The sequence below is a fragment of the Poecile atricapillus genome, chromosome Z, assembly GCF_030490865.1.
Source record: "Poecile atricapillus isolate bPoeAtr1 chromosome Z, bPoeAtr1.hap1, whole genome shotgun sequence".
Classification (NCBI taxonomy): domain Eukaryota; kingdom Metazoa; phylum Chordata; class Aves; order Passeriformes; family Paridae; genus Poecile; species Poecile atricapillus.
Window position 1 is genome coordinate 47,138,074 of NC_081289.1, and position 283,427 is coordinate 47,421,500.

General features: G+C 39.4%; 4 protein-coding genes across 11 annotated transcripts; 3 read left to right on the forward strand and 1 right to left on the reverse strand.

Moving 5' to 3' along the window:
* The first annotated feature begins 71,850 nt into the window (after positions 1–71,850).
* On the forward strand, positions 71,851–137,721 carry LOC131592899 (prickle-like protein 1). Of its 3 annotated transcripts, none has more exons than XM_058864801.1 (8): positions 71,851–72,076; positions 128,394–128,572; positions 130,697–130,810; positions 131,651–131,788; positions 132,276–132,479; positions 132,966–133,152; positions 133,292–134,155; positions 135,499–137,721. In XM_058864801.1, exons 2-8 carry the CDS (start codon positions 128,441–128,443, stop codon positions 136,353–136,355), a joined length of 2,496 nt encoding a protein of 831 aa, XP_058720784.1. In that variant the 5' UTR covers positions 71,851–72,076; positions 128,394–128,440; the 3' UTR covers positions 136,356–137,721. The 3 variants fall into 3 exon arrangements, with proteins under 3 accessions (XP_058720784.1, XP_058720785.1, XP_058720786.1); XM_058864802.1 differs by lacking the exon at positions 71,851–72,076 and adding an exon at positions 122,556–122,614; XM_058864803.1 differs by lacking the exon at positions 71,851–72,076 and adding an exon at positions 122,930–122,992.
* A 389-nt stretch (positions 137,722–138,110) lies between these two features.
* LOC131592900 (periphilin-1-like) lies at positions 138,111–203,456 on the reverse strand. Of its 5 annotated transcripts, none has more exons than XM_058864808.1 (11): positions 203,380–203,456; positions 200,685–200,732; positions 199,493–199,584; positions 196,638–196,817; positions 196,132–196,187; positions 179,785–180,035; positions 176,133–176,212; positions 173,004–173,123; positions 170,360–170,500; positions 144,683–144,797; positions 138,111–138,560 (listed from the first exon to the last, which is right to left on the reverse strand). In XM_058864808.1, coding segments are annotated over exons 2-11 (1,122 nt in total). In that variant the 5' UTR covers positions 200,686–200,732; positions 203,380–203,456; the 3' UTR covers positions 138,111–138,474. The 5 variants fall into 5 exon arrangements, with proteins under 5 accessions (XP_058720791.1, XP_058720789.1, XP_058720788.1 ...); XM_058864806.1 differs by lacking the exon at positions 138,111–138,560 and adding an exon at positions 140,527–141,370 and having other exon boundaries at positions 179,827–180,035; positions 196,647–196,817; XM_058864805.1 differs by lacking the exon at positions 138,111–138,560 and adding an exon at positions 140,530–141,370 and having other exon boundaries at positions 179,827–180,035.
* Positions 203,457–203,521: 65 nt separating this feature from the next.
* Positions 203,522–213,870, forward strand: LOC131592902 (zinc finger CCHC-type and RNA-binding motif-containing protein 1). 2 transcript variants are annotated; one of them, XM_058864809.1, is made up of 8 exons: positions 203,522–203,673; positions 208,286–208,373; positions 208,523–208,551; positions 210,574–210,685; positions 210,768–210,875; positions 211,620–211,729; positions 211,830–211,905; positions 213,223–213,870. In XM_058864809.1, the coding sequence occupies exons 2-8, from the start codon at positions 208,290–208,292 to the stop codon at positions 213,352–213,354; spliced, it is 651 nt and encodes a 216-aa protein (XP_058720792.1). In that variant the 5' UTR covers positions 203,522–203,673; positions 208,286–208,289; the 3' UTR covers positions 213,355–213,870. The 2 variants fall into 2 exon arrangements, with proteins under 2 accessions (XP_058720792.1, XP_058720793.1); XM_058864810.1 differs by lacking the exon at positions 208,286–208,373 and having other exon boundaries at positions 203,534–203,673.
* A 31,296-nt stretch (positions 213,871–245,166) lies between these two features.
* On the forward strand, positions 245,167–270,065 carry LOC131592903 (YY1-associated factor 2). The gene is made up of 4 exons (XM_058864811.1): positions 245,167–245,493; positions 245,633–245,758; positions 264,716–264,868; positions 267,401–270,065. Exons 1-4 carry the CDS (start codon positions 245,468–245,470, stop codon positions 267,636–267,638), a joined length of 543 nt encoding a protein of 180 aa, XP_058720794.1. The 5' UTR covers positions 245,167–245,467; the 3' UTR covers positions 267,639–270,065.
* Positions 270,066–283,427: the final 13,362 nt, after the last annotated feature.

Below are 283,427 nucleotides of genomic sequence, written 5' to 3' on the forward strand. Positions count from 1 at the left end.
CCTAAAATGCTCAAGTTGAAACTTGCAAGCTTAGCTGATTACTCTGTACCTTCTGCCATTAACATACAATTTAGGGTAAAGCAATTGTATTTGCAAACACAGTCCATGACAGCTTGTATCTTTAAAATTAGTCTTACCATTTTGGATTTATAGATTATTTTTCAGGTACAGAATTTTCAAAGAGAGCAACAAAAACACAAAAAAAAAAAGAAAAGTAGCAAAAATAACTTAAAAATCAACTATTGGGTAATTTGAAAATCTGTTGAATTCATGTTAGTTAATTGAAGTTAATTAAAAATTTTGATAAAGACATTTAGCTGGCAAAGATTATTGTATGTTGTTCTACACTGTATTTCTGAACAGAACTGTTTTCAAATAAAGCTAATGATATTTAAATTAAGAACTTGTAGAAGCAGCAGGGACTTTAGGAAAAACAGCACACTGAATTGTATTTTCCATTTGCTCTTTTAATCACATATTTCAGCAGAGTCCATGCAGTGACAGTGATGTTACCCTGAGAAATTCTTATTAGAATTTAGAAAATCAGCAGTGCTTCAGTCAAAACACTTCAGTCAAAACGAAAATTGAAGTTTTATTTTGCTCACCACAGCAAGAAAGGGTTAGAAAAGCCCCAAGGAAAATACATGTTTATTCATAAATCCAAATTATATTAACTGAAACAATCAAATGGTAGTTTAGAAGCACTAACTTCATGCCAAACTGCTACAATGGTGTTGCACTGCAGATTCATTAGTTGGCACTAGGATTCAAATAATCATATTGAGGGGCCAGCCTTCGTCAATTAAAAATGATGTATGTCCCTTTGTCTGAATTACTGCTTGTTTTAGGCACCATCCATCCATCCAGATGGAAACTTATCCATCTAGCTTTGACAAGAATCTGCAATCTGATTGGTCAGCTTCAGACAGGAATGTTCAATAATTAAATAATAATTAAATGTGTATTGATTGGAATAACCTTGGCTACATTTGTTGCCCTCTGCTGTGCTACGGTTAAAGGTAGGAAAGCCTTCTTATTATTCTTTTGGACATCTTTCACTCCCTGGGAGAGTGTTCGAACATCCTCTGCTACCTACTGCTGTCTTGATAATTGAGATGGGCAAGGCTGCAATTAATGCAGAGTTCTTCATCAGATACTGGAAAGCTGGGATTAAAATTTCTATCCAAATGTTGCTGTCTTTCTACATGTTTATGTGGAGGGAAGGGCAGACAGACTTCCAGGTCTGAGTGTCACAGAACAAGCAGCGACACAAAAACAAATGGAGCATGAAATTAAATTTTAGAACTTGTGCAGTGTTTTCTACCAGAGTGATAGTCAGGTAATGAAACTCCCCAGGTTCAAGATATCAAATGAATTCTACAACCCCACATACTTAGCCCTGGAACTCAGCCAGGTAATGATTAAACCTGCCAAAATAAGATTCAGGAGAATGTATTTAGATTCAACAAACCAGTCAGGGGTTTGAAGACATTTCAGACCTTGAAATGGACTGGAAATACCCTATCCCAAAGCAAAGAAGCTTCATTATTTACCAAAGAGAAAGGAAGGCTGTTTACTGAACAGAGAAAACTTCTGTTTGACACATCAGTGGAGGAGCCCAAAGAGGGCTTTTGGAAAAAAGGAATGGGAACTCATTTCAAAGTTCACACAATTATTTTGAAATTCTGGTTTGCATAAATAAGACTGAGTGGGGACTTCATTTTTTCTTTCAATAAAATAAATAAATAAATAAATAAATAAATAAAATTTCCAAGAGCTTTTACTCATCTCTCACTTTTACAGTCTCTACATTTTCCAGATAGTAAGGATGGTTGCATTTCAGAAACAGAAAGTCTTTAGTGTTTAAGTGATCTTCTGTGAGAATATTCAATAAATCTGGAACTTCTCCATTTTGATCAATTTTAGGTCAGTCTTTTGCAGCTCTAGCTCTGTGATCCAGTCAGGCACCTTTCAATAGACACACAGCTTTCACTCCCTCTTGAACCTCTAATTTATTTTCTTTACTTGTTACTAATGATAAACAGAATCCTTAAAGGCACCTTTATTAAATAAATTTTGAGGCTACTGTAAAAAAGGAAAAAGGACCAGTTTGAGGATAGAACATGGTTTTCTTGAAATAGTCATCTTGTTCATATGAAATTTTCAGGCTTTATTTGTTTAATTCATTTGGACCATTTTTATCTCAAATAGCTGCAATGTCATTCCAGCAGATAGTAAATCAGAACATTTCTCTTGATTCTCTTGTCTGACCACTTTCTTAGTCTGATATTTATTCCTGCAACTGCAGTGATTAAATACACTCATTGCCTAAAATCATGAAACTGAAATTTCATCCTAGTTTGTCATTACTGAAAAGTGTACCAATAAGAAGTATATTTTAAAACTCTGACTTTTTCTCTTTTTGTAGTTTGCAAAACATATCCAGCAAGCTTGCAGTGATGTAAAGAAATGCATAAATAACTTCTGATCTGGATTCCCTCATATGCCATATTTACTGTCACCAGGGGATTTGGTGCCAAAAAAACCTCAGTGAAATTTGTAGCATTTCAACACCACGTAGCATGCATGTCAGTGAAATGAAAGGCCAGTGCATCCAGTGGTGCCACAGCTGAAAACGCCTTCTGTGGCACGCATTTCACTTCTCTGAAAGCCATGCCAAATGTTATAAAATGCTGAAACCCTTTTGTCAGATTTACCAAGCCATCCCCATTCAGAAGTCCCTTCTTGAGAACGGACACAATGAAAAAGCTAAACAAAATGCAGAATTCTATACCAAACACAAGTGGCTAACTGTTGCCACTTCAGTTTCTTTTGTACCTTTCCTGACTTGTTCTACATACTAAGTACACTGGCGCTGCCCCAGATCTCTGAATGGATATACTCCAGACATTGATCTGAAAACCTAAAATTTTACAAGGAAGGTTTCAAAAGAGCAAAATGCTCCAAGTGTTAGAGTTTGCATTTCATTACAAGCTAGTTGAAACGAGGGGTTCAACATCTCCTTGTCAATACTTATGTGAGAAAGCAAGTAAGCCATCTGAAAGATGGACAGTGCTCCCTTAATCTAGTGACAGTCTTTTACTTCTCTGGGTACATGTTCATGTATGCATTTCTGGCAGATGTGCTCAGAAGGGGCTGTCCATAAATGAAACATGGACTTTAGAGTCTGTGCTCTTCAGAGGAGGAGCTGTGATTCCCTGAGCAGTGTCTTTGAGCAAGAGCCTCTGACTTAAAGGATAAGGCTTCTGCAATTAAATTTTTTAAAAGTAATAAAATAAAATTTACAGTGGTGACATGATTCAGAAGTTCACTGGGAAAGGCATAACTCTGCATGCTAGAAAGTGCAAGCAGGTCCACAGGGCATTGCGCAGCCAGACTTTACTGCAAGAATAAACCCAGAGAAAGGAAGGGTGGTATCTCCCAGAGGCACTTTAAAGTAAGATCCTCCGAGCTGCAGATTTGTCCAGGAAGAAGGAGGTTTGGATTGTATCACATCCAAGTATGTTACTGGTTTAATCCCTCACTGTCAGGTCCCCAGCTCTGGCTGACCCTTCCTGGACAAGGTGGTGCTCCTCGCCCCTGCCATGCCCCTCACAGAACAAGGGGGATTCAGCCTCACACTGTAAATCACATCCCCAGGCAGCTCCCTTCGCAGACGTGCCTGAGGAGATAACGGAGCCTGGCAGCTGCCCTGACTTTCAGGAGCTCACCAGCTGACTCCCTGGGTTGCTGCTGCCAAAAGAATTGCATTTGCAGCCATTAGTAGGGGAGGGACCTGGCATGGCAATGCCTGGGTCCTGGCTAGTGGTGCTCTCATTTCAGCCCTTGCTGAAGGCTGAGAGCCGTGATGATGGCAGAGAGACCACTTGTGTAAAGCAGAGGATATTTTGGGTCTTAGCAATTGTAATAGCCAGTTTTCTCAGGGCTGGCTTTTTCTTCCATTCAGCTTCAAGGTTTTGCTTACTTAAAGGGAATATATCCTGTTGTGGTGTTGCTTCAGACAGGAATTCCTTCATTTTGCCTTATCTGTATCCAAGCTATGGGGAAGTGGCAGAAAGGGTCAGTCTGACATTTTTCAACACAAAACCTCTTGTTTTGATGACCTGTTCGCATTCTCCATGGATCCTTTGCCACCAGGACAATCATCTCTGCCATGTTGAGAATGTGGACTCTGTGGAGATTGGCGGGCTTCACAATCGCTTCTGAATTAAGCCTCCTGACACCCTTGCTAAGCACTGTTATCCTGTGTCTCTGGAGGAACATTAAGCCAGAAAGAGATTAAATAACTTCTTCAAGGTCACACATCAAGTGTGTGACAAAGCTGGGGAAACAACATAAATTACTGCAAGTCACCATCCTTTGTCTCCATGAGCTTCCACCTTTTGTTGTTGCTGTTATTATGCATACTGGTTATTACATTCAATAACACTGGCAGTATTACACAGTATTACACAGGCACAGTTTGCAATGAGGAGCAGACACCATCACCCCAAGTATCATGAAGGTGAAAGGATGGTCTTTGTCTTGAAGAGGTTGAGAACCAAAAGCAAGCCTTTCAGCTCCTCACATATCTGGGGATCTCTCAAGGTACAACCTTGAAACTTTCACTGGACAGTCACTCAACGTTTTAAAAATTCAGCTATGTGTATCAAAAAACCCCACTCTTATGTAAGGAATGCAGGGTTCCAGGAACATGAGGGGCACTGAATTTCAGCTTACCCCTTCTTATGTTTTATATTGAAAAGTATCCAAAACAGACAGGATTTTTGCTCATTTCCTGCAAATGGAGCTGAGAGGAAGAGTTACTGATTGCACTGACTGACCTACAAGAAGCACACTCGCGGCGTGCTCAAAATTCAATTCAACAGCATTCCCTATACCAGCCAAGCCTGGCCTAACACCAGGATTACAATGTGTGGTGCTGCCTGGTTCAGGCCTGGCTGATTTTACAGACTGGTCACAGCTTTCTCTTTAGTTATGAAGCAGCTTCCAAACTTTAGACATGAAAGCAATGGGCTGACTCACTGCCAGGTACGTCACTCACAGGACAATAATGTCCAGGAAGTACAAGAATGTGGATTTATTTTTAAACATATTTTTATTTAGCACTTCTTAAATACAACAGCAGTAAGTTTCTGCTTTTTCAATTCTTCCTTTTTCCTGAGCTACAGACTAAGTGATCAGACAATAAGTAACTCCAGGCACTGAATTTACAGGGAAATTGTTACACTTTTTAGGTGGTTAAAGTCATTAACTCATACTTTATTACAGCAGCTGAGGCATGCAATAATCAGCCCCAAAAGTACTGGTCTTTGGGTCTTAATGCTCAATTAATTTTCTGGAATCCACATCAAGAAACACAGGAATGAAACCACAATAAGAAGAAGCAAGGGAAGAGTTATTGTTTCCTTTATTCTTTAATTTCAGTCTTGGTTTATCAGAATTATAAATACTTCAACCAAAACCCATGCTGGTCAAGCCTCGCTGCCAGTCCAAATTGTTCTACTATTTCTGTTGACTCAAACAGGATTAATTGCAGAGGGCAGCCATGTGGGTCAGACCGAAAGTCAATCTACTCCAGCATGAGCCTCCAGAAGTGCCCAGCAGTGGATGCCCAGGAAACCCCACACAGACAGAAAGTGGTGCTTTCTCTGGGATATTCCCAGTGTTTGGCTTTCTCTGTGAATGAGAGATGGTTTTGTTCTATCTAATATCCCTCATTAGACTTTTATTCCATGAATCTATCAAATCCTTTTTTGAACAGGTCTATAATAATATTATCCACAGCATCCTGTGGCATGAAGACATATGAAGTAACCTTTCAGGATACTTATCAAAAGATGAGTCCTTCATTTGTTCCGGATTTGGCAATTGCCATTTTTCTTTGACATCATGACTTTCCCCTACCCAGCTGTGTATTACTGGGGCATAGCTGAGAAAAATGATGTTGTAGTCATACAGCCTCCAAAGGGCAATAGCGTTCCTTCCCGAAAAGTAAAAAATGCTGTTTTCAGGGTAAGAGTTATAAACACTTTGCAAAACACTTTGCAAAAGAAATAAAACAAAGGGCACCCAAGCATTTTGCACAGGCCTACAGAAGGTTTTATGCCTGAAACACTTAACAGAAATCCTTTACTGACAAGCAACACTTCAAAGCAGTGCAGGCATGAAATTTCTGGACAAGGCTCAGCCTCCTTTACCAGAACAGCTGTAGAGGAATGTTATCCATGCAAGCTCAGGAAACAAATATGCAACTCTATATTCATGATCTAAGTGCAGTACTCATGAATTTTCCTACTGCTTGCAAGCCCAAAGTGTGCCTTTCTGATTGTCTAGTCTGATCACATGTCTATGAATCTTAAAACTGTACTACTGCCACCAAGCCCACAATTTCTTTTGGAGATAAAAATACATATGCTAATTGAGAATTTAAGAACACTCTTGGGTGCCAGCAACCTGCAGTTGAGAGAGACAATATTCTATGCTTTAAAAAAAATTAGATTAAAAAATGTAAAATAAAAATTATTAAAACAAATGGAAAATCAAGAAAGTCAACAGCGTCAAATGTCATCGTACAGTGGGAAGTGAATAAGGCAGGAAACAGGACATGATAATATCTATAAGGAAAAAAAAAGATTAATGACAAAAAATATTTAAGCATAATTAAAATCAAAGAGTTCCTAACAATGGTTTTAGTGCAGAGGGCAGGAGTACTGAAACATTTCTGGCCTTTTGGTTGGGAGAAAGACAGATTTATATATATGATAAAATACTTTGCATACCATTATAACCATTTTGAAAGAGGATGCTAAGCAGCAGATTCCAAATGAAGATTTAACAACAACAAAATCAGACTATTCCCATGTATGGATTTTAAAAGAGCCAGACAAGGATCTCTTTAGTATTCTTCATCATTTCCAGTAAGTTTTGAAACACCCAGTAACTGCAGAGGAATAAAGGCAGCTGAGTTTGTGACAATACATTAGAAGTGTAAGCAGACATCCTGAGCAATTACACTCCCAGCAGCCTGCTAGCAAAGGCAGTGGAGCAGCTACTCCTGGTTTCTATTAATAACAGTTTTAAATGGTAATAAAAGAAATGCCAATGAACATCCATTTATGAAAAATACATTTTGCCAAGTTAACCTGGAAACATTTTCACAGGATTACACATTTGGGTCACATTTTACACATTCATAGGTTGCTTAATATCAGCACCTGAGACAGACAGCATGAGGACACGGCCTCTCCTGGGGAAAACTGTGCACACTGGAGGAACACACTGTGGGAGCAGGGACCGGGAGCAACATGCAGAGGGACAAGGGGCTCCTCAAACCCTGTTCTGTCAGTCACAGGGATGTGTCAGTGGCCTAAAAAAGCTGCTTAAGGATCATTAATAAAGCAAACCATTAGAGTCTGAGGCAGAGGAAAGGTCTGTCTAGCATAGTACCAGGTCCCCATGTGTCTATCCCAAGCTGGGCATGGTCCTCAATTCAACTTAGTGAAGGGTATTGAGGGAAATCAATATTAAGACAGTATTTGCAAATATGGTATCAGTTGCTCTAAGGTTTTTGCTCCTTTTAGTTCAGCACACACAGCTGATATTTGTACATGGTTAACAGATACTGATTAAACCTACAAAGTCTCCTTTTAACCAGCTGCAAGAAAATGTTAGTTTGTGTATGCCACAGTGAACAGCAAGGAACGCTATTTAATGAGATCAAGTCTAAGCATTTTCTTAAAAATTAATTTAGCAATTACAGTGCCAAATAAATATATATACCATTTTTTACACTGTGTGCATGAAATGTGAATAAACTGTGTTTATGTTGTAAAATTGAAAACTTGCCTTTCATTTTCTACCCACTAGCAGATGACCAGTTTTAGCAAATCATTCACTTAATACGTTCTAAAACATTCATTTGCTGTATTTATTCAAACCCTTGTTCAACATTAGTTTTCTAATAAAATACAGTCTTTTAAGTCTGGTTTTAAAATAAAATTATTAAATAAAATTAATAAAATAAAATAAATTTATTTCTCTAAAATGTGAAAAGACTTTCATATTTGTAGTGAAGTAACCCATGGATAAACCTTCACCGTTTCCTTTCTTTCAGAAAGATTCATATTCTTTATGACATAATTATATATGAAAGAAGGAAAATTAAATTTCAGGTGGCCAGTCTTATAAAAGTCTGCTGCAATAAAGCAGGTCTTTTTTTAGCAAGTACTTGCATTTTCTAAATGACACTAGTGAAGCAAGTATTTCTCCTCCTTTTGTCCCTCGATGTTTTTACATCCATATTACAGAATAATGAGGATTTTGGACTGTTTAAGATGTGCAGAAGGAATGTGTGTGAGAGTCATTGGGCAGGGTTTGTCAGGAACAAGGACAGGAGATTTAAGATGCAAGGCAACGCAACCTCAGCTGTTGATACCCATTGAGGAAGTACTATCCTAAGAAAATGCAGGGCAATGAATCTATCAGCTGCTTCTGACACTCAGTTCCTCCCTCCATTTCCTGCTCACTCCCGCTCTGCTGACCTCCAAATCCCCTTGTTTCCTATCTTGCTGATTTCTTTTTCAGCATCCTCAGCACGGTTATCTCCAAGCATTCTGCTGCTGGCCCTCCTTCCTTATTTTCTTTGTGATGTTTCTTAGAGACCAGTTCTCAGTGAGAGCCTAATAACTATTCTGTGAAGTGTGAGGCAGCAAAGGGTGAATGACTAACATATTAAAAATTTTATTTAAAAATCATTAAAAACATACATACATGTTGGACTGATTCCTGCAAATTCCCAAAGATAAGATTATCTTGACAAGCATTTAGAATGAACTTTGTGGGAACAGCATTTTAGCAAAAACTGAAGAAACTGTGCTTAAATATGGCTGAATTTATTTATTCAGCTCTTCTAGTAGTTAAAATAGCTACTGGAAAAGTTTGGATTCTGGAAGCTTTTATAAAGTCAGATCTTATTCCATGGATATTTTGAATGAGTAAAAATGAAACTAGCTAAAATGCTTTACATGTTAAAAACTTACATTTTAAAACTTGGCCATTTTAAAGGCAAAAACAACTTAGAAATTAAATACCTGCTGAAATCTTCAGCCAATCTAAAACAAAGCTTAAATAGGACACTGCTCAGCTACAAAACAAAATAAACTAAATGTATGCCTGGCACTAACTACAAACGCACTCTGTCACTCTGTGTTGCTTAAATACAAAAGAATTCTGCAGATTTAAAAAGGACACAATTTGACATCGTTTACTGCCATAGCAACTGGTACCTAAACCTCATACAAATGGAAGAGATCAGCTGAACTATTTAGTTCTTTTCATTTGAACAGTCGCTGTCAGTTTCCCTCATTGCAAGGACTCGATTGGGCTGGGATGTCTCCCATTTTTATGCTTCTTAAACAGCAGCATAGTGATACACTGCTCCAAATGGGGCATATGTGCTTAGAAAGCCCTGAAATGCCCAGCAGGAGTGTGAAATGATGCCTGCTTTGCAGTATTCTGGCACTGACAGTGCAAGATAGAAATATTACTTTATTTTCCTAGGAGGATTTTGAGACTATTTAACAGATAATTTTATTCCACCCTCTGGATAGTGCTTAATGAACACCCCCCCCCAAAAAAAACATCATATGCAGCCCACGTCCATCCATCATCAGTGTCCAAGGAAACCTGTCTGTCCCCAAGTCTGGGTTACAAACATCCCATGCTTCTACATCCTCCTTCTTCCCCCACACCAAAGCCCAGGGAAATACTTTGCAGTGTGCCTGGATTGCAAATATGGGTTCTGGGACACAGCACATCCCAGACGTGATGGACTGACAGGGGAGCTTCCTTTCAGCAACCCCTACACTTGGACATCCAGACAAATGTTGTGGCTGGGAAGTAGAAGAAAAGCTGCTTCTTGAAAAGGTGTCTCAAACTTTTCTTGACCTTTCCTATAAATGGAAAGATAAACTGATCACAGCTCAAGCTGTGGCTGGAGCAATGCATGTGTTTTTCAGACTCATAGTGTCAGTAAGTATTCAATCAGACTGATGCACCATTTTTGCCCTTTTTTACCACATGTTCGGTTTAGCGAAATGTCATTAACTTACTCTGAATTTTAAGAAAGATTGCTGTGAGGAAATAAGACATGCTACCCTTGCACCTGCTAATATGGGATCCAGTCTCTGAAGAGGGAAAATACCAAAAAAATGAGGGAGAAAAGTGCAAGAACTTTCTATTTCACCAGGATGTTTTCTTTTTCTCTGAAAGATTGGTACTTTAAGATTCTCTTCAGATTTCCCCACTATTAAATATTTCTAGTCCCATTTCTGTCCTTTTAGTGTCCTTTTAGCACCTGAGTGGTAAGACTGTGGTGCAGCTGTATCCACAAATTCACTCCCTGTCATATGAAAAAGCACAGCCTCTTCTCAGCTCTAAACTTCTTATTACCTTTCATGAAGTGTCCTAGCTACCTTGCCTGGTGCAGTCAGCCTTTCATACACAGTAGACACATTCCCTGCTGTCTCCTTGCAGAGTTCAATACAGGACAAGACATTTTGCAGCACCAAGAGCTGCCCAGAAGCACAAAGAGCTGACTGCAGTTCTGAGGTGCCCCCAGTGCTGCTGCAATTTCTCTTCAAGAAGAGATGTCTCTAAACTTTCCTCCAGGTCCACTTTCCCAACAGTGACTAGTCCTTTGTATGCATATGTTAGCCAGAAAACAGTTCAGCAGTGCAGCAGAAAGAAATTCAGCTTCTCCCCTGAAGAAGAGAAAAGGCTCTGCAGTGCTCTGCAGAACCCTGGGCCAAGCCTCTGAAACAGCCATTTCCAGGCTCTCAGAGTACTGACAGCAATTCAGGGTTCCCACAGAATATTCCCAAATATCTTCACTCACACGGAGAAAAGCATCTGATAAATGGGTATTTTCCAAATTTTTTTTTTTCTGAGAGTCCACTACTCTTCTGTCTAGATTGTACCAACAAGATTTTAACCTGTTTGAACATTGGACTATGCCATGTGGCATCAGAGTCACTAGAATCAGGGATTATCATCTATCTGTGGCTGAAAATCAGGAGTATGTGAATTACTTAAGGAATTTTTTACAAGTTTTTTACTTTGGGTTTAATTAGAACTCCAAAACTCTACCTTTGTGACCAATGGCATTGGTAATTTGATTTAAACCTGGGCCATAAAGATATATAATCCAAGGGTTTTTTTAATGGAATCAGATAAATTTGAAAGAGAGTTTTACCTGGCTTTTACTTTGATTATGAAAAACACTAATGGAAAAAGTTGGACTTTTCTTGTTCCCTGGCTGATTGTCAATTGTTCTTTTTAAACATAAGATAATTTCCAAAAATAAGGTGTTTCTCCAATGACTGACAATAGCAAGGGAGTGAAACAAATTCAGCTTGCTGTCACTCTCTGGCAGTTGTTTGTCGTGTATGCTGGCCAGTCACATTGAATATCAACTATCAAAAGTTCATTTGTGGACAAATTCTGGATTTTGAACTGCAGACTAAGTGTCCTTTGTTCCTGTGTCTCATGCTATAAGGAGTTCAGCAGTACTTAAAATCAGGTTTGCATAGAAAGTAGAAGAATGTCAATAAAAATCTTTGTACATTTTTTTCTTATCATAAAAAAAAGTCTTTCTTAGTTTGATTCAGAAGGAGCTATCTTCACAAATCCACCAGTTCCTGTTTCTGGGAAACCCCTATTTACTAAGTGCCAGTCAGGTGAACTTCTACCGACATTAAGCAAGATTCCAGAATTTTTCTCAGGTTGGTCCGTAACTTTAAACTCAGGATGTCCTCATGGACAGAGATCTTCTGGATGCTACTCTCTGTCACAGAGTCTTCGTAGAAATTGCCTCTCCTCACTGTGGAAAGAGTATGAGGAGCTACTATGCTAAGAATGTACTGAATGTAACTCTTGATTCCTGTGGCTGTAATTTCATGTCTGGAAAGGATGGAGTCATTAGCATGTGACCAGCCAGCTCTCCAGAGGCTATTGTCAAATGCTCTGGGAAACACAGCTTGGCAACCCTGTAATCTCCAATAAATCCCAAATTCCCAGTTTTCTCAAAGAGCCTAATTCCAGAGCACAGCAAAGAGCTATGAGAATTTTTTTTTAATTTTTGTATTTATGGGTATTTCCATATTTTGTTATTATTTTTGTTTATGCAGTCATGCAGTACTATGGAACCAATGTTGTTTAGCTCATGCTGGCTATGGCTGCTGATGGTTCTTAATTAATGCGGTCAAGGAGTCAGTCCCTAGAGTTCTTCAGTGAGGGCCTGTCTCCTGTTTTCTCTGTCTTCACTTATCATCAATGTGTATTCTACTTTATTTTACTCTTAAATAGAGAGCCAAGCACAAGCCTACCTGCAGTGTAGTCACAGCAGGTACAGTTCTGCCAGGAGGGCCTTTGTTGGTTCTAAGACTGCCCATAAGGGCTCAGGCCATCATCTGGGACTAGGACCAGGGAGACAAATCAGAGATGTCTTCCCAGCTGGGTCTCAGGTGGGCAGCAGCACCCCTGTGAGGAGGCTCCTGCCTGATCGCCGCTGCCGTGAGGAGGGTGTGGGACCACCATTGCTGCGATGGTAGTGCCCCAGAGCTGGCAACATGGGCATATGAAACGTGGACTATGAAAGTGCTTCCTGTGACTAAGATGTGTAGAAAGCCTTGTGCAGGGAGCAAGGTGAAGGAAGATGCAAACTGTCATCCAGTCTCAGTAAATTTGAGAAAAGTCTGCAGACATATAGGAGGATGTTTGAGGGACCAACACTAGCTGCTTGCCCTTCTTTTAGACTTTTCCCAAGCATACACTTTCAGCAGACAAATAGCCTACATGGGCCTCTGGCTGAACCCAGTATGGCCACTCACTCCCCCAGGAGGGGATGCCAGCTGTGGGAAGACCTGCTGGGCAGCCCTCTGGTGCTCCATGTCCCTGTCTTCTGCAGCCCATCATCCTGCAGATCCTTGTGTTCCCTGTCTGCTTGGGTTTCATTTGAAAGGATCTCAGCTTTGGAGAGGCATGGCACACCCGCCCATGTCCTTCCAGCATGGTGCCAGGACACAGAGAGGGACTTTCCAGGAGTGTCTGTGAAGCACACCACAAAAAAGCTGCAGTATAGACACAGCTGTGGAAGCTGTGCAAATGATGTCAATAAGAGAAAGATCAGATCCTTGTTGCTAAAATTACTTGCTTTCAGTTAATGTCAAACATATTGTCAAAGCATCTTACACAATTTCAATTATGCACTAAAAGAATCTGCATTGTGAAGTTAAAGTTTAATTATATGATCATTTACTCTGAGGAATGTTTGTGGTTTAATCACTGTTTATGTTTATTATCTTTTGGTTTACATTTTTCCCCAGATTAATAGATCATAAGATACACTGCATCAAGATTTCACATTAAGGCAAGATTCTAGTTTAACATTATGTGGTAACTCTTTAAAAACCAAATTGTCAACCTCGTGCCACTGAAAAAACTGTCTGTTCCAAATTCATGTCCCTGGAGAAGATAGAATGTCCTCATGGTGAGGTGGCCTGTCAAATCACTAAACAGGGACTGGGGGCTGACTCTCCTGCTGGTGCAATGCTAATGACTCCATGCAGCTGTGCCAACAGGGATTTTGGCCTTCCAAAAAACTGCTCACAGGATGTTCATTATTTGATCATATGGAACATGCACATGCTGTGGACATGTAATGTCCTTCAAATAATCCACCTCAGAAAAATTACTCTGGGAGGCTGGATACACACAGAAAGGATGAATAAGGAAACTAAAGTGTATGTTAACCCTATGAATGTGGTCCCAAGCGGCTGCAGGACCCCGCAGTGTAGCCAGTAATTTCCATCACAAACCAGCCATGTAATTACAGTCTAACTGCAGAACTAATGCTAATCTCACAGCAGTTCAGTTGTGCTCTGAGCCCTGATCATGTTGTCAGATACCAGGTGCCTTCCCAGACTATCCAAAGGTCAGCCCTGACCTATAAATGTTGGAGCACATATGGAAGGTACTTGCACACTCTGGCATTCATGCATAAAGAAGGGGTAGTCAGCAGGAATTGGATCGCCAGATAGGAGAGTCCTGCATTATCAGATCAAGATTCAGTTTATACAAATTTATCAATAATGTCAGTAGCAATGATATCATTGTAGTAACTGCAGAAAAAAAATTGAAATCATCATGTAAAATCTGCATAGTCACAATACTTCACAATATCCAAATGATGAGAAAATATTATAAAAGAGAGGAAGAGAATGAAGACATTTCTTTCATTCCTTCCTACCTAGCTTATTTGTGAAAGACTTGATTTCAGATTCCACTGCAGATAGGACAAAATCTCCTCAAGATACATTCAGATTATGTGGACACCAGATTTCTCTTGAAGAAAATATGTCTCATACAGTAGAGAAGAAAAATGCTGTGCAGTCAGGGAAAATATATTAACATAAAATAATACACATACTGTACTGTACTGGAATACAATACATATTACAACAAAGATGAATATGCATATATGTTCATTAATATGCATGACCAGAAAAGGACACACACGAGTCTCTTCTTCTGTACTTTACCCTGTCCCATACAAACAAAAACATATGTGCAGTTTTCTTGGGCTTTAGTTCAGAGTGTGCATTTGTAAGAGCTGCAGAATCTTGTCATATTAGAAATAGTAATAATAATGTCAGAGTTTGTCCACATTCTTCAGATAAGTTACATGCTCGAACAATGTGCAGAGGGCTGTCATGTCTGCTACTACCTTAGCAAAATCCACATGGCTTGCTCAAATCTATACAGTCAATTCATATTTCCTTTTTTTAATTAAATGACAGATGTGCCCAGTATAAACCATGAATGTGTGTGGAGACTGTTAAACCACTCATAAATGCAGACATTTCTGCAGCCACTGAATCACTTGCAAATAAATTCTGATTTCATTCTAATGCATTCTGCATACTGAACGTTCCAGCAAATATTTTCTGTGACAAACTCTCAGCTGATGGGTGCTACTCAGAATTCACTGAGCACAGCTAGTAACCCAGTGTGTAGCCTTCGCTTTGATTGGATGAGAAGGAAGACTTTGTCAACAAGAAAATAAGGAAAAATGATTAATTCATTTCCCATATGAATTTTAAGGCATTCAGAAACATTCATACTAAAATTCATGAGACTTTGGGGATTTATTCATACCAGGAAACTTGTTTCAACTCATTTTTATAGAGACAGACTTAGTGAATCACAGACCAGTGACCAGCTCAATTCTTTCAGAATTTTTTAGTAAAAATCTTTTCCTCCATTGTTTATTTTTTGTATTTGATGAGACCTATATATATGTGTGTGTGTGTGTGTGTGTGTATGTGTATTCATGAGAACATGAGAAATACATTTCTATGTAAATAAATAGGACTAGGAAAAATCATGTCATGGATAGGAAATACCATAATGGTCGTGTCCTTAGAAATTTATAAGGGAGATGATGCTTTTGTGACCAACATTGCAGTCTTTCCAGGTACTCTTCCCCCTGAGCTTTCCTAAATGGAAAGCTGAACTTACAGGAGAATGAATCAGACCAAACTTTAGCCATTCAAAATTTAGGCACCAGTTAGGCTGGTCAGCTGGATGGTCCTTTGCACCCAAGCAGAATGGCCCTTCCACAATGCAAGTCAGCCCAGCAGTCCCAGAAAGGGACAAAACACTATCTGGATTATTTATCTCCATCTATGGGGAGATGGGACTGTGGAGGAAACTTAGGCAAATAGCTTAGTGAGAAACTTGAGTTTCATGCACTTCAACATAAGTCAGATGAATCTCAGCCTTTTGTCTGAACTTGGGAAAATAACCAAGTAAAGTAAGGAAGTCATAAGAGATTCAATCGGGGTTTTTATTACACTCTACAAAGCTTCATATAAATGCTGGCTAAGGCATTTCTCTATACAGAACAATAACATGAACTGACATTGCTGGCTGCAATTTTTTTCTCCTTTCATTCTGCAGAGGCTAAACATGGAAAACAAGTCACTGGGAGGGAGGGAAGCGTGAAAAATGTGTCTCTGTCTGCAACTGCAACCTTTTGCTTATTAATTCTCAAAGGACTCAAAGCAGAATCTCATGGAAGTTTAAAATCTGACAAAGCTTAAAAACAAAAAGGCAAGTCTTAAAATTTTTAAGGTACTACATCATAATCTTAAGATTAGCCATTTTTTAGAATGTCAGTTAAGATGAAAGAGCCTGAGAAAGAATAAAATACTTGGTCTTTTTTAATTATTCTTTTTCCTAGTCATCATTCCTGTGTTTCTCTTTATTTTGCATACAGAAAATCCATTTCTCTCAATGTAACTTACAGATAAATTGCAGGCGATTAAACCTTTCCACAGCTTTTTGCATGGAATATGGAATAATTTTGGAATGGATTGTTATCCTAACCTATCACACCATCTTTATCTCCTATTAGACAGGAGAAAGATGCGTCACATCACACATCTATTACTCAAATCAATCAGAGTATCATTCTACTACAAATACCTCTGTAACTGCAGAAAAAGACCACTGGGGTTGCAAAGTACAAAACAGAGATGCTAAAAAGTCCCCAAATTAAGGACACCACTGGGACTTTGTTACACATCAGATCCAAAGAGCAATTTAAAATTCCCATGCTGTGCGCAGAACTACCTGGATGCAGGCAACAGGAAACCAAGACATAGCAATGTTTCCTCTGTAGCTTATGCAATCAAGTCAAGACTACATATAATTTATTTTATTTTTTTTTTTTTTTGGGATGCACTTGGGACTTAAAATTCAGAGTTTACTCTAGACAGTAGGTAGCTACCCGTGCACAGTGGGGAAGGAACTCTCATCACCATAATTTATGATGAGAAAACAAGAGAATAGGTGAAGTACATGACCAGGAGGAAATACAAGCTTACTTAACTCTGAAACAGGTGACCAGGAGACTCTGCTGACCTCTGGGAGGTTCAGCTGGAGATGGAAGGGGAAAGTTACACCCTTGTGTTTGGAAAGCCCACTGCACTCTGAGCATGGAAGTACCATGCCACCAAAAAGTCTAGTGAGAAGCGGCTTCAGGCAGGCGTGGCCCCTCCAGGGAGCTGGGTGACATTTAGGGAACCTCTCCACTCATTTGTCTGGGTCAAGGTGTGAGAAACGAGACAGTTCACTCATGGAGAGGCACTTGGCCTGTCTAACCTGCTGTCCTGCCTCCAGCAGCAAGGCAGTGGCCATCAGCTGATGCCTGGGGAGGATGCTGTACAGCCATGCTTGCTCTGTTCCTGCCCCACCTTGTGATGTAATTGCTGCTGTCTTTGTGTCTGATGGCCCTTGATGGCTTTTCCTTCTGTGGCCTCCCCTCCTTACATCATGAACAAAGCCAGTCTCCAGGGGTATTTGCGTGCCTAAAGGAGCAGCAGGTCCAGAGCGAGGGGCCAGCCAGCAGCAGAGTGGGACAGGCTTTCTGAAGGGCTCCAGGTGCCTCGGCTCTACTCCAGCCTGACAGAGGTGCTGAAAAAAGCTAGACTCAGTCTGGCCTCAGGACTTCAATGTTCCTTTTATTGCTGAAGCAATAGCATAAAACATCTGAACAACAGTTTCAGAATGCAATCTAACACATTGTTTTGTTTGCATCTTTTTAAAATGAATTTACTAAGTTATAAAGGCATTCTGTGAGTTATGTTGGCTTTCATGTGCACTGGAATATGGTGTTTGAATAAGAAAATTCAGAATAATAGTCTGCTTTGTTAGATACCATGGTCACACAGTTAATATAGTGTTATCTTATGATCAGAGAGAGGACATTTCCAGAGCAGACAATACTCTGGGTTTTTTCTATTAATCTCCTTAACTCTTAGCTATGGCATGGATGTTAGAGATGAAGCAGAGATGTTCCCTCAACATGCTCTTTAGACATTCCATGGGGGTTCGGAAGATCCTCTCTTAGCAGCCACCTTCACAGGACAGCAGTATTTGACTTGGTCCCTCTCATCACCCCTTCAGGAGCTCAAAGCAGATGGTACAGCTACCCCAGGAAAAGCTGGATTTTTCAAAAGACTTCAGCTCCCATGAAAGCTGAGAGCATTTAAAGTTTCATCACCTCATTTAGCTGCCTACATGGGAACTGGTGGGTGCTGAACTCTTTGGAAACGCCTGTCCTGTGAAACGAGCCTCCAAGCATTTTACATCACAGCTGACAGTGTCAGTGTCAACTTCTACATGTTGAATAAGTAAGGTCCTGACATAATACACTATAATGACTCCCTGTGCAGCCCTTTAAGGCTTTTATGTAAAGATATACTTAGATGTCTTAATAGCTCAGAGTTGTTACTTTTACTACTCATAGCTGTCTTACACATGTGGGTTCATATATTGATTCACGTCAGTGTGGCTGCTAGGTGAACATATTCACGTAAGCCTTGGAATTTTTCTTGGAAAATTCACCAAAGCTTTTCCCCCTCCCTGTGAAATAAATTATGTCCATTTGATGAAGTGCTTTCTCTGGTATTCAAAAAAAGGCCATTGCTACAAAAGTTATTCAATTATCTGCCAAAAAATCAGTTGCAAACATATGCCTGTCTGGGTACCCACTAAGGTAAGAGTTTTACAGTCTGGTAAACTAAGAACAAGTCTGCATTTAAGTCTCAGGTTCTTTAATTAATCATTCTTTCTTTCCAGCTTTGGAGAGGTTTCTTAATCTAACTGTTGAATTAATGAAAAAAAAAAAAGGAATTTATGTCTGGAGCTGTATGGTAACAAGAGAACTTTTAAATTGCATGTACATTGTAGACAACATGTGTTCTTTACAAACACGCTCCATGTGGCTGTGTTTAACAATCTAAAGTATATCGTAATGAATGAACATTTAAAAGTAATAATGGAAAGGACAGGGTAGACCTCTGGATTAATCACTATAACTGTTGGGTGGTCCAGGATATGCTTGTAAAATTTTATACTAAGCAAATTTAATATTATGTAGAAAAATCATCTTTGCAGGATATTTCACCTCTGCATTCCTGTGTCTGCCTTTCTCCCTAGCAGAGCCAACATGGCCTCAGGCACTAACAGGGGTTCAGCTCCTGGGAGTGGAACTGCTCTGCAGACCCTTCACCGCTGCAGGACTGACTCTGCAAGCATTTATTTGTTGGTAGATGGATTTTTCCACTGGTAGTTGCCAGACTGACAAACCAGCTCCTCTTCTTTCAAATGGATTCCTGATGCTTCTGAGACTTTGAGAAAGCTTGTCTATTAATGTGTTTGGCTTCATTTTTGGCAAAGCAGACTCTCTGAACTCAACTAGGACGAATGCTTTTTTCTCCCTTTAGCCTCTAGCAATATGTAAATAGGTGAAATCACCTCTTATATTTGAAAAATAATTAAAAAGGTAGAACACTATCTAGCTAAATCTACTTTTTTCAGATCTGGCATTTATTTCTTTCTCTGTTTATGAAAACTAGGTCACACTGTGTATTCATTTCAAAGAAAAAAAAATTTAAATGTACTTTTCAAGCACAAATTAATGCTTCCCAATTATGCTTTCCTGTGGCGTTCGGAAAAAGTTTTTTAAAACAATAAATTTAGCATAGCAGAAAAGAAAACATTTCTATTAAAAAAGAAAGGCTATCATAATTTGCTGACTAAAACTGTGAAGTTATCAGGTTAAAAGTAAAGTAAGGTAAAAAACAAAGTAATAGAGCTAGAAGCATCTTTCAAAGGATAGATTTATTGGCTATGATCATCAGTCACAGACAGTACTGGTTTTGCTACAGACATGGAGCTATTAAAGCAATAATAAAATTTAAAAAAACCAAAACTGTCCATGAAGAATGAATGAATAAGTGGAGAAAAATGATTTTCTATAGAAGGATATGTTAATTGTACTTGTTATAAATGTTTGCCTATCTATAGAGGTCTTCTATTCAAGTAGGAGAATAATTCAAAATCCAAACTTGCTTGCCACTGATATTAAATCTTCCAGGATCTTCTTCAGCTGTAATGGCAAGAGAGGAAATAAGAAGAAGGCAGGGTCTTTGGTTCTCTGTTTGGTGTGCTTCCCAAGTGTCATACGCTGCATGTACAGTTCAGCATGCCAGCATCTCCCTCATACCAGCACAACAGCACTGGGAAGGCAGAAAACACAATTTCCTCCACATTATTATTAATTTTCCAGTGATCATAGAATCACAGAGTAATAGAATGGTTTGGATTTGAACAGACCTTAAAGATCATCTAGCTCCTAACCTCCTGCCATGGGCAGGGACATCTTTCCCTAGATTGGCTTGCTCAAAGCCCCATCCAACCTAGTCTTGAATATTTCTAAGAATGGGTGTCATGGGGTGACTTTACCTTTAAGGTGGTTTTGGGAGCTAAGGAAGTTGAAGTTGCTGGAGACTGACGGGAGTCTTTTCTCCTGACCAATTATTGGTCATTACTGGGAATTGACAGCAATTTTAACCATTGAAAAGGGAGATCAACTTGTGAACCCTACCTTAAGATGTAAAGTCAGGGCACTTTAGTTATCTCTGTTTCCTGGCTGTGAAAGGTACCAGAGCTCTGGCTGGCCTCCCGTTCCCTGCCCAGACCATGCGGCCCGGGCGGGGGCTGGGCTGGGCCCAGCAGCTCCCGGCCGGGAGATGGGGCCTGCGTGCGGGGGCTTGCTCTGGGCCCTGGCCGGGCCAGGCCGGTTCCTGGTTAAGCTGCAGGTTTTGTTGTGACTGAATTCACCAGAGACTGCCGAGTAAAGAAACGAAAAAGCTCTTGTCCTGCAGCAAGCAGAGACAGTGACCACACTCTCCAGAGCAGCTATGAGGAATCTTCTATCGAAGACAGCTCCAGCTCCTGCACCGGCAGAAGTCACAGAACCATCTACAAAAGCCTGGGCAAGATTTTAACTCTTTCATTACCCAGATGAGACTTGCAGATGAATCTTTTTATCCAGAGAGGAAAAAAGAGAGTGATCAACATGAAAAGAGACTTTATAAACTACCAGTGACAGAAAAGAATTGAGTTTCAGAAAAGGTAGAGAACAAGAAGATGCTCTTATGAGCTGAAATATTTTTCTGTTAAAGCTATAGAGGTGGACAATAAAGTCTTGAAAAAACTCCTTTAATTCATGACAGTATGTAGGGAGGAATAGAGTGTTTAAAGTGTAAATTTTGAGTAAAAAGTAAAGTGATTGTGATACAGTGAAGTGCTGGAAACAGTGAAGCGAAAATTAGAAGTCTTGGGAGGCAATGAGAAAAACTGTTTTCTATTGAAGCTCACAGAGACAGATGAAGAAGACTTTTGCCTTTGAATAACTCATCCTTAAAATGCCATCCCTAGACTCATGGCCCATACACACCTCAGGGTGATGTGAGATGGGAGGAGTGAGCTCTGATGACAGCATTTCTGGGCAGCTGACATCAGGGCAATAGAAAACTATAACAGAAATAGTTTTCTTGTGAGAAACTCCATAGATTAACAGAAAGAGACTTCTGTTTCTCTACAAAGACTGATAAAAAGACTGTAACAGGAATTGGGACTGTTTTAACCACTAAAGTTCCAAAGTTTTTGTCTCTGTTGTCATGTGAACAAGAAAATGGTGGATAGTGGGGGATAAAAAAGGTTTTTTTCTGGAAGTTTATTCTGGTGTTCTTATTATTGTAGTTTGTTAATAAACTTTCTTTATTCCTTTTAAGTTTTATTCCTGTTTTGCTCTTGTTCTAATCCATATGTCACAACAAGAAATAAGTAATTTTTTTAGTTACTGGTTTAGAACCATGACAGTGGGGCATCCACAACTTCTCTGGGAAGCCCATTCCAGTGACTCACTACCCTCTGAGTAAATAATTTTTTCCTAGTGTCTGACCTAAATCTTCTATCCTTCAGCTCAAAGCTCTTTCCTCCTCCCCTATCACTGCACAGCCTTATAAAGTGTCAGGTCAGAGAAAAACTCTGGGTAGAGACCAGTGAGAAGAACTGTGTCCCTCACAATGTTTGATACAGCTGTGGTTTCCCTCAGAGCCCAAGGAAGGGGACATGTGCTGATTGCTACCAGCAGAAGTTCTTGTCACCTTGGGGAAAGCACGAGTTTATTCCCCGATCAGCTGAGCCCTCTTGGCTGGATGCAGATGGTGAGAGGCAGTGGCAGAACAAAGCATGCACACACCTGTTTGCTGCAGTCTGTGGACAGATAGGCACCAGCTCCCAGTTAACATCTGAAGGAAGGAGTGACTGAAGCAAGACATCAGCTCTGGCATGCCTGTTGGTGGTCCTGCCAGAGTGACTCTTCACCCAGGTGTGGGTCCAATGCAGAACAGCCCTGTGAGGCCAAGGCTGCAGGGAAACTGGAGGAAAAATTGGCCAAGAGACCAAGCCAGAAATTTGCACTGCTGCTGCCTATATTGACTTGACTGCATGGATAAAAAGCTTGCACTAACAAATAAGAGCATTAAAGCTCTTTATTTTTTTTTATGTCTCTCTAGGTTCAGTCCCATTGTCTTTTATCTGTCATGGTTTGACCCCAGATGGCAACTCAGTTAAACACAGCCGCTTGTTCAACCCTCCTGCACTCCTGGTGAAATAGGGAGGAAAATCATAGGAGGAAAAATATAACACAAGTGTTGAAATAGGAACAGTTTAATAATTGAAAAAAAGTAAAATAATATAATAATGGAAATAGTAATGATAATTGTAATAAAAGGGGGAGAGAGCTAAACCCCAAGAAAACAAATGATGCACAATCCAATTACTCACTACCCATTGACTGAGGTCTGGCATGTCACCAAGTAGCAACTGGCCCCTTCTAGCCAGCTCTCCCCAGTTTATAAACTGGAAATGCCATTCTATGGCATGAAATACCCCTTTGGCCAGATCAGATCAGCTGTCCTGGCCATGCTCCTTCCCAGCTTCTTGTGCAGCTACTCCCTAGCAGTGTATGGGAAACTGCAAACTCCTTGACTCAGGGTAAGCACTGCTTCACAACAATTAAACATCACTGTGTTATCAACATAAATCTCATAATGAATCCAAAACAAAGCATTTTACCAGCTGCTAAAAAGGAAATTAATTCTATTTCAGCCTAAACCAGGACATTATCACCAAAAAAATAAAATAAAAAAAAAAATTCAACTCAAAATGCTTTTCATTGCTCTGGCTAAGCAAGGTACTAAAAGAGGATAAGTGCTGAAAAAAACTGTTTCAGGCAACACCACTGGCAGCACAGATGCAATCAGTGAGGTTTTCACATGGGAAAACCTGCTCCTGACTACCTTCATTTTGAGATAGCTCTCTAGCACTGTCATTTTCCAGCTCACACTCAACATGTAGCAGGACTAACAAGTCATCCTCTAATCCACTGGCTGCAGAGGATACCTCTGCGTTTATGTCCACAGGCAGCCATGTATAAGAACAAAAAAAGCTGGTGTTCCTGGCCCCTATTGTTTAGAGCTGGCAGCAGAAAAAAAGCAATAAAACTGTTAATAAACATTTTGAAATCCCTACTCAGTCACAGCTAAACCAGACCTAAACTCAGTATTTTTTGGAAACAGGAAAGAAACAGACACTTCATTTCTGTGCCTCAGCTACACATGAGCACAGCCCTTGTTTGTAAACCTGGCAGGCTCAGGCTTATGGACCTTAAAGTTATAATAGTATGATGTGCAGAAAGCTGTTTCCATTCACCCTTAGCAATACCTAATTGTGTGTCTTCTTTTGGCTTTTTCCACACTATGCACAAAAAAATGCTAACACAAAAATGCAAAATGCCTGGGATATTAATGGAGAGGTGAGAACCCAGAAGACCTTTTCCCTCAGCCTGGAAGATTTTTTTCAGGAAAGTAAATTCTCTGAGAACTGACATAATTTAGGACCTATTCCAGCTGTAATTGCAGATTAATTTTTTTTTTTTTCATCAAATATGAGGTGAACTGGATCAGGCTTCATTTAAGATGAGCTACAGATATTTATTTGGGCTTTTCCTCTCCTTCACAATGGAATCATCCCTAATAATCACTCTCTAGAGGATCCAAGCCCCACTGATCAAGGGACTGTACACACAATAAAAAGACTGTCTAAGGGAGTTTAGTCTATCTAATGTACAATCACAGAATCAGCTGAATGCCAGCTGTATTTACTTAGCTGTTTTTTCTATCTCAAATATACACAATATGTGGAATTTCTTTTAAGATCAGCCGAATATTGGTTAAAAAATTACCTAATAAATAAAATGGTCAAAATATATTACAAATACATTCATTCACTGATTTTGTCCACCGGTTATTAAAAATAATAGTGCATGATTAAAAATTGCTTAGGCTAAACTGAAATATCAGTTGTCCCAACCATTAAAATGTCCTGGCTGTGCTCCTAGGTGATGACAGTACTATATTTAGTCACTGAGTACCACCAGCTGTCTTGCTAACAGAAGTCTGGCATTTTCCTTAATTGAGAGATGCAGTATGTGTGAAATGATACCACTCACACTCACTCATGATAATACTAGCATGACCTAGTTGAAAGCTTTTGATTTTTTTTGCTTCTTTGTTCATAAGAATAACAGTTGGTTCAGTAAAATGTTAAAAACTGAAACCTATCCAAGGGGTTTATAAGGAATTCTCTGCAGATTATGATCTAGAAACCTCATTTTTCAGAGTCCCCTGGCAAAGAAGGGCAGGTGGGGGGCTGAAATTGAAAATATAGCCTTCAACATTTGACAATTGCCTTCCCAGTCACCCATATCTTGCAAGTCTGTGTGATGTTTCCTTAGGTTTTTTCCCCCTGGGTGGACACTGGGCAAGAGATAGCTCAGAGTGTTACATTCTGGAGGACATTTCTGTCAGGCTTCTACTTTATAAGCAGTGGTATAGGTGGAGGTGAATGATGGATTTTGTTGCTGAATAGTTTGTCCGTATGAAAAACTTATTTGTGAATTCTGATTTGAATTCCTAGAGCATAAATTTCAGAGATGAGCCAGTGGTCCTTTTCCCCAGTCTCACTCCAAACCATATTTCCCAGAAGGTAGGAGAACACCAGGTCAGAGACATAACTAAGTGTGCCGCTTCCCAGGAGAGCTCCTTGGCACTGGGGGCTGGGTGGTGGGTGATGTGGGTCATTTGTTCTCTCTTGTTAAAATGCTTCCACTCGTATTCCTGAATAAACATGCACTGAAGCAGAAACCAAAAACCTGAAGTTCCCCTTGTCAAATGACCTAAAGATTAGATATGTATATTATTTTTTTATCCAGTAAGTATTTAAGTTTTCATTGTTAAGTGGTCTAGGTATAAGAGAAGAGCCATGAGACCCCTGCCTCAGCACACACTGCAGCCTAGCACTTGTGATATTTTCTGAGCGGGTCAGCCTGGGGTTAAAATTCCTGCTGTTGACCAGACAAAAAGGGAATTGGATCCAAGGTTTCCCACATATGATGTGAATGTCCAGCCTGGACTGGGAACTAGGGCACGGGAGGAAGGAACAGCTTTAATACCAGCTTCTCTGGATTACCTCATTCCTCTTGTGAATCTGGCCCTTGGGTTATTTTTACGAAGTCCCAAAGTGAAACCAAATGATTCAAGGTGAATTAAATGTTGCAAGCAGTCCAGAACTGCTTTTTTTTTGATTCAATGAAAATGTTGAAAAGCCTTGTCTGGGGGAGCAGTCAACTACAACAGTCAAAAAGGATGGAAGAATGGTTGTTGAGCAGGGAACATCCTCATTCATTGTGCCTACTCCTGAAGGGCCAGCTGGAGCTGGCATGTGCAGCCAGCCATCCTTACTGAAAGTGTGATGGCTTGTGAATGGGCAAAATAAATATTTAATAGCACTTGCGGGCACTGCAGGCAGGTGAGGAAGCCGATCCTGAGCCGGAGACTCAGACGTGAATTCAGTTCCCCGCTGAGCTACAGAATTTCCACACAACCTCAGGTGAGTTGTTTACTCCCTGGATGTGCAAATGTAATTCTTGTAGCTCTGTAGGTTTCTCCGCTCTAGTGCACTGGTTATGCCAGCTGGAGATCTCACACAGGCACCTCATGGCCCTTGGTATAATAAGGTGAATAATGCTTTCCTAGATCTTGAGACCTGAGACTAATGATAAAGTCACTAATGGGTCTCATGTGTGCTTATTGTGATGGGCTCATAACGGCCTAAAAAACCAGAATGAGTAAAACAAATAACATTAACCAGCAATTTATTGTATGATACACAGCAACTTGCTGTGTACAATTTCAGGCTGCAATCGTGGGCTTTAAATCTTTAAACACAGGATGTTTTCCTGCTCTCACACACTCGATGCTTCCTTCAAATGAGGAACTTCTGGTGCATATGGCAGATCAGCCAATCACATATTCATTGCCCTGTGAAGTCACATTTTACAGGAATTGTGACTTTTTGCTTTAGAGGTGATTAAGAAGACAGCTGAACCCATGTGGCTTAGCAAAACAATGTAGTTGGTCAGAACTTCTCACCATGTATTAACTGTGAAATGTACTTGAAAATTGAGATTTTAATTAAAAATCAGTGTTCTTACCTGACATCACTGGAGGGTCACTGAGCAACACAAGAATGCAAATGAGTTCTAGCCTGCTTCAGCAGTGGTTAACAAGCCGAAGAAAATTATAAGAATTCACAGAAAGCCCAAAGAGCTGAAGAGGAAATGTACAGTGTCAATAAGTAAAGATCATCAGATCTGTTTTTCTGCTTTTCTGTTCCATATTTTTATCTGCCTGGGGAAAAATCTGGAAGGGATGAGCAGGCTCTCAGTCACTGTTTAATTACCTCGCTTTTCACAAAATCGTGAACAGAAGTGTTTTGTTTTGTTTTTCATTGCAATTCACAGCTTCTGCACACTAAATGCCTTCAGATTCCTGCAGAGAGCTAAATCTGGTGCACAGGCTGCAGCAGGTAAACAAGGTATATCTTAATGAACTGCCAAGTAATAACATGAAGGAGCTTTTTAGCATGGCTTTATTTTCATTACTCATGCTATACTCCATGAGTGCTCCAGTAGCCTCTAAGCCCTGAAAAAACAGTGTTTGTCCCTGTGATTCCTGATGTAACATGACCAGGAGGCACAAACCTACCTTAATTTAGCACGGCTGAGCCACATGACTTCACAAAAAGACTAGGTGCATTTTTATTTTTGCTTTTTTTTGGCAAAAGAGGAAAAGAGAAAAAGTTGAAGATCTACATTTAATCAGCAAAGATGTTTGGTTCCAGTACAATGCCCAGCAGGATGGCATTTAGTAACAGCACTGTCTCTTCTAAGAGTAGCTGCTCAGAGTAGAGGCATCCAGCTCTACCTGCTATACAAACATAATCTGATAAATAGGTCCTTTCCAGAATATTTTAGGATCTTAAAATAAAATGTGACAAGCTGGTACAAGCAAAGAGGTCTTGGAAGGGAAAGAGGTCAGGGAAAAAGGAAGGTCACATGACAGGATGGTTTGGCTTACTGCAACTTGGGCACACACTCTTTTAAGAGGAGAAACAAGAGATCCCAGTAACATCAGTAAGCACCTCCCATCAGCCGGCACTTTGACATGGACATTGTGGTAATAAGGGCTCTTGAAAACCAACCTAAAGGTCAAGACAGAACCCTGTTATCATGGAATGGCTGGGGCTGAAGGGGATCTCGGGGGTCATCTGGTCCAATCCCCCACGCACAGGCAGGGACACCTAAAGCAGATTGCTCAGGATCATGTCCAGACAGCTTCTGAATACGTCTAAGGATGGAGACTCCAAAACACGCCTGGGCAACCTGTGCCAGTGTTCACCCACCCTCACAGTGAAAAAAGTGTTTTCTGATGTTCAGAGGAAACCTCCCATGTTTCAGTTTGTGTCCATTGCCTCTGGTCCTGTCACCAGGCAACAAGCAATAAGTAGGATGTTCTCTAGGAAGTGGTTTTCACTCATAAATTGCAAGACTCCAGGTTTCTATGCCCACAAAGCATGAGATGGATGACTTGATAAAATTCTTACCAGATAATTCACAAAACACAGCATTTAAGAAGTAACAGGTCTGCTGCTGACACTAAACTGAAGACTTTTCTTGAAAAACAAACATACAAAAATTTGGACATTTTTTATCTAGTATGTCACTTTGCAGTAAGCCAGGGTCTGCTTGATCCATTTGAAATTGCTTTGCTTAGGATTTCTATCAGGGTTGCTCATAATGCCACACTATTATTTCATACCCTTCAACATAATTGTTCTCCTTTCCAAATCAGCACCTTATTCTTGCTCCAGAAATCTAAGCTTTCATTTTGAGCATATTAAAATCATTAGCATAATTAACATTAAAAGAAAATGCCAGGTAGCCAATATAAGTTCTCTGATGTTGCAAACACTGTGAAAACAACAGCTTTGTTATGTGACCTACACTCACTCATCTCAGTGCAATATTAACAATAGAATATTAATTACAAGCAGAAGGCTACTTCTTACATCAACATTTTAATCTATTTTAGGGGTCACTATTGTGGGAACATCACCAGCAGTAGCAGTTGTTGTGGAAAAGTACAACAGGCTGCTTGCTATTGTCATTCATGCTGTAAGTCTCAAGCATTTTTTTGCCAAGGTATAAATTACTCACCAGAAGGAGAGTATTCTCCAGATTCTGCACTAAAGGAATCTGCACTTGCCTTGTATTTCTAAAAATCACAACCAGGTAACATATCTCTGTGTCTCTCAACACAGTAGTTCTCCCAAATCCACTTCCACAGTGCATCCACAGTACAAAATTTGCCATATGACCCATAACTAATTTAGCTTTGATTGTATTGTTTCAATTGATGGTACATAGCTCACTCCCATCCAGCTGCTTCCACCTGGCCCTGGATTATTTGCTGACTCACAATGGTCTGTTTCTTAATAAGCATTGTAAAAAATTGTTAGCAACCAAAGCAGACCTCCACAGCAGAATGTCTGTATAATGTTCTCTACACAGAATCCAGTTGTCCAACACCACATACTAATGGAGAAAAGAGGGGTTGTGGTTTTACTTCCCTTATGTGGAGACCTAGCTTAAAAACCCAAATATCTGATGGAATTTGCACAGGGACCTTCTGGAGATGACAGGCTATCAGGAGTACTGCTGAGGCAATGCAAGGCCCCCAAGGGTATGTCTGCAGCATCTGAACTTGCCTAAAATGCTTTAAGGACTTGAAAATATTTCAAGACTTGAATACCTTTAAAGACCTGAATCTTAACACTGGAAGCTACATTTCTGACAGGTGCAATTTGTGACATGACTGTTGTCCAGTTCTAAGGGCCACAAACTACAGAAGATGAAGGTTTTTGATGCCTTTGGGAACAGGAAAGAAAGTGATTAGGGAGATGGAGGGTGAAGCAGCACCTTACCATCTTCTAGTTGCTAGGTGTCCTCCAGCTTCAGAAACCCAGCTGCGAAGGGTCTCTCAGTGGGAAATAGGGAAGCAGCAGGAAAAATGGAAGTGAGAAAAAAGAATTAGTGTTTGGCAAGGTCCTCCATTACATCAGAAATTGGACAGCTAAATGTAATGAAGGATGCCAGAAATTGCTTTGAGCCTGCATCTTTGCCAAACACTGTGACTGTGCAGAGACCATCCCTGTTTCTGTGAGGTGTGGACTTAGAGGGACTTGGGTAATCTTAATGAGCAAGGCTGGCAAGTCTTGCAGAGAAGCCAAGGCTGGAAGTTCTGTATGAATCTGAGGATGTTAAGCCCTCTCTAACCAAATGTAGTTTTTACAAGTGAGCTTCTCCCCTTTTCCATATTCTGCCATGAGGAGAAAACAGGCCAGTTTCAAGCTAGGCATTTTTTCTGGCTTTGCTCTTTCTTGACCAAGCTAAGCACAAATGAATAAAGAAAGCATAATAAATCACATGACAGATTAGCCTCAATAACTGAAGCAGAAATCAGAAAAATAAGTAGGTAAATAAATAAATCTGAAAATGCAGAAGGATCCATCTATAAAAGTGTATGCCTCTTTTGCATTTTTCATTTTTCACTTCCATATGTAAATTGCATTGGGATGTCTTCAGTATTTTCCATGCCCATTTATCTTATGATATTTTACTGTTCTTGCCTCTTTTTTCCTCCCTGAGACTTTTCTAGCACTGTGGTTGGAGAGTGCAGCTGGGATACAGCTGTGTACTGTCCAGCTTTGATGAGCTATAAATGTTTTCCCTTATGCTAACGCTGTGACATTCCCTACTGCTTTGGTTTCTTGAATGCTGATGCTTAAAAGGCAGATTTGAAAACCCCAAAACTGCTCTTTTTAGCCAACACTTGCTCTCCCTTTGTATCAGCAGTTTCTAATTAAACAGTACCATCCTAGAAGACCTAAAGGTCATTAAAGGTGCACTCAGGGTGTCCAAGAAAAGCAACACAATGCAGGTGTTTTTTTCTCAGTTCAAAATGTACTGGTCAGTCCCTCATTGATTAGCAATTGTGCTAAATGTCATATAAAAGCCTGACCCTAACACTGCTAATACCTACGGTCAGCCAAATAAATTCTTTCAAACTTTCACAGTGGAAAAAATTTTCTATTTTATGATTTTATAACCCTGTCATTAGCAATCTTTGAAACAGCATTCCACCCCCAGGTTGCATTCTGTGGTTATGAACTTCATTTGATCACTGCCCCATCAATTTGACATTAACTGCTACAATTTACAACTGCTCTGGCTTTCCCTCTCTTATTGCCGTACTTCTGCAAGTGCAAAAAACTGCTGCCCAGGGGAAGTCTGAAAGAATGCAATGTCTTGTTAAAACCTGAAAGGGCAACAGGGGTGGGGGAACAACCTCCTAGAAGAGAAAAACCAAAGGCTGATAATGAATAATGCTTCATTCTCCACTGTGAACATGGGTGACCTGGCATGTAGACCACAGCAAAGTAGTGAATAATTCACCGAGAGAGTCATAGACCTCCTGGTAGACCACAGCATTGCTTTGTCTCACAAATATGTTCTCCCACAGAACAGGGCTCGACAGAATATTTCAGTCTACAAATGTTTAAACAAAGGCAGGTGTGACAGGGTATAACAGGGAAGCACTGTGCATGGAGCGGGCCCGAATGCATGGATGTTTCTCCACTAGCAGTCGATTGATAATTCCCCAGGCCCTGGCATAAGGGTGAAGGAGAGAAGAATGGCTTTGGTGGAGGTGAGGCACACAGCTGACGTCCAATTTCTAGCCCAGACAAGTAACCAAGAGCACTCTCAAAGAGGAATATTGAAGCAGCATTAACTGTCTGAGCTGAAGAAACAGGAGCATGGATTTGAGCAGCAGCTGGAATCCAGGCTGATTTCCTGACCTTTGTGCTCATAAAAGGAAAATTATCCAAAGGAACCACTGAGGCTGGAATATGGTTCCAGTTTCCATGTGAGTTTCTTTCTTTGCTTTTGTGGGTTTCTCAGCCTGAGAGACAAGTATGAGGCCAGGTTGTTTTCTGGTTTAGTTTGCAAATGTTCATGTTGCTGAACACTATTCAGTTTCTACCTCCATCCATCTCGGAGCCCAAGGCTGTGAATGTGGGCCTGGGTCCTGGGGGCTGTGCTGGGGACAGAAGAGTGGTGCAAAAACCCCTAAATCCCAGCTCTGCTCTGGGTTGCCATTGTGTTTGGGAACAAAGCTAGCAGGCATTTTTTGTTAACTTGGATATCAAACTGTTTATAGAAGATAACATTTTAACAGTTTTAGCCATTTCTTTAGCTTCTACATCTCTGTAGCCAGAAATAGTCTGATCACAGGCTAATCTTATGGAATAGCTGAAGTTTAAATTGTTTGATCTGATGGGGCTACTGAGTGAGTCACTTCTATATCCATATCCTCTCATGTTACCTTACTCAGACTAAAAAAGACCTTTTGATTTCATTGTGGTCATTTCCTGCATATAAGACAGTTCATGTCTAGCCTGTGCTTTATTTTTTTCTCTTACCCAGACAGACTGAGATATTCTCAGGCTCTGTAATTTGCCAAAGTATCAGGCAAATATTCTTACATTCTTCCTCCTGGTTATCCTCCCATGTTACACAACCTTCTATAGATTTTTATTCTAACATACCAGGCAGCATCTTATTCTCTTACATAGTGGAGGATATGTCCGGTCTGTCAGCCAGGAGGAGGTGTCCTGTGACAGGAGGAGGATGTCCAGATGTTAAAACTTCAGTTTGGAGCCATGTGCTTTGGTCATGGGGCAATGAGGCAGGGGACACAAGTTCCCACAACCTAGTGACTGCTGTACCTCAGGACAGCCACTGACAGAAGAAATACTTCAGGTTGTCACCATGTTTCAGAAACCAGCAGGGTGTAATTGTTAGTGCATGGGCAGGGAATGCAGGGACCAGAACACTCTGCAGGACTCTCATGCTGTGCTTGGAGCCTCCAAAGGAAGGAAATCATGTTTTGCATGAGATGTCTTTCAGTCCCCTTCCCTCTTGGCACTTTTTCCTCAGCCTCACTGGTACTGCCAGATACTCTCAATGACTCAGTTCCACTAAGCATCACACCACAGATGAAAACAGACATTTCTGTTGAGATTCTATGTCAAAAAAGCTTTCTGACTTTTCTCTTTACAGATCACAGGCTGGGAAAAGTATGACAACTCATTCAGAAAAATCACCTTTCTAATCCATGCAGTTCTGCTCATGCTTGCAGAGTCTCTTTACCAGAATGCTCAGAGTAACCTTGTTTAACAACTATAATGAGAGAATTATTTCAATAATTCAATTGTTTTTCAAACTAGTTGATTTTCTCTCTGTACTCCACATCTGTATAAAAATTTAATTTTTATAAATGAAGACATTTTGGTGTGACTGCAGAAATATGACTGTTCCATTTTTTTTAATGGTGCTTTTAACTCCCAGATCAGATTGGTTCTTTTCTTACTTAGCAAAGCCATAAATGCTCTGTCATAGCTGATACCTTTATTGCAGATTCTCAAAATTATTTAGTCACTGTTTTGACTGGTTCAAATGCATTTGAGAAGCTACACCTAATATTTACAAGCTTCTGGCGTAATATTTTTATTTTTCCAACCATCAAAGTCATATGGTCTGCAAATTAGCTCATGGAGCACCACTTCTTTTGCATCTTTTTCATTATTTCCATCTATTATATACTACTCTCAAGCCGAGAAGAAACTGTAAAAGCACACAACTAAAGAATCTTTGTTTATTATTTGGAAAAGCTTGGATGTATTTCCCTTGGCCAGATATTACTGACTATGACTGGAGGACTAAATGTTCCTGTTATTTCCAGTAAGTAAGCTTTAAAATACAATTTTCTGACTTGTGGATAAAGTAGAAAACAAAGCTAGTATTAGTATCAAATGAGCCCTCATATTTTTCCAATTGATGGATGCCTGGCAATTTCTATGAGAGTATTATCTGAGAACAGACTTACTTATTGTTCAGCTTCCAATGGCAGGACTCAGATGTGATCCTGCCCCTCCTGTTTTCCTGCTTTCTGGGGGGCCTGGTTTGGCTTCCATGGCATCCAGGGGAGCCTGGAGCACTTTCAGCCTCTGAGAAGTCACTCAAGGCCTTCAGGGGAATGAGTCCCCCATTTTCATGGATGGCTTAGACAATCTGAACGCGCACAGAGGTAAGAGAGCTGCAATCCCATTTCAAGCAGGGATGCTCTGACAGCAACTGCACAATGCCTCCTGCAGACTTGAATAAGTGTCCCACCTCCTTCAAGAGAGACAGTTACCACCACAGTGCAACTCCAGTGGTTACTACACTGCTATTTCAATCTGCTTCTTTATCAGGGTGCTTCCCCTGCCATGCGGGCATCACTCACTGTTACCGACCTGTTAATGAGACTCTGCGTACTGACAGTACAGATCAGGACCTGTTCCCATGGTGCACGCTGAGAAGAGCTTTCCTTCTCCAATTACCCCTTGGAAACAGGACAGACAGAATCTAACCTCTTGCCCTATAAAAATTGCATGTTGTTCTGAAAGTCAAAATGCAAATTATTCATTAATTCTGTAACCATGTTTAAGGGAAGAGGAAAACAGTAGGCAAAATTGGAGTCTTCTATTTTTACCCATGTGTCTAGTTGATTACATGTCATTCTTCTCACACAGAACTAAATACCTTAAATGCAAATAGCCAGAGGTTGTACGTTTTTTTGCCCTTTCCACAGCTGTTCATTACAGAGCTCAACAGCAGCTGACAGCAGGTGAATGTGTGGATGATGGGCCGTGGATATATTCTGTTAAATAGAATGAATAAACCATTAAATGATCTTGTTTCTTGATATGCCTAAATGCAAGCTGCACCTTCAAGCAAAGCAACATTAAATTCTGTATAGCAAATCCCTCTTGTATTTTGCAGCACATCAGTGATGCAAATTTTATGCTATAATCTTTTAAGCAATTATAACCTCCATTTATTTTTAATGATATAGTGTATACTTTTGCTTTTAGTTCTAGACAATTGAAATAAGGATGCATGAACCTGGAATACTAGACTACTTGTATCTGGTTCATTTCATAAACTATATTTGGTATTTTATATAACTTGTTTTACCTGGGTAGAAATGAGTGACAATATATCTTCCCTTTTTGAGAATCAGTATCTCTGAGTTTCACTAATACGTTAATTTAGCTGAATGTCTGTATGCCATTGCTATCATAGGAACTGAGAATGATTGGGAGCATTATTTTAGAGGGAATGCATATTGCAGATATATAATATATGTGCATGTATACAAAGTAGATATAAAATAAGAAAGAAATTATAAAATTATTCCCAAGTCACCATCTAAAAAACCCCCCAAAAAGTTGTAACCACTTTTTGATTTAGAAATCAGATGCTGGATTTGGAAGTGTCTCTCTTCAATGAAAGGTTTATATTTTCTGTATAAATATTACTTCAGATGTAGATCTGCTCTCCATTTTCTCAAAAGGGGATGTATTTTCCCATGACTCTGGGAACAAAGGACCTCCAACTCTTTCCATGACACACCATCCACACAGGCATGACCCTCCTCCAGCCCAAAGGCTGTTTGATCCACAGGAGTATGGGTTTTTGGAAGGTCAAACAGCATTCTTCTGTAAGAGGAAGTATTAAGAGGGAGAAGTACAGGACCAGACTGGGCTGGGGACTTCATCTGAGGGATGGCATCACTGCACAGCTATTACTCTATTTCCAGATGTGAGGCTTGGGGAAAAAAAGTGATCAAAGACTATTAAAACATTAACCATCCCTGCTCCTGTGCCTTCTTGATTATTCTCCCTACCTTGCTTGCACAGTAGAACTTCTGTCTGTATTCCAAAAGTTGGGAAGAAGCCTTGTGCCTTCAGAGTCCAGCACTGCATTATCCACTCCTGGAAATACAGGAGAAGACATTTGTCTTGGGTCAGTAACACCTGCACCTGTAAGACTTGCTTGAACAGTGTGCAAAACAGGATTGACTGCAAAAGCAAGCCGTTCCAATAGCACTAAAGGTCAGGAGGAGGAGATGGTATTTGATATCATTAGGAGTTTTCACATTCCTTCCTTGTATACAAGCAGAAGGCAGTGTGAATTTCTTCTTCTTCCATTCAGTGAAGCTCAGGTAGAGCAAGATTTACTAAAATCAAAACAATAGGGTGTATGATTTACAAGCTTTAGTAAACCTGAGATATCTTATCCTGCCAGCCCACAAGAAAGTCAGACTCAAACTCTCCATAGCCCTCTATTGTATTTTGTGTGGAATTAGATTGCATTGTACAGCTGGCCTAGTGATATTTCTTTGCAGCCAACTGTGGACTAGAAGCAGGTGAGAGAATTAGTAAAGTTTAATCCATTTTTTCCTGCCAGCTTCTGGAAACATGTTGTGTGCTCTATATTTGGAATTTTCTTTCTTTAGAAAATTCCTCTGTAACCAGCTTCCAGGGAAAACTTTTTCCCTGTCATGCTGCTGCTGTTTGGCCACAATTTTGACCTGATGTTCTTTCAGAGACAGCTGTATCATTTCTCTTAAACATTTGAAATCCATATAGAAGTGATACAGTTATCTGTAGAATTGTCACAGGTTTATAAGAGTAGGTTTTGCCACTAGCAGAATTAAAGAAGACTGGTAACAGAAGCATATAAAATATGCTAATAAGAAGATATGGAGACAAAAAGCAAAAATAAGAAGTTACATGTAGGCTACAAAACCACTAACTAGATAAAGATTTATATATTAAAACATACTTTAGTAATGTTTAGAGAAGTTGAATAATAATGAAAAACAGATACAAAACTGTCCAGCTATATACAATACTACAGATTTGTGCATGTAAAACTATCAATAAAATGAACATTGAAATAAACCCAGATGAACAGACCAGAAAACAAAGAGCAGCCCTGTCAGCATACCAAGTTGCAGTAAGATTAATATGTGCTGCAAGTGTTGTTCCCAATGTATCTCTCTGCACTCATCCATCATCTCCCTCCATGAAGCCAGCATAAGCTTGTGGCCTTTTTGCTGCCTAAGGCAACCTTGTACTTGGGAGTAAATATAGATTATTTGTCCAGTCCCCAAATCAACAGTGCTCACACAGTTGTTTGGTGCCCTGAAAACTCAGTTTTCTGAGCTTGCCGGCATAGTTTCTAAAGACTTTCCCAGGACAGTAACCGTAAACATAGATATGTGTACGTTCTTTCTGATACACATCGTTTGATGAACATCTCTCACGGCCAGTGTGGTTGGGAAGGTATAAACCTGACTATCCAATCCCTGGATGTGGTCAGAAACCTATAAATCCTGGGAGAAGAAATAAAGGTCTCTCTTCCTTTCACCACACCCCGAGCTGTGTTCGTGTGACCTATTTTGTGCCCAGCAGCAACAGTTGTTAGTCAGTAGGAGATTTTTCTGTCCCCTTACTGAGAATATCCAGGCTTTCTCCTGTTCTCACCTTCACCTCAACTATGCTGTGCTTTTAAAAAAATTGGTCTTCCAGAGTCCCACACTGAAATTGGTGTGAAAAGCTGGACACTTCTAAAGTCAGAAAGTATTTAGACACTTAGTTTAAAACTATGCAAGGTGTCATATTTACTGTGGAGGAAGTCTAAGTGTCTAGCTCAGGGTAGACACCCACTTGTGCATGGTTAACATTAAGTGAGTTAATGGGGTGCTTAGGAAGATGTATCTAAAGCCCACTGCACATACAAGTAGCTGCTACAGTCCACCTGAACCAGTCCACAGCCTGAATACTCATTAGACCAACACCTGAAAAACACCAGAGGTTTCTTCTTTCTCTCCGGCACACACTGGCTGTGGTTTGAATGAGCTGCAATTAACTCGCTCCATTCTTTCAAATAAGAACAGTAACTCATAGTGATACCTTTACAAGCCCTTACATACAGCATTAGCATCCGCTCCCAATTCCCCTGTCTGTGTATACAGAGCCCATAGTCTGCCCCATGTTCACAGCACAGACAAGGGAGAAGTGGGAATTCTCAGAGCCCTCTCAGAGTTTGTAGTGCAATCTTGTTCCTCCCTCCCCAGATTTCCTCTGGTGTCATCTCTGATGTCATTACCAGCACAGAGTGGGGCTAACACATATCTCACAGGAATGTTGTGGGTGTTAATTAATAAATGCTCATAAAATTCTTGGAAACCTTCAGGATGAAAAATGAAAAAAAAAACTTTCTTAGAAATATGTTCTTATTTTCTGTATCCAGATACTATGTCTCCCGAGGTCTCTGGAATCTGAAAGTAGGTCAAAACTTGGCTCTTAATAAGTTGAATTGGGAACTCAGAAATTTTCCTCCAGACACAGTTTTGAACTGCTTAAATTAAGAAACATGAAGCTCGCTTCCCTGTACCCAAATTGTGCTGTACAACAGCTGAGGACAGCAATGAAGAGCCAAATGTTGGCCTCAAAGTGTCAACCAGCCCCATGCTAACACCTCAGCTTCCATGGACTTACAGGTTTTTGTGTTTTGGCTCCCCCAAAAAAGTCATTTGTGCAATATATCATTTAGAGCATGAAATGCCTCCTTTTGGAGGAGCCATGATGAGCCAAATGTATGCACACATTTGTTTCATGTCATTTAACCAGGTAGAACATGGGCTGTTAAAATTCTCTGTATGTACCAGCTGGAGTGGCGTTAACCCCTGCAAGAAATACACGGCATTGCGCTTTTCATTTCCATTCTGTAGGAACAGACATGGCTGAGACATAGGGTGTTTCCTGAGGTTAATGATAACCTGAGGTTAATGGTTCCTAGCTGAACTTTAGGCCCTTGGCTTCCCCTAACCTGTCATTAATCCCCAGGAAATGCCTGAAACCAAGCGTATTATTTAAATCTGGCAGCAATTAATTTATCTCTGGACCTTACAGATGCTTATATTAAATTAAAAAGAGGATGATTTATGGAGGATACAATAATGTCCAGATCTAGGCAAAGATAGATGTTATCCTTAATATTTAAAATTCAGGTTTCCTTTTTCACTGAGTCGTTTACTATCAGTATTAAAAGGTTTTATTTAATTATTCTATCAAATAGGATCTTTTCCTTAATTATTCCTTTTAAAAAACACTTTATCTTGTATATTCTGCCAGCTGCATCATGATTTTATGTCTTTTCCTCTTTGGGAGTGTTTCATGAACATTGTTCACTGTTGCTTTGAATCAGAAAATAAATGTATTTTTAGCAACTTAGTTTAAAAAGAAGCAATCAGAAGAAATGTAGTGCCATTTGTAAGAAACAAGAATTATCCTCCCTCTCAGCATTAGATCTATAAGTCTCAGACAAAATAACAGCTGTGGTTTTATTTCTACTTATTAAGATGGGCCAAAAACACAGTGTAAGGTTCTCGGTTTCTACAGAGCCAGAAGGTGAAGCTCAATATTGGTTTCTATTCTGTTTATCTCTGGCTTTTAGGCTGAGGCTGCCAGCAGTGCGTACACTCTCTGTTAAGGCTTCTGAAGCCGTAGCAGAGCTCTCAGTGATGTGGTTTGGCAATAGGTACCACTAAATCACCGTCATAGGCGTCAGTGCAGTTGGCTCCGTAATTGCAAGCAACAGCCATAAATCCATTGAAACTAATCCATGTACCAACTGAAATAAAATCCTTAATCTCATCTCCTTTCTGTTTTTCAGCTTTCACTTTCAAGTCTTATCGCAGTATAGTGCCATTAGCTCTACAGATAAAATGGGGTCTTCCAGACTGCTTAAAATCTGAAATTCTGCTGTAAAAACAGCTTAAGAAAAATGGACCTTCTGAGTTAAAGGTGAACTGCAGGGGGACAAAAATCAGAGTTATGGATTTTTTTTCCTTTCTTTGCAGAGAATTCATTGAGTAATATGTTTCATGAAAAAAATGGTTACTGAAAAATAAATAGTTTATGCTTTAATATTTCTGTAAACTGATTAAACCAATTCCCTACAGAAAAAATACTGCTGTATTACAGTATGAGCTCTACTGATACACAGGATTACTCCACTCTTAGAGAATAAGAGGAACAATCTCACGTGTGTACATGTGGTCACACATCTGGCTTTGTGCAGCATTAGTACTCCCCTTCCTGAAATCAATCTCTGTTGAATATTTTTTCCTTAACAGCCTCTTTTCACATGTTGGTTCTGCTGCCTCTCAGCAGTTTCTTGTATAACCCACCCGAGGAGAAGAAGACAGGGCAGATGCAGTGATTGTGTTATTCTGGTCAGGCTCCTCCTCGCCAAGGAGTCTCAGCCTCAGCACTGCCCTCCCTGGAGCAGCTCCTAGTCCTGGTAACACCAGTCTGTGCATGTGGAGAGGACACAGACACTGCTGTACACGTGACCATCAGTGCTGCTATGAACATTCTTGTGAGGAATGGAAGACAGACTTCAGCCTTCTCCACTAATGTGTGGCTCCCCCATGTCTGAAGAAAATTATCTTTCTCCAGGTTCAGTTCAGGAAGCCTTTTTTAACCCTCTCTTTTTTACAAGCTTAGCTTCATATGGCATAACTTCAGCATCTCTTTTTGTTACAATATTTTGTCTTCGTTTTGAAAATACCACCATATGTGTTCCAGCTACAGGTGTTGCCCTGTTTCATAATAACTAATTAAAATATATGTACTGCAAGATCACTTTCCAATGGCTAAGAAGGGATTACAGAAATATGTCTATAAAATATCAGTCAGGGAAGACAAGGGTAGTTATGTCACAGCTGTACCTGCCCTGTTCCTGCAGGGAATGTACAATGTCCATTTCTTCCGGCATGCAATCGAGCAGCTGCAGAGCTTCATCAGTGCACTGAAGCCTCCTGTTCCAGCTGGTACAAGCAATTTTGGGCTTTTTCCCTTGGAGCAATCAAAACCTTTTAACCATGATGGAATAACTGAAGTTTCCACAAATTTTAATCAGCTAAAGAAAACATATTTAGAGTGTTCCTCTAAAGACTTAGGATCCAGTCTGTATCCAATGTAATTTAGGAAGGATTTTCTATGCACTTTACTAAACTTTGGAGTGAAAGAAGATAGAGTGTGTTATCATGAACGCTTTGTGGAGATCTTTGTGCCAAGAGTCAGATTCGGTGATGTTTACATGATGCTTGGCAAATAAATGCTATTCCAAGGAAAAAGAAGCCAGCTACCAATATACTGCCACATTTCTTATGGTTTCCTGATTTTCTGCCTTTTGGTATGCCTAAATCCTCTAAATATGAGCTACTGAATCAGCATTTTGTATGCTCAGATGTAATTAAAGCTGTTCAGAGGACACAGATTCCATTTTGCTCTAAATTTCAAGGTTTCAGAATTTGTTTTCACTATTTGGAGGAATGAAAAGAACCCCCCCAAACAGTTTTTCAAATGGAAATTGTTATGAAATGTCTGCTTATGGATATAAAACCTGATCTTTTCGGCTCAAGTTCTTTCTCCTCTGACTGTGACAAGGGAACCCCAGGCAAAAACTTTCTCAAGAAATGTTTGTCAAAACTGATATGTTGATACAACATTTTGGCTTTGATGAAGTGACATATTTCATTTCACTGAAAATATTCTGACCAGCTCCAGATGGGATTGACTTATTTAAGCTAAGAAAATGATTCATTGTGAGAGTCTGAATAACCCAATAAAATAATGGAGTAATGCACGGGGGAGTCTAAATAAGCCAATAAAATAACAGAATAAAGCAATATTCTTCAAATCAACATCATTGGATCTGAACCCTTGTCTTTATGTCTGAGATAAACTGATAAAGTATAAACAGATTTAAATAGTAGAAAGGATGTTTATGTCAATCCAATATAGGCTCCTGGATAATATTAGCCTTTTCCTTTAGAATCCTGAAGCCATAGGAAAGTAAGTTCTGAATCCAGCTTTCTCCTATGCTGAAGAGCTAATAAAAAGAGAAGACATCTGAGAAAAATTTGTGAAACATATTTCTTGAGTTTTTTATTAGAGGAGAGTCTAAAACCTACCCAGATAGTTATTTCTTTACTATTAGGATGTGCTGATAATTGAAAATATTTTTCTACAACATAAGCTACATCCTCCTGATGAAACCTCAGATAATTAGTTTAAGCAAAAGTCTAGATGATCATCCATTCTCTTAGAGGATAATCCATAATTTTAGCAGTTCCAGGTGTATTTCGAATATAGTAAAACTTCACAAGGTCTTCACTTGTAATTAATCTTTCTTAAGTAAATATAACATTTCTTGAAGAGTTTCCCAACTACCTGTGTTTTCTGCATTTTTTAACTTTTTGAAGAGAAGAGAAAATCAAAAAATATTATGCAATGATTTTTGAATCATCTTCATATTATTAATTTCAATACATAACCATATATTCAAGTACTTGAGTAACATTTTCTACATCAGCTTCAGCTACTACAACACATTTAGTAAGGGCCCTCAACCTCCTTTTCAATGAGAGAAAGGTAGTCGAATTGTCCCGCCAGTTCACTGCTCGCACTGTCATAATGATGTCTGGATTTAAGTGGAGCTCTGACCACCAGAATATGTCATGAAAGCCTTGACACAGCCACCAGATGCAGAAAATGTAGGGTGGCTGACTTCTCGTGAACTTCACACTTATCAGGGATTGGAAATCCCTGCCTGACCTAGAGCTTTGAGTATCGGCTGTGGAATTTCCCAAGCCATCTGACAAAGTGCAGGCATCACATCAATAGCTCCTGCCAAGCCATAGCAGTGATCCAAATACCTTTTCCTCTCAGTGTGTCAAGAAGATTGGTGTGCTATCAGCCCAAGCTAGAATTAAATCACAGAGATGTTTTCTCTATGAACAGGAAAGAGGGGATAAATAATCATTTGCTTTGTTTTCAAAACCAGGGAAAACCAAGACTTGCCACACTGATTTTCAATGAAAATGTGATTGCCTAAGCAAGGCTCTACCACTGTTGATCAAAGAAGATAACTTTAAAAATCAGTTTGGGATGTTTGCCTAATTAATGTAATTGCAGTATCTAATCTATTTGATCCAGAGCTAAGGCAATTTGGGTAGGGTTCGAGGGTCAATAGGGAACAAAGCCTGATTCCTACTCTTGTCTCTTGGGAACAGGCTGCCCAAGCCCACATGGACTGGAAAATCTAACTCACACTGTTTTCCTTCAAGAAAATTCCTGGGGCCAATGGAAACACATGAGGTTTTATATCAGGTCATTAAATTGTCATGCTTTGTCCTTTGATTTAATTAAAATCTTCTTAGTTATTCAGACTTCTGTGCTGCAAGCTGAAATGTAAATGAATGATAAGATGAATGGTTTAATATAACATCTACAACTCCATATTTCTTCCTACCTGAGAAGTTAAAATTTGATAATGTATTTCAAACTCCACACCATCATCACTTCTCAGTGTTCAGAGTTACTGCTTGTGTTAGAAAACTATAAAATATATTTTTAGTTTCTATATTACAAATACTCAAAATAAAATTATCTTCTTTTTTTCAACAAATGTTTAAAATTCTGTGGAGTTCAAGGAACTGAACAACATCATACAGACTATTTTGATGTTTTACTATTTTGACTAAATAAGCATACAATTGGATTGATATAGATCATAATTCACTATCTTCCTTTTTTATTCCTTTGTTGAATAGAAAAAGCACTTATTCCCATGACTATAATCTATTTTTTAGTATACCACTAATGATTTATTATAGATGTCTCTCAGGAAGAAGAATGAGCTTCTTCTGCATTCTTCTGATGACTTCAGCAATATAATTAGATATTTTATTTTAATTTCACTGATACCACTAAGTTCTAAAATCTAAGAAAAAGGTGTTTTCCTCGATACCACAGGAAACATTCAACACAGATGTTTGCATTCTGCATAATGAATCCATACGTATTCTGTTTTTAAAATCTCTGCTTAGTGTAGATGGCAAACTACTCAATTACTTTCAGAGTATTTTTCTCTTCCAGACATAACATCTGCAATTCAATTAAATGTTCCATCTATTTTCTTCCTGTCATTCTAGGGTATAGACCTTGATTCTGTTAATCCAGTGTTGATGCTTGTTGTGGAAAGGACATTTAAAACAATGCAATACTTAACAAATGAGAAGAAAAGAGTATTTTGATGTAGGAAAAGCTACTGTGGGACCAGATCAGTGATTGTTTCATAACCACAGTTTTTCCCTGGCAGGCAATTAGAGAAGATCATATATGCTGAATTTCTCTGAGGGCCCTGAAATGCTTAGTTTCTGTTCCAGCTTCAACCAAGAAAAGAATTAACAGCTCTACAGATTAAAATTCTGTGAACAGTCTTTGTTATTCACCTGCTTTTTAGATAATTTTGCAATAATTTCTGCAAGAACAAGTCAAGCTTTCAAATGGGGGATTTGCAGGAAGAGAACTCACATGGATTACTGTGGCGAGATTACTAGATCAATACTAGACAAGCTGCAAAAATAGCAAACATTTCTACAGATAGGATAAGAAATGCTTACTTGTCCCAGATAAATACATTTGCAGTCTATTCTGCATTGCACTGACTTTCATAAGACCTTGTCATGATGCTATCTGAGTACATCTAGGCATTATTGGGTGAAAGCATTAATAACTGTTGCATTTTCTTCCATTCTCTGTCATTTCTTCCTTGTAGGGACAGTAGAGGACATTTATTTGTTTAAGTCCATTCACTTAATACGTCCAGTGCTTGTATGAGCCCAGTCACTTTGGAAAGTCAATCCACTGTCTCCAAGGAGGTTCCTCTGCTCCTCAAGGTCATACTGAGGTGTGTGGCTGCCACTTACCACTGCTCTGGCACATCCTTGGAGGTGTCACCCCTCTGCTGATGGAGAGCGCCAGGGAGGGTGGGGCACAGGTGGCAGCCCCAGGACCTCTCCTGTGGGAGGTTTTCCTGTGCTTGCCTTGCCACCAGCTCTGTGCTGCTGCTTGCTGCCTTCCCTGGGGACCCTCAAACACTTCCTTTTTTGAGGTATCTCGAAGGCTAATGCTAAACACTGGGTTTTGCCTTTTGTCAAGAAGACTAAATTTTGGAACTCACTATATCTGCCCACACCCAGACTCCTTCACCAAGCTAAACCTGGACATAGAGCAGTTTTGAAGAGTTCTGCATCCCAAAATTGTGTCCTTTGCTTGGAGTATGTGCTCCTTTCCCAGCCCCATCTTTTTCCTTCTCCTCATTTACATCATGCATCAATGCACTTTAAGCTCAATCTACAAAAATCAAATTACTCAACCAAACAGCACACAGAGGAGACAGCTTATGACAATAACATCAAGTGTTGCTACTCAGGGATTATTACTTTATAATAGAAGCCAGAATCTAGAACAAATTGTTTTTTGTGAAAGGAAGTCTGCTTTCTCAAATGCATGAAGTTTATATAATAGTCAGAAAATGGCCAGTTCAGCAGATTTTATACACATAAATATTATATGTAATATTTTATGTATAAATGTTCCAAGTTTACTCCAGTGTAAAGCTTTCCTTTAAAGAGTAATTCTCACCCCATAATTCACTTTTATGATTTTCTTAGGGCTTTAAGTGTAAAAGCTCAATCTGGTTTTGTTTTATTCTTCCTTAAAAAAAAAAAAAAAGAAAAGAAAAGCACAGAACGAGTTATTTTTTACACTGAATGTGCCAAAGGCATGTTGTCACATATGAAGCTAAACATGTCACTTTTGCAAACACATGCACAGACACATATACACATCCAGATACACAATGACTTTTTAAGACTTAATGACAATAGAAATAGTTTCATGTGGAAAAAGGGAGGCCCTGACCAGAGCCGTTGACTGCAGCAGGCTGTGCTCATTCTTGGGCTGCTCTCCAAACCTCCCTCCAGCCCTCCTGTTTCACATCTAGTGCAAAGATATTTCTCTCCCCCAGACAGTTTCTCACAAATCTGAAACTTGGGCTTTCTGCCAGATACTGGATCTTAGGCTGAGTCTTTTGCTTTACTGCGACCCTTCCCATGTGCTGTCCCTTCCCTTTGGTCTCAGAGAGCTGCAGCAGACAGCAACAGTCAGGTTCTTTGTTCATGCTCTTCCTCTCCTGCCCTGTGTGAACAGAGGAGAGCACTGATTCCTTCTCAGCCATGGGCACACATTCTCCAGTGTTTTAATATGAATCCTCGCAAAGGAGAGGGTTTGGTGAAGCTAGCTGAAGAAATCACGTGTGTTTGGGCTGGAGTGTTATCACTTTTGAACCACCATGGCTTCATGAGGGGAAAGTCCTGCTTATCAAACCTGATTTCCTTTTATGACAAGGTGACCCACTTAATTCATCAAGGGAAACCAGCTGATGTAATCTTCTTGGATTTCAGTGCAGTTTTTGATAGTGTCTCTCACAAGATCCTTCTGAACGAAATGTGTAGCACATGGCTGAATAAACACATCATGTAATGGGAGAGCAACTGGCTCACAGGTTGGGCACAAAGGGTTAAGAGAGACCTCAACAAATGAGAGGGCAGGGCAATCACCAAACATATGAAATTCAACAAGGGAAAGTGCCAGATTCTGCACTGGGGACAAGGCACCCTGGATCCCTGTCTGGATGACAGACTGGGGAATGAGAGGCTGAGAAACAATGCCATGGAAAGAGACCTGGGAGTCCTGCTCGAGGAAAAGTTGGATATGGGTCAGGAGTGCCCTGGGTCCCCAGGGAAGCAGTCAAACACCAAACCTGACAGAGTCCAAGAAGCATTGGGACAACACTCTGATGCACATGGTGGGATTTTTGAGAAGGGCCAGGAGTTGGACTCGATGATCCTTGTGGGTCCCTTCCAACTCAGCTCATTCTGTGATTCTGTGATTCGTCAAAGTCAAGGATGCGGCTGCAGGGGTGTCTGCTTTTTCAGTCTCCCTGTTTCTTTGACAGCAGTTCAACTTTCAGACATACCCTGTAAACACACTCTTTTTTTCCCCAAAATATTCTATTTTAGACAGAAATTATGTCCAGTATATTATAGGATTTAAATTATAACTGGCTGAATTACAAAACCAAAGCCACACGTGGTTTGCATTACCAGAACTGACTCCCTTGGGATCTGAAGTCCTAATACATTTTCTCCCCATGTAGACAGTGCTGTACTTGGGAGCTGCAAGGATTCCCTTTGCATTCTACTTCACTTTCTAGCACTTTTTAACTTGTGTGACTTGCTGCATGGAAGTGCTTTTACCATGAGGACACCCTATAAAAGTGTTTAAATCCCCTGCTCATCCACACAGGGGTTTCAGCACAAGTAATGGCAGAAGACACTCTACAGGTACCTCCTGAGTCCCTATCAACTTATTTCTATGGCAATTTAATAGGATGATGCTTAGTGAAGCCATGCTATGGGATCAGACACTAACATGGTCGCAAGGTTTATTGCATACATAGCACATGGAGCAACTTACAGGATTCTTGCTGCTCTTGAGCAGCTTACAGGTTTTGGTGTGAGTATTCCTCAGTTATTTTACCATTTTTCTTAACAACCACATTTTTAGATGTGATTTCAGATGTGTAAAAGTCTATTTGCTAAGATAACAGATTTTTTTCCAGTCAAAGGAGATACGTGCATTATCATCCAGGGCAGTCATTCAGATTGATCATCTGAAATGAGAAATAAGATTTGGTCTCACAGGATTGCAGAGGGTTCCTCAAATCACTTACAGTCATGATTATCCATGGTGCTCATGTCCTGGTTTGTCGCCCTGAAAACTCAGCTTCTGAGCTTGCTGACATGGTTTTCTAAAAACTTTCACAGGACGTGTAACAGAAAGAATGTACACATATCTATGTTTATAGTTACTGTCCTGGGAAAGTCTTTAGAAAACCATGTCAGCAAGCTCAGAAGCTGAGTTTTCAGGGCGACACTGGTTTACTTTTCAAGTACAAAAATTATGCTCCCCAAGCCAAAAGACAGGTGCAGTTTCCGAGACAATTTGCTCCATGAACTACTGCTCACTGTGGCAAGCTTGGTTCCCAGCAAGCCATGTGGTACATGCTCACACACAGGCATGCAACTGATAGCATCAGTACTCATAAAAACACCAGTTTGCAACATTACCTCATGTTTCAAGCACCTTACACTGAAAAATTACTAGCAAAAATAGGCATTTATGTGTACACACCTGCACACACACATACATGTCTTATGGTCACAGAAATGCTACTGGTGCCCTGCTATAGAGAAACTTCCACAAAAGGGTGCAAGGGAGATAGCTCTGTCTGTACTGTTTGGGTACTGCTTGGTCCCATCCTGCATTATTCTTGCTGTATTGGAAGAGACATCTTTCCTTGGAGCACTTCAATCACTCATTTAACAATTTTTGCATAACTGCTACATGAAGTGAGTGTGATCCTGTAAAGGAAAACATACAAAGAGCACAGCAAAGGAAGGGAACTATGTTTGCACAAGCATCTTAAATTTGGCATTTCCTACCCTAAGAGTGACCTCAATGTAGATTTTGTATTGTGTTTTACTGTGAAAATTCCCATCCTCATTGTAAGGATATTTTTCCACTACAGATCACAGAAAGCTTGAAGTGCTCCAAAATGGGAGTTCACCATCCTTACATCTTTAACTCTTTTTGGATCCAAGCCAGAACTGACTAGTTTAATGTGTCACCATAACAACTGCTGAGCACTTCAGTTTAAGCATATTTTCTCTACTCTTTTGTTCAAGGAACCAGTCGCTGAGCCATAGATTTCACACTCTTATTCTGAAACGGGCTCAAGCAGACCAAGACAACCATTTTCAACTGTTTGTCCTTGACACACAATAGACCACAGGCTAAATGTTTCCTTGTCCCCAAGGGGTAAAGCCATTGAAGAACAGAGTTTAAATGTGTTATTATTGTGTGAACAGAACAAATTCATACTTCTGACAAAATGTTTGTTTTAATTACCATTTTTTGAATATTTCATTTCCATTCCTAGCAAATCTTGAATAAAAAAATATATCTAAGCAACAGATTTCACATATCAATATTTTCAAGGAGATTTATTTTTTTAGTGAGTACACCACATAGATTTTCAGATGAGCTTTAAAATGCTGGTTTCTTTACAAAAATTCCTTTACTGGAATCAAATACTGGAAACTGCTTGATAAAAAAATTTACCTAAAGTAGCTCATAATAGTTACATTAACAGACATGTTTCACGTCCAAAGCATTTAAACTTAACAGGATTCTTAGTTTTAGAAATATTAAAATAAAATGTATCTCTTTAATAACCAAGATTTTGTCATATATAAAAAATATGAAAATCATAAACTTCCTTGAAAGATTTCCTATAGAACCCTCTTTGCTTTACTCACCTGTCGGGGCTGCAGACAGCAGGCACTGAGACATCTGTGGAGACCAAGCTTCTACTTGCATCTGCAGCTCAGATATTGAACTATGCAAATAATGTTAGAACAATGTGAAGAAAGAAAAGTCTCAAAAATATGTGATGCAATATAATTTGGAAGAGGTTTCCAGCTTTGTCAGATATAAACATCAGGATTAATTTAATGATGGAGGCAGTTCTGCCCTAGCCATAGTGCTATGCACACATGAATAGAGACACGTGTCAGAAGGCTGGGATGCAAGACAAAACATTGACCAATATCAAACAAAAGCAGATGTGCATCACGCCCTTGTTTTTCACACCACTCCTTTCTAGTGGCTGCATAACATGAATACTTTTTCATTTTCATGTTAGAGATGTCCCTGGTGGTATAAAAAGGCAGAATAACATCCTGAGTGCTGGGATCTTAAAGCATTGCTGAAGCCTTTGAAAGCTCATTTACACTAATTCAAAAATCAGGTGTAGCTATCAGTCAGTGTATTTCTTAAAGATGCTCTCTTGCACACTGTGAAAGGGTAAGATGTAGACCAGCTCAAGGCAAATCCTTTTGTGGTCTTTCCACAGATGGGGCTGCAGCTGAACACCTGTAGGAAAGATTATGGACAGATGTCTTCAAAGACTCAAAAAGAGAAGAGCATTAAGAAAAACAAGGTCCTGTGAATTCAGGAAACTATATTTGGATCACTACAGTCGCTAGAGCACTGCCGAAGTCAGACTAATTTGTCACCTAGAAAGCTACAAAAGCTAGACCTGTCAAATAAATGTGAACCTCCACCAGCCCCTATCCTGTTTCAAGGCTAGAAATAGTATTTGATTAAGTATCTGAGAAAAAAAAATAATTAAAAAGTAATAAAGCAGCTTGCAATATCATAGGAGTGTTCTATCCCAAAACTGTGTAGATCTAGGATTTATTTACACACAGAGGGATCATTCATTGCTGTTTTTCAGGGTTAAGACACTAATTTTTAAACAACACACAGTAAAATATGCATTCACAAGCATTTTCTCAGACAGACAAATTCTCTCAAGTCTTGATTTTGAAAAAGCAAATGGATTTCTAGAGTATGTTATGATACTTTGATGGTGAACCTAAACTTACTTTCAGTATAAATGTTATCTTGTGCCTTCACTGCTCAGACAGAGGTCTCTTGTCATGCCAGTAAAAACATTTAATCTCCACTCTTTGATATGATTACCTACTCACTCATTGAGTTCAGTAAAAAGTTCTTATCCTGAAAAACACAGATTTAGTGGCAATTCAGTTAAAAATATTTCATCTCAAATTCAGTTCTCTTGTAAATTAGTTGAAAATATAGGACAAGCTTGTCTGGCTGAGGCAGAGATTAAATCATCAGGAACATACTGAAGTATGCCCTACAGATCTTTAGAAATTCTGGCAAGATCTCCACAGTTAATGATTGTTATCTTCTCCATAACTAAGCAGGATGAAACAATGCAAGGAAAAGTGATCCAATTTCAAAATAGGATGCTCCAGATACTCTTTTCTAACAATCTAACCACAAATTCCTGTCCTGCATCTGATTCCCTATTCATAAAATAGTTTACCTCATTGCATAGGATGTTATAAAGCTGTCCACATTAAACAGTGTGATTGATTCCATAGTACAGTAATCCAAAATCCTAAAATAAACAACAAAAAAGAAGATGAAGCCTATGAACTCCATTCTTCCATGAGAAGGAAAAAGTTCTTAAGGAAAGATTGCTATTAATTTGGAACAGAAGGGAAAACACCCTGGTTTTGAGGGGAAAAATACATGGCTTGAGCTGTATAGGCATTGTTTGCACTCAGTGTGCCAAGGACCACTCACTACTCAATGCCCTCAGGCCATGGGCCATATTATTCATATAATTCAGAATAACCATAAATCACAACCCCAGACTAAACACCTTCTACAGCTGCTGAAAGACAAATTCAGCATGTCGTATGTTGTTGTTATTTGTGGTGCTGTTAGTATGCAGGGAAGCACAAGGCATAATAAGGAAAATTTTCCTACTATGCCCTATTCCCACAACCTTCTTCATATTTTCTTCAAATCCCAGGCATGCATTTCTTTCATTATGGAAAATATATGCTTAATTTAAGGCCCAAAACTGAAATGCTGCTTATAGTAATGCTTTCTTGAGTCTTATTAACTTATGAACTTTTGGTGGGTTGCCCAGCACTCAGAGCACTTTCTCTGTTATTTTCCAAGCTACATCTAAGCGTTTGTCTCAAGGGCCTGAGGGATTTTTACAATTTTTAGTGAGGGAAAGTCTCAAGAACAATTTTTTAGTGTAGGTCATGTCAGTTACAACTGCATTTCTCTCTTTATTCTAAGCTTAGCAGTTCCTGTATACTTAACAAGGGAAGCATTACTCCAATCCTAGACAAGTGATGTACAGGTTAGCTGATGTGCTATTCCTTCTAGCAGCCTTGAGGGTGGGAAGAGGGCCTGAACAACACAGTGGGAATCTATACCCAAAACTGCTTCTATTTCAATGACTCAGGATATTACACAAAGGTCTCAGCAGATTCCAGGTGAGCTGCAAGGCAGTGCAACAAGTACAGCACAAGCTTTTACACCTGTCATTCCCACATAGACAAGCATCCATGAAATGTATGTATAAATCCAAATAATATCCAAATAATGGTCTTTAGCTAGCAGCATTCACAGCTAAAGATGAACCATGGACAACATGGATTATTCAAGTGTGCATGCTTGGACAGTGACAGACCTTCCCCTTCTTTTCCTATAAAGCCCATTTGTATAAACAGTATTTCTTGCCCTTGAACTACCTGAAGTGAGACCTGCAAAGTAAACATATTGCTGATGGGATGTGAGCGGCTTAGGTTAGTGTATCTTACAGACTACAACCTCTACTTCACCATATACTGGACAATATTTAGGTGATCGTACATTTCCTGAACCATGCAGGGCAAAATTCATTTAAAAACCATCTCTGACCTTGTGAAAGAAGTCACAAGCTACCCCTGATGCCTGAGGAAGCAGCTGCAGTGTCAGTCAGAGATGCAGGAGCATCATCAAGTCCCCCTGCCTTGTGTAGATGAAGTAGAACCACCTTGCACACGGCTGAGCAACACGAAGGTCTGTGCTCAGATTCAGCTCCTGCTCACACCCAGAGCTAGCAGCTGGTGTATATTTTGCCACTGTATTTTGCCTCACCAGTTTCTGGAAAACTTGAGAACAGGATGGCAGATTTTAATTCTTTCTACTTTTTATCCTTTTCCCTGCTGGAAGCAAAGCTCTTTTGTGTTATCCTTTTCAGATGCCTTGTGTGGCTACCGACACAGTAACCTCAAGCCACTGCAGCACATAATGATGCCAGGAGTCCTGAACATTTATTGCCTCAGCAGGACACCGAAAATCAAACATGGCAAACCAGAAGCTCTCCTTTCAGCAAACAAATGTCCTCAATTTTCTTCCCAGGGATCAGAGCTTCTCATCCTCCAGCATCTACTTCTTACAGAAGAAAACTACTTACATCTATAAACTCCAGAGATCTGCTTGACTACAAGTGGTCCTTAAGATCAATCTAGAGTAGACGTAAGTCCACAATATGATTACTTTATGAATGTTATGTGAGGTAACCTTTCAGTAACCTTCTAATGCAACTCCAAGATTAGGGGCAAATTTGTGATAGCAATAATCACTATGGGCATGCATCTGCAAAGATCAGCCAGCCTTGCTCTTTAATACATATACAAAATAGACAGAGACATATGCTTGAGAAGAGTCCAGAATGAAAAAATAGTATCATGTCTTGCTTGTTTTTTTCCTGTGGAGCAGGGAGTGTGGGGATTAATCAATACCTCTGCAGGGTGGATGATGAGAAGACCTCTCAGAACAGGGAGAACACCAGCCGGTGTGCAGCCCTGTGCTGGGACAGCTGCATGCCACTGTCCTGGAAACCTGCACAAGAAAATGCAGACATGTCATCCCATGAGCCTCCCCTGTGTACCAGGCATTTCACTCATGGAAGGAGGAGTTGAGATTAGCTGTTCCTGACTTTTCCCCAGGCTGAGCCTCCTGCACAACGCTCAACAGCAACACAACACCAAATCAGCCCTCTCAGCTCTGACACTACCCAGACTGGTCAAAGTCTCGGGCTAAATGTTGCAGTTTACAGACAGTTCTTTTAGTATGTGCTGGGTGATTTTATTCTATGTGTAATGTATTGTAATTCATTATATATCCCCCTTCTCATTGCAGCTTCAAAGAAATAAACTTCTTTAAAAGTAATTCATTCATTTGCAGCTACAGGCAACCTTAAGTGACCCCAAAGGCAGAGACAGGTAACAAAGACAAGACCTAACCTTGAGCATGTTAATGCTGAGTTTTTTGGGAATTTTGTCAGAGCTGCGATAAGAGGAACTCGCTGCAAAGAATTTATGGAAGCACAGCTCTCCAGAAAATGGAACCTATTGAACTTCTCCTAATTAGCAATCAGGCTGCTTTCATTCATCTGAATTACAAACATCAGCAAGAGAGGGAGGGAAAAACCATACTGATGCTTTACATCAATTAATTCCAATGCAACATCAGAGATTTTTATATTATTAAACCTCCTATATAATTATAGCTCTTGCAGTTGTTTGTTAGGTATGTAAAGTTGTCCCTTTTTTTCTGTATCACTGGTTTCATTTCTTTCAAAATTTTAGCTGTCATTAATAATTCTTTCTCTTTTTCTTTTTTAATATAACAGTTCTTTGGTTATGATTATCCATATTTCATTGCTAACACTGATTTAACAGCAGTAATGCAGGACCAGACTCTGGTCTCCTTACTCACAATAGCCAAAAGTTGTGTGAACCTCTGCTGACTTCAGTGTAACCTCTTGTGTGAGTATCTGTCCACCAGTGGAAGAGCTTCACAATCTGACATGTGCTGCTTTCTTCTGAGTTCAGCCAATTTTCAAAAAGATAGTGACTTATTCTGTCATTGATTTACATCTTGACAGTCTTGTAAATAAGCACAGGTAAAAGAAAAATATTTCTATTAGCCCCATTTTATAGATTAGAAAAGGTGCACAGAGGGATGATGCACCACATCTAAGCCTTGCTTTATGGGTATTTTAGAAATAAGACAGAAAGTGATTGCAGCACTCAGTACTGTGGCTCATGGGCTGTAAGACAGATTGTTGGGAGACTACTGTCTGCAGCTCCTGGGCTCATGCCTTCTGAGGCCAGGATGAAATCCAGACCTAGGTTGTTCCTATCTATTATTTGTGTATTTATAGGGTGTCAGTCACTGAAGTACTGAAATGCCAGACTAGCCCAAGGCCACAGACTCAGCATCCAACTGGAATTCAGATCTCAGGAATTCCTCTGTCCCATTCCCATGCTCTGTTGCCTCCTCTGTGCCAAATAAAAATAAAAATAAAGTTCAGGCCACCTTTATCTCCAGGACTATTTGATTTCATACAATAGACACAAGAACATCATCACTGCTGCCAGAAAAATATTTATCCATTTTGGCTTCATTTCTATAGGAATTTTATGATGCAAAAGAGTAGTGCTGCAATCATATAAATTAGGAGACTTATTTCAGTACTGTGATAATAAGCCAACGGCATTCCCCTTGCCTGGAGTGAGCATGGAGGAGTAAGAGAAACAATGGTGATAGAAAATAGATGTTAATATTCAGCCTTATCTCCAGTGTTCTCAGCAAAGTGCTTGTTTATTGTCTTAATTCACTCTCAAGTTCTTTTTTGCCCTTTTCAAGACCAAAAAACATGCAACTTGGGAAAATAGTGAGGCAGGGCAAGAAAGGAACAGCTGCTTTTTAAAAATTCTTTTATTGCCCTAATTTATGATTTTTTTCTAGTAATAAAAATAATGTTATGAGCAGGGAAGGTGACCTTTTATACAAATTTTACAAACTACAGGGACTTGGGTAACTCAAATCTAAATCTGCTGAGGAATCTAGAGAAGTTAACTCCTTTATTCTCCTCTTGCCTAAACCAGGATAAATCAAACACAACAGAGCAGGGCTCACCTAATGAAACATATCTCACTGTATCTGAGTGAGTTATCCATGTTTCCTGTACTGCAAACAGAAAGAAACAGACAACTCAGCTAAGGAAGGCCAGGTAAACCTTACTCTATTTCTTTTTCTTCAGTAGTTATGTGGGAAGTTTGTTGGCCACCTTAAACACGGCTATCTGTACTAAAGTCCTATGAGACATAATCCCAGATTGAGTCACCACAGTTTCATCAGCTTCATCCTTATTGTTTCTGGATGATGAACAGTTTAACACAAGGCAGAACTGTATACCCATTTATTTCATCTGTTTGAAATAAATATTGTAGCTTATCATTTCCCTGTTGTCTGTCAATGACTCAACCCTAAGGGTTGAGTACTCATGAGGTACCACTGAACTACAATGTCTCTTTAATGAGTAAGAAACAAGTGCCAAAGGCTTGAGCTCACAGAGCTTCTCTGCCCTCCCTTCTTTTAACTTCTCCCTGTATTCTTCTCTCTCACCTAAGCTCTCATCACCATCTACAGCTTTTAGCAGCTGGTGGCCATGATAAAGCAGGTCAGCTGCTGAAATTCTTCAGATAGCTCTTGACAGTCAATTTGGATCAACAGTCTACAGGAATAGTGCATTTCTGAAAGCCACACTCATTTTATACATGAGTGTAAATGGCTAATGTTCAAATATGCCAAACAGCTCAGGATTAAGTGTACTGGAAAGTATGAATTTAATTTCCTCTGTTAAAGAATTAGGAGAGAAGCTTGTTTTTAAATTTCCCAGTTGCAAAACAGTAATTTCATTTTATTTCAGGCTTGTTCTCTGTGAGGTGGGGTGGTTGGTACCATGTACAGCATTAATTTGAAAACATGCTTAAGCACACAGAGTTTTAAGCAAGCAAGCATTAGCTCTAATGAAGTAAAGAATTTAATATTACACCATTCTTCAGTAGTCAAGACCTGAAAGTCTGAAAAAAGTAATTTCTATTTTCATCCCCACAGGAAAAGCAATAGAAAAACGTTTATTTTTTTTTAAACCTATTCATGGAGTAACTAATGGCTTGACTTTGGACTGTGCCACTGTCATGATAAACGTCCTTTCCAAGATACTGCTTAGTTTACTCTGGATCAGGGAGAAAGTGAGCAAGCAAGAAAGATTGACACGGGGTTGTGCTTGAGGCCAGATTACCCAGAGGCAGAAAGTGGTGGGCAGCCTTCCTTGGGACCCTGTTCCAGTGACATAGTATGTCTTTTCATTAGAGAAAAACTGCTTTCAAAGGCATCATAGCAACTCCTGAAGGACACTCTGACATTCAATATGGGACAGAGAGTTTACTGTTTAACACTGAAACACAGTTTATTAGATAAACATTACATTTAAGTAGCAAGAAAGCACATGAAGCCATTGCAAAAGTTAATGTATTTTCTTTGCTGCAGCTTTGTCATTCATGTTATTTTTCTTGAAGAAAGAGTTTAGTATTGAAGAAAAGGTTCAAAAAGCAACAGCAGTATAAACCAAAATTTACTTGCTCAGTAATTAATACTGTGTATTCACCAAACTGCTCCATCACTGGTTTCAATGTTTACTCCTGAATAATATTTTTCTTTTTCACAACTCAAGGATCTTCTCATTGGTGCAGGAAGAAAGTAAATCTTCTGCGTGTGTGACAACAATCTGCTGCCACAGCAATGCGTGTCATCTTACATGCAACCTTTCAGGCTAAATTCTGCTCTTAATTATACTTGATTCATGCTTTTGGCTTGCATACTTTTACAGGAATTTCAGAGAGAGATCTCTTGTACGACTGTTGTGAGTACAGCTCTACTCCTTTGCTAATCTCACTTCATTGGTCTCAACCAAGTTGCTCCTGATTTATATTAGTTTACCAGAGATCAAGTTCAAGCATGAAAATCACCAGGAAGTTATAGACCTTTATTCAAAATAAAAATATCTTTTCTCATTAATTAGGAAAGGCAATGGAAAAAGTAAAGAAGTGACTTTACATTTTGTTGATATGTGAGAACATTTGTCCAAGTACTAAATCCCCCTTTAAAGAAAAATAACATGTGCTAAAGCTTTAAAAGGAGTCCAAACAGAGGATTAATTGAGGAGATTGATTTCAGTTCTCCCCACCTTAGTTTAATAGGCTTTTTCTCAACTGGATTTTGGGGAGTTTGGTCTTTTAGATCACTTATTCTTAACAGCAGTAAAGAAGAAATCTGGAGATTGATTTATTGTGAGGATTTTGCATTGAACTCAATGGACATGGTGTACTGCTTTGTTTCTTGCTTTTTGTGGGGTTTTGGTTTTGGTTTGGGGGAGGTGGGGTTTGTCTACTTTCTAGCTAATATGAATCTGTTAGGGTTTACACTTTGCACCTACAAGTATGATATATCTTCCTCTGAACACAAAAGACTTGGACTCTGTATTTTAAAAAAGAACATTTCATGCTGATATTTTACTGCAATACCAGTATTTTCAATACAGTACAATAGAGTATTTTCAGTTTGGAAATTCTCTTGGAATTGAGAACTTGCTGATACACTTCTGTGCTTTAGAACTGCTGTGTTAGCTGAGGAGAGTAGAGTTAGGTTAAACCTGAGAACAAAATATCTCCCGTTACAAATGTAACATTTGACCAAGGACCAAATCCTGGTTTGGTTTTGGGTCATAAAGGTGAAAGCCCCTCATCAATCAAGTTCTTTTTTGAACTGATCTTATTCCAGGACATTAACTCTTAAGAGCCCCAGGAGCCAAAACAGAGAGGAAATTACTCCTTTTAACAGAGGATGCTCTTGTAACTGCAGCACCACGACACACCGACAAAGGCGGCTGTGTCCACATCTCAGGAGCCAGAGCTCAGGGCAGCTCTGCTCAGGGACCTACACTGACTCCTGGTCGTATTATGGGTGGGGACACACACTCAGAGGAAGCTATTTCTTCGTGTTGCTCTAACCTCCTGCTGTTGGAATCTCTGGCACAGAGCAGCCTGATCCAGCTTTACTGCAGCTCTGCTAGCAGATTTGGTCGGCTCTGCGTGCACCGGTGTAACTCAGAGCAGTCAGACACGCCAGGCCAGACCCTTGGCTGCGTTCACAGACCACACACCAGCAGGCTTAGCCTTACATCTGCTAGTTACAGCTCGAGCTGCTCAGAAACCAGGAGGTGAGTGCTCCTGGATTTTTAACTGCATAGCTTTTAATTGTGAAAATGTTCTTCCAGGTTTATTCAAGCCACAAGAGATCAGAATGGCTGGCAGGGCATCAGCTCCCCAGAATAGTATTCAAGGTCAGGTTGGATGGGGGTTTTAGAAACCTGGCCTAGTGGATGGTGTTTCTGCCCATGGCAGGGGGGGTGGAAGTAGGCAATCTTTAAGGTCCTTTCCAACCCAAACCATTCTGGGATTCTATGAAGAGTAGCCCAGGCACACCTCTTTCTCTCTAGGAAGAGATATGTCCATACCATAGCCAGAAATTGCTGACTCTGTGATGCAAGCACATGACCTGGCTCCTGTACTACATTTCCTGTCAAAGCTGTACCTAGAATTTATGAAACTCTGGTGATTTTTTTCCCTACTCTGTTCTGTTTTAGATCAGGCTGAGAATACATCTGAGCATTCAGAGATTTTTAATATTGTCCTTTTCTGGCTAAACAGATGTAATGTTTTATTATTTTCCCACACTTCAGGCTTTCCAAAATGTGCTGCTCTTATAAGTATAAATGTAGGGGAGGAGAGAAAATGGGCAATTGTATTTCCTATCCTTTCTTATCAAAGCTGTGTGTTGGAAGAGAGGGAGAAACTGTGAAAAAAAATAAGAATAAAATTTATTGCAGACCTTTCCCAGCTGAATGTCTTCCAACTGAGCTTCCTCTCCCAAATTTTGTGATTTTGAAGATGGTGCATGATATATCTTATATACAAGCATTTAAATGTGGGAGGTTTTACAGTTCAAGAAAATAATGTTTCCAGCCTAACCAAACACCAGGGGAAAAAAGTGTGTTCAGTGATATCTCACAGAACTACATCTGCATTGTGATTGTATAGAGATTTTTAAATGCCTGGCCTGTCTATAGAAACCAGCTGGGGAAAAAAAAAACAAAAACCTGTTACTACAGGAACCTGAAGGAAAGCACTGGCTCTCCAAACACTATAGCATGTACTTCTTTCCCCAGGACATATATTAGTGATCTCAAAGGAGCAGTTCCCTCTCACATTATACCCTGGAGCTTTGAATCAGTATTTGCCAACTCCTGTCAGCCTCAAGTACTTAAATGTCGTGACTCCTACCCTAGGCCAATGTATGATGATCTCCCAAATACGTGGATGCTTTTTCCTGACTCTTCCATTTTTCATTAGAAAGTTCAGATCTTATTTTTAGATCATACCTTTCCTTGCCAGATACCCACATAATGTTTACAGCACTACCAGATTCAAAATATTGAGAAGCACTTTTGGAAGTTCTTTACAAGACTCCCACTTGGGAGCCACATCTGTAGTCAGCTCACCATGGTTTTGTTCAGGCATTATGTCTCCCTCACTTCCACACAAATTCAGGGACATTCATTCCCACATCTACAACTTAACTTTCCACGCAGCTCACCCAGAGAGCAAAAGCAGGCACACACTCTCCAGTTATAGGTCAGTTCAGCCCATAGACTCACATCTGTTTCTTGACCTGGCATCACCCCTGCTCCTTTTGCAACACTGGAGGCTCCACATCTCATGGGGTCAGTCTAGGGAGAGTTTTGTCCCTTCCCATCCTTTTCGGCCTGAAGAGGGAGACGCCTTCTTCTAAGATAGTAAGATGAGGAGGGAGTGGTCAGAAAAGCCCGAAGTCTTTCTGAACTGCTTGGTATTTCCCTGACACCCTCTTTTTCTTCTCTCCTGTGGGGTTAATTTGGGGTTATCCTTCTTCTACATTCCTAAGAAAATGTTGCCTGCTCATGCACAAGTGGGAAGGAGTTCTGTTGGCTGTCTCCAGCAGCCCTGCTGTCTTCCCTGTGGCTGCTGGGAACGTGGCAGAGGCAGCAAAGCGAGGACTGCAAAGCATGCAAGGACTGCAAGCTGTCACTCACCCTCCTGGGACCTCAGTGTTTGCTGCACATGCTCTTAATACTGACTCCTAAAACGGGACACTGCTATTTCTTTCCTCCTGTCCCTTGAGAGTCCCAGTCAGGCTGGTTATATTCAACCACACTTGCAGGAGAGATGAGATGTTGTGTCTAAAGCTGCTTTGCAGTGACTTCTTTAATTTCTTCAGCTGGAAATTTCCTGGGACTCCATTTCATAAAATATCCAGTTAATCACATTTCTTATTACTTTTAGTGACCAAGCTGTACTTAAACATGCAGCTACCCGTTACACTCACAGTTCATACTCCAGTAGGAAAATTGGCTAATCAATCACTCACGTGAGAGGCAAGCTTCAGGTTTGGCCTCAGTTTCTGAGGCAGATTTTTGCAGTTCTTAGTATAAATTGTCATTACAGTATTCAGTTATAACCAGATATTGGAGTTACCACAGTACTAGTGAGAAAATGAGGAAATCATAATGCAAAACAATGGTTTTTCACCCTGCATATAGGCATAGAGCATTCATTAAATTCCTTGAATGGAAATTGTACAGAATGACATGGGTGTTACGAATTGAGACAAACCACAGGGTCCATATGAAAGATCATGAGTTTCATGGGAATTCAGGGTTGAAGTGAATGTTGGGTTTGGGTTTGGAGTAAACATGGGGTTAGACTTTTCACATTTTCCAATGCACCCTCCTCCTCTACATCTATTTTATGGTGATCTATTTGCTTTCTGGAACTACAGCACTGCACAGGTAAGAAAGAAGAATGGTTAGCTGTTTATGGGTATAAATTCTACCCAGTCAATGTGATGAAGCACCATGAACACTTCCACACAACAGTATCTTTAAAAATAGGTTCAGCCTGCCAAGTGAGACTGAAGAGGAAATACCTGGGGAAGAGTGCTGTTGCAGCCCAAATCCTTATACTTTAGTATCTGGGAAGCTATGAAAAACATGTAGGCAGGGGAGGTTCCCATAAGATTTAGAGCAAAGAATATGGAAAATATGAAATCAAATTGAAACACTCAGCAGAATTAAGAAGCCTAGCAATCGAGAGGCAGCTATCTGGAAAATGGTAGGGAGAGAAAATAGTGAAGAAGGTTTTTTATGAAATATGAGTAGTTATTAAAAGGTTTGCTACTGCTGAATTGAGTGCAATAGGACAAGATAGGATGCTGTTGAGAAACTCAGTAGGGTCTGGTTACTCTTTTTATGTTGGAGGTTATTATTTATATATTTTCCTTCAATCATGTGGCCCTAGGGACTGGATTAGCAGCCTTACATCTTTCATTATTACTATACTTGTCGAAGGAATTGTACTTAAGTTATTTACGTATTTTTATCTTTGGAACTCCTCTTAAAGGATCCCTCTGTGACTTGGATTTTGCATGCAGGACATGAAGACTTGCATGCATCTCAGAGTTTCAGGGAGACAGTCATGGAGAGCAGAGCTCTCTGCCATATTGATATATAACAGAAAATCAGTCAAAGGAATCGAGTGAAGTGTAACACCTCAACAATATCCACAATGCGGCTAATTCTGATGATTGTGTCAAGATTTATCTTCACTGTTTGATATTTCCCTTCTTGAATGCATTTACTAGCACACTCTCTCACCTTTCACTACACCTTCTGCAAGCCTGCTTGTCCTAGTTTAGGGCAAATTAGGGAGGAAAATTCCAAATGGGGGTTTCCCCAGGGAAATGACCCCTCCCCACCAACTGGTCTGAGAAAGGAAAAAAAATCCTTGGAGAGAAGTGGAAAAAGATGTTTATTTAACAGAAATTGAGTAATATTAAATAATAAAACCTCTTGCTGTTCGATGGGATGGCAAGTCTAGGAAGAAAAAGTCCTTTTCATGTGGTGTAGCTCAGCTCGCTCAGGTTTTCGCTGGAAAGTGCCGAGGCCCAGGCCCCGGTGGGCCACAGGCGTGAGCTCCCGGGGTTTGGCTGGGTGTTCAGTCCAGAGCAGGCTTGCACAGATCCAGGAAAAAAAAGGGAAGAAACAAAGGTCCAGGGAACTCCTCTGCCTCAGCTAGCTAAAACTAACTAAAAGCCAGAGAGAAGCTCTGTCCCACTGTCTGTCCGTGCTGCAGACACCACAGTCCAGGAGCAAGATGTGTGGGAGTTATATTTTCTTTAACACAAACTGCGGCTTCTTCTACCCCCTCTCTTGCTCTCAAAGACAGTCTTAAAGGTGCAGAACTTAATATATAACATAAACCAGATGACTGGGGATACCAGTATCATAAAGTCACCCCAGGACACTGCTGCATTGAAGAAGTATAATTTTGCACACTGATAGTAACTCATCCTCTCAAAGGCACAAAGTCAACTTTTTCCATTTGAATCGGGAGGGGAGGCAGATAAAAAAAAAATGTCAGCAAATTTCCAGCAGTGAAGAAAGTAGTGTAGTCTCTACTAGATTCCATTTCCAGGGCAAAATTCTGCTTTCAGAGCAAAACAGACACTGTTCACGGACCTCAGCAGAAGTCATGGGTAAGTACCTGAGGGTGGAGTTTGTCCCCTTGACATTTTTGTGAATCAAGGTGCGAGAAACTAGTTGTTCCAGGATTTCCAGGTCCAACTAGTGCACCAAACATACCCACTACTTCACATACATTTTATACATATAAAATGTATAGTACAGTAGCCTGTGCACCTTGTATTTCACTTTTGTCTGTGAAACAAAACAAAACATAACAAAAAAGGAGGATGTTTCTCTTGCAAAAAATTTCAGTGAATAACAAATCAGACTCTAAAGAGGTCATAAATTTTGCTTATAGGAGTCAGATTGATAAAAACCTTAGTGGCTTATAAAACCTTTTGTGGACACAGTACTGCACCCCTCATTTTTGAATGCTCTCTTCCTGAAGAGGAACCTGTTAAACAAGCACCCTGGCCCCCAAAAAGGGAATAAAGGAGGGAAAAGCCCTTCACTGCAGCTGTCAAAGCTGTATCACCACCCAAGAACCCTGTGTCCTGTGCTTCCAGTATAGTTTTCAAGACATTCTTCTGCAAGGTAGGAGACATTCATTTCCGCCCTTAAGCTGTGAATGGAAGAGTAACAAGACAGTCAAGCCTTGAGTTACTGTTCTGGTGACCAGACTGATGTATGAAAGATGGGAATCAGACTCTCAACCATCTATTATGTGAATCTGAGCCTGAACTTCTCACAGTTGGCATGCAGCCTCTTGATTTTCCAAGCCAGGGACACCTTTTAGGAAGTACCAATACAGGTACAAATTTTCAAAGGGGAGTGCTCTCCTCACTGTCATGGCCTTGTCTGCAGTCTTGACCAAGTCTTAACTTCAAAAGTATATTCATTAGAAAAGAAAACACTTTCACTTAATTAATTTCTTCTCTCCCCCTCTTAAAATCTGTTTTCATTTTTTGTGTGTATTAGCTACATTTGATAAATCATGAGCTAGGGGTCAGCAAGATTTTGCCATGGCAAAGCTTTGACAAGTACTGACTAATCCTGACAGATTTCCCACTGATTGCATTTCAAGTTTTGCCACTGAATCAAAGAATAGAGACTTTGTAAGGTGTCTTTGTGAGTGAGCAAATTTCTCAGATTAGTACAGTGAGAAGAACGAAAGGGATCTGAGCTAACAGGAGCAAGAAAATACTGTTTTCTTAGTATAAAAGAAATGTACTGAAAGATTTTACAAAAGGTTTTGATTCAATATTTTTTGTACCCAATTTTAGGCACAATTGGCTCAAATGCTTTCCTTTGATGTAAATAAACAATGTACAGAATAAAATAATGCTGTATTACAGAGGATCTCAAAGCAATCTTTTGGGTTCAATCTGAAAGAGGGGAAATTTAGGTTAGTATATGCAAGAACTTCTTTACAGTGAGGGTGGTGAGGCACAGGTTGCCCATCCCTGTAAGCGTTCCAGTCCAGGTTAGATGGGGCATTGAGCAACCTGGTCTAGTGGGACGTGTCCCATGGTAGGGGGATTGGAACTGGATACCTTTGAGCTTCCTCCCAACCCAAAATATTAAAGAGTACAGTCAGTCCTGAGAAATTTTCTTCCCAATTAACATCAAACTGGCCAAGTAATTCAGTGTAAGTTTGCCAAATCCTGCTTTGCTGACTCCTTTGTTTTGACTTACTGGAGTTTCCATTATATCACATTTAACTATGTAAAAGCTGAGCAAAGTAATCTAAGGCATATTTAACTGATAGATCAGGTGGCTTGACATATTTTCACGTCAGCTTTGACAGCTAGATAGGCAGAGCCTGAGAAAATTACATCTCCATATGAACAAGGATGCCTTTTTTTATCCAGTACCTCAGCTTACTTAATTGTTGACATCTCAGAAAGGCAACTAATATACAATGAACCTTACAGGATGGAAAATTAAAAAGTACAAAAATTTGGCAACACTCCCCTCTGACTGGATCTAGAGAGAGACTTAGTGCTAAAGGGAGCTGTCATGGAGATAGCAAATTGTGTTGTGACACTCCATGGAAGAGAAGAAAACTGAAACACAGATCAGTGCTTAATTATCAAAAACCAGGGGGGAAAAAAGCATTCAAATTCTGTAAACATTTCTGATTTTCAGAAATGCTGCCACTCATTATTCTCTTTCCCTTCTGTTGGATTTCTGGCTCTTACCCATCTCCAAAGTGCATCCTTTGAGTAATTTACTCATGGCTTTTATGTTTCTGTGAATTCCCATGTTACCAAGTTTTAGAACTCAAACGTTTTCTGAAAATGCACTTCAAAATAATTTCAAATTGCTAAAAGAAGCAGAATCCTAAATTTGTCAATATACACACTAGCAGCATGGTGTCTTCAGCCAGTAAGTAAATAAAAATAATGTAATATTGGCTGATATATGGGAATATAAATAATTTGAATAAAGAACATCATATTCTGAAAAAAAGATATGCATTTAAATCAAAAAAAGCAGATTTGTTGTGTGGTTTCAATAATAAAAATCTGAGGATTTTTTTCTTTTGTTTGAGGTCTATTTTTTTCACACTTATTTTTCAAAGCAACTTTCAACAAATTTTGAAAATAACTGATTTGTTGATACTTAAAGACACAGTAAAATGTATTTTGTCTAAAAGAAAGAAGAGAGGAAATAAACAGTTCTGATGACATTACCATTTCTGCCTCACTGCATAGGTCTAGCTAAAATGCTATTTAAATGTGATTGAATTCTGTTTATCCTTCTCATTTTCCAAATCAGTGGCCATTTAGGCAATGGAATACATTTGCCCATGTGCACATATGTTACCTGCAAACACTGCATTTATGGATCTGAACTGATTGTTATAATGCATGTCGTTAAGGCAGAAAGACCTGATAAACTGTGAGACAGCTCATATCTAAATCATAGTCCTAATCATAATAGAAAGTGTATTCGCAGTACATGAATTTCAAATCTACCTAAATATTTGTGCTCTGTGTATTACTGCATTCATCCTATGAGCATCAAAACAATGTCATGTGAGGTTATTATTTGCAACTAATAGCTGCATTCGGTTACATAGCCTGAATAATGATTACATCCCAAGACCAGTTCATCTCTGGTATTAAAATATCCCTTAACTTTATCAATCCTTCTGAAGTATTTATCTTTTAATTTGAAAAAGAAACATAATCTGGTACATTAGTGACCTTCCAGTTTACTTCTTTGGCTGGAAGACAATTTAATTCCTTTCATTTTTAGCATGATGGTCAAAAAATCCTGAATACTCGTAGAAAGTTTTGACATCTGCTGGGGACTGCTGCCAAGGTCAGACTTCACTTTACCTGAGTCCAGCTGACTGACAAGTTATTTCATTAACATTATTTCATTAAGACTAATGTTGAGGTTTTTATTGCTTCTTGGAGAATCATTTTCTAGGTATGTTATGTGACTGAAGACAAAAGGGTACTTCCCATTGATTTGAATGTCCAGCAAGTCAGGTCCTTTATTCCTGGAAATAACAAATCAATTAGTAAATTTAAAAATCCATAAGACTTGTAAAACTGAATCCTTACAGCAATGCAAATCCATGTTAATTTTTTGGCACTTTGGATGAAAAACATAAATTAGGCTAAAGATAAATTTAGCACAGGAATTAAATGTTTAATTGGTTTTCAAGAATGTGCTTTATGTTTTGTTACTGTTGGATTGGTCACATATAATGGAGGAAATTAAAATCTATAATAATAACATCATGCTGGCATTAGACAGAAGTAATGCATGGGAAAAAGTAGCAAATATTTCAGGCATCAAATGTTATCTCTGTCCCCATACATGAATAGGCTCGTTCCGATTGCACTTTTGTACAGTCATCACTCAGTGCCTCAATCAGGCTACTCACATTTTAATTTCAATTTGATTTAATTGCAAGAATTGTAATTTCAAAAGAAATTATCAGTATAGAATCCAGTAGTGTTTTATCTTAATTACAGCTTATTCTTCGTGTCATCTATTCTTCTCTAAGAATGATGAATAATTGATTACAAGATTTGCCACAATTATTTGATGAAAAATCAATGGTGTTCAATCAATTTGTTTAGCGATTGTACTTTGTAATTTACATTTAAGTAAAAGATTAAGATCTCTGCATAGTTAAATAACAAAATATGTTTAAAGAATGTTAAAACGTAACACAGTGAAACAAAAGTTAATCAAGTTAGGGTTGAGATTTACACTTTTGTCATTTTAGAGAAGGAAAAGGACAAATTGTGTGTCACATTATCCCTAACTTCTAACACCCTGGCTTCCTAAAGTGCCTTTTTAAAGCAAATTTGATTTACTAAGAACAAAAGATACTTAAAATATTCATCATTATTTATCTAAAATAATATTTATTGCCTTCTGTGAAACAATTTTGGGATTTTTTTCTGTGTAGCACTTAGATAACTGGATCAGTCCTGAAAAAGAGTTAATCATCAAGTGTCTTACTGCATGGGGGATCAGACTTGCTCTCAAAGATCTTTCTTAAAGGGGGGACAACAAAAGGTTGTTGGTGTCTCCTGTTCAAACAGAAACACCTCCATGCTATGAAATGGCCACAAACTCTTGGGGAAAATGCTGTGCAAAATCCTGTAGTCTCATACAGGCAGGAGACTGGTGGAACAGGGAAATAGATATGCAAAGAACCATTGGGTTTCTGAGTATTCTCTTGGAACTAGAGAAATGTAGGGGAATTCTGCCATTGTTTCTTGAATGCAACCAGATTCATCTGAGACCACTCAGAAAGCAGAGTAAAATCATCCATGGCTGGAATAGTTACAGAAATATTGGGATGTTTTCCAAGAGCTGCTCCAAACGTCACTGCAGCTCACAGGACTGACTCCAGCTCTGGCAGAGGGAGTAAGGCACTGCAGCAGATCATGGAAACAGGACTGACATTACTTTTATGTATTGTAAATTAAATGTTGCTTTTTTCATCTCAGTCAAATTGCCTGTTTTTTCCTAGTCCACAGTAAATAACTAGGCTAGGAGAACCAATGGAACAGTGTGTGATCAAAGACAGGGTTTGAAGCTTTTGTGTAAGGGTAACAGTTTGGCTGAGGAAGGATATAAAGAGTTAAACATGTAGGGAAGGTGCCTGTGAAAGCAATCCATAAGAAATGTTTTTTTGGCTGGCCATGCAAGCATTCAGCTGACTTTTAAACAGAGATTAGGCAGGACTATACAGCTGAAAAAGTTATGGAGCCATAGGATAAGGCCAAAACAAACAAAACAGACAAAAATCACCAGGAGGGATCTTATACAAAAATGAAGGACTATTGCAAAAATAAAACAAAAAAGGAGATACAGTAAAGTGGAACAATACTTGAACTGGAAAACCTGAGAAGTTTTTCCTTCTCCAAAATGCAAGCATGCACTCCAGCTTTGTCCTGACCCTGATGCAGGATGCAATTCCCTCCCTCCTTGCATGCTTCACCCAGGTTTAGATGGGAAAAGAAATCAAACCTGGACACTGTAACGGGACTCATAGTACTCCTCAGTCTATCCCTGCTTTGACTCACCCATGACCAGGTTTTCAACTACCCTGCAAAACCATTCAGCACTCAGAGTTTTGGTGTAAATTTTTAGGTTCATGCTGATACCGAAGATAAAAGTGGTACACCTACCAAGGTTAAAACTCATTATTAAGACTGGGATTTTTTTTAACCCAATTCTATACAACTGATAAAGAACAAGCTGAAGAAAAGAGTTGGGTTTATAAGAATCAGCATTTGAAAGCTTTTACCTAATTGCTTTGGCTAGTCCACATTACTTGATTCCAGTGAAAATGTCCCAAAGACACCAAAACACCTAACACAGAGTTTTAAGAAGCTGCTCTTGTTAATATTAATAATTGATGTGCTTCCATACAGCATTTTGTCTGAAAAACTCTGCATAAAGATTAACTGACCCTTATATGACCCATGTGGTGTAAGACAGTTTTATTCTCTGCATGCCAACAGGGAAACTGAGGCATTCCTACAGCTGCTTAGAGGCACATATAGGAAAGGAAGGACCATTGTATCCATTATGACATCCTTTCCTGAAGAAAGACTAAGTAATAAAAAGAGAAAGTAAAAATCCATTGTACAGTGCTATAGAAAGCAAGCAGCAGAAATTAAAGCACTGTTTCTCTCCCAAAATCCCCAAATGAAGCTGATCTATGCTTCACAACTTAGAAATAAAGCTAAACTAAATCAACAGTACAATTGGACCTTGCACGAAATTCCAATCTTGTCGCCCATTTAACAAAAATTTTGTTGTAATACGGCATCACAAACCCATCACAGACATCTGTGGGGTGGCTGAAAGTCAGTGTAAAAATTGCTATGTTTCACTCAAAATTCTCCATCTCCAGGCATGGCCTTTTTCTATTCCCCAAACTTAAATGGCTTTAGTAATCAGACAACACAGCCAGACCCGTATTGGCTGAATCCAACAGCTCCAGATCACAGGATCAGGGTTGGAAGGCACATCTGAGGGCCGTCTGGTCCAGCCACCTCTTCCAGGCCAGCCTCAAAGCTGCATCAGTGCTAGATTACACGTTTGTTACTCAAGGAACTACTCGTGTTTGCTTACCTGCAGTTGCAACTGGAACTGTGTATGTATGGTTTCCATATGTAAACATGGGATACTTTAAAGATAATAAGAAATATTTAAAGTATTCACTGGAAGAGGTAGGATTGGAAAAGAAGGTCTGATTGATTGCTCTGGGCATTTCTGTCCAGTGTACCTGTATGAATCTGTACAGAGACTTTCCTCCTACTTCAAAATCACAGAAAAACATCCCATACTTCACATTTTTAAATTTTAACCTTCTGCAAGGTGGACCAAAAAACTGCATTCCTCACATGAAATTAATGATAACTGTCAGCAATACTTTCTACAGAAAAATTCTAAACATAGAACATATTTTAGAAAACATTTTTCATAAAATGGGCAACAGTCTCATGGAATTAGGGGTTTTTATTATGTTATGATACCAAAGGTGGGAATCAAACCCCTTTTAAACTTGCTCATCAGCAGTTTTTTGGAGTTTTTCCTTGCATAGATATTTTGGAATATTTAACAGAAGTTTAAGACATACAAATAGATATTTTAATTCTGGGCCTTTTTTATGTGCAAACTTTTCTTATACCCTCTTGCAACTGACTCCAGCAGCAGACAAGACCCCATCCTCAAATTATCCACATTTCAAATGGATGAAAAGTGCATGCAATTAAAACCTGCGAATAGTACCTGAGGAGAGAATGCAACAAAAGCACAAAACAGCTAAGTGGTTCCCACAGAAAGTGAAAAAAATTGATGGAAATATTATTGTCCCTTTCTCACTAATTGCATTTGCAAGTTGTAATTTTTTATCTTTCCTGCTGTTTGCAGTAGGTGTCTTCTCTTGGACACACCCAAAGTTCTGTAGGTCCAAAGAGAAAACTGTACTGTTTCAGGATTACAGTTGGTACTTTGGACATGCTTTATTTCTGTCCATGCTGTGAAAAACAGAGCAGGTTATAACACTTTTTAAACAGCCATGCTGGATTTGCATCGCAGACATGGCTGTAGAATGGCTAAATTACATTACTGTAGCAAACTTCCCAGGCTACCCATATGGTTCAGTAGAAACTAGGAGTTTATAGCTTAATTAGAGGCACTTGTAAGTGAGGATCAGATAAACAGATATACAACTTAAAAGAGGGCATTGGCCATAAATTCTTTCATTCCAGATTCAGATCTGCTAATATATGACTTCAAACACCTTTGACATGGTTATTTAAAAGCCAAGCAATCTTATTTCCTATGTCTTTGGAACATGAACTGGGAAGAAGTAAATGACAGAAATCATGCAGTGCTGCCAGCAGAGCCTAAACATATTTAGATCTTTGTGATAAGTGATACAGAAATGCTTGAATAGGTGGCAGGAAGAACACAAGACAGGGGAAAAACAGGTCTAAGGCAGAAGATGGCTCCTTTGCTACCCTTTTCTTCTCATTCCCTTTACAATTAATTTTACCACATTATTATATAATGATATTATAGTATATATTTTACAATATCTTTAATTTTTTTTCAGACACCTGCTTCATTCTCTGTGTTTTTTCTTAAATTAGAGGAGAAATACAAACTCATTCTGATGGAAAGAGTGAGAGAGGCTGGCTCCTCTGAGGTTTCCCATGTCTGCACAAGCATCTCTTCTTCTTTTCTGAAAACTTCAATGATGAAATGTGAAAATATTTCTTTTCAGACCTAGTTAATATTTAAAAGGAATTGAAAAACCAGCATTTAAAATTTGAAGAATTAAGATTAAAAGAGCACCCAGGGTTTGAGTTGCAGTTGAAACTCATAAGGTGATAAGTAGTTTTAACACTCCTGACTGTAGCAAAGCTGTAGCCTACGGTTGTAGTCTGAAGTTGTTTCCTGTGAGTTTAAGTTTTTATTTTTTCAGATGGAGAAAGATGATTTTGACCAGATTGGAATACAGATAAACTTATTCTGCTAACAGAGGAAAACCAAATGTGCTTCAAAACACTAAGGGAAAATTCTCATTTTCATTTCCTCATGTAATTCCTTGTTTAGAGAATCAAGAGAGACACTGCCAGAGACACAGTTTTATATAAAACAGCTTTTAAGGCTCCGAGCACACTTGTTTCGCCAGGTGGGGAGGGTTTGTGACTGCCTAGAAATCACTCTGGCAAAATTATTGTCACCTTCCAATTTGCACCTATAGAAGAAACAGAACATGGAGCTAAATGCCATGTTACTCATCCTTTGATGTTTCCATCGAGGGTTTAAACACTGGCACTAGAGAACCAACTCAATCCACGGTGCTTGAAGAGTGTTAGGTGCAACAGGATCAAGGGCTGCAGACTCCAGCAGCTTAACAGATACCAGAAGTACCGCTGACGACAAAAGGAAAGGGATTTATACGTGTGCCTGGCTACTTCAGTGTCCCTTTAATGCCGATCGCACTCGTTTTGCCGTCTCTTTAGTGTGGAGACCGGGGCTGCTTTGCTTTGGGGCGCGCCCACCCCCGGCAACCCCCTCGGGTGGCTGCGGGCTCCGCACAGCCGGGAGGGCGAGGGCCCCGCGCCGCCCTCTCTCCAGCAGTGCCCGGGTGCCAGCACGGCTGTGCTCGGCCCACCGGGAACAGCGTGGGCCGCAAACCCAGCCACGACGGGCTCCATCGCACCCCTCTGCACACATCAGCGCGAGAAGTTTTTAGTTAACTTTCGCCGTCCCGCTCCCTCGGTGAAAGTGTCGGCTTCAGAGTTCCGTCCGGCCGAGGCAAAGGGAGCGTCGGTCCCGCTCCCCGGCCTCCCCAGGTGGGGTCACGCCACTCTCCCCTCAAGCCCTCCCGCGCCCCCCGAGCTCCTCCCGCGCCCCCCGAGCTCCTCCCGGCCGCGTCCCCCGAGCGCCGCAGCCGGGCCCCGCCCCTCGCCCCGCCCCGCCGGGCCCCGCGCGCCGCCGGCCGCCCCGGCCGCACGGCGATTGGCGGGCGCGGCGGGCGGCAGCCAATGGGCGCGGCGGAGCAAGGCCGGCGCCGTCCCGGGCGCGGGGCGGCCGAGCCCCATTAGGGCGGGGAGCGCTCCGGGGCTCGGGCAGTCGCGGCGGGGCGGCCGAGGAGGCTCCGGGCGGTCCCTTCGCGGCGCTGCCGGAGATGCGCGTCTCCCGCCGGCGCTGACTCCGTGGGACAGAGCCGGGTATCCGCCTCCCCCGTCGTCTGTGTGACGGACCACACCGCCTCCCAGGAATACGTCGCCGTGGTCCGGCCGCGCTGCGGGGAGGGTAAGTGGAGGCTCCCCGGGGTGACGACTGACGGGCAGCCTGCCGCGGCGCGGCGCAACGCCCGGCGGCTTTGGCGGAGCGCCGACCGCAGCCGGCACCGTGCCGCTGGCGGCGGAGCGCTTCCCGCGGTGCGCCGGGGGTCCTGCGCCCTGCCCGGGGCTTGCATTGCCAGGGCGCGCCGCTGAGGAGCCGCCCGAGCCCGGAGCCGGCGCTCGTCAGCGCCGCTGGCGCTACGCCGTCCTGTGCCGAGTTGTCGGACGGGGCTGCGGGACTGGGAGAGAGGGGAAGGCGGTGCGGAGCGCAGGGCGTCCCGCCGAGCCCCGCGGCCGCTGTCAGGGGAAGGTGCCGCGGCGCCGCCGCCGTGCCGGCTCGGTGCGCCCGGCGGAACGAGCGGCGCGCCGCAGTTGCCGGCCTGAGTGAGGGTCCAGATGCGGGAGCTCAGCTGTTGCCTGTCAGTGCGTGACAGCTGGCCCTTTGCAGGCATTCTCCTCCCTCTGCCTTAGCCTGAGCGAAGCGTCCGCCTCTGAGCGTCCTCCTGCCCCGAGCGGGGACCCCGGCGGGGTGGGAACCCCGGTCTGCCGTCCCGGCGGCATCTTCCGTGGTCTCCGCTTTAACTGGGGGGTAATCCCCACACCCAGCCCTGCAGCCATGGACCTCCCTGAAGTATGTGTGTGTGCTTCCCTTTCTTAACCAAGAGAGCTCTGGAAGGGCGATGGACCGTCCGCGAGTCCCTTCTCACAGAATATTTATGCCCACCGCGGGATTTCCATCTCCACCATTTATCAATCGGCCGGGCTGGGCTGCGTCCAGACGCCTTCGCTGTGGTCCGAGCCCGGGGCGGCTGGGTCTGGCCTTTGACAGGAATCTCTCACCGTAGCCCAGCGGGGGTGGCCCAGGAAGGCGAAAGAAAGCGCTCACCAGTACCAGTGTTCTAAATGCTATCAGCTGGAGGGCGAGGAAACGCAGCGGGGGGTGTTTTACAAGCTCGCTGAGAAATGTTTATACAGAGAAATTTAATGGTTAACAATGCATATTCCCAACACGCTGAAACATAAAAAATGGCATAAATAGCTTACTAGCGTTATTGTGGCGAAATTCCCTGTGATCATTGTTTAGCTGCTAACTGAGGTCCTACATGTTTTGCACGGCAAACTCTGGAGTAAGTACTGCGATATTTCTAGTATGATGGGGTTTTCTCCCCTTCAGCTGTAGTTCTTATTATTTCTAGGGGGAATTAAAGTAATTTGTACTATTTGTGTGCAAGACTGGTATGTCACAGTGGCCAGGTTTTCATCCCATGGTGTGAGTAGATCAGAATGAGTTTGGATAGGGAGTGGAAAGGAAAGGAGATGGAGAGAGCCGTTACTCTGATGCAGTGACAGATCCTTTCATTTCTCCCTGCAGAGCCCCGGATGAGCCGGGCTGGTGCAGTTCTGACAACAGCACAGTTAATTGTGTCCTGTAAATCAAGGTCCACGGAGCTGCTCTCTTTCTGTACAACAAAAGGTTTTGTAATGAGTAAGCCCAGATCAGTCATATAAAAAATTTAACATCAACTGGGCAAGGTGTGTGTAAGGACCTTACAGGGTTAATAGCTAAACTATTAAGATTGGAGTCAGATGTGGGTAAAAGCAACAGGAGAGTCTGGTTTTTCCTAATATCCTGTAGTATGATAACTCTGAAAAAGGTAATTGTTTAAAAAAAAAAAATCTGTTTCGATTTAAGATTTATTAAGCAAGGAGAAACTTACGTAAACATAAGAATCCCTTTCTTGTTTGGAAAGGCAAGAAATAGCTAGAAATCTCATCTGAACTTAAAGGCTACAAACTATGTGTGGACTTTCATACATATGTGCAAGAATGTTATTAATCTCATTTTCAGCTAGCTTATTCTATGTCTTGGGGGACTGGGGTGTTTAGCCCAGGCCTTTGGCAAAATGGCTTCTGTGCTTTTAGGTTGTTTTTTTTTCCCCTAGCAAATGAGTTATTCCTAGCACTTAATAAGACTTTAAAATACAGAAGTAAGAGATAGCAAGTGCCTTCCAAAGAAGGAGAAATGGAGGGGGTGGGAGGGGGAGTCAAATTTTACTTACATATGTTATAAGTTGGGAATGTAAATTAGTATATAAGGAGAAGATCTGAAGAATGACTTGGCGCACTAATGACCTGGCTTTTTGGAACTTCAAGAGTTTGGTCTGTCTCCCCCTATGGTTATAATAAGAGATTAAATGCATTTGGCATATTTAATTAATTAGCATATGAAAATAAGATGACTTCTACTTTGTCATTGTTTTCCTGTGAAACTTTTCTATGCTAATGAATGTCTACATTTACAGAGTAATTTAAATGTCTTTGCTCCATATTATGCTTTTGTAGATTGGTTTGACCCTTCGTAATGCTGAAAGCCTTTGTATCGTGGCCTGAAAATCCTTCTTCTTTGTCCTATGAATCTTGTGTAATAAATACATTGTCAATTACTGCTATACACAGCTTCTAACAGAGCAGACTGAAAGTTGCTCTTAAATTTAAAGCCTCTATTTGCTTGGGTGCTATGCCTTATGCATTCCAGAGTTAATTGGATGTGCAATGATGAATTTAATTTAAAACAAACAAACTAGCTGGGTTGTGTTTCTGTTTTCTGTGACTACTTTATCCTAAAGCAAAGAGATCCCTAGTGCTGGAGTATAAAAGCATGCTCTGAAACATTACTTTTTTTATTTTTTAACAGTTGAGAAGTATCATTTGTATTTCTGGGAAAACTGTTGCATGATACAATATTGCACAAAGAAGGCTGGATTGAGATGGGTCCCTAATGACCAAGTGGCTTATATCAATATTCAGTTTACCCCCCTTGTATTAAGGCTTAAGCTTCAGTTTGGCCAGCACTGGTTTTTGCTTATGCTGTTTAAACAGAAGTAAACTTGAGGTTAGCTCTAGCCATTAGTATATGCTTGGTGTAAATCATGCAAGCTTAGGTCCTGCTCCTGGAAATGTTTACAGAAATGAGTAACTTTTACTTGTGTGCTTAAATTGTTTGGATTAGGAGTTGTATAATGGCAAGAACCAGCTTGGAAGGATACAGCCCAGCTATTGCTCATCTTTTCCTCCTCCCACCTTATGGCTGAAGAATGATGGGAAGAAACATGTTTTGCAAGTAATAGCACACTGAAGTCGTGGCATTTCTGGCAGAAATTCCCAGATAGACTATCAGATCAGTTTGCCAAAATTACATGCTTTTTTCAGAAACAGCTCTTTAGCTGCTGGTTCATTGACAAAGGATATTTCCAGCTACTGAAGAAAATTTCCCAGGTTGTCTGCTACAGCTCTTCTTTTTTGCATTTTACTTATTTATAATATTCACAAAATACATTATATATTTTTAGCAGAACTAAAAGAGCATTTGACTTCTCAGCAGAAAGTGACAATACTCCTCAAGCATGTTCCTGTGCAAAGAGGTTTTTTTAAATGTACAAAATGAGTGAAGTGCTCATATACAAGAGGTAAGAGCCAACACAAACATTTTTAGTATTTTTAAAATATCTGTAAATGACAGCATTTTGCTAGTTTACCTTTTCTTGGAACACTGCCTGGAAGGCTTCTTAAAAGTCCTTACATATAGCCATAAGGTTGGTGAGTTGAGATCATTATGAACCTATTAAGCCCACTGTTTTGCTAGCTAGTAAACCTGGGGTGCACAGTCTCTCAGGTAGGCGTTTCCATTCCAGTAGATTACCCATCAACAAATGCTGGAGCTGTTTTATTTCAGTTGTTCTGTACCGAAGTCATGTACTCCTGTCTAAGGTCTGTGTTTGAGACGCTGATTTATAGCACCTGATAGCTCTTGCTGTTCTGTCTTGTGTGCTTCCCTCCTTCATTTTCTCTCTTCCTCTCTGTCCCCTCCTTAAGGTGTAAGAGTACTGTGGAGTGTTCTTGTTGGTTTGTATCTACAACAGATATAACAAATTTTATTCAGTTGCCCCCCCATTTATCTAAGGACTGATCCCACAGTTCGCAATTACCGTTTTTAACTTCAGTCAGAATATTTTTTTAAATGTTTCCCGTTTCACACAGTGTTAGCTTTGTGGAGTGGTTGCATGCCAGAAAAGCATTTTCAACTGCCACCCAAATACTGAAATATAATTGCTTGCTTTTATTTAAAATAATTTTGTTTTCTGTGATGTTTTTGTAACCACCTTTTTGAGCTTGTTGCCTTCTAATCTTGCATCAAGTAATCTAAGACTTAATATTACATGATTCCAGAATTAGGCTTCTCTATCGGCAGCATGCCAAATCCTGTCTAATGTCTGTGTTAATGTGGTGTATATGAAAACTGACTTCTCTGTGGATTGGAGCACTGATTTGTATAATTGCAACCAGCATGATTAAAAATCAGCATGTCAGTGTCATGATGCTTATAATAAAACTTGGAGGTTTTTTTTAAGCAGGGTGATGTTAGTCCCTTAAATTTGCTTTGAGAGTCTTCGTTTTCCAAACATCTTCATTTCTGAATGTGTTTAAAAAAGAAAATAAGAATATGTATGGAGTTACGAATATAATAATTGGATCGTGCTGCGCGGTACGACTGCACCCTCTTGTTCTGTAGGAAAGCTGCATCTTCTCTCACTAGTCTTAAAAAGACTTGTCTCTGAATCTTTAAGCATATCTAGATAAATTCTTCTATGCCATTCCTCAAAGCTCACATTCCTTGTGCTATTCCTGTGATCCCTGCTGGAGCTGTGTACGCCACCTCTGACACAGGCGCTGTAGTTGTTCAGCTTTACCCGTTTTGCTGTCCCCTGATCCCGTCGTTAGCAAAGCAATCCTGTGACAGTGGTAGTGCTGGCTCAGCAGCAGGCTCTGCCCAGCCACTCTTGCTTAACCTGTTGAGCACTTGGGCTTGTCGGACACTGCCCTCACCCATGGCCCATTTCGGTAGCAGCAGAGACGCACAATAACCACGGCACAAATTGAAAGCCACCTTGTGCTTTCAGGTGTGGATCAACTTGTCTAACAGCAATAAAACCTGACTTGTTTTCAAGTACATTAAAAATTAGCACATGATTAGTGAAGATTATTTTTTAAGGATCTCTTTTTGTAATCAAGCATTAATCACCCAGAAGTTCAGAAGTGTTTATGTAAAGAAATTGCATGTGTTTGTATGCATACTTTAGCTTTAATACATTTTTACTGTATTTCAGACTCTTTGCAGGAATTGGTATTTTCATATAAAAATAAAAGCTTCACATGCTGAGGTGACTATTCGAAGTATGAATATTTATATACTTTAAAATGAATTTTATGGAGGCGCTAAAGAAATGTCTGAACCTTGCATATTTGCATCTCTATATACAGACTGCTAAATAAATTATGCTAGGTCTAGAACCTCACTGGTGAATTGCAGATGTCTTTTGTAAAAGTATACATATGGCTTTCTGAGAGCTTTGAACTGTTTCCTCATGCTTTGCTCATCAGAAAGATGGTATGGATATCTTCATTCTGAGAGGGCATTTTTCCAGTCTTGTTTGCAAAGCATAGTGGATCTGTGTGGTAAATATTGAGTTTTCATTTGTCCTCTGGCTGAAATGAGCTCATTCTGTGCATATGGAATATGAGAAAAATATATACAAAGGATATGTTTATATTTAATAAAATTAATAGTATAAAGCAAGTGCAAAGAAACTTGCAAGCCTAAACAGCTTGGCAGGCCAATAGCCAGCGAATGTCTTAGAGTACTGCCAAACATGTAGAAAGCAGACCAGGCTCTCATCTGTTATGAGGTACCAAAAAACTTCCAGCCTCATGAGGATGCTGTTTACCCAGGATGCAGCTTTCTTCTGTTTGCTCAGCAGCTCGGTGTAGGTCTGGATTTCAGCAGGTGTCTTCTAGGAGGTACCACTACTATTCAGGAGAAATGTGACTGCCTGAAAGAACAAGTTGTGTTACAGCAGCTCTCCACAGACAGACCCCAGAGTGCGAGTCCCTTTTTACAGGGTGCTGGCCTCTCCTTGGGAGGCTCTAGGGAAGGAAGCAGTGTACCGAAGTCTGGAGACAACATCTGCAGGGTAAGAGGGAGGCCTATAAGTTGCTGTTGTGCTCAACCATGAGCTGCCAAAAAGCTGTAGAAGCGCTCTCAGCAAAGGATGCTGCAGAGTAGATTACTGAGCTCAATGATTTCTTTAGCTGCTTGTGAATCCAGTAAATGTCAAGCTTTACACCCGACCTTTCATACAGCCCATCTGCTTGGGCAGTATTTGCAGGGGGTTTCAGGTGGTGTGAAGCTGAAGTTCAGTGGTCCCGGTTAATAGCCCATTTTGTTATCAATATATGATTTTCCAGTCATATAAAAGTGTTGTTTTCATGCAAGAGAAGCTTGCATGTTTTTAGAGTTGCGGTTAATAGACTGAAATTGAACAATGCATATATGTATTTGGTTGAACTGAAGTGACCACAGTGGCAAACAGTCACCTGTTTCATTGCTGCAGATTTATTGCTTTTCAGATTTCTTTGCAAAATGTCCCCCTACACTTGGAGCTCTATTGTCTAGTTCTCAGTCTGCCACCTTTTAGGCTGTAATTTTCGAAGATTGCTTTTTTAATGTCTCCCTGTCTGTCTTGTATTGTGCTGTGACTGTTCATAAACATTTCTGACCTGTCAGGGGGATGTCTTATTAGCCTGGAGCTGATGCAGTCAAGAGGTACTGGTATTATGATGGCTGTTTCACAAAGGTATACTTAGTGGCTTTATTCTAGGAACTGGGGTTATCACCAGGCTCCTGTTCATTTAAGGCTTTTTTTTTTTTTTTTTTTTTGTTAGGTATTTTTTTTTGTGCCTTTTTGTTTGCTTGTGTTTTTGGGGTTTGGTTTTTTCTTTGTTTTTGGGGTTTTTTTTGCTTGTTTTGTTTTTTTGTTTTCTTTTTTTTTACCTTACATGCATTAGTCAGTGTTTAACATCTAAATGCTAAGTGCAAAACAAAGTTGGATGTTCCAGGACGTATATTTGTTCTTGGGCCTCTTTCTACCTTCTGAGGGCTTCTGGAAGGAGACTTACACTTTGAAAGAGTATGTCTCATGAAGATATCAGCAGGTACACCTTCAATTATGCAACATTTTTTTCTGCAGGTAGAAGTCATCCTTCTTTGTGCAATTCTCTGCATGTGCCTTCATCCTGCTTTGTTGCATACTAAATCAGCTGATATCTAATGCAATTTTGAGTAGATAATCTAGGCTTGTTTTTAAAAGGAAACTGTTGGCACATTGTCCTGCTGCAGTGCAGAGGGGTGACTTAAAATCTGCTGTGTGAGCTGCGACAGGGGTTGTGTACCTGAGTGAAAGAGGGGGAAAAAACATTTCCAAAAAATTACAGTAATAGTCTGTCAGTGTTGGACTCTGAATAAATATTAATTACTTCAGTCTTGCATTTCTGTGGTATATAAAACAGTGAATTAAGTCTGTATTCCATCTGGAAAATACTCAAGCTGTTTCTCTTGCACTGTGACGTAGTTGTGCAGGCATACCTCAAGAGGAGATACAGAGATAGCAAGAAAACCACCAAATATTTCCAAACTTTTTTGTTTTATGTGAGCTTCCCAAATCAGCCCAATTAGTACAGAACAGTACAAGGATTGTTTGTGCACAGTGGTGTGATGGAAGAGGAGCTTCCTAACCACATGCTGGTACCAAGAAAAAAAGAAAAGCCTAAAAGAACATATGCTATAAAGATGTAGCTTCTGTTCTGCTATACCTCCAAACCATGAAGTGATTTTGTCACCTATGTCACATATAGGACTTTGTCAGACTTGAATTCCAGTCTCAACTGTTACTCTTTCTAACCATTGTAGTATTAGTTGTCCAGATGGTCCTGAAGTGTTTTGAAGATCATCTGCTTGGACTTGGGTAGAAATGATCATTAGGCACTGTTTCTGGTTATACAAATAGATTTCCACTTTCTAGGAATGGAAAGTCTGTGTCTTCCACAAACAAAATGGCATGCTCCTCATTTTATGGAATAACTGTAGGAAAATATAAATCAATGAAGTCTGTCTGAAAAAAATGCAATAGTTACCTCTAAACTTTTTTTGGTTTTTTAGAAGCCTGTTTACTGACTGGGCTTCTGACTTACTAATATCTGTCTGAAGACTTAAAAAAGAAAAAACCCCAAACCCCTGGGTAAGCTGCAAGTTCTCTTCTTCCCCACCCCCAGCTAGAGCCTCCTTGCCTGCCTTTGCTTGTGTACTCTATAGGTTTCACAGTTCATATACTTGTGTTTTTTTAAAATCTCCCCCTGCACTCTGGTGGGAAGCATGTCTGCTGTTTCCTTTCAAGCACACAAGGCTTGATTCTCCTCTCACAATGGCATAAATTGTGAAGAACTCCACTTGAAATCAATGGAAGTAAAGACATGTAAAATGGGGTGAGAGAAGAGCCCAGCCTCTGGTTTCTATTTTTAAGTGAGTCTGGTTAACCTAAAATTGTTCAATGTGCCACTGTGACTTTAGTTTGTAGATATCAGTTACTATGCTTGTTACTTTTTGTACCTAATGTTTCATTTTCATATATAATACATCATAGCTAGTACCACTAATCAGGATGCATATGTATTTAATTTAATATCATGGTACTACTACACCAATTTTGGTACATAATAAGAAATATGTATGGTAAAGTACTTGCTGTACTAGAGTCAGATCTTGCAAAAAGTCTGGGTTAGAGCTGTATTCCTGTGCAGGCCTCAAAGGAAAGAAGGCTGGATTGGCTCTATCTCTACAATTTAAACTTCCTTTGTGGTTTTCTCTTGCTTCAGTAGTTCTAATCTGTGAATCTTTTTCCTCATTATCCAGGTGCCAAATACTAATTAGATATAAACAATACTTTCTCATTAACTGTTGTTTTTTTTCTGTGCTTGTGAAGTGCTCAGCTCCATTCTTACATTTTTTTTAAATGCTTAAGAAATTTTGTAACTTCAAATTTTCTCTGAACAGTGAAGTACTTTGCAAGAAACCTGGAATATCCACACATGGGTTTTTTCTATTGCCTATGTTTTGGTGGTTGTTCAATGTTTGTTTATTTTTTGGCAATGGATTATGGTCCTTAATTACCATCAGTAGTCAAATAACTGAAAGAGATTATGCAGCAGTGCTGTAAAAACTGTTCATGGTAGCTGTGATCTGTATATGTGTGGATATCTTTGAGAACAGTCACCTCATTCATCAACCAGTGCAACAGACTCCAACTTTACCTCTATTTAGTTTTTGAAATTAATGCAACCTTCTCTACCTAACTGAAACATTGCTTTGACTGCCTCTTTCTATAGTTTAAAAAATGCCCATGAAATAGTTGGCTCTTGTAATGTATTTGGACTTGGAGCAAATTTATTGGTGTTTTTGAATTTTTGTTTTCTGCATGAATAGCAAATCACAGGTGTCCACAAGAGAATCTCTTTAAATATGGAATAGACTTAATATATCCCTTAAATTGTATCTCCAATTTTATTATGATGAGGGTAAAAACCCTATGGTATTTACCTGTTTAGTCATTGAGCTTTCCTCTTCCATTTTAGTCCAGCAGCCCCCTCAGAAGCCAAGAGGTTGCCTAGCTAGTTATGTGGTGGCCTTATGGATCAGGGACAGCAGATGTCACAGAAGTTTGCTGTGCTGCACAGAGTGGGAACGATGCAGATCTCAACATTCAGCGTGGCTTCCAGCTGATGTGGAACTGGCTTCTGAGCCCTCGACTACAGTTATTAATTCCAGTAGTGAATTCTTCCTTGTCCCTGATAGGTTTTGCATGACTTACCACAGGGAAAATGGTTTATCATAGTAAGTTCATTGTAGCATTAACTGTGGCTTTTTGAAGTACAGCTGTCAGACAGTGAGGTGGCATGGTGGAGACTGAGAAATGGTGTTAAACTGCTGCTGTGAACTGCTGTGGTCATAAGCAGTGGTGCTTGTCTACAACTGATGGGAAGAGTGGTGGGGAGCAGAGAAAGGTGTTTGGTAGGGATGCGTGTGCTTGTCAATTCAAGATGCTTTTCCTAGCTGGAAGTGGATACTTCTCCACTTTGTTAGATCCGTCTTTGTGGAGTAGAGAACTGACAGCCTTCCAAGTGCAGAGATGTGCAGGTGATTTTCCTGGTGGCAGGCTTTACTCATATTTATTCTTATGATTTTAAGACTCATTCTGTTATACCATTTTGGGGGTATTTTTAAGCACTTCTGAAAGTTATGATTGTGGAGGCTCCAATGGATGTCTGGAACAGAAACTAATTTTGGTGGTATTTTCAAAGCATGAGGTCTGGTGTGCAAAAGTAATTTTTGGGTATAAGGGAAGTATAATTTTTGTTAAAAGTATAAGGGAAGCAAAAGGTGATGTGGTTAGAATATGAGATTCTGTAGGGCAATTAGTCTTTAATACAGATTGGTATGTACAGCAAGCTTGCAGAAAAACTGAAATCTTAGGAAGCACCTTATCAGGTTTATGGATAAAGTGGCTTCTATTGGAAAAGATATGGGAATAGAAGAGCCTGCTTCTAGCCCTGTCATTAGCTGTAGTAGTTAACAACAAATCAAAGATGATAGTGTATATAATCAAGTTGATTCTGAAGAAACTTAAGACTTTCTGCCTGTTGTGAAACTGCTAAGACTTGACCTCAGGAAATGGAGATGGTTTTGGGGATCCAGATCTTGAATCTGTTTATAGATACTTTTGAAGAGTTGTCACCAAAGAATACAGAGCTGATGGTGCAAATGCTTCAGCAACACAGAAATCTGTTCTGGAAGCAGCAATATGCCCACCGTAAATATTAGAAATCATTGAATAGAAATATTCTTGTAAATAATTCCAGAGCCATTTGCTTGCAGTCTTAATTTCTATGTAAGTATGCTAAAAACTATGACTACTGTATAGTTCACTACCTATTCCAGCCATCTTTAAAAGCTATATTTTTTTTCACAGAGCAGCTTTCTGACAAGAGGCCTCAGATGGATGTTTGGTACCTGTGTCTTCTGTGTCAGAAAGTAAAAATGTATGGGATCAGAAGTCTGAGTAGATTAATCCTTCTGTTCAGTTACAGGTCCATATCATGGTAAACACTATAAGAAAGTGTTTAAACGTCTTCTAGAATATTCATGTGTTAAGGACAAAAGTGTGTATGGTGGGGAAGTAAAGCAATAGTTTACATAATGCCAGCAAGCTCTAAGTTTTTATCTGTCCTGTTTAAGGAAAGTAAAAATGACAAAAAATTGGTATGCTGTGGAAGGGTGCATAGAAAATACATATTTCTTGACATCCTTCCAAAAGTACTATTTAAAGACAGTTTTATAACATTGGTGTCTTAGCAGCATTCTGTTAGCCTCCGTTTTCTTTCCCCTGGAACAGTTCCAGCTCTCACTTTCAAATTAGCCTGTTGTGTGATACTTTATGAAAGAAAGTAAATATCAGGAGGACACGCTGTAACATTTACGTCTAAATTTGACTCCAGTATGCACACAGCTTGGTACAGCTATGAATTTTGTCCTTAAGAAACATTTTGGAGACCACCTGATCCTGTGTGCACGTGCTGCACCTGTATCACCGTAGATGTACACCAGGCACACCTATATAAGGAAGCCTGAGATCCACACCTCCAAAGCTGAAATGTTTCTGTAACTGTTAGGTCAACAATGAAGGGTGCTTGGAGGGCAGAGCGTACCAATGTGAGGTCTACATGGTCATCAAGTCAGTGCTGTGACAGCTTTCTGCAGCAGAAATGCTTGAGAAAAGTCACCTTGAAAATGTACAGATGAAACATATGCAGAATTAATGTACAGTCATGTACATTTTCACTTAAATGCTAAAATATGGGGCTTGGATTCTAACTACACTTCTGACTCCCCAAAGAAAATCAGAGTGGTGTGATAGTGCCTGCCTCGCCTGTCTTGCAGCTGGTGACTCCAGGGAAAAGTAGGGTGTTGCAACTGGGAGGGTAGCAGCCAAGGCTGGTCAGGCAAACACCAAGTGCAGACTCAAAGACGGCAGAAGATGTATTACTTAACTGGTGGGGTACAGAAGCCTCAGCCTTTGGTTTTAGGGCTCTGGCTGCTATTAATGTCCAGTGTGGGCCTCACAGTTCTGGTGGAAAAAAGGCCATGTGCTGTTATCTCCTTGCCAAGGGGAGGTGCAGTGGAGTTGATGTGACTTGTGATGGTGGCCTAATGTAGAGCCGAACAAAAAGTTGATGGATTGTCATAGAATGGTTTGGGTTGGGAGGGACCTTAAAAATCATCTATTTCCAGCCCCTTGCCATGGGGCAGGGACCTCCCCCACTAGACTGGTTGGTCAGAGGCCCCTCCAACCAGGCCTGGAACACTTCTGGGGATGAGGCATCCACAGCTTTTCTGGACAACTTTTTCTGGTGTCTCACTGACTTCCCAATAATGGCTTTCCTCCTAATACTTAGTCTAAAGCTATCCTCCTCGTTCATTACAAATCAAATATCCCTTGTCCTGTCACTGCACGCCCTTGTAGAAAGTCCCTTCCAGCTTTCTTGTAAGCACTGGAAGGTGGCTATAAGGTTTCCTTCAAGGCTTCTCTGTTCCAGGCTGAACCCCAGCGCTCTCAGCCTTGTCTTTATAGAAGAGGTGCTTCAGTCCCCTTCTCTTCCTGCCCTTCCTCTGGACTCTCTCCAATAGGTCCATGTCCTTCCAGTGTAGAGGATCCCAGAGGACCCCCACTCCAGGTGGGGTCTCATGAGGGCAGAGTAATGGGGGGGAATCATCTCCCTTGCCCCGCTGCCCACGCTGCTTTCATGCAGCCCAGGACACTTTTGCCTTTCTGGGCTGCAGGTGCCCATTGCCAGGTCACTCTGAGCTTCTCAACACGCCCAAGACCTTCTCTTCAGGCCTGCTCTCAGTCCATTCTCTGCCCAGCCTGTATTGTGCTTGGGATTGCCCTGGCCCAGGACCTTGCACTTGGCCTTGTTCACGAGGTTTGCACAGACTGACCCTTCAAGGCTGAGGGTCCCTGTGGGTGTCATCCCTTCCCTCCAGCATGGTGACCACACCACACAGCTTGGTGTCATCAGCAAACCTGCTGAGGTGCGCTCCATGGCAGTGTCACTGACAGAGGTGTGGCACAGCGCCGGTCCCACTGCTGACCCCTGAGCAGGGCTGGCTGGAGCCCGGTCCGGTTCGGTCCGCCCCGGCCCTTCCCTGCGCGGGGGCGGCACCGGGGTCGGCTGTGCCCCGCCTGCGCCCGCCAGATGGCGCCCGCGCGCCGGTCCCGGTGCGGTGTCCGTGCCCCGGTCCCGGTCCCGGTGCGGTGTCCGTGCCCCGGTCCCGGTCCCGGTGCGGTGTCCGTGCCCCGGTCCCGGTCCCGGTGCGGTGTCCGTGCCCCGGTCCCGGTCCCGGTGCGGTGTCCGTGCGCCGGTCCCGGTCCCGGTGCGGTGTCCGTGCGCCGGTCCCGGTCCCGGTGCGGTGTCCGTGCGCCGGTCCCGGTCCCGGTGCGGTGTCCGTGCTCCGGTCCCGGTGCGGTGTCCGTGCGCCGGTCCCGATCCCGGTGCGGTGTCCGTGCGCCGGTCCCGGTCCCGGTGCGGTGTCCGTGCGCCGGTCCCGATCCCGGTGCGGTGTCCGTGCGCCGGTCCCGGTCCCGGTGCGGTGTCCGTGCGCCGGTCCCGGTGCGGTGTCCGTGCGCCGGTCCCGGTCCCGGTGCGGTGTCCGTGTCCCGGTCCCGGTGCTGATCCCGGGAGATGATGTTAAGAAGCATTGCCGGGTGCGAGTAAAGGCGATCGCTCGTGCTTTTCTCCCTGTGCTCGTGGCACTGGCAGCGTATCTGCCTAGCTGTGTTTTCGAGGCTGAAGATATTTCAAGGGCTGGCTCACAGTGCCACCAAAAGCGAAGCATTTTCATTTATCTCAATTTGCTTTGTATGAGTGATGTTAAAATGGTTTTGAAGGACAGAGAGCAGCCTGTCCATGCAGAAAATACGCAGAGAACTGGCTATTTTTTTCTGTTCCTCTACTTGCTTTGTCTCTGTTAATTTACCAGTGTTCAAAATTATACCAAAACCTAAAGAAGGGAACAAGCCTGAAGGTCCTAGCCTATATGCAAAAAGATCTGCACAGACACTCATCTTTCACCATGACATCTTGCTTCATGTTTTCTGTCAGGTGGAGATGGACATGACTTTCTAGGTGGAGCTGGAGAACAGGGACATAGCCCCTCTGGTTTCCCCAACTGGCTGGAGGGGTTGTACGGCAGGAGCTTGTCCGGCTGTGGTGCTCTATGTTTGGAGAGTGAGCTCTTCCTCAGCAGGCTTTTGCTCCCCAGAAGATGCTCTGGCAGGGTGAGGATGTGTGCCTGTTGTTGTGGTGCAGCTCCATGAGTGTGCAAGTGGTCTGAGCACGTAGGAGGAGACAGGAGCTTTCTCACAGGCACTCCACAAACAGCAGAGACAACAGAAGAAATCCAAGCACTTTGATGTGGTTCTCCAGGCCCCTGGTAAGCTGCCCAAACTAGTTTAACCAGGCCCAGAGGCAGAAGAGGAAGGAAGAAATGGTCTCTGCTGAGTAGCCAAAGGAGTGCTTCCTTATCAGCCTCATTCCTAAGGAGCTTTTGCGCTGAAGTGAGCCTGTTCTGAAGGTACAGGAGTGATATAGGCCTGCCTGAGACTGAAGGAGAAATGCATTTTCTTATTAATTGACAGGAGGGCATCCGGGGTCAATAACTGTTGGCTCTCCTTTTGAAGGGAGGTGCTAAATTCAAGTCTGCAGTGTAATCCTGCTTGGGATGCAGGCTATGACTGCCACCACATCCCATTAATGGCCTTAGAAGGAAAAAAGGGCACCTAAGGAGGTCACTGAGACTTCAGATGGACTGGGCCTTCAAACAGTGGTGTCCATGTCTTTCTTTGGATGCAGGGTGACCATCAAATAAGGAAGGGATGTGACTCACCTGGCAAACAAGAGAGGTTGACAGCCTGTGTAGCCTGCAACCAGATTTGTGGATCAAAGCTGTCAAGCACCCTGAGCTGTGTGTAATGGGTGAGCTCCTCCACCTCTATTAAGCTAGTCTAACAGCAGAAGAATGGATGAAATATTCAGTATTGGGAAAATTTTCTACTGAAAAGAAATGGGGAGGAATTGCTGGCACTGCAGAACTTGGGCATCTGGCCAACTTGACCAAAGTATTCTTTAAAAATAAGATGGTGGTTTTTCAGAATTTTAGGCATATGGTTTGAGAGTTTTCAGCTAAATTCTTGTAAACATTATCCTGTTGTCATGAAGTGCTCATAGCTTTATAGACTTTCTGATGAGGCTGTGAGACAGAGGTGTTAATAGTGAATCACCTGAATGGCAGGTGGTGAAGCCATTCTCAAATAGACCAGAAGGCTTTTTTTATCTTTTTTTTTCCCCTAATCTTGTACAAATACTGATTAGTGCTACAACAAACACGACCGGTCTCCTCTTGTACCCATCTTCCCACAGGAGAAAGAAAACATTCTTTCAGGAGTGGTGGGTTTGGGGTTTTGGTGGTTTTTTCTTTTTTTCTTTTTTTGATTCCTTGATTCCAATCTTGTTAAAGGAAACCCTTGGTGGTAAATAATTGTGTTAGGAACTAGCAGGATTGGCTTAAATGAAAGTGCCTTGTTCAGCTATTCATTACTTAATTATACAATGGACTTTCTCAGCACTGCTTCCTGGTATTCATCCAAGTCCTTCAGCTCTGATACCTGTAAACAGTTAGTATTCTCCCACATGGCACACAAATACTTGATCAGTATTTAACAGGATATTTGTGTGTGGCAGCAGTTTAACCTCCTGAAGGAGTCTTCCTGTCCTCCTTCTGCCTTTTGCTTCCATGATCTTTCCTCCCGTGTTACTGATATATTCAATTTATATGCAGACTCTCAATACAGCTGTTTATATGTGATGCTGCTGTCTTCTCTGTCCTAAGAGCTTTAATTGCACAAAAAAAGACAGGTTTTAATTGCCTATCTCTAGTAGTCCTCTAATGTTCACACCTGCTTTTCAGTTTGTTATAGGAGTAAGCTCCTGATAGGAAGATGATGTTCCTCTCTCTTATACTGAAAAAAAAATTAAATGGTTCCTTGGCATTCTGTGAGGTTCCTTTTATTGCTGTCCTCCTCTTGGGTTTGAATTACAGATTATGATGCTAGTTGCCTCTTGACTGGCCAAAAGCACAGTACGTGGAAGCAAGAATTACTATGAAATGTACATTACCCACTATGTAGCTTGGCCATTGGGTGACATGGAATTAGACCTCTGGTGATTAACCTCTTACAAGTTGTTAAAATGGATTGAAAATCAACATATAATGAAATACTCTTAGAAGTACATTTCTGAATCACAGGACTCACTGATATGGAATACATACAAATGAGAAAGTCTGGGAACTACTTCTTAGCCAGTGGTGAAGGGTAAATAAGTAAAAACAACCCCAGATGAACAGTAGAAGTGGTTGACTCTTATGTGCTTCTACGAAATGCAAGGTGTCCTAAACAACAACTTTCTTTGAGTGAAGTATTGATCAGCCCTGGTGCTGGTTTTGTGTGATGATGAGACATGAAAATTGCCATAGAAAAGTTCTCTGTGCTGCAGTACTGCCTTGAAAAAGAACCAAGCCCCACATTTGTGAATATTGTTGCATTAGCTTCCAGTTTTCATCAGACAATGCACAGCCTGAATAATGTGTTTACAAAGAAGAACTTTTTTTAAATGAATTGAAGTAATAGAAACAATGGGGGTAGCATCTGAGATGCCAGTCCTTTGAATATCAGCTGCAATTGAAGCACTTCAGGATTTGATGTGTCATGCTTCTAATCCTCCTGGTCTTCAGAAACCTATGCCAGAAACTTACTTCAAGGATCAAATTTAGCCATATTTTACACCAAAAGATTATGAATAACAACTAGCTAGCAATTTACCCATCAGCAAGTATTTATTTGTCAATAAAGACCTTCAGAACAAGGGAAAAATTGAACGAGCTCTTTTTTTAACAGCTTTTTCTTCTTATAATTACTATGGTTAATAACTATGCTTTGCATTTAAAAGTAGAGATACTTTTATTTGGAACTTGGAATATGTAGGTCTTACTACAAGTACTACCTGTATGTTTTGTCTGACTGACCGTTTCTTATTAATTACAAAGCTAGAAGTAGATTGGGTTGATAAAGCATAACCCTGAAGCTGCTTCCTGTACATGATCCTTAGTGTTTTTTAAATTCTTTTCTTATCACATTCTAATCAGGTCTGGCATCATGACACATGCCTTCAGGGGATGACAGGCTGTGGTCCGGTGGGATTGTTGTTTGTCTTCTAGCATAAATTTTAGGAAGCTTCTATTGACTAGGTAACACTTTCAACTTGTGGATAGCATGCTGTCTGTACCCTGGCTTGTGAAGACTAGTACAGGAGTATAAAACATGGACGTCACAGGCAACAGTCTGAAGCTGATATTCCGTGGTTCAATGTTTGTGCTGTGACCTGAGCAAGCTAAGATTCAGCAGGATTGTTAGCTCAAGGAAAGCCTAGTGAAGTAAATAAAATTCTCAGTGTTGCTTCAGTCTTAAAAATCCCTCTAGAAGGTAGACAGCTCTTGCCCTTCACTGAAGCCTGAACTAAATATCAAAGAAATTCCTTGAAATAAGACTAAATGCACTGAACAAAAAATGCAGGGTGTTTCTGTTTTTTTTTCTGGAAGTTCACTGAAGGGCTGATATTTCATCAGTGACTACTGCTGGTTGCTCCACACAGCACCTCTTTGCATCATAAAACCATTATTTTAATCAAAACCTGAAATATCTCCTATCCTTTACTGTAAAATGTATAGCTCTGGTGCCAATAGCTGGGGGGGTTTGGGGTTTTTTTGTGGTTTTTGGTTTTAATAGGACTGAATTAATTTGATGGATCTAGTTTGTGAATTTCTCTTGTAAAGCCACCATGTGGTGCATCAGGGCAGCATCTGAACAAAATGCTTCACAGAAATATGTAGTATCACTGGGGAACCTAGCTCATAACGCAAAATGAAGATCTAAAACACTGAAAAAGACCATCCTCTGTAGGATGTCCAGCTTACAGTTTCTTAACGCTTCTAAACTGGTGTTCCATGAGGGCAACTCTTGGGCAAATTCAAGCTGTATAAAAATAATCAGTTAACAGTTCTGTACTGCTGCTGCCAGATCTTTGGAAGCTTCTCCCTTCAGACCAAAACAATGTTTAATCAACCATCTGTACACAAACAAGGCAAAAAACATCACTTTAAAAAAACCCACTGTTTCTCCTGAAGTGTTCATACTCAATTTGGAGTTAATGCTTAAGCTGTATCTGTTCATCTGACTTGTTTTTGGCTTGTTCAATAAAATGCTACTCAGTATTGCTATGGAATACCTTAAATTGTTGGAATAGAGTGACATCTGGCAAGTACTGATTATTTTGGCAGATTTACACAAGGCTGTTTGTTCCATCAAAAGCACATATTTTCATCTACACTTTAAACTTTAAAAAAAATGGAGAATGTCAAGTTATTTGTTCTTAGTGGTAAAGTCTGTCAGGAGGACATTTAGAAAATTAAACTTCTTGTATAACAAGTCTCATTTCAATTTAAAGTGTTGCATATGTTCTTTCCTACTACTGGTTAACTTGGTCCATGCGTGGGTCTACTCTTCTCCCACTCAATGTCTTGAGTCCTTGATTAGAGTGGTGAATAGGGAATGAAAATGGTGCTCAGGGGAACACAGGAAGAATGCAAGAGGTAAAGAATCTGGAGATACAGAAAAAAGAAAGTAATTATCATATCTCTTTCAAACAGTTCCTCTTCTCCTTTAAATAGTGAGAAGCTTATAGTGACCCACTACAGCTGGTAATGAAATGGCAGTATAACTCTGACCTGGATGGGAGTTCTTCACTTCAAAGGATGACTTAAGTAGGGTGTAGTACTCAACAGGAGACAAAGTTATTGTATGAACAGTGCATGGACATTTCTACCACCTACTAGTTTGCTTGGAAAAACAAATGCAAGGACATTATGCTAAAAAATGTTAAAAATTCATTTTAATGGTGAACGACAGTGCTGTAATGCTTCAAGTATGTTCTCACCAAACTGAAGTGGCCACCACGTTAGGTTGGGAGAGTTTAATCACAGCTGTAAAACATCAGCCTTCACACCCATAGACCACTGGAAAACTCAGGATTGGACACTTAGATTTACTTTATCACTCACATGTATTTGTGCCAGGTCAAATGAATGCAAGTCCTGTGAGAGAACTGGTGTAATTACTGTGTTACCCATGTAAGAGAAAATACAGGTTGTACAGGTCTAAAATCATTCTGTTTGGAAACAACCTCTGAAGTTGATTTAAACAACAACCTCAGTTGATTTAATCTCCTCTCAAAGCAGGGTCAGGTGAATTCAGACCTCACTGTATCAGTGCAGCGTTTCGATTTCTGCGGGATGCAGTGGGTCTCTTAATAAATAATCCAATATTTCTATGAATTGTGTCTTCATAAATTAGAATGCCTTTAGCAAATCACATGTTCTAACTGGAAGAATGGGGATAATAGAAAAATGCAGGTTTTTCCCTTTGTGTACAGTTACTCTTTGAAGCTGCAGTACTGTATCATGATCAGTTGCAGAGTATGTTGACCTGTTTGACTGGCTTCATTTGTTCTTGGATGCCTGGTTGCTGAAGTAGCTAGCTTTAGGGTGACCTAGTGGCACTTGACTTGCTATATCCTCCAGTGCTGTTAGATGGGATTAAGATTCAAGTAACCATTAAGTTGCTTTTCTTTTGAAAATGCCTTCTGAAATATTAATTTTGAATCTATATTCATGAAATATAGGCTTTGTGTAACTGTTTAGAGACGTGATGTTAAAGCATCTTGCTCGTTATGTGGGACAGCAGACCCTACTCATTCGTGGCCCATGAATGGTCAGGGATTTGTTCTTGAAAGATTTGCAAGACCTTCAGGAAACTCTTCAGAAACAACTGGTTGTGAGTACCAGTCCAGGGTACTTCCAGAGGAATACATAAATAAAATGCAATTAAGATTTTCATCTTTTAAATCTACATGATATCGGCTAAGATTGAGAAACTGGTTATTCTGGATCAGTAGCAATCTTGTAGCTGAACTTGGACCTCTGAGTTTGTTTCATTTCCATATTCAGTATGTTTGCATCATGCTCCCATGTAAGTAGCCAAAGTAGTTGCATGTGTTTGTACCCTATCAGGCAAAATTTTTATGAGTGTGGATTCCTTCCAGGTAATTTGATAGCAAAGGGAAAGTTTGATAAGTCATAATTATACCTAAAAAAACAATACTGAATTTTTGGGTGCCCAAAGATATTTTTAATGGTTTAGTGGAAATTTGATTTGGGTTGGAGATTATTGTGGAGGCTGTAATTTGATTCCGGTTGGTTTTCTGGGCATCTGAAGCTGTTGAGGGAACTGCTTGAGGTATCTGAGTATACCAAGCCTATTGCCAGTGGGTACTGGTGGCACTGGTAGGTGAGTTGACCGTGCAGGAAAAGCATGTCCTTCTAAGGAATTCCACTGCTCTGCACTGATACTGATTCACACTCTAAAGGGACGGTTGTGTTTTCAGGGATTTTTGTGTTACTGTCTAGCATGTCAGTCTGTTATTGTTCAGTCAGTCTGCAGTGTTCTATGTAAGTAAGTAAAACTTCTTTATTCTTTCTGTAAGCTGTTAACCATTCTTAATTCTGTTTGTATAAAGTATTCAGATACTTCAGCCATAGATGTTCATATGTTATACTCTAAACCTCCAGTTGTCTTTGCTAATATAAACAGCTAATTCCTACCCAACAGAAATCTGTCTTGTGTTCTTCCTTGCCTACCCCAGAGTGCAACTGCAAGAGAAGAGAAAAGTTCAGGGTGTCCCACTGAATGTGAAAGTGGAATCACTCAACATGGATACAGCAATAATGGTTTGAGAACAGCAGAGGGAAAAGTGGTCACAGAGGGCCTGGTTCCACTGGCTTAGAGCACTATTTAGATAAGTGCTGCTGTGGTCTGCCTCTCCCCTTGTAATGGCATTCCTGGTTGTCTAACCTCATGGTGAACTGATTTAAAAAATCAAATCAACAGGAAGTTTCACTTTTTTTTCTTCTTTTTTTTTTTTTTTTGGCAGCATTATCTTTCTGCTTGTTTAAATGTCTGCACAGTTCCATCATGCAATCAGCTGAGTGCCAGTGCTAATGCAGTGCCTGTGGTCAGTAAGAAAGAAGGCAGAGTCCATGCAGCATCCCAAACATAAATGCAGTCCAGTTCTGTGTTAGGGGTCCCCAGTTATGTATTTCTTGTGCATCTTGCTTTGCCTTGTTCTTCACTTGAGCGTACTTCTCTCCTTCAGCCTTGCTTATATGGCTCACTTTTATGACTTCACTAACAGTGGAATGTTCTTGAGAAATGTTGGCATGTGCTAAAATAGTTGGGAATGTTACTACCCATGCTTACTGCTCTTGGTGGTGCAAGGATTATTAGGGATTGGAACCCTTTGCCTGTCACTTCTTCGTCACCCCTGGCCTCTTTGCCAGAAATTATTGCTCCTCCCCAATAGCAGTGGTGGAGTGTAGGGTGGGTTGAGGAGGTTTCGGTCTAAACCAGGAATAGAATCGTAGGTCTAAATCCAAATGGTAGGTAAAGAGTACATGCTATGGGGGAAAAAAGGTGAATTGTTTGGACCAGGATGAGGGAAGTGATTAAAAAACCTGATCTCTCCTATATGAAAGACTTTTAAAAAACAGTTTTCCTGTGTATAAAATCTGAGAAGACTTGTCCTTACTACCTTTTTATTTTGTGATAGACTGTGAGATAGAATTAATTCCAATTAAAAACAAACAAACAAAAATATGTATGTAACTAATTGTGCTTGAGTCTTAGTTTACCATCCAATCTTCTGAGTCTTTCTCTAGGTTACTGTACTTATTTTGGTTTGTAGGTATTTGGTGTTTTGGTGTGGGATTTTTGGTTTGGTTTGGTTTTTAAGTGCCAGGAAAAAGATTCCAAAACTTGAGTTCACATTTTTCAAAGGAAGGGGTTCGTGTGTCGCACTTTTGTCATAGTGATCTTCATGCTGATAAGGAGAGGAGTGGTAAGAGATTTAAAAATGCTTTGCATTCATTACCTTACTTGCAAGGTAATTGTCAACTTCTGAAACTTGGCCAGATCTTGAATGCTAATTTTATTCTGCAATGTAATTATGCTGTATGCTTTTGTAAACATCTCCTGATTTTCTGTTCTTAGGTTGATTGTTTGGTGTCCATTGCACCCATGAATGCAAACTCAGGTCTGGTGCTTATAAACAGCTGCTTGTATCTATCAGGTGTACAAAGCAGAAAAAGGAAAAGGCTTAACAGAAAAAAACAAACAAACAAAAAAAACAACAAAAAACACCACCAACCAGAGAAAAACACTAAACATTCTTAATGCATTCCTATTGTGTGCTCTCTCATTTAAGGAGGACTTCAGAGATCCCACATTTAAGGGCGTGTAGAGGAGTGCTGTGTGATGCTTCCTCATTAAATTTTACATCAGTAAATGGATTTTGGTGTTGTCAGAGAAGAGTTCCTTGAGGAAGAGAAATATTTTAGATTATTAAAGTTAATTGACTGTTATTTAAGAGATGGTACTCTGACATGAGTGTATGTTTTTATAGATATCTGCATAAAATATTTTCTTGGTAGATCGGCTTTGTGATCTAATGGTTAAGTTATCAAAAATAATCATACAGTAACTTCAAAATGTTTTTAAATTGTGATCACCACTAAATCTTTTAAATATTAGTATGTTGTTGCAGAAAGCAAACTTTGGATTGTAGTACATTATTGTGAGTCTCAAAAATTGGTGATGATAAACTTCACAAATGTTTAAACTAAAGAGTGATTAAGCTTGATCCATGCAAGTTGTGCCTATGAAATAGTTGCCCAAAATTGTTGGTTCATTATATTCTAGTCCTAGGGAAGGGGGATCCTGTATGCAGATGTGTTCTAAATAGGCTACATTATGCTTTAGCAAAGAAGCCAAGAATATAATGTACAGAAATAAGTTCATTTGAGGTGATACCTATAGTTAAGTGATAAATTGATGTTAAAACTCTACATTGCCAGCAATCTGTGCTGTTCTTACTGTAGCTAAATTTTCTTCTGTATTCTTGTAAATGTAGGTCTTAGAAGAAAAAAAAAAAAAGGCATCAGAACAATTAATGCAATTAAAAAGAATACCGAACAGGCCATGCATGTTCACACAGCCCCACTGAGCTGCTACATGATCTCTTCTACTGTTATGCTATGTGCAGAAAGTCTGAATCTTAAAAAAAAGAGAGCAGAAAAGGAGTGGAAAATAAAGTTGTTAGACTCTCCAGCTGCAGTAAAAAGCAAACTCAAATGCTAGTTGCTGAGGTTTTACAGCACTTGGCTAATAATGCATTATCTTTCTGTATTCTTGACTTTGAGCAGCTATTGTGCTAAACTGTGGGTCCTGGCTGTCAAAGTCTTTCCCACTTTCTGTGTCCAGGAATGACTAGAGCCCTGAGAGAACAGATTGTCTGGCTCTTTCTTTCTTTTTTTTTTTAGCCAACCTTGTTTCCAATCTGGTCTGAATGCAATCAGTTATCTGTAGATAGCAAGCAGTGACTGGCTATGAATAATGTCTGTGTTACTTAGAAGTGACATCTGTGACTTGCCAGACTGCCTACGTGAAATGCCTCCAATGATCCCACTGCTGCTCATGCACCCATGAGGGGACAGCAGCCTTAGTGCACGACCAGAGTGCTCTGCTTCACTCTCTTGACCTAGGTCATGCACTGCTCTAGCCTGAGATCCCAAATCCTGGTGTATGTGATCCACTTTAAAATGGCACCAAGGCTGGAGCGCGGCCACGTGCCACTCCTGTTGCTGATGGCTGTGCCCTCCTCTGCTGTTGTACAAGTGGTAGTACAAAGGAAAAGTAGGACTTCAGAAACCCTGTGTTCTGACACTTCTTCAGAACATTTCTGAAAGAGCTTATGTACTGAGCTTGACTTATGAGGATTTTGCAGAGAAAGCTGAATTTTCACTTCAAGGGTCAAAACACAAATCTTTTGAAGGTGATAATATGAGCAGTAGATCTGGTGGTGGCTGAAGAGTATATTTTAAGATATACTCTTAAAACTATAATATATAATATACTGTATATATTATAATATATAATAATAAATACTAAATGTAACATATTCATATTTATAAATATAAATATTTATAAAATATAACTATAAAATTAATATATACTCAGAGACTTCTGAGCTTCATCTGCCTCTAAGAAGGGAACAGAAGGATATTGCTCAACTGTAATTAAAACTATCATCTAAAAGGCTCTAGGTCCTCTGCGGTGCAGATTGTACCTATTACAGTATAAAATAAAGTCTGATTCAAGGGGCTGCAGTTGCTAGCTGCTTGCACTTAAAGCCTAGAGAAGACACTGATGATAGATTGCTCTCACTGCCATGGCACGTTTTATCCTACTATATTTCATGATGCTGTTAGGCTTCAGCCTAGTGATCATGGCATTTTTCCTTACCTGCCCTGAAGTGTGTGTAGTGTTTGTACTGTTTATGCTTATAGGCAGGTTAGTGTTTGCAACCATTCAGAAGAGATAGAAATACCATTTTTAGGAGGGAAGAAAACTAACAGGGACAGTTAACTGAAAAAAAATCCACTTATCAGTAACCTCTGACATCTGTTAGGAGTCCTGAGTGTGGATTTAGCAAGGAATCTAGAGATATGCTGAAATACAGAAGAAGGCTTGTTTGCCATGCTCATGTCTTTCTTCTTGGTTGGTAGGAAGAGGAAAATTACTCTCATAAGGAGTAGTATGTTTTGCAGAGAAGAGGTTTTAGAAAGAGTTCTAATAATGAATTCAGCCTGAGTAGCAATAATTACAGCTTTGAAACCTACTGAAGCAAATGGCTGAATGCTGTCTGAGACTGCTGTTATTTTGAGCTGGACCTGATGATTGTTGTGGGCCACTACCAGCACAGGATGTTCTATGGTTTTTTTTAAAAGCAAATCCACACCACAAGATACTTAGAAACTCAATTAAACCTCATCAACACCAAGTAAGGAGTTTTTTAATCTTTTTATCTCAGTTCCTGTTGAGTTGTGTGTAATTAAAATACCTTATAGTTCAGGTCATGTTAACTTAATCCTGAACAAGATCCCCAAAGTGTAACTTTTACTTGTTTGTATCAATTGATGGTGAAAAGTTAAGGTAACTGAGTTTAGGTATGCCTAAGTAAATCAGACAGGGTTGCAGGTTAGGATGCCTCACAGTTCTGACAAAGTTTGTGTGTGATTTATCTCCTGGACGTTCTTTGGGACTTCTGTTATGCACGAATAAATTAAGCTTTGCTGCTGTGTCAGTATTTCTCAAGCCAGCAGGAGAGGTTTTGGGCTTGCTGTTGACTTTACGTCTGTAGTCTCCAAAAACCTAGTAGCGAACAGGATGGGTTGTTCTCCATCATATATGTATTTATTTACTGGCTGATTGGAGGAACTATGGTATGCAGATATGAAGAGGTATCCTTTGAAACCAACCCTTGAATCTGCACACAGGTCTCCTTTGGCAGTGGATAAATAACTTGTTCACACACGTTAAGGTGTATGTTTACAGAAGTTCTGTTTCCTGTCTAGCCAGGAGATGGCTCTGTCTAGCCATTCCCTAAGCACATCAAGATTTCTGAAGCTAGAGATAATTGGCATTCCTTGGGAGAAGAGTATTTAAAATTAGCATTTTATGCATCTGTTTCACGAGTTGCAGGATAACTGTATGGAAAACCTTGAATGGGGAGGAATTCTGAACAGAATTACAGTAAGAAAAATAGATGTATACTGACATGCTTGCCTGTAATTGGAAATCTGTTTGTAGAAGATGAAGGCCTTACAATAACCAGAACCTGGCTAAAAAAGCCTGGCAAGCAGTCACAGTATCATCTGGCTGCTGCAAACAAAGCCTTTGGCCTGAAGCATGAGCAGCTGTGAAGCGTGGTTTTCTTATTTCTTTGCAAATGTTGTTACACGTAGTAGCTGTTTCCACTGATCTTAAAATTAAAAATAATAATGGTACATGCTGAGTGGCCTCATGCTGTTAAGCCACTGATAATTCGGCCCGTGTCACAGGAAGAAATGGGAGGGCTACTGACACAGTCTTTGGTACTTAGTGGTCTAGTACTAGGTTGAAGGACGCAAGAGGTGTGAATAAACACAGACTATTTTACTAAATTGAAACACCAAGACAGATACTTGGGAACACCCATCAAGAGCAGTTGTGCTCTGTCTGCTGCAAAAAGTGAGGGATGCGCAGGTTGAGAGTTATGTGCTGGACTGAGGGAAATAACCGTATGAAGGAAGTGCTCTGTGTATGTAGATTTTACAGTTTAGGAACTCAGCTAAAAGAGCAGATGCAGTTTGAACATGAGTTGTATTTTTGACTTATTAACACAGGTGGTGAGGATCATAATTAACACTTTTGTATCATCTAAATGTGCACAAGTGAATCCTTGATGATTAGGTCATGTGAAGTAACTACTGAGTATTTTGTCTATTGATGTATCTTCTCAGGTCAAAGAAAACAGGAGTGTTTTTCTCATGGGCAGTAGGTTATTAACAGTTGCTTTTTTCCTAAAGTCAAATTAAAACTGGGTACTTGGGTAGTATAAAGCTCTTTATTGTTCTTGTGGTGTCTGTTGCAATGCATATGACTCGCTGAATTTAGATACAACTTTATAAATCTATAGAGTGTTCATCAAGCATGGGTCTCTTAAAGTAAAAGATTTTAATCTAATTGTACTCTCTACTGGTAACAAATGTTGCTAAGACTTTACATAAGCAAACATTACAGAAAAAGGAGGAAATTTCAATTTCCAGCTAGTAAATATTAGAAAGTTTGACATTATGATTGTCCCAAATTCTAGACAGCCGGCCTTCGCTGTGAGTTCTCACTGTGGTTGGTTTGTTTCAGCTGTGAATATATTTGTTTTTCTTTTTCCCCAGTTTTCTGGGACTCGGTAGCTTTTGGGCATACAAGGCTGACTTGTTTGGATGTGTTGTTGTTGGGGTTTCTTTACTTGATATTTAAATATTTCTATAATAATACTCAAGTATTTCTGACCAGTTATAAAATCTGTATGGCTGAATGGTCTTGTATAAATGTTTTGCAGTGTGACAACATATGAAGAGCTAATCAGTAGAGGGAGCTGTGTGGAAGATCAATATTTTTTTTACTTTTTGGGGTCCAAGTTCTGTAAGGCATAACAAGACTGTTCAAAAAGGTTTGGAGAACTGGCTGATTTTCTGTAAAAAAACATTGGCTGTTTACTTGAGGCACTGGTGTAAACTGCTCTAAATGCATTTCTATACAAATAAGTATAACTGCAATTATCCTTTTTCAGATGTTCATGAAGCCAGAGGCTGATCATAGGAATGTTAATTTTGAGGTGCAGATCCCAACTTGGCCTGTACATATTTTGAGCAACAAGTTGCAAAAGAGAAAGAAAAGCACTGATTTATTTCAAACCCTTGAGTATCTGTGAGACTCCTCAGTACAGGGAACATCTTTGTCTTAATTATTCAGAGCTGACTTACAACTGTACAAACACAACTAAGAAAAGTAATTGTACTTGATTTTTTTCCCCCATGCTCTTTAATTCTTGTACTTTTTATAGCTCTAAAGTAGGATGGTTTGACAGCTGCCTCATGAGCAGCTGAGACATCTTTATTACCATTCATCTTGGAGAAGGGTGGGATAGGCAGGTGGGGAAGGAATATTTACTACAATCATGTAGAGAAGTTATTCCAAAATCTTGCCACATCTAAGATGAAGAGGATCTAGAACGCAGACTTTAGCTTTTTGTGATTCTTTGATTTACTTCTTCTGAGTCTTCTAAATCTATGAGAATTAATGTGGGGCTTTTAGTGCAGCACTGTGAAATAGAAGGTTTGTATTAGTAGGTTCTTCGCTTCTGATGCACAACAGCTGTTTGTTGAACATGTAATTTTGCAGAAGTTAAAATAAGTGATTTAAGAAAGAAGCTTTTGCTTGTAACTTGGGCATGCATGTAATTAGTAGGTTTAAATTTTCCATCTGCATGATTGTTCTTTTGCATTACATAAGTCTTCAAGAACAGGTTTAATTACCTAATTAAGGCTATGGTTATTATTTCCTGTGGAATATTTTAATTACAAATAAAATATGAGGTGAAGTATCTAATGTTGAAGGAGAAAGTTTGTTCTGAGATTTTACAGCCATTTATGCTGGTGTAACTTAGTAAATGTTTCCATATGAAACCTGAAGGAGTGGGAACACTTGTTTACATATATCCACCCACAGGAGCAATTCCTCTAAAGGTAGCCTGCAGAAGACATATTTGAAGGTGCTCTCAAGCCACCTTTGCTTTGTACCTCAAAGTAGGAGGCCTAGAAATAGTTGCAGTTAAGTGGTATATGTTCTTTAAATAATTGTTTCATGTATGTGTGTTGGATCAGTTACCTACATCTTGATGGACTGGTGCTCAAGTTCTCCACAACATGTGTTTTTGGAGGTTTGCAAGGTACAGGCCAACAAATGGAATTTCTTCAAAATTTACATCCCTGAAGTATTAGAAGGTGTTAATTAGTTCTTTAATGACTAAAAAGGAATTCTCCATTTAATACATCAGATTTTTCTTTGTGATGGGAAGATATTAGAGAAAACACCTAGTTAGACTTTCTCTAAGTCCAGGATTCTCAAAAATGTTGATCTTTTGAATTAAATGTTGAAACCTGGAAGCAGATTGGCTGAATTCTTATTTGGTTCTTCAGATTTTATTCTTTTCAAGATGGCATTTTATGTGAGAAGATACTCTCTTCTCTGTCCCTCAACTATCAAGAACATGCAAGCCAAAACCTATATTTTTCCAGTTGTTTTTTCAACAAAACCAACAAAAAGCAGATAATCCTATGTGGCAATGGCTCAAGAACTAATGCTTGTACAATCACCTGAGTTTTCTGTTAGCTGAGACCTGAAGCTTTAATGTAAGAATGATTTGCAAGTAAGAAAAGCTTAGTTAGAAAAGGACACTATAAAGATCAAGTCCATGAACTGCTTTTGTAGAGGAGGCCACGTTCTCCTTTTTACAGGGAAGAAAGTGAAACAGATGGACCAAGTGGTTTGACAGAAGCAGAACGTTTTATTGTTGGAAAGGATTAGAGTTTAGGAATTTTGGTTTAGTGGCTTACACACACCCTTCTGACTAAGTACTTATTAATTTTTTTTAATAAGGATGTGGTTTGAGATGCCGAATTTCTTGAGGGGTTTTGTTGAGAGGTAGGGGAGATAGTCCTTCCTGACAATTTAATTCATATGTGCTTAATGCTGTGCTCTGGAAATACAGCACAGACAAGGCTCCAAAGATGAGCTCCAGAAATCAATCTGATGGGGAGAAGAATATCTGTGATTTGTTTACTTTAGCAAAGTGAAATGTGGTCACAGATATGTGCTTGCATTCAGGCTTTCCAGTGACTGGAAGAGTTGTGGTGGAAACAAACCAGATTTTCATACCACTTCCCAGAGCAAGGGTGAGCCTCTTTTGGGACTGGCAAGTGAGAGAAGTTAACCTACTTCTTCTCTGTTGGTGAAGCTTTATGAAGTGTACGTTCTGTGGATGGTTCTTGTTCCCAGTGGATTTTTTTCTCCTTCAGCAGACCATGTCTCAGGGCCCTGGAGTGCAACAAATCAGGTGGATGGAAGAGACGTGTCACCTGGCTGTTAGGCTAGTGCTTTAGGAAAAGCAGCCACGGCTTTACACAAACTATAGCACAGCTATTCAGGCTCTAGCCATAGAATGAAATGAAGGAAAAAATCCCCAGCAATTTCAGGCTTGTTAAGCTTGTTGGGGATTTCAAGTTAACGTATTTCGCAGCAAATGCCTTCTGTACCCACACAAATAATTAAGAAAGTTCTGAAGTCAGTTGCATTAATTACTCTGGAAACAAATTTTACTGAATACAAAATGAATCATTGCACCATAAGTTAGATGGAGGTACTTCTTAGAATAAACTACTTTGCATCTTTTAGCTGTCAGCGTGCTCTTTAAATTGTGCTATTACTTGCTTGTATCAACCTGTCTACTGTTGTGTCCTTAAGTGCTCTGGAATTATGTTGCTTGCTCATAGCCTTACCTGTGTGTGTATACATAGATATACACACGTGTGGTGTGTCTCCTGTTTGGAAGCAGAGCTAGAGCCTGCAGCCCAGCTTGTCTTCATTGCAGCTCACAGTCTCTGTGCTCTGCTTCCCTGTTGTCTTGGTTCAAGATCTTTCCCTCCCTGCCCTTCAGAGTCCTGTCCTGAGAATAGCAACCAAACTGCTGAGAGAGGGAGGGAGTATCTGGATGAGTACTGCAGTGGAGTTGTCGAAACTGAGGTGGCCCTGGGGAGAGAAATCCCAACGCATGTATTGTGTCACTTATGGTAAGACAGATGATGGGGCAGGTCCTCCTTTTTGCCAAGCAGACTACCATGGATATATCAGAAAATAGTTGAAACCTGAAGCTCCATTAAGACCTTAAGCAGAAAAAATTCTGATACAAAATCTAGTTGTAGTGCTGAGAATCTGTTATTCCTGGGTGGAGGGGTGAGCAGGAGATGCTGGGCTGAGTGCAAAGCAGACTGCATTCTGCACTGAGCAGATCATCCTCTCTAACCATGGTTTTACTATGGCTTTCTGGCTTGCTCCTTGGAAAACTCTGCCTTTTCAGGAAAGGCGGCTCTGCACCAACTGTGTCTTTGCTGCAAGGGCAGCCTCTGGAAATGCAGATGCTGTTACTGAGCCTGCTCCTGCTGTCCCTTTCCCCTTCCCTGAGATCTCCTGGCACTGCTGTAGCCTGGTGGACCAAGATCCAGCCTCAAACTGCCTCCAGTGCATGGTCAGTCCTCTCATCCCAGTACTTTTCCGTCCCTATAAGCAGTTCCAGTGATTTATGTGGCTTAGTGGAAGTTGTCCTCTGTTACCTTTTGCTTCCCCTCCATGCTCTGCACAGCAGTGCCTTGTGTTTTGGCCCAAGGCTATGAGCCTCCCTATGCAGCTTTCCTCCCGATTTCTGAGTCCCGGCTCAATCTGCTGCATTGGTGTTGGCCGTTTCCCAGCATTGCTAGTGCTGACTGTGCCACTTATTTATCCCACTGGACATTGTTAAAATAAAACTTCAGTGTAATTTTTAGGCTATTTGGTAGATGAGTGCTGTTTTTACCTAAGCTGTCATAGTTTCACTGATATTTGGAGAGTTAAATGAAGGTAACAGTCCTTTCTATGTTCTGTCTAGTATTGAAGTCCTACCTGAAACCTGCCCTTAGCTTTGCACTTTGAACATTTCTCTTTGGAACGTTTTGGTTTTTTTCCCTTGATGAGCATCTGTTTCCATATTCATACTGTTGGTGTTAGCTCTCCTGTTCACCTGAATCACCCCTTCTGCTCTTGTGTCTCACAGCTCCTTGTTAGAGTGGGGGATGAGGATGGGGAAGGAGATCAGTCGTTAAAGCTCTTCCTGTCCTTCAGCTGGCAGGAAGATGGTGATTCATCCTGTCAGCTTTCACTTGGAGCATTTCTAGATTCCAGATGCGTGTTCTCAGCATTCCCAGATTGGCTCTACTTCCTTGGAAGCAGAAGCTGTAGGGGAATGCAAGAGACTTCCAATTTTAGCAGCACAAGAGCTATGTAAATGCAGCTATACCATTGCTGGGCCAAGCTGGATATCCAGCTGCACTGCATCATGTGGCTTTATGAGCCTGTGTCTCCACCAGCTCATGAGTCTCTGTTTCTGATCTGTTTCTTGGTGTCGGCACACACGTCTTTGCAGATGTGTGAGCTCAGGGGTCCTGGCCGAGACGGTTGTAATTCTTTATCTTGCCATTTGAAGCACTGGCTCTTGAACTGTGATTGGCAGGGAGCCAGCAGCCATGTGGTGAAGGGCATATTGCCCGATGCTGAATTCTCTTCACTGACTCCATTTAGAGTCATATCTAAGTTCTGAACACTCCAAAGTTTTGGATGGACTAGCCTGTTCTTCCAAGTGCTTTGAAGCACTCTCACCGGAAACGAGTGAGCAGCTGTGATCCTTAAACTACAAGGGAGGATTTTAAACTCTCTTCTTACCAACCCCATGAAATAAACTCTCCAGCAGGACTTTTCTTAGGGAGATGTGCTTAGAATGTGATAAGCAACATGAGCAAACCCAAAAGGGTAATGAAGGAGTGACTTAAGACATAATAGCATTAATGAAGAGATTAGATCTTCTAAATCAGTAGTAACTATTTCAGAAATCCTAGTCCACCAGTTTCTGATAAAACTTTACATATTGAATCTTACTTCCTTTGGCTCCCAGGGCTATCCTGGGTTGCTTATATGTTACACTATAAAGTTAGGCATGTGGTATTTTTAATAAATGCTTATTTCTGTATCTCGGTCTAATGAAGAGATGTTTCAGGATAAGCTGAACATTGCAAAACCTTATTTCAGTGTTTATTTTTCCTCAAATCGTGTTACAAAATGACAGGTTGCACAGCAGCTAAAGCAGGGTTGTCAAAGGAAACCATCTAGATATTAACTGATGAAATTTTAACTAAGTTTTTCATCATAGAGCTGTTTTGTCAGGTCCCTGCTTATGCATGCATTTGAAGAGTGGCATTAAATTAACTGGTCTCCTTGAGTTAAAACTTACATAGGTACTTTAGCCTGCTGTCCCATAGTTTTGTACTATAAAATTTGCAAATATCAATGCAGAATGGCATGATGATTAAATCCACTGTAAATTACTTGTTTTGAATAAATGTCTGCCATAGAGATAGTAGAAATTCATACCTCATTGCTAAACTTGAAATCTTAACTCTAGCTTTTTTCTTCCTGTAAAGCCTACTAAATGTTGTTAGGTACCTGAGGATCATGGATTGTTTTTCAGTAATACTGGCTTCAGATTTCTTCTAAAGGGAGAAATTAATATGCTGCATCTAATTGCTAACAGAGTAAAATGTCTGGATGGTCCCTGGCAACCACTGGAGTAATAAAATTCTTCCCTGAGCACAGGTTTAGAGCATCCTCTCTCAGAGTGCTGTACATGACTTAATGTTGAAATACTTTCTATTTCAGCATGTACACCTAAAGCAATGTGTTTACAGAGGCACAAAGACTTATTTGTACAGATGCTCAAGTTTTGAGGTCCAAAGGAAGTGGGCAGCTCCAGGGAAAGCACTACTGGTGTACATGCTGTTTGTGTAAGCAATCCGGTACACACCTGGAACACTCAGGCACAACTGCTTGGTTTTAACTTTTGAGAGAATCTTTTCTGAATGTATTTGATAGAAACAAGCATAGAGGTTGCTAGCATAAATAAAACATCTACTAAATTTCTCCAATTTTGTCACCTTCTCTGAAAAGCGGGTTCTTATTGAAAAGATTGCTCCTCCTAGAGAGAAGGCAAGCATTAAGTGTTTATAGATAAAAGAGATACAGACCTTTACCATGTAAGGGATCAGAGAACTGTGTTTTGCTGTACTTCTGTGACTAATTGAAAGGTAATGAATTAGAAGGGAAGTGGGAGGCAGAGGACAAGAGAAAGGAAGAGGAAGACTTTCTCTTAGTGTGCAAGTCAAAACCACAAGCTGTACTGCTTTGCTGCCGCGGGCATGGAAGGAGAGGGCACATCAATGTACATTAGCTGAGATGGAATAAAGCCTTGAGACAAAACTGTTATAACTCGTGTGTTATCACACCTCAGCCTGTCAGCCGTGGAGGTTAGGGTTTCATTTTGCCTTGCTCAGTTTTACTGAAACTACAATGTTGCCCTGTGTTGTGGTTGTGCCCTGCCAGGTGTCATGTGTTGTCATAAACTGCTTTTGTAGCTCTGCTGCTGGGACAGGTGGAAAGTATGTGTGTCTCTGCTGGTGTAGTGTGTCTTTGTGGGATGTGATAATATAATAGCTTTTGTTTGCATGTATTCTTTGTAATCATGCTTGCAGAAGCTGATACGGGACATCCAAGTGAAAGGGCTTTTTCCCATTAGAAGGGAAGTACAGTAATTGGAAAAGGGATAATTCCTTCAGTGAAGGTTGAATCTAACCCATATCTGAGTTTAAACTGCTTTTGAGAATTAAAACTTCATTTAGTCAGGGTTTGTATGTGCTATCAACAGGCATATTTTAGAGGAGATGACCTTGGTTTGCTGTGGGTCACAATGTTTACTCCTATGTGTAAATTGTGGCCTGCTGATCAGACAGGAAGCCTTTGTGTTGAAAGCTTCCTGTCATGTCCTCATTCATGTGAAAATGAAGCTGCTTGCTGTTACAATCCTTTCTGGCACATCTTCTTACCTGTGTCCCAAGGCTTACAAGCCAACAGGTTGAAGGAACTGCGCTGCAGACATTTGAGAGACTGCAGCTCTCTTTGTAAAGGATGCTGCTCCATCCAGGCAGATGGTTGGCCTGAAAAAACAAGGTTGGGACTCTGGGCTGTTGCTCCAAAGAAAGTGGTGAGAGAGTTAAGTGAAAGGAATTTTTAAAAGAGGAATACTTCTTGTGCTCAGGGCAGCAGACCTATAGTTAAAACATATGGTTTATGTGTGAAGGAAGGTCACACTGAAGGCAGATCAAATACAGAGAAAGGTCTGAAACAAGTCGTCCAAGATCTAGATAAAGATATGTGCATCCAGTGCTGATGCAAACTGGCAGATGTGGGATGACCACATACGCACCTTAACAAGCATGACCTATATCACATGGTCCTGTGATAATTAGAGAGTGACCATGCTGACTGTGCCCAGTCTCCTCACCTTACAGCAAGCTAAAAAACAAACCAAGCCCTTTTTTGTCTCTTTAATCATCCAAGGGAGCACTGGCTGTCCTGCCTATAGAGCCTGCTTAAAATAAATCCAGGTTGGTATGTCTGACATCAGCTAATCAACAGATCTGCTCTTGCATGTGTCCACTCTTCTAAGTCCTCCTCAGTCTGCGTGTTTACTCCTGGGGGAAGGAAAGTTGCAGGTTTGTGGGTTATACACAAGTCCTACTGGACCTGCTGCAGCAGATTCATTGAACCTTATCTTGTGGAAGCCCTGTTTCTTGGCCAGGTATGGGCTTCTCTGTACCTAGGAAAACAAGGGGACCTGCTTTGGGTGTAGAAGCATGTGATGGATTTGCTGCATTTCAGATGACTTATTTTATTACCTGTTTTTCATTTGCTCAGTAAGGACTCTGAACTCTACATGAAAAAGTCTGTTGGATAGTGATGGCATAGAGAACTTGGCAAAATCAAAGCATTTACAACATCTGTATCTTTGAAGTGCCTGTTTAATAGTGCCATTGTCATGCCAGTTGGAGGCAACACTTCTCTTTGCAATTGAAAGGCTCAGCAGAGCTAGCTGATAAGCACTGGTGCCCTGCTGGGAAATTGACCCTTTGAACTGGGAAGAATCTCTGCAGATAAGCAAGTAATGGAATTTTTATCAGGTCTTGCTTTTTATTGTAGCTTGTTTAGGGTTGTCAGGCTTTCTATGTAGCAAAAGTGTTTTCTCCCTAGTCTAGTAGGTGAGGGGACAATGTAATATTCACAAGCTAAAGATGCTGCTTCCAGTTTTGGAAGGGATAGCCATGCCATGGTCTCACAGAACAGAAAAGAAACAATGACAGTATAACTTAAATAACAAACATATGTTGATTTAAGTGCCAAACTTGCTGAGCTACCTAACCTCCCAAGGGAGAAGTGTTTTGAGAATACTCTTAGAATCTTCATAGGACAGATGTAAAGTTTTTTCACTGTTTCCTTTTTTTTTTTTTTCAAGCCAGGAAATATATTTAATAAGCTTCCGTTTTAATTTTGCAATAGAAATAAACTGAAATAAACTAAATTAAATAAATTCCTTTGCCTTAAACCTCATAGAAACATTTGTTTCTACAACGTAACAGTACTTGAAAGCAAAGCACTGTTAAACGTTGGGCTTTTTCTGTGAGGCTGACAATCTGCTTTCATTTAAAGTAAGGATTGAGCTTTTCAAGTCTTTTCTTTCTAAGCCATAAAAACTGAACCATTAGACTGCTTGTCTCAAATCCCAGTAACAAAAAAGCAATGAGAAGGAAACTAAAATTCAGACTTGACCTGGTTTTGAATTGTGTTGTGTCCCTGTCCTGAGCTGTTGATCTTTCCAGTGTGACCATCCCAGGAAAGCAGTGTGGGTCTTTGGAAGGGCTGCTGTTGTCTGTGGGAGTGTTGAGTCAGCTTTGCACGTTCTGGACTGGGATGTTGCATATTCAGCCTGCGCAATCTGTTCAGCAAAGCAGCCATTTCTGGGAGCCTGCACTTCCAATACAGATGGTTTGAGTTGTGAAGTTTGAGACAATAGCAGAGAAGAGATGACTCTATTAAAGATGTCAATTTGAACAAATCCATCTCGTGGATGACCTACAGATCAGAAGGCGGCTCTAAGGGACAACACAGCAAAGCGATGTGGGAAGCTGCTGCCATTGCAGTGGGGGACGGGATGTGTTGCTCTGAGTACAAATTAATCAAGTTCAGGCTGACATTCCTTCGTGTCAGGTTTCCCCTTTGGTCTCCCTAAGACACTGCTGCAGTGGAAAACCTTTCTCTCCAAGTAGTTTTATTCCACTTAATTGCTCTTTAAAATGTGCTTTATTCCTTGCTAATGATGTAGCACTGCTGTGCTATATTAATGAATTTGTAATTTAAAGAAGCGGGGGCAGGGGCTGGCATATGGCAAATACATGCTTTAGTTCTGGTAAGCACATGATTTTGAAGATAAACAAAGCTGTTTCCTTATCCTCAGCATGTACTTTTTTTTGTTTTGCTGATAATGAGAAAAAATTAACAGTGTTAAACTTGATTGAAAACAGCATTATCTTCTGAAATTAATATCTGTGTGAATGACATTGAAAGTCCCTTTGCTTTTTTGCATTAACTCTAGGGTTCTTTTGTAAGTGTAATATACATTAAAAAATCATCCAAACTCAAAAAACGAGTTTCAAATTTCTCTGATTTTGTTTTCAATCTAGTAACAATGGTCTCTCTGCATTTCTTCTCAAATGTATATAACTAAAAGCTATTTTTATTAAAAATTGGATTCTATCAAAAAGTTTCCAAAGGATAGAAGAGTTTCTGAAAGTATTTTATAACGTAGATGTTTTGCATTGAAATTTATAATTACTTCCAGCACTCAGGCTGGAGTAAATCATAGTTCCAAAATTTATTTTTATAGGGACGTGTTTAAAAGACGTGTAGATGCAGCACTTGAGGGACATGGTTTAGTGGTGGACTTGGCAGTGTTACATTGATGGCTGGACTTGATGATTTTAAAGGTATTTTCCAATCTAAATGATTCTGTTATTATAAGGAAACTTATGTAAGCCTAAAAATTGTGGGAAGGCAGTGGTTACACTGCTATTCCACATTTTATCCATGTTTATTAAAGTCAGTGGAAGACTTCTCAAAAGCCAGCACTATTACCTATCAGGGCAGTGTTTCATTTAGCAGTAACTGATCCTCTGACCCTGAGACCAGATGCTAGAATGTCCAAATCCATTGCCCTTGCCCATTGTTTCCCTGCACCACACATGTGCCCTTTCCACAGACATTGCTCTGTAGTGCATTGTCTTTTTTCACATTCAGCATGTCTGAAATACTCACTAGGGAGCTGAGTGGGTGTTGTTGCATGTGTTGGGGTGCTATATGGAAACATGGGCTCAAAGATACTGAGGTGGCACTGGTGGATTGTGGAGGGAGGGTGGAGAAACCCAAGCCCAAACCTTTCCTGGCCCACATGGTAGGAACAGCCCATGGCCTTTCCTGCATCCCACTCACTGTGCCCAGTAGTGCTAGTTACTCAAAACTAACCCGTGAAGCATAACACCAGTGGAAGGGTGAGAGTGGCTGCAGGCTGGGGCTCGCACTTAGGCCCTGTTCCTGTTTAAGTTGCTAGTGCAGAGATGGTTGGAGTGTCCTTTCCTTTAAAGGAGGGACAGGGTACTCTAAGTGCTGATATTTGGGGTGCTGGGGGTATTTGACACTGTGCAGGCTGCAGCTGCACCAAAAGCTCATGGCCTGTGTCTCACTGGTCCTCCCAGACCGTGCTCTGACATGAGTGTTCTCCAGTGCCTCCTGGGCTGGGGGCTGAAGGCTTCCAGCAGAGGTGCACAGCCTGACCTGCTCGCCCAGGCTGCCCCTGGGGGCTTCCTTTTTGGTGGCTGCCTGTCTCCAGGGAGACAGTGGGCCAGGAGTCCCCAGAACATCACTCTGCACCTACAAGATACAGGTGCAGCTCATTTACTCTGCATATGAAGTACACGAAAAGTGAATTTAAGGTGTAAAAATAGGAGCTAGGTTAAAGAAATGCTGTGATGGGTACCCTGCCTGAGACTGAACTGTGATCAGTGGTCTGTCCAGAAAAGAAGTTTGGCAGGGCTCCCGTGCAGTAGTGTTGCAGAGGTAGCATCATCTCTAACTATTTACTGAAGCGTATAGCAGCAAGCCTTGTTGAGTTTATTGGGAGGGAGACAGGTGCCATCAAAAATAGGAACTAGTTTATAAAGATCTCTGGCATAACCTAAGTCTGTTCTCAGTTTGTAAGATAACACCTCTTTTAATATAAAGCCCAGCCTCTGAAGTGCCTTCTCTCTGCCAAATCTGAAAAATGTCTTTGTGCCCTTGAGTTGTGGGAGGAAAAAAGAAGAGAACATGCTATTTGGGGTCATCCTGTGATTTTTTTTTTCTCTACTTTATCTTTTGAAATAAAGAAGTGATCTATCCCTTCTTAGCTGTTTCTGTAAATTTTTTTTCAACCCTTGTTATTTATGCTGTGATGTTCTACAATTTTGCTGTATTGTGAACAGCACGGTGGATTATTTTATATTTCTTCATAATTCTGATTAATGATGTCTGATTTCTTCTAACACCTCTCACACAAGGGTTTTATCTCTGCTCTTTGAAGCAGACACACACCTATGACAGCAATTAGATAAACTTCAGGGACTGAACTTGGTGTGCTCCTCCCAGAGGGTTTCTCCTCAGGGTGCATAAGTGACAGAGCTCCATGTAGATCAAAACATGTTATTTGGTGGATTCTACTGCTGCACTGGTCTTCTAGATAAAAGATGTGCATGATGAAACCTTTACTAATCAAAGTTCCAGTTGTTCAGAACAAACCAAGCTAATTGTTGCCAGTATTTCATGTATGCTCCTTTGCAGGTGAGTTGAGGCAGCAGCGCTTTCAACATTCTTGTATTGTTACTCCTTATGGTGAAACATGTTTTCTAGTAACATAACCAGAGTTTGAACAGTGTGACATTAATTTCTCTATTGTTGTGAAAAGCTTTTCTTTGCCTTCATTTAACTACATCAAAGTAGCAAAATGTTGATGATACAGTGATGCACTATTTTACAGTATTGCCAAAGCAGCTTTCAAATAAGTAATGAATCTGTACGAGGAAAGGGTGGTATCAGCCCATCTTTCAGATGAGGAAAGCTGATGAAGAATTCCAGTGATGTATTAGGAGTCACAGGAATTCAATACTTACCTTGATCTATATTTGAGGAGTTTGGTTTATATAGGGCACTCTGTTCTCATAGTTGTTATGGCTTTCTTTAAATGTTCTGTACAGGTCTGATGATCCAGAAACTTCATTCTTTCTCATTGATTAGAACTGCAAGGGTAATACATAAGTATCTTCCTGGAAAATTTGACAAGATACTACTATTTGGCAGTGGGTACAGTTGCTGCTGCTTAGGGTAGCTAAGAAAATGTACAGCTCTGCTTCAGGTAGTCAGCATTGTCCCAGAATGAAAGCCGACTGTTCAAGGGATTCAGTCATTCCCAGGACAGCCCATGTGCTTAATTATTGCCTTGGTGTTCGGAGCAGAGACTGGCTTTCTAAACTGTGGGGTTTGCTTTGGGTTCTCATTAAATGCTGTATGCTGTAGTGTGACACACGGTACGCCCTGCAGTGTGTCATGTGCTGTGATGCTAATCAACATTCAATACCAAAGGAGGAGAGCAGCTGCTCCACAGTCAGCATGTCTGAACAGTCCTGCACTCAGCAGGGTATCACTTAATTCGTGCTAATGGATAAAAAACTGGCCTCCTAACACTTGTGTAAATGAGACTAATGATCAGGGAAAAAATGCAAACTAGTTTTCATTTATTCATAGAGATACATGTAATTAGAGGTAATAGCTGGCTCAAAAAACTTGCTCTCCAGCATTTATTTGTTGATAATACAAAATGTGAATGACTTGTTCCACTGTTTCTCTCTTGTGAAGTTATTAACTTCACACAGGACTTGAAATATGTATGGTCTTAAATTCTCATTGAGAGAGTAACAAGACTTAATGGCAAAAAGCTACAGATAATTGCGTCTTGTAAACTTACCTCAGTCATTTTCAGCATGGTAATGGATCTCTACTGTAAAGCCACTGCTGGCAGGATCAGCATATTGCTTCAGGTTTTTGACCTTTTTCCATTAGCTCCACTGGCTTCTGTGGATTACAGAAATCAAGAGGAGGCAACTTGTCCATTGCAGTGATGGCAGCTGAGTAATAAGGTCACAATTAGGTACAAAAGTCTTATTTTGGCATCTAAGCTGTAGAGTACTAACTGCCCTCTTCCATTTCTCCAGCGTTGTTCATTTTCATCATTTAGGAAGTCTGACATTCCCCTCACAGGTGTGTTGTATCATACATGTCTCGAAGGATCAATCAGTCACATTGTGACATAGTCTAATGGTATCAAGCAGAAGTTGATCTTCCTAAAATTTTACTAAGTCATCATCTAGTTGGGTTTGCTAAGAAGTGCTGAGTGCATGCTTCTCACCCTGCTCTACACACTGGTTTTGACTGTGCAGATTTCTCCAAGAGTAATCTTACCTGTGTGATGTGCAGGGAAGAAGTAAATCCAGCTTTAATCCAATTTAAAGGAGGAAGCTGATCAACACTTGAGGCTCTGTGGTCCCAGTGCCAGTCTGGGTTTATGTGGGTATTCCTTATTTTCTGTAGCCTAATGATGTGTGAACTAGCTACATAAAATTCCATAAGAATGGGTTTCACTCCTGCTAAGCAGGCCCCTCTCTGGACCTTTGCATAGCAACTAAGACTTGAGAAATTTTAGTTGTTTTTTTTTTTATCTGACCGGTACACCAAGAATTGATTGAGGAAGGACATTTTAAATCCAACTGTATAATGGCACCATGTTGGTTGTCAGCGTTCTCCATTCTCGATTCATCCATTTCTTAAGATGGAAACTGTAGCCAACTTAGCTAGATGGTCTTTTCAAACCTTTTCTCTTTTTTCTTGTTCTCTTTTCTTTGATGTGCCCATTAGGCACATCTATTAAGTTCCTCTTTCTGTGCATGGAGCTTACGCAGTCTGAAGGTGTGTGTGGGATATCTGCTGATAAAGGCAAATCGTCCAAACCTAAAAAGTGATTCTTGCCCAAATCCCCACCCTCCTCTTTGTTGGAAAAAGTGGTTCTTGCTTTAAAACTCAGTGGGAGATTCAGTGTACCTTCAGAAGATGTGGGTTCTTGTTATCAGGTGGAAGTGCAGTCCAGACCAGTTGTCAATTGCTTTTACAAAAACAATATTATTATCACTGACTCACTAGTTCTGCATATCAGAGAAGCATTATGAAGGGGTACCGCTGCAGAGAAAGCAGCTGCTGACTGAGGAGGGAGGGTTGTGTGTGTAACATAAAAATTCAAAGATTACATTAAGATGGAGAGTCATGTGTATATGGCCATTGTGAAACATTGATTCTTGTTTTTCCTCTGCTTACTGATTGTCTGAGAGTTGATCTTGTCCTAGCAATAATTTTTGTAGACAAGAAAGCAGCTTGGGAAAATATGCAAGTATAAAGGGACTAAATTATTGAAAACATAAAATAATACTAAACATACATTAATATTCTCAGGACTTTTTAAATAGACTCTACATGTGATGAGTGCCATTTTTCAGACCTGTAAAAACACCGTGTCTTGACAAATCACCTGGCATACATACCTGAAGTCATATCAAGCAGCTTCGATATTCACAGGTTTTACTTAACAAAAACCTGGTTTGTTGAAATTTGAGTTTGTATTGCTACCTCAAATATATGCTTTCAAAACATATTTTAAAAACAATGAAATATTATGTAGTGGAGGATTGGATGCTTTTCTCCTGTCTCCTGCTGAAAGTGGTTGATCTTTTTTTAGAAACTGCAGAATTTCAGAAATTGATCTTGAACTATCTTTGTGCAAGTGACCTGACACTTGAGTAGATTATCTCAGCCTCTGTTATTGGAACTGGTAGCAATGGTAAAATGGTTCACTTTATAGTGGCTGAATATAAATATATTTTAAAAAATAGGGGTGAAAGTTGCCAATTCTAGAAGCATGCATTGCATATGGCCATAGATTGCATTAGCACTTATTCACTTCCATTAAATTCTGGTACTTTTTTTCAAAGCTAGGCGTTACTATGTCAAGGCTGTGCACCTGAAGGAATTCATCCTCCTGGGCTAGCTGCTAAGAAAAGCCAAGATGTGCTGGCAAGCTCAGGTGGGTGTAGCTTGAGCTCACCCCTTGTACTCAGACAGTATCTGAGTATCAGGTGTCAGGTATTGTCAAGCTGTTGCTATTTCAGCAGCTGACAGTGCTGTGAGGGCTTAGAGATCAATGGATGCTGCACAAAGGTCACTCATGTCAAGGGTACCAATTGAGTGTCTTAAAACAATTTCCTTTGTACTGTTTGCTTCTTACGTAAGGATTTTCAGTACCATAAATAATAAAAAATACTTTGATCATAAAATATCCTTATATATGAAGAGTCTACAAATATTTCTGTAAACACAGGTTGTGTTGGAGTTGTGTACATGTGTTGGAGGCTCCAGAATTTCCTGTAGTAGTGTCATGTTGATGAGATTAAGCTTGCTATTTAGGGGATTTAAACTGATTTTCCCTGTTGTAGGTACAATTAATTATCTTGCCAGTTGGTGTGGACAGGATAATGACTGCTAGCTAAGAAATATAATTAACTGGATTTCTATTTGAATATTTGTTTAACTACGATCTTCAATATTATCCTACTGAACAAATAGATATATTGCATCTTGAACAGACACTGCCTGCCCACTTGGCCTTAAAATTCCAGTGCAGTGGAGATGAAGAGAGGGAAGGAAGCACTTTTATATTTCCAACCACCCAATCCTAAGCATCTATGGAGAAGGGAATACTATTTCATGGTATCATCATAGCACCACAGAATGGTTTGGGTTGGAAGGAACCTTAAAGGTCATCTAGTTCCAACCCCCCTGCCATGGGAAGGGACACCTTCCACTGGACCAGGCTGCTGAAAGCCCCATCCAGCCTGGCCTTCAACACTCCCAGGGATGGGGTGTATCAAGCCATTGCAGCTCTTTTTGTGCCACTGTCCAGCCAATTTCTTATCCTTTCAGATGCCTGTGGGTGGTGACTCTGCTAGGTCTGAGGTTTTTATTGATCTAGCACTTCTTGCCTAATCTTTCTGCTCAGTTTATACTTGAGTATCCATAATCACAAGGTTATTTGGCATGCACCTGGGAAAAGTGCTCTTGAAGCCATCTTCCTGACCATCTTTTGATGTGGCTTGGATGTGTCAGTGTAGTTATGATAGCTAACTACTGACCAGGAGTGGGACCATCCCTCTCAATGTTCCTCTTGTTCCATTCCTAACGCTGACAACTGGGCTCCGCTCATCCTGGATTAAACCAGTTCTGGGAGCTAAACCAGCTGAGGAAAAACTAATCATGCTTACAGGAGAGAAAAACAACAACAAAAAAAAAGGAGGGGGGAAAAGAAAAGTATGTAACCCTTAGATCAGCATTCTTCACTCTGTTAAGCAGAAAGCCTCTTTGGGTTTCCCAAAAAATGTGCTCAGTTGTCCCATTGCCCCCCACCCCCAGGAAAAACGATCCATCTTTACCCCACACCTTATTTTGTCATACAGAGTTACATTCATGTTATGAGGTAAAGTTTGTACTAAGGGTAAAAGCCCCTTAACACTGATTTTTATTTGCCCAGGTATGTAAATGGGGGATGGTTTGCTGCCCATTTTGGAGTAGTGGGGTACACTGCAGTGCTTCCATTGGGAAACAAGAGTTTTTTTGTTTTTTTTTTTACCAAAATGCCAGCATATGGAGTTTCACAGTACATTTAAAAAAGACATGGGAGTAAAACCTTTGTGACTCTCATTGAAGGAACTTCATTTACGTGGGTGACTGTTTCTTCCCTTTTTTAAAAAATTTCAGTGTCAGAGCATAAGAGGAATACAAGTATCATTTCTGTTTTAAGGCAACACATTGCAAAACTAAGTGTTCTCAAGTCAGGGTGTCATTTGGATGCTGCCTAGCCCGCTCCAGGCCTTCTTCAGTGTGAGGAAAAAGAAACCTTACACAAATCAAACTACAGTAACAGTAGTGGCAGACTGGATAGAAGAGTAGCAAACCTTTGGTGAGGTAGAAGCCTGCTCACCTTTGTTTGCTGAGCAAGAAGTGAGAAGACTGTTCTCAGGCACACCTGGCTCAGAGAATTATTTAGCCATTGATCTTTCTATGCAAAATACTGAAATACTTATCATATTTTGGTGATGCCTTTTGCTAGAGTTTCATGGTCTTCAGTCTTGGCAAGCTCATCAATCAGTTAGTGTCCCTTGCAGCTGCTGTAATAAGGAAAGCTAATAAAGGTGTAATGTATCTCATTATGCACCTGACATTTTTGCATCCTTCTTGCATCACTGTCTGCCTTGAGGTTGACCTGTGACATTAATTTGGTAAAATAAAATAATAGTTAATGTAAGTATTGTCCTCTTCCTTGTATTTGTAGAGTGCTGTACATATAGCTTGTGGAAAACAGCAGTGTAGAACTGTATTATTTTTGTTATTATTACAGTATTAGTTTCTTTACATGGGTGCCAGCTCTTGGGCTAAATGTCCCTTTGTCTCCATGTATGAATGTTGACCACAGCAGAAGACCCACAGAGTTCATACCATTACCTTTTTTAATCTAAACCAATTTAGATAAATGGTGAGGAGTTCTTCGAAGGCAAGGCCTGGGAGCAGAGCTTGACACAGAGAAGATGACATTCACCATCGGCACAGGCACAGTGCTATATTTGGCACAGTACTTGACTGAAATTCCCTCAGTAAGCACACAGCACATTATCACGAGCTCTGTGACACCTTCCCCACTGCACAATGGTGTTTGTGCTGGGGTGTTATTAAAAACCCAGGCAGCGATTCCACCTGTGCCAGCCTCTGCCACTGGCAAAGCACTGCAGGCGCCCCTTGTTGCTGTGCGCTTTGCTGTGCCTCGTGCAGCCTGGGAACAGGGCACTGACTCTATCCAAGGGTGCTGGTGTGCTAGGGGAGCCCCGCTCACACCCCACAGCTGCTGGTTGCAGTGGACAGCTGGGTGTTTTCTTGTGCCCTGTATGAATGTGGGCTGCACCGAGCCAATTACGATAAAATCAAGATTGCTGTCTTCAGAGGAGCCTGTGGGGTTAAGAGTTTCCAGATACAGCAACAGACCTGTTGGTTCAGGAGCAAGTCCTAGCCCGATCTGACAAGGAAGGGCATTTTAATGAAATTTTAATTCTTTGCTGTTGAAGCAAAGTAGGATCGTGGTTTTAGAAAGTGTGTTGGTCTTCAACTCCGAGAGCATTAAGGAAAGGAAGTAAAAGAAACCTCTTAGTCAAGCATTCCCAACACACAGCAGCTTATGCCAGCCAATCCTCAGGCCATTTGTAGCTGGTGTAGCTCTCCAAAGTAGTCATTGTTTCCCACCTTGATGCCTGATTGCTTGATGCCTCAGCAGGTCTATGTACCATTGACAGGTGAAAATAAAAATGAGCAATTATTATTATTTTTATTATAAGTTTAGTGCTACTTGATTGTTTCCTGATGTGTTACCTGATGTCAGTATTTCCATTGGGTGTATTGACTGAGGCAGGCAGAGAGAGGACAGGCTGTTAGGATGACTGGGAATCACAAAGCCTTGCTGGCCAAAAGTCATCTTATTCTTGTATTTTTAACTTGTTGCATTTCACACACAAGGTTCCATTTAATCCCTGTATCTCTTTACTGCATGTCATCTCTTGTGTTTTACATGTATGTCTCCCACGGAGGTGCTTTTCTCTGGATTTTAAATGTTATCTAAATGTTATTTTTAAACATTATTTAAAGATTGGCAAAGAGTCAGACCTTGGAGCCTTGAGAAGTCGTGAGATGCTGCCTCCACGCCCTTTATCTGCAACCTCAAAAAAGAAAATAAGGAAGACGCCAGTCAGTGGCACAGCTCAGAGGCCTCAATACATTGGTAACACCCCTGTTTTGCCTCTGCTCCCAGCAGCACATGGTGATCCACTGTAGGTGCCAAACTCCCTGATTTGGGGGGGCAGGAGGAAGCAGGGTTGAACAGGGAGAAGTTTCACCTGTGGCTCTAAGTGTGGGGTGGGCTTTGCCTGGTGGCTCACTGAGGTCCTTCCAGGTTTGTGCTTCACTTCAAGGACATCCCACATGTCAGGTGTCTCCTGGTGACCGTCAATAGTGATAAAATTGTGCAAACTGTTCCCATCTATGAAGGCATACTTCCACACACATAACCTGTGAGAGGAAACCTAGGGCTGGGTTTGGCAAGACATTTCAGTATCTAGAGGTGCAGGTGGATGTCCATGGGGGTTTCTGAATACACAAAGGCAAACATTCTTAAAGTGCTCTTGGAAGTCAGGCCATTATTATACACCAGCTAAGAAAGTGTGTGCAAACAGCTAGTTTTTCCAGCCTCACAGGAATCAGGCATGGTTTTTCCTTGTGCCAACACTGGCAGATCTAGAGAATTAGATCAATATTCTTCTGTGGGTTGGGTTTTCCAGTAGATCATTTCAGATCATGATGAAATTGCTTTCCTTATTCTGGTCTTTGTGTTCCCTTGGGGCATAGGCCCAGGGCCACAGGGGGTGGAAGAGACCTTGGTGCTGTAAATGCATCCTAGAGTTCCCTATGCTGTAGCCTTCAGGCAGGACCATACATGGTCGAGTCATCGTCCCTAAAATTCCTGAAGGGCATACCTGCCTTCATCAGACATTGCTTTGATTTGTGCATAACCACTGCTTGGGGAGCAGTTCTAACTCCTGCTCCATGGACTCCTCCTGTGCTGTCAGATACATGGAAAACCTTTCCTGCTTTATTTAAAAATACAAAGCCTGGGTTATTTGGGGGAGTTTTTTCATTGATTTATCTGAAAGAATCATTACTGAATTTTTTGTTGTTTTTGTTCTAGTTTCTGTTCACCTTTCTGCATGCTTTCGCCTTTCATAGATGAATTGTGACTTTTTATTTTAAATTAACACATGAGATGATACTTAATTAAAAGTCTTAGGATGGAGGTGTTGATCATTAAAGGGTGATGATGTAGATGGTGAACTCCTCTGTTTATCCACAGAACTTGAGAAGTGGGTGTTGTGCCACTGTCCTACCTAGAGAAGCTGCCTCTGAAGCACAAGAGGTTAATTTGTTTTCTGCTGCTTGGTCTCTCTTCTGTGACTGCCAACAAAGGTAGCAATTACCAGTGTTATCTCAGGGGATAATCCAAATTAGCCAGATCCACCCTGATCTGGCTAATTTGGAATGGGGAAACCACACTGACAACTCAGCAAATTTCTTACCGGCCAGAGAATATCCTTGGCCTGGTCAGTAGTACAAGAAAGTTGTTACCTAGACTGAATTTGTGCTAATACCTTAGGGCAAAAGGTTCCATATCCATTACAGGTCCCTTGAAGCATTTGGTTATTTGAAGGATTCGCTCTACCCAGACACAGTCAAGGATGATGTACATTCTGTAAAGGGCGAGTCACTTTGTGCCTTTTTAGCGCGTTGTTTGTTTTTTTTTTAAGGCAACTTCTGTGGCATAGTTTGTGCTTCACATAACGAGTATGTATGCTGTCATATTTGTTGTGTGAAAATAAAGAAGAAATCATACCATTTTGTTCTTGTGGAAGCAGATGAAATCAAAGGAGGTAGTTCAGGAATGACTTTCACAATTTGCAAATGCCTAAGGGGAGTTATGATAGCTGTTTCTTTAGCCTAACATTCAAGGGTACCTAGAATCGAGTGTTTGAGCTCTGAAACACAGCAATCTGAACTGGAAAAAAAAAAAAGAAAAAAAAACAATGTTAAGATAACTGACTACCTGAAATAATTTACCAAGGGCTGTAGATGGATTAGATGAATTTAACAGAAGTTGTAGTGGGTTTTTCATTACTGGTACTTCTAAATCACGATAAAATGTTTTGTTTATGCAGACAGGGAATGTAGGAAGATCTTATGACCACATTAGTTCAGACTAGAAGATCACAATAGTTGGTTTTGGCCTGATAATATATAAATGCATTGTCCAGAACAATATAGTGGTTTCTGTGCTCAAGTCACAAAAGTCCAGGAAAAAAATAAGAGCCGTGTATCCAACCATCTCTGTACACCCTCTGACACTTCAGTGTCAAGGAAAGCATTAGCAAAATGGGGGACATCTTGATTTTCCAGCAAAGTAAGTGAACATATCTTCTTTGGCTTCAGTAGACTCTTGGTCACAAAACTTAGCAAACTTATCTGCAGCCTATGAGCTGGTTGTGCTGCAGAAGTTCCCAAAGGAGATCCTCATTTTTGCAATTTGCTGTGCAGAGGGCTTGAGCCCTCAGTGTGGGGAAGCTGCTGAGAAAATGTCAGGCACTTCTGGAAAAGGAGTAGACAATATATGCAAATTGTTGGTATTTATTCAATCATGTAGTGGGGGAGAATAAACATTATTCCTGACATTTCCATTTTTGATTAATGATGAATGGAGCTGGCAGATGTTCAGCTGGCCGCCAGATGGGGTCTGCTCAGTCCAACAACCCGCATAGGAACAGTCTGGGTCTGAAAAAGCCTGCACTCAGAAAAGCTCTGACAGAATCTCCGGTTTATCCAAGCGATACTCCAATTCTGACCTCAAAACGACCAAGCTGTTTAAGAATGGAGGCAGTACAACCAGAGAAACTGCTTGTGGAAGTGAGATGGGGTGTGGAGGGATGAGAGCTGGTTAGTTTGCTGGAGTTTAACAGGTTTTTTCCTGCCGCAGGAGCCACAGACTGCAGCTTTGATTCCCTTCTGCATTCCGCCGCGGTTCCAGGTGTAATGGTCGTGTCTCTGGGCACATCTCCTGCCTTGGTGTGGGGACCGGCTGTAGTAGTGTCCTTGGCCCAGGATGGGCTGTGCCTCTCGGGATCAGCTAGCCCGGCGCTGCTCCTGGTCCCTGGGCCGGACTGGCTGCCTGCTCCTGGCGGTGGGGAACCAGCCCACGGGAGGAGTTGTGGAAGCTTCTCCCGGCTCGCTGTGAGCCCGTGCCGAGGGCAGCCCCTGGGGAGCGGGTGCCAGGCTGAGGACAAGGACGCTGCTCTGAGCACCTCAGCCCGCGCCCTGCCCGACAGGGCCGGCTTCCTTCAGCGCCCTGCGGCCGAAGCCATTCAAATCTGCAGAAGTGAATTTAAAACCATGCAAATTCGGTTCCTGGGGGAAGCGATAAGTGTCTGAGAAGCGCCCCGTCGCCGGGCCCGGGCAGATAAGCCGCCCTGGGCCGCGGGCCCTCGGCGGGGAGCGAGGGACGGGGTGCGAGGGGGCTGGGTGGCCGTGTCCCTCGCAGCCGTGTCGGGGCTGTGAGTGCTGCCGCTCTGAGCCCGAGATGCAGCGCGAATAAATTCCCTTTGATAATGACTTCCCCAGGGAGACAAAGAGCGGGAGGGAAGAGGAAATTTGACCGCGGTGTTCACGGTTACATTGGCGGTGCCGGGGGGAAGCCGTCCGGCTGCCTTTGAAGCCGAACCTCCCTCCTCTCGGGGCTTTTTATGCCTGCGGGGGTGGGGGAAGTGTTAAAGCGGGGGCTGGCAGCCTCTTAGAAAATGCCCCGGCGCTACTTCTCTGTGCCTAAGCTGGGGCTCGGACACCTCTTTCCCACTTGGAATGTGCCAAGGGAAGCAGTGATGGACGGCTGTTCGCTGAGATCCTCGGCTTCAGATAGGGTTTATTATTTTTATTATATTTTTATCGTTCACGTGCAGAGACCTAGAACAAATGTTTTCCCGTCCTGAACCGAGTCCTTCCCGTCCGGGTGCGCGGGGCGGCGGTGGCCGGGCCGGGTCAGCCCGGGGCTGCGCGTCCAGGGTGGGGTGGGAAATCTATTTCGGGCGTAAACACCAACAAAAGCACGGTCGTCGAACCGCGCGTCCGTCGTGTCCCGAGCGCGGAATTTATTGCTTCTACAGGCGCTCGGTCCCCTGGGTGGGCAGGCGGCCGGGACGGCGACCCTTCCTGCCTCGGGGGCGGTGGCAGGAGACGTTCCCCCTTCCCACGCTCCTTCCCCCGCCTTGGGCAGCAGTTTGAACGAAGATCGCCGGTGGGAGAGATTCCTCCCGCCGCCTGACGGAGGAGCGGTGAGGGGCGCTGGGGCTCGCCGGTGCCGGTGCGGGGAGGAGCGCTGGGGAGCCCCGGCTTTGCCGCCCCGCGGGAGGGGACGGGGGGCGGCGCAGGTATCGCTCCCGCTGCGCTGCCAGCAGCCGGGACGGGGAAAGGAAGCGGTGGCGCCCGGCTGGAGGAGCCCCCGCCGTGCCTGGAGCTGGCCGCTGCTGCGGGCCTGCCCGGGACGGGAGGGAGCTGCCGGAGCCGGTCCGGGTGTGCGGCTCTGTGCGGCCCCGGGCTCGCTGTGAGGCTGCCGCGGCGGGACGCGGGTCCGGTCCGCGGCCGGCATCGCCTCTCCTGCCGCCTCCCCGGCTCTGCCAGCAGCCTGGCCGCTGTTCCGGTGCCGCACAGAGGTAATTTGCGGTAACTTGTATCCGCTCTCCCTCGCGGCAGCTCCGCCGGAGGGGCAGGGTAGACGGGTGGGTACCGGTGCCTTTGCGCATCCGGCTCCAGAGCGGGGGAACCCGGGGGACTGGGGCTGCCTCTGAGCCACCTTAACTTCTCTGAAACTTGGTCAGGATGGAAAACCCCTCAGCTGCCCTTCAGGGATCGATCTCTGCCTGATGAGGAAGGCACCGTCCCGGCTCTTCAGAGATGAAGGCGCGGGGCTGTCAGGGTGCACGGGGCTGGGCGCAGAATTTTTTTACTTTACTGGTTTTTTTTTTACAGTTCCTGTCTTGTGACTTATTGAACACTTTCTTCAAGTGTTTTCTCTGGAAACTTGTCTCAAATGAGGGCTGTGAGCCCTAACAAAGAAGGGTGTTGTTCGACAGCCAACAGGTGATGGGGTGAAACCTGAGTATATGTGTACATTGGAGTAAAGTCTGGCTGCTGTTTAAAATAGAATTTAAAAAATCAATGGGAGACTGTAAAAGGCAAGATTTCCTTCTTTCTAAATCTGTACACCCTCCTAAAGGGGTGGGGGGAGTATCCGTGAGAATACCTCTTTTTCGGCTGGAGGTTTGGGTCTTGCCTCACTGCAGTGTGTGCTTGAGTTTCCATCAGCGATGTGCAGAGCCAAGGATAACACGGCCAAATCAGATGTGTTGGCATGGGACGATGCTTTGTCACAGGGCTTCCTCCTTTGGCTAAATGCACGTAGCCTGCCTTTGCAGTACAGCTGGTCAAAAGAAGATAGATACCCTGAGAAGGGGGGTCTGACTTCCAGTTGGAAGAGTGATCTTTGCGCTAGGATGCTAGAGGAGGAAAGCAGTTAGCTCCTCTGTTGGTCCTTGTATACTGGCTAACAAAAAAGGATAACAGTTCTTCTAGGGTCCATCTAGAGGTCTTTTGAATGAACAAGTAGACTGGCTCTGTTCCTTCCTGACTGCTCTGGGTAGTTCATTTCTCAAAAGGGGCCAGCAGCTGTGTGCTGGTGCTGATGTACCATATCAGGTCTGAATCCAGATTTCCCACACAGAAAGCTATGGAGCTCCCTGAAAATATGTTATTTGTACTGTAGCTATGGGACTTCCTGATCATGAGCGTAATGCATATTGGAAATAGGCTTTTAATTAATAATAGTTACTTTATGGGGGTTTATTGCTGTTATATTGGGCCCTTCCTCTTCTAATGTAGTTATCTTGCACCAGAGATTAAATAAGCAAGTGAATGGGCTGACCATGCTAATCTTAAGTCGTTGAGCCTTCATTGTGAATGGATGCATGTGATATGCATCTTGTATCCCCTATAGCCTTGTTAACAAGCCTTCTAACAAAAAAGTTGTTAAAACAATTTGCCCTGCAGGACGGAGTAAAACAGCAGGGGGTGGGCAAGGAGATGTTTGTCTAACTTTGCTTACAAATCATGACCTCTTCTATCTGGTCAGGGGGAACATAATCAATGAGCTGGAAATCCTAGCATGGGGATAACCTTCATATGGGCTTCAGCAACAACTTTGTTCTAAGTTTGATATCCCAGTATTTTGTGTACCCATAGCTTTGTAATTAGGAGCGTAGTTTGTCTTTGCCTCTAAGGAATTTGTCATATGACTGTTTTCATTCATCGGTGGAAAAAACCAAAGTAATTGCTTTTCTTTTCAAATCAAATTTAGCTGTGTAACTCAATTATGTTATTCATAGTTGTCAACCTGCCAGTGAAAAACCTCCTTGTAGGCTATAAAGCCTTTTTTGAGAGGCAGTATTTAAACAGAGCTGAAACCTCAAAATGTTCCATGGACTTTAAGGAAGGCAAATCAAAACAACACATCCTTGCTGTGTTTTGTAGGTGTCATGGCAGGAGTAAAGACCACCTTTCTAGTCATCCCTTGGAAAGAACTTATTTTTTCAGCTGTTGTTTATATTCATTTGAATCCTCCTTAGGATGTAATCATTTTAAACAGATCACTTTGAAGGATGAGTGAAGCTGGGGGGCAGGGAGGAAGAACCCTGTAGTTTTAAAATGCAAACCAAATTACACTTTAACGGGAGAGGAAGGAGAACTCCTAAACAAGCAATTGCTAAAATAGTTCTTCAGATAGCCTGCTGTTAAGATAGGCTGTATTAGAAACCTTGTTCTCAGCAACCACACAGTATTTGTGATGTGGCTTTATTTATATCTGGTGTATTGTTGATCATTTTATAGCCAGCTTCACATTCGCCCTATGGGACCATTTTTCCTTTAAAGTGAATGATGTCCTTTGAGCTGTCCTAAGCTCAGTTCGTTGAGCTTTGTGGACTTTGCTTTGAACATTTCTAATCACCTTATCTGAGAAGGAGAACCCTGATTGTAAATTACATTTGGAGGCAAGATGTATTTTTCATTTATTCTCTATCAGCCAAACTTCCAAACTGCACTGTATGACTGGAAACTGGACCTGTGGGTCTGTGGTTTCCTCTTGTTGGAGCTGGTGTGTGTGCTTTCTGAAATGGATGTGTCAGAGGAGGTGCAGACAGGACCAGTCTGCAGAAAAGCAGCTTTGTCTCTCATAACAGTGCCTTGTCTTCCTTAGGAATTAGGCAACACTCCTACACTTATGTACCTTTGCTGTGCTTAAGATCCTGAAGTTTCCCAGTGCTGCTTTGTTCACTGTGAGAGTAGTATGTAGCCTTAGTGTTCAAAATACTCAGAAAAGTTAGTAAGTCATCATGCATTCAGATTTTGGGTTGCCTCCTTGTCTTTCAAGAGAAATTGGAGAAGTTGATCTTTGATCTTGTGGAGAGAGTGTTTTGAACAATCAATATGAATTATTACTCTGTTACTCGGTGTGCTTGTGAGTGTTGGGTGTTGTGAGAACAAGGCAGGAGTACACTCTGCTCAAGTGCCCAGGCACTACCAGAGCTGAACCTGTCTCTGCCTAAATTATCAAATCTTCTTCCTGTGGGATGTGGTTGAGGTCGTGTTGCCTAATGAAATACTGTCAAAGATATTTAACCTACTGACTCCTTTTATTCCTGGGATTTTGGGCAGGAGTCAGTTCTTGAAATGGAACCATTTGACCAATACAAGTTCTTTCAATGCCCTAAGAATGGGAAATACCAGCTTAGGTGTCAGTGAGTGGCACATTATTGCAAACCAGGCATCTGCCCCTTTCTGAAAGGAAATGTAAAAATAGTTCATCTGCTGCTAAGGTCATCTTGGAAGAAATTCAGCTTCTCGACAGTATTCCTAGTGACTCTATTCAGAATACAGTCACTAGAGTTTGATAATTTAAGAATTACTTGGATATGGGTGATGTGTGACACAAGTTGCCAAAGTGAGCATCCCTGTCCATCAGCAACAGTGAACATTGTTGCCCTTTTTTCCTAGAGTGATTTCCTAACTGCATCACATTATTCCTTTGTCCCTCAATCCTCACACCCCAGTTTTATGCAAACAATAACAAAAATATACCTGATGCATGACTTTATTTCCACCAGTAAGTGGGAAGAGGAAACAGTTCTGGATTCTTTGTCTTATCATTTGTTTCTGAGAGCAGCTAATTCAAGGGATACAGTATGTACCAGGAAGCCTGTCTTTCTATTTTACATATATAGGACTGAGCTTTTTACGATTTGGTTTGATTATACTTAACTTCCTTGAGGAAGATTGTAATATGGCGATGTTAATCTCGGAAGCTCTTGTGCTAACCTTTAGTTGTTCAGCTTGAGTATGATTTCAGACATGTGCCTGACAGCTCACCAGCTTTCCAGAAATAGCCTGTTCTCAGCGGGGAAGTTGGCAGGTTTGCTTGCCCCATCAAATATTAAATTAATCTTCTGTTACAGTGCAGCTATGAAGTGTGTTGGCATCTTAGCAGCGCACCAAAAATAGTGTGTGTGTTTTTGAACCAGAAGTTTTTGAAGTTAAACAACCTAATTTTTTTGAGCACTAGCCCAGTGAAAGAGTTAAGTAATCCCATCTCTTTTTATGGGCTGCGGGAATGTACAGACATATTGAAAATAGGGCTAGATAAGACTATATACTGGATATTATAATTTCTCTGAGTTTGTAGCTTTTGGATGCATATGGCAACTTTTTATGGAGCAGGTTTGGGTTTATGTGCTGAATTTTCAGAACCTGGCATTAACCAGGTTGAAGGAGAAACTCCAGTTGAGTAACCAGCAGAATATTTGGGTACGCAGTCTTAAATCTTCCACCTGTGATCTAGGAGCAACTTATTTTCTCTCAAACAGGGTGGTGAGACTGGAAACGTAATGTAGGACCCACTAGAAGTTTTTAGATTGCTCCTCTCGTTAGACCCACCAGCAAGGTTTACGTCAAGGAGAATAAAATTTTCTACAGATTGGATATAGAAAACTTTGTAGACAAAATTGCATCTGTGTTTAGATAAACAGGTGAAAGAATGTCCTAAAACAGGGAAGGCACAGCTCAGGCGTAATGTGGTACTGTAAGAGCAAGCTTGTCCTACCCCAAGTGGTCAGGATATCCGTCATGTTAGGACAAATCTACTGTGATTTTGGTTAACTGTATTTCATTGAAATGTCTCATATGAATTTCCTAAGAACTTCTGCTAGAATTAATACAAAAAATATATCTTGCTAAGCTTTTTACTGCAGACTGCTATGGATCTTGGTAAGAGCCTTCTTTGCCAGTTGTGACTCAAAACAACCCCACTGATATTAAGCTTTGCAGGCTTCATGAATCAACAAAACCATCTCCCTGTAAGGTTTTAAATTGACAGAACAATCATGATGTATTTTGCAGGGACTAATCTGGCATAATTGGATTTCAGATATTTAACAGGGCCAACGCCCTTCCGCTCCCATACAAACCAAAGTTCTCAGAGGAATCCAGCAGATGCTTGGTGCTCTGTGCCTGCCATCCAGCAGGATGCTACTTGCACAATTGTCTTTCCCCCTTAATTTCTTGAGTTTTTGACAAGTGTTTGTCATGTCTTTTGTTTTACTAGGTTAGTGGTAGTAATGACTTCAGGAAGAGCTTGTGTCATTCCTGTTGTTAGTATCTGCTCAATGAGTCTTTCCTAGATTTACCTTAATATATATATATATCTCCTGTGATGTGAAGGAAGTAGAACTGTAAAAGGTGACAAGTGTTAATACTGAAATACATTGTGGTTGCCAAAAGTGGTCATCTGTGCCTAGGTCTCTGTTTTGGTTTTTTTTTTTTTCAATAGTTTTATTTTTGTCACTTTTTTGAGCACTTTTGAATTGCTTGTAGCAAGTTGTAATGAAGCTTCACTAATTTATTGTTCTGGGCAACACAAGGAATACTAAACTGTTGTAAGATCATTTACACTGATAATTAGTTGTTCATGTTCAAATCCATTAAAGCTCTATTAATCTTTTTCTCCAGATCACTGCTTGATGAGCTGCAGCTGAAATATTTGACACTTCACACTTATGCCATTGGAGATGGAGCCCAAAGCCAATAACCTCGTTTTTGGGTGTCAGCGAAGCTCAACCTCTGATGATGATTCTGGCTGTGCCTTGGAGGAATATGCCTGGGTCCCCCCAGGCCTCAGACCAGAGCAGGTACCAACCATGTTTCTGCATTTTAAAAATAAGCCTCGTAAGGACTGTCTGAGGAAGTGACATGCTGCCTCTATAAGTCTAATTAAATTCTTATAATGTATAAAATTTTAATTCACGTAGAACTTTTCACTTCTATTTCCTGTCCAATGAGGCTGTGTGTAGGGAGCTTAAAGTTCTCAGCCCTGAGGAGTTTTATGTTCCAAAAAAGTTCCCAGTCAACGTTTTTCAAAAAGTATATTCTGCAGAGGTATGTATTGCCAAGTAAAAGCAGCATAGAAGTTTGCTTTCTTTTTGAAAGAAGTTATTAGGTTAAATTAAAGCTCATGGCATGCCTCATGACATTGTGCTCCCTGGCCAAGTATTTCACTGCACTTGTATGACTCTAAATAATTAGGCGTTTGACATCTAGAACATGGATGGTACAGCAGTGCATATAAATGAAAGTGTTCAGTCACTGTGACAGGTAATAATGTATTTTACACTTGTTAAATCGTTGTATGGCTGCCATTTGTTCATGCCAGGATTTCTCTTGCATGGTGTCTGGAGCTGACACTTGTGGTTTGTTTGGGCTGTCCTTTCCCCTCTCTTCAGTTCTCTTTCTTTATGTAACATCACATGGCAATGGGAATGAAAGTGAAATTACTCAAGACTTCAGTGTTAAATAACCAGGGTGGCTTTGCAACATCTGCTAAAGGAGGTAGAGCAATCCTGGCAAGTCCATAGTTTTAAAAAGTGCAGAAGATGTCTCTTTTTTGCAATGCAGAGATTTTCCTAATCATGAGTAAAGTAACAAGTCAGCAGGAATGCCAAATAACAGGCTATTTTTAGGGAGACTCTTTTTATCACTTACTTAAGCATCTATAAGAATCATGATGAATCAGACCTTAAGGCAAACAGTGAGCTAACATTCTGCCAGAACAATTAAATGCCCTAAAATATCCTCATAATCCCAGTTAGCCCAAACCCACTAAAGGCAGGAGGGTTTTTCCCCCAGAAGGATTACTTATTTTGAGACCAGTGCAATAAACTTGAGAAAAGGGCATTAACTATTTTTAAATCTTCACTTCTTGCTGCACGTTATCTTTTTCTGGAGCATCCTGAAATATAGTCAGGAGCAAGTGGGCTCACAGTAGACTTCAGTTGTTTAAATTTCGGTTAAATGAAGATCAAGTCATGTTTTGTACAACCTGTCTCTCATAATTTCAATTGCTTCCTGACTTAAGTGACTGATTAATGCCTTTTTTTTTTTTTTTTTCATTTGTCTTGCACAGTAATAAGCTGCTGAGCATTATTTAAGTCTGTATGGCAAGTAATATTTTTGCCAATAGTCAGCTCTTACAGCCCCAGGCCTCGTGACAAGCTGGAAACTGCATAGGAAAAACAATAAATCTGTAGCTGTTCCACAAAAATATTTTTTGCCATTGGGCTTTGTCGTAGTGTTCATTACAGCTTTCCTGTCATAATATTCTTCTGAAAAAAAAAAAAAAGGAGTGAAGACTGATACAAAAACATTCATCCTGTGAAAATTTCCTGGTTAATTTGCATCTGATTGAAATGTGGCTGGATCCAGCCTCCTCCCAAGGGAAGGATGTTTCCACCTTCTTACCAAAGCCCACATGGAAGCAATGAAAGCTGATGCTTTGGGTGAACCTGATCAGCAGGAGACTACAAAATAGCTTTTGTCTCAACAATGTGTAAAATGCAGAGAGCAAATTAAATTTGTTTATACAGTGACTGTTTTCTGGAAAGCTTCATGTCTTGTGTGGTAAATTGCAGAGGGAAACTTAGAATTTCCATGCAGTTGTTGACCAGCCCTGAAGGGGGTGGGAATAATGAGAACATTAAATGTGCATAATTTATGATACCCCCCCTAATTGTCGCTGCAAATTGCATTCCAGAAAAGCAATTCAGCAGCTGGGTGTGAGTTTTATCAGAGAATTCAGGTTTGCTGAGCTGGTTCATCTGGGTCTTGTATTTTCAGCACAAACCCTGTCACAGTTTAATGTAGCGTGACCTCTTCTTCCTTCGTAAATGAGACCTGAGATAAAACAGTAGCTGAAGGACACTGGCAGTGCTGGGGGCCTGTGTGTCCCTGGGTCTGAACTCTGCATTTCTCCTGGTCAGGTCCAGCTGTATTTTGCCTGCTTGCCAGAGGAGAAGGTTCCTTATGTTAACAGCCCTGGAGAGAAACATCGGATTAAACAACTTCTCTATCAGCTGCCACCCCACGATAACGAGGTAAATACAGAGTTGAGGATGAACCATCAGGGCTTGGGTCTCCCTGGCAGCTTTTCTGTGGAGAATTACCTGCCTGTGTATTTATTACAAGCCTAAACCATGGCCTGCAGTGGCATCTGAGCCATAAAGCAGCAGAGTGTGTACACTGAGTCCATTGTTCAGCTGTCCACTTGGCTTGTGTGCAGATAAGAGCTGTCTGGAAGGACACTGCCTTTGCTTGTTAGGGAGGCTGGTGTCACTGCAATAAACTTAACACAAGTTGGTTTTATAGTGTTTGCAGCCACCCACCAATTACCAGGAACCTCCAAATTCCTGGAATTGCATTGTGGCGCACAAAAAGGATGCTTTGTGATAGTAAAAGGTTTGCATCTCAGTTATGCAGTGTAATTTGGAGTAGAAGTGGAAATAACAAACAAGCTCTTTGTAAGGAAAGGGGCGGGGGTGTCAGTACTTAGAGTCTTGTGTATACTGCAACACTTAGTCGGGGGCACTTAACCATAAATCTAAAGGACAGTGTTATGGCTGATTTAGGTTCATTCCATTATTTTAGGTTAGCAGCAGATTTTGGGTTAGTGTCTAAAAATCTTTTTCTTGCCTAAACAACTCCTGAGTTTAGCATGGTGGGTTTTTTCCTGTAATGGAAAATAATCTCTCTCCACACTATTTTTGTGTTATGCCATATTACCTAAATATTAAGATGGTCGAGAAGGCAAGCAGGAAAAGTCTAATGATGATTGGCAGCATGCCTGATGAATTCCTTGCATATATGCACTTACTTACTCATCTGTTACATTAAAAGCTCAGTCTCTAATGTAAGTTCTCCTGCTTTTTCACTGGAAGGTGAGATACTGCCAGTCGTTAAGTGAAGAGGAAAAGAAGGAGCTGCAGATGTTCAGTTCCCAGCGCAAAAAGGAGGCACTGGGACGAGGCACTATTAAACTGCTCTCCAGAGCAGTGATGCACGCCGTTTGTGAGCAGGTAACACACTGGTGCCATAGGCTAGCTACAGGGCTAAATAATGTAAAACTACAGTACTCAGTATTAAAATTTAAACTTACCTCTATGTCTGAAAACAACAACAAAAAAAAGATTATTTTTGAAACTGCATGGAAGAAGGAAGGTAGTGCTTGCTTAAGCAAAATGTTACCTTTGATACTACTGAGAATGAACTAAGTCTTTGATATATTTTCCTACTCAAAAAAATCCCTAATGCTGACTCATACTAAAGCAATGACAAATAAAAAGCAGACATACACTTTAAAATGCCATTTAGTATAAAATCAACTTATATTCACAGAAGGTTCATTGAGATGCAGTTCATCTAGACTAAAACTGATAATGTTTTTTCCTCTTCAGAATTTTGGAACAAAACCTCATATTTGGTTTGGTGTTTTAACTTAGTTTAAATGCAAAAAGCTAGTAGTTTTGGATGGGAAGTGTGTTCACATTCTGGGTTTGTTCCTAGTGTGGTACAAAAGTAAACGGCGGTGAAGTTGCAGTTTTTGCCTCAAGAGCTGGTCCTGGTGTGTGCTGGCATCCCTCCTGTTTTGTGTGCTTTACATGCAATGAGCTTCTTGTTGACCTTATCTACTTCTACCAAGATGGAAAAATTCACTGTGGCAGGCACCACGCTGAACTTCTCAAGCCTCGATGTTCAGCCTGCGATGAGGTAAATAATTCACATTTTGCAGCCAAGCTACACTCCTGTTGTTCGGTTGACAAACTGCATCGCTTTGGAAATTCCTCACTCCAGATGCAGTCACTTAAGTCACAAGTCTGCTGCGTAGATGTGTTTGAAAGCTGAGGAATCTTTAATTTCTTGTCAAAATGGTAATGTTACAAGCAATAAGATGGTATTTAGAAAGCAAACACCTGTTTGTGTTTAGAATTGAACATTGTAAAATATTACAAAATATGATCCTTTTATAGAAGCTTCTTTGATGGTTGAGTTCCTAGGTTCCTTTCTTTTTTTCTTTTTCTTTAGACTGTACTGTTTTTCTTTATTTTTGTGGGAGATTGTTGTTTCTATCCTTGTATTCAAAAGGGAGCAAAATAAAAATAAACTTTGTGTGTGAACTGCAGAGTTAGGATGCTCTAATTCCCAATGTGAGATTTTTGCCACTTAATTAAAAGTATCCTTTTTATCTTTGAAAAGATAATTTTTGCTGATGAGTGTACAGAGGCTGAAGGTCGCCACTGGCACATGAAACACTTCTGCTGCCTCGAGTGTGAAACAATCCTGGGTGGACAGAGGTACATCATGAAGGATGGGCGGCCATTCTGCTGTAACTGCTTTGAATCTCTCTATGCAGAATACTGTGAGACCTGTGGGGAACACATTGGTAAGTGTGTCCTTTTTAAGCATTAAACTTAAAATTTAGGGGAAAGCCAATTTATGAAATGATTTCACGTTCCAGAAGTATGAATTCTGCGAGTAATTTTTTAGAGAGACCCAGAGCACTGCTTTTTCTCTCTTTCCAGGTGTTGACCATGCTCAGATGACCTATGATGGACAGCACTGGCATGCCACAGAAACTTGCTTTTCTTGTGCTCAGTGCAAGACCTCTTTGCTTGGCTGTCCTTTCCTTCCAAAGCAAGGGCAGATTTACTGTTCAAAAACCTGCAGCCTGGGAGAGGATGTTCATGCCTCCGACTCTTCTGATTCTGCGTTCCAGTCTGCTCGATCCAGAGATTCCAGGAGGAGTGTCCGCATGGGAAAAAGCAGCCGGTCAGCCGACCAGTGCCGCCAGTCTCTCCTCCTGTCACCAGCCCTCAATTACAAATTTCCTGGCCTTTCAGACAACGCTGATGATACTCTTTCTCGTAAGCTGGATGATTTAAGCCTTTCAAGGGAAGAGGCAGGCTTTGTTAATGAAGATTTCTGGAAAGGAAGAGTAGAGCAAGAAATGCCTGAAGACCCTGAAGAATGGGCTGAACATGAAGACTACATGACTCAGCTTCTTCTGAAGTTTGGTGATAAAACCCTCTTCCAGCAACCCACTGAAGCAGACATTAGATCAAGTGAACACTGGATTTCTGATAGCATGGTCAAGAGCAAGTTTGACTTGGAAAAAAATAATCCAAGCCTAGCAAGTAAGAAGTATCAGTCAGACATGTACTGGGCCCAGTCACAAGATGGTTTGGGAGACTCTGCATATGGCAGCCACCCAGGCCCTGCCAGCAGCAGGAAAATCCAGGAGCTCGATATGGAACATGGGGCCTCAGGATACAAACACGACCAAACAGCATGGTATGGAGGTTCACTCGAATGTTTGTCTGACCTGAAACAGCAAGAACAAAGTGTCCGAGACTCAATGGATTCCTTGGCTCTGTCTAACATAACAGGTAATGGGGAAATAAATGAATGGTTTTGATGGAGAGGTCAACAAAAGCATGTGTGTTGGAGTATTTTGAATAAAAATTTTTCATTTCAGTGATTTTTAAAAAGCTTTCATATCAAGTGATGCATGTAAAGTAGACAGCAGCTTTTACCAAGCACATAATCTTTCACAGGATATGTTTTCGCTACTTAAATCCTGTTAGATTCTTCTCCTTTCCTTTTGAATTCTCTTTTTTTCAGCTTTAAGCAAAAAAAAAAACAAAACAAAAAACATTGATGTTAAACAGAATAAGAACAGTCTTCAAATACACATTTATTATGTACAAACTACCACTTTTATGTACAAACCACTGCAAATTACTGTTTTTCCATACCTTATGTATAATAATTTTATATATTAGGATAATATTAAAGATAATCTACAAAACACTTCAGATAACTTCCTGATTTGCTTGTAAAAATATATAGAAAATCTGAAAGCATGGTAAACTTCTTAGCCTCAGGCAGCTAGATTTATGAGATTATTTTTCCCCACTGACTAAAGGGAAACTGATAATCCACTTTTGTGAACCTCCTTGTCAAAGGTGATTGAAGTTACCCAAAGGGATAAAGTGTGTGCTAGCCTTCCTTTCCTATTTCTGTACAAAAAGCCCAAACCTGGCAGTTAAGACCCATTTTCCCTTTCCCTTTCCTTTCCCCCAAATTACTGCAGCACCTTGTCTAGCTGAGGCCCAACCATAGGCTGGCTGCATTTGCCAAGCAGCAATGAAGGAACTGAGGAGGGGAGCTTGGTTCAGGGGGCACAGGAGGAGGAGGAGGCCCTGGAGGTGTTTCACCTGGGACCATCACAGGGCACCTGATGCTGTCATTGTGGGAATAAAGGGTCAGTGGACACAAAGGTAGAGGACAGCAGGCAAGCTTCCTTTTGATGATTTTCTGAGAGTAAGGATCCTACTTTGCAAGGCAGTAAGCTTGGCTTCCCTGTTTCAACAGCAGGAATATGAATTTGACAGTACTAGAAATGTGAAATATTTTAGCCTCAAGAATGGCAAGCATAGACTGCAGAATAATTTTAAGTAATCCTTTTTTCTTAAAAGGCATACCTGTATGTATGCTTCAAAATTTTCAGCCCATTGAACTTCTGCTCATAATAGCTAATTCTTTGGTCATCAGAGCTAATACTTAGATGTTTTAAGTCAAAACAAAGCTTATTCTACTATGAAGGGAGTTTTTTTAGTAATAGTTCAAACAAACACTTGGTGACAAGAAATATTTCCTATTTTGTTATACTTGTCTCTTTGGTACTCCTCTCATTTTCTTTTTCCTCCTTTCTCCATTCCCACCATAGGGGCTTCAATGGATGGAGAAGGCAAGCCACGGCCATCTCTCTACTCTCTGCAAACTTTCCAAGAACTGGAGGTGGAGGACTGTGAGAAGATGAGCAACATGGGAACACTGAATTCTTCAATGCTCCATCGGAGCACTGAGTCCTTGAAGAGTCTGAGCTCAGAGTTGTGTCAGGAAAAAGTGTTGCCAGAGGAAAAGCCAGTGCATGTGCCTGTACTGAGACGATCTAAATCCCAGTCTAGACCACAACAAGTGAAGTTTTCAGATGATGTTATTGACAATGGAAGTTATGAGAATCTTGAAATCCGTCAGCCTCCAATGAGTGAAAGGACTCGTAGGCGTGTTTACCATTTTGAAGAGCGTGGAAATCGGCCTTCCCACCATCGCAGAAGAAGTAGGAAGTCTCGTTCAGATAATGCACTTAATTTGGCCACAGAGAGAAGATGCTCTCCAAGAGAGAGATTTCGTTATTACTCCCCTCAGGATCATGAAAAATTTATTCAGAATAGAAGCTCACGTGAGCTTCGGGCCTATATTCAAAATGCGGAGCTGTACGGACAATATGCCCATAGCAGGTCTGACTATGCACTGCGGAATCAGGTGGTTGATAAGTTTTTTGGATTGTATGGTGAGGAAGATGACTCCTGGTGTTCAACTTCATCCTCATCATCAGATTCTGAAGAGGAAGGATATTTTCTAGGACAGCCAATTCCACAGCCACGGTCATTGAGATATCCATACTATACAGATGATCTTTCTGGTCCAACTACTGCGTTATCTAGTTCTCAGTTTGGACAAAGGACAACCAAATCAAAGAAGAAGAGGGGACACAAAGGAAAGAATTGTATTATATCGTAATTAATTACTAATATTTCTTAATTGGGAGGACCAGTCAATTCTGTAGCTACAGTCTGAACCACATCTTTTTTTATTAATAATTGTACTTAGGCAAGTTGCTAAAGTTCATAATGCTTTGCCACTGTAAATGATAACTGTGCCAGAGTTTACATTGTAAAAGTAACATTCAGAAATGTCACCACGCCAAATGATCTGCTTAGATACTGCTAGGTTTACACACTGTGTTTCAGCTGTCAAAATACTGTTACTGTCGTTCTTAATACAGACTTTTTGTTGACATTTTATTTTACGCTCACTATTCACCTACGTTGAATTATCTGAGAGGATTCAACAAAGATGAATAAATAAAAATGTCAGTCCTGTGCTGTAGCTATAGACACACAGGGTGATCTTTGATTTCTTCCTCTTGCTGCCAGGAAGGCTCTATACCGTGCCCTTTCTTCATGGATAAAGCTTACTCTTCCCTCATTCAAGTTTCCATACAAAAACTGGATTCTTTTTATTTGGGAAAATGCTCCTTAAGAAAGCAAAAATCATAATGTGGGAGCCAAAATGTTTGGAGCTGTGATGTATCCCAAAGCAGCAGTGTATGTTCTGTACATTTAATTTTCATGGTTTTTCCTCTACAATTTTTTGAGAAAGTCTGAGATGGTTGGTTTTGGTTTGGGGTTTTCTTCATGCCTGTTCAAAGGAAGATATTAATTCAGCTTCTGGAATTTGACTTAGCTGCCAAGGAGTGGTGATGATTTTTCTGCCATGTCCCCCACCCCTCAGCAGTGAGAGAGGTACAACTGCTGGAGTCCTTTGCTCAGGCATGTAACCCCATTTAAGTCAATGGATCTACTTACGTAACAGATATTTTCATATGGGCTTAAAGGATTAGGCTCCAGAATTGTGTCTTTTCACATGCATTATCCAGGTTTTAAAATGTATTAGCTGCAATTCTAAGTAAAAAAAACATTGATATTTATAATGTAGTATTTCATAGGCTTAAATGTATTCATAATTTAACAGTGCAAATACTAATGTACATATTGTACAGTTAAAATTTTAAAATCTGAATATTTTTATATCCCTGGATTTGAAGAAGTTTGTTACAATATCAGACTAGATTTGTTAGGGGTTTAACAGCAGTGTTATGGTTGAAATATTGCTTGTACTTTAGTCAGGGGGTTTAAGTTGAAAAATGTTTGGTGCAAAACAGCTTAATTTTGTCTACTAGGTATTAAAAGCTCTGTATGCATGGTGGGGCTATGTAAATACTCTCTATGGCCCTCTTAATCTTGCAAGTATTATTTATGGGTCAAGCAAAATGTAAACTATATAAATGTAAAAACCACACAAGCTTGGAATATATCATTACAACCAGTATGCAACTTCTGTGGATGTGGATTTTTTTATTATTGCTCCCCCTTCTTCCCCAAAAATAATTTCTGAACTTTGCTTACCTAAAGGAAGAGAGATACTGAGTGGTTCTAGAAGGCAAGCTGGCAAAAGCTATAAAGTAGGAGGTAATCACAGTAGTTGCCCTGAACTCAGATATGGAGCAGGAGCTATTTTAAGTTCTAATAAACTTCTTCCACTGTTTTAAATAAAGAGCAGGAATTTGTTAACAGTGCATATCTACCAATGAAGATAGTAGATGCTAAAGCCATTGGCTTTCTGATCACCTGAAGAAAGGAAACTAATGAAATGATAGATGCTTCTTACCAAAAAAAACCTGTCAATTGGAACTAAGCTTCCCCTTCTTGAGGATAGAGAAGTATGGAAACAAAGTAAGGGACAGAATGAAGAGAAGCACTGGTTTACACCAAAGAAAATTAGGCTACAGCTAAGGGTAATCAGACTAGCAGTTACTTGCTTGTATTTTTCAGGGTAAAATGAGCAGCAGATCCTTTCCTCCCAGAGATGGTGCTCACCACGCAAGTCACTTTCCTAGTGGCTTTCCTAAGCTTTGTGGAGGTGACAGCTGATCACAGCCATGCCTGGTCCCTTGCATGGGCACCAAGGGGTGCTTTGTGGGGTGCTTCCATCTGGCTGCTGAGGGGCTCAGGCAGCTTTCCTAGCAGCCATGTGCCTGCTGGGCTCAGGTAGGTTACAGCCACCACACTGGCACGACTTACGACGCTGAAGATGCTGACGTGTTCATAACCTTCTCCAGGATGCTCCAACAATGATTAGGGCCTTCCATTCTCACCTGTGTTTCTAAAAATGGGAAACCAGGACCCTCAGAAACAAAATGCTGTGGTGCCACTACCAGTGTTGGACCAAGTAACTGTCTCATGGAGAAATGTCTCCACAAGTAGTTCTTCTGATGCCACACCATCTCCTGAGATGCAGCAGATGTCCTCTCCCAAACTGCATTACCTTACGGAATATTAGAGTTCTCCTAGATTGTTAACTGCTTCTTAATACTTTCCTTTTTAAAACTTCATTTTTTCAACTTGACATACACAATATCTTACTATTTTTGACAACTTCTTATGAGAAATACTTCTAATTGATTCCTCCACCTTGAAGAGAATGGTATCGGACTGTGGTGGTTTGGGTTCACCAATCGGAGTTTCCTGGCCAATGCACCAATTTATGTAGTGCGTCTGATGTTGGCCAAATGCCAGTGCACCCACTAGAGTATATTTACTCATTTTTCTGCTGTGAGATATGAATTAGGAGGAGTGCAAAACAGGCTAAAACTTTAAAGGGTATAAAGAAAACTTTAACTTTTAAGGAAGGAAGGAATTAAAAGGAAAAGGAAAAAAATAATAGGAATAAATAAATAAATAATCAGAATAAACTTTCAGAACAATTCTCCTCTCCCCCCACCTTTTCTTTCCCACTGATAACGTAAAGAGACAAAACCTGGTACTTTCAGTCAGTTTACCACCTCTAAAATAGTCTTTCTTTAGTTCTCTTAGGGAGAGGAGTCTCTCTTGCCATGCCATGGAGACTTCTCCACAAGAAACAGTTCTCTCATGGCTTTTAAATTCCACGAGTAGCCTAGAAATCTGCAATTGTGAAGTCCTTCCCATCTTTTGCAGCCTTCTTACAGCTGCGTTCATGGGTCATGTCAACTTATTGGGGTGCTACTTTAAGGATAAGATGTTCTAGCATAAAAACCAAACTTCTTTTCATCCACCCATGGTTTTCTTCTATTCCTGGGGTGAAGTTTCTCATCTCTCTCTGTTCAAGCTTCTCATTGGATTACAGCTACTACAACATCTGCTTATTTCAACACTGGTGCTTCTGCTCAGGACTGTGGTTAGACTGCTACAACCCCCTAATGCATTTCATGAATTACAGGGATAAAACAAAGTCTGATACACCAAACTGTATCTTCAACCATAGCCTTACAAAAGAATTTCACCCCAAAACTAAGGTGTCTCTTCACTCCCCTCCCATCTAGAATTTGGCTCCTTCTTCACTGACCTCAGTGTCCCATGTTGTTTTCTCTATGTCTTCATCCTTTCCTCCTCCTGATTCAGGAGAGAATTGTTGTTCTTAGATTCATTTGTTCTCAAGCTTTATGAATTGAAACAGTTTCTGTAGAGTTCTGCAGCGCTGAAAAGTTGATCTCATCCAGGCTCTGCAATCGAGGAATTGCTGTCTTTTGCTGCCGGCACCGTGTGAGTCGCGCTGGCTGCTGGAGCCATCCCTGCACCTTTCCTTCATGTGGGGCACCAGAAACAAGAAAAGCTGCTGCTGCTGCTTTTGTCCTTCTGCCCACTGCATGGCTGGCTGAAAGCAGCTAAGCAAACAAAGTTCATCATGAGCCATGCCAAGATAGCTGCAGCTGCATGGCACTGCCCCGGTGTGCAATGGCAATTTCGGCCGCGCAGTCCTGGCCACGCGGCCACTCCCACCCTTACCATATGCCAACCATAGGGCACTCCAGGCTGTATGGTTGCTCTCAGCACTGGCTCCCGGTGGCAACACCAGAAAAAGGACCAGGGGGGCTGGGAGCAGGAGCTCTGCCACCCCTGGGAAGGGGCCCAGCCCCACCAGCAAGGGGCCCCAGCTGCCCCACTGGGACAGGGTCCAGCAGGCTCTCCAGTGAGGGGCTCAGCAGCCTGCTCTTCACCCCTCAGAGGGCAGAAATCTCAGCCCAGCTGTCGGAGCAGGACAGGGACGTAGTGTCTGTGACCAGCACAAGACTCAGATACAGTCACAAAAGCTCTAAAGCGTGGCTGGTGTTATTGGAGGTAGCACCTATACTCCTAGTGAGGCACATACTCTGGTAGGCACCTAAGCATGACACAGCTGCTTACTCACTACCCCTCAGTGGGCTGGGGGAGACAAAAGTAAGAAAAATAAGGAAACTCATGGGCTGAGTTAAAGACTATTTAATAGATAAAAACAAACAAGCAAAAAATTCCAAACAGAGAACCCTGAAGTGATACCAAAAAACCCACTAGCTCAGCACTATCCAACTAATACCCAGCCTGTCCTTGAACAGCAGCAGCCCTGGCAAACTCCTTGCCCCCATCCCTCGTTTATATGCCAAGCATGATGTCCCATCACTGGGAGTCAGCTGTCCTGGCTGTGTTCCCTCCCAACAGCTCATGCACTCCCAGCCTCCTCACTGGTGGAGGGGCAGAAAAGGCCTTGACTCTGGCTAAGCTCTGCTCAGCAATAGCTAAAACATCCCATTGTTATTACCATGTTTCCAGGAAAAACCTGAAGTGTACCAGCCACTATTAAGAACATTGAACACCATCCCAGCCACACCCAGTACAACCTTCATGACAGTGAAAAATGAAGGCAAAACTTTACCCTTGTCAAAATTGAAAATCTTGCAGACAAGGTGACAAGGATTTGGTCTTTCTCTGATACCTGGCATTACCTCCTTTCATATCAATAGTGGTTGTGTTGCTGATTTCCATCTTTACTGCTTACATTGTCACTCAAAGCTGCCAACTCACCCCAGTGAGTTAGAGGTAACCACTTCAGTCTCGGCAGACACTCTGAATTTCCATACTCCTTCAATTTCCACCTTCTTTTTAATTTTTTAAGGGTATCTGCAACATTAACAAGTGCTAGGAATAATTTCTGTTTACAGAAGCTCTGAAGGTGACAAATTAAATTCCTCTGTCACAGTATGTTTCTTTCCCCCAGTGTTCTTCCTACATCTTTTCAGAGCCCCATTAAGGCTGACCACTAGACCAGGGACAATTTTTTACATGACATGAAACTAATCCAAAATACACACTTGTAAAGCAAGCAAGACTAAAAGTCATGTTTCTTCCTTAAGTTAAGGGACTGCCATAGTATATTTTACTTACATCAACTGAAGTGTATACATCACAAAAGGTTAAATGCAAACATTCAACACAATCCCAAGTATTAGATGGAAAATCAGTTACCTATCACTTAGAAATGTGAATTAAACCTTTCACAGAAATAGCACTTTAAAAAATTCAAAAAACTCCCTAGTTCACAGGTAAAATTTAATCAATTGAAAAAAAAAAAAAAATTAAGCAAATGATTAGGCACAGTGAATGGGTTACCTCAGGCTGGCAGCTTGTCACCAGTGGAACTCTACAAGGCTCAATTTTAAAGCCAGTGCTCTTTAATGGAGATAGATAAGTCAAATATACACTGAGTGCATTTGCTGGTGATACTAAATTGAGAAGAGCTGCAGACTCCCTCAAGAGTAGAGAAGTCCTGCAGAGAGAACTGAACAGACTAACAAGCTGGGGGGCAATGACCAACTGCATGAAGTTTAACAAGGGCAAATGCCAGATTCTCCACCTGGGACAGGATAGTCCTGATTATTCTTAAAACTTGGGGAATGAGGAGTTGGATAGCAGCCTTGCACAAAGAGATTTGAGGGTGCCAGCTGATGGCAAATTATACACAAATCAGCAGTGCCCTGGCAGCCAGGAGGGCCAACCCTGTCCTGGGGGGGCATCAGGCACAGCATGGCCAGCCAGGCAAGGGAGGGGATTGTTCTGCTCTGCTCTGAGCTGGGGCAGCCTCTCCTTGAGTGCTGGGAGAAGCTTTGGGAGCAACAATGTAAGGACAGAAATCTATTTGTGTGCCCAGAGTAGGGTGATCAGGGTGATGAAAGGAGGAGCCTGGATGAGTCTGAAGGGTGACTTCACTGCATGCTACAGGTTCCTCAAGGTGGGCAGCAGAGGGGCAGGCAAAATGAATTCTCTCTGGTGAGCAGTGACAGGATTCCAGGAAATGGAACAAGGCTGCATCAGGGGAAGTTCATACTTTCTGGACAATGCTCCTAGTGGTTCACTGAGGAGGAGGGAGTTGGACTCAACCAACACTACAGGTCCCTCCCAACTTGAGATATTCTATGATTCTGTGACTGTGAATTTAGGTCTTACTTTATGGAAAAGCACTTGAAAACTTGGATATTTTTATAATGGTAAACTTAACCAGGCTTCTAACAAAGGAAACTCCTAACAAAGTGTACAGTAACAATGGAGATTTTTAATAAAAAATATATTACACACGATTTTATTAATTTTTCCATTAGCATTTCTAACCCAAAGTAGAAACTCATATGTAACATCCTGAAGGCTCTCTGTCCTGTAAGCAAGTAGTGAAGTGCTGTAGTTATGCTTCTGCATCAGAGAACACTTCTACTGATCTCAGTAAAACCAGGTAGTTGCCAGAAGGGGCAGGTCAGGTCTCGCTACTGCATCACAACAGTTTGCCTCTTTTCCCCTTTCTCCCTCCCCAGATTAGTATCCTGTAGGATCTATGAGCTGATTCCCACTCACTGTGCAGCCCACACAATTCCAGGTGCTAACAAGGGTAGTTGCAGGTCATCTCCTTGGAGCATTGTGAACTCTTAAGAAAAGCCAACTGCAAAACTTCCCCTTACTGACATGAGAACTAACCAGGTATCTCAGGAATCTGATGCAACACATATTTAATATACCATATCAAGATTTGCATGTGTAATACACTGTGATACATACAGTACCTTGTACATGCAAAATCATTGCCACTTTGTTTGTGTTTCTGCACACCATTCTGATGAAATCTGGAAATACTGAGTTTGGTTATTAGTCCTTTTACAGAGTTTCATATGTTCTAAATGTGAATGTATACAAAACAATCATTACACCTTTGCAACTGTAACTCAGATTATCTCTTTCCTAAAACATTCATAAAAATCCAGTATCTTAATAAATTTATTTGTTATTTATTATATAAATTTATTTTGGGTTTCCTCAACCATTGTTCCCAAAACTGCAAGTTGTTCTATCAGGTCAAAAGTGGTGCCAGACACTAACCAGATTCACCTAGGTTTGAAATGAGTGAATTTGAGGACTTAGGGATGAACTTTGTATTACACCTAATCCAAAGCAACCTGGGTTTACTGGAGAGGTGGTCCTGCTCATTTTCCTTGCCCATCCTCAACACCCCAATTCCTGCTCCTTTTTGAAGTTGGAAATAAAGATTACTCACAGCATCCTTATTGTTAAAACTGAAGATGAAAAGGCTTGAGAAGTTTTAAGTGGGGAGAGCGACAGAGTAGGAAAAGTGACCTTTCCCTGCTCAGTGGCTGCTACAGCTACATTCTGTACAGTGTATTCAAAATAGAGCAAACAGTAACAAAAAATGGAATCCATCCTACATAATACTGCTTACTAGAAATGAGTCATGATATGGAAAACACCAAAATTTAACAGGCATTCGTAGAACCTGCAATTAGAACATGAATACAGCACTTCTTACATCAAGAAGTTAATTGCTCTGGCAATTAGGGACTAGAGATAACCCATAGTGTAATTTTGTGGAATGTATCTGAATTTTTAAATTAAACCAGAATAAATAATTTAAATCGTAATTGTGACCAATTTTGCAAGTTTTCCCTTCTTATAGTATGTATGTGAACAAGATACATTTGTGCATAACTTGAGGAATGAGAGCAGCTTCATGTATTTTAATTGAAAACATAGTGTTTCAAGTTACACTTATAAGCATCAAAACATAAGTGTACAGAAAACAGATCATTTTTTTCAAGGTAACTGTGTAAGGTTTCAAAAACAGTTTGTTGCTTTACAGCATTTTTGAAAAGAACATCCTTTCAACAAGAACAGGTAAGATGATTACAATTGTGGAGACACGGGAACAGACACCTGAGCTGTTACAAAGGAGCGCAGGCCTTGGGTTCAAACCTCAAACAAGAGCTCCCCTTTCCCCACAAAAAGCAGATTTATGTACTGTGGCAGACACAATGCAGAGGATAAAAGCAAATTTTTGTCCTTAGTATGAGCCCTCTTTGAAGGACTCTGATACATCTTGGTTGGCAGCATCATACTGAGCAATGAAATGTTTGAGTTCTTCAACGCATCGCTCACCTATTTCATGCAAATTCTGCCTCAGGGCAAACTGAATGGACTTCTCTAATGACGGATCTTTATCAATTAGCATCTTCACTACCATGCCAAAGGTTTCACAGTCTTGTCTGTAGACCTAGAAACAACACATTTTAGAAAATTATTAAATGCAAAACTCTTTACATTAGCACAACAGCCCTTACTGAGTCAGATCCAAATGTAACAAAGGATATTGGATTTAACATGAGTTTCAGCTGTAAAACCTACTGGCCATTTCCTCTCTTCTAACCTGTGCTAATAAAAATTAAACTAGCTCAGCACTATCTGGATACCAAAAATAACTTTTATGGGATGAAATACCATAATAGAAAAATGAAGTTCCCCTTGCAGCAATATTTAATAAGTAACAGTAGAGCAAAGAACAAATGCTAAACCAGATTTTCTTCTCATTTCAATATATTTAAAATTAAACTGTGAAATGTCTAGCAATCTCAATCTTCATACACAGCACCAATAATTTAGTTTGTAATCTTTCCTAATGCTTTAAATGCCAGTTGTGTTTAAATAATTTCACGAAATTTTGTTTGTTTGTTGGATATCTGTTTCTTGTAGAAGTCCTTGACGAAGATGACTATAATTAGTTCGGATGCATTCATGATTCAATCACCAATGAGTCAATCACAAAGATTAAAGATGCCAGATGCAGCTCATTTTCAAAACTCTTAGGCCAATTCCCATTTAGAAAATACATTAGATTTTTGACCAAAGGTAAGTAAGTTTTCTATCTTCATACATCTTTTTTTGAGGAAAAAAAGCTAAAATGTTGATATTTTTCCAAGTATAATTATCTTTTGGTATTGTCTGCTTGTCTTTGAACTTGTGTTTCATAGAGCTGTGCAACCTTTTCCTTTCACATTTATCTGTATTATGGACAGAAATGATACAACTGTATGCAAGCAATTCCCCTTTACTAAAAATGAAAGAAAAAAACGAAGCAAAACACACCCATCCCTCCCCCAATAAAAATCCACCCTAAGAACCCATTCATAAGAACCAGTCTGAGGTCAGCTCAAGCATCTTCATGTCAGAAAAACAGCAAAAAACCTTCTGTACAAAAAACCATTCTGTACAAAACTAAACTATTTTTAGAAATACAATGATTATAATGATACCTGTAATGAAGACAATTCTCAAATGCTTAATACCATAGTCTAGGAAAACAGTTTAAGATCAGACACACTTTTCAAACACTGGTTGGCAAATAAGAGAACCTTCTGGAAGGAAATAATCTTCAGTGAGAGAGTAACAAGTCAAAAAGAAGAGTGTAGCCCAAACCAAACTTGAGCTCAACATTTTTAAGTGTGGAAATGCACATGGCATTTTTTCAGAGAGGTTTGTTTCCCACTTTGTAGTTCTTTGGTAGTAAAATAACAGCACAAAACCCCAACTCTCAGAGCTCATGCTCCACAGCAAGTAAAACACGGTACTTGGTAAAAGAACTTCAAACAGAGAAAATCTGCATTGCTTTTTTCTCTCTTCCCAAAGAAAAGGCTCAGAAAGAGCTTCATGGGGAGGTACCAAGGCTACACCTGAAGGAAATGCTCTACTTTTCATGGGTCTGCAAACTAATGGCAAACAGTGCTACCTGCTACTTCTCCCACTATACCACAAAGAACTAACCCAGATGAAATTCTCTGACTCTTAACATATAAATACTAGCTTGATCTAAGCACATTTTTCTTCCAAACTTTCACAAAAGAAGACTTGGAAGAGAATCAAGAGAGCCCTTGTCATTGCTGAATCTGAAGTCAGAAGTCACTCTGCTGTCACAACAATCTGGAAACTAAATACTTTCATCCAAGAGATGAACATTTTCAATACTTTGTGGCAAAAGATTTAAAAAAAATAGAATTTACCTAAATTAGGGGAAGAGGGCAAAGGTGGAGCAGGAAGGCACTTTTAACAACAAAAAACAAAGGAAACAGCTCAGCTCCTCTAACAATAATTGAGCAATTTTCTCTCAACAAGCTTGTTGCCCCAGCTGCTAATTCTGATCCTCCTGGTATAATCTGCCTCCTTCACAATTGTGCTGATAAATCTATTTGTATAGCTGCAATGTAAACTGCATCACTGAGGCGCTCCCTTCTAAAATTACTTCCCCCCCTCAATTAATGTGATTCAGTGATTCAATTCTAAAACCAGATGCATCAGCACAAAGAACTGTGAGCCATGGTCTAAAAGTGAAAACTTCACAAACCAGTTTATATCTGAAGCCAAGGCACAACTACCAACTTTCAGAGATATTACTATGCTTTACAGAAGGAAATGGAGACTATTAATTAAAAGAATACCAATATGTTGATTAATTACAGTTTAATGTACAATCAACTATTTGAAAAAATTGAAAAGCACTGAAAGCTCTTGAAAGAAGAATGGTGGCATGACATTAATATCTATTTTTACACAGAATGGAAGGAGGCTATTTCTGAAAAATAAGATGAGAATGTGATGCTTGAGGAAGAAAGAAAACGGCAGAAAAGATTCTAACAATGCAAGAAGAGCTCTCTATTAGGGAAAAATACTGGAAGAACTTGTGACCCAACAACATATGGAAATAACCCTATCTTTAAAATTCCAGCTGATACTGATTTTGAGCTCAGACCATGGAAAGCTCATCTGTAAACATCTGGAACTAAAACTTGAAAATGATTCCATGTGTGGAGAAAGAAGAAATAACATTTTTAAAATGAAAAACAAGAAAGGAAATGATACCAATGACACGATTATTCTGTCTGACATATAAATCAGATAATCCTGAAAACAGCTAGAGCCACAGGGTGATCATTTACCAAGGCCCTAGTGTACATTCATTCTCTGACCTAAGCTACAGCACCACCATAATGGAAAGAGCATGTAAAACTTTAGTACGTAGATGAAGAAGTAGTAACAGCTGTTCTGCTTCCAAATACATAAATTTATAATAATTTATAAAAAATTATAAAATTTATAATTTTATATACACACACTGTAGGTATGTATATATATATATATATACACACATACACACACACACACTCTTGCTTCTTCTATGCATGGCAAGTATTTAAGCTGAATTCAAGCTCTTGGAAGCATTTTCCAAAATCAGCACATCTGGCATCTGTGAGGTCATAGGATCACAAATATGCACACCTTTGTATTATTTTCATGGAATTTCAGAACGTTAGATAACAAGGGCATAGAGGCTCTGGCTGAGATCAGCCCTTTGGCATGATCCATTTTCCATGCAAGTACTTGATGCAAATATGAAGTTGTGATGCACCTGCAATATGCTAGCGAACACAACTCATTTATTTGAGGAAGCTAAACCAAAATTTTCACTTAAAACTGTTTAAACATAGCTAAAAGGCATTTACGTCCAGACCTAGTTAAAGAAATGGAGATGTCCGTCACCCAGGTTGGAGGCAATCAAGCCCTAGAACTCCCCAGGCAGAATGAAACTTTTGAGAACTCCCTCATCTACATCTATGCCAAGTTTTCTCAGTGAACTTCAAAGTGCCATCAACAATGTCTTGAATGTATGACACTGACATGGAAAAAATTATGCATACTACACATTCTCTTCTTCCAGCTCAGGTGTGGAATGTTAACCTCTGAACAGGAAGAAAGAGGGGCAGAAGCAAGCATGTGGGGACTGCTCATATCTTTGACTGCTACATCCCTCTTTCAGTGATCACTTAAAAATGGTCTTGGCTTAAACTGAAAAAAAACACTGAATGGCTTTGCTGATGGGTGAAATTACACATGGCTAGGGAATACCTTGATAACATGCCTACTACTCAAAATAAGTCCATATAATTTTCTGACTGGCACAGAATGCCTTTCTTCAAAATGTTCCAGAGCCGCATGTACACTTTGTGCAAAAAAGCTGTTGGACAATATAAACAGTAATGACACTGCAAACTAGAACTTAAGATGTCCTCCTGCAAATACAGGCTGCAGAAGAATCACAATAGCAATTTTGATCTCAAAATCTTACATACCTGGCCAAAACCCAGCTTTATTTCAACAGCAAGAGCAAATAACGATATTCAAAGAGGATGAGGACATCCTTATTTCATCCTTATTTCATCCCATGCACCAAGTTTCCCCAGCTCAGCTCTACAGTCTGTGCAAAGAAAGGTTTTTTTTAACCTCTCACAGTGACTCAGAACAGCTAAAACCACAGTATCTATTCTAAACAGGCTTTGAGGAAAAGGAAAACAAGAGAGAAGTTCTCTGATAATTGGAATGACTCTCTGGAAGACTAGTCCCACCAGGATACAAAAGTTAGCCTCTGTATCTCTCATGTCCACAGCTTGTAGAAAGTAGAATTGAGTAGCAAATGGGAGATGCAAATTTCTCCTGTCTTAGAAAGAACTCAAATGAATCTCCACTTCTCATTCCTGGGAGGGCTGTTCTAATAGACATACTTTATTTCATATGCAGATATTAAAACATTTTCATCTCCAAATACGATTTTGAATTAATATGACCTGGTGGCATTTTTTTTGAATGCTCTTGGCTTCATGGACACATGAAAGCCTCTTCAATAGAATTCATCCAGAGAATTGCATATGCCAGGCTTGAGCAGTTATATGCAGGAGATGGGCAAACTCCAGTGCAGAAAGGGGTACTTCTGCTCACAAAGACAAGCCGGACCAGCAAACACAATAAAGACCACATCTATTATGTGGATATGATGATTTAGCATGTGAAATTGATACCCATGATTTAATCTGTAATTTCCAACACCTTGCGCTTTTTCCTCACAGCCTTTCCTGGATTTTTTTTCAGTGTTTTCAGCATTCCATACATTTCAAGATTCATGTAACACTCTCTCGCCTCCACCAGAACTCTTTCAGAGCAACACGACGCAAGTCTAGACTCTCTGAGCAGCTCTGCACCATATGTACACAGCCCACCATCAGTGCCTGTGAGTCAGTACTTCATCTTCAGAGATGCCTGTTCTCAGCTCCTCATCCAAAGGCCAAAGACCCCCAAGGCTCAGTTAACATGGGGGAAGGAGCTAGGGTTGTGCCTCAGAAACCACGTTAAATAGCCTGCAACCTTTAGATACTAACTCACTTTGAGAAGACCCAACACGCCCAGCAATCACAACTTTGCATCTGTGATTCATGCAAGTTCTCATTTAATATATTAATCTTTCAGAAGACAGAAGCTTTTCAGTTACTAAGGGCACATTTCCCACAAGTATCAAATACTCCATGCAAGGAGGAAAGAAGCAACATGCTCACTGGTAGTTTGATTTCTCACTGAAAGGCAGAGCATCAACATGTAGAGCACAAGTACAGCACCAGTTTGAAAGCCATACCGTGTCCATTCCAGACACTCCATGAGCAAGCTGCTGGAAATTTCCCTCACTCCAGTGATGCCCCAGGGCCCCCCTACACTGGACTGAGATAACAGCTTTTGTTCCCTCCCCTAACCTATGATAGCTGGTTTGGTATAGCCCTCTGGTGGTATAAACCAGCTTCTTATTTCCCCCTCCTGAGCAGACCTAAAGTAAGTCTGACAAACCACTCCTGTATTAACCAAGCCACATCTCTGCCAGGTCTTCCCAGCATGGGTGAGATAGAGTATGAGGTATATTTTTCTTCTACGTCTAACTAAAAAATACTGATTTTTTTTTTTGTAATGTAGACCTAACTCTAAGCTGACTGCATATGCAGTCAAATTTGCATTCTAATTGTGCATTTTAATGTAAGCTTAAGCAACTGGGAAACTACAAATTGGGAAACATTGAATTGTCACTATCACTGCTTTTTATTTGTCAATGGCATCTTTTAAAAGCTATTATTACCTCTCCCCAAATCTCTTCTAATTTATTTATATGTTATCTTGGAATTTTTTTTCAACCATGTAAATTAGATTTCATTAACTTACCCAAAATTTACTCTTCCAAATTACAATAAGTTAATCCTCTACTAAAAGAGTACACAGAAATTTTCATCACTGCAGTGGCAATGTAATTTTACTCTTATGTTTATAAGGACAAAATATAGGTTTATAGATCCACAGTGTAAAGAAAGCTCAGAACTGTCATTAAACCACTTGCAGACAATTTTCATGAACAAGACACTTAAAACTGATTTTCAACTAAGATGAACTATTTTTTACGGTTACAAAAAGCTAAATTAACATAGAATAAATTCAAAGCTTGATTACTATAGTATGCAGTTTACAACAGCATATAATTTTTAATTATAAAGTATCAACAATTGTACTCTATTCCTTTCTTAAAAACACACCAATTATTTTGCCCTGTGTCTATGTAATATTTTCTGCATCCATTATTCAATGTGTTTATAGACCAATTAAATACTCATTGGAATGTGAATTGGGAGAAACAAGTTATTTAATCTATTATGTAATAATGAACAATTTCATGTTACTTTGCTTCTTACTGAAGATATGCAAAATATTGAAGTTACTTACACTTAAATGCAATTCTGCCTCCCTTTCCAATGAAATTTTCAAGTTCCTTTTTAGGAACTTCAATAGATTTAATCAACTTTCAGAATGAAAGCCCACCTTTTTTGGGTTCTAAATACCTGACTGAAAAGTCTTGGGGAAGTTCCCCAGTGTGGAAGAGATGTCGATAGAACCCTCACTAAAAAAGGGATAGGAATTCAGATTTGTACTCCTCTTTGTCCTCAAGGACCAGTGTGGCAACATGTGGGGGCAGTAGGTGAGCAAAGCACAGCAGGGGAGGGTGCTGTGAGCCACAGCTGGTTTACAGCACTTCGCTTCTAGGTCACAGCATCATTCATCCCTTTGACTAAACTAATCTGATAAAGGATGTGAAGCTTAAAACAAAGCCACCACAAGACTTCCTCACCCCCTTCATTTAAAAGCAGAATTCTAATATGAAAAGTACTCTGTAAAACTAAGGGTTGAGTGTGTGTGTCAACAATGACCAACTCCGCTGAGTTTACAAATACACTTTCAAGGCTGAAAAGCCTGAAGAGCTGGCTTGGGTCCTGAGACACAGCCTTGGTCTTCTACACGCACTGGGCAGAAAACACGTAGGCAGAATTATTTACCTGTGTGAATCCATTACCTCCAGTTTAAGCTCAAGAATCATCTAGATACTGCTCTGCATTATACCATGCCCCTCTTGACACCTGCACAATTACAGCAAATCCATGGGGTTTGCATGAAGTGGAGCCCACCTCTGCTTGGGAAAGCCCATGGCTGGCTCCAGCATTCCATGGCTGCCCATGGGTTCTGCTGGGCAGGGCTCAGCCCCTGATCAGACCTCTAATCATCTCTGCAGAGAGCTGCACACTGCCTCAACTCCCTTCTTCTTCCCTTCATTATCCAAAAAACACGTTTCTGTGCATTTGCTCAATGCTTATAGAGCAATCTAAAAATGAACATATAGCTTTTCTATGACACTGTTGAATAATACAATTAAAAAGCAATGAAAAGTGAAGTCCCTCAGCAAGTCCAGTACCTGTTTACAGCTGCAGTTACCCAAGGACAGATCTGTAGAGCAAGGCTGTATAATTCAAAACAATTACAGCAAGAGTTGGTACTATTTAGAAAATAAAGTTTTCATTTATGAAAACTTACAAATTCCAAATAGTTAGTCATTGCTTTAAAATTACTATACACAAGTTTTCAACAAGCATCAATTTATTTTAAATATATTGCTAGAAAATCCATGTGTTTACTTCACTGTTTTTTTAATACTATGGTGGAGGACTTGACACAAATGTTTAAATGAACAAGAACTGGTACACAGCAAATGTGCATGATGATACACTTCATTTAATGGTACATTTTGGTAGGAACAAGTGTATTATTACTTCTTCAAGAAATGTCTTGCTTAGTCAAGCAGAAGTAGCTCCCATGTGGGAGAGCAACGACTATTATGTTACATGGTTCTACTGGAGATAATTCTTTACTAAACCAACCAGACCACATAATAACAGCATTTTAACACCAACTACAGGCCCTTGGAGACCAGTTTGTGTGTGGCCCAGATTTCATAGGCTTCTTTACAACAGATGTGTTGGATCAGGGTAGAGTTACTTCATATATTAACTTGTGTGTTCCTTAGGTAAAGCAGCAGTACGAGTTTAAATTCTGCCTCTTACATATTCTTCTTTTAGAAAATGTGTGCCTTGTGCAAGGAGATGATAAACATGAAATCAAAAAACCTACTGCAATTACAATTGATCACTTTCTAAATCTCACTGGAAGTACTGATGATGTCTTGAAGATGTGTTAATGACACCTTTTCAACTCATGTTTAAGAATACCCAGCTGTATGTTTTAGAATGCCAAGGCACAAACAACTGTGCGGCCAAGTCCAAAAATTGTAAGAGGGTGATTATTTATATACCTAATAATTTCTCTTTGTTCTATAATAATATGCAAACATTGAAATTGTATTTTTGTAGTAGTGTAAATGAAAACAAAATCCTAAAAGCTCTCCAACAGATGCTAGAAAACTCCCATTCGTTGAAATACACCAGTTCAAGATTAAACAGGAAATAATCAGCTTTATGCCAAAGGAAGGGCCTCACCCTACAACTTTTTATTTATAAAATATTGAATTGATGGAAAGCCACTTCCTAAATCTGATCCACAGTAAAGTTATTGCTCCATCCAAAACAGGAAGGGTGAAGTTTATCTGCAAAAGACTCTGTGTTAATTGTTTTGTTAAAAATGCTTTAAATAATTTTCAGTTATATCCACTGACCATAAAGGAAAGTGATATTCATTTAAGCTTCAGCAGAATGGGCTGTATATTAGCAGCAACAATAAAATGACAAATCAATCTTTCTTGTCATAAAACCAGACAAGTATTTTGTATGAAATGTACAGTAGTTCAAAATCCACATAGATCGACTATGTTGAAGTCAAGATCAAAAATTCTGCATTTGATTTTACCCAAAACTGACTTGTGATGACTTAGTTTTCACACAACAGAAGTCATCCCACTTTGTTTCACCAAATATCCTCAGCTACAAATATTCTCAGATTCAACAACATTCTGCATTAAGTGAGCTCATTTTTGTTAATGGGAAAGACAGCATTTTATCCTGAGGTGTGGATTTGCCTGCATTTTCTCCAACTGCACAATGAAAATAAGCAGTAATAGAAAAAAACAAAACCAAAAAACCAAACAACAGCAACAAAAAACCCTTTTCTTTCCAATTAAGAGCAACTCTGAGCAGATTACTAGCACAATTAATGGGCAGCAGCATTGGTAATACAAATTCAAAGCTGGTGGATCTATGAGTTTAAGAACTAGTCTTTCCAAGAGAAGATTTCCTTGCCATCACTATATAAAGAGCAACTTAATTTTTTTCTTTAATGGTTAAAAATATGCTATAGCTAATTTCAAATTGCATGCCAAAGGGTAGGTTTTTTTATCATATATTTATGCTGCCATAAAGATAATACCACAGAAAACAAGTAAACTACTGTATGTAATGGACATTTCAGAAAAGAAAAGCAACAGCTGCAAGAAGAAAAACAATTACTTCGATTACCAACATTTTATGGCTTAGTTTATGTTAAACCTAACTGCTTCTGAAGGTTTAGAATTACTTCACACATTATATTAGCCTCACAAATCAGTTTTATTAGTGCCTCAATAATGAATCAAATTTTTTTCAAGTCCAGGTCACTGTCCTGCCTTTACCCATGAAATAGTCACTCATCATTTACTTTAAGTACTCATTTCAAATCTAAAACCAAATAAACAAAAAAGTAAATTATTTTGGAAGACTTCTCTAATCTTTCCTTAGCTTGTGGATAGGTATCTTTTTCTACATGCAGCTGTGATGGCTGAAAAGGATATTCCCCCTTCCCAGCTGTCAGCATCCCTATGCCACTTGTTTGTGTGAGCCAGTAATACACAGGACTACTCCTAAAATGACATCTTAGGCAAAATCAGGCTGATTAGGCCACATGCTGGGACATCAGTTGGGCTGCAGGGAGGGGTCACCTATCCTGGGTGAGAAAGTGATGAGCAGTATGGATGACATCAAAGAGGAAGTTTATCTACAGCTTTACACTAGTGTGTCCACCTTGAGCTCATCTGGAAACACTCACAGAACTTCCACCTAACACAGACAAAGCACACAGGATCTGTTTAAATGTTTGCATATCTTAGTATGTAACTTCAGTCAAAAACAGAACATAAAGCTGGCACAATGGCTGGGCTTGGAGCAGGTCAGAGAACCTGTATGATGAAATCTCATTTCTTATTGCAAATATGTTCATTCCTTCTGTTTTTAGCATTCAACACACACACTACCTCTCCTTCTAAATCTGCTCCCACAATTCTAGTTATTTCCACATCAATTTGGAAGCAGAAATCTGATCCAAAAATCGGTGAAAACAGAAAGCATGTCTCTCCCTAAAGAGAAAGCCACAAGGAGTAGAGATTGTCTTTTATGGTTAGCAAATCATATGTCTTAGGGCAGCGATTACCAACTGTGGTTTCAAGGGAAGGTAGTACAAGTTCTGCGTTTACAAAATGGATGTACCATTGACTGTATCCCCCATGGTACTTGGAATTAATTATTACATAAGTTTGGGCTACAGTCGTAAGTTATACTGAAGAATCACAGCGATCAGCTGGTTCAAAAGAGCTTGGAAATCACTGGTCTTTTTCATTGTGAAAAACAAGTCCATCTTGCTCTTAAAAACATCTAAGAACACTGGCTTTCTACAGCTTCTTGTCAAGCTCTTCTTAATGAGACAGTTACGCAAGGCTGCAGCATTTCAGCACAAGAACTGTTACCTATCAAACTCTTTAAAGGAATGTCTGCCCTATTCAATCCAGTGTCACTGAACATTTCCCAGAAGTTGTCTGATGGGGTGGGTGAATTGAAAGAAGACAGACTGGGAGCAAACTTGGCAAAATATGTGAACACACTCATGACTTTTTGAAGTGTTTGCTTGTCTTCAGATTCTGGCATACACTGAAAAGCTTTGATTCTTTTCGAGCCTGGCTTCAGTCTGTATAATAAGAGAGAAGAAACTGGGATCATCAAATACTGTTCTGTGCTGGGGTTTCTTTTTGAGAGCTTTAGCTCTGTATTCTTCAGACAGCTTAGAGCAGCTTTCTGTGATCCCTGACACCTACAAATATTGTAGCAGCATGATGCAACAAACCCACCAAGTCAAAAAGTAGCAGAGATACTTCCAGTACTCAAGAGATAAAACTCAGAATCACAGAACCATTAAGACTGACCTTTGAGATTGAGTCCAGCTGTAAACATAACACTGCCAAGTGCACCACCAAACCTTGTTCCTAAGTGCCACATCTACACATCTTTCAAATACCACCATGGATAGTGATTCCACCACTCTACTGGGCACCCTGTTCCAATGTTTGACAAGTGCTTTGGTGAATTTTTCCTAATATCAAATCCAAACCTCCTCTGGTGCAACTTGGAGCCATTTCCTCTTGTCCTGTCACTTGCTACCTGTGAGAAGAGACAGACCCCCACCTGACTACAACCTCCTTTCAGGCAGTTGTAGAGAGTAAAAAGGTCCCTCCTGAGCCTCCTTTCCCCCAGGATAAACACCTTCAGCTCCCTCAGCTGCTCCTCATAAGAACTGAGTTTCAGCCCTGCTGCCCTTCTCTGAACTCCAGCACCTCAATGTCCTTGTTGTAGTGAGGGGCTCAGAACTGGACCCTGGATTCGCCTCAGCAGTGCCCAGTACAGGAGGAAATCACTGCCCTGGTCCTGCCAGACACAAATGCTGACACAAGGATACAAGCAGTCTAGACTCAGTCCTCTTGGATTTACTTCATGACATATCCTATTTACTCCAACTATAAACAGGGAGGCTGATTATGGTACCAGTATTTGTTTACTAGCAACAGTAAAGCATCATGTAAATTAACAAGTCAATGAAAAAAAATAGCTAGAACAAACTAGCAGCTGCCCTCAAATTCTGTCAGCTTCCTGCAGGTTACAGATTTGTTGAGTATCATCACCAGCATTATGAATTATGGTCACTTTGGAGATACAGCAAATTCTGCCTCTGGCCAATACTCCAATGTGTAGAATTTCGCTTTGGTAAATCACACAGACAACTGAAGGTATGGGGGACCTGTTTAACTAAACACTTCATTTAATTTCAAATTATCACCACCATGTTGATGATTTGAAGGTATCCCCAAATAATCAGAAAATCTGTCAAAAATCTACATTGATACTTTGCCATTTTAACCTTACCTTGAGACAGACATAGGATATAGTGTGACTAGCTGAGATAACTCACTTTACAGTGACACCAAACTAAGTAATTTCAAGTCAAATAGCTAAAACTGGGGGAAAGAGTAAAGTAATAAGGAGGTAATACAAAAAAGATCTAATATAGATAATGAAACTTGAAACCACTGAACTACAAATGAAAATATTTACTGAATAAAATGTCCTGTTACAACACAAACTTTTTATGCCTAATCTCTAAACAGAATAATAGCTACTGCTGATAAAGTCTACTGATGCTGGATTGATACAGTGTGTTTTGGATGAGAATAGCATGGAAAGAGAGCACTGAAGTCTCTTTTGATAAGCAGAACTAAACAGTTTATTGCCTAAGATAAAGACAGGTTGCTAAAGGTCAAACACTTTAATGCAATAGCCAAAAGAAACAGTACCATACCATTTACCTTTTAACCTTACTTCACACAAAATTACCATGTGTTCTCAAAGATACAGAATACACAGAGGTTATTCATATAAACATATCCTGAAAAGTAAGGCATTCCTTCCTCCACACAGCCTTCTGGAACTTGAAAAAAACCTACCAAAACCAACCAAAAAACACACAAAAAAAACAACCACCACCACCAAATCAAAACAAACACCCCCCTCCCCCCGTCCAATAACACCCATAAACCCCCACAAACAACTAAAAAACCCCAACTAAACACAAACAAACAAACAAACAAAAATTCCAAAGAAACTTGAACAGCTCATGCTAATAAAGACTGAACTATACTGTCTGGAATCAGAATTAAATTAGGAAAAAATATTTAATTATTTATAACAGAGCAAGCCAAAATAAATAAAAAGCAACAATGAAAATGAATGACATTTTCTCATTTAAATTAGAAAGCCCGGTGGGCTTGTTGTTCCTTAAAATCACATACAGCTATAAACATTGCAAACTTTTTATTTTTAAATCAGCTGGTAAGGAATTTTGCTATTTCAAGGGTAAGTGTACACAAAGAATTGACTTACATACTTAAACAAAGAATTATTTAATTTCTGTATGTATTTAAGAGTACTACCATGGACTGTGTCAAATAATAACAGCAACTGTTCAAGGGAAAAAAGTTGCCTTCTCTAGGATAAGTCAACAGTTGATACTCTTGATGAAGAAAACACAACTAACACTTTCCATTTGTTCGCTGTAATGCACCTAAACCTGATTTTAGAACTATTGCTTAGTTTTAACATACTCAATTTACTCTCTGTATATTACTTTAACTTAGTATTAATCTTTTTCACTTCTTTACATCTTTTCTTTGTTCTCCTTACTTCATCTATGCTCAGTAAACTGCGCTGTGGACAAAGCCAAATCACTCTTCCTGCTCCAAAGATCCTGCAGTTGGCCAATAAATACCTAACAAAGGAAGCACTACTATCTCTGACTACCTTCACTTCTCCTATATTTTATCTGAGTTTTCCCCATCCTCTTAGCAAGTATTTATACAAGCTCTCATATAACCCTAGCACCCCAAAAAATCAAAAGTTTATTGAATAATATTTTAAGTCAATTGAATTACGTGAACATTTTTGTATCACCTCATGACAGAAATGCATTTACATTTCCTGCATTTCTACCAAGCAGGAAAATATAAATGAAATGTACATTCCATAACTGCATGGAAACATTATCTAAAGAATGGAAACTCTACCCACTGCATATATTATGTACATATATACACACATGTTCTTTCAGAGCTTTAATGTAGCATGTAATAAAGCAGCTTTAAAGAATACAGTAAAAAACTACTAGGTTACTAGCTATACCTACTTGCTGAGTGGTAACATGGTGAAATTAATTGCAAACATACCAGTGGAAGCTTCTATCCCTACACCCATAAAACCTTACCTGACACCAGACACTGAGTATTCATGCTCAGGTAACATGCTCAATATCCTTGCCTCTTTCAAAATTTTAGTTGATTCAAAACAGACAAAACCAAGCTCAGCACTTTATCCCAAACAGACCTCTGCAGATCTCAATATAACTCCTCAGCAATATGCACATATGTTTTGTCAGGAATACTTAGAATAACCTTTACAGTAAATGAGATACTTCTCTTTGGGATCACTGCTCTGGCTGCTTACTGTGACACGAGTAACACCTACACACATTAAAAAGCTTCAGAGCCAGCTCACTATAATGATATATGCTTTTTTGGGTAGCAGAAAGTCCATCCTGCTTAAAGTAGAAAGGAACACTCCTAAAGTACAGGGGTTTTTAGTAACTTATCTGGGTCATGAGACACCAGATAATTACTTGCCTATGTTTGCTTCTGATTTTAGCAAAAACATAGATGCAAGAAATCTCCTTCCATATCAGCATAAGAAAAACTGTACAGTGAGCTGTAGCGATGCCTAAGAGTAAATCTGACAAAAACTATGAAAAGCATAAAAAAAATCTGTCAAGGCATTTTTGAGTTACGGCTAGACCTACCTTTGGGTAAGCAGATTAATAATTTCATGAAAAACTCATTTTTACATTAAGTTACATTACATTTACATCCTAGTTGATGACAAATACAGTAAACCGAACCAAACAGACAGCAACAGCAGTGAATGGCACACTTATTAAATTTTTTAGTAAGCAATTTCAGGTACTTGATGCAGGAACGCTGCATTTCCTGCCTTACAATTGTAGCTTCCTGCAGGTGCCTCGAGGGCATTCAGAGAGGAAGACACCAAGCTGGAAGCACCTGACTTCTCCCCACTTGTTTCTGGCACCAGAAATAGCAGCAGGTTTTCTTGCATGATGTAGAGTCTCCACTCTGCAGCCAGGGAGAAACTCCACTGCGTTTGCCCATGGGCTTTAGAGCTTCTGTGGAATGAATTCCCATCTCCACCCATGTTCCCCATCTCATTCCTTCCCCCACCCTCTTGGCTGCAGTTCCTGATCTTGGCAAAAATCTCTTGTTTTTTTTTTTTTTTCAACTGCAAGTCCAGTCCCACCCTTGTTCATTGCTTCCCACACTCAGTTACTAACTCTACCTCTCCTGTCACCATAAATCCTTTCATCTTTTCCAGATATCCTCCACCCTCCAATTCCAAGGTCACCTCATTCCTCTGCTAGAAGTAGTTCCAAGAACTTAGGGGCCAGCTTCTTTCACAATAAACCAAAGTCTGGCTCCAACAGGCCAGGTGAAAGGGGCTGTTCAGAGGGTGTCTAGTGATGCACTAGGGCTTCCAAGTGAATTAATTCTCAAAAAATATGTAGAACCAATCCTGTCAGTGTTAGAAGATGGTGAGGAAGGAAGGAAGTTGACAGTTCTGGTTATGGCAGCTTTAGAAACTGAAGAAAATATTTTTTAACTTTTATATTCCCTATGATAAGAATATACAGTTACTGTGCTAATACCAGCAAAGGCTACAGCTTTCTATAGATGTCTGCCTGATGATTAAATCACTGTGTCTAAAGCAGTGCTTTCAGGATATTGAATGTTCAGAGACAGTGGTGACTCGACACACAACACAGGGTTTCTACACCCTCGTAGCAGCAGGCACACTTAAGGAAGCACACTGTGCTTAAGAGAACTAGTCAACTAAGTGTCTGCAAATTCTTCTTTGTTTTCTTGATCTGATTCATGGTCAGGCCCCACAGAGTACTGTGCCACCAAAGGGAACAGTACAATATAGGGATGAAATTCCTCAAACTATAGTTGCCACCAAACTCTTTGTAATGTGCAGCTGAAGTCTGCAGTGCTACAGGTTGGTTTGGACTGAAGCACTTGCTTAAGGGGACTTCTTGATGTATAATGGGATGCAATCATAGTCTCCACTGGAACTCGTACAGTTTCTGTTACTGCCTATTTTCATAAAGCTTGTAACAACTAATCATCGTGGTTTATGCCTAAATTGAATTTAGTTGAAATCAGACAATAGAGTCGAAAGATACACAGCACAGATACTGAGATTGCACAAGATAGTTTCTCCAGGAAGCCAAGTGAAGAAGTAACATAACAAAATGGGCAAATTTCCAGCTGGAGATGAGCATTGAAAAGCTTGTGTCAGCATATCCTAATCTATTTATGCTTTTGTGCTTAAAAATGCTTATGTGCATTTTTTTTATTTATTTAGGTAGCACGTGACCAAAAAAGTTAATATATAATTTTTTTATTATACTAAGGTGGTGAACTGCTTGTGAGGTGTGTAATTACAGTCAAGTAACCACACACAGTACCCAAGTAAATAGATCATTTCATGTTTTAATGAAACCAAGCATTTAAACTATCTGGGATAAGGAGAAGGGGAAAGATTGCTAACAAACAAATTAAACCTCGGAGAAACAGTATCAAATCCATCTATTACAGGTTATTTGTGTCATTCAGAGTAGCACCTGAAGTTCAGTAGTTCAGAAAATTAATGTATGAACACTTCTTCTCAAGAAGCGTGAGAAGGTGAAGAACCAGGAACAACCCATGACCTGCTCAATTTTGTCAGTATTCACTTTCTGTGTTTTTTTCAAGTGAGGCTGACTCTCCAAGTCAAAGCAGCAAGGTAAAACAGGTACACCATAAACTTTATTCTGTGGGGCATCTTGGCCCTGGTTTTTCTGCCATATTTTGTGAAGCACGCCATTGTGATAGCCATACAAGTGTACATCCAGACAACCACTGACAACTCAAGTCACCACACCAATGCAAATAAGAGTCAAACAAAACAGGAAAGTGATCTTTTGTGGGTCAGCAATAAATGGTGATGTACATTAGTCATTTATACCCAAGATAAAAATCTAATGTTTTCATAACTTAAAGAAGCAGCACATGCATAAACAACTTATGCAACTATAGATTTCTTCCCTATATAATTTAGGAAATTAAACATTAGAAAAGTTCCCAATTCTGATGCCTTTTAGAACTATAATATTACCCTGTATTTTAAAGGTCAGAGAAAAGGAATAGGCATAATTTACCCATCTTTAAATCATACAGTTTAACCTACTCAACACTGCCAAAAAAAAGAAGACATCAGGCTAGGTGAGACACTGAGATACAGCACATAAATTTAAGAACCAGGTGACAAACACAACTTGTAACCAAAGTGTCTTTGGTCACAGGTGATCCTATATTTATACATACTATATATGTTATATATATAACATATATATAGCCAGTGTTGTATATAAATCAGATTATAAACGGATTAGAGGATTAAACTACAAGTACCAGGAAAGCTGTCATCTACAAAACAAGCTTCTGTTGTATAAAGAACCATGTGTAAAAGACACACAAAGCCCCACAAAACTGTAGACTCACCCTTCAGTAGATTTTCCCTACCTACAGGTTTTGTGTGTGACACTTCTGTTGCTGTCCATTTCAACCTCCTAAGGACTGAAAATACTTATCAGTGCAGGAGAGATGGAAACCAACTCCCATGTCAAACATCAAGTCCTTCCTGTCACCTACACTCCTGCCACTATTTTTCATTTGCCACTTTTCGTGGGTTTTAACATGTTTTCTCAGTTACCACTGTCCCATCATATGGTTTTATAAAACTTTTCCTCATGACACCATTCTCTGTTTGCCCTATATGTATCTTGTTTCAAGCACCCCTTGGACTCCTGTATCCTAAGTCTTTCAGAAGATCAGTGCTCAGACTGTATCAGGAACACTGATAGAGCTAATATATAATCAGTGTTTGGAGGGTAGAGATGCTAGACAGTAGTTCTTTGAGCTATGGCTTTTTCTGGGGGAATTTAAATTTCTGGTTCTAATTACTAGGTATATGGGACTGATTCTGTTCTTATTCTGTTTCAATCCAGGAAGCAGCAAGTTTCCCTAGTTACAGTGCTGAAGAGACAGTAGGTTGTAAGAATAAAAAATACATAAAACTTTAATCCTCAGTGCATTGAGACTACTAAGAGATAATTTTATCTTGAACCCTTAAAACAGTTCAAAAATAAAAAACACCACTGCTAACCTACTTCTTAAATCCACCAATGTGCTTCTGTTAAAGCAAGAATAAACTTGAGACCAAGTTGGAGAGAATGATCCATCCTCTGAATTAAATCCAAGTTATTAATACCACCAACAAAAGCCCACCATCAAAAAAAACCCAAAAAAACCCAACAAAAACCAACAAACCAACCAAGAAACAAACCCAAGCAAATAAACAAAAAACACCACAAAAACAATAACCCTCACTCCCACAGAAACTATTGCCTTATCAAGGCTCAGACAATTAATTTCTGGTTTTATCCTTCATCATTCCCAGGAGGTTTGCCAGTGTCAATTCTCCTTATCCTTCCAAGCATCTCAACTTTTGACAGTTTTTTCAGTAGGCAATCTCTCAAAATTAATTCCTAATTATATATCAAGGCCCACACATTTTTAGTGAGTTTCTTCTCTTCTTAACACCTTTTCCAATCCTGTTGACACTCATCTCTTGAAACTAAGCTTTCTTCTTTTCAGCCCACTCACTATTATAGTTTCATAGTCTTTCATTCTGTTTTTGCTCTTTGGGTTTCTCACAACAGAACCAGAAATTTTAAGTCAAACAATCACTACCAGCTTTTGATTTAAAAAATGCTATTTAATGAATAACTCCTTATATTTTCACTTTATCTGACCAAGAAGCTGATCTTGTCTTTCAGATCTGAACAACCTTTTTGCACATTTCTTTTGGTTTCAATTAAATTCAGCTATTTCACCAAGTACCTAAGTAACAGCCCTCTCCCATTTAAGTCTTCCAGAGATCTGCCACCAAATCGTAACACCTGTAAACAATACCCTTTAAAAATGTCTGTAAGCAAACAGTCCTCTTGCAGCTGCTGTGCTCCTTGTTCACATAATGAAGTGCCACTACATCAAAAACTCCACATTTGTCAATGGGTTGAATAGCCAGCATTTGGCAACTTCAAAATAATGTGATCAGCACAGTCCTAAAACTGTTTACATGAAAAAACACAATGCAAACATGATCCTCAATATAGTGGTGAAGGGTAAAGGTGAGTTACATTTAATTCAAACGTCTCTAAGAAATATCCCACTCTTACTGGATAAAGGCATACATTTCTGGTATTAAATTCTCTTAAAAGTATTTCCCTATGAGTGCTGCATATTAAATAACATTTATTATCAGCTTTCCAATGAAAAAAGCTGCAGGCAAAAATATGAAATGTGGTAATATATTTCCTTATTAAACCATACCTTCAGGTGCTGAGTAAAATGAGTTGCACTGCTTTTGCATATGCAGCAGTTTGTAATTATGAAGCAGTGCACACCAAATAACCCATTAATGTCCATAGCAAGGGAATAGAACACAGCTGAAAAAATGGAAAGTGCAGGATTACAACTTCTAAAGCATGGTGGCCCAAACACAAGAAAAGGAAATTAGCTGAAGTTTTCGTGTTCTTCTACAAGTATACTGCTTTAAATAAATGTATTTGTAAGGAGAATAAAAGATACAATGAAGAAACTTACCACAAGTGTCTATATTTTCCACCTTGTAGTTTCACAAACATGAAAACACAAATTTCTAACAAATAGGTCACATTTGCAAAATTGAAAGACAAAACAACAACAAAACAGACAAACAAACAAAAAAAAAACGCAAAAAAAAACACCCTAAACTTAAGGCAAGCGTGAAATATAGATATCAAATAAGCATTACAGTGTGACTGATTGGATTGTAAAAAGGAAGTCTAGAATAAATACTAATAGATAGTAGAAAATTAGGAAGTCAGAATTAATATGAAAGAAAATATGTCTAAGAATATGTAGAAAGAAAGAAATCACTTTTATACATAAGGCAGGGATACTGATACAAGGAAACTAATAAACCACATAGGCAGATGATATAATTAAGTAAAAGAGTCATCATCAATTTTTCTGAGAGCCTTAAGGCAAAATGACAAAACCTGACACAAATGTTTTCCTGATTAGGAAAAAATAAATTAACACACTTAATTACAACTTACATTTAAGTAAAATAAACGTAAGCTCAGAAGAGGCATAATACACACTACACTACCAACCAAATTAGAGTGATGAGTCCACCATTAAGGCCTTGTCACAGTGTATTAAGTACAAAAGGTTTGAAGGACAACAGCAAAGCCAGGAAGGAGTGAAAATCTACTTCCCCATCTTTTACTCTCATTTGGCCTGTTACTCTTGTCTGGTTTATTCCTGTCAGAAACAAAGCATGTCTGACCTCATCCACAACCAGAAATAATCCTTTAATGTGTTTTTAGCTACTGTTCCAGTTCCTTCAGCTTCACTTAACTCACCTACTTCTTAACTTATATTTTAATTAGGGGATTTTTTTTCTAACCTAGATAATTTAGCCTGAAATGAGCAACAGCACAAGCAGACCAACAAGCTAATCTAAGGAAATGGTAACCAGTTTCCCTGGCTCAGCTGAAGTGAGCTTTACAAAAGAAAAGGTACATCCAAGGCCAGCTCTGACATCCTCCTTCATTCCTTTTTGGATTCCCATTATTCCAATTTATTAATTTACTTATTTTACTAAAACTGCTAGAACTTAAGACACCTAAACGTGTCACATCCAAGCCTTACAAAACTTTTCCAATGCATTTACCATGAGCTTATCCCTAGCCAAGATGCAGAAGCTACTTCATGCCTACATCCTCTTTCACCTTTATAGTGTTGAAGAACAGTAAAATAGTTTTGCTTGAAGCAAAACTAGCAAAGGACACAGGAGGGGTTGAGGCCAGGGAGGAAGGCATACAGTAAACTCCCATATACTATACAAACTGTAGCTATTTTATTATTACAGAAATGCCTGTATAATTTTATTCATGATTTGTTGGTATTAAAACCAACATTTGTCTTAAAAGTCCTTTCAATGTAACGTATCACTTTGTGAGAGGTCAGTCTTCTCTCAGATCAGCATCTCCGGAGAACAGAGTCCCATTAGCAAGTGTTAAGTACACACAAAGACAATTCAGCTATTGCTATATAGATCTTACCAGAACAAGATCCATGACAAGGAAGGGGAACAAGAAACAGTTCTTCTCAAACTACACACATACACTGTAACTGCTAAAACCTGCTTTTCTTACTTAATTGTAACTTCTAGGTCAGAGATGTCAGTACTTTACCTTAAAAAGAAAAGGAGCTAGACAGCAGCCTGGATCTAGCCACACCCCTATTTTTCATTCTTTCTATGCATGATAGCTATGAAGTTTCAAACACAAGCTTTAGAAAGATCTCTGATTTTCAGAATCTTCCAGCAGGAAGGCTGTCTCATTAAGGTAACAGTTCATTAATACTATTGAGGACTCTTAACAAGCAATAGTAATTTAGAATGTCAACTAAAGAAGCAATGAAACTAAATGTTTAAATAATAAAAAATACTGTTCTGCTGAACATTTAAAAACACTGGTGAACTGAAAGCATATAGTCAGCCAGTGATTCCATTAAGAATAAAAAAGCATTCATGAATGTGTTAATTCCTGTACTTAATTAATTCCTTAGATGCCAGAACTCTGTGGTACTAACCAAACTGAGACAGAAACTCACAAGTTTGATTTTTTTTTTTTTTTTTGTCAGAATCAAGGAGGGTACTTGGCAAAATTGTAGTTTAACAAAACTTGTCTTCAGAAAAGAATAATTTTCCAAGGTAATACATGTCACTCCAACTTGAATGTGCAACATGTAAGAAAAGTGGACACATAATAATGGACTAATTAACACAGTGTTACAGACTTGATGTCTAGACAAGATAAGACATTTCAAGAATCCCTGCTACCCATGCTCAAGAAGGAAGAACAAAGAGATAGCCTTTTGTGTAACACTGATGCTGAATAGCTCCAATTATTAATTTAACACCAGGGACATATTTGTCATCACTTCTGAAAAAAAAATACCACACTTCAGCACATTACATACTAAAAGCATAAGCTGATCCTTAACTATATAAAACCAGAAACTAAACAACTCCTAAATATTACCTTAATGCATCATGCATACTATTAAATGCAAAGATATTTTAAAAGTGCATGAAATGGTTACATTAGCAAACGATAGACATTCATTGATCCTGACATGCAGAAGCAGAATTCACTACTATGCTGTTTTCTAGTAACCAGACCAATCTTTTAAGCATCCGTTTAATGGGGTTCTACCTCACCATGCTAAGACAAATGCTCAGACAAAATTTAACACCTTATTTCAAAATTGTAAAAGCAAAGAGGGAAATGCATGTTCAAAAATCTAAGGAAACACCTAACTTCAAAAAAAACCCGAACCAATGAAAAAACATCCCAACCCAGAAAGCTAATTATCTCAGTATTCTGTTTTTTAAAAAAATCTCTCCAAAGCTTAGGCAGAACACTAAAAAATATATCCCCACATCATGGGATATATTAAAATATGAGACACACATTAATGCTGCAGAATTTCCACTCTATGCAGAAACACAAAGATTGAAAACACCGCACCTGGATTGAAGGGAACAGTTTCCACAGTACCTGCCACGCAAAAGCGCCAGAAAAAAACTGTTCTTCCAATCATCAAGTGTCAGAGCCAGAGGGTTCTAGGAAATGAATCCTTCCTTCCCTGAGAGCAGCAGAGCCCACTCCCAGTGAAGCAGGTCCCAAGAGCAGGGGACCATACCAAGGAGCTGGGATTCTACAGCTCAAGAATGCAGACAGAAAGCCGTCAAGAGAAGCCGTGAGCAGACATCGCATCCCTGGTGGAAAGAAACCATGTTCTGGAATGCAATGGCAGCTGAACTCAAGACACTGGAAGAGAGGCTGCCCAGGGAAACAGCAGAGCTTCCTTCATTGCAAATACACGGGGCTCAGTTTGACAGAGCCCCGAATGACCTGATCTCTGTTTCAAGGACATTGGCTGGGGTAAGTCCTACACAACCTAGGTGTTTCCACAGTAACATCACTATGCCTGTTGTTTCAAAGATGAGACTAAAAATGTCCAGGATCTGCACTCCCAGTTCAGAAATGTTTTCAAGCATCTGTGCATCTGCAACCATATCCTTCCTTTCTAAGTAATATTGGCACAATTCAAGTGAAATATATACTTCAAAGTTTTTCTAGTTTGGGAGTGACACAGATAATTCTTGGCTCTGTTTAAACAGTGTCTGGATTTTTCCAAGCCTTTATCCATGAGCACAACTTCTAGTTTCCTCTCTTTGTGTCAGCTTCAGTTAATATTTGCAAAGCAACTGCAGACTCCTAAAAGATAGTCACTATATAGCATAGCAACTAGCTCTTGGTTTGACACATTTTCCCCTGTCATCATCAGCACACAAAGAACTTACTTTTTCTTCAAATGACATGATTTTACACGAATGTTCACAGTAAGTCCCCCATCAAATAAGTAATATACAGCCATTTTCTTGATGAGCCACAGTGATCATTTACAATCACGCTTCATTTAAAATTCTGAAACTGGCAATTGTGTTATTATAGCTTAGAGAAAAAGCAGAGGCAACTTTACAAAAGAGTGATATGAGCGATACACAAGAAACTGAGATGGACTAATTTAAAACAGAACACCTGTATGAATATTTCATTCAATTGCTCAAGGGATATTTTTGCTCGTTTTTCCTAAGAGAAAAAACAGACTACATCACAAGCTGCCACCTCCCTCCTGCCCAGGGCATCAGACTGCCTCTGTTTCTCTGGTGCACAGCAGTGGATTTGCTCATTGCAACACCATGCATGTTCTGTCAGCACAGTTTTTTTGCCTCTGGGTTTTCCTGAAACAGTACCATCCTATGAAGTAAAAGTACATATTTGGAAAATTTTGCTCCTTTTCCAGGTTAGAGGTTTGGAGACAAATGGATATGGAGAGGGCAAAGCAAAGGTGGCTTTATCAGGAATCTGGAAGAGCTAAGACATACTTGGCAGTTGGGTTGAGAATAATTATGAACCAAAAAGCAAACATCATTAGATCTGGTGCTCCAAAAAACATTTAGGAGACAGAAGTAGAGGAGGTTCAATGGGTCAAACCTCACTTCCTCAAACATCAGCTGCGCCCTCACCAATCCTTTAACAAGTAGCTAGTGGCACATGTCTTGTCTGACTTCATTTTGTACTTATTTCAAATACCTTAATAGCTGTCCAGTGAATACCGAAAAACAGCCTCTTGAAAACTTTTGTAAACAGAATAGTGTACAAATTTCTGCAGACTGATTCCATATATAGTAGGAAAATTCACATTATTTTACTATTATGACTCATTATGATATTCTTGCTGGTTATGAAAAATCACCAGGTCTATCACAACAATTTTTTTTAAAAATCCACAAAATTTAACTGCAGATCTAGAAGTTAATTTTAAATATTTATGTAAAAAATATGTAGATAATTTTCCAGTCATAATTTTTAATGATTAAATAATTATCTTGTCTAACACTTAAGAAATTCACAGTACCTGGTTTAAAAGAAAACAAACACCTTGTTCACTTCAGTAATACTTCCAGCATCATTCTAGAATCTTATTTAAATTCTGCAGAAGCTGACAGCTTCAATATTCAAATGAACAACAGGAGAAACTGGTTGTGCAAAATCCAAATCTAAGTTATTCCTCAGGCTTTTCTGAACTAAGTTCCTAAATGTATTCCATTTTACAGAACATAATCTAGATTTCCCTAGAATTAAGTGCAAACTCTACCAAACACAGTAGCATTAGACCATATGGAAAGCAATACTTGGGTTTTAAATCCAAACTTTCATCTGTTTTCACTATAACCGTGTCCTTAGGGCCTAGGGAAATTTAACCATAGATTCACCAGCATAGGGCTAACTAATCATAACAGCTATTTTTAAAAAATCTCTTCCTAGCCTGAGTATATTTTTTCAGTTTGTCATTTTTAAGAGTCCTTAGTTTATGCATTTGGTCCTAGCTCTTTTAAGCCATCTGTGACTCTGTGATCAGACACAAGGGGATAAACCAACTGCATCTTGACTCTCATAGTTACAGCACACTCTGGTAAACTCCATCCCAGCCAGACCCTGCACACATGGAAAGCTGTGCCCACCATGAACATGATTACGTAAAGTCAATATTAATAGAATTCAAAAAAAAACAAAACACCAAAAAACAAAACCAATTGAGTAGAAAGCTGGTTTTCAAGTGTCAGTAAAAAGGAACAGTGCTGCAGCTCAGGAAATGGCCTCACAGGCAACTGAACAAAGGCCACTAGAATTAAGAGGCAGTCATTGTCTTAGCTTGCGAAACAGCAGTTGTTGCATCTAAGTTGCAGAGAACTACCATTAATTTCCATGTGCAAATAAATGCCATGGTTCCTCAGAATTAAACAGTTGGAAATGTTACCACATCATCTTGAAAAATCAAATTACACGCATATTACACTCCAAGGAGGAGGAAAAAATAAATCAAGGTAATTTTAGCAGAGCAAAACATTACTGAATTAGTGACAAAATGCCAAGAAGACTCACCTGTTCAATCTCCTTTGTCTTAGCTGCAATTGCTTTTGAACGACTAAGAAGCTGGCTGTCCTCATGTAATTCTGTACTATCTGTTAGATTTGCTTCTGTTTCCTCTGCTTGCTCAATGTATAATGGAGCTGAAGAACCAGCCTTCCAAAAAAAATAAACAATAAATTCAGTTTTCAGAGAAAAATAAAAACCACAGTGGAAGGAAAAAACCCAAAAAGCCCCAGCACAGTCACCAGATACAAGTTTGCTCATCAAGACTATTAGTGACAATTAGACTATTGCAGCAATTTTGCTACAACTGCTACAATTCTAACAGATACAGAAATATGTGTTTTAAACATGTAGAAAACATGACACAATAAAACCCCCTGTGACACAGCCTTAACTGCGTGAAGGCAGTGTTGTCAGATAACCTCTACTTGCACATCCACTGAGAAAAAATTTGTGTATGTGGTATTTGTAACACCAGAAAGCAAGAAAAATCCACAATGAAAATGTGATTAGCCTTCTGGGAAAAGATAAAAGTAACAAAATCAAAGGTACATAGGCATCAACAAAATAAAAACGCAGTCAGAGAGAACTCCAAAAGCATTCAGGGCCACAGGTCTATTATTAAAGGAACTGCAATGACTATTGCATAGCAAAAGCAAACCTGTGAGTTGAAGATTTCTAGTAACATTAAAAAATCAACTGAAGTTCAGGAATTGTGTAAACTTCCCTCTAAAACAGAAATTAAGACTGTACTCCTACTCCAAAGAAAGCAGATGCCATTTTGTTTCACGGCATTACTTAAATTTGGTACTATGGAACTTACAAATTTTTTTTTTAAAATAGGATTTGAAAATTGAAGATGATGAAAACTAATTTCTATTATTCAAAACTAAAGGTGAATAATCTTAACACTTAACTAACATGAGAGAGAAAAGCATTAGACAGAAAAAGTAAGCAAAAAGCTTAAGTAGTCCTGTGAACATATGCTCAAACCTTAGCAGCAACACAAACCAAATCTTGCTATCCCAGTAAAGAACGAAATGCCTGAGAGTGAGTGAAGGCTACTAAAAATGCTCAGTGAAACACAAAGTTCAACTACTAAGCACTTCGTAAGATAAACAGGAAAAAGTTAAGAATTCTTGCCCACGAATGTGACAGGTGAGAAGACCTTTCTTCTAAGACTCAAAATGAGATGCCTCACCTCCTTCATTAGCATTTCTACAGCCCACTTTTCTTAGTCAATAAATCATCTTAGACTGTACCACAATCACTTAGATTCCACACTGCAACTTTCTCTGAGGCGTGGAGGATGCTTTAAAGAACTTTTCTCCATGTGGCCCACTCTGTTCTTTCCTCCCCTGCATTACTCTCCCCTCATCAAGAACCACAGTGATTGTTCTCTGCTGAACCTCTCAGAAATGCCCATGCATTTGTTCTCCTTCATATGGTATTCATCCTTGGATCAGCTGCTGCTTTTTCTTCACTCTAACACTTCCTCCCTATTTTTCTTTTTTTAATTGCTTTTTTTAAATTGCTTTAAAAGCTTTTAATTGCTTTATGTACCTAACTAGATCTTCCTGACCACTATTGAGGAGCTGATCATGCATTCATGATTACATCAATGGACAGAACTTGAAAGTTCAGATAAACATGAATTCAGGGAGTTCATTTCTCTAACCTAGACCTTACATTCTACAAGTGGAAATGTGATGCTTCCCAAGACACATTAATTTTACCTAAAATTATTTTCAAACAAATTTAAGAAAAAAAAAATAAAAATCAAGCCCACTATTTGGAAAGGTTACAACATGACTTTGTGAAGTAGGTACTATTTTGCTTTTTTTAAGAATGCCTCTAAAGTTGAAACAAAGTGAAAGAGAAAATTATCACAGAATTAAAAGAGATTAGTTTAGATTACATAGTATTCAGGTTGTTTTAAATGACAAATATATTTTCCACTAACATAACAGAACCCAAAAAAGACATCCTATCCAAGAGCAGTGTAACAAATGACTGAGAAGAGCTATAATCACACTTCAATATAGCCAGGAGCAGAAGACAAGGAGAGGTGAAAATAAAAGGGAATAAACTATCAAATAATTAATGTTGATTAATAATGAAATAAGGATTCTGGGGAAAACAAAAAATATACCCACTGCAGTAACAAGGTACGCTTTATTTTTAGTATAATGGAGGCTTGCTTTCTGAAAAAGAATACATGACATGGTAGGCTGGCACAGCTTGAAACAGAACTCAACAAACCAGAGTTTCTCTCCCTAAGTCTTGGGTTTTACATGTACACTCATGTTTTGACTCAGAAGTCCCCTCCTAATTTTAAGTTCGGTAGGCATACAGAACTACGCTACTACAAGAGTACTCCTAGAAGAATGCTTGGGAGAGCTGAAACTTTATTGTGTCAGTTGTAGCTCAACATCAAATCAAATACTAACAAAATGTACTGTGGCTTTGTGCATTTTTTCAAAATAAATAGTCACCAGGTTCTAGTCTCCCTCTCATTCCCCTTCAAAAATATTTAATAGCATAAGCAGAAAAATTCAAGATTAAGTTACGAAATCTGCCTTTATGAACAATACAGAAAAACAAGAGCCTATTGTAACGCTTTGAATTAAGAAGATTAATAATCCTATCTTACATCATACTCTGTTATCTCAGGTATATTGCTTTCCTCGGCCTTCTCTGACTTTTCAGCTGCCCACTTGCTTGCAGCTTCTGCAAGTTCCTTTTCTGACAGTCTGTTGCTCTTCTCCAAGGCCTGTACAAAAACATTATAGTCAAGGTTTAACATGAAATACACTTATACATGGAAAAATCTTCAAAATTAAAATAAACAGTTATTCTGATCCCTAAAATATTTTAAAATAGGAAATAAGAAAGTTGAGATTATTTCATTTGCTGTCCAATTTCTTTAAAAAAAAAGTGGGGGGGGGAACAAGTAAAGTAGATAGTAAAGAAACAAGAGAGGAGAAAAACAAAGATAAATCTATGAAGGTCAGTGAACTACTACAAAACCATTATACTTTCTGAATAAGGTTTATTAAACTCACAGGTCAGAGATAACAGAAAAAATATTTTTGAGACCTGTGTAGGAAATGAAAGAATTCAGATACAAGAGTGGAGTGAACTAATAATTCAGTGTGATTTTCAGTCATAAAAGGTTATAAAAAAATTAAAACAAACTGATAAATACTAGGTAGGGTATAAAACCTGAGCTAATTAAAGACAAAAAAATATTTTATACAAACTGTAAGTGATCAGAGCTGCTTCCATTAAAACCCATTATTTTTTATTTGGGGGAAAGCTAATCATTTATAATAGAGTCAGTCATGGCATTATATTCTTTTAAATCTACCTATTCAAATGGAAATCCTCACATAAACAATGTTTAAGAATTGATTTCTTTCTAATAATACTATTTGGCTTTTACTATCAGAGCAGCAAACAGACAATGACAAATATTAGTTTAGCTAGCTTTATAAATCTTGCTGCCAGTTTGCGGATATTTAACTTAAATCAACTGTATGTATAGAAACACCCAAAGAATCTGTATCTAGCATTAAAAATTGCAACACTAAGATGTGTACCTGAAAAAGGCCACAACAACTTCTGCCCAATGCCTGTTCCATCTTAGCAAACAGGTAGACAAAAAAGCGCAAACAAACAAAAACCCAAATGAAAGAAACCAACACTCCACCTCTTACCATTAGCTCATTCTAAGTTGCATAAATGGCCAGTATCAAAATCCCTTTGTCTTCACATCTTTTGTGCTTACCTCAAGCAAAGTGGTAATACAAAAATACACAATTCACAGAGCCCCTCCAGGATTCTGTGTCATAAAGACACCACGTTAATCTGAATCCAGAAGAGAAGAGCAACACAATGTTCCAATAGGAATCCCTGTTTTCTATAACTGCAAATTACAGAATTGCAACCAGTGAAGTCAGGAGGCGACAAAGTTCAATATGCAGAGATATGAAAAAGGCTCTTAAAAGAACAGAGTAATATATTTCATAGAAAATCTCAAATGACCTGCTATATTTCCACAAGCCATAAAAGAAATTAACTATTAATATCTACTGGAATATAGAAAAAAAAAATCTGTTTAATTTAATCTCACTGAATTTAATTCTATAGGTTGAATGCTGATAAATACATATTGAATCCTGCATGAATTTTATGGAATAAAGTAATGGTATTTGCACAGGTACACCTCAGCTGAAGAGACAGGAGCGTATTTCTTAGCTGAAAATAGCAGCAGATACTTAGGCTGCAAACTTGCAAGAAATAACCAACCTAATAGATCTCAAAAAAAACAAAAAAACCCTAAACTGCTGCATCCCACCCTCCCACCTGAAAACAGAAGTCTCTTTTTTTTTTTTTTTTTTTGTATTTTTTAATCGCATCAGTAACATGGAAAAGCAAAAGCCTGACACTTTGCTCCGCAGCTGTTCCTGTCTCACACATCCTTTTGCCTTATGTTGGATACAGCCTCCAAGGCTTCCAGTCTATAAGGGTAATAAACAAAAACAAAAGATTTCATGCCATAGTCAAACAGGTGGCTAAGATCAGGTAACATCAACATGTATTAATTCACATGCATGAATATGCAAAAAATAATTATAGATAAAAATACCTTTTCAGATTTCCAAATAGATACTACAGTGAAAAGAGGTATTGCTATGGAAACATATACCTTTGTAAAAATTTCAAAGCTAAATTATAACTTAGAGCATTGAAAATCATATCCTTTAATTGCTAATATATAGTATATAACTGATTTCTCAAGCCTTGATAAATTGTAAGACTCTGGCTCTGGAGATGTTCATGTTTTGCCAAGAACACTTCTGAGTCAGTGAAGCACTTAGGTAACTTAACCACTCAGTGCAACTCCAGCCAAAAGGCTCACTCCAAAAGGCTCCACTCACACAGGGCAGTTACATTATAAGCAGATTTGGGGACTCAAGAGAAAAATCAATAAACAGTCATGGAAGTACTTCCACTTCTGCAGCTGATGCACACCCAATAAATATTTATGCTGTCTGGGGAAATTACTTCCACCAAAGAAAGTTTCATTTTGCGTGGCCTGTATCAAGTGGATATCCACTGCCAGCAGATGCTTGCAAACTGATGGCAAAAAACCAATACAACTGACTGAGAAGAAAGCAGAACACTTACAGAATACAGAGTTCAAGCTCACACTACATATTAACACAAAAGCAAGAGATTTTGCAATGCCTCTTTGTTCTCAAAGGCGTGTATTAAATAAGGATTTGATATTAAGCTGCAGTGTGCTGAGTGTATAAGCACAATAGGTGAACTAATTATAAAGTGTATTTTATGAACCAAATCAGCATAACTTGTGCATAACAGCTTTTATCTTATTTTCCCTTATTTTACATCACTGAAAAATACATTGCTTGCCTCCCCCCTTAAGGACAATGGCAATCAGCTGGCAGAGCAGTTCTAAAAGAGATGTGTAAGAGGTAAGTAGTTAGAATGACATAGCACAACCAAAGCCTGGGTTTTTTCCCCATTGAATAACATGGCAGGTGTATCTGTGTCAAAATAAGTGGCAATACTAACATATTCACAACAACACAGAATTCTAAGACCAAGTCCTACTTCTATTGTAAGGAATAGGAAGTAATATTGTAAGGAATATGTACTTTAACAGGTGAATGCACAATCTCCTTCCAACTGAGGAAAAAATCCAAGAATGAGCAATCTAAAACTATTGTGTGAAGTAGTCAAAAAGAAAATTCACCTTTGATGAAGGTACTGATGTGGACCCTGAAGGTGATGCATCTCTTGATGTTTTCAGTGACTGACCTGTCCTCTCTTTACCTACAATTAAGAAAAAAATTAATGACTGAGAAATTAAAGATATATATTGCAAATATGCTTACTGGCTTAGAAAAATTGCAGTATAATTTTATGCTGTCAGACATGAACCTTATCACCCTCAACAACTACCTGACAGGAGGTTGTAGCAAGATGGGAGTTGGATTCTTCTCCCAGGCAACTACTGACAAGAGGAAATGGCCTCAAGCTGTGCCAGGAAAGGCTCAGGCTTTCAGGAAGAATCTTTTCACTGAAAGAGTGGTTAAGCTTTGGAACAGCTGCTCAGGGAGGTGGTGGAGCCACTATCCCTGGAGGTGTTCAAGAAATGACAAGACATGACATTTAGTGCCATATCAACAGGGTAGCATTTGGCCAAAGGTTGGACTTGATCTTGGAGTTCTTTTCCAACCTTAATGTTTCTACAATTCTATAAAATCTACATATTCCACCATCTGACAAATATTGGTAACACTTTTTTTCTCTTCCTAAGTAGAGAAAATATACAGCTGTGTCATTTAATGCTTTTAAGAAAACCCAGTCCTTTTTTCCATCATTAACTGTAAGGTTGTTATCAGTAGGATTCCATAAGATGATGTGATTTCACTTTTTAATATTCTTGCAATAATATAAACATGAAATATTAGACACCAGTCACTCACTCAAGGTAATCAGGTAGTGTATGAACCAGTTTAGCAGGCCACAGTATGTTGAAAAGACCTGCCATGGGAAACAGTCCTGTATTGTATCAGCCACAGAGTAGATGCTTCTTGTAAGATCACTGTCTTTCTTATGAGAGTTAAAATTGGCAAAATGTCAAATCAAATTCACAGTGCTAATCACAGTGCTAATCACAATCTGTGTACAGTCTTGCCACCGACCAGTTACAGACAGCCCACAGCAACAGAACTGGTTGCAGTGTACAGTACTAGTTTTCAAGTTGTGGTCCATAGATTAAATCTAAAAGATCTGAAAAAGGTAAGTACAAAAAGCAAACATGTTGCAAGTCGGTCTAAATTAACCAGACTATTCACACTCACTGGGGAAACAGTTGACTGATCACAAATAAGCCAAGGTAATGTAAACTTACCTTGGCTTCCATTAAATTTTTATAAATACAATTAATAACGGGATAAATTTAAAAATCTATCAAAGACTTATGAAAATTGGGAGAGAAATTATTTTTGTATAAATATAAATGTGATTGTTCATTATGGCTTTAAATATGGCTTTAATTTAATGAGTCAAAGCAAGAAAGCACACAAAATTTTTGTCACCACTAAGTAACACAAGTTTTTCTCCTGTGATATGTGCTTTTCAGCCTCATAGACAAGCCACCTCCTTTTAAATTCATGGACTACTCTGCTTCCCACATGCCTCCTTTGTCAGACTGGATTATTTAAAGATTATCTCAGTTAAATGGGTTATATGTTTGCACCTGAACAGATGAAATTAATTTATACAAATGGCAGAAAATTATTTAAAGTTAAGCGAAGTTGAAAAAATGCCATTTACTTAGAAGACATAATTAGGCCATTTTTTTTCAGAATGTGTGTGGCTCTTTTGAGCACCAAAGCCCTACCTGTAAAATTAAACATGACACTCTTCAAGCACCAGTATTCGCCTTCTTGCATTTCCTCAGCACACCACTCTACTGACCCCTTAGTGCCTGGGCCCCTGAAGGAATACCATCCTGCTTCTCTTCAAGCTCTCCCATCACAGATAAATGCTTGCCCTTTCCCTCCCTTTACCAAGCTACTTCATGTCCCTCCAGTTTTCTTTGATTAAATTCAGTATTTATCCTGATGTATGAAGTGTGGTGGAGCATACGATATTCCTTCTTCAGTGCAAGTCATGTGGCCAAACCAATTCAGATAGCATGATATTAAACAGCATTATAGTATTTTAGAAAGATGCCAAATTGCAGATTCCACATGAAACAGGATATGCTTTGCATGTTGTAAATCCATTTAAATGTACTACTGACATATGAGATGTTCCACTAGATGTTCCTTTTAAATATGCGGTACATGAGCTTACCTAAGGCAAATCACAATAAAAAAATATTCTAAAAGTATTCTTTAAACCATTTTTACCTTGCAAATAGGTATTTTAATTCAGTCATTTAGAGAGACATTTTAGTAGTCCTCCTTTCCAGGGAAAGGACAAAGAAATATTCCAGTGTATAACTTAGCTGGTCTCTTAAAACTTACCCAGAGATGATTGAGAAAGGTTTTCAACCATGCAAATGGGAGAAAATATCAAAAAACATAGACCTAGATGTAAGCTCCTCTCTTGATCAGCACCTTTTCTGGTTTGTGAACATAACTGCTTCTATATCACTACCTCCACTATTGTCTGAGTAATTCTAACAATATAGTATGTACATATATGATCAAACTCAGCTCAAAATTAAAAAAAAAAAAGAAACATTCCAAAATTTTGTATGGTTTCTCACAACATTGTTTTCCTGTCCCTAGTAATTACAAGCTGCACACCTACAAGACTTCTGGAAAATTAGGTAACTATCTTATTTTTTTCTTCCTCTCCTACACTTGGAGGAATTTATGTTCACTAAGTATTGCTACAAAATGTTAGAAGCACTGGAACGCTCAAATAGAAAGACCCATCTCTACTCTGCAAGGAGTGAAATTATTCCTCAATATTTAAACAATGTTAACTAAATCACAAAGATCTCTTTTGACAAGAAGTGCTGCATAATGGTTCAGTGTCACTCTGGAAACACAATGTGCCTTCTCAGTAAGCAAAAAAAAAATCTAATTCATTTTTTAAAAGCTGCCAAAATGAACAGTAGTTTGCATAGTTCACTAGAAAGCATTTGCAGAAAGAGAAATCAAATTGGATTAATTTACATAAGCTGTACAAATAGAGTGGCTAAGATTGCAGTATACTAAAAAAAGCAATTCCTTTTTTTCCCCAAAAAATAATATAAATATGAAAGCTCAAATATTTTCAAAACAGACGATTCATTAGACTTCTGGGAAATATTAAGAATCAAGCTTCTAAAAGTCAGAATAGACTAAACTGAGATATGCTTCACATTTCTTTGAGGAGAGCAAGATCTGAGAGGTTTTGATGTTGAAATGTAATTGCTAAAAAACAATCAGTTTCAAAAGCCTAGGAAAAACTGGAGAAAATGCAACCAGTAGAAGTATGTACTTTCACTTATCCATTTTTTTTAATCCATGTTTTATCCTGGTTGCAGGAAGAAATGTGTTTATCTGCTGTAGATGGAGCAAAGGTTCCTCTCAGGGAATGAAGCACATAAAGAAGTAAAAGGAGCTGATGCTAAAAAGAACATAAAATACTAGAAAAAGCTGTGCAGCTGAAACTCCTACAGTCAGTCTAGACCTGACACCAAAATAACACCTACAATCTCCCACATGAAATACATAAGGGAACAGAGAGTACAATGAAACAACCAGAGCAGACATCTCATAGACAGCACAAAATGTCAGCTTTTCCCATTTTAAAAAGAGTATACAAGGAAGAAAGGCTTAGGCAGTGACTTGCAGTTTCACCTCACTAACCAGTTCACATCATTAATCCAGCATTACCTTGCTGAGAAGAAATATTTCTTTTATGTAAAGATGACATACTTCTGCTATGATGGTGGAAAGGATAGGCTTTGCTTCTTTCAGGAGAGTAGCTCCTGCTGCTGACACTAGAGCCAGATCTGCTGTGCGGAGAATCCCTCCGGCTCCCTGGCGATTCCCTGAAGAAAGGAGAGTCCCGCTTGTGAGGGGATCGATCTCTCACATAATGAGAAGAATAAAAGCTTTTTCTTCTGAAGCCATCTCTGACATCCCTTGGAAGACAACAAAAAATACAAGAAACTTGGTTATCCTTCCAATGTTTATGGTACAGCACATATATAATGGCAACAGTTCATGCCTGATAAATACAAACAGGTTAACTATCATCTGTAGAACACATACGAAATCTTCAGTGTTTGTAAGAGTACTAGGCAAAGAATGAAAAACAAGCAAATAAAGTGAAAAAAAGGGTAATTTTTTAAGATTACATTATGATACCTCATTGCTAGAAGCTAATTCCTTTCTATTTCTTGATAATACTGCTAAAACATAAGAAAATGACTGACAAAATGAGAACTCTCACAATTTTTTTCATATTCACTACACTTACCCTGGAAATTAAGCCTTAATTTACAACAGCTAGAAATGCATATCCAAATATTGCTTACACTATTTGGCATTTTTCACCTAAGTTTTTCTCTTATTTTCAAGGGAGTATACTCCTCATTTGATTTCAAACACCTTGCTACACAAATATCACTCAGAAATTTCAGCTTATAACCAGCAAAGACAAAAAGAAATCTGCAGAATATCTATTCTCTCACCATGAATCCACCCAAGGTCAACTCTTGAATGAAAATATGAAGACTTACATCTCGTAAATGTGTTTCTCACAACACACAATATTAATTTTGAACTTTAATGTAAAATGTCACAAAATCAATTGAATTAAAACTGTAATTTACCAAACCATAAAACTTTCTACTGAGTTTAAATATTGTTACTCCAGACCACAGCACAAATGTGTTAGTTATTTGTAAATCATATTAATGTACACATAAGTGCAAAGGTGAAAAAAATAACCCTTAGTATAATTTCAAACTTGTCCTAACTCAGAGCTAAAAGATATATGAAGCAACTGAATCTAGACTTGTCACTTTTGCCTTGGTCAGAAGATGCATCGGTAAGAATAGCAAGTATTTCTCTGCTTCTCCATAGAAATCTCCAAGATTTCACAGCATTTCTAGTAAATCAGAATGTATCTTCTCTCCTATTTCTCATCAGAGTCCAGTATTTTAAAATAGGGGAATGTCTCACAAAAATCTGGTGGTCACATTTAGTACAATGTAGCTATAGCTAGTTTTATGTTGGTGGAGAAGAAGAAAAGATGTACAACTACTACAGCATGGCACAGGCCCATATTTGTGACTGATAATAAAGGATTTCCGTGTGCCAAAGGCGTCTTGGGCGATGGAAGCTTCACAAGTAGCACCACAAAACAAAAACCCTGTGAAACTGACATGTTTTTACACAGTGCAGGTTTACTTGTTGCATGGAAAGCACATCTCCATTATATGTATGAACATTTTATGTAGCTACAGATATGAAGTGTAAATTCAGGCTTGAAGAATACTAGATTAACTCAGCACTGAACTATTTTTCTAACTAAGTAGGGGGTTATTTATTAAAGAACATAATGATTAAATATTTATCAGGAATGAGTTAGGCACAGCCCACTTTTTCTTCCATTTCCTTCTTAATCTCTCTCTTTAAATGTTATTTATTTTTAAAGCAGAAGCTTTGTGGCAGACTAGTAAACCACTTTTATGTGTAAAATACACTTTTATGTCCATGTTATTAAACCCTCATATACAGAGCAGTTTATTATGGTAGTGTTTACAGAGCCCCAGCTACTGCACATGTATAATAAATGCTCTAATATCCATGTAAGAATTTAAAAAAAATATAATTTAAATGCATTTTCAAACAGGAAAACATTTGAAAGCCACATTCTGCAATAATATTATGCACCCTAAAATAGAATCTCACTTTCAATTTTTGCATTTTTATTTCATCACTCTGTGTTAATTCTTAATTGAACCACATCTCATACAGAACATTCAAGCCATTAACTATATTAAATCTGTTTGGGAGAGCAGAGCAACAGGACAGCACTTCTGATGTTTTCCATTAATGTAATGCACTGAACAGAACAAAGATAGTATTGTTTTGCAGTTATTTTTTCCTTAAACACTTAAGCTAACATACACCTGCAATTTGGTAATGAAGGCCCCAATTCAGCAAAGTAGTTAAGCACATGCTTCAGATTCTAACACATACTCAAAAGGTTTACTGAGCAGGGACAATATTTAGTAGAGATGCAAGATAGACTTTAAAATAGAGCTACTTAACAACTTAACAACAAATACAGAATTAATCTCTTTTATATAGCACCCCTTAAATCTTCGTATTTTGTGTTCATAATTCATACTTAATTCTGAAAGCACAATTTTGTTCTCTCAGCAGTGTTGCAACAGGAAGCAGTATCAGTGTTAGCTTTGATGAAACTTGACCATTAAACTCTCACTAAAGCTGACAGTCTTGGAGGAGCTTCTGAAATGTTACAAAAACAGCCACACTGTGATATACCATTCACCAAGGGCAGCTGGGGAAGAGCTCCACCCTGACAATTATTTCAGTTCACCCTAAGTACTGGTTTCCTCAAGGGTAAAAAGCAACTACACAACAGAAGAAGGTATGACTTTCTGCACAGCAGAAAACCAAGGGAATACAACACCAGGGAGATTTTCAGCTGCCTACAGAACAACACAGCGGTATAGCTTAAGCTCTGTGAAACAAAGATGAACACAAACCAATGTGTCAGATTTATCTCTTCAGAGTACTCAGAGGTAAAATTAAATCACTTCCTGGATGTGAAATGCCCTGGAATAGAGAAGTACTTGGGTATATGAAGCACATCACATGCAATAAAGGAAACGGCTTTACTGAAAGAGGACTTTTAAATCACTCTTATTGAATTTGTGCTACTGGGCAAAAGCCAACAATACTTTGTGCTCACTGTTCTCTGGGACTCCTATATCCCATTACATTCAACTTTTCAGCTAGAACATTAATCTACATTATGGTCCAGCCATAGCAATCATGACTCTCACTTTTGACACTGAGCTGAAGACTGGCAACAAAACAGCATATTATTGTGGAACAGAAACAGGAGGGTCTTCCAGGAATTCACAGGTGAGTGCTGTGTATAACCTAGATAAAAAAGTCAACAGAGATGTTTTTGTGATCCCTTCCACCTGAGAAAGATTACTGCTATTGCCAAAGGGATTAAACACTCCATTTACAGCCTTGTGCTTAATTACTAACCTTGCCTAGAAATAACTCTCACACTTTTATAAATAAATTGAAGAAGAAGCTATAAATAGCTTTCACAACACCAGACTTCAGTGCTAAGAGAGGAAACAGTCAAGATCTGAACTGAATCCTTAACTGAATATACTTTTTCTGTCTCATAATGCAGATGCAAGGGGGAGGTAAAGTTAAACTAAAATTCCTTTTGCCTGCCTTTTCAGGACATTGCAAGAGCTAACAATATGAATCACACGATGTAGAAAATATTTAATAAAATATACAACGCCCCCAGCCTCTAGAATAGGCAAGAACACCTCCACTTTTAACATCTTCAAAGTAAATGTAGGTGGTGCAAGATTCCAGCCACCCCTCTCCCAGAACTCATTCAATTCCTTTCCAAAGTACACAGTACATGGTTGTGCAACAAACCAACAACTTACTCAGGTTCTGCTTTGGAGATTTGCTATAATCTCCTATTATTGTCCAAAGGTCCTTATGCAAATTTATCCTGAATTCAAGTAATACAGTGAATTGCACCATCATACACAGAAGACATTGCACCTGGTTCCAACGGCTTTCATCTGAACATTTGAAATGATGACAAGATTTCTTATTGACAACTGGTTTTCAACATTTTATGACTAAGCAAGTAACTGGAGCACTTACGATATCTGCATTTTGCTCTAAATGAATTAACATAATTAGGACCAGCCAGCAATCTTATTAACAGCTTTCTGCATGAAGGCAAAAGGAAACAGGCATTGTGAAACACTGTTTCAAGCAGAAAAGGATATCCAGAAATACCAAATGTACAAAAATATTTGAAAATATATAAATGTTTCATCATTTTTATCTGCATGCAGTATTTCTGAAGTTATCATAAGCAAACACCAAATCTCCACACTGATGCCATTTGTCCACCTCACTCAGTATGAGAGCTACTCAACTCCTCTTTCCCTGCCACTACCTTGGGATGTCATGACAGGTCAGAGAATTAAAAATAAGACAATATGAATATTATAGCAATATTAGCGAGAAATGCTATGTCCTTTAATTGAATAGTAAACCTATGCACTTCAATGGCATTGGAAATCCCCCTACATTGCTTTCTCATTAGTACCCTCCTCCTTCTTACTGTCATTGGTAACATACCATTAGATTTGCTGAAAGATAAGCCCACATAATAAAAGTATATTTAAACTAAAACTCTCTATTATCTCACACAGAAAAATTATGTTCAATCACAGATAAGAACAGAGAACGAAGTAACAGAGAGTCCAGAAAAACACAGGTTGAAGTACCAAAGAATTAAGAACAAACAGCTTTAGACAACTCTACAGAATAAAGACAAAATATGTTATTTAGACAAATTAAGATCAATTAGACAAAATAACTGCATTCAAATGCATGTGAGTTTGTTTTTTCTTCTTTTTAAAAACAAGGGCTTAGTAAGACCCTCCAGTTTCTCCAAAATAGAAAACAAACCACAGGTCTTAAGATCCAGAGGGAGTACTTGCTTAAAGCGATGGACCAAATAATGATTTCTATGAACAGCAACAACATTTACATCTGCACTTTGAGCAGCCTATCACCCCAGAAGAGTAAAGCAGTTCAGACAGCTAGGTCAGGGAATAAACCTCTTCCATTTCAGGACTCTATGCAACTAAATCAAGTAGCAACTAAATAAATTCCTAAACAGACTTAATTCAAAATAGAAACAACTGAAATCTTCTATCTCAATATAAGCTTAAAAAGTGGAAAAAAGCCAGGAAGCACAACACAGTACTTTACATATTTCTTTTTTTCCCTTAATGCCCTAACAGACCAGAGAAACTGGTCAATGTTTTAGCTTCTAGACAAAGTTCTAATGGACAGAGATTCCTAAGTAGGTGCTTGCACTTTTACCATCATCCTGCCTCAGGCAGAGACCAGCACACAGGAAACATTTTAAAAACATTTCCCTGAGGTATCAAATCACATTGGTACCCTTCAAAAGTGTCTTCTCTTTGAGGGCTTTGAATTTACTTTGTTTTTTACTTCACTCTTAGTACATGCCAAACAATTTAATGTTGACAAGCACATGCTAAGCCCCAGAAATAAATATTTTTGCACTTTATTTTAGGAATTTAGACTTTTATGTTCAGCAAGCCTTTTCTTTCCCCAAAAGCTATCTTTAAAATCCTTCCATAAAAAAAACCCCAGAAACCATGAAATAGCTGCTGGAAGAGCACTTAATCTTTTCATCTTTGTGCTGCAGAATGCAATTAGTTCATTGACAAAAGAATGCAACAAGTAGTGCTAGGATATGTTGATTTGATCAACTCTTGGGTTTGACTTTCTAACACTATCCAAAAACTGCAAAATGAAAGAGCAAGTTGTGGAACAGGTTTGTAAGCAGTAATACCTTATGTCAGTAATACTGACAGACAATACCCTTACTATATTTACTTTTTTCCTGTTTCCAAATCCCTTAGTGAGATCTATAAATCAAAAAACACTCAATTTTTCTCTATATGGGAAAAATGCATTACAGATCTCTATGTTTTTATTCTCAAATTAAAGTGAGATTTGAAACAATTAGGTCAAATAGGTTTCACTTGCTTACGTCCCTTAAAGTGTTGTAATAGTGGTATGGACTTCTGCATATCAAATTTCAGTAAAGTTAGCACACTACTACCTTTGCTTCTGGATTTCTCAATATAAGACATTATACATATATGAAGAAAAAAATCCATTGCACATAATCAGATTTTACTTTATGTGATCTCAATCCTTCCTGTCTGCATGAAGGCAAAAGGAGTTTGCTCAAAATCAAAATGTTATGGGAGACATTTCCCCTTAAAAATTATTCAGCCAGGTAGCTTTATCTTCTTTATTTTCCAATTTGCTTTTTCCCTTCGGTTTAATTATAATTTACTGTTTCTATAATAAACATTAATATCTCTTGCCTCTTTTTGCAGGTGATTTCCTATGTATTATAAGTATCACTTGTTTGAACATATTTAACAGCAGCTATGCTGCCTGGGTAAATTCCTTATTAAAAATAATTTTTCAACTCTTGTATGCCTTCAGTTATTTCAGTGATTTAGTAACAGTTAACTTTGGAGCTCCATGACAGCTCATACTGATTGAAACTGGTGCTGCTGCAATCCTGAACTCTGCAACCTTCCTTGGATCCAGATTTCCATTCTGTGCCTAAGCTGGTATGGATATTTTTCTCTCAGACAACAGAACTGGCAGACAAATATTTAATTCATTGTGGCGGGTTAGCACACTAAACCAACTATACACAAACATCTGAACCAGAACCAGGGAGAGGGGAAGGACTGCAATGGCACCTGCTTAGATAGTTAAAACTGCTGTGGAAATGCACTCTTACTGTAGGAAAATCAGTCTCTTTACCTCATTCATGACTTTTAATTAATTACCATAAATAAAACAGGTTCCTTGACAGAATTCTAGAGCAGTTGAAGTTAGATTCAGTAAGCCTCAAGGAAGTAATACTCCTTTTTTTCCCCTAAAAATAACAGACATACATATTTAGAAACACTGACTGGCTGTGAGTAATAAATGTAAATTCAAAGAAAAATTTTAAAACAGAATACTGCTTACCAGGCACAAGTTGTAGTAAGTATTAATAAATTAGCAGTAGCTGAAAAGAGGTTTTAAAGAAGGTAATTCATTGCTTTATACTTCAGTCTCCTCTGTTAACATAATCTTTCGCCTTACTTAGATGCTTGTACAAAATGCTTCAAAAACTGCATCTAACAACAAAAAAATTGTAGAACACATACTGAGTCTAGGAACTCATCAAACCTGAATTAGTTTCCCCATCTACTCTACCCTGATGAGATCCCACCTGGTATGCTGCACCTAGCTCTAAAGTCCCAGAAATACATGGATGGATAGCTGGACCATGGGCAACAAAAATTATCAAGTGGGATGGAGCATATCTATGAGGAAAGGTTGTAAGAGTGGTGTTCAGCCTGGAAAAGAAAAGGCTCTGCCAGAAAATGTTTATGATGAGTATGCTGAAACAGGTTGCCCAGAGAGGTGGTAAATAACCTGTCCCTGGAGAAACATTCAGGGTCAGGCTGGATGGGGCTCTGAGCTACTTGATCTACTTGAAGATGTCCCTGCTAACCGCAGGGTGCTGGCTAGATGACCTTTGAAGGTACCTTCCAACTCAAATCATTCTATTATTCCTTAAGTTAACACATTAAAACTTTTTCCATTTTACTTCCAAAATGAATAATCACACTCTCAAGCATCACTTTCAAAAATAATTAGGCATACTAGGCTAAATAAGATACAATTTAATATATTCAACTGTTGAAAGTCAGCCTTCAGAAGAGAAAGACATTCCCACAGCTGGCTGACCCAACCCTGTTGTGTGTAATGACACCAATATTCAGTTTCACTTAGACAAAAGCATTTACTATCAGCTCATAAACAAGTTCTACAGAGCTTCATATACAAAGGAAAGAACCTTTCAGGTTATGCAAGTACTTATCATGAACTAATGTCAACACTAACACTGGGAATAATTTGTTACCATGCAAAAATAGTACTATCTTTTAAAAATAATACCAATAGCATGAGACCATGGAATTGTTTTATTGATGAACTTTTCCTCAGATGTAGATCATAACACTCTAAATCCAAGAGCAGATGGAAATAGCACATGAAACATTTTCTCTTTAAAGCAAAACGCTTAACAAAAGGATGCCTAAACTATCAGCAACATTAAATTTTTTCTTATCCTCTCCTGTATCCTAATATCCCCACCCTCTCCCAATGGGAATTGGATCTAGAATGTTCAGTATATTCAAAATACAACAAACAAGTCCTTGGAACCTAACAGATGACAAAGAATTTACCTTCCTAAGGGAAGTCCTGTCAAAGTCCTCTGTGACAATACACCTCAACATGAGAAAGCCATGACTACATTCATCAGCCCAATTCATTGACTTTCATTGAGATGATTTAGTTAGATGCCATCTTAACAGAAGATGTCTGGACTCGAAGGGAGACTCCCTCCTCTTTCCCTCCCCCACTGTCTCAGTAGCTAGCTGTTTTTCAATGAAGTAGTTAGGAAACTTTTCCAGAATAATCAAGTGCTACCCATGGGAGTTTGTCTCATTATTTCCCAATCCAGCATTAACCTGCTAGTTTTGATACCATCTATAGTGCTAGCTATAGAACTAGATCAAGCGAGCTCACTTTTCAAATACTTCCTTTAAGAGATATGTTAACCAAGATCTTACAGTGTTAAAGGTATAATGTAAATATAAAACTTTATAAAAAACTTTGTAAATATAAAACTTTATATGTAAAGTGCATAATCTTACCTTTAGGCACATTACCCTATCATACACTGTAAACAGAGGAGCTCTTTACAGCTTATTACCATTATGTAAACAACATTTATTAGAAGGAAATCATCATTCTCCCAAGATGTGACTTAGTTGTAAACAATGAATCAATGTTATTACAAAATTTAACTGAGTTTGCACAGACTACTGAATTTTTCCTTATAGGTGTATGGGTATGTATAACATATATCACAACACCTATAGTAAACAGTTCTCATGCAATAGCCCCCATTAAAAAATATAATGATGACATCAATTTTATACGACAATTTAAAACCTTACAAAAACCACAGTGGGAACACAAAAAGCCACAAATCCTTAAAACACAACACAGCTTTGGATCAAAAGCAAGTCAACTAAACATGATAGCAGTTGAAAACTGCCATGATGAAAACTTCTGAGGTTTGTTTTTTTAACCAAATTTGGTGCGTTTGCTGTAATTTTGTCAAATAAATACTTAAAAGTCAATTTACTACCTGGCCATTCCTTATTTAACAACAATTTTTAAGAATATAAAAATGTTCTTTGCAAAGTTTATAAATATCTGTCTTTATCCTTTCCCAATGCCTCAGAGTAACTGATACATTTAAAAGGACCAAAGTATAAGAAATACCATACACACAGAATCCAACAGCGATACGTACTGTAATTATGCTTTCCAAAACAAGCCCACCCAATTTTCTCTTAGGGCTTTTAGAGAAGTTACACCCGAGAATTAGAATTGTTCCACATTTCATATAACAGGCCAGCTCTATTGTATGAGGCTGTTTATTTACAAGCTCAGCAGAAAAAAAAAAAAAAAATCAGGTACTAGGAAATCCTGCTAATTTGATAGTTTAAACTCTTTTCTCTCACCCTGAGATGGAAACTACATAACCAATTAGAATTCTGCAAGTTCCTCTAAAAGGAACAAAACTATCAGTAAGCATTTCCTGAAAGCAAACTTTTTTTTTAGCATTGGATGGATAATTTTTGCAAAGAAAATAAAACAGTCTTCAATAAACATCACAGTCAGTTGTTATGCAAAGAAAATGTTTAAAATATTAATCTCTCAGTAACTAAAACTAGCTGCCAGTGAAAGTAACATTGACCTTCCAATTTAGCCACATGATTAGCTCAAAAACTTAAAAAAAAAAAAAAAAAAAAAAAAGGTAAAATTAGAGGAAAAAATAAGAGTGATTTCTACATCCTCCCCATATTTTTGCATCATAGGATTGGGCAAAAAAATTCTACAGTTGAAACCCTGTCTAAGGGCTCCTTTACTCCCCATTCCCAAGTAACAAACATTTCAAAGGCAGAATGACAGCAGTCTTGCTTTGAATGAGGTTTCCAGCATAATTCTAGACATATGCACACAGGACCCATATGCAGCAGAAACTCAGTTTGACATAAAATTCTCAGTAAGAAAACAGGCAGTGTTCACATAGTCTCTTGGTTTTAAGTTAAATAGATGAAAGATTCATCACAGCAATAAAACCAGACTCGTCCAAATTGAAATTTTTTTGCTTTCAGTTGACCTGTAGCAGTGGACATTTCTGAACTGCTCTTGATTACACTAAGTCTTCACTATGGGGCATTTTTAAAATGCTACATGGTATCTGCACGAGAAAATTTGAGTTCTTAAAATCCATTTTAAAAAAAACTTACAGAACTACAGAACCCAAAGTGCTAGCATACAGTCAGACATATTTAACTGTAACTGAGTAATGACAGTCAAATTGTGGAACATAAATCTCAGTTTGCAAACAAATTGGTTGTCCTAAGCACAAAAGAGCTACAGCCAGCAGAGCAGAAAACAGTTCTTCAAGAAAACATAGCAACTACTGAATCAGTAAGACTGCTACATAAAACACAAACTGAATATGAAGTCATTAAATATTTAGTGTAAACCAGAATCAACTTTTAAGTTGTGTACTACCTATTATCTTGTTCCAAAAGGTTCTAATTTTCCCCCTCCACCATCCAAAATATCACAAGCCAAGATAAACTAATTTAGCTAGCAGCTTAACACAATGGGTTTTCTGAGCAAAAGATTTCAATAGACAAGTCCTTGCCTGGAGTTGTAGACAGGTATAACGAATCTACCACAATGATCTATTATAAGGAAACTGTAATTTTGTGTATGAATAAACAAGCTACTCAGCCATATGAATACATGAGAGGTTCAATGTTCTGACAGAGATTCTATTTATTTATTAAAAGAAAAAGGCATGTGTTAATGAGTATGACTACAACTCTGCTTATCAATCTCTGTCAAAAGCAAGACCATTTTCTTTGGGTGACTGCCATATTTATTTTCGTCCACACATATTTTTTAATAAAGAATTAGGTTCTTGTATGGCGTCCCTTAAGAGCTGTCAAATATTGCAAAAAACCAGCAGACTTATGTGCATTTACAGCACCATCTCATAAATCCCTTTGGCTAAGTTTATCTTCTATAAGGAAGACACAGATCAGTTTGGCCTTGGCCTATGACACATCTGGACTCTCAATATTAAATGTGGCTTTATTGAGAGAAGAGTCAGTGCCTCTTACTTCCACCTGGAGACTCACTCATCAAAGGTTTTCATTTAAAATAACTATTCTTACCAAAGAAGAATGTTCTTCTCAATGTACAATCTTCAGACCACAACTCTACAACATCCTGTCAACACTTTGTGCACTTACAAGGGGTTAATCACTAAATGGAAGGGTAATTCAAGCAGAAATCAAAAAGCCAGGATTGTTGGATTTCTACCCCCACTTTGCAAACAATTTACTCAATGGCCTTATGTAAATACAGTCTCACTGTGAAGCTGCATGCATCTAGAAAACTCAAAATCTATTATGCTTTACAATACTTAAGTGGTAACTGCAAGTTTAATGTTCAGACATCCATATAAATTTTTCAGAGGAAAGACAATAAGCCATTGATTTAAAATACTTCCAGAACAAAACATAGAACTGACTGATGAATATCAGTTGTTCACTGATCACAATTGTTTACAATTAAGTTTCTATATTTTGCCAGACAGTCTTCTTTCATTTCTAGCACCAAAATTACTTCAATATTTCCATTTATTACCAAGTACTTCGTACGCACTCCAGGAAATAAGCAGATCTGGTTTTTATGGACAAATGCATTAGTATTAAAGACTGGACTACTAAGACTACCTCCTAATTTCACTTAGATCATAGGAGAAAATCCCAACCAACAAACAAAACAACACACATAGTAGCAACATATTTCCTTCATTAACAAGGAAAAAATATTCATATATACAGTTGAAGAAGAGATATTAAAAATGTCTTATGTAAGGCACTTCTCAGGAGTCTATGTTTTACTAATTCTACAAATATGGCAATCCTTGTTTTACAAAAATCTGGGCCTCAGAGAATTCTAAGGATCAAATTTAATGCATATGTAGCTGGGATTTACAAGTGCGTCATTTTGTAATTTCTCTTTGAAGATGAGTCTTACCCATCTTAAGTTGCCAAGTTTCGTATATTTCACATCTTGTGAACTCAGTTTGGTTGGTAAAAAAAAAGGAATGAAGTAATGCTCTGTGCACTCAAAAGGATTAAAATTTGGCATGACTAAAGTGAACAGCAGCTAACAATCTTCTAAAGCATTTCACACTGGAAAGTTCATCTGACCTTATAAAAATGAACTTGGATGCAAAATCCATTGCTATGAGGCCCATAGGGAAGTACTGCAAAACTAGAATCCTTCAACATATAATAGCATAGTTCCCTGAATTTTTTTTAAAAATCTGACACGCATGAATGCTTTGCATAAATAATAATATATTAATAATATAATAATATATTGCTGAAGACAAGTAGTAACACAGCTCCAGAAACAATCAACATCAGTACAAGATAAATGTACAAAGAAGTCACATCTTGTCTACTCTTGATATCTACTCTTTTCAATTGCTAAGTCTCACAATTCTCATAGCATCAGCAACCATTTTAAGACATTAAAACTGCCTTAATTTTCAGAAAATTTTCTCCGAACTATGATGTACAATTCTTCACATCTGCCAACTACACATGAACCAAAAGGCACCTCAAATCAAGTTAAAACAAAATTCACATTGGTTTCTAGAGTTCAGAATTACTTAGGTGACAACAGGAGAGAAAGAATTAATTTTGAAATCTATGCCATGCACATCCTCTGATATACTTTATTTTTATACATAAAATATATATCTTTGCCATAAAAAAGTCATGGTCAGGATGCCAGCTGTTCACTAAACATAATATAAAACAGGGCTAACAGCTCTCAAAAAGCATGTGGTCCAGAAAATAGCAGAAGGAATAGTAATGCTCCACCCAGCACTAGACATGAGAATGTCTACCATGTAAACGACAGCTGCTTGGAAACTGGAGCATAACCCTATATGGAGGAAGGCAAAAAAAAACCCCAAAAAGATTGTAATCCAAGTGCTAGAACATAAGCAATCCTCTTGTAACTCATGGAGAGCTGCTGCTGGTCATCAGACACATCACAGCTGAAGCCACAGCTCTACAAATTCTACGCAAGCATGTCCTATTTTTAAGAAAAAGGCAAGAAGCTTAAAAAAAACCCAACAAAATACCACCAAAGAAACAATAGGAAAAAAAATACAAAATATCCCTAACTGCTGGTTTCTTCAACAGCAAAGTTTAAGACAATTACAGAATGACAGAAGATAAGGAGTTGGAAGGGACCCACAAGGATCACTGAAGTCCAGCTCCTGGCCCTGCACAGGACATCCCCAAGAGTCACACCAGTGCCTGAGAGCATTGTCCAAGCACTTCCTGAGCTCTGTCAGGCTGATGGTGTGACCGCTTCCCCAGGGAGCCTGTTCCAGTGCCCAACCACCCTCTGGGTGAGAAACCTTTTCCTGATATCCAACCTAAACCTACCCTGAATCAGCTTCAGGTCCTGCCACTGGTAACCACAGAGCAGAGATCAGTGCCTGCCCCTCCTCTTCCTCTCACAAGGAAGTTGCAGACTACAATGAGGCCCCTCCTGCATTCAGGCTGAACAGACCAAGTGACCTCAGCTGCTCCACATATTGCTTCTTTGCAAGGCCCTTCACCATCTTTGTTGCCCTCCTTTGAGCACTTCATAATAAGATTAATATTTTTCTCATATTGTGGTGCCCAAATCTGCACACAGGACTCACTTAAGGACATTTGATATTGCAGATAAGCAGCATTTTATTTCAGAAGAATCTCAAGTAATGTTTTTGAGCACTTTAAATCCAAATAGGGGGAAGAAAAATGCAAAGAGTAAGAGATCAGAAAGTACTTTCTGAGTGGTAAGTTCTTGAAAACCAAAACTGGAAAATGTAAATGATGAACACCCAAAAGGAAATGCTGACATCATATTGACAACTTCTTACAGCACATTTTTAGCTGCTGATTATGATTTTTTAAAAAAGTCAAGAAAGCCATTATTTCTGTCAATAAATGAGTTATTATTTTTAAGAATTTATACTCACTGTACTAACTATGAAAACCCATCAACCATACAAGTCTCCTGATCGTCTAGCTTCTCACTATACTTTAGCCATGTTCCATACAATTTTTTTAAAAAATCCTTTTGGTTAAAAAAATCTTAAACCCCCCTCCTACTTCCTCAAAGAAAAAAAGCTGTATGTACTCCAAAGAACTTACCTAAAACAATTTTAAGCATATCCAAAGAGAAGGCATTTTGCATAAAATAACTTCTTAATACCATGTTTTGTGGAGTAAAGGTCTTTGAAATAGAAAGTAATTAGCATTTTCACCACAGGAGACAACATATACCATGAAATGCACCTTGATTTCCTCCTTGAGATCTACTACATTGCTCGACAGTGAGCAATATGCAAAAAATCGTAATTAAGCTTATTACAAAAATGCAGTCTGATGACAGGACTTTAATTTCAAGATTATTTACTATATTTATATAATGAATCAATAGGATTTCATTCAATTGTAAACATATTTGAACCACAGATCTTTATGAAGTTCTTCCATAGAATTATTGTAGTTCTGTAACAGTTATATAGTCTGAAGTACATAATAAATACTCAGATGAGACTATCATATACCACACAACACTCTTATAAAGCTTTCAACGGAACGAGCTGACATTTTAACCCTACATTTTGAAAGGAAGAAATCAGGATGCATTTAAGACAATCTTTTTGACCACTGGGTGCCACTCTTGTCCCGTGTACAATAAGCTGCCTGACACTAACTTAGTCTTCTCAGCCTTTAGTTTTTTCCTCAGCATTAAACAGCTCTGATTCTTCTAAATTGAGAGGAAAAGATGGAAAAGCTTTTACACAAGTTTTTATTAAGCACTCCTTTTCAAAATCCTTTATTACTGCCTCTAGCCCCAAGAAGGCAATTCTGAAAGAAGTCTATTGCACACAGACCTTACGATATATGAAGAACTTCCTTTATAGTGAGGTTATAGAATAACCCATCCATGTTATGTCTAAATCATCCCATTTAATGGAATAGATATCTGCTGCAACTGTGTGGCCCTATATGGATATTACTACTAACAGCTTCATATTGAGTTTGCACCGCCGTAAGACTGTCAGGTTTGCCCTGTCTGAGCTTTTTCTGAGCTGCTTGCAATCTTTTTTTTTTAACTTGCTGCTAATTTAACAGCAATTTTTCCAACTGGCCAGTCATCTATAGCTAATTTGGTTTATTTCTGTTGATCTTCCGTTGTATGGTACAACCACAGTTTTAAATGCATAGCAGTAACAAGGAGTTATTCTATGATATTATGACTAACACCACGATGCAGTATCTACAGATACAGGTCTGGTATAACAGACATTTTGAGAAGTGGAAATGCAGGATGTGGCACAACCATCAAATGACATTCTTAGATCAGACTGCTAATATTGCACCTATAGTAACAATCAATTCTTGTCTAAATATTTATGGTGATTTTCATCCTTGTCCGTAAATTTTTGAATGTAACACTATCCTGTGCACTTTATTTGCTAACTCAAACAATCCATATCAAACATCATTGCAGGCATATGTATATTACAGCCCTATGATTTACTACTGGTCCTTAAATTTCATAAACGGGAACCTGAAGTACAGAGCAAAAAGGATTCACAGAAATTAATGTAACGTATGATGGAAATATATATTCATCAGTTCATCTGAGAAAATAGGGAGCTCAGAAGTCTGTGGTGAACTTCATAATCCCATTATCTATCCCACCAACCTTTAAAATGGCACAGGCATCATTATAGTGTAGCCCCAATGTACTGCAGCCACAGAATCAAATAACAGACCAAAGAATTCTCTTAAATCATGTAAGAAGAGTGACTGATCATTAGTGTGACTAATGCATTAAATTACTTACACTTGCAGGTTACCATCCTAAAGATGTTAGCATTATGCCTCCAATCCTTACTAAACAAATACTAAAATAGAGACTTTCATGTCATATAATTCTTTTATTTCTCTTTCAATACAACTAAGACCTATTTTTCCACTATTGTCATTTATTTAATAGATGTCTTCTCCCTGTTATTTCACTGGCCTGCTCTACAAGTTGTTTTGATAACCAAGTAAAATGCCCTAAATATTCACAGCTTATGCATGGCACTACTAGAATCAAAAATACCTGTATTCAGGTCTTGTAGGATGATCATCCCTTGCCCATCTGTATCCTGATTCATCCTGCAAAACATACATGCAAAACGACTGCATGACATGTATCTCAGTGTCAGATGTCAAGTACAGTTAGTCGCCAAATCGCATTTAATTACTGCAAAACCAAAGCATTTAATGAGCTAAAAAAATATTAACCCCCACAGCAAGTACCTTCTCAATTTATTCCCTGTATCCCTTTACTTTTTATTTTCTTCCTCTGTCAGTATTAAAGAGAGCAACTTTGCAATGCCATACAAAACAAAAAAACTACAGAAGTTTCCAAAGTACATATACGTACTCTGACTTAAAGAAGAATTTCCTCTTCAAAATACAAATTACCGTCAACACCTTGAAATTACTGATTTCTAAACAGCTGGGTTGCTGGGGGCAACAATAATGACCTTTCCAGTATTTTAATTACCTAGCATTCAAGCCTTAATGGGAAAATAGACATCATAAACATGTGAGAATAATCACCTTACGTACACCTCGGTGTGGAGGGCCGCTTCTTCGGGCATGGGAAAAACTACGACCCTCCTCATAGTCTCTGTACTCAGCGTGACCGTAATCGTCATAGCGACTGTAATTCCCGTCCCCAGGTCTCTCAAGCAGTGGAGGTTTCTTGGGCACAATGTTTACTATTCTATGGTAATCACCCTAAACCACAAAACAAACAAATATTGCTTTTAACAGCTGAAAATCTGTAATGAATAAACAACAGCTTTTTGCTAGAACACAAAATTAATTTATTTCCTTTAAATAACATGTCATATACCATTTGTCAACTAAAGAAATTCTTTGTTTATTAAGTACAAATTGCACAGCTGCAAAAGATACAAATTCAGTTTTACTAGAACTAAGCTTTATATAAGTCAACTGTAAATAAAAAGCAAATGAAAATAGGAATACAAAAAGATCTTGTATTTTATATCTTTCTTTAGGAAAACATTTTTAATAGGCCTTAAAAGCTACAAATGCAGACTGGTGTTAGTATGTGCAGTTTGGCAGGGTGGGGAGGGGAAAGACACTCAAGCTATGTTTTTAACAGTAAGAACTCATGATCTAATGCACTACTTTCTGCAGAAAAATACACTGCATTCACAAATTGCTAAATATTGTCATGCAAAAAAACCTGTTAGTTCTGATTTCAGAGACCACCCAACAAACAGACTGGAGGGCAATCCAAAGCCAGACTACAGCCAGATTGGTGCAAAGTGGAGACTACATACACAGTCACACTGCTTGATCTACTCTTATCTCATTGAACATCCTTCACATGTAATTATTTTTTTTTTTTTAGTTTGGTGTCTTACAAAGATGTGCTGTGCAGTTTCAATAAAACTGCTCCATGCTTTAAGCTCACCCGGAAATCCCCACCACATAACTATACAGACACACAGAAGAACAGTTGCATGAAAGCTTGACAAGTATCCTGCTTGCATAATTGTGTCAAGTGCTTGCAATTTTATGTTCTTTACCAGTATCTTGGTTTCTACTACAATCTATACTTGATATACAATTAGGACCCAGTTTAGATGAGGACACATCTTTTGCCCTCTTAAAAAAAACCAACAACTTAATTCTGTATCATTGCCACATCTCATTTCCAACATACTAACCTATCAGCAAACGCTAAGCATATTAACAGATTGAACAAATCAATTAAATTTCATTTGTCTAATCAAAATTAAGTCAGACTTCTACATGTGGACACAAATACAATGGCACAGGCTTAGAAGGACAGAAAGTACCTTCCAATTACCTTAAATCTGTGGAGTTGTATGAGAAGGAACTCCAGGGTGGCAGAGAGACACTATATCTTGATTTGCCCAGCTATTGGGGGTGTTGTTTTGGTACAGATGGATAATACTAATTGTGATGAGTGTACTCTGCTACTCCCTTCAATCCCAGCTCCAAACACACGTAATATAAAGCTAGCATTGAACTATCTAGCTAACTCTTGCATCAAAATGAGTGCATACATCTTTTAGACTGTAAACTTTCATAATGCCTAATCACACATTGTTCCCTGAACAGCCTGAAAGACTACAGGAATTTAGAAATGTCAATGACACAATGGTTAAATTAAATTGGAAACGTGTTAGTCAAACAACTTAAAAAAAAATCTGTGAAAATATATTCTGGCTTTCATCCTGTCCTATCTTGATAAATATTTTGGAGAAGGAGGTAGCCAAACACCCTGTGAAAAACCAATCTGATTTCCAGCTTGCTGAAAATGCAGAAATGTTGCCAGTGCCTTTAAAGAGAGTTAAAAATGTGACAGATAAGCCAAACACTAATAAACTACTCAATAGAGAAGTCTATGTAACTAGTTACCAAGTTACTACCATTGGTAAGCTTCCAAAGAGACAAGATCAAAACCTAACTGAGGGAATCCAGAAGATACACTAAATCAGCCACACTACTACTTCCAACATTCACTGTAAGTAAAAGAGAAGTCAGATAAGAGGCTCTGGTACATAAAATCTTATTTTGACAAAATCACATTACACAGGATGTAAATAGAAATATCAAAATGTGTTCTTAAAATTCTATTTACGGTGTAATACCTCCAAAGACAAAGTTACAACCTGTTTTATTTCTTTGTTAGAGACTTCAGACAAGGGAGAAAAAAAATTACCCAACTCTGTGGAAAGGAGAATTCCTAAAAACAGTCTGAAGTTACTCTATAGCACAGCAAGCAGAGCTTCTGCATTTGCTTTTACAAGCATAACATACATACATGACACACCACAGAAGACTCTGTACCTACAAAGTAGATTTCTGTTGACACTCTTCTTGTAAAGAGTTTCCCTTACAGGACTCCAAAGCACAACTTTAGCAAAGATGTACTTTCAACACCTGTTAAAAACATCTTCTCCTATACTTTAACCTTCATAAAAAAATTGTGTTGGTGACAAGAACAATCATGAAAGAAGTTCCTTTACCACCTCAAGTTACTTAAAAGAAATATTAACATAAAACTATGGAAAAATATAACGTAGTATGGCCTTTTGTTCCCCAGAAGTCATTAAAAATCCTGTGTTTAATTACACCAAAAAATCAGTTTACCAAAATAAAAATGTTCTAAAACAGTTCCAAAAGATTTGAAAATTAAAGAAAAAGAAACCAAGACTTAATTCTTAGGCAGCCTATTATACCTATGCATCTGCATGTGCTAGATTGCTGACTTGAAAGAATGGGATGAAAAAAAGAACTTGGGGTATACTAGGAACTTGCTCAGGTACATAAATCCAGCCCCTATGGTACAGGTTATTGTATAAAGGTATAATGTTATAATGCTACAGATACAAGGCTTACTGCACACTTACATCACCATGAATCCTTGGAGGGAGACGTTCTCTTGGAACTCTTTCATAGTCATATCGCCCTTCAGACCACATTTCATCTCTTCGATATGCCACTAAAGACAACAAAAACACCATTAGTGAAAACCAGACTCATTATGAATTATGAAAAAGGAGAGTGTGCAGAAAAATAAAGGTTCCAATAAAGGTTGGATTTCTCCCAATATAATGTATTATGCACAAACCCTGTACATACACTTTTTATTATTAGCCCTTTAAAATAAGTCTTTCTAGTTATGGAAAGTATGTAATGTACCTGGAGCAAAAATCACTCACAGCATGAGCAAGAACATGGAACTGGAAATTAGTTCAGTGTAATCAGTAAAATTACAGGACTTAGACATATTATAAACAGCTCTATTGAAATATACACATATTGCAAATACTTGATGTACATACAAGTGCATACACACATGCCTTACAGCAATTTTAATACTGTTCTGCTAAAAACACTGGAACTTTAGAAGAAGTAATTCAATGTCTATTTATAAGATTAAATAATTTCTACTTTTTAATAACATATAATAACTTTGAATTATTTCATCAATTTAACCATCTAGAAAGAGATCTAAATGCAGACCATCATTTCTTAGTACAAAGCCCCACATTTTGATTATATGGATACAATACATTCTTCACATGCAGTTACTTCCTGTTTTAAATAGGGAGCCAGCACAAAGAAGAAATACCTCTTTCCAGAGGAAAGTGACTTTCAAAGCTGAGTTAGTCATTAAAGACAGGTGGAAAAAACTATCGCCCTAAGAGATTCTAGTCATGCTGTGCTAGACAACACAGACTTGAGGAGTTCAAACCTTTCTGTTGATTATAAAGGTGACAAATCATCTACTATACAACACTGAAAATAGGTATGCAACTGCCAGAATTATGTTTTTCAAACCTTCCCCTCAAACAGTAACTCTATCTGTTAAAGACAGTTAATATGGAAAAGTAACAGCAGGCCGTATTCAGAAGGAGAAAGATGTAATGTTACCTACTTGCACAAAGGAAAAACACCTATAGACTTTTGAAGCTATATAAAATTATTTATTAATATAGATGTTAAGAATCAACATAATGAGAGGGTTTACTAATTGTAAACAGAGGTAGAACTAATTCTGATATACACTTTTGCAAAACATAACAAACACATACTTACTTTTCTGTCACTTTTAGCAGCTCCCCTTCTGAAGTTCCATTCACTTATCTACAAAAAAAACCCCGAGGTTATTAAAAAATACAAATATATTTATCATTAGTACAATTTTTTTCTGTTAAGTAAACCAGACAAGTAAAATCTACATGTTTTAACCGCCTGTACCCTATAATCTGTCTTTGTAAAGAAAGTAAGATTCAGTTGCACTTGATAAAGGTTAATGAAAAGCTTAATTTAACAAAGGCTTGTCTTTTGGAAAAAGAGAGTGAGTCCTGATAAAGAAGCTCTTTCATCCATCCACTACAGGATACGTCTATGTTCAGAGACTTTGACTTCAAATGAACCAGATTATCTTCCTAAAATATAGTCCCATTTTATAACAGACTTGACCTTAAGTTTGTTCTACAGCCAAGACACAGAACTAGTCTGATGTAGCTACAGATTATAAATCAAAAGCTGACTAAACCAACCAGCTGATCCTAGTTTTGGTAAGGACAAAAGTGCCCCGGCCATCTCCAGTTAGCTCCATGTAAGAGTTATTATTTCTGAAACCACTGCTCATATTGCTGCATTGGATGGTCAGGTGCATCATCAGAAGCACCTGCCTAGCACTTTCACAGTAACTGCCTCAACTTCTCTTTATTTTGTACTTCACTGACTTTTTCTGGAGCCTTAAAAATGCACACCAGGGCTATATGTGCATGAACAGCTGTCCTGGGGTGACTTTATGGTGCTTAAATCCCAAATCACCTGTTCTATTTATGTTACATATTAATTTCTGCACCTTTAGCACCTTTAGGACTGGTTCCGAGAAAGAAGGGGGGAAAGAAGAAGCCGCAGTTTGTGTTCAGAAACAGCATTCACTCCCCTGCATGCTGCTCTGGACTGTGCTGTCTGCAGTACAGACAGACAGCAAGAGAGAGCTCTCCTTTTAGTTATTTAGCTAGCTGAGGCAGAGAAGTCTGCCAGACTGTTTTTTTTTTTCCTTTTTTCTTGGATCTGTTCAAACCCGCTCTGGACTGAAAACCCAGAAAAACGCTGGGAGCTCACACCTATGGCCCACCAGGGCCTGGGCCTCAGCACTTTCCAGTGCTGGAGGGACTAGTAAGAGACCAAGTGAGCCAAGCTACACCCCACCAAAAGGATTTTACTGGATTTGCCATCTTTTCAAACAGTGAAAGATTTTATTGTTTAATATTATTCAGTTTCTGTTACATGAACAGTTTTTTCCACTTTTCTCCACGGAAATCTTTGCCGAATGAGCTGCGGGAGGGGCAGCTTGAATGTGCTTTCTGAAGGTACCCCATTCGGAGGTTTTCTCCCAAATTTGCCCTAAACCAGGACAACAGCTCTTAGGCCAAGCCCTCCTTCCCTCGTTACCAGGAGGATGCTCTATCCGCTCTTACACTGTCCTCTCCATTCTCTTTTCTTTGTGCCCAGAACAGTACTTGAACATTTCTGTGTTTTTATGTATCGGGAGGGACAGAATTAGCTAGGCAAGACAAAATCATTGTGCTGAAAAGGCATCACGTGCTCTGCTTGGAAACACTTCAATGCTGGTCCCTCATGGCCAGCCCTTGCCCCAAGGTGGACCATTCCTTCTGTCCATACTTGCCCAGAGCTGGGAAGCACCCGTGAACTGCCACAGCCCCCACTACTCCCCTGCTCATCCACAGCCCACCTACCTCTCACACAAACAGAGATTTAGATACTTGATGGCAACCCTCAGTTTTTTAGACAAATAGCAAAATACCAGCTGTATTCAGATAAGGTTTTCAAGGGGGCTGCTTTCTTTTCTATTTTCACAAATACAGTAGTGACTCTGTCCTTTTGCCTGCAGAAGTTATTGAAACTGTTAACACAATGTTCAAAAAACAACCCATCTCAGATAAGTGCTACTGAAGCTGAGGACAAACTTACACCTCATGCTGCTTTATCAGTCAAACCACCTCCAAGATCCCAACACACTTCACTGGCAGTAGGCGCCAACACTCATATACACACCCCATTGTATCATCAGGTAGCAAGGCTGATAAAAACAGTCCCTTTTTTTTATCAGTATTGGACGTCAATGAAATGAGAAAGAATTAAGACCAGTATTTTGACTGGAAAAAGGTAGAGATGCACTATCACAAAAGTCAACTGACTGCACAACTGGATTTATATAGCTTTCAAATATCCATTACAAATTATTGTTTAAAGTTACTCTCAGATGTATGCACAAGCAGGACGATCTTCCCCTTCACGACAAATATACAAATTAAACTGAGTATGAGAGTCTTCTGTCCCATATGGGTTTTGCAGAGGATTAAACGATAAGGCTTACAAGCCATCTCGGGTGCTAACCCAGCAGCCCCCTGCCAGAGGAGGCCGTCCTTCCCTCCGATCCTGTCCCGCCAGTGAAATTCACCCATCTCGTGGGCTCCCCAGGGCTCCCGGCTCCCCTCGGGCTGCCCCTCCGCAGGGAAGGACGCGCTCCCCAAGCCAATCCTCGAGGGTGCCGCTTCCCAGGCCGGGCGCTCCGCGACCCCCGAGCACGTGGTCGCACAGGGGGCAGGAAGGCGGTCCGGGGAGCCCCGCAAAGAGCCCAGCGCGCCCCGCCGCGGGCCAGAAGATCGGCTCCGGCCGCGGCCCAGGCCCCGCCGGTTCCGCGGAGGAAGGCGGCCTGCCCCCGGCTCGGCTCGGCCCCGCCACTCACCCGCCTTCGCCTCTCACTCCCGCGGCGTCGCAGCTCCGCGGCCGCCCCGCACCTCCGCCGCTTCCGGCGCGCCCGAGCCGTCGGCGGAAGCCCCCGCCCGCCATCCCCGGGCCGCCGCCCATTGGCGGCAGGGAACTGCACGTCGGCGGAAGCGCGACGGGCCGGTGCGGCGGCGAGAGGGCAGGGGCCGTGCGTCCCGGGCTGTCCCGCCCCGCCGGGACCGCAGCTGCGCCTCTCCGGGCCGGGCCGGGCCGCACGATGGGCGCCCGCGCGGGCTGAGCCCCGCCGTGACGGGTACGCCGGGACGGGGGCAGCGCGGGGGGCGCGAGCGCTCGTTCCCTGCTCGCTCGCTTCGGGCCTGTGCGGAATAGGAAGGGACGAAATAAGCGGCTGGTCGGAGCCGTGGTAAAGGAGCCGCAGGGTCGGGTTAGAGCCGAAAGTGTTAATAGAGCGTGTGGAAGCTCCCGAGCAGTCTGTGGTTCTGTCGCTTTAATGTCGCTTTGCTCGCGCTGAGCTCTGAAATAGGTCACGCGTCTCGTGATCCGAGGAGGAAGGGCCGTCACCAAGTGAGTTAACCAGGGCTGCCCCTCCTGGGTGAAGTTCTGGGTGTGAGACCAGGTGCGATGGAACCAAGCAGCTCTTCTCCATCTTGGCTGTGCTGAGAATCCCTTTAAAAAGACACTGTTGAAAAAGCTTTTGTGGGTTTTCCCTTTAGAGTGTGGGAAAATGGTAGCATAGAAATTATGAAATTCTGAGGGCCCTGGGTCTCTCCAAGTGGAGGCAGAAGAAGACAGCCCAGGCCCTGACCTCCAGAGGACTCCATACTTCTGTAGGTATTGTACGTTTGTTGTCGAGTAAATCACTTACTGCTATATCATCTTCACTCACAATAAAATCTCAGTGAATGCTGAATAGTACTAGGGATGAAAATTGAATCATATCATTATATCTGTCTGGGACAAAATTCTACCGATTTTGGTCAAGCTCAATGGGACATCTGTATGTAATCTGGAAAAGGAACATACATATAAATTATATGTATTTGATAAATAGTCCTGGCTGATGGTCTGGTTGCCCAGTCTTACTGTCCCTAAGCTTTCGTAGTTAGATCAATACATAAAAGTGGTTTGATTCAAACCTCATATCCTTTTTATGTTCCTCTTTGGGCTGAGCAGATTGTATTCTTTGCTGATAGCACTGACCTTATTTACCAACTCTTGATCCTGTTTAAGATTTTCTTGGTACTATTTAAGTGACTAGGAGATAAAACAGGTTATTCTCCTACAGCTTGTTCCATACCCCTTGTGCAGGACAGAATTGTAGCGAGTGATTGATATCCTTGTCAGGGACCAAGGAGAACATGGGTTTGGTTTCGTCCTTTACTACAGGCACTTGATTATTAGCCTGAGCCAAGCTTCTGCCACAGCTAATGGTTTGTTGACTTGGGTCTAAACTCTGTTGACACTATTAAATCAGGAAGAAAATAATGTGTTTTAAGGATCAAGATAGAAAAACTCAAATTACTTGGCTTGAGTGGGAGTGTCTTGAGAAACTTGCTCCCAGATCATTTGTACACACTTCAGTTGATTAAATCATAAATCTGACCTTGCTGCGCTGCAGTTAAAAACAAATATACAAGTTTCTGTTTTTAAGTTGAAATACCAAAGTTGAGTCATGAAAGTATCAGTAAATTTAGGCTCCATTTGATGACTCAGAGGCATCTGAACTTTTGGTTTTGGTGGTGTCCTCATGTGTTCTGGGATAGAATAGAAAAGCCAATTACTGAAATTAATCATTGTCTTTTTGTGTTATCCCCAATGCTAATGACAGATGCTGAAGCAAAACATATTCGTGTACTTGATCTATTCTTCAAGAGACTTAGTCATTGCTGACAGATGGCTCTTGTCAAAAAATGGCTTCTTTTAGTTAGAGTTCTTAGAAAATACAAAAAAGATTGAATTCAAGGAGTCATTGTAATAAGACATAACTCTATTGTCAGAGTTAATATGTGAAAGTGATAAATGAAGAAGGCATTAATATTGCAGAGAGACCATTACATTAATGGGAATTGTGTGCAATTCTGTGGAGGTATTGTAAAGGCTTTTAGCCAATACTTCAAAGTTAAATAATGACAGTAATACCTTGAAGATCAAGAAAGGCCCAGAAAAGCATCCAGGATAAAATCGAAATATTTTGACTTGTTGAAAAGCTCTAGCAGTATATAGCCTTGAAGTTAGGCTGTACCTGACTTTCAGGTGAGTCTGCTGCAGGAAGAAGAAAGTTCAGATGTTGTTTCATTATTGTTCATTCGGAGATTTTTGTGAGGGAAGGGGATTTTTTTTTTTTTTCTTACTGGATGAGCAGAGATGGGTAATCATGGAGGAAGAATACGATGAAAATATTAAACCTATATTGGACAGTTCTATGAAGTTAGAAAATTCCAGAAGTAGCAGGATTCTCAACCTTGTAATGATGAGCCTCCAGATGACATGTCTTGTCTGGAGAGTTATCTTAAAACTGGAATTATAACAAAACATTGTTATAATAAAAGATGATAACCATACAGTTGCTGTACTCCCTCTTGTATTAAAGTTGTGTGTGTATAGTGAGTCAGACATTAAAAATAAGAAGTACTTGCGCAACAGTCCTAAACAATAAAAATTGCTAAGAATGTTTGGGCAGTTGGGGCAGCAAAACTTTTAAGCTTAAATTTGTCATGAGGAGTATAAACAACATTCAGTCTCAGCTGTCTGGCAGCCAGTGCTATGAGTGTGCAACTCTTTTAGCTTCTTCTGGAAAAAGCAGTGTGCAGCTGAAAATAGTGATTCTGTAGGCTGCTTTCATTAATAATTTCCTAACAACTGAGCTGTTAGGCCAGTAGTAATCTCCCCATGGCATCTCACCTTCTCTGTGGAGGTTTGCACAGCGGCATTGTGGAATATGCAGGCTGACTGCTCTGGTCATGCTGTTCTCCCTGGTGCCTGCACATTATAATGGGGACTGCTTGGTCTGTTACAAGGTGCTCCAGCTTCTCTTGCCTTTTAGGCATAGTGAAATTGTTGTATTCAGACACTTGGGGTTCACCTCCAGTGTTTTCTCATCCACTGCTGCAATATATTAGCACTGGCAATATACCATAGTGCAGTGTTGAGACTGCTCTTGCTGAATCCTTCTATCCACTGTTCATCTGGATAAGTGCACTTCAGGCCATCTCTTCACATGGCATATTGCCAAGTCAGTCTGGTTGGGCTTGTCATGGATACGAATGCCAAGCAGAAAGGAATTTGGGATAATGAACCCAGTCTGCCTAACACCAGATGCAATGTGTGGCCTTTATTGCAAATTTATTCTGTTTTCATTTGCTTAACCTTTGTGTTGCCGTTTTTGCTCATGCCAAAAAACAGTCTCTGAACATGGAAAACCTCGAAATTCAGTCACTTGGAAACTGCCACTCAAATGAATTGTCATACAGCAAGCATGTCAGGAAAGAGAAGCAAAGCACTTGGATAATCAGTGTCTACTGGGAATATCAAGCCTTCAGATAACTGAATCATGAAATGCCAGAAAGTATCAGCAGGATTAGAGTGTGATATTAGTTACTTTGTTGGCACTTGGCCAAGCAATCTGTTCAGACTGGCTACCAAGAAGTCCCCTAAGAAACTGTAATATGGCAGATGCTGATTCTAATACTTCTAGTTTTTTATCCCTTAATCAACTCTTGTCTGCATTTGTAAAATGAGTTAGTCTTGCTGAAGAAGTGGCTTGATCCTCAGGAAACTGGCTAGAGGTGCCAGGAAGCAGTAATAAGGCTGTAGGAAAATGGACAAGGAGGTAGAAATTGTACTGTGTAGGGAACAGGTTTGCTGTAGTATTTGGTGTGCCCTTTCATAAGGGGTACGTTTTGATCTTAAATTTTACTCACTTAGCTCTTGGTCTCAATCATGGCTACAGAATGGATCAAAGAGAGTGTTTTGCACAGACTTTACACCACTAAAATTTTTGGGAAATGTCCAAATGAGAAGAAAAACATTGGCTCATCATTCTCAAGTTAGTTTGGTTACTCTTCACCTAGTATTAGATTATGTGTATGTGGTTATAACAGTATTTTTAATTGATTCATTGTTTTCAGACATACTCAGGTTCAAGAGCATAGAAAAGATTGGAAATTAAAATGGAAGACTGGAAATTTTCCTGCTTCCTGCCAGGAGAAATCTGCCTAATCAGAAGGAGGAAGGGGAGTGCTTCTATAGGAATGATGCTTTATGTTTAGGTCTGGACATATGCAGTTCTAGAGGAATGCAGAGACTTGAGCAATAGTTAAGAGAGGAAATGAGTACGCTTTATCATCCTACTACGTTGACTTTAAAATGTATTTATCTCCCTCCCCACAATAATTTGGACTCTGCTTTAGGACAATTTTTTGTTTCCCCTTAACCAGTTGTATTTTACTGTATGTTGAATGCAGCTGAACTGATACATGTATAAAGAATCAGATCATGCTGGTACTGGTACAAAGGTCAGTAATTTGACATGTTTGCCATAATGGACATTGCTTGTTTCTTTTGGCCACCGATCTTTCTAATTGCACAGGTCAGCAGAGGATTATTGTAAGTACACTAATTTGCCAGTTTTTTCTTGACTGCAGTTTGACTCACATGGAACAAAAATACGTTTCCTGGAGAGGAGGAAGGAATGTATGTCTTCTGTAGACCATGAAGGCAAACATTAATTTTCATTTAACGTGATGCAAGGAAAATGAAAGGAAAATAAAAGCTATGGTCTCCTACAACTTTATCATGGCTGTCTGGGCTAGGTTTGAAATAAAACTGAAAGTCTTGAAGCTGTTTTTGTAATTGCTTTTTTTGTCAAATACAGTTTAACTCTTCTCTCTTTTTCCTTTCATCAGAAAAATGAGTGGTGGGTTGGCACCAAGCAAAAGCACAGTGTATGTGTCCAATTTACCCTTTGCTTTGACTAACAATGATCTGTACAGGGTAAGTTTTAAGAGATGCATTGTTTAGATTAAATTTGTTGATAACAATTTTGACTGTAAAATCAATATTTAAGTTTGTCATGATAAATTTATTATTAGTGAAATGCAATTGTCTGTTGTTAAATCTTTTTATTTTGTTTTATATTTCAGATATTTTCAAAGTATGGGAAAGTTGTCAAGTAAGTGACCTCATATGCCCTTCTATTTTTTGTACCTCTCATTTTAAATATTTTATGTCTTTCCTTCATTTGAAAGTCTTGAGCTTTTCATAATTAAAGTATGAATATGGAACTGTATTGAAGTTCTGTTCATTTTTAAAGTATAAATTTAATTTAACAACTGGAAGTCCTTGCAGTTACGTACATAATACAAGAATATTTGTGTTGGGGACAGGTTTTGCTAACTATTTCTTAAGAGCAAGTAGAGTGTTACATACCATCAGTCTTTTCTCTGAAATAGTTGAAACAGTGTTCTTGTAGTATTATTCCCCTTTCCTTGTACACTGTAGGGCATGGTGGGTAAGTGTGAAAGTGGGAGCTTCTCCTTACGTGAACTGGATGTCACAGTTCCCATAATTGCAGCATACAGTTCTCTAATTCTAGAGGGGCTTGTTATTGTGACTACTTAGTATTTTACTTAAAGTTAGATGTAAGGCTGTACTAATGGCTTTTAGTATGTGGGGTATTCATGAAAAATATATGTGAATATCTGCCTCTGTGTTCAAATCATAGAAATGCCGCAGTAAGGAACTAACTGGTTTATTTTTTTTTAATTGGTCAGAATAAGGAGACTCAAGTCTTCAGTTTTTAATCCTAAACTAGCAAGTATCTTCTCTAATTTCTAGTAGCTGTTGCAATAAACTGTGAGATACAGAGTTTGAAAGTTTTTGAAGTCTCATAAGTGTGTCTCAGGTGACAAATAGCAGGAAAAGCAAGTATATCCTGACTTCAACTGAGTTTGTTCAGTAAGGAATTTGATTTTCTGTGGCTCCGAGAAGTTCCTGGCTTTTTAAAGATTTGTCACACTTGATTCTTTCTATTCTTGTGTTACAAACTGGTATGTTCAATATCCTAATTAGAACCCTGACAGTCATACCAGGCTTTTTGGAATTCTTCAAAGAGTAGCTTGGCAGAAAAATTAATATAATTGTTTTAAAGTCAGTTTTATTGACACTTGAACTTAATGCATGCAGTTGTACGTATCCTGTCCAAGAGGACCTGGTAGTAAAACTGTTAAGCTCAAACTTTTTGTGCATATATTTGGGGAAATTTGAGTTTTCCTTACTGTGTTTTTATTTTATAAACTTTTTACCATGTAGGTCATCTGTTACTTATACAGGTTGTATGGTAGGCCTTCTGTATTGAAGTGGGGTTTGGTTTTTTTTACTTCTGAGAATTTTGGCTTGCCCTATGGCTAAACCTTGTTCTGCCTGTGGTGGACATAAGGAGGAACATATTCCCTACTTTTTTACATGTACTTTGATTTCTATGTACATGCAGCCTGACATTCTGGTTCTCGCTGTTGTTGTTTTCTTAGTTTTTTTCAGGACTAAATACAATGAACATTAAGATTGAAAGAATTCAGGCCTTGTATAGACACACCCTGGCCCTGTCTTGTAATTTTTATCTTCAGGTTTTATTTTACTGTTTCTAGATTCTCGTGAACTTCTCAATGTGCTATTGAAGCTGTTGATTTCAATGTTAGACTGAAGATTTAACTTTGTATGTCATGTGAAATAACACATGCATCCATGATCTTTGGATTTCAGTTCTACACAAACATAGATTTCTCATTGTGGAGGCAGTTCACACTGTGCTTTTCATCAATAATAGCAATGGTAAAATTACCCATGAATTTTTCTTTCACCTCCAGTATATGTAGTTCCCTCCAGTTAGGTTGCATGTAAATCTAAAGATTATGTTCTCTCTTCTTCAAGTCACTCAAGGGAATTAAGAGTGATACTGGTCCTAGAAAGATCCTACATACTGTTTTAAAATAATCCCCACTCTACTTCTAAATACATGGCCAAGTTAGCTGCTCCTTTAAGTTTCTGTTAATGAGTATTTTTATTGTTAAATATACTTTAACCTTTTTGCTGTATGACAAAGGTAGGATCCTACTGAGATTTTTAAGGAAAAAATATCTCTGAAGTAATTTTAGTGTGGCTCACTAAAATCAATAACGTGGTTGTATGTTTCCAGAGTTACCATTATGAAAGACAAAGACACCAGAAAGAGCAAAGGAGTTGCCTTTATTTTGTTTTTGGATAAAGAATCTGCACAAAACTGTTCTCGGGCACTTAATAACAAACAGGTAATTTGTGGAAAGTTTTTTTGGCAGGGGGGTTGGGCTTTCAGTCACAAAACATTTACCTTTTCTTTCCAATTTCCTGTAGTTGTTTGGAAGAGTAATAAAAGCAAGTATTGCCATTGATAATGGAAGAGCAGCAGAATTCATTCGCAGGCGTAACTACTTTGATAAGTCGAAGTGTTACGAATGTGGGGTGAGTAAAGCCAAAAATGTAGAGAAATGGTCAAAAGTCGTGGGTTGAGATAAGAACAACTTAATAATTGAAAATAATACTAAATAGTACTAGTATTTAGTAGATGGTAATGAAAGTAACAAAGAGAAATAAAACCCAAGAAAGATAAGTGATGCACATGGAAACTATTGCAATGACAGCCTCCTACTCTTTGCTTCAAAATATCTGCTTTTGCTGTATCTTTGGAAGTTCATTATTTAGTTGGCAGTAAAATAAATACAGGAAACAACTGTTTAATATAGAAGTGAGTTTTAAGTTTTAATTAATTCCTGGCATTTCCTGAGTAGTAATGTAGGACAGTGATATTTGGATAGTATTTAATATCCAATACACACCTGATTTCTATTCGTAACACTTCTTACAGCAAAAATGTTGCTTCACTCCTGTGTCTTAAATTGTTAATTCTGAGGTTTCTATCTTCTCTTGAATATAAACCATGTATACTGTATTCAATTATTGCAACAGAAAAAAAATCTACTGTGCTTGTAGCTTGTTCTCAGTTTGCAGTTAAGCATGCATATCACCACCAATCTCTTCATTTCCATGGCAAGCCTAGAGAAGAGTTTGTCTTCTGTGTGCTAATTCAGCATCCCCTTTATCTTACTAATTGCTCCATTTTTTCCCCCATGAACATCCCTCATGATACATTTTAACATGTAGCTGTTTGTAATGGCTTCTGTTAAGCAATATTTCTTTTTCTCCAAGGAAGCAGGACACTTAAGTTATGCTTGCCCTAAAAATATGCTAGGAGAGCGGGAACCACCAAAGAAAAAGGAAAAGAAGAAGAGAAAGAAAGTAGTGGAGCCAGAAGAAGTGTATGTATATTGAGTTATATGTTACTACTTTTTTTAGGAAGCTTTTTCATACTAAACACTTAAGGATCTATATATTTTTTTCTCTCTCTGCACAATGAAGTGAGGAGGAAGAAGAAAGTGAAGAGGAAGGAGAAGACCCTGCTCTAGATAGCCTCAGCCAAGCCATAGCTTTTCAGGTACAAAACTGAAGCATGGCATATTTATTATTATTTTTTAAATTCAACTCCCTTCTTTAGCTGCTTTTCTGAAGCTCTGATATACATGCATAGGTCTGTCTGCTCTATAGCACTTAGTGGGCTTAGGTTTGTTAGCAGTAGTTGGTGACTATAGTTGGCTTCTTTACACTGCAGGCATGTTGAGTGGAATTTTCTTTGGGTTTCTTGCTCTTTCACTATTGCTGTATTTGTGTTTTGCAGCCTTTTTTTGCCCTTCAAGCTCCTTTGCAGTTTGCTAGGTTTTTGCCCACAAATCCCTCTTTACTTTGTTAACTGAGGAGACAGAAAAACAGTCATGTGTAAGAGACCAGACACATCCTCTGTCCTCACTGGAATGTCCTTGAACATATATTACTGGGTTACCTTGCTTGCCTAATAGAGACCATCACATTCTCTAATAGACCTCATCTTCCAAATCATACTGAATGCATATTTATATGTAGCTAGATTATCTGACATCTGTATTACTGTCTTTATTACTTCTTGATCTCTACACCCTTTTGCTTCATGAAACAAAACAAGCCTGACCTGATATTCAAATTTCTTAGATCTCATGTCAACATCATTGCCTGTGTGCCTGTTCCCCCCCAAAAAAACATCAAGAGTTAATAACTTTGTCCTGAATATGACTGTAATGAGTGCAGGACTTTTACATGATGTAGTCCAAAAAAGTGTTTCGAATATTCACAATGTTCCTCTCTTTCCCCAAAAGCTTCACGATTGGAAATAAAACCTATAAAGCCAGGAAACATTTTCATTTCTATACCATCCAAAGATTTCAACTTGTAAAAATAGGAGGCTTCTATTTAAACTATTAGTTGAATAACCTTCAGTAATAATCCCCAAAGGCACTCATTATGTGAATGAATGTCTGCAAAGGACAATGGATAGAAGATTTAGTAGTGGAACAAAGCTGATTGAATAACATCAGTTTAAAACATGAGGCATTTTTTGCTTTAGATCTCAGCTAAAGAGATCTGCTTAGATTTTTTGCTTTAGATCTCTGTATTTTTGGAAGTTTGCCATGGCCAAAGTTCCTCTTTTTGAGAATACAGGATGGTCCAGGCAGCTGCTGTGGTGTAGAAGGTAGCTTATACGTGAGAACTACTTTCAGAAATGTTTCCTAATGCTTTGATCACACAGTTTACCTGGAAATAAACCTTTGTAATTCTTTAACTTATTTAATAATTCAATGCATGTTAATAATTGGCATTATTATTTGTAGTGCACCTGAATTTTTCATAATCCCAGCTAATACTTCTCTTTTCTTCATTATAGCAAGCCAAAATTGAGGAAGAACAACAAAGATGGACACAGACTGCAGGGGAATCTTCAATTTCAGATGATTCAAAACGTCCACGGATTAAGAAAAGTGCTTATTTCAGTGATGAGGAAGAACTTAGTGACTGAAATAATACTGTTCTAAATGCATATATAAGATATGTATAGTGTACATTTTGTAAAGTGCTATAAAGTGATCTGTAATACAGGTTTGTTTTGATGTTGAAGACACTGAAAATCATGGGGTTTTTTTATTCTGTCCCCTGACTCTCCCATCTTTTTATATCTCTGTCTCAAAACCTTACCTTTCAAGGCAACTTTTTAAGAAAATGATGTGGTTATACACTTAAATCCAGAAAAGTATCTGTGAGAATGCATCCTGCAGTTAGTGTCTAGACCCAAGTTCTAGCAGTGAAGTGTTTCATGAGAATTTCCCAAGGCTTTTTTCCTAAGAGGTGTTCTTCTTAGGATGACTGTTAACACGACTCATGCTTTATGTATTGGTCTGCTTGGAAGCAGTGTTTTAGTAGTGCCTAAGTAGAATATGAAACTTGCATTAGTTCCTCTGCATAGGGTTGAATTTCCGCATTAAACATTGTCTTTTTACTCTTCATGCAGTGCTCTAATAAATTATTGTCACATCAACGCTGTTTCTCTTGACTGCAGTTTGAGTGCCTAACAGTAATTAGGGTTATCCACAGGGTTTTAAATACACTTGGATCTAATCTGCATCACAACCATCTGAACCTGTTGGCAAAATCCAAAAGGGATCGTTTCCTACATGCATAAAAAACAGCTTTCATGTGTACTTGGAACTGTCATTATCTCTTAGCAAAGTGTGTTGCCACATATTTTGCACGTAAAGCTTTCCAGACTTTTTTTGCCCTTTGATCTCTCTAGGGTTCTAGGCATGTTCTCCTGTAGCTGTGATTGTTCCCAGTACCACAGACACATGGTGATGGTGGTACCTATTTTATTACAGTATTTTATTATAGTAGTCTAAACTCATCACTTTTAGGAAGCACTATATAAAATACATTCACAATTTCACACTGAGAAGAAGAGACAAGCTGGCCTCTTTCTGTTTTCAGTTCTTCTTGTTTGCTCATCAGCATTTTCTTCCAAATATAGAAAATGTAGATCCAAATATACCAATGTAGATCCAAATATACCATTATGTATTCTTAAGTAATACCAATTTACATTCAAATATGTAACTGGGTGCAAAAAAGAAATGTGCACACACACCCTCTAAGCTAATATAAAATAGTGACATTCAGAACGTCATTCTGGTGCCTTCTGTTACTCCTTAAACACAAGAATTCAGAAACAAGAGTGAAGTAATAGTTTTTTCTGTGCAGGCTCCTCAAGTCAGCAGAGTAGGAAGGAGTATTGGGCTCTAGATGTAGGAAAATCTTGGACTCAGTAATCCAAGGCGTGTGTTTAAGACTGACTTTGACTTTTTTGCTGAAAGAACCATATTAAATCTGAAGCTTCCTTCACTGAATTTCAGGAAGATCTCTTAATAGCTGAGCTAAACTGCCAGGCATAACTTCTTGTTAATAAATGCAAATCACTCTACATCATGTATGTGTGCAATAATGAAGCATGTGGGGTTTTAAACTCTACTAAGGAAGCAAGTAATGCTGCCAGCATGCTCTTCTTCAAATGTTAGGTTAGGGCTCAATGGCAGTCCAAAATGGCAGCAAAACAAGAAGATTATCAGAGAAAAAAAATCAAAGTTTGTCTTCTTCTTAAATACCATATTCAATGCTAGTTTGAAAAAAATAAAACTTGAATGTGACAGAGGACCAGTTCGACTTTGTCCATGACTTTAGTTTGGAAATACTTGATAGCTTGTAAGAATTAAGATTTCAATGAAGTGATTAGACAGCAAGCTTCAAACATTTATGTAATTTAGTAGTGGAACTCACTGCCCTGAGACTTTTTTTAGGGTCAAAAGGATTAGACTTACAAGTGGAACATGATACTTTAACATAATATGTTAAACTCTGCTCAAAATTATCCTCAAATAAAAAACAAAACTGACCATTGTTCTGACTTAATACAGTACTTTTTCCAGAGTTCCAGCAGCTGAAGCACATGGATGTATCTTTCTAGTCTGCTGCTTTTGCCTCACTGCTTTCCCTGTAGGATTTGCTTTTGTCAGCATGAAGCAGTAGCCCGGTTCAGACTATTACAACTGACCCGGTGTTGTTCCTCCATGCTCTCTTGTTCCAAGCATAAAGTCACTTGAGGTAGGTGACATTGGAAAAGAAACAAAAAATGAACCTGCTTCTGTACAGAAGTGGCATTTAGTATTTTTTGCCTTAAATAATCTAACAGTTTTCTTAATTCTGAACTTCTGTTCATCGGCAATGTGTGTAGTTTTTGTCTTAGAAGAATGCACCTAATGTCTAAAACACAGTCTAAAGGGACTTTCAGGAATAGGATTTTTGTATTTGGCTTCCTGAATCATTTTCAGTTGTTTATTGGCAAAATAACAAAGCATTTCTAGGTAAGAAATTCAGAGCATTAGCATAAGATAACTATTATGTCAGACAGCATGAGTACCTGTTCTGCTTGCTTAAATACAAAATTGTTTTCTGCAGCTGCCTCACTGTGAAAAAAAATAAAATAAGGCCAAAATTTGTCAATAAAGTCTTCTTATGACTTTGAGCGGAGTGATTTGCTCCTGTTCATGCCTACCCTCGCCTATTGTAATCAGCATGGCTTCAGATTTCCACCTGAATCCTATCAGTGCTGAGGAGAAAGACAGAGTCTTAACAAGGCTGCTAATTTAGATCAGGGCAAGAGGGTGCAATTAGTGTGCAAAGCTCAAGCAATGCAGTGGTGCTTTTAACTGGTATCACAAAGCATCAACTGTGGAAGGAGGAAATGGTGTCTCTGGTCTAGACAGCTGAGACTTTGTAGCCTGGTTATCAGAAGAATAGAAAACGCCTTGTAGAACACCTTCCTGTTATTGTTAGAAAAAGCACAGATTTTTGTTCTGAGAGGTTCATGGTCAAGTTGTATGTTTGTTTGGGGTTATTTTTAATACTTTGAGGCCCTACCTTAGGACTTGCAAGCTGAATTCTGGTTTTAGAGTATAAATAATATGGCTCTGATTATAGAGAAAATTACACTAAGTGGGAGAGGTTTTTTTAAATAATGTTAAAAGCTCGTATCTTTCTGCAAATACCCTCTTACTAGATTTTTGTCTTTCATATTTTAAAAGCAGCTTGAAAATTGTCAAAATATGGTCTGTGTCATAGGACCCCTCATCTATGGAAATGGCTAAGACAGTCTACAGAATCACTAGGAGATGTCTTTTGTCTGTCCTTGGGGAAGAAGGGATATGGAAGTGGGATAAGGATGATTAGCTTACTTGATTATAACTGGTATTACTCACACTGTGCCTGTGCACCACTTGTTAAAACCATTGCAGCTATGAGACACAGGAGTAATTTTAGTCCATGTTTAGCAGGCTCCCACTGTGTTTTTGGCACATTCAGGATACTACTCTCAGCAGAGCAATAGAAAGGACTGTAAATATAAAGAACTATATGTAGCTAAGTAGGTGATCACTGGAAGAAATTGTAAAGACTTTATCTTTGGCTTCTGGGTCACTGTGATTTCTGGGATAGCAGAGATGCCTGACTGTAGCATGGGAAGGTGAGCTGTGCAGGCTATTTAGCTGTAGTCTTCTGAGACAAAAAAATAATAAATGCCATTTTAGAATATCCCAGTTTACATCTAGTTTTTCTAAGCAATTTAGTAAGTGCTACTACAAGTCTTTCTATTCTATTTTGCCTCTGCAGTGTCAATATGATGATATATTCCATCACTCTTCTGCTATTGCTTTTCTATAAAAATATTTCAAATAATATTCTTCCAAATGTACTATCTTAAAATAACTGGTATTAGAGAGCTGATTGCTTCTTTTTACTATAGATTACAAAACCATTTTTAGGTGTCCTTAAAATGCTCATCCTCAGCAGATTTGTTTATCTTACAGATCTTAACAGGGTGAAGGTTTTTCCCATTGCTGTTGAAGGCAGTATTAAAAAATCACTATACTGCTCCTTCTTTACAGAAAAAGGTGTAAAGTGGAGGATTCAATCATTTTAATGTAGATGACCTTATTCCTTCTATCTATGCTGGTATCTGTAAAACATATCCTAGAAGGAATAAGCTGAGGAGATTGTTCGAGTAAAGAAAGCAATATTTTTTAAGAATCATACTGGTTTGAGAAACAACATTCCATCACTGTCAGGCTAACCCTGACCCTGCTGTGCATTCAGACAAGATGTGTGCTTATGCATGCATTTAATGGATGTGACAGGTAATGCAGCAAGTAAAGAGTTGCAGAAATTGTGGCAGTAGAATGTGATAAAAATGTGTGAAACATTTAACCAGCCCAGTTAGGGAATGTAGGTCACAGTGGCTTGAAGAAATACCACAGTTACTAATATAAGAAGTTTCCTGTCTGATGAATAGGATGCTCCAGAGAATCAAAAGCAACTCTGAGGTTTTAAGTTCATGAAAGGCAATTGCTATGAACCTACATGAAGATGAGCTGATCCATGAAAATTCAGTTTTATCGATATCCAGTTAAAGAGAATTAGAAGGAACCTAAATTTAGATACTGCATCAAGCTCAGTACAATACAGCAAAAACTGTCACTTGGTTGCAGGAGAAAAGATGCAATATTTTAACTGCTTATGTTAGAAGGCAGAGGATGTAGATGTGATTTGTTCAAAGAACAGATGTGGCTACAGAAGAAGGAGACACCCAAAATAGAACCAAAAGACATATTAAGGACTCTGTGGGTAAACTGTGAAATTCCAAGGCACTGAATTGTATTTTTAGGGTGGGATAGAACTGCTTGTACCTTGTCTGCTTAACTGAAGAATGAGTGTTTTATATCTGAAAATTATGAGCCTTTTGGTAGTACAAGTTTGTACTGATGTTCAAATGCTCAAGAATGGAAGAGAAACTAAAGGAGGATGCAGTTCTACAAAAGACCTCACTTGAGATGTATTTGATGTGTGAATTTGATTAGGTGGCAAAGAGCCATCTGCCCATTGAAGCCTGGAGCCATGAGGGTGCATATAAAATGAAATGCCTGAGCAGCATATGGCAGTTAGGAAAGATGAGAACATGCAGTACTTGGACGTGATGCTTTTGGGTTCATGAACCATGTATCTGGAATGCATGGCTGTAGTCCTCGAAATTATGCTCTTTCCAAGAAAGTTTTTGAAAATTTGTCAGCTATGTTTATTTTCATCTGCTGCAGCATAACATTTTTAAAGAGTTTTTTTACTGTGGGAGGCTTTCACAGGAAGAGCTGAACTGAGGAAACCTGGTTAATTAAAATCTGGAACACAGCTCTGCACCAAGGGTGGATTCTCTGCAAATCCCATGCCTGTGGCATCCCAAAGAATGCAGGGCCCCAGGGCCTTATTCATGTTCAGATCTAATTTAGCTGATGCTACTGGAGAATGTCCAGAATTCTCTTCATTCGCTGCAAAATTTAGGTCAAGCCCATGATTAAGTACGTAAGTTCAAGACAAAGTAGTCCTTGAAAAACTTGCACCCTTTTTTCACTCTTGCGTTGTTTGTGCTAGGATGGTGGATTTTGTACTGTATTGCACACCTTTGAAACGGCAGACTTGTTGACAGGAGGGTATTCAGCTCTCTTGATCTGAATGTGGTAGGAGCACTGCACACAGATTACTTTGCACCTTTCATGATGGGGCCAGGAGGAATTATTATAACAGCACTGTCTGGATGCAATTTCACTGCTTCCAGGGGCTGGGAGCCAGTGGAGAAGAGAAGAAGGCAGGCAGGGCAAAGATGAGTAAGCCAAATATCCATCCAGAATAAGTATATCAGTTATGCTAAACATTTTCAGGTTTCCTCCTACAGATTCTCCTCTTTGTACTTTAGATCAGAATTTATGTGGATTAAATGTATGTGGTTGTCTGGAGTACATAGATGTAATATGTCTAACTGCACAGGTTTCATTTCAGTCACACAGAAGTCTAATGTGGATTATATTAATGCAAATGATGTTCACTACATCTCCATGTTGTCTTCATGCTTTTACTGGCTTTTCCAGGGGGACAATGGCACCTGCGTGTTAGAAGAACCACTTGTACTACCTTCTGCATAGGTAGATTCTGACATGAGAGACTTGAATGTAGAGAGTACAGTGGATTTGTGGAAATTAGGGGAATCTATTCTGGGTAGGAAAGGAATGAGATGAATTCTCAAATGTGAGAAGAAAGCAAATAAGAAAAATGGCAGGCGAGACTGAGAATTTTGATATAGTAGAGTTCAGCATCAAAATGAGGAACAAAAGGGAGCAAAATAGGTTGAAAAAATAAGCACACACACCAACACACATGCCTGTAGCATTAATTCTCCTTTATTTGAAGAAGGCTTTTATAGGAGATTAGTGGTTTTGCATATTGCAATGAAGGTTTGTTTTTCACATTCAACTCTGAACTTAGTTATGTGATTTTTTTTCTCAGGTGCGAGACTTCACAGCAATATGGTAAGCATGGATGCAACCAGCAGTTTTTAGAAAAATAAGGTCACAAATGACTTCTGAGTCTGTCCTTTGTGTCATCAGTTAGTGTTCAAGAGTGCTTTAGGCAATAACTAACTTAAAAGATCTAATGATGTATCTGAAAACTGGTGTCTCCTAAACTCACTTCACTGATGTCCTGTCCCTCCTTCCCCCATGGGGGAAGCTATTCAGAGCTTTCTCCAGTTTTTCCAGCTGTTGGGATGACAAAGTCCCTCCTGTCTATCTTCACCATTGATATGATTTGTGCTGAGGGTTTTTTTTTTTTCCTTTTTCATAACATGCTATTGGTTCTTCTGCCAATAATGAACATTTCCTCCCTAGATTTCTGACTCACAAATTTCTGATCTGTGTTTTTTTATGTGTGATATCCAGTCTGCAGGCCAGGTTCATAATGTTTCATTGTAACTATATTTTACCTGCAAGATGCTTTTTTAAAAAAACAACATTGCTTTCCAGCTATGCCCTTCGTTTAGTTATTCTGTCCAATTACTTTTCCACTTTTATTGTCATCAACTAAATTTAGTGTTTAAATAAAGGCCTGAATTTCCAGCTGAAGGAGGCTTTACTTCTTCATGTTTTTTCTTCAGTAAGCTGCTAGTAATGTGGTTCTGTTATCTTCTGTCTTACTTAGCTCACCTATTTTTTAATTAATCAGAAAAATATAGAATGTTTAAAAATGGAAACAACCCTAGCAAGCTGAAGTGAACAACTAATAAAAAAAGCTCATCTTATGTTTTGTTCTAAAATTACTTGTATTAATAATGAATAAGGCAAAAGAATTTAATTCCAAAATCTGCTGGCTGGGAACTTTCCTGAAATCTCTGTTTCTCTTTCTTCCTGCAATGTATTTGGTATAGTTCCTTCACATAATATGAATGAGTTAAATTGAATTCACTGAGATTATTAAAATATACATGGTCATTATTAAATGAATTATAGCAAAATCAGCAATAAATCACACAGGTTAATATTTGCTGCCACATTTGTTGACAGATATATCATACTTGGGCTTCAGCTGATGAGAGAGGCTAAACAATATTTCAAATGTCTAGACAGACTCCTTTAGAGAATACTCAAGTATGAGTTTCATACATGCCTCCAGTCTAAGTGATAAGTGCATTATTCATTCATAACTGATTTTGAAATACGTATTTTGTTCCACAGTATTATGCTAGTATTATGCACAGTATTATGCAATACTTTTTATGTTGCTGTCTTAAAAGGCTTATTAGATGTTCCATTGTTTTTTCCTTTCTTTTTCCCTCCTCCTTTTTAAGGGTTTCAGAGTTCATTGTGAGAATCTGTGGATGTTGCAGAAAATACTTTAGAATCATATCTTCATTTCTAAAATAAAAGGAGTGTGGTGAGGAATTTCTGCAATATTTGTACATAACTTCAAAGATACTGTCATAAGCTTATGCATATTGTACTGCAATTCACATAGAAACAAAAATAAGCTCAATGTCCCTCTTAGTAAAAACAAGCAGATAGTTATTCCATATTTTGATTTATATTTCTATAGAGCTATAGTAAGGCTGTTTCCCAAATGTTCATATTTCTTACTAGCACTGCTATTGCTGCCCAGTGGTTTAAGGAAACCACATTTCAACTTAAATTGCAGTTACAGGAGGGAACTGAGAGACTAAGAGCAGCCTTAGTAGGCTCTTATCGTTTACAGGGCATAAGTAGTTTGTTAAGAAACAGGAAAGCATTGCTGAGGAGAAATGCTAGATAACTGGTCATTCATTCATACTGGTTTCCCAGCCTCATCTAGAGACAGTAGCTCATGTTTCACTTAGCAAAGTTGTCTTTGATACCATTAATTTTCAAATAGTCACAACAGAACTGAAGCAGCAAGAAATGAGAAGTTGGAGCTCCTGGGAAATGGTCAAGAACAAAACAGGTAGTTCTTAAAAAAAGCAGTGATAAAGGCACTATTGCCAACTACTACAAAGTGGAATTAAATTAGGAGTGAGCTAAGAGCCCAAATTACAAAATCTTCAATGATGTTTAAAAAAAGAGGGATGGAACCTTGACCAATTTGCTGAGTGTAATTAGCACAAGAATACAGAGGCAAAATCAAAACATCAGCCAATCAAACAAGAAACAATGATGTTTCTTCTTTCTGGTGTGTTGTATAAAGATTGAAAAACAAGGTCCATAAGGTAAAACAAGGGAGCAAATTGATCACCTTTCAACAGGGAGGACTCTTCCTCCTTCCAGTGCAGCAGCTGGAAAGGCTGAGGTGTTTCATCCTTGGCAGAATGGGCCCTCACCATCAGAGCTAACAGCAATGCTAGTAACAACCCATCAGAATGAAAGCTATAGCTGGGAAAGAAAGGGGTAGGGAAAGCTTCAGTTGGTTAGGTTGTTGTTGTTAAAGAGGTTGGGCCTTGCATAGTACATAGAGAACCTAGGCAATTTGAGGAGCTGTCTTTGAGAATTTGCATTTACAAGCATACACTCAGATTCTGGTTTTAAAAAGTGGGAGCTGAGGAATTTCAGACCCGTGATTTAAAAAAAAAAATAATCCAGCAGCAAAATTACCAAACAAAGACGTGAGATTAAAAAAAAAACAGGATTAATATAGACTCAAATCAATCTAATGTCTTTCTGTACAAGGCTGTAGCTCTTACATGTAAAAGAGAGGTGGTAGATGTCATTTATCTTGACTTCATTAAGATTTGTGCTATTGTGACATAGTAACAATATATATGCTACTACTGCAACCCAAGTGAAAATTTTGGGGGAAAACTGCTTTTAGCACTTCACAGACAAAGTGATGAGATGTACTGAGGGATGTTCTGCAGAGATCTTTAATGAATGAGATACTGTTTTATAGTCTCTTTAAAACCTTGGATGGTGGAATGGAAAATATGCTTATGAAAACTTGTGAATAATGAGCATCATAGGACACCAGCTGTCTTGGCTTTTCATCTGATACTGCTGAATATTGAATGGGCATAAGAATAGCTCTTCCTTTTCTGGTTGTTCCTGAGCTAATCCGTTACCTCTGATGACCTCTGCAAGTACCTTCTGCTCAGCCCGTGCTTCTTCCGTGCTGGCATAGGCTGCACCAGCTGAACTGGTCTGTGCTCAAGGCTTATGTGTCTTTGTCCTATGGGGACAATAACAAGATGATTGATAGCTAGACAGAATATTTTAATAGAGGTTTTCCAGATAAAAGTGGGACTGGAACGCCTAAATCAGGTTTTATGCACCTGACCATTTTTTTCCTGTGTGATCTAAGTGTTCAGAAGATTCCATATCTTTTTCCCAGAGAATGGTAAAACTGATGTTTGGTTCACGAACACTTTAACATTTCAGAAAGTGAGCCTAATAAGCTGGGTGGGGTGAGTTGCTTTGGTTTGTGGAGGGGGGCTGGTTGTTTGGGGGAAGTGTTTTGTTTGTAGGGTTTCTTTATCTTCAAAGTTCCTGTCTAGCAAAAAAAGACTCTCTTTTCCTTGAGGCAAGTTATAAGATCTTCAAAGGTCATAACTGTCCTCTATTTTTCACGGCTACATTAAAGCCTGAGGCCATAGACTGTATTTCCCACAACCCCAAAAAAGTTCCATTATGCCTCTAGCTGTGATGTGCCTCTAAGTATCAATAACTTGCCATCACTATAAATACCACATTTATAAAACACTTCCGTGTTTTTAGATTGAGGACAGCCCTATCTTTGCCTGGGTTTATACTCCTTTACAGCAGGCCACTGGTGGTCTGCAGAAGTGGTTGGGGGAGACATCTGTTGCCAATGTAGTAAATGCCAAAGCTGAAATCCATACTTTCAGGGCTTGTCTTCAGCCCCTTCAGTCTGTCAACATGAAGTTTATCAGCACGTGGGGGAAAGAAAAAAATGAGAAACAGACTCTTGAGCACAAATAAGTGACAAAACTGGAAAAAAAAAAAAAAAAGGAGCTCTTTAACTATGTTCTTGCATTTCAAGACTTTTGTTTAGTTGGAAAGACAGTTTGGTCATTTAAAGAGGAAACAACTGCAAGCAATTTCTATTAGATACCACGAGAAAGTAAACCTGGGTGTAGTGCTGGACATGTTCATTACATTTCTTATCTAATTGTGTGATACTAGCGAGCCCTACTCACTGGCAACCCAGGCACTGCCATTATATACAGAATCATGGTGCTAAATAACAGTGTGCTAAGTAAGACGAGAAGAGCCAATGATTTAACTGTTTTGCAGCCCTCCACGTATGTTTGCAGAGAAGATGAAAATTTCCAGGTCCTGCTTTGATAGATCACAGCTTATAATTATAGTCACGTTGCATGAGAACATGGACACACTGCTGTCTCGATCAGAGAAAGAGACAGACAAGAGCGAAGCATCCCTGTTATATTTTCTCCCTAAGTGACTACTGTCACTAACTTGTGACTATTTTAGAAATTCGGATGAGAACGTCTTCATGCTTTTTCTCATTTCCTCATTTTTATAGCTCTGAAAGTACCAGCGGTTTCACTTCTAGTAAATTCTTCTTTTACTTGTCCTTTACTTATTTCCACATTGATCATTTTACTGCCCTGTATCCCTTTTCTCCCGTTGCCTCAGTCTGAGCTCTCCAGCCCTTCAGCGCTGCCTCCCCTCCGCGCTGCTGGCAGCGCTGGCATTAGCACCTCTCCCTCTCTCCTCTGTTCCCCGACACAAGCGAGAAGCTCCACGACACACAGTTCCCTGCTTAAAGGCAGGCTGCTCACCGCCAGCTTTTATTTGTTTAATAGCTTTCTTCCACAAGTGTGAAACACAGAGCTCTGCAGCTCATGGCTGAAGAAAATTGGAATGGTTTATGGAGCAGAAGGGCAGCGCCTGCTGCCCCCGGTGCTGCAGCTCTGCCACCCTGCTGGCTCTGGGGCCCTCCAGAAGGTGAAGTGCTCCCAAAAAGGATGAAGTGCTTCTTGACGGGTCCCATGAGACCAGCCTAGCTGCTCATTTTTTCCAGTTTTCAAATATCTCTTACATTTAAGTGATAGCAGAAATTAGGTAACTCTTGGAGTAGAAACTTTGCATACTGAGGCACCTTCATGGCCAAGATGTTTTCTTGTGAATTACTTCTTTTAGTTTTGTTTAATTTGACCTAGAGCATAGTTTAGTTACATAATAGATAGAAACTTATTTAGGTTACTTATTATTAACTCAAGAGTAAAAAAACCGTACAGTTTACTCCTTACAGAGCTACTGAGCTCCTTCGAGAGGTAGCAGTTCATTTTAATTTCACGGTAGAACACATTTTCTTTCCCAAATGTTGAACTCAGTTTTGAATCTGCCAGGCCTTTTCGAGATGATAGGTAAATGCACCTAACAATGCAGAAAACAATTACCCACAAAAAAGACCAGCTAATATGCTGCCTCCCAAGTAATGTTGCTTTTATCCCTAGTCTCCTCAGAGAGAGTGAGAAAGATTAAAACATACTGCAGTTTCACCCACGTGTCCTGCTCCATACCTGATATTACCCAAGACAACAAGAAATAAAAGGGGGAAATGCTGAATTTGCACTTCTGAGTGATGAATGCCTTGGAGCAATAGGAACACAAGGCAGGTCCCCCAGGAGAAGAGTAGGATTAATGATCTTGATTGTTCTATAATGATCTCTGCATGTTTTTCCTGTCGTAAGGGGAAAGAAAGCTACTTGCTACCAAAAATATATAAATATATATATTGTGGATACCTCGTGCTAAAAGGCAAGGGCATGAAGTATAAGTAACTTAGTAAGAGAATAAGTACAAAAGGAGTCCTCCATAGTTTCATTCAGGAATGTGCTTGTGAGAGTTTAAGAAAAAAATTTTTAAAAAATCCCACCAAAACCAATTCACATTTAATTTGAAGGAATTCTCACATGTACTTCATTTCTCAAGTGCACAGGCTGTGTCTCCAGCTGAGAAATGAAAAGCAAATTAAAGAACCCAAAAAGAGTAGGAAGTAGCTTATGTTACCTTATAAAAATATATTTTCTTTCTGTAGAGAAATTGTGGTCAACACATTCTTCTCCAGGAGTGGTTCATGCTGCTCTTCATCTTGTACAAATGTGGGCTGCCACCAAAGGTGGCAGCCTTTCTGTCTTCAAGTCCCCACTCCCATGTGTGTCCCTGTTCTTCTCCTTGCCTCACGTCAAGGGATTGTGCAACTTCAGGGTGAATCAGCTTGCCTGATCCAACAGAAAATAAACAGATCTTTAGTGGGGTAGTTAGCTTTGGGGTTGCCCAAGAGATCTGAGCTGGAGGTAGGTGGAGAGGACAGGGAAGAAACTGGTGGGTGTGTGGGGGTGACCTCATTGCTTCCACCAGCTTTAGCTGGAGCAGCATTTTTGGCTGCACTCTCAGGCAGCTTCAAAACTGGAAAAGCACACAGGGAGAGTTGTTCTCTATCAATATGCTGCTCTCTATCAATATGCTGCTGGACCAGCAGTAAAGATTTTGGGAGGAGGAGGTGGCAATAAATGTGATGGAAGAGGCAGAATTCTGAAAGGTTTAAATGCTGAAGCATATGGGATATTTGGAGAATGGGAAACCTTCAGCTCAGTTCTTTTTGAAGAGCAGAAGGAACCAAGCTCATGCATCTTCCATTATCTAGTGACTGATGAGAGCTTTTACTGAAGAAATTAAAATCTCATTCAGGTTCAACCAAAAAATATGGTTTTTTGCTTCTGTTCAGATATTTGCTACTGATCACAATCTGGTGGATGATGTGCTATGAAAGGTGGAGGCAGCGTGAAATGCCATGCTGAATAATTGATCACCACCCCTCCAGGCTACCTCTATGGATGAATGCATATGCCAGTTAGGATGACTGTGTCCCTAGTTAATGCTCTTAATTGACAAACACCTGATCTGAATTAAAATAGTATTTTTAGAGACATTTATGTCAGAAGTCCTTTCATATTTTACAGTGTTTATCTTTTGTGTGTGTTTTTCTGATTAAATGCAGCCACCTTTTGGCCTTTGATTGTAGGGACATTTAGAAATTAATTATGTATTTTTTTAAAACAGTAGTGTTTGATAGCACGAAATATTGATAGCACGAAATCAATGGAAAATGTCCTGTTCACCTTCCCACTGTACTTCTTTGTTCAATGTCTGTTGCTCCCAAATAGTTATAATTCCCTCATCTTCTTAATAGGAATTAGGGGACTACAGAAAGGCCAATATATCAAGTCCCTGTATCTCATTCACAAAGGCAACACAAAACAGTAAAGAGACAGAAGGCTAGACAAGGAGCATTGCTGAACTCAGTATGTGGCAGAGATTTCCCACCTTCAAGTCCATTCTAGTGATTTCTTGGCCTTTCACAAGAATCACAAGAGGATAAGAAATTTTATCTGAAAATAGCTCTGAGTCCTAAACAATTAAAAATTTTAATACAGCTGATATTATGCACATGGTGCCTTCTGGAATTTACTTCAGACTCTGGAAGAAGGGGAAAAAAATCAAAGGAAAATTAAAAAAGCAATCAGGGAAAACAACAACAAAAACCAAACAAAAAATAACCCTGAAGGAGTTAAGAAAGTTGGGAAAAGGGAAGAACTAGTACCAAAAGATGCAAGGCCTCTTCTCAGCATTTTGTATCATCTCAGCTTTCTCAATGTTGCATCTTCTAAAGTGCAGAGGGTCTGGCTCTTAGTGGCCTTAGGCCATTCTCTTACTTGTTCACCTTTGGGACAATAATGGCTATTTGAAGGCAGCTGCCTACATTTTCTCCCCATGTGACTGTTCACACAGTCACATCCAAGCTTGATTGTGTTTGTTTTATATTTGCTATGAAAAGCTGATTTACTATTTACTATATAAATTGTTTAACATGACCTTGTAAGTCTAGAGTTAACATGAATTATAGAAAGAAAAAAAGTCAAATTTCATCATTAATATTTTTTTTTCTTTTTCAAGACATTTTTACTTTTCTTTCAGGTAAGAACTTTCTCCAAAGTACACATCATGTGTGTACTGCATGTTACCCTCTGCATTACAGGAATATTAATAAGGATATAAGGGCTAAGATGAAGCATTTGAATATTAGAAAGTAGCAAGTTTAAGATCCCCTTGTTAGCCTTTGTTCATCTATATTCTTCACTGAATCAGATGGAGATTCCATGGAGGAGCAATACATGCTGATGCTGCATAATGCACTTTGCACAGGGGACTGAGTCAAGGTCATGTAGTCAGCTGGCATCTCATGATTTTTGGGTGGCTGACTTCACTACCCACATAACAGACTTTCTAAACAGGTTTCTTGCTTCTTTAAAAAACAAAACAAAACATTCTAAAGAAGATACAACCATGTATGTGTGTCCCACATTGTGGACAGGTGCCCTTTTCCAGATCCAGCTGTGCTGGGGTGAAGAGTTATTCTCCCTGCAGCTCATAGTCACCCACCCCTTCCTCAGGAAATGTTCCTGCTCCCTGGTACCCACTGGCTGAGCCTGCTGTCCACCTCCAAGGTTAGAATGAAATAGTTCCAGGTTAGACAGGGTGAGCTGCTCCATTCAGGTAGAAATGGTCAGAGGAAAGTAGAGCTTCCCAGGGGGTTCATAACTCTCTCATCAGACCCAGAGAAATGTTGCCCATGTCCTGATTCCTCCTGAGAGAGGAGGATAAAAGTGTGCCAGTGTGCTGTTTGCAGTGGCATTTCCAGAGTGCTCTTCTGCCAACACCTGAGCAGCCCAAACAGAAGGACAGTGGACACTTTGTTCTTTCCCTAAAGCTATATTAGATGCTCTTGTGACAGAGTAAAGGCCTTTCCCTGGGAAATACAATAAACTTTATATAAATTGTGCATCTTCCCAAATAAAGAGAATGATTTTGAGGGAAAAAAGAACAAAAACCAAAGCAAATCAGTCTGAATTCTCTGCTTTGATCAGGAGATTGGACCAGAGACCTCTTGAGATCCTTCTAACTCAAATTATCCTGTGATTTTTTTTTTTTTTAAGTAAAAAATAGCCAGCTGTAGTTGGCTATAGCTGTCACTAATGCTATCAATTGAATACAAATAATTAGTGCTTTGGGGAACTTTGGAGAGGGTTCCCATTACATCTGAGACAATAGGATGCCTAGTTGTTCACAGAGGGATGGTTTCCACTCTGTCAGTCTCTCTGGCTCTTCCAACTGTTCACATGGTCCCACAATTTTTGGGATCTGCCAGCTGAGCTGGTAGAAAACTACCTCACGAGCTGACCTGGCTCACCCATGGATCAGACAGTGACAGAGGCAAAAAGAATGGGAAATGGTGAGGCCACCCAGCCAGGAAAAATCCCTGCGAAAGCAGGGCCTTAGCTTCTAGCATTAGCAAGCTGTGAGAGAGTACACGTTATTCTTGTAAGTTAATGTAGATGCGTCTGCTCACTGTCTGGGTCAGTTCTCCCATTATCATGTTTAATTATTTAATACAGCATCTGATCCTTTAGGACTGCAACCCTGTGATGTAAGCTGGTCTCTGTGCCTCTGTCTTGCAATGTACAGGCTGAGAGCTTAGCTTGTGAGTGCCAGGGATCAAGTCATGTCTCTGTGAAGTACCACTTATATCTCTGCTGTTAAATAAGTGATAAACTACAAAGAGCTTTTCACTTCCCAGTAAGTTGCCTGTTTGGAGGCTTTTCTGTCGTTTGATCATAGCTCAGATTCATCCCTTTTTTTGTTAGAACAATTTGGGTTTTTGACTGATTTTCAGTGCAACCTCCAATTCTATCCTATTGCTGAGGTTGCCTATATTTATGTTGCTGACTTGTGGCAATGAAGCCTGAGCCTCCGCAGCCTAGAAAGAACAGGCCAGCTCTCTCTCCTCCTTGCCTCCAGTTGCAAGCTCCTGCTGTTTCCAATCAAACAGCTGTGGGCTGAGCTGGACTAGCTCACAGATCAGAACAGAGAAAATGAGATCTGCAGCAAACCCAGCAGAGGAGTTACAGTCAGCCTGGCAAGGTGATCCAGCTGCCCATGCGCTGCCCTGTCCCTGAGGCATCCGATGCATAGGGAGACAGGAGCAGACCATTGGGCAGGGAAAGGGAACACTCCCTTGGGTGGAAACCCACAACTAGCTTGCAAAAAGGGATTGTGAAACCCCACAATTAGTTACCATTTGCTCTTCAGAAGTGCTTGCATTAAAATTTTTCTTCAGGTGATTTTGCACATAAAAATATTCTCTGAGAAATTTCCTGTGAAGCTGCAGAGCGGGTAAGACACTCGTAACTTCTTCATCAAACAAAGGTAACAGGAAAGAATGATTATTTAAAAATACTATTTCATTTGGCAGAGAACAAAACCAAGCCAGAGAATATTTTATATTTCATCAGTTAAATATTTACAATAGTGAAGTGGTGATTTTCTTTTTAGCTTTTGGCAACAAACGCAGTGATTAGCTACACATGAAGTCAGTGTGAATGAATAACAGTATTTTTAAGAAGCTGTCAGAGGCTTATCTCACAGCTGGCATCTATTAATACAGAGAGTGATTTCTAACACAGACTCCAAATTTAACACTATCCATTAAGAAAGACTGTGGAGTGCTATAATTATGTCAGAATGCTTTGGATGTCAATAAACAAGTCATTCTTAATGTATGTATTCATATCCATTAACACAGGTTTCTAAATAGAGAAGATGTCAATTTGGGGGGTTTTGATACAACTTAATCCATACATCGTTTAAAATAATCAGAAAAATAACAATTTGTTTATTATTTCCACATCAGCAATTTTTGTGGAAACTGACCAGTTTGACATTTTTACTAGCAAAGTTTTCATGTTAATGTGTGCTTTCCCCTAGCCTCCTCAGGCTTCTCAGAGGTGACACAATTACTCCAGACTAAGCAGCAATAAATTCCAAATTATCCTCTGGCCTATTTTTGCACACCCACGGAAAACAACTTCTCTGCGCTTATTCTCAGAAGACTTGAGATTCCATCTGCTTATTTTATTTCAGGTGGCAAAGGAAACCCGAAGAAGGTAAAACTGACAAATCTGCATCCATTTAAATCCCTTCAAAATCCAGAGTGAATGCTTGGCTTTAAGTAGAGTCACTGAAGATTTACAGTGTCAGGCAGACAAGAACTCAGAGAACTCCAGGGCTGAGTTAGGGACACATGTAAACAATCTCAAAGCAAGTTTGAAGAAGAATGAACTTGTGCCCACTGTTTATTTCAGTATAAACACATAATGCTGTCTTGAAATACAGTCTATGAATCAATTCAAGCAGTAAATTTGGCCCTGTCAACTACCAAAAGAAGGGTTCTCATCTGGCTCACTGAAGAAATATAGCAGACTAAGGTCTGGTGATCAGCTCCTAGCTGAGTGGCAAACTAGGCTGGAGTAAAGGAGAATGTTGTTGTGATTCTGGGAATTTACAAGTTGTGAGGAGAGACAACAAAAAATTCAAACAACCTAGTGTATTACTGTATTCTTCTGCCTCTATTTGATTTCAAACAAAAAGAATGACTCTGAAATCATGTCTGTATAAAATATTTCATGTGCAACAGGAAAAAAGATACAGTTGCTACCCTCTGCATAATGCTCTTTTTTTTTTAAAAAAAAAAAAAAAAAAAGAAGTATCTACTAAAGGAACTTAGAAGCTGGTAGTTTTCTCCAAGAAAATAAAAACCTGAACTGATACACTTTGTACATAAAATATCTTGGATTATGGAAGACTCATGCAATCCCTTAATGCGTAGGAGGTCTGAAACTGAGGTCTCCAGTACTATAGGAGGCCAAGATTATAAACGTGAAGTTGGCAATGTTGGCACAGTGCTGGGCTCTCCTTGATATGCCTTTTCCACTCCTGTTGTCCCTGGAGGGGGCACCAACCCATAACTCTAAACCTACAGGAGACTTGGGGTTGAAGCTGAGGTCCCAGCACCATGGGTGGCAAACATAAGAAAGACGTGGGGAGACCAACGTTGGTGCATTGCTGTGCTCCCCTTGCTGTGCCTTTTACAGCCCCCGTGTCCACAGAGCTGTAAACACTGTGGTTCTCTGAACCCAAACCCTACCCCTTGGCCCTAACAGTGGTTTTTGATATAGGCTGAGACCCCCACAGACCATGGATGACTAAGTTAAGAAACTTCTAAGTGTCAATGTTTGTGTTTGACAGTGCTGTCCTGTGCTCTCCCTGGCATGCCTTTTCAAGCCTCAGTGTCCTGTTGTGGTAGGCTTTGTGGTTCTGTGAACCCTTATCCTAAGTCTAATTGTGGCTTTTGGTTCAGACTGAGATCTCAGGTGCCATGGCTAGCCCAGACCAGAAAGATGTGGAGAGAGCAATGTTGGTGCAGTGAATGTTCTCCTTGTCTCACCTTTTTGAGACCTGGAGTCCCTGGGACTCTTTGTGGTTCTCTGAACCCTAACCCTACCCTTTGACCCTAATGGCAGCTTGGGGTTGAAGCCAATGTACCAGGTACTTTGAGTGGCCCAGACTAGAAAATGTGGAAGGAGCAGTGTAGGTGCAACATCCTGCTCACCATGGTATCCCTTTCCAAGCTTCAGTGTCTGTAGAGCTGTATGCCTGGTTGTCTGAACCCAACCCAAAACCTAATTGTTTAGGTTAAACCTTGGAGTTTAGGATGAAGGTTCCAGGTTCCATGAGTGGCCCCTGGTAAGAATGATTCCTTCAGGAAGAAGGAATATCGCTGTAATGCTGTGTTCTCCTTGGCATACCTTTTTCAGGCCCAGTGTCCCTGGAGCTGTAGGCTCTGGGGCTCTCTGAACCTTTTTCCTTGTTAATTAAAAAAGAAACATACCACACAGCAAAAGTAAAGTTTCACCCAGACCGTCTTGTGGAACTTATTGTCTCTTGCTTTTAATTCCCTGGATTTCCCACTGTCCAGGTACAGCTGTGGCATGCTCGTATGATCACTGATTTTCCTGCTATTCACTTTATAGGGGTAACATTAGCTTTACAATACTTCCCATCTTTGATAACACTAGAAACAGACATTTTAAGGTTGCTTCTGAACTCAGGTTTTGTATAGCAACACCATTCATCAGCACATCTAAGACACTGTGATTCAACTGTCCAGAAATAATTCTTCCAAGCTCTTTACTGAGGACTTCATACCGACATGGCTGCATGCTGTTAGAGATCATCCTAACTATGCCTACTATGACAACCCTTTCTTATAACTTTTGAACATCAGAGAATGCTTATATAATCTGTAAAATCATCACCACAGGTGATTTTTTTTTTCTCCCAGTTTCAGACTTTCAATGTACTGTAAGGAACATAGAGTACTGGTGTGATTCTAGTATGTGTCTTCATATAGAGATCTGAGAGAATGATTCAAAACTTCTTTGCTTTGTACATATCAAAGTTCAAGATCCTTTTGTATGGATTGTAGGATGCATCACCAAGGATGTGTCATAGGCTGCATTACCTATCCTTCTAGTACAGCACTTTTTCTGACAATTTACTGATTAAATGTTTTAACTAATTTTTAACTTAAAATAGAAAGCATAAAAACCTAAACCAGTCACTTCAAAAACTTGTCATTTGCCAGTCTTTTATCCCACATCTCTGCTAGAATCGTACAACCATTAAGGCTGGAAAAGACCTCCAAGATCATCAAGTCCGACCATCACCTAGCACCACAGCAAATTCACCAGCAACCCATGTCCTCAAAAGCTGTATCCACATGGGTTTTCTGAAAATTTTTAGCCAGCACCTATCCACACCATGGGAAGCCAGTTTCTGCAGGAGAACACTGTGGAAAATGGTGTCCAAAGTTTTACTAAAACTTTAGGTAGACAACATCTGCAGCCTAAGACCTGGCTGCATGTTTTGATTGAGTTCTGTCTGGGTTGCCACATCCTTTCTGGTGCATGCAGAGAGTGCAACTTTTTTGTTCATTATTTTGTTCAATAATGTGAAAACATAGGAGCATGCAAACTTTCCTTTGTGTTAAATCTACTGAAATGTCACATGTAGGTTTCATATGGAGGACATACATTGATAGTATGGTATTAACAACTGCTATGGAAGCTGCTATAAGCAATAAGCAGGTGCAGATCTATCCCTTAGTGTATATATGCATCTCTGTAGATGTATCTATACACCTACACCTGGAGATAAGAGTCAAGTGTCATGCTTCCTCACTTGAATGATCAGCTTGTCTGGGCAAAAGCAGCTGGGGACACTGGCCTCATCTGTTAATAGTTCTCCCTGACAACACGCATGGTAACCACCTGGTCCCCAAGGCCACTCTTGTGAGCATGTCTGTGCCTGCCTGCTGGTCAAATGATGATCAGTCTCTTTGACTGGTGTTAGTTCAACCAGTAATGTAAAGCAGCTGATCAGCAGACCTGGCCTAACTTGTATCTCCCTTTGCCTTGGTACATAGCAGCACAAAACAGCCAGTGCAACTTTGTGAAGAAATTCTCAGACAAAAATCAATGTTAAATTGGAGTCAGTATTAAGAATATATATCACTAATATAACTGAAAGTAATCCTGGAAAAATACCAATTTCAGCCACTGATGGCTACTCTTATCAAAATCAGGCTCCACTTTTTCCCAGATTTGGTTGTATCTGCAACCAATAAACTGAATGTCAGGTCCTTAATGAACACTACCAATGAGACTAGAAGTAAATCCATATTCTTGCACTGAAGTCTACTAGGTGTTTTATTTTTGTGAGTTGATATCTCAAATGTAAGAATGCTTTGAATTGTAAACTGAATAGTCTGTTTTGTTTCTATACTATCCTTTGATCAATGGATTACAAATATTGTTAAGATACACAAATCTAAAAATCTCTTAGATTGCATTTGTCTTTTTTATTGGTCTTAATAAAACAAGCAGTTTGTTGGCAATTACAAACTGCTTATTTTAACTAAGCCTACATTCAGTCATGCATAACAAGGCAATCTGATGATTGAAAACTTCTGTGTGTCCATCCCTTGTCCCAGTCAAGCCAACTGAAAAATCCCAGTGCTTTGCCCATTACCAGCATGCTAAATTGAACTTCAGCCTATGTCATATCACTCTTTGAAGCTATATCACCCTTTGATTGTTACAAAGTCCAAAATAAAAATTGTAAGGATGATACTTACTGTGGAACCCAACCAATTATATAGCTTCAAAGATTATGGATTATGTAGATTTGTTTGGAAGATTGGCTTATCAATAATGTTAGCATTAACTAAAATAATACCCTTCTCCCTTATAATGGGCTTTCTTCCATGTCTATTCTGCTGTCCTTCTTCCTCATACCTAAGAAAAAGGCTCCAAACATCAAGAATTCCATATCCCAAATTCCATTTAAATTATTTATTATCAATGCTATTTTGAATGCTTGTTTTTGAAGCATTTCACATTTTCTCTGCCTTGAGTGTTACAGCGCCCTTTATTCTTTTACATTAGTCCAAAGTGCTTGCTCAATACATTTAAGTGCTCTGCTCTGTCAGGATATCTCATCCTGGCAAATATCCAGCCGGTATTTAATTTAAATTTACACAACAGAAACCATTACAATTTGATCTCCCTTCACTCAATTCTCATCACACAAACCCACGTTTGTACCCCAATGCCAATACACAACCTTCTCACAACACCATTTGAAATTAAGGGATAGTTAGCTTAAGGACATGCCATCAAATTGTAATCCATCTTGAAGCTACAACCTGAATAAAACTCAGTTTGGCAGACCAGAGAGATTATGATTCATGCTTTAATTTTATCTGTCAGGTGCTGTTGTAGTGCTATTCTGGCTAGTGTCCCAGGCAGACTCCTAAGAAGACAGATCAAACAGCTCTTAGAATACACACACTTTTTAGACTTTGAAGCTTCACGACTTCTCTTGTGTTTGACCTCCTGAAGTTACCACATGAAGACAAAGTCAATCCATTTTTTCCTGACACTTTCCTGTGGAACTGCTTCTTTCCCATGTCTGCTATACAGTTAGCTACCTTCTAGTTACACAGGGACAGAGTCTTACCTGGAATTATCTACAGTTTGAACGGCTCACATAAGGGTGTGATGGTTAACCCAAGCACAGTATTTACTGTGTTCTACTGCACATTAATGAGAGACATGACTAAAGAGTTTCAGATACATGTCTCTCTTCTTAACTGTACTACAGATTTTTTTTCAACAAATAAACCTGATTATAGGATTTTTTTTCTTTCAAACAATTCCACTACATCTAAAATGCCTGAATTTCTTTAAAATCTTCTTATATGTTGTCTTGGGTTGCAATGCAATATGTAACCAAAAGTATGTATTCTATTACCATCTGTTAAAACCTGGTGAGGCAGTGTTCATCTCTTCCATGACCCATCCCTCAAAACTCCAGTGGGATATCTTCTGTTAATGGGCGAGCTGTTAAAACCAGGTGGGGCAGTGCTCTTTATCTTTTCCATGATCATCCTCCCTCCAGGGGGATACCTTCTGTTAATGGGTCATTGAGTCTCACTGCATGACTGATAAAATCACATCATCCCATTGTGGGATGCTCCACCCAGGAGGAGGAGCCAAGAATTCCTACCTGGATATAATCTGAGATTTGGAACAACACAGTCAGCCTTTCTCCACTGGATTCCCAGATGAGAGACCAGACTGTTCTACACCACCACTGGACCTTCAGAGAAAAACTACACCCTTCTACAGCATCACTGCTTCAGCAGAACCACATCTGTCACTCCAGGAGGACTGCAGCCACCATTTAATCAGTCTGCTACCAACATCCTGACCAACAGGGTGCCAGGCTGTGTTCTGACTCTGTCACTGGGTTGGTTTTTCTGTACTACAGCATTTTTATTTTAATTCTCCTAGTAAAGAACTGTTGTTCCTATTCCAATATCTTTTGCTTGAGAGCACCTTGATTTCAAGATTATAATAATTCCGGGGGTTTACATTTTTCCATTCCAAGGGAGGTTTCTGCCTTCCTTAGCAGACACCTGTCTTTTCAAGCCAAGACACATGTGCAGCTAACAAATATTCTGTTGCTAACATATGAGCTAGTATCTCACATTATTAATTACTTTATCTGCTTAAGTACTTCCTCAAGGATAATGGAAATGCCTTTACTATATATTCTACTGATATGGTAAAAAGGACATTCAACGCTTCACTCTTAGCAATATTTATCAAGGTTTATATTAAAATGGTAGTAACTGTATAGATTTGGTGCGAACAAATTTGGATATTAGAGTTGTCTGGAATGCTACGGAATATTAAATTAATTAAAAATATAAGATTCTAGATAGTCTTTTCATAAATCCAGTCTTCAGGAAAGAACAGTTCTTCTCTGAAATATGTAATTTAATAGATTATGTATAAAGACTTTATTCTGGAGGAGATACATTAAGGCAATGAATGTCCTTATTTATTTTGCAAGTGGTAATGAACAAGCTGAGACAGAGATCTGGTGGGTATGTTTGAAACCAAATCACAAACTGTCACTCAAAGCTGACTTAAAGCTTGTGCTTACACTGCCTTGATCTCAGGGTTTCTTTGAAGATTTCTTTATAGGGCTGTAAGAGAGCATTCTGACGGTTAGTCAAGAGTGTGTAACAGCTACCTAAGATGATAACTCTGATGTTAACCCTAAATACACAATTAATCATAGAATACAAGGATTTGTAAGGGATCCATCAGGATGATCGAGTCCAACTCCTGTCCCTGCATAGGACACCCAAGAATTACAGCAGGTGTCTGAGAATGTTGCTCAAACATTTCTTGCACTCTGTCAGACTGGTGCTGTGACCGCTTCCCTGGGAAGGGTGTTCCAGTGCCCAACCACCCTCTGGGTGAGAAACCTTTTCCTGATATCCAACCTAAACCTACCCTGACTCACCTTCAGGCCGTTCCCTCTTGTCCAATCAATGGTCATAAGAGTGAAGAGATCAGTGCCTGCCCCTCCTTTTCCCCTCATGAAGAAGTAGTGATTGTAGTGAGCAGACCGCAATGAGTCTCAGTCTCCCCTCAGTCTCCTCTCCTGCAGGCTGAACAGACCAAGTGACCACAGTCGCTCTTCAAAAAAGGCCTCAAGGCCTTTCACCATCTTTGTTGCTCTCCTTTGGACACTCTCAGATAGCTTTATATTTTCTTTGTGCTGTGGCACCCAAAACTGCCCCCAGAACTCAAGGTGAGGCCACCCCAGTGGAGAGCAGAGAACGACAATCCTCTCCTTTGTCCTGGCTGATGATGCTGCATCAACCATGCTACATGGTTGGCCCTCCTGGCTGCCAGGGCACACTGTTGACTCATATTCAACTTGCAATAAAATTTGTCATTTTTCAAACTCCCTTTTGTGTAATTATGTTAATTATGTGTACTTTGTTTTTTTTTTTTTTTTTTTAATAATAGCCAGAGGGCAGCAGTTTAACTTGGGAATAGAGCTTTTGCATCAGTGGTGTGCCTTTGCAGCATTAGCCATGCAGCATCACGGTCATTTGCTGGCTTGACAGCCTTAGTCAAATCCTGTGGAGTAGCTACTTTGTGAAGAAGTCATCTCCTCTCAGTGTTCAACTTCCAGTGATGGTGATCTGTGATGATCATCTTGATAACTGCAGTATTTTTTTCCCATGGCATTTTTAAAGGTTTGAGTCATCTTAAAAACAGCAGCACTACAAGGTTCAATTTTATATTGATACATTTTTTTTTAATTCTGAACAACTTGGAGAATCTTCTACATGAGCAATTATTTAACAGGAGGAATCGACACTGATCTGTGTCAACTGACAGGTTCCTCTGGGAGATTTCTTCCAGCCCTAGATCACCTGTCAGTGCAGTAGGCTCACAGTAAACAGTGCTCTAAACCTACAGGAAAAGCCTGAGTGTATACTCCACATTAATTAAAGAACCTCATTTATCTTTCTTTCTTTCTTTCTCTCATTTGTATACTAATTTTGAAATTAATATTTCAAATTTGTTTTGAAAAATAATCTCTGTAAATCAGTTTTATGCAATATTGAGTCTACACAGTCCAGCCCTGCACATGGCAACAGTTACAAGTCCGAGCAAAAGGACAGGAAGAAGGACAAAAGGGTGGTAAGATACAGTGCATGGCTATTTAGGGGTATTGGCATTGCCAAACCAACAAAAAATGGAAAGGTAACACTGGAGCTGGAGGCAGAAGATACTGATATAGATTATGTCATGGAGCGTGTAAGCTTTGGCAAACTGAGACCAAGCAATTGATTCCAAGCCAAAAAAGAAAAGTGAGATCCTAACTAGCACTCCTGCATGCTGCATTTCGACAGTGTTCATCATTATCTTCCTCACCTAGAATAATATGGAAATTGGGAAAAAAGGGATTTGTGAGGATGGAGATCTCTTACCTTAGAATATTTCACAATATTTCATAATGAAAACGTAGTGAGCTGATATGGAATACCTTTCAAGAAAAATTTGCAATTCTCTTGAATGTTTAAGTACCCATGTCTCTGTGTTTGTATATGTGTATATATAATTATAAGCAGTGAAATATGATTTTTACTACACACAGAAAAGGTACACTTCTCAAGGAATAATCATCTTTGTGTGGTTTTTTGTGACAGAAGGTTGGCTTGTTCATTCATTACTTCTGTTACATCTGAAAAAATCAGTACATCTGCAATATATTTTTTTCCTACTGATCCCACAATGCAAACACATTCACCCTTTTCACATTCACATTGTTAGTCAGAAATAATGCCTGTAAGTCAAATTCTGATCTCAGAGTAAATCTGAAGGAATTCATAAAAGAGATTTACGGTGAGAAAAATTGAACAGCACTTTTGATCCAAAGACAGCTTATGGCACTTGTAAATCCAGCCATTGCAGTAGGTGTTTGAGTGCTGTCTTGAAACGATGTTGGAACACTGAACTAAGCATGGAACAGGCTTAGAGGCTTTAGTTCCAGTATTTCATTTTTTTCTCTGACAGCCTTTAAAAAATGCTATGTAGGACCAAGAAGCTTTGTGACTTTTAGCCATATTCCCTAATCAGATTCAGAATGCTTTAAATATTGCTGTAAACTGTGTAATCTCCTTTGGGCTGCTGTTCTTCCTTTGGCACTAATTCCATGGGAAGCCTGACACCTGCGTGACATAAAAATATGAAACTCAACCTCCTGTCAAATTTTAACACTTTAAAACAATTTCTAAAAGGGAGAGCATCAGTGAAAGTCAAGCAAGAGAAGAGTGAGACATGACAGAAAAGGAACTTGAAGGATGGACCATGCAGAATTAGTAATACAGAAGACCAGATAGAAAGACAAATCTCAGGCATAAAGACAAGGAGGAAAAGAAATCAGGAAGGAGAATGAAGAAATACATAAAGAGTAGATGAAAAAAACACAACCAGGAAGTTGACTAATAGCAGAAAAGGAATGAGGGAGCAGATTAGGAGGGATCAAGGCACATGAAGAAATCAAGGAGCAGACATGAACAGATAGCACTGAGAGTGGGATATTTTTCTTCTCTCTTCTATAGGCCCAAGAGAGCTTGACTTGCTAATTGAGGTATCTATGTGTTCACACCTGTAACCAGCTAGATCTTACGCTGATGTCAGAAAGAGATTTTTTCTGTTTAAAGGAGCCTCAGCAATATATACTTACTCCTCAGGAAACTGGCTTTACCCAAATAAATCCAGCTTTGGCACAGGGTGTACGGGACACTATCTCAATTCACCTTAATGGGAGCAGATAGGGAAAGATTCAGCCCCAAATTTAAATAGTTGATAAGGGCAGTTTCACTCCAGTTTCTTTAACCCTGGGGATCCAAATTCACAGATTCTAGTGAGCCTTGTGTTCCTCTGCTTCCTTTATAAATGGTTCAAAGCAAAATCTGGCACTTTGAACGATTTGCCCTGGAGGAGCCATTGTTTCACCATTTCTTGGGTTGAAAACTTCCACTGCTTCCTCAAGTCCAGACAAAGGGTGTGAACACCGTTCCCGTGTCTGAAGCAATTGCCTGGCATACTGTCAATTTAACATTCACAGGCAGTATTTAGCAAAGCTCTTCTGTATGAGGTATGATAGAATTAAGTATCAGTATTATTTATTAACAGTCTGACCTATCCAAAATAATTTCTTTTCAGTCTAAAAGACTGTCATGTGTGCCACCAAATCCCAGTAGAAGGACCAGAAATATTGAGTGAAGGTTGAGAATGTTCTTTCATTCCTACCTGTGATCTTTCACATCTTGAATTACCTCAGGGAGAGGCTAAATAGAAAAAGTAGGGAAACTTCTACTTTAAGAGTTTTCTTTGATGAAGCAGAGGATTTAAAGAAACTATAGAGCTGAATAACTTTAAAATTCACTACAAAATCTGAAAGGAAAAAGGCTAGGCCTGAACGAAGAGAGTGAATGACAAGTAAGCAGTTTCTGAAATAACTACTTGATAATTACTAAGTACCTGAAAGTAAGTGGTTTGAAAATTTCATTCCAGCTTACAGAGGGCAAATATAAAAAATAACCATTATGATCAGATTTTTATTGATCTTACATACGCCACTACTGCTGTGCTGTAACCTGCAAGTGTTGTGTACAATCCTCTGTCTTGTGAATTTGGAGGCTAATTTGCATAAACATGCAGTCAAATGATGACCCTAGAAAGACTCCTGGACTTAATTACCACCATGTTACTCAAGGTTCATGACAGCATATCCCTGCTGATGTCAGGGCGACTCTAACTGTGTGAAACCTGAAGGATATGGTGATGAATCAACTCTCATAAGTTCTATTGTTCCCTAAAAAACATACATTTAGGTCAGGCTTGTACATGCAAAGAAGTGAAAACTCTTTTAAAATAGCTTTTAGGCTCTCTGATATTATGAAGTATTCTAGGTGTCATCCCTCTCTGTTGTGGCCCCTTCTAAAGCAGAATTTCACTCTCCTGGTTCCACACACTAGTAAGAGGAGCATGAGTTGTCAGGACACACTGATACCTCTTTTGATAGCTTGGGCTGCACCCGAGCCTGAGCAAACATAGGCTGGAGGGGAAGTGCTTGCTGTCATCAATCTTATTATCTTCATTATCAAGTCTGCAAGCAGCTTTCACTTTTCACTATCTCTGATTTTTAATTCCCACACCCAGTATCACATAGAAACCTAGCCAGGATCCAGACCTTACTATACCTAACATATCAAAAAACCCCTTGCCAGTCAAATTCCCATTAATTTATTTAATTGTATTAATTTTATTACATCAGTGCAACCCAAGCAAAACAGATACACTGTGGTGGAATAACATGCATTTGTTCTAGTACAGTTTTATACTTACGTAGTATTACTTTTCATGAATAGGGATTAAAATGTGGTTTATCTACAACATGATAATCATCTTTATGGAGAGTTTTTTAAGCTCAAACAGTGACAAAGTGATTACTTAATAGCACAAGATGCTGATAATGCAGGAACTGGTGTAGGTTTGATGTGCACAGGGATGGTTCAAGTATTGACTAAATGGCAAGTCTTTGTATAGATTTACACAGCACCAGCTTGCTCTTAATAACCTCGTATGTGAACACCTTTTTTTGGGAACAACTGTAATTTTCTCTATAGTAGGAATTTTTACACAAAAGGTATTTAAAAATTGCTACTCTTTCACATCCTCTTTATTATGATAGACTTTTAGCTGAGAAGTCATGAATGCCAGAACATTTATACCATATATTGAAATATATAACTTCCACAAAGCTACCAGCATACACAATTTCCAATATCATAATCATACTATGAGCATTTCCCTTGTACAATGCTACAAAAAAGGTTAATTTTAAGATAATAAGAAACCAAACACTATCTAGAGAGTAATACCTGATGTAAAAAGATACAATTATATTGCCCATTCCTTCTGCCTTAAATATGTGTTTACTTTAGCTCAGCTGAATGAAAGCAGGGGACAAATAATTGCTGTGGAACAGCTGTACTAGACAAAGTCAGAATTTAAGGGTGTTCAAAATTATAGTTCATTTGTCCCTTTTCTTTCCCAGAAATATTTTTTACAAGACTGCTAATACTGATGCCATTAATTTTGTCATTCAAACTTTCTAGATCATGTGCCATAGGAATATTTAGCAAAGACAGATGAATTTTCTGGGTTCACATGAATAGCGCTGGAGGACAAAATATCTGACTATGGAATTCCTGACTTTTTTAGTTTATCAAAGTCCCACTGAATCTCTTCAGTATCTGACTATTACACACACCTCTTACACGTGCTCTTCAGCATTGCTGCTACATAATGCCTTCCATCACTGTTTCAGCTGCAGAGATGACATGGGATGCCTTGATGCTTTAGGTGGTCTCCTCTTGTGTTCCTATTTGAGAACAGAACAAGGATGCAAAGAAAATAGTATTTCCTTCCTTTTCAGCATTATGCAAGAATAAGACTCACACTTGCACAAACCCATGGCCACTATGAGTTGCACCATGACCCATACACCTGAACTTTTGAAGGTACCATCCAAATCACATTTCAGCTCCCAAAATGAGGGTTAGTTGGAGCTCAGGGGAAACAGGCCCAATGCTGCTGGGAAAGCATGATGATTTTTAGGCATGGTTGGTTGGGTGATGACCTTGAAGCAGAAGGTCTGGAATGAAACAGCCAGAAAGATTCCTCTTCTGTTAGAGATAACATTTATGGCTGGCAGTTGCATTTCCTTCTCCTGATTAGAAATGGTCCTCTCCAAGAATGGTTCCCGAGGGATTACAACATATCTCCGCATTTTGTAACCATCAGTGGAAGTTCTGTTTCCCACAATCAGTATGGAGAAAATAGGCTGTGACAGGGGAAAGGTCAAGAGAAAGCAGTTGTTTCAAAACAATTACTTTCCAAAAGTGGGGAAATAATGTTTATTTATACAGTAGAAAGAGTGTGCTGTGGAAAAGGGCATAAGGTGATAGGTTTCTTCACTGCTTACCATCAAGAGATTTCTGCATATTGTCAGGTTCAAGCACAGATGAGACACCTCATTTAATTCTGTCACTTTAAACATCCACTTCTGGACTACTGGTGCAAAGCACTCTTTATAGTCAATGTAAAGAAATAGTCCACTTAAAGAAATAAATGAGAAAATTGTATTCCTGTCTTAGTATCAGATCAACCACCTTCATATCACGAAGGGATGAGCTTGTTTCTCCTGATGAGAGCTGTGTCCAGGCTCCTAGTTCGTGTAGATGTCTAACTAAATGCAAATGAACCCAGGCCAGCTGTCTGTGTGTGGCATGCCTCGCCCTCAGACGTGCCATCCATACATTTTATTCATAATTTATAGAAGACTGCATAAGAACCATAAAGAGATAAGGAAGTAAGACATTGCAATAGAGGAAGAAAGGAAGAGGTCAGGCAAATACAGAAAGAGAACTGTAACATGAAGAAAATGGCAATACTGGAAGGTGGATGTGAATGCAGAAGGAATTCAGGATAAATGGCCAGCCACAAGTAAATCCTACACAGGATTCCAATTGTTGACACACAGCATTCCTAGAGAGACAGAGAAAACTGGGAATATTGTAAAAGTGTTAGTTCTTTTGCATAAATGTTACGTTCCAATTAAAGGGTCTTTAATTGCTTCCCTAATTATTAATCCCTCTCTATCCCAATATTTCTAGCTGAAATTTGTCTTGACAACTTTGCATTTAGAATCAGAAAGTTCCTCTGTTTCCTAGTTGCTTAATTTTTAAACGCGTCTGCGTCTTCACACACTTTGGTAAAACTCCCCTTGGGTGTATTTTGTTCTCGAAATCCCATCATTTCTTGGCAATGCATCAGTAATAGCTTTGGCCAGTGAGATGCTGACCGGTATCATTTAATTGTCCGCTTGCATTCTGCTCTCTACCTGTGTCTAGCTGCTGTCTTTGTTATGTACTTAGGACATGTGCTCTTTGTTCTGTTTGCACAGCATCCTGCAAAATGGCATCCTAGTCTGTGACTGGGATCTTGTGCACTCTGATAATTGAGGTGATAAACAGCCGTGTCCTTTCTGAGATTGCTATGATGTATAAGAACCATGCTGTACTTGCAAGCTTTTAAGTGCAAAAGTAGCGCCCTGCACGCGGGTACAAGGTAACACCACTCTCTCCTGGTTTTGTATTGGTACCCACGGTGTTCTCCCTTGGCCTCAGGCCAACGGGATGCTTTAGACCAAGACTTCTAAGCAGAAGTTCGTATTCAGTTTATTCCCGTTTGTTTCTTACTGTAAACCACGGCCTGGAGCAATTTCTGTGGCAAGAAGCACAAGACAATCCAGACGCTAGCGCGAGCAACCCCGGGAGATAACAGATGGGCGGCTTTAAGGCAGGAGCCGCGCAGGCCGGCTGCAGTCCCTCTCACTGCCGGTCTGCCCGTCCTGCCCAGCACCGCCTCCCCGCCGGGGCCGCCCCCCGGCGCCGGTACCGCCCCCGCTCCGCCCGCCGCCCCCAGCAGCCCCCGCGTTGCCCCGGCCCCGCCGCCGCCGCTCGCAGCGCCCGAGCCGCCGGCGGAGCGAAGGTGCCGCCGTGCGCGGCCCGCCGGGCGCCGCGGCCTGCGGGCGCCGCTGGTTGGCGACGGGGGGACACGTGAGCGGGGAGGCGGCGGCAGCGGCGGCAGCGGGAGTTTCCCCGACAGCTGGAGGTTGCGGCGGCGGCTCCTCCTCCCCGGGTCCCCGCTAGAGCCCAGAGACCCCCCGCGCTCCTCCTTATTGACAAACGCACAAAGGGCCGCGCCGGGGCCGGGCCGGGACGCGTCTGGAGCCGGCATGGGAGACAAGAAGAGCCCGACCAGGTAGGGGCAGCGGCGGCGCTTTCTCGTTCCCCCGGGCCCTCCGGGAGCGCGGGGCCGGCGGCGATGGCGGCGGGGGCGCCCCGGGGGCGGCGGGGGCGTCGCGGCCGGTGCTGCCCCTGGCGCGCGTGTGTCTCCGCAGGCCGAAGCGGCAGCCGAAACCCTCCTCGGACGAGGGGTACTGGGACTGCAGCGTCTGCACCTTCCGCAACAGCGCCGAGGCCTTCAAGTGCTTGATGTGCGACGTGAGGAAGGGCACCTCCACACGGTGGGTCGCCGGCGGAGCGGGAGCGGGGGCGGCGGGGGAGCGGCTGTGCGGCCGTGACAGGAATTGGGGCCGGGGGAGCCACGGGGGAGCCACGGTGCATCCCCAGGGTGTATCCCCAGGGTGTGAGGGAGGGGCGGCCGTGACAGGAATCGGGTCTCGTTTATCAGGGGTGGGGGCGGGAGCATACAGCCTCCCCCGGCCCGGGGCTCCTCGGTGAACCTGACCCAGCGCTGCGCTGGCGTGTGTAGAAACAGAAATAATAAATACCAGGAAGGGCATAATTGCCTGCACATCCTAACCCTGGAGAGATTGTGCCCCTCTCACGGAGAAGCTAGGGTGTGCCTGCTAAGACACTTAACCTTTTTTTTTTTTTTTTTTTTTTATTTTAAATTATTTTTTTTCTATGAGTTTAACTTCGCCTCATACATATCCCCTTTGTTTGATTAGTATTAGTATTATTTTAATTCGCTTTTCATCACAGAACATCACCGTGCAGGTTTCCGAGGGCTAGAGGGGGTGGATTATAACCCTTCAGTGTTTAGGGAGGAATTGTTAGCTGAATTGCACTTTATGGAATTGCCTCCCTGTGTAACTGTGACTTCCCAGGAGGACCTTTTCTCTGTACACCAGTCGCAAAGCTTGCTGTGGATTAACTGGTTCCTGTGCCTGCCGGTGGCCTAAACGTGTGCTTGGGGAATGGAGGCTTTTTACAAACGAGCTTGAGTGCACTTGTAGCCGTGCATGCTAACGGAGGAGAATGTCGCTCAAGAATCCTTTCTTACCGCCACCATACCTGTGGGTTAATCCCATCAACGAGAGAAGTTTAAATGGCAGTCAAGTTGCAATCCTATCAAAAGCTGCAAGTAAATTATAGATATTGGTCAAAGCAGTGCTGAGTATGACTTGCAATAAATGTTACATGTTTGAAATTTTAAGTGCAAGGTTGGGTCCAATTACTTGACAAAAATGATTATTCTTTATTTCTGGAATTGGTTTCCCTGACTTCTGAAAAACAGAATGGATATTAGAAGGACTTCTCATAACTTCAGTTGTGAATATTAGTTGAATGTTTTGGTTCGTTTGGTTGGTTTTTTTTTTTTTAACAAAGGAAATCAGTAAGGTAAATGTGACGAGAGGGAATTCTATCTGTCACATATATTACGATTACCAGTTATAACAATGGCATTATGTTTATGTCACAGAGAGATGTGTACAGATTGGTAATGTTCAGCAAAATAAGACTGCTGAATTAATGAAAAAGGTCTCCTTAACATCCAGTCAATTTGATAAGAAAAGTCAATTTAAAATTATGTTTTACTGCATTGGAAACTCAGCTGGATAAAGGCTTTGAAACTTAACAAACAAACAAAAAATTGAACTTCTGAGAAACAAATATTTTCATTGTCTTCTAGTCTCCCTACTTGAATATTTAATATTTTAAATAATTTTGCAACAAAATGTCTTTTTTCTTTCTTCGGTTTCCACTTTCTCCCTGACAGTAACCTGGTATGCCAACTGTAGTTGATTGGTTGATTTTTGTTTCTCTACTTAAAACTCTGTAACAGTGTATCCCTGAGTAGGTTTAGGGGACTCTTTTTTCCCCTAAGGTTTAGATGGATTGCATCTTCATATGATTGCAAAATCCATGTTTTACACATGGCATGAGGTAGATAAAAGTTGAGGTTTTAGGCCAGGCAGCTTTTGTCTGCAGTTTTGATATACGATTTGAGCTAGCAAGTAGACCTTTGTGTCCATGAAGAGAATCATTAGGGTGCCAAAGAAACACAAAAGGCCAGCTGGGTGGTTGTTTTCTGTTTTTTTTTCCCAAGGACCTGGAGTCCAAGTGGCTAAATTATTACGTTGTTAAAGAATTTGTTGTTGTTTCCTATAGGACAGAATGGTTTTCATCAACGTGGGGCAGGACAGCAATACAACCATGTTTCGATGGCACTGAAAATGCATTTTTTATTTATTTCAGTCTTCCATTTTGGAGCTTGATGTTAGATTAAGTTGATGCATCAGCATGGTTGTTGCTGTGCAATAGTTCTTTCTTAAAAGCTTTATTTTTTTTTCTGTTTTTTGGGTTTTTTTATTTTTTTTTTTTTACTGATTAGACCTTTGTCTATAAGACATTGTATTTTTTTTTTAAATTGAGAGAAATCTCTTTCTTTGTGTTGAAATGTGTAATACCTGATTCCACATGTTAAACTTCACTAAATGTGACCAGATTTGCAGGTGGGAAAACAGGAAATTGTATTGAAGCTAAGTAGGTTTGAAGGCCTCTGGAAATCAGGTGCAAAGTTGATTAAAACTTTTTTTTTTAATTATTCACATTTACCTCTGCAGAAGTATTTTCAGATACAGGTAGAGTTTGTTTTCACTGTTGAATAATTTCTTCTCTCTGAAAGAGTTATCTTTTGTGCTAGAGGCTAGAAGTGGATTTTGTTCTTTAGTTACTGATAGAATTGTTAAGATTACTGCAAATAAATTTTGCAATTTCTTTATTATATTTTATTTCTAGACTGAATTTTCAAAGCAGGTTAGATTATGGAGTTAAGTCAACTTTTTTGTCTATGGCAGTATTGCATTGAGTGGTTAAACTGGGCTGTCCTTGGAGGGTGATGTCCTGAGGGAAATCCTGGATGCTTCAGGAAATGTGTAACTGATTCCCAAGGTGGCACTCTTTGGTTTAGTACTAAAGCAGTGCCCCAGCATGGTGCCAGTTACATGTGCTACAAGTCAGATGTGAAACGAAGATCCTATCTGCTAGATGGAGATCCCTCTACCTCTTACTCTACAGCTATTGTCAGATGTTAGCTTGGTAATGTCACTGACCCTGTACACATGACTTTAGTATTTACTCTCTAACCTAAGTTATTTTTTTTTGTTCCTTGGGTACTGAGAAATTCATATGTTCCTCTTCATAGGAGACTGCACTGTGTGTAGTAATTTTCTACATGTGACCTCTAAGGTGTCTTGAAAATTTTTAAGATGAAAGATGTATATAAATGTAAGGAACATAGATAGGACTGTAATAATTACTCCTTTCTTGAACAAATCCCCTGCTGAAGTTAATTAGAAGCACAAGTAAGGAGTACTGAATAAAACCCTAATGTACTCTGTTATAGAGGGAACTGGTGGCGACCTATATATTTAGGTTGCCTAATAGTTTCCATTATAAAGAAATTGTATGACCTTTTTGAGAAGGTTTCTTGTTTGCAAAAGCTATTGTAGTTTGGCAAGAGGATAAGTTCTTGGGCTAAATTAGTGGTTTGATTTCCTTGCCCCATGAAATTGTTTCAGTTTTGCTGAGACTAAATCACTTGAAAATGTTCATTTCCCCTCTGTCACTCATGCTGTACAGAAAAGTCTTTGCTAGAACATTGAAAAAGCCCAGACTGGAACTGTGTAAAAGCAACAGAGGCAATGATGGTATGCTGAAAACATGGAAGAGAATTTTGTGGCTCCTGGAGAGGTTATAATGGGCTTGTTAAATTTGGTTTGATTCTCACAATTACTGCTTTGTCAAAAGAAAGTTGTCTCCATTGGCAATTTCTTTCTTTCCTTCTGTTCTTCATGGCACTGTCTGAATCAGGAGCATACCAATACTGGCTGACCTTCAAGAATTGGGCTGGATCCTTGGACAGACCTTATTGGAGCGAGTATTTGCTCCCAGTTTGTCTGTCCTTCAATAGATGTTTGGATTTTGCTTTCTGTGCCAGCTAACACCATTAGTCACTGTAATTTAGATGTGTTGTAAAGCTGAAGATTAAGAGTTTGTGTTTCTGGGAAGAAGTACACAAGAGGTTTGGCATTCCCTCTAAAGGAGTGTGTGTTTCCTACTTTCTGCTGCCTTCTAGGAGGCTGTGTTTACTGCCCTGTTGTCACCTCTCTGCTTTAACTTCCTCAGAGTGTTGTTAATGCTCTTCTTATTCAGTTAGCAGTAGCATCTAGATTTAAAATTACCTGTTGCTTTGCTTTCCTTCATGTGGATTTTATGCATGTGGTCTGATCTCTAGTTGCAGGATCCTGTTCTTTTTTCCACATTGTTACAAAGCACATCTTCTTTCAGTGTGAATGATGAGCATCCAGGGCAGTGTAGTGAGAGCTACAGGAGGAGCTGCAAATACTGGCTTTGTAAACATTGAAGTGCTTGGAATGATATTCTGCTGTGTAAACAAGTGAAAAAAGGATGCAGGGACATGCAGTCAATTTCCCCTTTTCAGACTTGATAACATTCCATTATTCTTAAATTAGAAAAAAGGACCAAATTTCAAAGGATATTTTTACTAACAGTATTCTCTTAGCTAGTAATAAGGGAAGATTTGTTATACAAACTTATATTTTATGATTGTTATGGTTTTGCTTTATTTTATTTTTTAGAACTATTTTCATTACTTGCTTTGGATTCAATAAAAACTTAATGTTGCCAGTGAATCTGATTCTTAGTGGATGCTGTTCAATTTTTTGTGTGTGTGTGTTTTTTGGGTTTTTTTTTGTTTTTTTTTTGGCGGGGGGAAAGGGAGAATGAAGAAATGAGACAGGTACAAATTACTTCTGTGAAGTTTTGTGGATTTTTCTTTTTTTCTTAACTTGGATTTAGGATGGTTTTTTAAATGGTTCCTGTTTGATACACATGTTGAGTGAGCTCTCATATGCACTATAATTTATAAAATAGCCCCTGAAATTTATAGCCAGAATAAGAAGGTAATGTTTAGTCAGGATGAATTTTTGTGGATTTGGGATATATACCTCTTAATGTCCTTTACTGCTGAAGTAGAGATAATATATAACCAGCCAAATGAGGGCATGGCTTCTGTATTCTATGATCTATTGATCTTCATCACTGAATCATTCCTTTTGTCACAGGCTAAGGTATGAAAAGCCCAATTTAAATCCCACCAGATACCTAAGAGTGTGAGATACAAGGAACTGGAATAGAATCTGTACATTTCCTTGGTATTTGGTCTATATTCCTTGACTCTGCCTGAGAGTTTGGCTGTGTAATGTATTTTGTAAGCATATCTGATCATCTCCTAAGTATGAGATACAGGTCTCTACTTGGAACTGCCATGAGTTTGTTTTGTGCCTTGAGACTCATAAATAAAATGTTTAATTTTTTAACTTGGATATCAAGGTCATTTTTCTTCAGAAAACATGGGCAATGTGTTTAGTCATGTACCATCTGGATGTTTATAAGCACAAATCAGTTACATTTAATCAAATCTGGTATTTGTATTTCTGTTGAAATGCATACTGCTGAGGACAGAGAGTTGGTACTTCTCTTGTATATCTGGTTTAGCATATCTGTTTCACAACAGCTTGTTAAGGACTCTTCTGCCTTCCAGAATGCAGCCTCTGTGTGTGCACATGCGCGTGCATGTCAGGGGGAAGGTTGGGAAGGAGAAAAAGAGGAAGAACTGCCTGTCATGCTGATTTTACAAATACGTGACTGACTCAAGCTCAACAGACTCAAGAGCTTTTGTTTGTTACTTGTGGTAGTTTAGAGAAAAAAATATCTGCAGGAATGAAGTGAGTGGAAAAGTCATATAGAGCTTCATAAAAGATGGGTTACATATTACAAATTCTATGGTTTAGTGTTCATATTAAATTATGAAGAAGAGCAAGAATAAATAGTTCTCTTGCTCTGTAGATGGCCATTGAGTAACGTTTCATTCTGTGCTTCCAGTCTTACTTTTAAAAAGAGTTTGTAAAAGTAATCTTTGAAATTGTTTAGGAATTTATTTAGGCATTGTTTTCTCTGAAAAATATAGTGAAACTTGAGAGTTCTGCACACATCAATTTCAATGTTGTTATAAAACAACGAATGAATTTTTATTGATTGGATGGCTCTGTTAGATGTTCCTCATGGGTGTAGCTTGTATGGGTAAGAGAGAATGCGATGGACAGCCAACCAAAAGAAAAATCAAGTCTGTATTTTAGAAAGGAGTAGGGGGAGTGTTGTTAACTTTTTTTTTTAAGGTTAAATCTCACATTAAATCTTCATAATTTTGAACCTGACAGATATTTTAATTAGTTACTCTGAGAAGTTCATAAAAAATTATAATCTACTTGATCCACTGCAGTCTGGTGTCCTTTTATATCTTGGTACTTAAGTAGGGCTTTTTTTCATCTAGTTGTGGGGCCTGCTGTGCTTTGTACTCTTTTTTGGAATTCATAATTTTCATTCTGAGTCACCTTCATGCAGGATTGTTTTGTCAGATCGTTCTCACCACCTCTCAGATTGATTCTTATTCTATTCCTTATACCTTTGTCCAAAGGAAAAATAAAAATATTAAATAGGATGCCTGTGGAATCTCACTGTAAAGGCTGTCTCACAGATACATGTAAATATGTCTACAGCTGGTTGGTTGGAACTATTAAACAAGCAAACCTGAATTTTGAACTTCATTCTGCGCAACTTTGTCCTCATCATAGCTTAACTTAAGTGGGAGAATATATTTTTGACTGTGTTGCATGCAAGTCAAGACTGGCAACATGTATTTCTTTTCTCCTAGTCAGCAGGGCTACTAGTTCATTAAAGGAAGAAACTGTCTTGACACAGAAGACTGTCAAGCCAATTGGACTTATGCTTTAATGCTCCCCATTCTTAAATAATTTCATTCTAGTATCTTTCTGAAATTTGAGTTAGATTGAGATTTTTATTTGCCCATCTTATGATTTTTTTCCTTTTTTTTTCTTCTGAAGTACTTGATGACTTCTTTCACCTTTCCTGTAGTTCTCTAAACATTTTTTTCTGAGGATGAATTTCATTAGAGACTGTTGACTGCCATAAATAACATTCAGTGGTCTGGTTTTTATTTTTTTTTATTCTAACTTGATCTCATACTCCCTTGTTTAATTTGGTTATATGGAATTAAACTGTTGTGTGGGTACTGAAGCAAAGGAGACTTTATGCTGTCCAGTATTTGCTTTCTTTCCATGATTAAGTACTTTCCTTTGGGGCATAAGTAGTGGGGGTTGTTTTCTGGGGTTTGTTTGGGAGTTTTTGTTTGTTTTTTGTTTTGTGGTTTTCTGTGCAGTTTTTTGGTTTTTTTTTTTGGGTGGAATTGCTATCTTTGTTTTTTTAGTGCCACCAGTGTTCTAAATTCTTATTCTATGCATCTTTTCTAGGGAAAATTGTCTGTCCTAGACTAAAATCTACCAGGATGTGAATAAACACCTAAAATAAGATGAAGTATGTTAAGAGAAGATTAGCTGCTAAAAAGAAAGCTCTTGTATCACTCGTAAAGTGATGAGAATTTGCATTTTCTGCCCCTAATTTTTTATCCAATTTTCCCTTGATTGCTGTGACAGCCCACTATGCCTGTTCCTGTTTAAAACTTGATAGAAATATCTGCACATTTCATCTTGAAAAGTCAGGTTAGGACAGTATGCTTTGCAGAACATTTCCTCCGAGTATCAAATGATGTCGTCTTGCCTCATACAGTCTAGCTACAAGATACTTTTGAAGTAGGCTAGTTAGAACAAAATAACTAAGTGTTCAATTTTTATACTTTCACACAGTAGCTTATCCTGGTTTAAGTAGGACAGAGAGATCCTGAGGATTGTCTGTTCTCTGAAGTGCATTCCACTGGTATGTGGTACACTGATGTAGAGCAGGCTTGAACTTGGAGAGTTCAGCTGCAGAATGTTGTTGGGACGCTTTTGGCTGGCAAACTTTCCATCAAAAGTCAGACTGAAGACTAGAAGATATGACCTTGACATCTGCTACAAGTTTTTTCTTGTTTTCTTAGGAGTTGAGGGGTGGGGAGGAAACAAGCAATTGAAAGTTTTCCCATTCTAACTTACTGAAGATTTGAAACCTATCTTTAAACTTTTCCAAAATGTTTGAACATACTTTCTTTGTACTATATAGCTTTTATGACTGTACCTAGTAGAAAAAACAAAATGTGTGAATCAGTAGGGGTTTGAAAATTCACTATGGAAATGGAGTTCCCAACTCCAAAAGCTGAAGAATGTTGGTTTGGCACATGCTGTGAAAGGAAAGTTATTTTTTATGGCTATCATTGAAATCTGTGTTTAGGGTCATGCACTAGAAACTCTGTAATTGAATAAGAAGGATAAAAGAGAATGTGGGGACTCATTCTGTAGCATCTTTTTAGGTTAATATACATCTTAATGGAGGACATTATGGAGATTTGATTTTTTTAGGGAAAGTGTGTAGCCTTTTCTCCTACTTAAGATGGACATCTTTGTGGGGCTGACTCTGAATGGAAGAAGTTTCTAGATTGCTGCCAGCTTTTGGGAAGATGGTACCTGCAGTGCAGAGAAAATAAGATGGGTCAGAAGCAAGCTCCTTCAGCAAACAGTTTGATCACAAAACCAGCTGTACCAAATGTTGGCTGTATGCAGTGCAACAATGACTGTGCTGCTGCATTAGTGTGATCCTCATATTTTACCTGTTTTTTTGCACAGGTGCAAGAGGGTTTCAGTTTCTGCAGGAAAGAGACAGAGGAGCAGTGTGAAGGATTGTGGGATTGGCATTTGGAAGAGGTCACTTCCCCATGAATCCTAAGGATCTAGGGGTCTAGGAGACTAACCACTCCTCTTTCTGTAAATACTTTCCCAAACACTGCCTCCTTAGAGGAAATTGAGCTTCCTGACCCCTGCTCATATGTAGCTCATCGTCATCTAGGAAGCATAAATTAGTTGATAGCAATATGTTTCTCAAGATGAATATTTTCAATATAGCTTTCACACTGAGCATCGGTGCACCACAGCCTGTGGCATATGGGGAAGAATTCTAACAGCACTATGCAAGAAGTTGGAGCTTTTTAACTGGTTGTTGGAGAAGTAATGTTTGATGGCTGCTTTGAAAACTATCCATGGAGATGAACTTTGTCTTTCTAAAAGTCCTGATACAGATATTTCTTAGAGCAGGCTGTTGTGCACTGTACCAGTTGTCTTCAGGAGACTTGCTGGCCTCAGCTGTTAAATGTCATCTGGAAAATAGGGCATTCCCTTTAAGGGAATGATTAAATAGGGACACTGCCTCAAGGGGTAGTTTTCTGCACATTTTTACACTGACTGATAAAACCATATGGGTCATGTGAGTCTATTCTAATTGAATCAGCTTTGATTGAAAGATAGAATTGCTAGAAATGCACTGAATGGATGAATTCCAAGTAAATGATTCATGCTGTAAAACAGCTAAAAATATGAAAGCAGAAATCAGAGCTGTCTGAAAGTTAGAATTCAAATATAAATAGGATGTGTAGAAATTGCATTGCTACTCTGCTATATGCAGATGGATCTATATAATGTTTTCTCATACAGACCACTAGCTCCATTGTTTGCACTGTGGTAATTATTCAGTTGCATTATTTGCAGAGACAGTGAAATGGCCGGTTAACACTCTAGGTTATGACAGAAGTAATGATAATGAGAAAAAATAGTTTTGGATAGCAAAGTGTTGAAGATGCATATAATCATGAACTGCTTCAATGTAGCAATAAACTAGTTTTTCACAAAATAGCTTTGTGTGGTGATTAGTGAGGGCATATTCATGTGACATGGAAAGCTAAACATAGTTTAATCTGATAGTTTTTATTCGGTGAATAGCTTAATAGAGTGCTGATGACTGAGGGAGAGTAAGCTGATCTGTGTCAGAACCCAAAGACTGCTTCTGCTGCTAGTGATTTAATTTAATTGCTAGCAACTTACACTTGCATTACAAGAACTGGCAGTAAGAAATATTTTTTACTTTTCATAGGACTTAAACTGTTAAAAATCTGGAGTGGCATCATTTGGTGAGCTGCTTGCTTCTGTGTATGAGAAAGTTTGCAAGATCTAACTGGCCACACCATTTGCAATACTACTTAGTATACACAGTGTCCCTGATTATTTCCTGTTCACTTTAAATATTATCACTGATGTGATATTTTAATAATCACTGTTGTGAACATTTTTTTATTTTTTATTTTTTTTAGTAGGAGGTAAGCTGTGGCTAACTGGAACTTGATCTCAAAAACCAGCAATAATAATGGAACAAAGGTTTGTGCTGGGTTTAAAGTGAAGTTGAAAAAACAACTTCCTTTGTTACGGAATGTCGCTTGGCAGAACCTGAAAGCTCTTGTATAAGGTGCTGCAGAAAGGGATTGTGGAGTAGATATGATAGTCAATGAAAAGTTAAATGTAATTTTAAAAAGCAAATTTTCTTATGTTTCAAATCTAGAAGAAAGTGTTAAGCTAGTTGAAAAATTGCCCGATAGAAGAAAATAAAATCTGAAAATGTAGCTACTAGTCTGCAAATATATGCAAGGATATATTAAAAGCTGTTGTGTATTTTGTGCATATAAATGCTTAACAATTCTCTAATTATTTGGGAATTAATGTTTTATATTTGACAAAAATATTGTCTTTACGATTGAATTTTTAAAAATACTGCATGCTTTTAAGTGTTTACTGTCAAGCTAACACTTGAAAATTTCATTGCCTTGAAGTACAAAGAAAGATTAGTAAAAAGGTAGGGAATTTTTTTGCTTGGTTTCTGTGCAGCCAGATTGCCTATGCTTACACCTTAATAGTACAGATTTAAGCATGAACTTGAATGAACAGCCTAAAATGTAACAGTTAAGCTTTTGCATTCTTACTTGGAAGTTTAATAAGACTCTGCCACTCTCTATATGTCAAATTGGGTGTTGACTGCCAGCATTATTACATTAGGACAGCTGCTGCAGTGCCTTAATACATGTATGTGTGTCTTGGTTGTAGTTATTTCTTTCTGTATTATAAAGAATTCAGGTAACAATTTCTTGACTTGTAGGAAATTGTTTTGCATTTTAAGACTTGATAAAATTATGATGCAAAATTTAATTTGGTCCTATTTATTTTATTTAACACTGTCAGTACTATTTCAACATTATATAAATGTAGGCCTCAACCTTCCTACATTTTTTGTGAGTTCCTAGTCCTGAAAAACATTCTTTTTGAAGTTAAGTTCTTCTTAGCTCAAAGGAAGGAAGAGTCAGGTAGCTATGGATGTGCTTAATTTTTAGGTGAATATTTAGGTGAAATTGCTTGCATTTTTTTTTGTCCTTAAAACCAGCTACGCTGGGAGGGAAAAGAGACTCTGAAAGGGACATAGATATAAAAATCACTGGTGTCAGTGTTAACTGTTTTGCAGAAAGAATTCTGAAAAAATAAAAACATGCCTGAGGAATTGGGAATGTTAATTACTTGCTTGATATAGTAACTTGTTATCAGTATGTGGGGGTGGGAGAAGGGAGGTAACCTTCAAAAAAACCTGGCTAAAGGGTGGGAGGAAAGTTTATTGACTGCTTAGTAAGTTTTACTTCAAGGTAACGTGTTACTTATTGCAGAAGCTAAACTTGAAATATCTTTCTTTCATTCTGAAGCCATTTAGATGTTCTGACATCTAAATCTACGTCATCCATCCATCATGGAAAGTCACATTCCAAAGCTGCTGGTTGCAGCCTGTTCTGTGATCTGCTGAGTGAAAAGCTGTCTAAGCTCTATTATGAAGTTAGTTAGATCTTTGCATAATTAATGTCTTTTTGAAAATGCACAGGAAGTTTACTTTTTATACGCTAATATTGCTACAATACTCAACTACAGATGTGCCTTGTAAAAGTTACTGAAGTAAATGCTGTAAGAATTGCTCAAACAATTCATATCTGTTTGAAGGTATTCTAATTAATGTGTTACTCATTCACATATTCATTCCTTAGAAAATCATCTACTTAAAACCACTTCTTCACATCCTTCAATTTGTTTAAAAAGCTGCTTATTGTAAAATCATGCCTTTTTCTATTTTTCTCCCTGTATATATCTGCTTGCTTTCAAGATTAGGAACAACCTTTTATTTTTAAATTAATTGCTCTAGTTACTGTATTAAGAGATACTTGAGAATGTGGACCTTGGAGAAATGAGGACGTGGTGGAGATTTGAGTAGAGACTAGCTAGAATATGATGATGAAGTAGAAAATATGTGAAGATAATTTCTTGAGATTCCAGTAATGACTGGAAAAATGGACATTAGAGTATTAATGTGGATATCAGATTTCTATTAGCTTCTTGAGACATTAATATTTAGGATAGATGTGAGTGGAAAATGATCTTCAAATAAATTATAAGATATTTAAAGCCTGTACATTTGTACTGTGAGATGACCCAGTGTAGTAATGAGAGAACAGAGTAGAATTTGAATGATTCAACTTCATTCCCAACAAGATTTTAATGCCTTTAACTGTATTCTGTTTCAATTTTAGAAAGACATGTATGAAACAAACGTCAACAAATGAGGATTTTTATCAAGGTTTGGAGTGTTTTCAAGGCATTTCTGAAATCATTACTAGATGAGGGAGTAGCAAAAGCTGCTGGAGGAGGAATACTAGTATATGAATGATGCTGGAATTCCATTTGGAAAAAAATTATAGCTGAGTTAGCTCAGTTAGAAATGCAGGAGCAGATGGAAAGGAGATAGACAAGTCTGCAGGGCATGAATGAGAGAGGGATACGATCATCTCTTCTATTTACAGAAGGTTGCTTTTTAAGCAACTGTCCTTCATAGGCAGTAAATGAAGAGGAAGGTGGGATTCAGGAAAACTTGAATGGTTAGTTGGAGGACCTGATTGACTTTCTCTGAAGCCCAGTGAGTAGTTCTAGGTATTTTTTCCTACAAGCTGTTTGACCTTGTTATTTTATGCTTTGCACAAAGATGCCTAATTGGGAATGCCTGACACTTTGATTTTAGACTTTGTTACATTAATCAGAACTGTAACACGTGTTCTAAATTTAATCCATAATACATCAGCATACCCTTTGTTTACAGTGCAGCTTTTGGAATAATCTTCAAGACTTTCCCAAGAAGACACCATAAAAAAAGTCATGTGGAAACTGTAAAGGCAAAAGCATTTCTTTTTTGTACTGATTCTATTCTATAGCAGCCAGCTTCACAAGTTTGACTATAGGTGACTTATATAAATAGATTTACTACTCATGAGACCTTTTGACTATAGCAATTTTGCTAATTCCTGTAAAACCCTGGAGAATAAAATTCAGGGTGCTAGTTGATTAGGCTATGGGTTTCCAAGGAATGAGTCCTGTCATGCCATGCTGGTGGAACAGAAAGAAGCTGATGTTCAGAAACATGCTGAACTCATTGCCTAAGCCCTGTGCAGTGAGGGCCTAAAAGCAGCAAGAAGTTGATAGAAGATGTGGGAACTTGCATTAGCTTGGAAGCATTTATTCTGTCCTTCTGAATCACCTGAAAGGGAAGAATACTTCAAATATAAAGATTTTTCTTTTTTAAGGAAAGGATTCTATGACCAAGGGTAAGATGAAATCAGTCAGGTTTCTGTTCCAGATATTTCTTCTTTTTCTTGTGGAATAAATCTGCTGTCTTGAACAAAAAGTCAATGTCTCTCTTCAGGGAATTGAAGTGTAGATAGATGGTACTGCTTAAGGATTAGGGGTACCTTTGAATAATACCTGATTTGGTTTAGTGGTGGGGTTTTTTTCCTAAGAAGTGGAAAAAAGGATGAAATTAATTTGAAAACTTGAAATTTTTAAATGTATGATAGACCATGTAGAGATTTTACATTAAAAAAGGTGAAAAATTATGAAGAAATAGCACAGGCTTTGTTTTTCTTGGGAGCTGTTTTTTTTATTTTCTGGGAAGGAAAACATGGTAGGAAATAAGATGTCGCTGATCAGTCTTGAACTGTTCTGTTTGATTGACAATTCCAGCTATGTAATAGTTGCCTCTTCTGTTTGATAGTATCATCATGATCATAGAGGTCTTTTCCAATCTAAATGATGCTTTGATTCCATGATATTACTTCTCTCATTGAATCCTGCCGTCATTCCAAAGGTAGTGATTAGTATTTGCTGTAGAAACTTGAGTCCATGAACCCAAAATAAATCAACACCATCTTGGGCAGCTAGGACATACCCTTCTGTATCAGCTTTTTGATAGCTAAGTAGAACTGGACTAGATTATTCTCTAGTTATTGGAGGAAAACTTTGGCAGGTAAGTTGACCAGAGCTCAGTAGCAGACCTAAGTATGAGGCCTAATGTGCTATTTTAAAAGTTTTAGATAAGTTGAGTGTGTCCATAGCTTTAGGACACAGATAATTCACAACTTCAGACAGGATAAGTCTCTGGCAAGAGCTGTTGGCCTGAATTGAAGCCAGGAGGTGGTTGGACTTGAGAAGAGGAACAGGAAGGAAAAGACTGCATTAAAATGGAAGCTCTGCTTGACTGATATTCTGGGTCTAGCTTTTCTGTTGAAGAGCATCTTTCTGATTGAATGCTGAGGAGACAGCATTTCCTTAATCTAGACCCATTGTGTTTCAATTGGGAAATTGTAATTTTAGTACTTCTGCAGTATTAAAATAGACAAAACAGGAGATAGAACTTCAGGAAAGAATGTGCCTTTAAGTTGCCAATTCATCAGGATGTCTGAAGCCTCTGAACTGCACATTATAGATGCCAATACACTTCCCTCAACAGGTTGGAAAAAGCACTGTGCTTTCAGCAGTTTCACTGGCTTGGCAGCACTGTGTGCTACTTGGCAGTCTTATTTGCTGGCTCTGGCCATGCAGGATATGTGGCACCAATGGACAAATCCTACTCCTAACTTTACATGCAGGGTACCTCATGCTAACGTAGACTCTCTTCAGAAATAGGTATGTTTGGGGTTGGTTTATGGAAAAACTGTCACAGTTGGCCCCGTCATGTTCCTTGTTTCCAGACTGTAGCAGATGAACCCTAAAGTTCAGGTCTGTCAGCATTGGAGCTTATACTCTGAGAAGTGCAGAAGACGTTAGATGCTTTATGGACTTGTGATGAAGCAGAAGCAGCACTGTGCATATGTAGTTACTGTACTTCTGGTGTATGTGTTGCTCATCAGTATTGTATAGATATTTTTTGTTTATTTTGGTTCTCAAAATGGATCTGTTTTGCTGTAAGGAGACCAAGTTATTTATTGTATCAAATTAGTCAAAATACTGTTAACATAGGTTATTGGTGAATAGTAGGTGAGGGAAATCAAGGAAGCATGTGAGATGTCCAAAATTATTTATGTGCAGGAAGGTATTGTGTTGATCTCTGGGTCATGGGAATAATTCAGGGCAACAGTTCCAGATACCATGTGGTCTCGAGTATTTTTTATCTCTAGGCTTTTAAATTGCTGTGCTATAAATTTTTTTTTTTAAAGGATGTCAACAATGAAAGCCAGTCCATCCTTCGCAGTATTAAGTGCTTTCTTCCTTTGAGAGTATCAGTACTGAATGTCTGCACAACAATTGCTAAAGCAAAGACAAGTTTCTGCAGCCTCTATAAATATGCTTCATAAGCCAGCAGCTAGATCAAACCTGATAAGATAAAATGTAGTTACATCCTCCAACAAGAAGATTAGTGTTAAAATGATGGCATCCTTGTTTTTGAGCATTTATGTGAATTTTAGGGAAGACAAAGACTTTATCCATATATGTTTGTCTTAATGGCTGTTGGCTGTTTAAAGATTGAAAACGTTAGTTTTCCTAATTTTTTAGAGGAGTCTATGAAGTGCATATCAAGTAGGACCTTGTAAACAACATCGGAATTAGGTAATAAACAAAACTGTAATGAATGAGATTGGAATAGAAGTGTTGGTAGAAGTATGGCTGATATCAACTTAGAAGAAAGGTAACTTCTTCTGAAAAGGAAAACTAGGTAGTAGAGAAGGGGACATGCAATATTCAGAGATGTGATGTATAGAGATCTCTTGGAAGCTCAGTAAATCAGTCTTTTAGTATGGCTAGAGTGCTTAAACTGTAAAGTTCACCTTTGGAAAGAATTGCTAGCTCTTCTGTAATAGCGTATGCCTTTCTTAGTGTTCTCCTTCAAATGACTAAAGTGGAATTACAAGGTAAAAATACAAAGCTTTTAGGGGCTGGCTAAATAATAGGTCTTGTTTTTACGAACATTTCTGCTTGTAGTTCTGGATTGTTCAGTTGTGGTGGTCCAACAGTGGTCAAGTGATAGAGACAAAAATGCTTGTAATCTTAATGCAGAAGATTATAGAGCTTCTTTCTAAACATCAGTTAACTCAGGTGCTCTTGAATATTCTTAAAGATTAAATTACTATAAATATCAACAAACGGCAGTGTTAACATCATGTCTACTTAATCTGTAGCAGCGTATTACAAGAGATGTTTAACTAGTTTTGAAAACAAGTAATTTAAAATGTATTTTGGCAAATCATCACAATCAATTTCCTGTTACAGGGATAGTTTCTCTAACTTTTATCTTCTCTGAAATAGCCTTTTCTCTATGAATTTATTCATGCTTGAATGACATGATTCAGCTACCACTTATCAGGAACAATTCTGTCAGGTTCAAGCTTCATGGACACAGTAGAGTTATCTCCTGACACCTGCATGGCTTGTGAAGTGCTTGGTTGCAGTTCATTAGTCCCTTTTGAGTACATGGGGAAAAAAAATGAGCACTTGAAAGGCATTCCTAGTGTTGAGAGATGAATTACTTTTTTTCTCGATGTTTTTAACATAGGAACCTTGAATGCCTCATTTAATAAATTGGGACATGAGAAAGCAGATAATAAAATTTAGAATGGAGATATAACTGATAGCTATAGAAAAAAGTGACAACAAAAAGGATGGCTAATAGATGGATTTAATAGAGGGAATCTCTTGTCACAGCAAAGCCACATAGAACCTCTTGATTAATTTTTAGTGCATCTTCCAAAACATGATTTCTGTGGTTTTTTTCTCTTTACTGACTTCTGTTCCTTGTTGCAAGGATATTTTTTCAGCTTCATTTGTTTTATGGCATTAAGAAAAAAGTTCTAAGCCCAGGATTTAGAATTAAGCTTAATTTCCCAGCTGTACTCTAACAGAAATTATCTAGTTTGCCCTCAGGAACCGAAATTGTTATAAATTGAGAATTTACTTGTCTAAGATTGTTTTTTCCCCTCTCTACTAACCCTATTTAACGATTTTCCATAATCATGGTGTTGTCCACACTCCTGGGAAACAATTGTGTGTCAAGTTCACTAGTGTCCTAGTTCATAAGTAACATGTCCAATCATACTCTCAGGTCACTGTGTAGTAATGATGGGATTGTCACTTGACTGTCATGACAAACTGTATCTCCTATCCCAGAGCAATCTTCCAACTCAAGACAGATCATCAGGTTTCTTTATACATCACAGCTGTTTTCCACCTGAAATTACAAGCTTGTGCATCAATTGCACCTTGGTGGTTCTTGCTCTGTTATGAGCTACATAGGTGACAAAAGGTTGAAAAAATTCTGAGATAAGTTTTCTTAAAAATGTCTTAAGTACTGTGTTAACCTAGACGTCTGTAGTCCATTCAGTCCATTTGAGTTGTTCACTGTGGGCTTAATACAGGGTGTGCTTTGCAAGGTCCTATTGCTATAAGCTGGGTAGTTTTCACTAAAGTGATTTGTTCCTGTTCTTAGTCCCTCCATGAGTCAATGTAGGCTCAGTTCATGAGTGGGTAAGGGGTAGGCTGGTTTTTATCCCAAACTATTATTGTGTTGACAATTTATTAATAGTCTGTCTTTTAATTTATTTTAATTCATTAAGGACATACTGTGAAGACTCATGAAATATCAGCTGATTTATATTAACTGTCTTTCCCATACTTTATGAATTCTTTTAATTTGGCTGCCACTCTGTAACTTGAACTGTTGCAATCATTACTGAAAATATAACTTGTTAATGGTAGCTGCCTTGATTTTCTGCATTTGTTATTTTTCTCATCTCCTCACCCAAGTAAGAAGTGCCAGTAGTGTGATCCTGTGGGCTGGGATAAATAAGTATGCGTGTGAACTGATAGCTTCTGTTGCTTTAATAATGGTTTTGTATTTTTGGAGTATCACAATGCATATAATTTGTGCTTTTTCTAGTTTAAAAAGCTTAACATCACAATCCAATTAACAAAACCCAAGAGCTTGGCAGGGTAAGCATTCTTGTGGAGAAGAAATTTAGATCTTCAAAGGCTTAATAACAGAAACTTGTTTATATATTGTGACTTGAAATTTCTTAATTCCAGAACTGCAGAAGAAGTAAATACACTTGCAATGGAATGAGTAAAATGTTTCATTTCAGACTAGGATCATTGTATTCCAATGCAAAACAGAATAAAAAAATTAATCAATTTCAAAATAATATTTTGGAAAAAGTAAAAATAATAAACTGTTGAAATCCTTTCACCTGCCGTTGCTCTTCTCACACTGGTTTTTAGTTTGGATCAAAACTTGGAAACCTGCACTGTGTATATACTAATGGAATGTCATTTTATGTTTCTGTTGCTTCCAAAAACTTCCAAAGTATATGTGTTCTGACAGCTATATCATACTAATATCAATTAGCAGTGTATTTTTTTCCAGTGGACAGCATGATAAAAATGATACACAGCAGGATTTATTATTGCCTCCAATAAATTTTTTGAGCTGAAAATGCTTAAGTTCAATTCTATAAGCCAAATGATAGTTCTAGCTCTGATATCTCAAAGGTCAGCTTTTTCCTTTTTGTGATATGGATTGTCTGCTTCTGTATTAGAGTCAAATCAGACCATTTCAGCATTTGAAGGGGCTGGGAGTGGGTGGTAAAGTTGTTTCTGGAAAAATTGTCATTTGGAGCTTACTCTGAGGTCTCTGTCTGGATATGACAACTGCGAGAAGAGGGCACATTGGAAACATGGTCTCTAAATCCCTGTAAAATAAAAAAAAAGGAATCTCATTTGTTGATAATGCAAGTAAGTGAAACTCAAGGCTATAATGGGTTTAAATTTTATATGCTATCTTAATGAAGTATTAGCATCAAGATATGTTTAAACAATATTTCTTCTTACAATGATGGTTAATGTTGATAACTGAAGTGTAGACAGTTTGAGACTTGCAAAGTCTAAGCATTATGCATGTCTATATATATGTGCACACAGGAAACCTCGACCTGTCTCTCAGCTGGTTGCACAACAGGTTCCTCAGCAATTTGTGCCCCCTACACAATCAAAGAAAGAGAAAAAAGACAAAGTAGAAAAGGAAAAAAGTGAAAAGGAAACAACAAGCAAAAAGAACAGTCATAAGAAAACCAGGTAAAAACTTTAGAAACTTTTTCAGTAGTGGTAAAATGTAATTTACAAATAAAACTAAGAAAATGTTCTTTGATTTTACTGCTTTCCAAGTACTGTGGCAAACAGGTTATATATTGGTGTGAAGTTTTATTGGTTCAGGCTGTTTATAAAATATGAAGACCCGCAGTGTGTAGTTGTGGCCAGAAGATGGAGATGAGCTGAACAGAGAAAGACAGACTGTTTAAGGGTTATTTAGGATATTGTTTTAAGGGTTCAGACAAGTATTTTTCATACCATACAGAACTGTTGATAGGCAAATTGATGATATTAATCTCTGGGAAAAAGAGGGGATGGGTGTGATTAGTTTCTATGCAAAACAGTAGTGGGAGGAGAGAGAACCAGTACCAGACTGCAGATGAGGAGGGAAAATAACTTGGTTATTGATAGCCTTGTAGAACCCTTCAGCTTTGAAGGGCTGAGCGAGCACATAAATTAATGTGACAGGATAAAGTATGTGTATTACCTAGTGATAGAAATCTCTTTGCCACATCTGGGATGCTGAAGGACTCTTAAAACTGAAGACATGAAATACTGCAGTACAGACAAGCAGTTGTAAAATCCTTGGTCTTGCTGTAAGGAGGGATGGTGCAAATTGCTAAACAAAAGCAGCAGGTTTAACCCCTAATTCATCATAATCTAAACATAAAGTTATTGTGGCAAGAATGCTGTGTCAAAAAAGCTGAAAGTGTACAAGACATGTAGTCTAAGCAAATGTGGGAGGAACTTTTTTTTTTTTGGAAGCCTGCCAAAATAGCCCAGCCAAGAAATATCCTTTGGGATTAGTTATGCATAGAAGTAGCATATGCTTCTGTTGTGCCTGAAATAGGATCATTAGGATCAGAACAAGGGAGGGACTGAGAGTCAGTAGAGAGCAGTCATTAAGAAAGTCATAGTTAGGATTAAGGACACTGAAGTGTTATTTCTTTTCCTTTTTTGTTTTTTAAATAGTCAAATTTACAAGCTTACCTCATACAGCTGAAGTACTTCAGTTATGAAGCATTTGATGTTAGCATAGTGAGCTTTAGTTATGCCAATTAAAATTATAAACTGAAATAAATGGATAAATTGCAATAATACAGTAAAAATGCAAAAAGCGAGATAGGGAAAGAGTAAGAAAATTTGAAAAATAACTAAAATAAAATCTTGGGCTGAAATACCAGTATTACCTTCCATTAAGACTTGCTCTTCTTTTTTTTTTTTTTTTTAATGCTTCAAACATTCAAAGTTAATTTTTTTCCAAAAATTATTTCACTAGGTGGGATGGTAAGTTAAGAATGCTTGATTAGTTTAGACATACTTCTTCAGCATTCTTTGAGAAAAGGATATCCTCTTCTTTTTGCTTTAAAATATGTATATTACTGCTGGAAACAACTATAAAAATTTTCATGCACACTCACCATAATTTATAAGCTCCAGGTACATAGCACTTGCACAAGTTGATAATTCTCAAGTTTTCTCTCTATTCCCATGATGCAGATCAGGAGATCCTCATTCTTTTTCTGAGGTGCTTCAGTCATGCTGCTTCAGCCTCAGGGGGAGCATGATGTCAAAGCCTATCTCAGTTCTAGTGGAGAAAAGGCATGACTTATTTCAGCTGAAGTGAATGGGAACCAATTCTACATCAAACAAAGTTGATGATAGGGTAAAGTTTAGAACTTTGCTATTATCACACCTGCAAGCATGTGATGTCATTATTTTATCGCAGTTTGTGCCAGTGGTAGCTGTGGAGACAGTTAAATGCACAAACTGTGCTGTTCATGACGCTTGTATGAATTCAACGGTCTGGTACCAGTTTTTCATGGTGATTATAGGAAAGGACTAAATTGAAAGTACTTTATGCATGTCACTAGAAAAAATATGAAGGCAAAAGAGAAGTCAAATTGTTCTTTAGTTCTTTTTGTTGTGAAAAATCAAACAATTAAAAGATTGAATGAAGAGACTTATCTGTCAACAATGTAAACACAAAATCCAGTTCAAATAGTATACGAGTGGTCCTAGCGAGGTTCTGAAATTAGGTGACACCTGCTGCAAGTTAACACGTCTGTGCTGTTGAATTCAAAAGACAGACACCAACATCTTCATTATAGAACATAATTTTCTACTTAGAATTGTTGCTTCAGGCTGTTGCAGAGATGGACATTTCCCTGGATCAAATTTATAACTTTGCATAGTCACAATAAAGGCAGACTTGGGTTTTGAAAGTAAAAACCTTCACATGCGCAGCACATACATACTGCTGCACAGTGACATTAAAAAATGTCAACTTCTAAATAGTTTTAGGAGATGGTAATGTGTTATATTCAACTCTTTCAATGTAAAACATACTAGGAAACACTCCACCATTAATACTTCTGGTACATTGTTTTCCTACATATTACAGGTTGCAAAAAGAAGTCATATATACACATTTGTTCTCCAGAGCTCCTAAAAAGTAGGAGGGAGACAAGATAAGATGATTTGTGTGCTTTTAATATAATTATTTGCTTTATTTAGGCCAAGGTTGAAAAATGTGGATCGAAGTAGTGCTCAGCATTTGGAAGTTACCGTTGGAGATCTGACAGTCATTATTACAGACTTTAAGGAGAAAACTAAGTCACCACCTGCTTCCAGTGCTGCTTCTGCAGATCAACACAGTCAGAGTGGTTCTAGCTCTGACAACACAGAGAGGGGAATGTCCAGGTCATCTTCACCCAGAGGAGAAGCGTCATCACTGAATGGGGAATCTCATTAAAGTTTATTTCCTCCTGTTTCTTTAGTCTCTTCAAAACATGCAAATACATAAGTTCTGTCACTTGTTACCACATTTTCATGACAGATTAGTCATGCATAATTGATCTGTCGACTGGAACATATAATGCAGTTTAAAAAAAGAAAGAAAAAAGTGCAGTGGTAGAAACAATAACAGCATGAAGCTGAGTCAGGGGAGGTTTAGGTTAAATACCACAAAAGGTTTCTCACCCAGAGGGTAGTTGGGCACTGGAACAGAGGCTCCTCAGGTAAGTGGTCACAGCACCAGCCTGACTGTTCAGGAAGTATTTGGACAATGCTCTCAGGCTCGTGGTGTGACTCTTGGGGCTCTCTTGTGCAGGGCCAGAATTTGGAATTGATGATCCTTTTGGGTCCCTTCCAACTCAGCTTATTGTGTGATTCTGTAATAATTTAAATGCTATCTACAAATGCTTATGAAGCATCTTCAACTTTTTAATCTACATGTGTAAGGGTGCCATGAAAATGTGGTTTGAATGTTCATTATGCAGTGTTATTGGTATGTCCGTTTTCACTTTTAGTTTAGTGAATTCTAACACAACTCTTGGAGTCTCTACTATTGGCATGTACTGAATTTAAATTTTTATAACATAGTTCAAGCTGCCTAAATATGTATTATTTGAGAATTGTGAAACATAGTTATATGTATGCAAGTCAGAGATCAACTTAATCAATTATTGCTGCAACAGAATTTTCATAATAATAATTATCTTCTTAAAAACACCTGCTGGTACTTGGTGTGGTTAAATAGGAAAAATGTTATTAAAGAAACATTTGTATGGATTTTTGCCAATGTTTGACACATTTTACTAGATTACTGTTACTGAATTATGTTGATGGTTTTACCAATATTTTTTGACACTTAAAACACTTATTGTAATGTTTACAAGCAAAATAGAAAACACATTCTAAGCATTGATTAGTTAACCTTGCAATTCAGGTAAAGTACTGCTTTGTCGCTGTACACTGGTATTTTGTGTTGTGTAATGAATACTGAACCTCAGATGGTGATGCATTTGGCAAAAACTATTTGAAAATATGAAAGTTTGGAAAAGCTTTAAAAAGAACAGAACTACAGTTCTCATTTCTGCTTAGTGCTGTTTCCTTGCCCCAGATTTTTCTAGTGTCACATAGTCACTTATCATTTCAGTACAGGAATATCAGATGTTGCACAAAGATAAGGAAATAACAATGCTATTATTTTTTTTGGTCCTGAATCAGTTTCTTTAATATTGAATTGGCCTATTAGAATATATTATGTCATAAATAATTTGAAAAAGACTCACTATCCTACTTTATGGCATAAACTGACAACATTTACGCACTTAGCAATATACTGATAAAGAGCAGAGCTATTTACAATACCATCCGGTATTATGTAAAATTACCAATAAAATATTTTTGTGAATACAAATTTTGCATTTTTGTTTACAACCAATAAGTGTTTTGATATATACATACAATTCATGTATAGATTTTAAATTATATACTCTGGTTCAGTACAAAAGTCCATTTAGCTCCTTTTAGTGAGGCAGGGCACTTACACTCCTGTGAGCCTTTTCTTTTTCATTCAAAGTAAATATATTTTTAAGCCTATGTGAAAAGATGGACCTTCTTGGTAGTGAATCCAGCCCCAAATTATTACCCACGTATGATATGTCTTCTTAAAGGCTTGAAAACAATGGATTTTTGTAGCCCCTGACAATTGTGATGTTTGGTGGTTTCTTGTAGTAATGTATTTTTCTGTTTTTAATGCAGTACTTTTACAGGCACAATGGTACTGTTCTATTTTGTAAGATGCTAGTTGTTAAATACAGTTAGTTGCATAAAATGAGAGTCTGATGTGATATCTGAGAACATACATACCTCATTCCTTGGTGTTGCTGTTTAAAATTTTTAGACATCAAATGTTAATTATAGGCTATTTCAGATGGATAACTACTGACCTGTTTATTATGTATTCTGCTTTATCTTACTAAATAGAATGTCTGTTCATTGCTGTTACCTGGCCAAATTTAGTATCTGTAAAACAATGCTTTTTAAGGTTCTTAAATGTTTTTGGGGCTGGGCTAGTGTTCAGAATAACATACACTAGTTTTTAAAAGAAAAATACATGCTTCTCAACTTTATTTTTTTATATTTTATTTTTAGGTGGGACTATTTTCAGAATATACTGATGTAATGGATTACAAAAGAGCTGAAACTCTTTAAAGTAAGCAGTTTAAAGATAGTAAATATCATTGCAAGAAGTTTTATGAAATGTGTTTCTAATTTGAAATGTAATGAATGCTAACACATTTCAGAATTCCTTGCAAAGAAATAATAATCTATTACCAGTAATTCAATAAATGGAAAATGTATTTTTATTTGTGTGAATAAACCACCCAGCACTGCAAACAAAAGGACTCTATCTTCAGAATTAAGTAGCCAATTGGTTTGAAAGGAAGGATGGAGTAGATTTTACTATGATTCAACTGTCTCTAGAGAACAATCTCAAAATGTGGTACAAGTCTGGTTATCAAAAGGAATGCAAAAAGTCTTACTGTTCTCTATGAAACAAGACATTGAAGAGCAATTTCTACTACAGGTGCTGTGGAAGTCAGCTAGGATCTTAAAAGCTGTGGTGGTTTTAACTGCGTTATTAGGTTGCCAGAGTTTCATTGCAGTGACGCTTGTTTTAGCATTAAGCAGAGTTAAGTTTTTGTCTGTTGGTGATTAAAGGGATATGACAATACTGACAGCAGAGTAGACAAATTCTAAGCAAAATACTGCATTTGACTCCGTTCATAATATAATTTAAATGAACTTCACTTTCATAATTTCTAAATAATTTTGACTTGTAGTAATCCTAAGTATTTTTTTCTAACTGTAAATATATTTAAAAGCATCTTTACCCCATTTATAAAAAGTGAAAATTTAATGTTGTAATGTGTTCTGATTAGGTAATTTTTCTCTGTGATTGCTCTCTGCATAAGAACTGTTATTTGTTAAATCTATATATGCACCAGTCTTCAACAGCCATACACCCTGGGATGTTCATGAAATGGTGGCCCCACAAAGACAAGTGTGATAGTGTTCCATGTAAATGAGTTCCTTTATGTGCTGGTTGATTGTCTGGTTTCAGAAAGGAAAAGGGGAGAGAAATGGGGGAAAATTAAGTATGAATAGTTCATTGATAAAGTGTACAGTAATTCAGTCTCTTACCTTCCTAACTTTGCCATTGATTATAGGTGATATAAGGAAAAGAACAAATATACAGTTGACTGATCTCTTTTTTTCATTAATTTAAATCTACATATTGGAGATAAACAAAAAATTTTCTACTCAGTAGCAGGTTGAATTATGCCATATAAAATCTTGATTCCAACAAAGGCGGTAGTAATAAATGTTAAAAATTTAAAATTTTTGACAGTAAGAGTCACTAATTAGGAATATGACTGAAGTTTTAACCTATTATGTGTTTATCTAGATATTTGATGTTTTGAGGCATAGATTGTAAAATCTCAAAAATGGTTTGATTTTATAATTTGTGCACTTTACTTTTTTTAGTATTATGAACAGCACATTTTCAAGTAGCCATGTGAGACAGTTCTTTCTGGAATTTGTGTTGGTTCACTGTACTGTTTAGGCAGGTCTTCTAAACTTCACATCTTGCATCTTAAATTCTTTTTTCTTCTCCTGTCTCAAAAGTCTGGCAGTTTCCTACATTTTGCTGATTGATTTTACTTTGTTAACAGGATTGATTTGGCATGGAACCGTCTATTGTGTACTTTTTAACCAGGGTTCTTTAACTGTATCTGTTTGGGTTTTTTTTTCTGTGACATGCCTTTATTTGGCTCTCCTCCCTGCTAGGGAGTCTGGGTATACTTCATTTAAAATCAGAAACTGTAGGGAAATAGAAAGGCATTTACATTTAATTTCTCCAAAGGCAACAGCAAGTGCTATACCTGTAATAAATTTAGCCTGTGCTTACTCAGGAATAAGATAGATAAGATAAAAAGTTAGTCCTGGTTTTGGCTAGTGGACCAGTCAGTCTAATATGGCATTTTGCAAATGCATGCTTCTGTCTCAATGTTAAGATTTGGGTGTGCTGGAAACACAGTTTGAGCTTTCAGAGGTTTTCCTAACCTGAAATTAAGCCCCAACTTATGTCAGAGCAGTCTCAGTTTGAAAGGTTATAACTTCAAACTAGCAAAAACTGTACAGTAAAATCAGTCAAACTGTAGAAGCTCAGATAGTTTTCTTTTGTGCTGTCAAACTTTTAAAAAGAGGAGAAACTATTAAAAGAGATTTAGAAGACTTGACTAAGACAACAATCAGGTATTGAGCTTAGCTTGACATCTAAAGAACCCACGTTTTAACAAGAATTAACAGAATTTGACCATTAATTAAACTTGGAAAAGTACTTTGTCAGTTAACTACGAATCAGTGCTCTATAGAAATTATTGTAACTTCCTGTCTAGAATAGAGTAAATGGTACAACAGCAGTGGAAAACTGCATGCTTGCTGGAAAATACTATTATCCAACAGCAAGTGATGTTTGTATGACTTTAAGACATTATGCTAAAAGACTGTGTTATGTCTGTGGACGAGGCCTAGGAATCCAGGTGTGTCTGTCTCCCCCTACCTAAACTGTACCATTAAATTCAGTGAAAGAAAATGGAGTGAAAAAACATAGTAATTTCAGATCCTAGTGTCTTAGTAATGCAGGAGCTGATTACAGCCACTGTTTAACTTGGTTGGTGAAAATTATTAAAAACAAACCACCACTGAATTACTCTGATGTATTAAATCCTAATCTTGCCCCTTTTATTATGGGAGACAGATAAAAGTCATCAGAATGAACTTGCTCTGTCTGCTGATGGCAGATTTTAAGAACAGACAGTTTAATGGACACAAGAAGTTTTAGGTGTACTTTTAAGAAGTTAAACATGGATGATGAACGGCAAAAGCATTTTCCATAGCGCTTAATGATTATTATTAACAATGATTACAAGAGATTGCTGTCCCATTTGACGTTTTGTAAAAGACAAAATTGTAACCTTGCTGAATCGCTCTTTGTCTCATATGTTTAAAAAGAAAATTACCACCAGAAAAAATATTGTTCAGTAACAATATTCTAAAAAGTAGTTCCAAAATGTTAATTATTTTGTAGAAAGTATGGCATATCTCAGCAGAGGGAGGACTATTTGAGCAGGACTGTTTTCACGATCTAGGCCACCTGGAAAAGTATAGTCTTTGATTACATAGTTTTCTGCCATGGTTTAACCCCAGTTGGCAAGTAAGTACCACACAGTCCTTTGTGCATTCTCCCTCTGAGTGGTGGGCAAGAAAATTCAAAGAGTAAGAGTCAGAAAACTCATGCATTGGGATGAAGACAATTTAACAGGTAAAGCAAAAGCTGCACATGCAAGCAGAGCAAAACATCCATGACTTCCCATGGGCAGGCAGGTGTTCAGCCATCCCCAGGGAAGCAGAGCCCCATCGTGGGTAACTGTGACTGGGAAAGACAAACACCATCCCTCCAAACATCCCCCTCCTCCTTCCCCCAGCTCTGTATGCAGAGCACAGCACCGCATGCTCTGGGCTATCCCTGTGGTCACTTGGGCTCAGGTGTCCTGGCTGTGTCCCCTCACAGCTCCTTGTGCACCCCCAGCCTCCTCACTGGTGAGACAGTAGAAGAAGCAGAAATGGCCTTGACTCTGTAACCTCTGCTCAGCAACAGCTGAACCATCTCTGTTATCAACACTGTTTCCAGCACAAATGTAAAACACAGCCCCATGCCAGCTGCTGTGAAGAAAATTAACTATCCCAGCCAAAACCAGCACATCTGTGTATAAATACTGATCTTGGTCAAAGCAAAATGAATGTGCTTCCTCAGGCTTTAAAGACATGTAGCTGTAGACCAATGGAGCTCTAATTTACAGTGGGGTTACTGAGAAGATAGCTGAGGAACAGAGACTGTTAATGTATTTTTTGATAACCTGCTAACCACATGCATGTAATTTTCCACTTCTGTATGAAGAAGCAAAAGGATGCCGAAAAAGGAAATGTAACCCAGGCTAATGAAATGTGGCTCTTTACCCTCTTCCCAAGATCACTAGAGTCTCCAAACTGCAAATTCTGTTTGGTTCAAAGATAGTCCCAGGTATTTGTCACTAAAGAAGAATGGAGTTATTCAATCCCTTTGCATCTGTTAAGACAAGTGAAGGGTCAGACCAGTTCTGCTTTCTGAATACCCACTTTGGGAACACAGATCTAATTTGCCATTTATATGCATCTAATATATAACTGTCATCCATGAATAATCTATTTCAAGCTGATTCTTCTTTGTACAGAATAAATAAAAATGCTTCAATGTCAAGCCCAGTTCCTGATGGCACAGATCTCTGAGCAGGAAAATCTGGCATCTGACTGATCATCTCTTTCTGTAACAGCCTTCAGCTATGAATTAATCTAGGCAAGGGAAATCTCTTCAGGTTACATGTATTATCATTACTCCCATCTCTGAAGGAAACACATTCTGATTCCTGATTCCTTCTTCTCCCTTTCCTTTAGTTTCTCTTAGGTACATCTATAGTATAAGTGGATGCAGGGAGTTTAAAATCATTTATTAGGCCTGCTTTTTTCAGTGGGGAATTTGACTGTTGTTCCCAATTCTTCAACTATATTTTGGTTCCTTTAAGATCAACATGGTCATACAGAATAATAGTATGTGGGAGCTTAGAGGTCAATATAAATTTTGTCACTGTTGTCTTTATTTCTATATAATTAACTACCTGAACAGATTCTTGCTGAGCAAACTTAGTTACACTGATCCTATACCTTTCAAGCACTCTGAGGTACCTGGTATTCTGGGATGCCAATTATCTGTGTCTCTGTAAATAGTATTATTCTATGGCGTGAGGCTTCCAAATGTGGCAAAATAAGCAAATTTCTTTCCAGCTGATGGAGGCAAATGTTGCCAAGTAAAATGCTTTTAGTCCCTACTGGAGGAGAGCTGAGGAGCATGCACAGATACTGAGTGCATTCTCTGCTTTCCTACAGAAATTCCAAGCAGGAAGCTTCTGTTTCTAAAATGTCAAAACACCTTCAAAAAGCCTCAGTCTAACAAAAAGACAGTAATGAGAGGGGAAGGAAGAACAAAAAATGTATTTTCAGAATAATCCCTAGAAGAGCCATATAATGGCTTCTTTGTCTTTTTTGTCTGTTTAGTGTTCCCTTCTCTGTGTACTGTATTGGAAGTAGGCAACACGCATGCTTCTTACGTGTGTGTCTTGCTTTATAATTCTTCATGGCTGTTGGTTGAGTAACCTTTGGTCTAAAGATGTAGGGTTTTGTGAATTAAATAGTAAGTACCATGAATATTTCACTCTTGCATACAAGTTATTTATTGAAAGGGCGGAAGTTTTGATGAAAGAGTTAGGAACAAAATTAATTCCTCTCTTACAATTAGCTACAACACATTTTTAAAGGGTCTAATTCCTGGACTGCTAAGAAAAGGATAGCTTTATGTTGCAAGGGTGATATGAGCCTAGACTAGAATGGATGTGGCTTCTGAAGAGTTTTGTGGCCAGTAATTCATATGGCTGTTTTCAGTGGTTATTCCACACCTTAACCTGTTAACCTTGAAGCATTGTTAGAGCATCCTCACAAACAAATCTAAACTACCAACTGTACTGTCAGATGCTCTTAAAATTTACTAAGTGCCTTACATAGAGCATCACTGAGGCAATGATTCAATTGCAAGGAAGTTTGATAAAAGATTTACTCCTCTGGTTGAAGTCACAGGTTGTCAGTTGTAACCAAGGTGATGTTCCTGGTTATACACATTAGAATCTTACATTTTATTGCTGATATAAGTACCTAATAAAAAACAGTACAGAAAATTTTGAGGCTTTCAATTTGTAAAACATCCATTCTTAGGAAGAGATGTTTTCTTCTAGCCAATTGTGATGGTCTACTGGAATATCACGGAAGTGAATAAAACTTGTATTTCTGGATGCTTTCACATTTCTCAGTTTCTCAGTCAAGGACAATATTACCTTTCTTGGGAAGGGATACCTAAGTTGGTTTTGTTCATAAGGATTATGTTTATCCAACTAGTTTTTTAAGTGTTTTATTATTAGAAAAAGGGCTTGTTATTTTGAAAATAAAAATCTTACCTGCCAGGTGTCTTCCCCAAAATGAGTAAGTGCCTTTTCTGTTCTGACTCTTAGAAGTATTTACTTTGTCAGATTGAAACTGAATGTCCTGGATAAACCAACTGTTAAGTACCAAGTGTTACCAATGGCTTGAAATCCTTTCACTGAAACAACAAGAGACAGATTGTAAGCCACTTGAATTGTTTTGAGACCTGATGTTATCGGAAGTTTTATAACTGCTATGAGTAGTATACTTCTAAGAACAATGTAACTTTTCAGGAACTTGGTATAGGAAATAAATATTTATTAAAAGAAGTATATTAAATAAATATTTATTTACCAATTTGAGTAAGAGAAAATGTTACACCATGGGGGCAACAGTCTTGCTGTTAGCAGTCCTGACTACATAATGGAAAGTAAAACTGAGGCCCTGTACTCTTAACTATTAAAAAAAGGGTAGTATTTGCTGAGAGATTGGGACTGTGAATCTTATGTCCAAATTCTAATGAAGTAATTTTTCCTACCTAAGTTTTTACCGATTTTCAAGCAGAAAAGAAAGCATGAGCAGATATCAGTAAGAGGCCCTCTGGTTTAATTGGTGCTGCTTCCTATCTCTAGTGGATTTTTTTTTAATTTTTTTTTTTAAACTTTGCTCAGGACTGGTACAGCTGAAAGTATATTTTCCCTTCATTCTTAAGCCTAGACTTTGAATGGAGTTTCTCTGAGACACTTTTGTAGTGAAATCGTATTCCCTACAAACATTGAAGACAAAAATAAACATCTCTGTGAATGAAAGATCTTGTGTGGTTGTAATTTTTTAATATACACAAATTTAATTAAAAAAATCTAAAGGTCCTCTAAGAAAAAGATAGTATATTGATCTATGTAAAAGGTCTTTGTGTAGCAGTCAGAAAGTACAATTTGCATCATGAGATGCTGCAATTTTTCTGTCTGATAAACTATGTTCAATTCCAGCTTAGTGCTCCTTTAAAATGACCATAAATTGCATTTAGACAAGCGTATAGTAACCCATTGGGATACTGCCTCCAACTGACCTCTTCCTGACCTCAGTTCAAAGACGATATTAAACAATTTAAAATTCTGAAAGCTTGGCAGCTAAGCTGAGGGGAAGTGTCTGGAAAGAAAGAAACAGAAGGAATCACAGTGCAAAGACTTTTTTTTTTCCTATGATAAACATTAAACAATTTATGATAACAAAATTGTTTAAAAATTTACATCCCTATAGTTATTTCATATTGATGACATACTCTTGATTTCAGATGAGCATAAATAGATGTTAAATAGAATAGTGATGCACATGCCTTTCCCAGGAATAAATTAATACTTGCCTAAACAATCTGAAAAGGAGGTATTTTTGGTGAAAACTAATGTAAGTGGTGAAGCCATAAAATAGATAGCCTTCGAGAAATAATGGGTTAAAACATAGAATATGAAGGGAACATCTGGAAGTAATAAACACAACGACAGGAGGGAAAGAGAAGGATAAAAAAAATCACCGGACTAAGCGTAATTTAAGCCGAAGCTAAAGCATGCCTAATGTCAATATGATAAGTTGGCCCTAGGAGGTTGGGAACTCGGCCAACTACACCGGGAAAGGACCAAATTTGGAAAGAAGTTCAAAAGTTTAAGGAGGAAGACTCCTCGGAGACCCTCGCCCACGATGAAGGCCGACCGGAACGACCCCCGAAAAGATCCTCAAAATAGAAGTTTCCGCCCACGCCCCGCCTACGGCACGCCCCATATGAATATGCATTGATATGATGTAATTCCAAACCTAAAACTGTATAAAAGGCATGCTTTTGTTGTAAGACTTTGGAAAACTCCCTTTAGAGATTTCCCCAACGTGCACGTTGCTAATAAAATACCTCCTGTCTATCTGACTTAAACTGCGTCTCTTAGACAGTTATTCATCGCCTTTTGGGGCAAAATTCGGCATCAGTTCTGGCGACCCAGATGGGACGAAACAGGAGACTCAGACTTTGAGGGGTTCCCTCCGAAGAGCCGGTCCGGGGCCGGGACCCTCTGGGGCCCCTGACGGATTTTTGTCAGAAGAGACTCCCCTCCCGGACCAGCGCTCTTCGGCAGAGGAAGGATTCCCTGCATCTCCTGCTCCAATTAAGAGGTATTTTTAATTGTTTATTGGTTTTGGTTTAAAGCGCTTTATTGGGACACGGGGGTCAGACGTGACCACCGAAGGGTAAACCAGGGGACGCCCTGGTAAAAATCCCTAATTGGTACCATTTGTGTTCGATATCTCGGACATCATAGGTTTTGGTACTATTGGTGTTTGTCCCTAATTGGTACCATTTGTGTTCGATATCTCGGACATCATAGGTTTTGGTACTATTGGTGTTTGTCCCTAATTGGTACCATTTGTGTTCGATATCTCGGACATCATAGGTTTTGGTACTATTGGTGTTTGTCCCTAATTGGTACCATTTGTGTTCGATATCTCGGACATCATAGGTTTTGGTACCATTGGTGTTTGTATGTGTTTTGTGTCATAGGTTTTGGTACCATTGGTGTTTGTATGTGTTTTGTGTCATAGGTTTTGGTACCATTGGTGTTTGTATGTGTTTTGTGTCATAGGTTTTGGTACCATTGGTGTTTGTATGTGTTTTGTGTCATAGGTTTTGGTACCATTGGTGTTTGTATGTGTTTTGTGTCATAGGTTTTGGTACCATTGGTGTTTGTATGTGTTTTGTGTCATAGGTTTTGGTACCATTGGTGTTTGTATGTGTTTTGTGTCATAGGTTTTGGTACCATTGGTGTTTGTATGTGTTTTGTGTGTTCGTTTTATGTGTTTGTTGCAAAGTTTTATAGGAGACATCTTGTCACTCTTTATGTAATAGACTGAAACGCGCATTGTGCTGTCTACGTGCCTTGAATTTGGGAAGCCGGTACTTCACAGTTTGAGGGCGACTTTTTTTGTGACAAAACCTGGTAAAACAATTTTATTTTATAAGTGTGTGTTGTATGTGAGGGTGAGTGAGACGCAGCGTAGCTGCGAAGCGAGAGGGAGTCCTGCTCCGCATTTCCTGTTCTTCGCGAGAAGCCAGGTCGGAAACGGACGAAGCGATTGAGATTGTGTGCATGAAGTGTTAAAATATATCAGCATATCGTGGTTGCGAGAGAGGGACTGTTTCGGTTAACAGAAAACGCAGATACAGGGGATAGTCATGGGAGGTCAACAGAGTAAGGACGTAAATATGAAAACCCCCTTAGGGTGCATCCTAAAGCATTGGAAGGACCTGGGAGGGAGTCCGGGGTTGGAAGGAGGGCAGCCCATTAAAATCAGAGATTGACGGGAGAAAAAACAACCCTCAGGGACTAGATAGTCCACAGGGGTCAGGGAGCTACATGAATGCTGACAGCCCACCCACACTGGAGGTTGAGGGGGAGGAAGGCAGTGGGTCAGAAGCAGAGAGCCGAAGGGAGGCACGTAGCATACCCGAGCTCAGTCCATATGGAGATAGCAACACCTCCAGAAATGGAGGCGTCTGTAGAATGGAAACCAGTGCACCAAGGACTGGGGATAAAAGCAATTCACCGGGAGGCGACGTCCCTAAATTGAGATACAGCAAGAAGAATGATAATGAGGCATGCGAAAGGGAGGCAGAGAGTAACTCACAGAAACTGAACATAGTAATTCAGATAGAGGATAAGAGAAGTGGAGGGGGAGCAGAGGATGAGAGGAACCGCAGCCCGGGACAGGATAAGAGCTGGCAGATACAAAAGAGGCGACAGACGCAGGATGAGAATCGGATGGATTGTGTGATAGAGATAGGAGAGGAAAATGAAGAGCAAGAAGGGGGAAAGAAGAAAGAGAAGAGAAAGAATAGGGAAAGCATTGAGGCACAGGAAGAAAATCCCGGGGAGGGGACCAGTCACTCGTATTACACCAGATCTGTGGCACGGGGGGAAGCAAAGCAAGGGGAGAAAGGGAATCGCACGATAGCTCCTCTCCGACAAGTTATGCCAATGGTAGGGGAAAAGACTAGAGTAAAGGTGCCATTCTCGACGAGTGATTTGAACAATTGGAGGGATGAGGCAAGGAACTTCAGGAGGAATCCAGAGGGAGTAGCAAAGAGGTTTGAACTAATGGCAAAGAACTTAGATATTGATTGGGAGGATATAGAAGTGATGTTGTCAGAGTTGACAGATACGGAAAGGGAACTCGTATTGGAAACGGGGAGGCGACATGCCCAACTATTATCGGGGAGACTAGAAGATAATTTTCCCAGCAGTAAACCAGAGTGGGACCCGGGCAACGCGGAACACTATCAACGGCTAGTGCAGTATAGAGCTAGGGGAGGGTAAAAAGGAATTAGACTTTTTGATTGATACGGGAGCAACCTTTTCGGTTTTAAATCAAGAATTTGTACCTAAAAGTGATGAATTTGTGCAAGTTGTGGGAGCAACAGGCCAACCAGAAAAGGCTTACTTTTGAAACCCATTAAATACAAAATTGGGAAGCAAATGGGAATTCATCAGTTCCTGTATTTACCAAATTCACCAAAACCCCTACTAGGGAGAGACTTATTGGAGAACTTGGGGGCCGTAATAAAGTTTAACAAAGACCAATTGGAGTTTCAAGTAAATGAAGAACAACTGATTACAGCTCTAAGCCTAACGATCAGTTGTGTGGAGCCTAAACCTGAAAGCCACAATTTCGAGCAAATCCTGAGCAAGATGTACCCATTGGTGTGGGCTACTGATATACCTGGAAAATCAAAACAAGCAGCACCGATTGTCGTTGAACTTAAAGCTGGGACAAAACCGGTGAGAAAGAAACAATACCCTCTGAGGATAGAAGATAGGAAAGGGATTGAGCCCACAATCAGAAGGTTTATGGAACTGGGGTTATTGGTAGAATGCGAATCAGATTTTAATACACCAATCCTGCCAGTCAAGAAACCTAATGGAACCTATAGGTTAGTCCAGGATCTGAGAGCAGTAAATGAAATAACTAAGGCATTGCATCCGGTAGTTGCTAACCCATACACGCTTTTGACCAGACTGAAGGAGAATTTGGCCTGGTTCACCGTATTAGATTTAAAAGACGCGTTCTTTTGCCTCCCCTTAGCTCTCGAGAGTCAAAAGATTTTTGCCTTTGAGTGGGAATCTGTAGATAGTGGAAGAAAGACCCAACTCACCTGGACAGTGTTGCCCCAAGGGTGGTGCAATTCCCCTACGATTTTTGGGAATCAGTTAGCCAAGGAACTAGAACAGTGGGAAAGGCCGCTGGGAGATGGCACCCTTCTGCAGTACGTAGACGACCTCCTAATAGCAACAGCGACAGAGGAAGAATGCATTGAATGGACCATTTCCTTGCTGAATTTCCTGGGTTTAAATGGATATCGAGTCTCTCGACAGAAAGCACAGCTGGTACAGACACAAGTGGTGTACCTGGGATACGAAGTCTCCAGAGGACAGCGATCCCTGGGAGCAGCTAGGAAAGAGGCCATCTGCCAGATGCCCAAACCAGAGACGGTGAGAGATCTGCGCGCCTTTTTGGGGATGACAGGTTGGTGTCGGTTATGGATCTACCAGTACGGGATACTCGCTAAACCACTGTATGATTTGTTGAAGGAGGCTAAGAGCATCCTAGTTTGGACTCCCGAGGCAGAAGAAGCCTTCAAGAAGTTGAAGATGGAACTAATGAGAGCACCAGCCTTAGGTCTCCCAGACGTATCAAAACCATTCTGGCTGTTCTCCCACGAACGACAAGGGATGGCCTTAGGAGTCCTAGCACAGCAGCTGGGACCGCACAAGAGAGCTGTGGCCTACTTCTCTAAGCGATTGGATGAAGTAAGCAAAGGATGGCCAGGCTGTCTGAGGGCAGTGGCCGCAGTGATAATTAACATAGAAGAGGCCAGGAAGCTCACGCTGGGCCAAAAGGTGACTGTACTAGTATCCCACACCGTGTCAGCTGTGCTGGAACAGAAAGGCAACCATTGGTTGTCGCCTTCCAGATTCCTAAAATACCAGGCCGTTCTGGCTGAATCAGATGACGTAACCATTCAGGTAACTAACATTGTGAACCCAGCTTCATTTCTAGAAGGAAGAGCCCCGGCAGAACCCATCGAACACGACTACCTGGAGACAATTGAAGCTGTCTATTCCAGTCGCCCGGACCTCAAAGAAGAGCCGTTCGAAGATGCGGACAACTGGTTCTCAGATGGCAGCAGCTTCGTGAAGCAAGGAGTAAGAATGGCTGGTTATGCGGTCACTACTACAGAAAGGGTAATTGAGTCAAACCCCTTACCCACAGGAACTTCAGCCCAGAAGGCAGAACTGATAGCTCTGACTCGAGCTCTGGAATTGGCAGAGAATATGCAAATCAATATATGGACAGACTCTAAATATGCCTTTTCTGTTGTACATGCTCATGGGGCCATCTGGAAAGAAAGAGGACTGTTGACTACACAAGGAAAAACAGTCAAACATGCAGAAGAGGTCCTGCGATTGCTAGAGGCGGTCCAACTCCCAGCTCAAGTGGCCATAATGCATTGTAAGGGACATCTGAAAGGCAATACTATTCCAGAAATAGGAAATAGAAAGGCAGATACAGAGGCCAAATTGGCTGCCACAAAGTCTAGGGAAGTGGGAATAATGGCCCTAATACCAGGAGACCTGGATATCAGTATCAAGCCAGATTACCAGGAATCAGACCATAAATGGATTCAAAGAAATAAGGGCAAAATATTAGAAAATGGTTAGGGTCAATTGGAAACAGGACAGTTAGTAGTACCAGGAAATGTGATGTGGCAGTTTGTAAAAGCAGAACATGAGAAGGCCCATTGGGGTTTGGATCCGCTTTACCAATATTTGCAAACCAGGATAGCAGGACCGAAATTATTTACTACTATAAAGCACGTAACATCCCAGTGCGAACGGTGCCTGAGAAATAACCCGAATACGAGAACCAAGATACACCAAGGAGCCATAAGTCGAGGTAAATTCCCAGGTGAAGTATGGCAAATTGATTTTTCTGAGCTCCCAAGAAAAGGGGGGCTCCGATATTTGTTGGTATTAACTGATACATTTTCTGGGTGGCCTGAAGCATTCCCTTGCAGGACAAACAAGGAAAGAGAAGTGACCGAAATACTGTTGAATGAAATCATTCCGCGGTTTGGGGTACCGAAGAGTATTTCCTCGGATAGGGGTACACACTTCTGTGCGAAAGTGGTGAGAGCAATAAGCAAAGCATTATGGTATCAAGCCTTGCCTATTGCTCTGCTGAGGCTGAGAGTCAAACCAAGGTCAAAAGAGAAGCTAAGCCCATTCAAAATCCTGTATGGTAGACCTTATGCTATGCAAGTTGTAAACGGGGATGCCATAGGCCAAATCGGTAACCAGTACATTTATGATTATGTAATTACAGTGGGGAAACAATTGGATAAGAATGCTACCGTGGTAATAGAGCACCAACCTAAACAACCTGACTGTAAATTGCATCCGTTTAACCCCGGTGATTGGGTGTATGTTAAGAATCTTTTAGGAAAACCCCTACAAGAGAAGTGGGAAGGACCTTTCCAAGTGCTGCTGACTACCTTCACCGCGGTCCGGATCAAGAAGCGACCTAC

Bases quoted from the DNA above. Each gene is read 5' to 3' on its own strand.
- LOC131592899 (XM_058864801.1), top strand. From the start codon at position 128,441: ATGCCATTGGAGATGGAGCCCAAAGCCAATAACCTCGTTTTTGGGTGT. The intron at 132,480-132,965 runs GTAAATAATTCA...ATCTTTGAAAAG, and splicing joins GATGTTCAGCCTGCGATGAG to ATAATTTTTGCTGATGAGTG. The intron at 134,156-135,498 runs GTAATGGGGAAA...TTCCCACCATAG, and splicing joins GGCTCTGTCTAACATAACAG to GGGCTTCAATGGATGGAGAA.
- LOC131592900 (XM_058864804.1), bottom strand. The intron at 180,036-196,131 runs GTATTTTTGATT...TTGTCTTCCAAG, and splicing joins CCTACAAGACCTGAATACAG to GGATGTCAGAGATGGCTTCA. The intron at 170,501-173,003 runs GTAAGATAGGAT...TTTTTTTGGAAG, and splicing joins CTGAGATAACAGAGTATGAT to GCTGGTTCTTCAGCTCCATT.
- LOC131592902 (XM_058864809.1), top strand. From the start codon at position 208,290: ATGAGTGGTGGGTTGGCACCAAGCAAAAGCACAGTGTATGTGTCCAAT. The intron at 208,552-210,573 runs GTAAGTGACCTC...GTATGTTTCCAG, and splicing joins AAGTATGGGAAAGTTGTCAA to AGTTACCATTATGAAAGACA. The intron at 211,906-213,222 runs GTACAAAACTGA...TCTTCATTATAG, and splicing joins GCCAAGCCATAGCTTTTCAG to CAAGCCAAAATTGAGGAAGA.
- LOC131592903 (XM_058864811.1), top strand. From the start codon at position 245,468: ATGGGAGACAAGAAGAGCCCGACCAG. The intron at 245,494-245,632 runs GTAGGGGCAGCG...GTGTCTCCGCAG, and splicing joins GACAAGAAGAGCCCGACCAG to GCCGAAGCGGCAGCCGAAAC. The intron at 264,869-267,400 runs GTAAAAACTTTA...TGCTTTATTTAG, and splicing joins AACAGTCATAAGAAAACCAG to GCCAAGGTTGAAAAATGTGG.